Source organism: Hermetia illucens, chromosome 5 (genome assembly GCF_905115235.1).
Source record: "Hermetia illucens chromosome 5, iHerIll2.2.curated.20191125, whole genome shotgun sequence".
NCBI classification, from domain to species: domain Eukaryota; kingdom Metazoa; phylum Arthropoda; class Insecta; order Diptera; family Stratiomyidae; genus Hermetia; species Hermetia illucens.
In genome coordinates, this window is record NC_051853.1 from 78342883 (window position 1) to 78627959 (window position 285077).

General features: G+C 40.5%; 9 protein-coding genes across 19 annotated transcripts; 5 read left to right on the forward strand and 4 right to left on the reverse strand.

The window, feature by feature from the left end:
• Positions 1 to 29027: 29027 nt before the first annotated feature.
• On the reverse strand, positions 29028 to 37898 carry LOC119657270 (trimeric intracellular cation channel type 1B.1). Of its 3 annotated transcripts, none has more exons than XM_038064106.1 (4): positions 37612 to 37898; positions 30299 to 30666; positions 29971 to 30243; positions 29028 to 29887 (listed from the first exon to the last, which is right to left on the reverse strand). In XM_038064106.1, the coding sequence occupies exons 2-4, from the start codon at positions 30574 to 30576 to the stop codon at positions 29608 to 29610; spliced, it is 831 nt and encodes a 276-aa protein (XP_037920034.1). In that variant the 5' UTR covers positions 30577 to 30666; positions 37612 to 37898; the 3' UTR covers positions 29028 to 29607. The 3 variants fall into 3 exon arrangements, with proteins under 3 accessions (XP_037920034.1, XP_037920031.1, XP_037920032.1); XM_038064103.1 differs by having other exon boundaries at positions 37692 to 37897; XM_038064104.1 differs by lacking the exon at positions 37612 to 37898 and adding an exon at positions 37236 to 37510.
• A 19436-nt stretch (positions 37899 to 57334) lies between these two features.
• LOC119657688 (synaptobrevin homolog YKT6) lies at positions 57335 to 58518 on the reverse strand. The gene is made up of 2 exons (XM_038064718.1): positions 58077 to 58518; positions 57335 to 58002 (listed from the first exon to the last, which is right to left on the reverse strand). The coding sequence occupies exons 1-2, from the start codon at positions 58199 to 58201 to the stop codon at positions 57528 to 57530; spliced, it is 600 nt and encodes a 199-aa protein (XP_037920646.1). The 5' UTR covers positions 58202 to 58518; the 3' UTR covers positions 57335 to 57527.
• Positions 58519 to 77510: 18992 nt separating this feature from the next.
• On the forward strand, positions 77511 to 178258 carry LOC119657780 (protein tramtrack, beta isoform). Of its 5 annotated transcripts, none has more exons than XR_005250172.1 (8): positions 77511 to 77650; positions 113677 to 113704; positions 168067 to 168370; positions 168426 to 168715; positions 168779 to 169148; positions 169275 to 169399; positions 169462 to 169533; positions 177947 to 178009. XR_005250172.1 is itself a non-coding variant. In XM_038064851.1 (8 exons), the coding sequence occupies exons 3-8, from the start codon at positions 168080 to 168082 to the stop codon at positions 177985 to 177987; spliced, it is 1176 nt and encodes a 391-aa protein (XP_037920779.1). In that variant the 5' UTR covers positions 77511 to 77650; positions 113677 to 113704; positions 168067 to 168079; the 3' UTR covers positions 177988 to 178258. The 5 variants fall into 5 exon arrangements, 4 of the variants coding, with proteins under 4 accessions (XP_037920779.1, XP_037920780.1, XP_037920781.1 ...); XM_038064851.1 differs by having other exon boundaries at positions 169475 to 169533; positions 177947 to 178258; XM_038064852.1 differs by having other exon boundaries at positions 169475 to 169529; positions 177947 to 178258.
• Positions 178259 to 189866: 11608 nt separating this feature from the next.
• On the forward strand, positions 189867 to 206774 carry LOC119656875 (non-homologous end-joining factor 1-like). Its single transcript, XM_038063539.1, has 5 exons — positions 189867 to 190193; positions 190307 to 190483; positions 205954 to 206092; positions 206154 to 206349; positions 206440 to 206774. Exons 1-5 carry the CDS (start codon positions 189882 to 189884, stop codon positions 206690 to 206692), a joined length of 1077 nt encoding a protein of 358 aa, XP_037919467.1. The 5' UTR covers positions 189867 to 189881; the 3' UTR covers positions 206693 to 206774.
• A 216-nt stretch (positions 206775 to 206990) lies between these two features.
• Positions 206991 to 238083, forward strand: LOC119656876 (trypsin I-P1-like). Of its 2 annotated transcripts, none has more exons than XM_038063541.1 (5): positions 206991 to 207183; positions 219406 to 219453; positions 233591 to 233768; positions 237157 to 237436; positions 237665 to 238083. In XM_038063541.1, exons 1-5 carry the CDS (start codon positions 207126 to 207128, stop codon positions 238013 to 238015), a joined length of 915 nt encoding a protein of 304 aa, XP_037919469.1. In that variant the 5' UTR covers positions 206991 to 207125; the 3' UTR covers positions 238016 to 238083. The 2 variants fall into 2 exon arrangements, with proteins under 2 accessions (XP_037919469.1, XP_037919468.1); XM_038063540.1 differs by lacking the exons at positions 233591 to 233768; positions 237157 to 237436; positions 237665 to 238083 and adding exons at positions 223604 to 223817; positions 223878 to 224163; positions 224396 to 225471 and having other exon boundaries at positions 207044 to 207183.
• Positions 238084 to 240679: 2596 nt separating this feature from the next.
• Positions 240680 to 242059, forward strand: LOC119657509 (anionic trypsin-1-like). The gene is made up of 3 exons (XM_038064447.1): positions 240680 to 240880; positions 241094 to 241471; positions 241667 to 242059. The coding sequence occupies exons 1-3, from the start codon at positions 240779 to 240781 to the stop codon at positions 242003 to 242005; spliced, it is 819 nt and encodes a 272-aa protein (XP_037920375.1). The 5' UTR covers positions 240680 to 240778; the 3' UTR covers positions 242006 to 242059.
• Positions 242060 to 252245: 10186 nt separating this feature from the next.
• Positions 252246 to 253832, reverse strand: LOC119657475 (targeting protein for Xklp2 homolog). Of its 2 annotated transcripts, none has more exons than XM_038064395.1 (5): positions 253577 to 253832; positions 253471 to 253515; positions 252940 to 253409; positions 252665 to 252877; positions 252246 to 252533 (listed from the first exon to the last, which is right to left on the reverse strand). In XM_038064395.1, exons 1-5 carry the CDS (start codon positions 253656 to 253658, stop codon positions 252441 to 252443), a joined length of 903 nt encoding a protein of 300 aa, XP_037920323.1. In that variant the 5' UTR covers positions 253659 to 253832; the 3' UTR covers positions 252246 to 252440. The 2 variants fall into 2 exon arrangements, with proteins under 2 accessions (XP_037920323.1, XP_037920324.1); XM_038064396.1 differs by having other exon boundaries at positions 252674 to 252877; positions 253577 to 253828.
• A 2771-nt stretch (positions 253833 to 256603) lies between these two features.
• LOC119657028 (uncharacterized WD repeat-containing protein C1306.02) lies at positions 256604 to 267426 on the reverse strand. 2 transcript variants are annotated; one of them, XM_038063780.1, is made up of 7 exons: positions 267365 to 267426; positions 266132 to 266254; positions 265926 to 266080; positions 265631 to 265868; positions 259169 to 259272; positions 258845 to 259046; positions 256604 to 258795 (listed from the first exon to the last, which is right to left on the reverse strand). In XM_038063780.1, the coding sequence occupies exons 2-7, from the start codon at positions 266196 to 266198 to the stop codon at positions 256628 to 256630; spliced, it is 2934 nt and encodes a 977-aa protein (XP_037919708.1). In that variant the 5' UTR covers positions 266199 to 266254; positions 267365 to 267426; the 3' UTR covers positions 256604 to 256627. The 2 variants fall into 2 exon arrangements, with proteins under 2 accessions (XP_037919708.1, XP_037919706.1); XM_038063778.1 differs by lacking the exon at positions 267365 to 267426 and adding an exon at positions 266359 to 266499.
• Positions 266541 to 280411, forward strand: LOC119657029 (LIM domain-containing protein jub). Of its 2 annotated transcripts, XM_038063781.1 has the most exons (9): positions 266541 to 267318; positions 274365 to 274639; positions 274695 to 275028; positions 275084 to 275224; positions 275311 to 275480; positions 275543 to 275605; positions 275667 to 275832; positions 279844 to 280058; positions 280115 to 280411. In XM_038063781.1, exons 1-9 carry the CDS (start codon positions 266817 to 266819, stop codon positions 280148 to 280150), a joined length of 1902 nt encoding a protein of 633 aa, XP_037919709.1. In that variant the 5' UTR covers positions 266541 to 266816; the 3' UTR covers positions 280151 to 280411. The 2 variants fall into 2 exon arrangements, with proteins under 2 accessions (XP_037919709.1, XP_037919710.1); XM_038063782.1 differs by having other exon boundaries at positions 279844 to 280411.
• Positions 280412 to 285077: the final 4666 nt, after the last annotated feature.

The window sequence follows — 285077 nt, forward strand, 5'->3', positions numbered from 1 at the left end:
CAGCTCTCTTAGGATGAGACCTGAAGGACAGTTTCTGGTCAGTTATGATATTGTTGAAGCTGCGGAAAAGAGGAAGAACCCCTCAGCCACTTCCTTTGCGATTGCCCAACTATAGGTGTGCCATTTTTCGGTATCCAAGTTCAGTCAGTTTCTTAGATGCAATGCGGCTATGTGCGTAACGGTTTTTGACAACTTATCGTTTGTATTTCCCACTAGCGTCTCCATCTTCAATCGATACATAGGACCTGCTGAGGGCTTCTCAAGCATTTCTTTTTTGTTGAATTTCTTGGATGTTCCCGGTTTTTCCCACTCTTCAAGTGGGCAATTGGTAAATGACAACTTGGTGGTTACGATATCGGGTTCGACCTCGCTTGTTACTATAACTTCCCGTTCAAAATCCCTTCGATATCGCTAACAAATATGAGATCTATGTTTTACCGAGCTCGTACGAATTTATAATCCCCTAATATCTGTCACGAAGATCCTCACAAACCTAGCAAGAATGAAAACGTCCAAAAAGGTCAGGGTTGGCGAACTAACCATATATTCGCAACCAGCCCTCAAATATCTAGAAGCCATAACTGGCCAGAAACTAAACTTCAAGTCATATCTTGAGCTTGCAAAACTGTTGCGGACCCTTATGTTGGTTGGTTGTAAGCTAATCTTGCTCCATACAGCTCCTATCTGAACGTTGACATTATAGAAAAACTGTAGTAGGACAAAATTGCGTGATGACGGGCATAGTCCCCATCGACATCTTGACGAATCGGCATCATGCGAACTTAATTTACCCAGATTTTTCAAAGTGAATTAAACAACGATATGGAGAAGTTAGCTACAACTTAAGCCTATTCCTAACCAAATACGGAAGGTATTGCGCATACCTGTATCATTTCAGGCATGACGGCCCTCCAAATTGCCCAACATACGAGATGATTGCCGGGAAAATGGAGCATGTTGCCTGTAAATGCTTGAGATTTGCCGCAGAAGCGGAAACTGTTGCCGGTACACTGTTGTCACCCGAGAATATGGTGGTGAAAGAAGGGAGAACCTCGAAGGAAGGTGATGAATAACAACACGTACCCCAGTTCGTAACTGATTCTTCCTTGCGACGTAATACCATAATGGTAGGCCGGTTAGGTTAGCAACGAAAAACGGGGTGGTTTGAATGAGTGAAAGTCTCACATAACCGTATGACAGAAACCAGCGGTAGGTTTTGAATATTTTCAACTTCCAACGATTAAGAAAACGGACAAATAGAAAGACAAACATTGAACCGATTTTAATAACGTTTTATGTTACACAAAATATAATAAGAAAGGGAAATATTACAACGTGGTAGAGAGAAAAAAAAGGACATGACACAGCTAAGGCTTAAATGCCCCTCACTTCAAGAGCCTCTCCCTACTTCTCGGAAAGACTTGGAAAAAGTTGAACCACATTTTAGTGGGCCGTATACGACGACACCTTTGCGTGGTTGACGCGGTATACAGCACGAAGGGGTGAATGGCAACCATATAGTGTCGACGTAAAGAATGTGCCGAAGTAAAGTATGAAGCGCTTTTGTTTACGCTTCATCACTTCTGATATACCGAAGATGATTTCTCTGGCCGCTTCATACTTTTGCAGTGTTATGTATCTGCAACGGTCTCGAAACTAAAAGCTTCGGTTTGCTTGAAACTATAGTGGTAGAATTAAGTTTGTGTGAAGCAGAACATGAACCAGACCATCAACGACAGGCGTAATGTGGAGTAGGCGGAGCGGATGTATTGCCAACTCCAGCATATCGGTACCATAATTTAATTCTAACTCTTCTCCTGCGCCCTCAACATATCCTCCCTATGATTTGGTTCCATTAAATTTTGGAGCTTCCACTGCTTCCATCCTTTCATCCACGACCTTCTCTTGCCCCCTACTACTCAATGTTATATTCCTATTAGATGGAGAACTATGCCCAGGTAAAGGAGGAGGGTTTGAGGCGACGTACTTTGTACTATCCTCAGTAAAACAAAAATAAAATGCTCAATAAAGATCAGGGAAAAAGGTAAATAAAGTATAGTTGGAGTTATTTCACTATGCTCAATCCAACTTAATCTCCCTTGGTGACAGGTCCTGAGACAGGCCGACCATAAAAACGCAGCCAATGTCATTAAGAACAAAATGAACATGTTGAGAGATCCTAACCTTCGGAGAAATATTAGGGCGTTCACCTCACTTGACGCGGCAGGACGGACCCCGGTCCTGTCGAGAAATGGGCGAGGGTTCTCCACGCATGGACGGAGTCAGGCCGGGAGTAAATTAGTCCGGGCAAAAAAATATATGTCTACACACTAAACATTGGCACCCTCACTAGAAAAACGGACCAGCTCGTAAGAGCCCTTCAGAAAAGGCGGAGGACTGCATTGATATTTACGTTCTACAAGAAACGTGATGGTGCAGTGCCAAAACCTGCGCATAGAACGCCAATGTGGTAAAAGTGGCTATAAATTTCTCTATTTCGGTAGCCCACACACTCAATATGGTATTGGCAGTGCCATTTCTGAGAGTTTCCATGATGCCATTAGAAATGAAGTTCGCCATTATATCGCACTATTCATTTCTTCACCGCTTACGCACCACAGACAGGTCGACGTAACACTGAGAACGATGCCTTCTGGTAACTTCTCGATAAAGGGACCTGAAACGGGCCTGATGATGACTATATGGTCACTGCAGGTGACCTTAATTGTCATGCGGGTAAAAAGGCAGACGGCAACAGGTACCATGAAGAAAAAGGGTTTGGAACGAGCGTTTAGTCGATTTTGCGGACACCCAGGACCTTGCATTTGTGAACATAATTGGAATAGTGAAACGCAAATTGACTATATTCCCATTCGACCCTCGGGGCGGCGGTAAAGATCTCTATCGACTCGTTAAAATTCAATAACTACGCAGACAGGATGTCGAACACTTCTGTTGCGTTAATGATAACAATAATATTTTGCTTACCGACCGACGAGCCGCGATGGATAGATATTGTGAGCAGATTTCAACCGGAGAATTTGTTCATTCTTCGCTTCCACAAGCACTACCGACATTTGGAGCAATTCAGCTATATGAACATTTACATGACCTGTTGAATGAAAAATTTTAGCTGAAAATAGTTGGCTTGTTATCGAAGCAATAGCCGGACAGCCAGAAGGCCTGTCGGAAGACTCAGACGTGGTCGGGCTCAAACCTGTCAAATTTTCGTACAAAAACGTGACATCTTGCAAGACTAGAGTTTTACATGGATATCCAGCGGAGACCTACAAGTGCAGGACAAATACTGTGAGAAGCTAGGTGGAAGACAAAGGGCTGTTGAGAAGACTTTAAATTGCAAAAAGCACGTACAAATTGTATATTAGGAAACACTGCTGACAATCCGTATTTATATCCTTCACGGATAGAATAAACTACCCGCAACATGATTGATGGCAAATCTGAATAGTTCCTCCCTCCTCCGAATTCGGGAGTGAAAAGTATTGAACGCCAAAATGAAAGTATCACGAGAATTCAAGAGTGCAAATTACGAGACCATCTTTGGGTACAGAGTCCTTTGGGCATAATTTTCAATTCCTTAACGCTGATAAGCCGTACGACTCATAGATGGCAAAATACCATCTCAACCCCAAAAATGTTTATACCACACGCGCGAAAAAGGCTTTTCACCCAAGGTCTTTCTGAAAGAAAAAAACACCAGACGAACTACTTCTCGTCTTGGACTATAAGACAAATAAATCTGAAAAAAAGGAGGCGGGAAAATCCAATTCTTCTCGTCTCAAATCAGGGATCAGATTGAGAATGAACCATTAGGGACAGAATAAGCGCAACAAATACCGCTGTCTCCGTATTTCTATCAATAGCTCATACTTATTTGGCATCATTCATCGCATATAGGGGTATTTGACCGATTTAGCTAGTCAAAAATCAATTTCTAAAAATGCATTGTAGATAAAAAGAAACTGGTTGTTATCGTTGTTATGTGGATAGAGAATAATAGGCAGTCGTTTCCGATTTATCGGCTGCACCCGCGCTGTGGTTTTAGTCAAAACTTCCCCACAGCTTGAAGTGTAGGAGTACTTATCTTCTGCTTCCTAAGTGTGACAACATATATGAGTATAACATAATTTGACATTAAAATAGGTTTTCTTTTACTCCTGGGCTCTTCCCGATTAAAATTTGGATTTATAATGAGAAGCCAAAAATTAGAAAATATAATTATGATCAAATTAGCCGCCCACTCTCGCCCCCTTTCAGCTAGGCATGAAAAATCTAGGCAGAGGGAAAAATAAATAATGTACTTAAAATCCTACGTTATATTATCCTGATAAATCTTTTGTTTCAGTATCATATGATGGCTTAGGTGTTAGAATAGTGACGCATGGATTACTTTCTGTAAAATACAAAAAACAACTTGTCAAATTTAGACCAAAAACTAAAATATCTGGAGAGTAAGATTTTGTCCAGCGAAAACTATTCTGATGATGGAATGAAGCAATGGAAGCATAAATTTTCGCATTTGAAATCAGAATTTGAACAAAGGATGAGGAAAAGTGGATAAAGTTGAAGCTAGAATTCTTCAAACTATAGGCAAATGGCTAATTAATTATGGTCGAGTGTACAGTACATAGTAAGTGAGTTTTAGCTCCCTCCAGTGATTGTCGGCCATCTTGGCGTAGTGGTGCTGGTTACCAGATACAATGGAACTGCCGCCCTTCCTCAATTCGTAACCTATCCACTGTCACTTCCGCTTTCTCATCAAAATTTCCACGAATCAGGTTCATAAAATAAACTATGGATATAACCCAAGAAGAAATTGAGTATAAACACACAATGATGCTTACAATGGTATACGCGAAAGTGTATAATGCTGCTACACAAACTACGTCAACAACGAGATGCTACATTCGTAGGGCTACTCCGAAAGAATTTAAAGATCAAAAGAGATATTGAGATGAGTGCAATTTTTTTGGGATTATCTACTTTGTACGCCACAATTCTTTGAGAGCATATTGTATACAAACTCACAGTGAAAAAATGGCAGTTAAGATCTGGAGACGAAAAAAGCTATCCAAGAAAAAGTTAGTAGTGAAACAGGGCTAATAGTTGGACTGATCCAATCCTGAATTAGCTGCGAAAATAATTTCAGTTGATTTTAATTTGATTTCCCGAATCAAAGGCATCCTCGAAATGATATCAAATGGTCAAAAATCCTATCTGGGCAAGTTGGAAGATTTTGTTTTTGCATGTAAATTGCAAAATTTTATATAATTATGTATCCGTGGCATCCTGTGATACCTTCGATGCCCAAGACTCTCGCGCATGGTACGACTGTCTTCACAACCCCCTGAAGAAGGTTATCATTGATACGGACACCAATATACTTGGCCCCAGCTGCAAGAAAAGTCGGAACGGCTGGTTTGACGATGAATGTAAGCTAGCAACGGAACGGAAGAATGCCGCATACCGAGTAATGTTGCATTCTCAAAGAACGCGGGCACGCGCAGAAACTTATCACGAACTCTATCGAGCAGCCTTATACACCTCGATGCTCATCCTGCCGAGACAAAGAGGGAAATCTGATTTCCGACAGAATGGGCATATTGGAGCGATGGGTCAAGTACTTTGATGAACTACTGAACAACCAGAACATCGGCGAGATGGAGGTCCCGCCAAATGAGGACGACGGACAAATACTGCCACCACCAAGTATAGGAGAAACAGTTCGTGCGATTCATCGGCTAAAAAATCATAAGTCGCCAAGAGCCGATGGAATTACAGCCGAATTGGTTAAATATGGAGGCGACCAGTTACACCAAGTGGTTGATGAACTTATGCTCAAGGTATGGGACAGCGGATCAATGCCTGACGATTGGCAACGAGGCATTATCTGTCTCATACATAAAAAGGGAGATATCACACAGTGCAGCGTCTATAAGATATTCTTCGCTACCTTGCTAGGCCAGATAGCCCTATACGCCCAGAACATCATTGGCCCATACCAAAGAGGCTTCACTCCAGGCAAATCAGCAACACATCAGATTTTCTTTCTGTGGCAACTGATGCAAAAACTGTTGAAATATGGTCATTAGTTGCAGCATGTTTTCATTGACTTCAACGCCACCTATGATAGCATAGCCAGGGTAAGACTGTACACGGCCGCTAAAAGAATTCGGTATCCCGACAAAACTTATAAGACTGACTAGGCTGACGCCGACCAATGTACGAGGCCAAATAAAAGCAGCAGGATCACTCTCAAGACCATTCGACATCAACAACGGTCTACGACAAGGCGATGCCCTATCATGCGTCCTCTTTAACCTGACCTTCGAGAAAGTGATCCGTGATGCTGAGGTAAATGCAAGACGTACGATCCTCTTTAAGTCCACCCAACTACTGGCCCATGCTGACGATATCGACATCACGGGAAGAACCACCCGAGACGTACAAACTGCCTTCATCCAGATCGAGCAGGTGACGATTGAGGCGAGATCTTGGGCTGCACATCAATGAAGGCAAAACAAAATATATGGTGGCAACGTCAGCACCAAAATCCAACCAACCAATAACATCAAACAGCACTGATCAAACAGGAAGCATAAAGATTGGAAACTACAACTTTGAGACGGTTGATAATTTCTCCTATCTAGGGTCGAAAATCACAATCGATAACAGCTACGATGATGAAATCCGCGCACGGTTGTTATCAGCCAACAGAGCCTATTTCAGCTTACGAAAACTGTTCCGCTCGAAACGTCTCACCATAGGATCAAAGCTCTTACTGTACAAGACAATGGTCTTGACAGTCCTCATGTATTCGTCGGAGACTTGGGTTCTTAGCAAGAAGAATTGCGAACTCTTGGCCGCATTCGAGAGAAGAATCCTCCGAAAAATTGTTCGCCCCCTACATGAAGATGGACGATTCCGTAGCCTACATAACGACGAAATCTATGAGCGACACAATGACCGTCAGGTTGTGGATAAAATCCGGTTCAATAGGTTACGGTAGGCGGGTCACTCAATTCGTATGGATGAGAATGATCCAGCCCGGAAAGTCAATAAGCGCAATATCTATGATAGAAAAAGAAGACCAGGCAGACCCTGCCTAAGATAGATCGATGGCGTAGATCAGGACGCCAGACAGCTTTTAGGGATATCGAATTGGTGGACCTCGGCGCTAAACCGGGATGTCTGGAATTCCTTATTAAGGCAGGCCTAGACCGGATACCGGTTGTTGTGCCGTTGATGATGATGAATTTTATTACCTTTTCTTACCCAACATTAATAATAATAATAATCGTGGGCCTAACAATCCGATTGGAACAACGGTGTGTTAGAGCACTTCTTTCAAGACCTTAACGGTAGACTACAGGATTACAATTCCCTATAGGAGTCAATGTGGTCAGCATAGCGCTCGCCCGAGGTTATTACCCTGATTTGACTCAGGTACTCATTCACAACTGAGTCGACTGGTCTCTGACGTCAAATCACAATAAAAATACGACTGCCATCAGTGAGATTTGAACCGCGACCTTCCGTACGACAACCTTGTGCTCTAACCATTCAACTATCCTGACAATTTACCCAACATTATTCAAAACAATTTCACCGATATAAAATCAATTCAGAGATTGAAATAATAATACGAACTAAATAAATAATTTTGTGTACCATAGAAAGACAAGAAAAGACACTCATCGGAAACTCGGATAACAATACCTTTAGCTCTGTATAGCCGCACAACTCGTAAGTCCAGAGACTTCTGGAATTCTGTTTGAGGTGAGGGAGAAGCATAATCTTTGAGCACTCAGAACGTAGTAGCTCATGGACTCGAGTTGAGAGACTGTTGTCATCTACATATATCCGCCAAATCGAAAACGAAAAATTTGACTGACGGTTTCGTCCAAGGCGGAGAGAACTCATAAGATCTGCCCTGAACGAAACCGTCACTCAATTTTTTTGGATAACTTGGGTGGTTAACCCAAAAAAGAGAAGTTTGTGGACCGCAAGAGAGGAAGTAAGTTGCTTCCCAAGTGGTCCGGTCCGTCATCAAGTGGGTGCGGACTCTGAACTCGCAGCATCCTCGAAAACGAAGCTTGGTATCCGGCACTGAAGTGGAACCTAATGAATATGTGGCTCCACTTGAGTACCATTTGTAATAAATGTAAAATTTGGAGATGGCTAAAATGTCTATCTAGACTACGGTCAACTACGTGAACAAAGTTGTTCTGAAAACATAGTCAATTTTTCTGTTTTTGGAATGACTATGTCTTCGTGATAAGTAACGTAAATTGTCATTCTGGCCATCCCCAACTCCTGCGTTTATCGCCCACATTACATTCATTCCTATAAAGCTACTCAGTTGAACTTTAATGGCTAGTGTCAATTCAACTTAAGACTTTAGCATATAGATTTCTTGTTTCATTTCTATTAATACTAACCTTCCTCAAGCGATATTAAAAGTTAACATACACTATTGCTTCACTCAAAACTTTCTCCCATGGCGTTCCGGTATCTATTCCGTTTGATAATTTTGCTATATGATGAAAGCTACCACTCACAAGACCACTGTCACGTCGTCAACCCATGAAGCGTAACGAAATGGCTTCCGAAGAGAGTATGAGAATGATTCAAAAGACTTTCCCCCAAATAATGATTTAATCTACTAAGCAGCAACTAGAAGTATTCGAATTCCTGAGAAACACAAACATCATTTTTTACCAAATGAAATTAAGCCACATCTAGTGGAAAATTCTTGTTGACTCCATAGTGTATCTTCATCTCAGGATTTAATGTGAGAATTCAGAAAAATCCTTGGAAAATTTTGATAACGGTTTCGGTTCCTCGAAAAGAACAGATTCTTCTGATTCATCTGTGTTTATTTCATAACATCATTAACAAACAGAATTGCAAAGCCAACTTATATGGATATGTTTGAAAATATAATTTTATTTACGCGAAAATAGCAGGAAAAATTCTGTTGATTGTATATCTTGTAAGTCAATGTTGTTAAACATAAAATCAACAACCCTAAGGTATGGAGATTGCTTTTAAGAATAAATAAACCACGGACTTGAAATTGCTACGCAGAATCGAGGGTGCATTTTTATCGAGCACAAGTTCTCCAGTGTGGTTTCCAGAAGTGAAAATATTAATCAAATTATTATTAAAAATTATTAGGATATTAAAAAACATTTAAGAACAACATGAAGCACCTGACAATTGTTCTAGTTTTGTTTTTAGTAATGAGTATTTTAGCAGACGGTATTAATGCCGAAATACTCGAAGATATCGAGGAGGGAATTGTAAGTAATGTTAAAGGATTCTAAGAAATCTCTAAAACTTCCTGTTTCCTGTTTTACGTAGGAAAATTTTGGAGAGAAGATTGGTGATAAAGCCGATGAAGCAGCATCCCAAATAAAACAAACAGCTGAGAAATTTGTATCAAAATTGCGTAATATTGATTGGTAATTTATCTGGTTTTATATTAAATTTTTGTTAATTAAAATGTTTATAAACTTTTAAAATGTGAATGTTTGTATGTTTGATTTTCTCATCGCTAGGTTCGACTGGTAAAATATGCGGTATTTCTTAAACACTGCAGTGGAACAGGAATAAGCATTTTCTAACCTTTCTAATCTCCAACTTCCAAAAATGGTATTGTGGTCTGAATGTCTGTCAATTAAAGTGAAATAAAGCCTATTTATTGCTCAGTCTGCTGAACAACTTATCTTACCACAATCTTAACTGTGAAATATTCCCGAAACTTTTCTAATTATGAATCGAGGAGACCCAAAGCAAAAATTGAAGGAACAAACATGCTGGAATGACTAATAATAACCGAGCGGCAATCTAAACTCCCCACATTGTTTTACAATAACCGGAAGAGTGTTGATATGGTCGGGGCAGAAAAATCCAGAACAGAAACCAATCTGTTCTGTGTTGATTAAATTTTCGAAGTTCATGCGTTCCAGAATAATTTTAGCTGTCCCCAACAACGAGGCTCTTAGAAGACCGGTGGCTTACATTTGGTTCCCGAAAATCCGCATAGATACAGTTAAATTCGTACAATCCCCGCCATTCAAAAACCCCGGGAACCGGGAGGGATGAAGGAGGAGGAACCCCAGATGAGCAGTCAACCTTTGCAGCTGCTATACCATACGCGCTTTTCCACCAACTAGGGGGACTGTGAATCAGAAGCTTCCTTACTTCTAGGGAATGCAGCACCAGTCGTGTTAGATTATCGAACCGGTAAGCCATCATCAACAGCGTAGCAACTGGTATTCGGTCTAGGCCTGCCTTAGCAAGGAACTCCACACGTTCCGGTTTTGCGCCGTGATCCAATATTCCGAGTCGTAATTGCCCAGAATAAAATCAACTGGGTTGTAAACAGTTTCCCGCATATAAATCTTTAGCATAACGCCAGTCATGCTCCAGAAATAGTACGTAAAGATTGGGCTGTGGCATGCAGAAATTTTCCGAAGCTGTATTTCATTCATATACATACTGCACTCCTGGAGACGGGCGAACATTGCTTTCATACTGAAAGCCGTCGTGCGCGGCCATGAGTCTTCAGCCAGTCTTATCTCTTTCGTGTTGGAAACAATAGAGCGTATCCTGAATATCCACTTAAGAACTATCTTGGAGAGCATCCCTTCAAAGGCAAATCCACAAAAACCGCTCTTCACTATATAATAAGCACGGTTGAGCATTCAACAATGTTTATACCAAAGTCATCAAGGAGGCCCTAACCAGAATAGGATTGGAGAAATGTCTTACGCATTAGATAGTATCCATGCTAAGAATCAGGATAATTTAACCTGATCTGGGGTAAGCGCCATCTCTCCGATGCTCTGGTTGATTGATTGATTGATGAAACTCTACGGATGTTGAACTAAAGAGAGTGTTGAGAAAGATGTGTTTGTTATATGGGCAGCAAGATGCGAACTCTGCATAAATCCGACCAAAATAAGCTAATGCTATTTTACCTTCCGTGGCTAAATGGACAAAGATTGACTGTTTCCTCCAATGTGAAGTTCCTGAAAATGACACTGAATAAATTGTAAACAACATAGAACTGAATTTGAGTGAAATTATGCGGTGTTTCCAACGATTAATTAATTGAAATAATAAAAACTTGTTTCTTTTTCGTTGGTGTGGATTTATTCTAACAACTTGTTAGCACTGATGAAGGGAACAAGTGGTTCCGAAATATCGGTATTTGCAAGAATAAATATCCACACCAACGAAAAAGAAACAACAAGTTTTTATTATTTCAATGAATAGAACTGAAGGTAAAGAAAGTCTGGCACCAAAGTAGCTATCATTTCTAATGCCTTTAAGATTTTGTGAATGTTAAAAACAGGTAGCTTCTCCTTCTTACAAACAATTTTTTATTTTAGCAATTATGTACATATTTTGGGAGCTATTTACTTCCTTCATCAGTGCTTAGTTATTTAGGTTTGATATCTTCAGCTCCTCCTTCTGGACCTCTACATTAAATACGCCGCAGCATGCACTGTTGTCAGACAACGTGAGTCCAAATGTTGTCCAGCGAAGGCCTACGGCCACACTAGGCGAGATACCTCGGAAACCCTGAGCATTCCCAACAGATTACGCCGCACGCAAACCAAGTTTCAAGAGGAATTTCACTGTGAACTCTCCAACCAAGGCAGAATGAAAGACCGACGACATTTTGCAAGGTCACACAGTATACTTCACCAAAGAGTCAAAGATTATCTGTGAGGTGGGTGCGAGAGCTTTCTTCCGAAATTCACCAGTGTATTCATGCATTCTAACCGACCGCCAAGTGCCCATTATAGTTTTAGTGGCGACATCTTCCAAGCTGGTGTAGCAGTGCAAGAACACACTAAATAGTCGGGTGGCACGCTCCTCTAGGTTCCCGATCATAGGAACATAGAGCGGACTTCGGGACTGGCCAAAAATAACTGTTCCCTTGTTAGGTGAGCGCAGTCGTGGTCCCGAAGGATGGAATCTACTCGTATGACTCAACACTGCCTGGCTTCAGTTGCCGAAAGTTCACCACTGCACCAAATCGAGGACGATTTCGCCTGCCTGTAACAAGAGATAGCCTTTAAGTCAGACACACGCAAATGCGTATACAATTGCGGCGGTTTGGACGTGAAATATATACTTACATTGATAACTAAAAATTATAGTTTGAAAGAAGTTACCCCTTGTCTATCAATTTTGGACGTGACATTGGTCTATAGGGAACCAAGCCGCCAGACCCGGCATACCCTACAATTCGCATTGCCGAAACTGCGGAAGGGAGGTAGAAATCCTCAAATACTTCCATTGCAATTGCCCACCTCCTGCCAGAGAGAGGTGTTGAACACTAAGTAAACAGTTATTTGGGGACCACAAAGTGATCTCTATTTGACTCTAGTTTACTATTCTTCGTAAATGTTGGCTCCGAAAATCTGAGCCAGCTGAATTCACCACCGACGCCGGATTTGGATGGAGGAGGAAGCTGCAACTTGCTGATCGTAAATATAACGCTAAAGTCGGCATCGAGCGGATATGCTCGAGTAGATAATCGAGCCGCGAGTGATGGCATCGAAGGCAAAATTTCTCTGAATTCTTTTGAGTGAAGGTCTCAGCATGTCAGCAATATATCCAGGGCAGAGTCCCATGCTGTGCTCCAACAATCCTTTGTAGAGCTGCTTTCTATGATGTGCCGCCTACGAATAAGAAATCGAGAGTAATTTTTTTAGGGATATAAGAAACCGAGGTTGTTTACGAAAGCACAATTCAGCGCAAATCAAACAAACGACACTTTCGTCTACTAAGACAAAGGTGGATCAAATTAACTTGCAGTACCTCAAAATTTTTATGTTAGCATCAAAGTAGACAAAGTTGCAGAATTGTCCTTATATTTTTCTGATACAAGAGTCATGGGTTTGGTTTAACAAAATCTATGATATAACCGTGAATCAAGCCGAATTTGTAAAAAATTGCGGAACTACTGACGCAGTACACGCTGCGCGGTTACTCATGGAGAAACACCATCCCCCTCTTTACATTGCATTTCTGGATCTGGAGAAAGCGTTTGACCGTGTGCCACATGACCTCATCTGGTATGCTTTACGACAACACTTAGTGGCAGAAGAACTCCTGCACTGGGTTCAATTGCTCTATCACGATCCAAAAAGTAAAGTTCGAAGTATGGCGGGTGCATCAAAACCGCTGCGCGTCTCTGCTAGTGTTCATCGAGGAAGCGCCCTTTCACCACTCCTCTTTGTTCTTGTTATAGACACCGTCACACGGGACATCCAACATCCAGCGCCCTACACACTGCTTTATGCAGATAATGTTTTCCTAGCATCTAATAGTACTTTGTCGGCTACTACCGTAGCCTCTCTGCCTGCGGAAACCGTGCTGGTCCGCATTGACTACCTGGTGTACACCGCACCCCTGGTGTATCAACGCAATTCCAGTGGAGCGCTTCCTGTTTCTGGTAGAAGCGTCAACGCGGTCCACCCTGGACGACTACCTCAAATTGTTATGCCCACATGCTATTTACCCATGTTACCGCTTTTAGAATCAGCGTTACGACCACGATCTGCGTGACCAACTCCGGGAATGACTGCAACAGCCTGGCGAAGACTTCAACGGATTTTCCGAAACCGTACCCGGTCCACGACGGTTGGAGCATCCCATATCGGAGACGGAACTGGTGGAAACTCTCCAATAGTGACTGCTCCCTTCCAACCAGAGAGTCATTTTCCGGCTCCCCACCACGAACTGGATTCGGCAGTTGATTATGCGGCAAGGAAACTTGTAAGCTTGCCTGGCTTCTTCAGCTATCTTTTCTCGAGCCGGTCTCGGAAACCCAGTTGCCCTATAGTGTGTCCGCGGATTTGCGACAAAGACGGTATTTTATTCACCTTTTTAAAGGTCAATATTGCAAGAGGATGCATTCAGTAATATGTAATATTCCTTCTTTTTCTCCCATTTTAACACCCCTTAGCTCCATTTCCCAATTATCCCTCTCAATTTCATGATTCTCATCTCGACATCTTTATTCAACATGTAACATTTAAAATAATTAATTTTACTTATTTACAAAAGAAAAAAACCTAACAATTGGTCGCTTTACGCTAAACTCAAGAATCCAATTTCATTTTAACAATTTCAAACTTCATTTGTGAATAATTTTCGAATGGTGCAAACAAAACCTTACCTCTACTATCTTTTGAGTACTTCCGAGCACCTGGCATTGATGGAATTTATCCAGCGATGCTAATGGAGGGTATAGAGTACCTATCATCCACCTCTGGACAGAAGGTTAAGGTAGTTTTCGTATCTAAGCCTCGGAAAGATGACTATTCAAACCCAAAGAGCTGCAGACAAACCAGTTTAACAGAAGTCTCGCTGAAATATCTCGAGAAACTGGTTGAGCGTAACAATCGCGAGACGGCGCTCAGGTCGATCCCAGTAAATGAAATCCAACATAAGGAGCGTAGAAAGTTCTGTGAGTTTGTTCTGCATTTCTTGATTTCCAAGATAGAGAACGCAACTCTCAAAGGAGGTGGGGTGGGGAGTAGGAATTTGATTGGAAAAGCTAAAGTATCCCAAATAAGAGGGAAAGGAAAAACGCTGATCTTTTCGTCAACGCGTTACAGAACAAAGCCGAACATGATGATCTATAGGTCAGCTGAGTTGCTCGAGCAAAATCAGCTAAGGACCAAAATCAACGAGGCTTGTCTGGGATTTAATTAGAACGTCTCTTCCACCATTACTAGTCATCCGGGTCCTTAATGCCATATGTTGAAAAAGTTATAGATTTCGGATTACAACAGTTAAAATCGGTTCAATGTCTGTCTGTCTTTTTTTTTACTGCGGGCAATCCATCATGGATACGCATCTGGAATCTAGGACACGCATGCCGGACTCTTACCCAGTAAAACCTCCCATATTTTCTCCCCGCGGGACCACCGTTCCGGTATTGCTTCGCGGGGCTGTTTAGTTCTTAGCTGTTCATTCTAAACGAGCTGCTACCGCTTTGCGTGGCGTTAATTGCATTAGTTTCCCTTCTATGTTTCCGCTGTACTTCTGCTGCTTTCAGCTGCTGGTACATCCGTTTCATGATTGCAAATACCGCGTCCCATGCTGTATTTGATTGCACCATGTACTTTATCAGATTTTCCACCGTTAAACGGGTATTTAGCTCTGTTTCAAGCTTTTTCCTTGAGCTTTTAAATCTTGGGCAGGCGAAGAAAACTTGTTCTGCATTTTCGGCTGCACCTTCACACGTAGGACAATCGGGCGATTCATCTAGACCGAACCTATAGAGACAACTCCTGTACCCACCGTGTCCAGTTAAGAACTGAGTCAGATCGTAACTCGTCTCACCGTGGTTTCACATAGTCCACATACTTATGTCTGGGATAAGCCTGTGTATCCACTGGCCATTCTCCACCTGCTGTTTGCCATGCAACAAATGACCTCGTACGCTCACTTCGCTTGTTTAGTCTCGCTTCCTGATTTTCGAACAGACGACTTGCCCCATCGGTTAGAATATCCTCCAGGATCATCCCCGCAATCACGCTTACCGCCTCATAAGATGTTGTTTGCTAGGCGCAACACGTTCGGAGAGCGCTTAATCGATATGTAGCTTGAAGCGGTCCGCGATTTTCTCCGATTTTTATCCCCGAGCTGACGACTCGCAATAAGAGTAATCGTCGACTGTGTTTCGGGCCGCCTACATTTGGAAACATCCTTGCCAGTGTTGAGCTGATAGTCGCCGCTTTCTGCCAGGTAAGCTTTAAGTGGGGTTTAACGTTCAGCTTGGAGTAGAATATTACTCCCAGTTATTTCAGTGATAGCTGAAAGCTAACAACATGCGCCCCGATGCAAATTTCAACAGTTTCGTGTTGTGTTCGGCAAGCTCCAGCCCGTGGTCGTTAAGTCAAGACTTGATCGTCCATATAGTCTCGTTCGCATATATCTTTACTTCGTCGGGGTTATTGGATGTTATGACCACTCCAATGTCATCTGCGAATCCGACGACAACGGCTTGTTTAGCTACTGGAAGCCGTAAAACGCCATTATACATTAAGTTCTATAGCAGAGGGCCCAGAACATACCCCTGCGGAACTCCTGCCATTATTACATACATCTTCGACCCTTCGTCCGTATCATAAAGTAGCTTCCGCTGTCGGAAGTAATCAAAAATTATATTTAATATATATTTTGGTGTTTGTGCCGCGATGAGCGCTTCGATGATATGGTTCCATCTGGCAGAATTGAACGCGTTCTTGATGTCAAGATCAACCAGTGCACAATATTTTCCTTCGTTGTAGGCTTTTCTGGCTAGTTCAAAAAACAGTTTGGTAGCATCATCCGCTGACCAAGCCCTCTGGAAGCCAAAGCACCTATTCGATAAATAACCTCCGCTATCAATTGATGGATATACTCGGTTATAGATTACCCGCTCGAGGACCTTGCTTATTGTATTCAGAAGACAGATAGGTCTATAGGATGTTGGTTCACTTATCGGCTTACCTGTCTTCGGGATCAATACAAGCTTTTGTACTCTGCGGGGAACGACCCTTCTTTTAGGCAGTCTGTAAATACTCATGCAAACATGCTTTGTGCCATTCTCATTGCCAATTTCAGCGCCTTGTTGGGGATTCGATACATACCGGGAGCTGCGGTACCCTGCACCCTTTTCACTGCGCCCAAGACTTCGTCTGTGGTTGGGAAAATTGTTTCCGGATGTTGGGGAACAATGTCGAAACTATCTCCCACAATAATCTAGGGCACATAATAGGAGGGGGCCTTTTACCTTTTATTGCTGACATAACGAACTTGTGCGCTCCTCCCCATGGATCAGAGTCTGGCCTCATAACAGAGTCGCTTAAAGCAATAATTTTTACTTTTCATGATGGCCTATATGTCTGTCTGTCCGTCTCTTGCACACACTTTTCTCAGAAACGGCTATACTGATTGACACGAAATTTGGTAAGAAGGTGGGAACTGTGAACGCCCAGACATGCAATGAGTGATATCCATCTACCTTGAGATTTACGGGGGTCCCCATACATGTAAAAGAGGGTATACACATTTTTTTTCACCGGATATAGTCATATTGGGATCAAATGAAAGGTCTCGATTAGTACTTTTCGAAGCCAGTCTTAGCTTTGAGATTTGTTAGAAAGGCGGGGAGTGAGGGGGGTGGAAAGTAACACTACGTACAAATGGGATAGTTCTGCACTCAAATATACTCACAGAAGAAGCAAACAAAACCTTTTATACCTGGAGCGCCGAGTTTCCGATTTCCCAACTTTTCTTCCAACGAAACTAAAAATGTAAATTCTTCTAGATTATCACTTCGCCTATGCCGTTTCAATATCTACTCTGGTTGATAAATCGCATGAAATGTAAAGTAATGGATTCCAAAGAGAGTATGTAAATAATCTAAAAGTTTTTCTTTGAGTTACCATTTAATCTATGAAATACCAACTAAAATTATTCGGGTTCGTGAACAAGACGCCATATCTGGTGTAAAGTTCATGTTGACTTATTAGTTTATCTTTATCATAGGTGTTATAGTTTCAACTAAATCCTTAGAAGATTTTGATAACGATTTCGCTTCTCGACCATTCTCTCATGTTGAAAATACTAAAGCTTTCATTTCAGTTTTTTGCTTAATATCATCATTCTCTACTTATATGGATATGTTTATTTACGTAATAATAGCAGGAAAAATTCTGTTTGGTTGTACGTCTTGGAAGTCCATGTTATTAAATATAAAATCAACAACACGAGTATTTCTTGCATGGCCTCCTCAAAACAACTACGGTCTGGAGACTGCTTTTCAGAATAAATAAACTACGGAGGAAGCTGGTCTTATTCAGAGCCGAGAGTGCATTTCTATCGAGCAGAAGTTGTCCATTGTAGTTCCTAGAAGTGAAAATATTAATTAAATTATTAAAAAAATATTTAAGAGCAACATGAAGTGCCTGACAATTGTTCTCGTTTTGTTTTTAGTAATGACTATGTTAGCAGACCGGATCAATGCTCAAGTACTTGGAAATATCGAGGGAGAAATTGTAAGTAAAGTGGAAAAGATCTAGAAAGATTATAAACATCCTTAAAACTTCCTGTCCGTGTTTTATGTAGGAAGCTTTTGGAGGGAAGATTGGTGACAAAGCTGATGAAGCGGCATCGCAAATAAAACAAACAGCTGATAGCTTTGTATCGAAACTGCGTAATATTAATTGGTAGTTTATCTCGTTTTATATTAAATTTTAGTTAATTAAAATATTTACAACCGTGAAGATGTGAGTGTTTGTGTGTTCCCGCTCCAGTGAAACAAGAAAAACTATTTTCTAATCTCCAACTTCCAAAAGTGGTATTACGGAATATCTATCAGCTAAAGTGAAATAAAATCAATTTACTGCTGATTCTGCTGGACTTGTGAATTGCAGAATGGTTTCCGGAAAGTACAGTAATGATATATTTATATAGTCTGTAGCTAATTTTATCACTATCTGACTACCGGATCACTTTCGAATAAACTTAAAGCAAAAATTGAGGAAAAGCATCCTAGAATAACTAATAATAAGCACACAGGGATCTGAACTTGGCACATGGTTACACAGGTGTAGAAAGATGCAGAATGGAAACCAACCCGTTCTCTGTTCAACAAGTTTTCGAGTTATTGGTTAATTCGTTCTAAGAGCAGCTGCTATCTTCGCGATAGCAAGAATCTCGCAAATACCTTGCAAAGTGCGGCACTCAAGATATTAAGACGCTTTTTAACGACGAACAAGGGGCTCCACTCGAAACGAAATATCTCAGATACTAAGGATCTACGATTTACGAATGAGTTGAGTACTCACAGCAACTCTGCAGATACTGCACGGAATTTCTTTTACAGAGACCATCTAGGCTTTCAAGTTTACTCCGTTTGAGTGTGTTAATAGCAAAGATAATTTGGTTTATGTTTGAAGGATCAGTCCACATCCACAAATTAAGGTAGTTTTCCAGTTTAGTTTAGTGAGAAGAGCCGCAGCTCGAAGTACTCAGCTGGACCCATTGTACTATCCCAGTTAATTGTCTCTTCAATGGCTTCCCGCCTTAGGCGTCCACAGGCATTTGCGAATCTGAGAACATTCTGGAGATGAAGAGAGTACGCAAATTCTTCGTTGAAGAAAACCTCACAGAGGTGATTTCATATGAAGTGCAGGGTCGCCTCTTCCTCCTCATCAGATTGGCTGAATGCAACCAAAAGCACCACGTGCTGTTAGCGAAGTTAAATCTCGGCCACCAGACGATGCATGCATACATCAAAATGGGTTTTATTGTATTATGTATGCATCCAGTGAATCCATTTTAGCAAAAGTCCCCAGGTGTTACCTATCCCAGCCCTGCAATTTGTAGGATTTCTGATATGGTTCCAGTATATAGTGCCTCCACGTCAGCTTGGAGTAGAGATGTAATTTTTAAATAGGGGTAGGCGGGTTTCCTTAATTTGGGAATAAATATCACCTTAACATCATATCAGTTAATTGAAATATAAGCGTGTGCTAGACATATATATTCCAAATATATAGGTCCAGGGCATCCTTTCCCTGTATTACTAGAGCAGGAATTAGTTGAATCTCCATTTTACTCGGTGTTAAATTCCCGTTTTACTGGCTCCTTTGATACTGCTTTGCATGCCAGATTCCAATCTCTCGGTTGAGGGCTGTCTGCTGTCCGAAATAAAATTACTGCCTGGGAAGTGTATTTCAAGCAAATGGTTTGCTGTTTCTTCATCGCCTTCTGTGCACCTCCCGCTCGATAATCGCAGATAATCCTGCTTCTGGCTATGTTCTTGACATAGACCCGCTTCAGCTTTGAAATTGCCTCAAGAGAGTTAGTCCTTAGACCTTACGCTCTTCTTTAAAGCCTTTTGAGCCTCTTTATATCAATTCCAGCCAGCGGCTATATCAGAATTTAAAGCTTGGTTAAAGAGCACTCTCATCGTTCTCCTCTGTTCCGCAAAATCCGAGTTACACCATGGTGGCATCACGAGTGGATGGCTCTCTCTAAAAGCTTCTCTCATGGTAGTTATGATTATCTGGATTGTTTTCTCAACTCCAGCAATGAATTTGGTGCGTCTCCCAGGGATCATAACTCGCTCGTCGCCCAATCTACCTTACGTGGATTCCGAAATGAAGTGCGTGGAGGTGGATCTATGCCCATTACGAAATCAATGCACCTGTGATCCAAGAGCGTGATATCATTTGATACTCTCCACTCTCTGACAAGAGCCATAATATCAGGGCGTGCCATTACTCAAATTAAGGATCTGCAGTTCAATTCCCACCAGATACTCCAGTAGTCTCGATCCTCTCGCGTTGATATTGAACTTCCCCAGCATTACTTTTGGTATATTGATTAGCTTTGATGAATGTTGTTCCACTGGGGACTTCGTCTACGTCATACGGGAAATAAGAAGAGCACCATAGAATCTCATTATCTCCCTGTTGGCTTTTTATAGTCAATTTGATCGTTGTGGTCTTAGATCATAGGTCGCTAACCAAGATAGTTTGGAGCTCTTTTGAAGCCATCATGCGGGAGCGGGTTCAATCCCTTTCATTGCCATACAATAAGCCAGAATGTCGGAAGTTGAAGCCCCTAATTTCCCTATCAACAATCCATGGTTCTTGTATGAGGCTTATACATGTCTTGCAGCTATTGATCCGACGACTAATAGGTGCAGTCGCCCCTTTACAATGTTGCGAAATATAGCACCTCATCTTCACTTCAGATGAAGATGACGTAGGCAGCACATCCCTTTCGATAGTTTTAGGAGCCGCACACTTACAATGTGACGGACGCAAGCCCGTAGAAACGTTAGCTCGTTTGTTCTTGAGGCTTCTTAATATCCAGTTCAGCAACGCCGATCGTGAGGAAAGTTCCCGGCATATCGGCTCTTTCTCCTGCCTTTTGTTGCCTAACATCATCCAGATGGAGTTGTTGATGTTATTCTGGACTCCAAGTTCTTTCTGGACCTCAGTACCATTACGTTCCACTTCTGGAAGCCAGAGAAAGCACGTTTTAAGCAATAGTAGCTCGAAAACCCTCTCCAGAGTCAGTCGCGCACCCTCCCACACATCGTTGAAGAAGGAGCAGTACTTTCTGAGCCACTCGTTCGTGCTTTCGTCGGCAAAGTTTATCCGTAACATTTTACGATATACACCTACCAGTTGAAAGGGTGGCATCATCCCTTGTGAGGATGCAGTCTTCACAGCTAGGAGGAAACTCCTCCTAAGCTGCTCGGACTGCTCGGTATTGTAACCAGAGGAGGTGGTGTCGTCATACAAGATACAGCGGTTTCGATACCCTTGACTGCAAATGAAAACTTGGCCGTTGCTGCTCGTGCCCTCTTTGCAGCTATTTGAGCCGAAGATTTGAAATCGTCAGAAAACCGCTGTCGGTTTGGTTTGCCCTTAGCCGCACAACACGCCGTCACAACTCGGGGGCTCTGTTTTTCCTTGATAGCCGTTTGCCCAAAGTTGGTTTGCCCGAAGGCATTGTTTTGCCCAAAGGTCGTTTGCCCGAATACTGTTTGCTCCCCGAAGACAGATGCTTGCTCGTAGGCAGGATCTTAGCCTCGGCAGATGGCGCCGACTGGAAACGGGGTCAAGAGTGCTGATAGAAGAGGACTGCTTAAGCTCGTCCGTTAAATAGTGGGTTCCAATTAAGTTGATATCTACTTACATAAGTAGAGAATCAGAATCTACAATGAGGTTCTCCATCGATGAACTCGGGGTTGCTCCTTCGCTCAGGGTTGGATCGACATGAGCGAAGTGCTGTTGTTCTGTTTTTTGCCTTGGATTTTTAATTTTTTCCTAGTTGACAAGGCTGAAGAGGAAGAAAAGAATCATGGAGGATGCCAAATAAGAGGGTAAGAAGAAATTCTGCGTACCAGCAAATAGATCTTTTCGAACGAAATTACGTATGTACTGTGGATACTATAGGGCAGCTGAGTTTCCAAAATCTGCTCGAGCAAAGATAACTGGGATTTAATTAATAGGCCAGTTTTACCATTGCCCACCGCATAACACCCACTTCTTTGGATGCCCAGTTGAATGACCTAGTTTACTGCCTAAGTTCAATTCAGTGTTGAAACTTTGGCACATAGGTTTCTTTCTCTGTTTGCACCTTTCTCCTGCCAACGATACTAAAGATATAAATTCCTTTAGGTTACTGCTTAACCCATGTCATTCCAGAATCTATTCTGATTAATAATTCACCTATATGATGAGAGCTCATGCTGTGAATATCTAACCACACGATAAAGCTATCATCTCAAAAGCACGGGTTATTCGTCAATATACGTGTAAAGAGAGTATGGGAATAATTCAAATGACTTTCCTCAGAGGTATCATTTAATTTGCTGAATATGAAAGTATTTAAATTCGTGAACAAGCCAAACACCATATTACACCAAATGAAATCTGGTGCAAAGTTCATGTTGACTCCTTAATTTATCTTTACCTTAGGCTTTCTAGTTTAATTCAGCTAAATCTTAGAAAATTTTGATAACGATTTCGCTTCCTCGAGGAGATTTTTCTCATGTTGAAAAGAGTCAACCTTTTCAGTTTTTTGCGTAATATCATCACTCTTCATCTTAAAAAAAAACAGAAAGAATCACCACCGTACTACTTATATGGATATGTTTAAAAAAATAATTTTATTTACGTAATAATAACAGGAAAAAATCTGTTTGGTTGTATATCTTGAAAGTCCATGTTGTTAAATATAAAATCAACAATATTTCTTGCGCAATCTCCTCAAAACAACTAAGGTCTGGAGATTGCTTTTCAGAATAAATAAACTACAAAAGTGAAGTTGTTACTCACTCAGAGTCAGGAGTCCACTTCTAGCGAGCGCAAGCTGTCTGCTGTAGTTTCCAGGAGTAATAATATTAATTAAATAGTTGAAAAAATATTTGAGAACAACATGAAACGCCTGACAATTGTTCTGATATTGTTTTTGGTGATGACTATGTTATCAGAACGGATTAGTGCTCAAATCTTCGGAAATATCGAGGGAGAAATTGTAAGTTAAGTGGAACAAAACCTAAAAAAAAAGACTTTAAAAATCCTTAAAACTTCCTGTTCCGTGTTTTATATAGGAAGCGTTTGGAGAGACAATTAGTGACAAAGCCAATGAAACGGCATCTCAGATAAAACAGGCAGCTGAGAGCCTTGTATCAAAATTGCGTAATATTAACTGGTAGTATATCTCGTATTACATTAAATATTTGTTAATTAAAATATTTATAACCGTCAAGATGTGAATGTTTGTGTGTTTCATTTTTGCATTACCAGGTTTGAGTGGTAAATTCTTTGGAATTTCTAAAATGCTCTAGTGAATCAGGAAAAAGCATTAAGGCTTCGCCACCTGTCATTATGAGAAGCTTGTTCCCAGTTTTGATAGCAGCATCAGCCAATGCTTCCGATACTCGAAATGTAGACTCCTGCTCCAGATCCATTTTCTGTTTTTGAGCCATCGGTGTAGAAGATGTCAATATATTCTGACACGCATTCTTCTCGTTCGTCCCAGTTTTCTCTTCGTTTCAAGACAACATCATATCTTCTGCCAAACAGATATATGGGGATCTGAAAATCGGAAGGTATTGCGAAAGCTAGATTCAGTTCCAAAATGACTCTTCCAATGCTATGTGCCCCCCACGTCCATTGTTTTCCCATAGATCTAATCGAAATAATCTATGAGCCGCTCTCATTGCAGTGCTCTGAATAAACAAATCCAAGGGCTGCAAATTGAGTAATGCATTCAGAGCTCATTGCACCGGTGATACTCAGAAACACAGTTCTTTGCAGTAGTGTGGTATGTGGTATGAAGACTACCTTCTGCCAAGAGAAAAGCACTTAGCCCAGAGCAAGACAAATATATCTTAGAAGTTGCTCTAAGTGCTCTATACCCTACTTTAGTATCGCTGACTAAACGCTTTACTTTTTCCCACTTCTAATTCCTGGGACAAGTTGCTCGAGATCATTTTTGCTATAACACAGTAGGAAAACATCATCTGCATAAAGCAGCGTAGAGGGCGTTGGATGTTGGATGTCCCGCGTGAGAATGTCTATAGCAAGAACAAAAAGGGGTAGTGAGAGGGCACTTCCTTGATGAACACCAATAGAGACACGAAGCTGTTTAGATACACCTGCCACACTTCGAACCTTACTTTTCGGATCCTGGTACAGCAATTGAACCCAGCGCACGAGTTCCTCTGCCACTAAATGTTGTCGTAGAGCATACTAGATCAGTTCGTGTGGCACACGGTCAAACACTTTCTCCAGATCCAGAAATGCAATGTAACGAGGGCGATGCTTCTCATGGTGTTTCTTCATGAGTAACCATGCAACGTGTATTGCGTCAGTAGTTCGTAAGTAACCGGATCGGACGTAATTTGAACATTCTGCTGGACTACCTTTTTTCCATATTGGAATTGTGGTACTTTCTTGCCAGCCAGATGGTGTTCTACCTTCTTGAATAACCCGATTAAAGAATTCACTGAGCCACAGTATTGAGTCCCAGGTTTTCGCTTTCCACATGACATCACCATGTATGTCACTTAGGCACTATCTCACTACCACACCAATTCCCAACAGACTTAAGGCAAAAATTGGGGTGAAACATCCTGAAATAACCAATAATAATGTACTTTTAAAATACAGCGCCACAAGTTCCACACAAACCTTAACGCTTATTGAAGATAATTTATGGATGGATGGCGAACGTCCCACACTTACGAAATAATCCATTAGGTGCACCATTCCTGAGGATTTGTTATTCCCTAGATGGTATATGGTATTTCTACCGCAAGCGCTTGTTGTAGTTCAATACCATCTTTATTGCAGAGTGTGCAGTCAGTAAAGGACAATAACGGTCACGGTTAGTAAACTTATCAATTTCTACATTTACAGTTTATTTAGGTTCTGAGTTTCAGCTGAATGAATCTGACGTCCTTCGTGTAGTTGTATTTCTAATGTCTATGATCCACCGACGTTGCCTAACAATGGGCTTGTTATTTCAACTCAGTCTCCTATAGTTTTTCTAATTCCAAGCACAAAAAATAATCCTACCAATAGTAGGATTCGTTAAGTTCATACGCCCTATCGAGTCCAGGCCTACCTTCGTAAAAAACTCTAGATATCCCGGTCTTGCGCCGAAGTCCACCAATTCTTTATCCCTAAAAGCTGTATGGCCCACGTCATCGTTCCATCTGAGGCAGGGTATGCCTCGTCTTCTTTTTCTACTATAGACATTGCCCTTTAAGATTTTCCGGGCTGGATGATCCCCGCGATCCGCCCACTGCAACCTATTGGGTCGTATTTTATTCACAACCAGGTCGTGTTATTACTAATAAATTTAGCCGTTATATAGGCTAGGGAATCGTACATCCTAATGTAAGGGGCCAAACATTCTTCGGAGAATTCGTCTCTCGAACGCAGTTCAAAGTTGTAGTCTCCCATCTTTATTGTCCGTATTTGACAACTGCAATTCGATGTTGTCACTTCCTTGTTCTTTGTGCTCTCGCGCCAATATCAGCCTACTCGATCTTGATGAAGGTGGATTGTATGTCTCGGGTCGTTCTTCCCCTAATGCCAATATCGTCAGCAGCAGTAGTTGAGTGGACTTGAAGAAGATTGTGCCTCTCGCATTTACATCAGCATCGCGGATTACTTTTTCCAGGGTCAGGATAAAAGGGATGCATGATAGGGCATCCCTCTTGTCTTAGAGCAATGTTGATATTGAATAGTCTCGAGAGGGTTCCTGCGGTATCTTGTGGCATGTCGAACTAAGCATTCTTCCCATTAATCCTAACTTAGTTCTCTTCTGTTTTAGATCCATCTTTATGTGATTGCTTTGATCGTTATCGCTCCAGAAGTTTCAATTCACATTAACTATCTTCGTTTTGACTTTAAAATCGAAGCAATCTTTTGATTCACATAAAATTACTGCCCATCTCCAGGGTTGTTGTGGCGGAAGGTCGCAATTCAAATCTCACTGGTGGCAGAGGGATTTGTATTGTGACTTGAGGGGGTCATCCCGTGTGTCGGATCCGCGGAATCGAATTTTTTTGGCATCAATTGTATCTAGATATAGTGTAGAATATATGGCCAAAGTGATTTTTTGATATTCGGAGTCGTTCGAAAATTATAGTGTTAAACACGTAATAAGTCACATGCCAGATTTATGTCGTTTGCCGTAATAAAGCTCGTATTTATCGGTCCGAATGACGTTCGAATGACTTCCCTAAAAGAACAAGAATTGAAGCCAAGACTGTACATGTGTTTCTTCAAGAAACCTAAAGTTTATGGACTAGGTAGAGCAGATTAATTGTCAGTTAAGGTTTTATGGCAAAAAATCACATTCTACTTTTTAAATGCGTTTTGCTCGAAACTGTATGTTGAAAATCGGCTGCCACCATAGCTCAAAATCTATCCAACCAAATTCTTTGAAATTTTCACGACTTATTCAGAATGTATTTCTACGGTCCGCAAACTAGTGTAATTGCGATTCATTCAATAGTCTTTTTTTTTGTATTCATTGAAGAAACCGTGAAAACAGACCAAAATTCAGAAAAACAAGTTTAACCACCAAAAATTTAGTTTTTAATATTTTTTAGTAATCCTAGTTTTCGGACTATAGTTAAGCCTGTATGTTAAAATGCTGTTTACTTTTTTCCTTTAAGATGATCACAGCGCCCTCTAGCGTGGCAGCAGAAAAACACCTTTTTTGGAGATGGATGTATAAATTGCTCTGTATTTCAATAACGAACTATACGATCGGGCTGGAAAAATTACTATGAACGCTCAACCCCCTTAACGTCGAATACCAGTCGACTCAACTATGAATAAGTACCTGAGTCAAATCAGGGTAATAATCTCCGGCTAGGGCAACACTGACCACATTGGCTTCCACAGTGTACTGTAGTGTACTGTTACGGTATTGAATGAAGTGCTCTTACACACTCCAAAGCCCTTATCCAATATAGATTGTTGCGCCAAAAGTTATCATTATCTCCAGGGTTGCGTTTCTAATTAGATTAGTGATTCTCCTATATCCAAATTTCATCAGCGCTGTTCAACTGAAGCTCCTTGCCTCTATTCCATCTTTGATATTTTTCTGCTAACAAGACATCAACAACGTCTCGTATAAGGACTGACGTCACGGCTACGACCTTTGGCTATCCAAAACAAGCAATGATTGATTCGATAGAACCTACGAACGCTCCTCGACAACCGTAGCTTGAATCCCAAGAATGCCTCAGCTCAAGCGAGAATTCCAACGATATAACCTGGAAATTCTGAGTGGAGTAAGACTGTAGTACTCTGGAATTTGCTCACTTCCCTCTTACGGCAAGTCCTTTTGTACTTTGGAAAACCAAGTGGTAGGTACAAATCAAGGGTCGGGGTGATTCTAACGGCTACCGCAAGAAGCGCTCTCTTGACTTTGCAAGCCGATTTTTGGCAGACATCAGACTGCAGGATTCCGGTCCAGGTTAAGAAACATCACAATTGTACAGTGCTGTGACACTATCGCAAACGAACTGGCCTGACACCCGTATGCATTGTGATCGGAAAGCGGAAGTGGCAATGGATAGGTCATACATTAAGAAGGAGCAACAATTGCATTGCTGGTTATGCCATGGAGTGGTCGCACCAAAGACACTTACCACAGAACAGTAGAAAAAGAGTGCTGGCGTTTCAAGAGATTGTAGGGGAAGCTGACATGCATTCCAAGTAACCGCGAACGATGGTGAATGATGGTCAACCACAGTTGACGTGCTATACCCCACACGTTCCTTTTGCCCTCTGATTTTATAACGAAGTTCCTGTTTCGTTCTCTTGTATTCTGCGAGTCTGAGCCAGGTGCTTCGTAGACTTCTAATTTCAGCCGTGCACCAGTACACAAGTACCTTTTCGTGACGGAGTCTCCTTTTGGGCGCCGATGTATTGCAAACTGAGGTGATAACATTCATTGTTTAATGCACTAGCTATTCAATCGCATTTATATTGTCTGCGTCCGGATCTTGTGGCTCATTTACCCCCCTTGTGAGAGTTTGGGCAAATTTTTAAACGTCGATTTTCCCCGATGTTATATGTCTTATATGTGATTAAAAACCGCCGCTAACGGAACAGTCTGCTAGGTCCAGTGTAGACCTCGCCGGGGTTACTAGCTTGTCCCTACATTCCATCAAAAGTTCCGCTTCTTTGCACCTTGTAGTGCATCAATTCCAATATTTTCCCAAGAAGCTTCACTTTCTTTCGCAATCGCCTAGGAACCTTTCCAAGTACATGATGACCGATCCGTATCACCAGCTTCCATTTCTTCCGCTTTTCCGCGAGGAAGAGGATTCTGACTGGGTAAATTTTTCGTTCAGGCCCCTCTCCCTTGTGGCGCAAGTCCCCTTCTACCCTACCCACTTGTTTCGTTTCATGGAAGATTTAGCCGCGGGCAGGCCGACCGTAGCTGGGTTTCCAGTTTCTCACGTTACAGGTGTTGATTAGATACTAAGTGTAGATTTTGCAGTAAAATGGAGAGCATGTTTTCCACAGATTTCTCCATAGGGAACACAAATTCTCCAAACCGCAACTTGATTACTTACTTACTTCTAACATACATACGATATCTAAATCATATATGTCGAAGCCTGATGTGGAATGTTCATGTCCGATTAACCATTACCATTCAGACATAACACGTACACAATTCCCCAAAGTATAAATCATATTTAAATATCATCGAAATTCGAGAAAATAGAAACATATTTTCACAGTTGATAACTCCCTCATTTACTGCCCGTGTTTAAATCAAAAGACCTCTAAGAGCCATTTTTGCATTGCTAAACATATTTGCGGCTAAATACTTATTTTATTGCTTAATGGGCTTTATCAAAACATGCTCCTTTCCCATGCATCGCGTCGGTTACATAAAAAACAAAACTCAAGGTTTTTGTATCTCAAAATTTTATTTTCACATTACTTTGAAGCTCCAGATAAAAATCCCGAGATTAAAACGAGATTAAAATCTAACTCAGCACCTCTTATCTTTATTTCTTCGGTATTGTTCTTGTTTGTCCTCCTCTTGGCACCTCAATCAACTAAATGACTCTTAAAATAATGTCGCTAAAATTACATAAAAATATGAAATAAATTCGGTTTTTAAACTACAGTCAATATGGGACAATGTACATAAAAGTAAAGAATAAGGATGCAATCCTCGTCGGTAGCGAACATCACCCACATTAAAATGCTCTCTATCAAGAAGGATATGACTAGACTGAACACAGAAAACTTTTCTAATAATATAAGACTAACAATGTTGAAGATGGTGTTGTGAATATATCATAAAATGTTCAAAAATAAAAATAGTCTCCTCGTAAAAATGTTATGAATCGGGTAACAGGTCCTCATTTGCGTGAACGCCGTTTCTTCTTAAAGCTGCACTTCTTCCTCCATCTTCGATAGGCTTTCCATTTTGAATTTAAAATACGTTTAGAAGTAAATTAAAATCTTTTTGTGCTTTTCCTTAATTAGTCTTTTTAACGTCCTTATTTTCGCCTTCCTTGACTTGTCCACGTCCCAAAATCTTAGCCAGACTGTCCCAGATTCCACCAAGGAACAAAGCGCAGAATAAATTCTCAAATGGTATGAAAGGATCGTGGATGCCCAGAAGAATTGATGAGAGTTTGAAGTAAACCAAGAAAATAACGATACCGAAGTAGACGAGGGCGTGAGGTGCTGAGATCCAATCAGTCTTTTTATCGAGCACGAATATGATTGAGGCAACAAGTGATGCTTTGGTGTAACTGAGATTTGGAAAAGAAAGATAACGTTTGTTATTGATATGACTTCTATTGTAATAAGCGAAGGACAGTGATGGGGTACTTACAAGCTTGGCTGCATAAACTCCATGGCGGTTGGCGTCCAAGCACCGCGAATGAGTCTTTCAAAAAGTTTCGTGAATCCAGCGCCATTTCCTTTTAGAGTTCCAATTATGATCATAATAATCCAGGCATTCGGGTACAATTTAGCTGCATGCGTAACGCCATCATAAACCTTCTTTGCTCTGTAGATCTCTTTCATAGCACTGGCTACTATCTTTATGGGCAAGAACTTTCCAACTTTGTACCCTATATCGAACGGGGTGTAGAACACAAGATACCTTCAAAGAAAAGATATGAAACCTGCACCCGTAATTCGTTTCGAGTAAATCTTACCAAACTACCGTAGCTACTATCAATTGTGGCGTATTCTTCAAGGGTGCCAAAACTGGTTCTCCCAACAAACCATTAGCAACCATCCCTCCAGCAAAAATAACTAACATCGTTGACAGCCAACAAGAAAGGGGATGCTTTCTGGAGAAGGCTTGGGCACCAGGACCTAAATCTTCGCGAACACTCAAAGCGCATAAAAGACTGTGTGCGATGTCAAAGTACGGAAACATCTTTAGTTTGATGACCTGATTGGCCATGTCCAAGAATGCTTCTGGATCCATGGTGAATGGATTCGTGCGCTTGACGTCTGTCTTGTTAAAATGTTCAAAATCAGCTGAAGCTGTCGCTTACTACGTTGTATAATATGCTACCTAAAGAAGAAAAAATATTTCATTATTTATATTCCTTTGAAAATCGCAGTACTACAAGCTAATAGCCAGTAAGTGGGATATTCTCGAAAGACTTCTGATGTCTGTAGTTCATCATCACAAGATCTAATCGAGATCTTCGAAATTTTCTTGAAAAAGGTACAATCAATTTCCCATCTTCCTCTGAACATATAACTCCGAGAAATGTATTTTCCTACCAACTATGCTTTCCTCCCCAATTATTTGCGGTTGGTGTCATAGTAGAAGTTTTGGGCTGGTCGTAGTTGATATGAAAAATCATGATAGGGAGCTTCTTAAGCACGACTTAAAAAGCTGTTTTTTATTTTGTCGATAACCAGGGAGGACCCAAAAATAGCCGAATTTTTGTAATAAACAATTTACTTATTATCTTTTTTACAAAATTCCTTCAGTCACCTTCAAAGTACTGTCCATTAAATGGTCAAGTCTTTCTCCGACTATTTAAAGCACCTTTGGAACTCTTCAACTTTTGCTATCCTTCAGTATCTTAAATATAATTCGTATCCATTACGTGTTTGCGATTATATTTAAGTGGAGCATTTTCCATCTATCGTTACTTTCAGTCATGCTGCTCCCAGGGCACTTTCCTTTTAGTTTTTTTTCATTTGTCGATGCACAATTCCACGGATATCAAAAAAGACGTGACCACCATCTTCACATTCTGGGAAGTTGAGGATCACCCACTAACTTGACGCTTGCTTGGCTTCTGATTCATAGCCCAAGCACCAACTCTCATCCCCTGTAATGACTTTAGACAAAAAGTTTAAATCACTGTAAAATTCTTTTTCAAATACTGGTTGACTTTGTCCGGATGCTGGACAGCGAATCCCTACGCCCATAGTAACATCCTAGACAAAGTACCTCTAGAAATGCTGTAGGAAGACCGCCACCGTATTGCAAAAGCTATGACACCGTACTCTTCACATACGGAACGATGGCCTGTGGAGTCGATGCGGGAGGTTTCTCGAATACAGACAATTTACCCGAGTTGTACGGTATCCCTGTATTCGCCAGTGAATTTCAAGCAGAAGTACTGCCGATACTGCAAGTTTGTCGATGGCAGGGGCATGATCTGAGCTCCAATGTAACATAGTCATTCTGACTGCCATTAATGGCATTGTATTCAGCGGCGATATTGTCTAGGTCGGTAGGACAGTGCAAAAACGCACTGAACATTCTGGGCCACACTTTCAGGTTCACCTGCCTGTGGGTTCTCATTCATAGGAACACAGAGAGAAATGAGCGGGTTTACAGATTGGCCAAGCGGGGTTCTGTCAGATTTTCGATAGGAACAGTCTGTGTCCCGCTGGCGACTATCAAGGGTGAATTCTACTCACACTATTTGACAGCCGCGGACCTCAAATGATGAAAGCTAGTCAATGAGGATTTGGATCCCCTATAATAAAACCAGATCGTGAGGGCTCTTGTACCAGACGAGTGCAAACGCATACAAGATTACGGTTGTCTGCACAGGGAGGGCACTGACCTATAGGGGACAATCGCCGCCAGATTCAGCACATTTTATAATTCGCATTGCCGAAGCTGTGGAGAAGTTGAAGAAACCCTCAGGCACTTCGTTTACGGTTATCCAACTCTAGTTAGAGTCAGGCTAAGGATACTAGGTAAACCATTCTTTGAGGATCTCAGAGAGATCTTTAGCTGTAGGTTGAGAGAACTGTTTTCCTCCATGAATTGTACGGGCTGGGTCTACATTTAGCGGCATCACGTCCCATTTGCAAGTCTTCAATCAAAATCCACCGACACGAGCTCCAATTCACAACGGTCTCTTGTGAAATTTCATATATCGTGTGACAACGATCCTCACTAATTTTTCTCAGTTTCTTTTAAGATTTGCGCCGCTTCAAAATATCCCTACAGATTTTATAGCGCCCAAACACCTCGGAAACTTGTTTGCTCCTCATTTGGTAAACTCCCATTCCCGATTTTTCTAGCACGAAACAAAATTTCAAGCACACTCTTTATGCTTGGCTTTTGGTCTTCAACATGATATTCACTTTCCCATTTTCAATCTTTTTTCGGTAGAGATCGGCTCTCTTTGTGAGCGGTTCGTCGAAATCTTTTTCTCCTTTTTCTGTCCACCATACAACTATTAAAGACTTCATACGCTAAATGAATAACATCTATTACCAGAAGCGACTCTGACCCAAAAAACCCACCCAAAAGCCACCAAGCTGGAAGAAAATAAACAAGTCGGGAAACCGGAAGCTAGACGCTTCAGGTATGAAAGGGTTTGTTTGTTTCTTATATAAAAATATTTGAGTGAACATTTGCTCCATTAGAACCTAGCATATATTATGTGAGAATACCCACTTTCGTGCGATATTGACATTCAAAGTCTTGAATTTGCACAGAAGTGACAACTTGAGCTATTATAACTTGGGTGTCCGGATAGCTGAGTGGTTAGAGCACAAGGCTGTCGTACGGAAGGTCGCGGTTCAAATCTCGCTGGCGACAGTGGGATTTGTAACGTGATTTGACGTCGGATACCAGTCGACTCAGCTGTGAATGAGTACCTGAGTCAAATCAGGGTAATAATCTCGGGCGAGCGTAATGCTGACCACATTGCCTCCTACAGTGTTCTGTAGTGTACCGTTACGGTCTTGAATGAAGTGCTCTAACACACTTCAAGGCCCAGATCCAATATGGATTGTTGTGCCAACGATTATTATTATTATTATTAATAATGGTGGGATTTCAACTAAACTTGATAGATGCTCTATGTTATAGCCTATATTGCTGCTAAATTTCGTGGTTTCAGGATGAAGGTGGGTTTTGCACCCAATTACTAAAAAATACAGTAAGTAATAAATGATTAACTTTGTTTGAACAGATATCGGCATGAAGGGTATTTCGGAACCTAGGCACCATCTAGTGGGCAGCCTCTAGATTTTTTTCAGATTTTTTGGTTGGGTCGTTTCTGAGAATGGGTCCGTTAGGGAAATGATCACTTTAGACCCGCGAACTCCTCAACCTTCCAATAAATGACAAAGCTAAGGCCAGCTTCGGAAAGTACTAATCAAGACTTTTCATTTGACACCCCACATTTGGTGAAAAAAAAATATACACTCTCCTTTTGCATGTATGAGGACCCTCCTTAAATTCAACATAGAAGTATATAAATAACTGGATCTATGAACGTTCACAGTTCCCACCTTTCCACCAAATTTGGTAGCAATCGCTGTAACCCTCTCCGAGTAAAATACGTGTGACAGACAGACAATAAACCGATTTTAATCAGGTTTTGTTACACATAAAACCTTAAAAAGGGTTGGGGATTAGTAGATTCTTCATGAATATAATTTTAATAGTTCACACGAATAATAGTTGACACTGAGAGCGGGATTCATTAAACTTGGCATGCGTATGCGCGATACGGTCCTCTATGTGCAAAATTTTGTACTTCTAGAATGAGCTAAAGGGGGGTTTCCAGTCAATTTCTAGAAGCTGGTAATGTGCCATTAGTAAGTTTATTTGAGTAGATATTTGAAAGTCTAGATTACATATAAGCACACTACCTCCATTTTTTCAGATTTTCGGGGTTGAGTAGTTTCTAAAAATGGGTCCTGTCTTACTTTAACTTTGCACAACTCTTTAATCGCGCACTTCACAATTCTTGTCAAAACTGATATCAGTTTTGAAAAGTAGTAATCCAGACCTTTCATTTGATACCCAACGCGTCTATACTCGGTGAAAAAAAAATTCCCTCGGGTCCGCAGTTTTCTCGGGGGCCCTGGATATGAATGAAATGAAAGAAGGGATAACATGGGGCCTGCATAATCTTCTCCTACAACCCGTCAATTTTCATTCCGGGCCCGATTTTTTCACATCATTTTTACCCCGGGCCAGAATTTCCTCTCTATGGCCCTGTCTGATATGAATTCGAATTGCCGTCAACTCAGCGAAAAATTAATCATGGTTTTAAGGAAAAATCATAGTTCGCAGTCTAATTAATTGAATTGATAGCAAAAGACGATGATAGGCATGAAAGTCACATTAAGCTGGAATTAAGGAAAGACGTGAGCACTAAGAGCCCAGTATTTTAGATAGATAATGCTAGAATTTATACCCCCAAAGTTCAATTTAGATTGATTTGATGATATATTGATGGTATGATGAAAAACATTTCAAAAACGCAAAAAGCCACTAAAAAGGCCTCAAAAAAATTAATGTCCCAAAAGCCTGAAAAGCTTAATATTTTGGCATCATCAATGTCTGATAGATGTAACCAACTAACTAAATTTTAGAACATTTTGTCAAAAACTTTTGCACATTAAAAAAAAATCGCAACACTCCATTTCTTATTATATTTACCCATTTTTTGCCTTTTTATCTAAACTTACTTTTCTTTACTCAGTACATTAATATCGACACCCATCTGGTCAACAAAGATGAATTCTTTATTATTTCAACTAAACCATGGAGATGTCGAGAAATTTTGCACCGCACTATAATTACAAAAGATCTTGAGGATGTCGAGATAAAAACATCATCATAAAGGGCCCTAAGAGAAATTATGTTTTCATTAGCATTGGGAATCACATCGTCACTTTTAAGCTGGCCGATATTTGGAAGTTCAATCTGCTCCTGTACCCGTTACAAAACAAACCCCAGAGAAGAATAATGCCGACCGCAATAGATATTCGATATACTTTCAGGTTGCTCAGGCATGAGGAGAGGAGGGAGGAGGACGCTTTATTTTCCAGAGATCCGAAATTTTTTTGGGACCTGCAATAGAGATACACAATATTGCATTGTGCCCCAAGGGTTATAAAGGGACAAGTTTTTACCGTGGGCCCTCTCTACGGGTTTGCCAGCAGAGTAAAATATCCCTATTGGGCACATTCCCGAGGCCCTGATCACTGACCTCAACCCCGCTATCCTTTTTCTCTCTTCGATACTCCTTGCCTGATCGGACTACATAAAGGCTAAACCACAGGTATCGCGAGCTCTTATTTCTACTAAAATACAATATATTAATAGATAATAGATGTAAGAGTAGAATTAATATATGTAAAACAAAAACAATAAACCAAAAAAATAGAATAAGTAAATAAAGTCCTTGGCCAAATTTTTAACGAACTATTATTTTTTCACTTTTCCTAATATGTAATTACAAAATTTACAGGAAATATAGTGTAACTGAACCGGCTGCTAGGTTTTATGTCGGATACTTATTATAAATTCCCCGTGGCCCGGACGTGTTTGTTTTTTCTTACAATTTGATTATAGGATAAAGTAAACAATACTAAAGTATTAAAATTCATTTTCTTGATATTAATCGAGTGATTCATAAAATTGCGACATTTTATCATGAGTCATCCTTATCAGGTCTTTCTTTCTTTTGATTGATCGTTTATTAATATGCCGGAAGCTAGTTTACGTGGATTAATGAACAAAAATAATCCAGGTGAAGAATTTTGCCAATAAGGAAGAGAAAATGGGGCGCAAAGTCAGTTTTGACAAGAGCAGAAAAGTGTCTTCCAAAAATTAATTTAGAGAAAGATTTGCTTCTAAACAAATAATAAAATCTCATTCGGAAGACGCCAAAATTGACGTCGCCGAACACACTATAATAGGAAATTGCAAGGATTTGGATTTTAAGGCTCACCGACCCGCCAAGAAGACCAAGTTCCCAGCTGATCAAAAGGAAAACGGCTAAGGATGTTATCACAACCAAAGAACGATTTTGGAAGAAATCTTCAATCGGCAACATGCCTTACCAAATCGAGGCCTTTACATCAGCAAAATATTAAAAATATATATCAATAATAATTAATTGCTTTTATGAGAATATAAATAAATACTTTTGAAAGGAATGCATATTTCTATTTATGATAAAACCTTGCCATGGAATTAAATTCTACATTCTGGCAAATATATTGTGATTAAATATTCCAGAAGTCAATTTTTGTAGAATTAAATCACAAATTTAAAAAAAAAATGTTTAGTCCGTCTAATAATATGGCTAGGGACTGTATTTGTGTTCGTAATATAAGGAATTAGTTTAGAATAAGAAAGTAAATTTAAAACCTTTTCGCGCCTACACTTTCAGTACGGCTTTTGGCAACCGGGAATGAAATGTAAATAAAATGTGTAAAATACGGAGAAGGTCGGGTAGGCGAAACAATTGTAAAAGCCACACGTTGAAATAAAATTAACTTCGACATAATATAGCCAAATATAATCCAGCATTATAGGATTGATATTGTTCAAATGTAAGACATTATTTCAAAGCAAAATTAAATGAAAACCCCCAAATGTCGATAGTTATTCGACAAATTTCCATGACGCATAGAATTCTGTCCATTCTCAGATTTCAACAAAACGAATGCATCAAGCAATCAATCAGTGAAGAACACGCAAACTTTCATTGTCAGCTATTATGCAATATCGACAGTCGTTCCAACAGATGCACATGAATAAGACCAAGTTGGTCAGCCGACGTGGGGCTGACTAAACGGCACCCCGTCGCTGTGCACGCTGCTAATTACTGAACACTCGAAAGCCATTACCTTTGCGCCGCAGCGGCCGGATAAAGACACTTGCTGTCCACGGAACCCGTTCGGGCTTCTCAGCGTGAGGAAAGTATCAGACGAGAAGCAGCTCCAAAAATAAATATCTTCCCAAGAGGAGACTACGCGGTTGCCGATGGTTGTATCTGAACTCGGACTGCGAGGAGACAGGCAACCAGAGTTCTATTTGTTTCGCGTCCCGCTTTCTCCGCGAACAATATTGCAAGAGACAAGTATTATAAATAACTGCCGTACTACAGCCCACTACCGCGTTATCGTCACCGTAATGACTATCAGGAATCCGCATTTAAGCCATTTGCTGACGGAAATAAGAAGATAATTCCATTCACACTAGCGTGGAAAGCGAAAAACTCACTCAGCCAGTACACAAACCCAGCAACATCCCCTGCTGCAAGCAATGTTGATAACTACGTAATGGATCCACTTGATACTAACTTTGATAACGAAATGGAACCGCTAGCAAAATCTATTCGGGAAACCTTCAAACCGTTCACTTTCACTCCGTTTTCGCGGCACACTTAGACGACATATTTTCCCACCCGTGGAAAATAGAATTTTCTCAACAGCACGCACTGAAAAGGAAATTTTTCTGCCCTCGCCAGTCAGCCTGCTCGCCTCGAATGTTTAATTTTAGATACTGCTCCGCTACTCCCGAAACATTTGCCGGCAGAGTAGTGAGAAGCGACAAGATACGAGATACAAACCGCCCCGACAGCCGGCGAGACTCCGCGAGCGTGGCGGAGTTTGGGTACCGGCTTCGGGAACCAAAAAAAGTTGCTCCATGGCTGGCGGCTCCGCAGTGTGTACAACCTCGCACTAGCACGTGGAGCATGAGGCACAATGAAAACAACCCGCCAAAGATGTTGGGAGCAGTCTCAAGTGCTCATCGTCGAAAACGAGGATGCCTGCCTTGAGAGCTCCCCACGGTCCATTCGCAGCATCCGGCATGCATCTCTCAACCTGAAGTGATGCTAAATCTCTGGGAACTCTCCTTTCCATATGGTGGCGACGAAAAAACCAAAATATATGACGTAACTATTTGCCGCCAGTGGAGCAGTGCACATGCTCCAACTCGGGTGGGATGTAACCGTGCTGCACTTGTTTGGTGCATCAGTCGATTGTTCTCGTCCTTGCATCCTTGAGCGCTTCGCCGCCTTGAGGACTTTGTGCTTGAATTCGAACACAAGGGAATCTGTAATGCTTTGCATTCATGGTGAAAGTGTTTACCCACGTCATGGTTAAGGAGGGATCTTGTGACGTTTTTGTGTATGCCATCAACACATCACTCAACCGCCAATTATATTTTTAATGGGGTACACGTCGTCTGCATACGTAGGTACACGCGTTAGCATCAGATACAGATTCAATTGGAACCACATCATTGTTCCAATGGGTCGATTAGACACCTCATTTAGATCACATTAAAACGACTTTTTAAACAGAAAAAAGAATTTCTGCTGAAATGAATTGTGAATAATTTTGAATACCATCAAATCTGCATATTTCGTGTTAGCTTCATCATAGAACTACTAAGCGCATCTAGGAGGAAACTGATAGGAATTTGCTTCAAACAGCACCGCACCCATAAAGACCATGACTATCTTCCAAAAGACAAAAATGACGACTGCAACAAAATCAATTACGACTACGTTCAGGTAACTTCCCATTCTTTATGCACTTCGCCTCAATTTAGAGGGAAGATCTGAATTTAGGAGTCAAAGTGGGTGTATCTGCTTCCATAATATGCGAATCCATTATACAAAGCAACACAACTTGAGAAATAACTTATTGCTATGGAGCTGGGGTTGAAGAATACGCTCCCTATTTGCCGGAAATGGCAACCAAAAGGGATAGAAATTTATGGACTATTTAGTATATCTCCTTTTTTCTTCATCTGAAGCACTACCATCCGATGTCGGTGCTCGAGCTCCCGAATTCTTCGTTCACATCTCTTCGATCGAGCAACCGCCTTCGCCAATTTCGGAAACCAAGCAGCGTGTACCATAACTTAAGTTGCCCACTGAGGCTTTCCATCTGTTGCAGACTCTGCGTCGTATAATAGGTACAACTCACTGTTGTATAGTATTCACCATCGTCGTTCACACTCATTGAGCCTAAGATTCTCCGAAAGACTCGGTATTCGAGAACATCGAATCCTATATATTGTGAACCTTTGCGCAGTGATTCAGCTCCTTTGGCAGTACAGTCATAATTAATTATGGTTTATTTAAAAATAATTTTATTTACATTGCAGTGATGAGTTCTTTCTTTTTCTTCAGCCTTTGCCACAAGCAGAGTCGGCTCGTCGTAATCGGTTTCGCCATTTTATTTTATCAAATGCCTGATCTGGATGCAATCTCGAGGCTTTTAAATTATCATCCAGCGTATCAACCCTCCGTTGTTTCGGCCGGACTTTTGGCCGTTTACCATCGACTTCGATGTTCAAACCAATCTTGTGTGAAGTGAATTCTCGTTAGTGCGAATTACGCATCGAAGACGCCTCTCTCCCAGTTTTTCCACGATCCGTGCAACCCCATAATGATCGCGGATATCCTCATTTCGGATGTGATCAAAACGTGTCACACCACTAGTCCAACGCAACACCTTCGTCTCCATTACCGCAAGACGCCGTTCATTGTCTTTTATAGTCGGTCAACATTCAGAACCATGGAGAGAGCGGCAGGCCGGACGACATTGTGGTAAATTTTAGATTTAAGACGTTCGTTGATAAGTCGTTGGCAAAAAACACCAGTTATGGAACGCCACTTCATTCAGGTTGCGTTAATGCGTGAAGCAATTTCATAACGCAGTTCTCCATTGGCTGATAGCATTGATCCCAGGTAATTAAATCGCTCAGTTCTGGGTAGATCACTGCCTCTGACAGTGATTGTGCCTGTTTCATTGAGATCGGTCGTCAAAAATTCAGTTTTATTTAGATTCAATCTCAGACCGTGTTGCATGAGGAGATCATTCCATTTTTGGACAAGTTGCTTGAGATCATTTTTGCTATTAGATGCTAGGAAAACAGTATCTGCATAAAGCAGTGTATAAGGTGCTGGATGTTGAATGTCCCGTGTGACGGTGTCCATAACAAGAATGAAAAGAAATGGTGAGGGGGCACTTCCTTGATGAACACCAACAGAGACACGAAGCGGTTTTGATACACCCGCCTCACTTCGAACCTTACTTTTGGGATCGTGGTAGAGCAATTGAACCCAGCGCACGAGTTCTTCTAGCCCTAAGTGTTGTCATAGAGTATGCCAAATGAATTCTTTGGCACACGATCAAACGCTTTCTCTAGATCCAGAAATGCTATGTAAAGTGGGCGATGCTTCTGAAGGTATTTCCCTATGAGGAACCGCGCAGCGTGTATTGCGTCAGTAGCTCCGCAGTTTTTGACAAATCTGGCTTGATTCACGATTATTTCAACGATTTCGCGAATACGGTTGTCAAGAATGCGTTCAAACATCTTCATGATATGGGAAAGTAAGCGGCTGGGACCGTAATTTGAACATTCTGCTGGACTACCTTTCTTTTTCCATATTGGAACTGTAGTACTTTCTTGAATAATCCGATTAAAGAATTCACTGAGCCACAGTGTTGGGTCCCAGCTCCTCGCTTTCCAGAGCTCAGATCCGATGTCGTCAGGTCCTGTGGCCTTCCCCAATTTCATTCGTTTTATTGCCTCCTCGACTTCAGTTGCGCTGACAGTTAAGTGCTTGAGGGTTTAACGTGAGCGCCTGTCTGGACGACACGGTCTTCTTAAGACACGGATTGATTTTGTGACCACGCTGTGATAAACGAGAACGGTACCAGTCTATACGAAGGGCAGCAGCATTCATACTGGTGGATGCAATACCTACCTAAATCTCTAACGAACTAAGGGGTACGGCAACCATGTTGAAACGCAACACCACGCCGAGGCCCGAAGGTCTCGGCTCGCTTGAGCATTTCCAACAACCCCCATGGAGCTCCCACTAGGGGGCCAACCGCAAACAACCGAGCTGTACTCACATACAACGGGAGTTCACCCGAAGTATGAGAGTCTAGGGGCTATCCCGGTTCCCATGGTACCAGTATACCCCTGGTGAGGTTTCGTGACCAATTTGCCACTTCAAATGAGTCCCCGTGCAGACTGGGGTCTGATCGCCCTAGTTAGGCCTTTGGAGGATTCGCCTACTGCATGACAGCCGGCAAGCCAAAGTGAGTACAGCGTCTCCCGGTGCCACCACTATGGAGGTTCTCCTCGGCCACTTGATTTTGGTTCAGCCGACGGGATTGCCGCCCCGTCATCCTCACCGCCACCTTTGAGCACCAGTTGCACTGACAATGATTGAGGAAATGGAGGATGAGCAAATTCTTCAGTTGAAATCTGCTCGAAGTATTCTCGCGTTCTCTTCGTTGCGACTCGGCGGTAGGTAAGCAAAGTACCGTTCTTGTCATTAACGCAACTGAACTGTTCAGTATCCTGTGTGCGTTCGTTACGGCTTTTGACGAGTCGATATAGATCTCTTTCGCCATCCCGAGTATCCAGTTTATCGTAAAGATTTTTGTAATGGTCCGCTCGGGTGACAGCGACCGCATTCTTATAAATTTGCCAATTGGCCGGTGTTTTATCGCGGATAAATTTATGGTAAAGGCGTTTCTTTTCAGAGATGTTCATTTAAACATCGCTTACCTGGCTTGGTGACCCCGAGGGTTCCAGAGACCGCTGTGTGGATCGTGTCTTTCATTTCGTTCTACTATTCTTCCACATTCGTAAAGGTTGGTAATCGCATAAGTGAGATCATTTCTTCTTTCTTCTCACAAAATCGCCAACATTTAATGCACCGCGGGCCAGTGCGTTTCTCACGCAGTTTTATCGGTGGCCTAATTCGCAGGACGGCAATCAACGGCCGATGTATAGGTGCGATGATCTCATAGGGAACGACTTTGCAATCAGTGACGGTGGTAAAATCTCGGCGTCTTATGAGAATATAGTCGATTTGCGACTTACTGTTCCCACTATAAAATGTAGCAAAATGAGACAATCGTTTGATGACCCATGTATTCATAAATACAAGGTCGTGGGTGCCCACAAAATCGATTATACACTCGACACCCTCTTTGCGCACTCCGAACCCCTTTCTCCATGCCACCTGTTACTGTCTGCCTTTTCACCCAGATGACAATCAAGGTCGCCGGCAATGATGATATAGTCGTCAGCAGGCACGTGACAAGCCTTTTCATCGAGAAGTCGCCAGAAGGCATCATTCTCAGCATCAGGTGGACCTATCTGTGGTGCGTACGCGGTGAAGAAGTGAATAGTGCGATCAGCTGATATAATGGGGAGCTTCATCAGTCGATCATCAAATCGTTTGACTTCTTTAACGACATCACGGAAACCCTCTGAGATGGCAATGCCAACAGCATTTTTACCGCGTTCGTGTTTAATGTCACAGCTTTTGGCACCAGACCATCGCGTTTGTTGAGGAGCGCAGATATCAACGCGCCTTTTCCGAAAGGCTCTTGCGACTTCCTCGGTCTTTCCAGTTAGGGTGCCAACATTTAGCGTGCAGACACGTATTTGTTTTGTTCGAACTAACTTGCTTACTTCATGACGCCGTCCATGCGTCAAAAACCCTTGCCCATTTCTCGACAGGACCGGGGCCCGTCATGCCGCGTTGACTGAGGTGGACGCCCTAGCATTTTTTCGAGGCTTGTAACTCAATCCGATCATCTTGTTTCTAACGACATTGTATGAATTTTCTTGGTCAGCCTGTCGCGGGACCTGTCACCAAGAGAGATCAAGCAGGATTTAGCATAGTGGAATAACTCTAACTATAATCTATTTATCTCTTTCCCTGCTCTCAGCATTTTATTTTTGTTTTACTGAGGATAGTACAAAGTACGTTGCCTCAAACCTTCCTCCTTTACCTGGGCTTGGGATCAGCGTACTATGTTAATAGCATGGCGGAGTTATGTAACAGAGATTATTATTATCATTAAAGACCAAGCAAGCACATTATAATAAAGAAGCCGGAAAATTAACTGATATCGCTGATACAATAAGACGACTGAAAAGAATAAAGCCAAACGACTTGCTAACATAAAGGATGCCTAAATATATGAGCTACTGAGGAACAGCCAACCCCTCAGCGAAGCTGACCAAAGTGATGGGGTAGACCACAAGGTTTTCTCTCAAACGAAACCTAAATATGCAAAGAAACCTACTGGATGGGGAAATCTCAGTCGTAGCTTGGCAAGAGGTGGTTTTAGCGGGTAAAAATCCCACACTATTAGAGATCGTGAACTCTGAAGGTTAGTTTTTTGAAGATTTCCACATCATTAAAAAAAAATAATAATAATCGTTGAAGTGTGTTAGATCACTTCATTCAAGACCGTAACGGTACACTACAGTACACTGTCGGAGGCAATGCATTGCGCTCGCCCAACAATATTACCCTGATTTGATTCAGGTACTCATTCACAGCTGAGTCGACTGGCATCCGACGTCAAATCATGATACAAATCCCACTGCCACCAGTGAGATTTGAACCGTGACCTTCTGTACGACAGCCCTGTGCTCTAACCACTCTGCTATCCGGACACTTTAAAGAAAGGGCACCCTAAAAATATGACTTCATCCCATATGTTGGCTCGTTTTCTTCGTAATTTTGTAAAGGATCAAACAAATATCATAATGATCAGTTCATTACTTCACGAATGTGAAGAAAGTTATTTTTAGAAAAACCCCTTTGAACGAAATATTGTTTGAAAAGTTCCCTTTCGGATATGAATAAAATACAATTAAAGTAAATATGAGCTCCTGGAATGGGCTGACATCAAGTATTTATAAACAGGCTATTTACATAGCGTTACAAGATTTTGAAAGGACATAAAACGACTACCTCAGCTAATTGCTCGGTTCCATGCCTATAAAATTTAAAAGAACGCGAATTCTGGGTTGAAATTCCTTCATTCATGAGTATTCTAGAATAGCCAACCTAACGACATATCCAATAAAAAAAAATCGATTCTGGAAACTTCCTAATGTGGTTTCCTCCTTAATGAGTTAATGAAACCCGTCTTTACCAAGAATAAGGATCCAGCCAAAAATCCATAAGCAAGGTAATGAGACAAGAGAAATTATAGCGGACACCAACTCGACAAACTATAAAATGGCAAAGTGGCTTATGAAAGAAATCAGCACCCTCGGAAATTATCACAGCAAATAATCAGTAAAGAATAGCATGGAGCTAGTGGAGAAACTTGCTGCACTGAAAACCTGGAGGAAAGCGACTGTCTGGTATCAAGATGCCATTTGAAAACTCGAGGATTGGCCAACGGAACAATGTGTGGCACTTAGCGAGGGGAAAAATGCGAAAATCTACGCAAAATTTGCGGCTCTCTGCAGGAATGAGAACTACTTCACCTGTAGAGACCAATTTTACAAAACCACTTCAGGAACTGCAATTGGGAACCCGTTTTCCCCCTTGATAAGCGAAATTTTAATGAAAAGCATAGAAGAAGAAATTGAAAAACGGGGTATCATGCCAAAATTTCGGGCACGTTACGTAGACGACATATTGGTTATAATCCCAAACGAAGATATCGAGAAAACACAGGAAGCAATAAACAGCATACATTGCAACATAACTTTCAAAATGGAAAAGGAAGGTGACCAACGAATAGCGTTTCTGGACCCATCAATAATAAGAAACAACAATAAACTCGAGTTCGATATATTCAGAAAGAAAACTCACACATATCGTACCATACCAAGGACCTCAAAACACACATATGGACAGAAAATAGCGGCTTACCACAGTATGGTACACAGATTGCTAGTGACACTATTCACGGAAGAGCGCTTCAAAAAGTAAATAAACTACATAAAAGACACAGCGAAATACGTTTTCAAAACACAACATCGAAGTAGTAAGTGCAAGCGCTAACAGACAACTGAGGACTAATCTAGGGATGAGTAGAATTTATAAGGTCAGCTGCCCAGAATGTGAAAAAGTGTATATTGGTCAGACTAAAAGGCTAGTGACCACAAGATTCGAGGAACACCTATGAGAGCACACCAAACGAAAAAGCGGCGACCCTCGAAACATCAAGTCAATGGTAGCAAGGCATATGGTGGAAGGGGGACATACCGCAACGATGGACAACCGGAATATTATAAATCGGGTGCGGAAAACACACCTTTTGGATGCAGCGGAAAGCATATGTATAATCAAAGAAGGGAGGCAGGTAACCTTAAATCACGATGAAGAAAGGAACAACCCTGGTAAAAAAGGTATGCAGCAGGTAATAAAAAAAAGGGGGAAAAATGGTAAAAATAAAAAAACAATTACAGAGTAATTAGTAGAGTTAAAAGTTACCGTATAAATAGGGGTACTTTAAGATAGTTTAATTAATTAGGTACTAGCACTGCTGAAGGAGGCACGTGATTTCCGAAACAATTGTATGCCGAGGGAAAATAAAAAAATTTACAGTATAACGAACAATACCTATATCCAATGTCCTGATTTAAAATATTATTTCTTTTAGCTGTCCTATGTGTTGCATTTCTGTTAAATTATGTAAACTTTGAAATATTCATATCAAAGTCTCTTAACTTTATTGGTTTTTACGCCTTACACAAATTTTACTTATAAAATTTAAAAGGATTTCCCAGATACATTCAATGAGTCAATACTTTTGGCGTTGACTGTATATTAAGGCGTGCACATAAACTGGGGTTAATCAAATAAATATTTAATGTTAGACAGGTAATACGTTCATTTCAAAACTAATGGCGAGATTTTCCTGTAAAATTAATTTGATTTTGAAGTTTCTTTCAAAAATCAACTCTTTAAACCCGATCAAGCAGAGCCTTAGGATTATAATGGGAATACTTACAGGTCACTGCAGGATAAACTGCCACCTAGGAAAGCTGGGAATACTTGAAGACATGATCTACCGTCTTCATCCATCAAAATAGTTTTTATATATTTATATATGTATAGTCGATTGCCAATAATTCATGTGTACAATTTCAATAATAGTAATAAAAATAATATAAGAGTCCAATCATTTTTAACTATGCATCTTATTATTACAGATTTAACCTGCCTGCATCATTTTTGTGATTTCCAAATATACAAACCTAGATATATTAGCTATTAATAGAGGAAAATGGCAAATAAAAACCCTATCCTACCTTAACCTACTACAAAATTATATACTAATTATTAAAAGAAGGATGAACCTTCCAGGATGCTATTAGAGGATTGTGATTGACTAAGATTCTCTTAATGTCCATTTCAACACTTTATTTCGTACAACCTGTGATTTGGGGATGATATACCAGGACCACACATGGTGACAATTTTTCTCCCAAAAGCCGCGACAATAGAAAGGAAAGATCTTCTGGGCCTCCTAATCGCTCAGAATGAAGATCTCCATACGCGACTCTGCATAGTCTCCAGAAGCAAGGTGAAGAAAAAGGGTAAACTCCTCAGGATCGGGGTAGATGACCGATCCCTGGAGGCAATCAAACGGCGCAGTTGCCGTGGACAGCGGCGCACAGGAAAGTGCCATGTCGGAGGAGGAGGGCGATACTCCGACATTGGAGAAGACCTCGAAACCATAACGGAGCCAATGACCAACACTAAGGTAGCCCAGATAAACCTCCACCATGCGAAAGGTGCATCTGCGGTAATTGCAAGAGCAAGTTCTAAAGAGAATATTGGAATAGTGCTGGCTCAGGAGCCCTGGGTGTACCGGGGGCAGATTCACGGTCTGCAAGGAGGCAGCATGCAGGTAATTCCGGACTCCTCTTGTGAAAAACCAAGAGCTTGCATAATTCTTAAGCGTAATTTAAAATACATATGCCTTTCAGACTTCCTGACCGGGGACCTTGTGACTACCCAAGTCTCAATGGAAGCTGGGAGGAGCACTCGAGAGGCAGTCGTGGCATAGAGATACTTCCCAGGAGACGAAATACAGGCTCCACCGGAAGAAATCGGAAAACTGGTGAAGTATTATGAGAAGAGGGCGTTACGACTTCTCCTCGGCTGCGATGCGCCCACCACGAGGTCTGGGGAAGCAGCGAGGCAAATCGAAGAGGTGAGTGCCTTCTTGAATTTATTCTTAGGAATAAAGTTAGAAATATATAACTTAGGGAAAACTCCAACATTTGTGACCATCACTAGACAGGAGGTACTAGACATAACACTAGGAAATACTCTAATGAACGGAATGGTCAGAAATTGGAGTGCGTTATATGAACCCTCTATGTCTGATCGCAGGATAATCAGATTCGACATTGAGGGTAACTCCGAAATAAGAAGAATAATAAGGAATCCCAGGAGAACGAATTGGGTATCCTATGCGACGTACTTGAGCAATAACATTGACCACCCTCAAGGGGGCGGTGACATCAGGAGCGAACTGGAACTAGAAACAGTGGTGGAAAACCCCGACACAGTCGTCATTGACGCATATAAGGCCAGCTGTCCAGTTAAGTCATCAAGGGATGTACCATGGTGGAACAGGAACCTGACCAGAATGAGAACAGAGGCACGAAAACTCTTCAACCGGACAAAATACACCGGGGACTGGCAGAGGTACAAAAATGCACTGACTGCCTATAGCAACGCGATCAGGGAAGCCAAACGGAACAGCTTCAGGGAGTTCTGTGAAGGGATCGAACAGATCACAGAAGCAACCAGGCTTTACAAGGCTGTAGCTAAAGACGGGAGAATATCCTCTGTTTGTTTGAAGAAGAAAGATGGGACATTCACCGTAAATCAGGACGACAGGGTACACCTGCTTCTCAGAACTCATTTCCCGGGGTCCTACCCCATGGCGATAGGCAACAACATTCTGCCTGACGCCCCAACAGCGAATAAAACGAGAAGAAAGGAGAACTGGAAACTAACAAAAGAGGTATGCTCAGAAGCTAGGCTAAGGTGGGCAGTGAGAACTTTTAAACCACTGAAATCACCCGGAGTAGATGGCATTTTCCCAGCCTAATCCAGAGAGGCCTAGGATCTTAGAGTCTCTTCTGAGGGTGATAAGGGGGAGCATAGCACTGGGATACATACTAAGGGCAAAAGTAGTCTTTATTCCGAAAGTGGGTAAAAAGGATCCTTTTCACCCTAACTCTTTCAAACCAATTTGCCTTAGATCGTTCGTACTCAAAACGGTGTCAAAGGTCATATGCAACTATATTAGAACTAACGTTCTAAAGCGTAATCCCCCACATCACTGTCAACACGCTTGCCGTGCAAGACGGTCAACTGAAACTACTCTGTATCATATGTATTACGGGATGCCCTAGAAACAAAAGAAATAGCACTGTGTGCGTTTTTGGATATCGAAGGAGCATTCGATAACACATTGCACACAGAGATACAAGATGCCCTGAATCACAAGGGAGTGGGAAACGCCCTGCCATTTTGGATGGACAATGCTAGAAAGCAGGCAAATAGTAGCACCGACAGGTACAAATTCTATTGTCATGAATTCTACTCAAGGTGGAATACTATCGCCGCTGCTGTGGAGTATGGTAGTGGACGAACTCCTGGACGTGTTAACAAATACGGGAATACCAGTCCAGGGTTACGCGGACGACATTTTTTTAATCTGTAGGGCCAAATGTGAAGATACCCTATGTGATACAAACCACACTGGACTAAGGGTTACTAGAGTCTGGGGCTGGAAGGTGGGGCTGCGGATCAATCCAGCCAAAACCAGCCAAAATTCACAAGGAGGCGTAATCTTGATCACCTGAGAGCCATAAGATTACATGATATGGAGGTGAAACGAGAAACAGTGGTCAAATATTTGGGAATTACGCTAGACCAAAAATTACTCTGAAAGACACATGTAGAAAACACTTCTCGGAAAGAAAAGGCTCTGATGACGTGTACGTCCATAGCAGGAAAAAATGGGGTTGCAACCCGAAGATACTACTTTGGACATATAGTGCAATAGTAAGGTAAAAGACTACCTATGGAGCGGTAATCTAGGCAGAAAGAACCGAACTCTGCACACAAGCCAGAGAATTACACAAGCTCTAAAGACTGACTTGCGTGTGTTTCAGTGAGGCAATGAGAACATACCCAACGGCATCCCTGAAGATCCTTCTGGGATTAACCCCTCTCCATCTGCACATACAGATGCAGGTAAGTATGGCAATATTCAGGATGGCCGGGAGTATCAGTGAGGCGGAGAGCTGCCTAAACCGAAGGAAGATTGATATTCTTTACCAAGGGACAAAATGACAACGAGGTTTCACTTCGATAAGAAGTTTGAAACACGTTGGAGTAACAAGGCAAACTGGGAGAGCGTGGCTGCGACATACGGCTTAAACCAGCAACTGATTACTTGGTACATTGACGGATCTCACAGCAGAGGGAGCGGGTGCCGGTGTCATTGGTCCAAGGAAAATGTACTTTGAGCCAATGAGCAGGTATACTAGCATATTCCAGGCGGAAATATACGCCATAGACAAATGTGCCTCCTTTAATCTGGAAAGGAACTATAGGGGGCAAAACATAGGTGTTCTCACCGATAGCCAAGCAGCGATCAAGACACTTAGCTCCAACCAGGTAAACTCTAAACTGGTATGGGAATGTCTTGGGAGACTGAATACACTCGCGAGGCAGCGGACGTACTAGCCAAGAAGAGAGCAGGGACGCCTTTACACGGGCCAGAACCCTTGTATGGAGTCGGAAACGGTTTCATGGCTATGACACTAAGAAATGAAGAGGAACGGTTGAAAGAACTATTGGGGGATACGAACCCATGCGCACAAAGGATTGCTTAAACCTCCCCAAAAAGAACCTCCGAATCATTGCGGGAATTCCCACTGGTCACTGTCGACTAAACTATCACCTCAGGAAGCCAGGGATATCTACGGACACTGCCTGCAGGTTTTGTGAGGAGGAGGACGAAACCTCTATACACGTCCTGGGAAAGTTCCTAACGGTTATAAGCCTGCTTGCAATACTATGATCAATAGGTACACTATAACCAGTAAAAGGAACACAATATTTCTTTAAGGACGCAGTGCTACTTTCCCTTTACAGAATAATAATAATAATTTGTGGATATGCGACTTAGCACAGGTGGCAAGAATTGGGGCTCCATAAAAAATTATCGGCTTATCATTTTGACAATTCATAATTTATCTTTTTTTTTGCTTAGTTTGGAGTTTCTATTTAATAACAGATATAAGACCTTAATTAAGTTGTTAATTTTATTTATCATCGGAGCTATATGATCCCTAAAAATTAAAAAGTGATTAAAAATAATCCCCAAATATGTAAGCTATTTGCTCCACTTCACCATTTATGCATAAATCTATGATTGGTTTTATGAAATAAATGTCTTGCGTATTTCCACTGTTTATTTCTATTTTCCATTTTTTGAAATATTCTGAAAACATTTGCATTGTATCCACTAGGGATGTCTGAATTTTCGAATACATGGTATTCGTTACGAAAATAGCTGCACCGTGTGCAAAAGCTGCAACTTTTACATTTTCAGACCAGAGAAAATCATGAGGGTAAATGGGATACAATAGTGAAGCTAGGATTGATCCTTGTTGAACTCCAGCCTCAATATTCTCGAACTCCGAAAGGGTATTGGTAATAGGGACTTTAAATTATCTCTCGACAGGAAATTTGCTCTAATAAGTTTGTAAAGCAAAACCTTGTGCCAAACTCTATCAAAAGCTTTTTCAATGTCCAAAGATATAGATCCTTTCGCCCTGAACGATGATTTAATTTCATTTTTAACTCGCAATAATCGATGGATTATTGAGTGCTTTTGCCTGTATCTGAATTGTTATTTGGAATTAACGGGGTCATCCCGTGTGCCGGATTGATATTAATTGTATCTAGATATAGTGTAGGATATATGGGCAAAGTAATTTTTTGATATTCGGAGTCGTTCGGAAATTATAGTGTTAAACACGTGATAAGTCAAATGCCAGATTTATGCCGGTCGCCTTTATTACGGCGTATTTATCGGTGTGAATGCCGATCGAATGAGTTCGCTAAAAGGATAAGAATTGAAGCCAAGGCTGTACATGTGTTTCTTCAAGAAACCTAAGGTTTATGAATTAGGTATAGCAGATTAACGGTCAGTCAAGGTTTTCTGGCTAAAAATCGCATTCTACTTTTTAAATGCGTTTTTCTCGAAATTGCATATTGAAAATCTGCTGCCACCATAGCCCAAAATTTATCAAACGAATTTCCTTGAAATTTTTACGTCTTATTCAGAACATATTTCTACGGTCCGCAAACTAGGATAATGGCGATTCATTCAGTAGTTTTCAAGGTTTTGTGTGCAAAACAAAACCTTATTAAAATCGGTTCAATGTCTGTCTGTCAGTCTGTCTGTCCGTCACACGCAGAAACGGCTATACTGATTGACACGAAATTTGATGAGAAGGTGGGAACTGTAAACGCCCAGACATGCAGTGAGTGATATCCTTCTACGTTGAGATTTAAAGGGGGTCTCCATATATGTGAAAGGGGGGTGTAAAAATTTTTTTGACCGAATATAGTCATGTAGGGTATCAAATGAAAGGTCTCGATTAATACTTTTCGAAGCCGTTCTTAGTTTTGAGATTTGTTAGAAAAGCGGGAAGTGGTAGGGGTGGAAAATGATGATTTCTTTAACGGACCCATTCTCAGAAACTACCTAACGGAAAAATCTGAAAAAATTCATGAAGTTACCTCTATATGGTGTCCAGGCCTCAAAATACTCTCCACATCGATATCTGTTCAAATGAAGTTAATAATAGTATATCACAATATTTTTGGGGAAATTTAATAACTCCCCTTAAGTTTACCCTAGAGTTATAAAAGTTAGTAGTACTATAAAATATAATATGAAGCATATTGTCCCCAAGTTTGATCAAAATCATACTATTAGTAACAAAGTTACAGTAGCTCAAAATTGACTCCACCGTGTAAATTTAAAACCCGAAGTACTAATTCTAACATGCTAAATGCATATACATAACGGGCTACGTACAAATGGGATAATTCTACACTCAAATATACTTACAGAAGAAACAAACAAAACCCTTTCATACCTGAAGCGCCCAGCTTCCGGTTTCTCGACTTGTTTATGGATGGAGATGGAAATCTTACAAAGACACTGCCGCGCCAGGTTGCAGCAGCGTGTGGGATTCTCACCAACTAAAACTACCCCCACTTTCTCCTTTTTCCTTCCCCGCGGAACCGCCGCAAAGCATTACTTCGCGAGGTGGACTGCGCTTTAAGCGACCAAGCCTTCCGTCCTTCGCGTCCTCCTTGTGCGCTCTGTTCTTCCAAGTTTCTCCTGTATTCTTTTGATTGCGGAGTTCACCGCACACCAGTTTCTCTCCGACTTCAATATTTCCTCGACGATATTATACCGGCTTAAGTTGGTTTTCAGGCAGTCTTCCAGCCTCCTCCTTTCTGAGAAAAATCGTGGGCAGTGGAACATAACATGCTCCGGGTCCACAGGTATGCAACCACATTCAGAACAAAAGGGAGAATCATCCAGCCTGAATTGGTGCAGGTACTTCCTGTAACCACCATGTCCTGACAGAAATTGCGTCAGATGGTAGTTAATCTCGCCGTGCCGTCGCTGGATCCACTCCTCGATACGGGAAATCAAAGTATGGGTCCAGCGGCCCCTCTACGAGTCGTCCCGCCGTTGCTGCCACTTCTCCAGCGACGCTTGCCTTGGCGCCTTTCGGTATTCTGCATCCTTTTCAGGAGGATTCATGTTCCTTGTCTCGTACAGGCAACGTGTCTCACTAGCCAGAATGTCTATCGGGATCATTCCCGCAATAACACACACTGCCTCGCCTGATGTTCTTCTGAAGGCGTTGCACACCCTTAGCGCCACTAAGCAGTAAGTCATATTTACCCTCCTACGATTACTCTCTCACAATAGTGCTTCCTCCCAAACTGGTGCCGCGTATAATAGCGTGGAGCGAACCACTCCGGCCACAAGTAATCTGCGACTGTATCTTGAGCCTCCAATATTAGGCATCATCCGCACTAAGATACGCTGGTATTTGCCGCTTTCTCACAGCCATAGTCCAGATGTCCCTCGAAATTGATTTTCGCGTCAATCATCACCCGTAGATATTTAATAGCCAGTTTCGAAGTGATGACGTGGCCACCAACACGAATACAACGGTATTCCTCTTCCTGCTATTGGTAATCAGGACCCCCCCACCCCCCCCGTCTTTTATACTACAAGTTCAAGCTGAACCATCTCCAGCCACGCTTTTATGGCACTAATGGGCTTGTTAGCGTACATTTCAACGTCTTCAGATTGTTTCGCGACGACAACCACAGCTAGATTATCTGCGAAACCGATTATCGTGGCCTCCTTTGGCTCGGGAAGGACAAGGACCCCATTGTACATGACGTTCCACAGGAGCGGACCCAACACTGAGCCCTCATCCTTGTCGTACTAAAGGGTCCTCTCTGAAAGGTAACTGTCGAGGAGTCAAATAACTAGGGACACCCGTTTTAGCCAGTGAGCGTTTTATCCACTCCCAAGTTGCAGAATTGGACGCATTTTTTATGTCCAACGTCACCGTCATTTTTTAGACGACATCCCGTCTCGAGCCAGCTACAAAACAACGTTTACGGCATCGATCGTTGAGTAGGCTTGACGAAATCCAAATTGTCGCTCCGATAGTCCATCCTTATATTCTTTCCTGCCGTGTCGATAAGGCAAATCGGTCGGTATGATGATGGGTGTCCTGGGTGCTTATTCGGCTCCGAAGCAAAACTAGTTTTTGCCTCTTCCACCGGTCGAAGAAAACTCGTTCTACCATGCATGTTTCAAAAACGCTGATAAACCAGTCGGGTCTGGTCTTAACAGCGAGTTTAAGAGCTTTATTGGGAACAGCATCCACACCGGGTGCTTTGTTATCACCAATTCGCCGGTAAATTTGGGCAAGTTCCTCCTCAGTTACCGCAGGTATGGTGTAGACGTGTTTGCTTGTATTCTAGATCGTTGGCAGATCCTTCTAGCTCGAAAATAGTTTGAGCGCCTTTTTGCGAGAACTCGTCGCCCCGGCATAGCAGCGTCGCATGATCTGGTTATGCGTCCCATCATTTGTTCTACCTTTTCTGTAGCCCCACCACCGGGATCTTGGCTTCCCAATAGCATCTCTATGAATGCATCCTCCGCATACCCTTTCACGGACCAGCCCCGGTCTCCAGCTTCACGGGAACGCACATCGACGCATGGCCCATATTCGATCACTGACTCACTGACAAACCATGTCATTCTTCTCGCCAATATGGTAATCATATATGTTAGATCGACTATTGAGCCCGACCCTGTCCCACGCAAAGTGGTAACATTTCCCGTATTGGTAAGCACCAAATCTAGATCCGCGAAAGCCTCGAGCAGGATACGACCCCTGGTGTTCGCACTGCGACTGCCCCAATCCACGGCCCACGCGTTGAAATCACCCGCTATGAGGGGTTTCGACTTCTTGCATCCGAGACTAGCATACCTAGCATTGCTTCGAATTCTGCTATCGTCGCGATTGGTGAAGCATAGCAACTATATATATAGATACCAGCTATTTTTGCCCTGACAAATCCAACTTCTGGAAACTCCATCACTTCTTGAATGACTTGATTTCCACACGCCCATATTGTCGCCTTGCCAGTTACATCTGCAGAGTATCAACGTACTCTGATAGACGCTGATAAATCACCTTTTCGAATATTTTTCCAATGTTACTGAGGTGACTTATAGGTCTATAACTATTAGTAAGATGAAATGGCTTTTGAGGCTTTAGGATTGGAATGATCTTTGACTTCCAAGCAGTTAGGTAATAGCCAAACCTGATGCATGCATTAAAGATATGCATTAAATAAACAACTGCTTTTTTTGTAGTTTTTTCATGCATATATTGGGGATTTTATCAAAACTAGCCGACAATTTTGGTTTGATCATATTAATGATATCCCTTATCTCCTTCGGTTTGATAAAAACAGCTGAAAAGTTTACGGACTTACTCGCTGTTCCATATCCTCTAATCTCATTGTCAACATTAAGTTCCGTTGCAGGATCATGAAGCTCTTCATTAACACCAAAGTTTTTAGGGAAAGTGTTCGCTAAATGGTTCGCTTTTTTTCCTCTTTGGTAACATATATTCTGCTATTATCTTTTAAAAGAGGAACATTTTTGCTTTTGGTTTTTAAAATTGTTGCAATGTGAAGGGTTTGCTTCCTTTCCCAAAGATAATGTGAATTTCTTGGATAAGTGCATTTATTTCCTTCCACCTAATTTTCGGGGTAAGGTCCTAATACTCTGCAAATTGCTTCTACAGGCACTGAGTTTTTTTGTAATTCAGGTGGAAGAAGAACACTGCCACATTGATTATAAGCAATTTTGGGGACATCGGCGCTACTAGCTCTATCCAGGAAATGTTCAAAAGATGTCAGTACATTGTCGACTACATCTGTAGATATAATCTTTCTTCTTCTTTTTCTTTAGCCTTTGTCCCGTTCACAAGCGGGGTCGGCTCGTCGTGATCGGTTTCGCCATTTAGCTCTATCGAATACCTGATCTGGGTGCAATCTCGAGGCTATTAAATCCCCATCCAGCGTATCAAGCCACCGTTGCTTAGGTCTGCCTTTTGGTCGTTTACCATCGACTTCGATGTTCAGACCAATCTTTGCAAGTGAATTCTCGTTTGCACGAATTGCGTGACCATACCATCGAAGACGCCTCTCTCGCAACTTTTCCACGATCGGTGCAACCACATAACGATCGCGGATATCCTCATTTCGGATGTGATCAAAACGTGTGACGCCACTAGTCCAACGTAACATCTTCGTCTCCAGTACCGCAAGATGTCGTTCGTCACTCAGAACCATAGAGAGCGACAGGACGGACAACATTGCGGTAAATTTTAGATTTGAGACGTTCGTTGATACGTCGATCAATATCAAATTCAATTTATGTTGATACCCGGACCAATTCGCTTGCTTAAAGTTCAAGAAAAATTTGTTGTCCCTTAAATATTGCTTTTTATGCTATTCTACATAATATCATCTTTAGAAACACAGCGAATGGTGAACTCTGCCAGAGTAAATCTTCCCTGTGTGGGGAACTGAAGTGTATTCCAAAGCAGTCTCCCTCGAAAAAAAGATTTAACTGGCAAAGAATTTCAACTTATTAACTACAAAACCATTTTCAACTTTTCTCATTTAATTTATTTCCACATAATTTCTCAATAACAATATTGTATTTTTGTATATTTTGTCAACATTTAAAACTCGACATGCATATGCAATGTAATTGTGAGAAAATACAACGCAATGACAACTTCATTACTCAAATATCATAAATTGTGCGGTTTTTAATTGAGACTACTTTCCGAATCGCTTAGCAACATAATTCCAAGGGTTTGACGCACTCTTACGTTACCGAACACACGCAATCTAATGTCTGTACGTACTCAAACTGGTGTTTCATTTCAAATTAAATCACAGTGAAAGCATAAAAATAGATACATAGTAACCAGTCCGAAAACAGCACAAGTAGTCCTGGTGCTGTTTTCTTGGTAGTGACTATTCTCTACACAATTTGTCGTAGAAAGACTGAACACAAGGGACGTGAACAGCAACTACTTTCTCTCTACTATTGCAACGCTAGTAATGACTGGGTCTCTTGGCTTCCACGAGCGAAAATCTGCATCCTGCAATGTGATACGGTCGAATACAGAATAACAAAATGGAATGCCTTGAAAAGTAAGTCTTCCTACGTATATGACCCCTTTCCGGTTCTGGAAATTTCCGACCTCAACGGCCGCGTGCGTTGCCCTGAAGAGAAGGCTTCTAATAATACTGCAGTACATTTGGCGGAAGTGAGTAGGCGTCAACACGCGTAATCAATAAATATCAAAAATATGACGCGGTGGGCCCTACCACTAACACTCATGCGATGAGGCTTGCATTGGAAATCAAGCGCAAACTCCGGTGCAAGCCGGCAAAAGTACAAAATCAGTCTTCTCGCCTAAATTCGTTGAGCAATCGAAAGAAAACAAACAGGCGTCCATTCAACAATATCATTATTTCTCGTCCTGCCTCGGAGACTAATTTAAAAATTATTCTAACTTATATAAAATACAATTCTGTGGTGTATATTACAAAGAAATGGTAGAAAATAGGACCGAAATAAAATAGAGCTAGCGCTTAACAGTGGTAGGTTAAATAGCTGGAAACACGACGAACACACTCAATTGCCTTAACTAAAACTACAACACGAATTCGTCTTCTTGGCCGTTTTGTAGAACGCTTTGCTCTGTATCGAGAGGTTCTCCGACTTTATGACCATGTCGTCCAGCTTCTCGCCCCGCTCTAACACTGCCTCAATCGTATTCTTCAGAATAATCTTAGTCTCGTCCAAATCGTTTTGCATTTTGGTCAGCGCGTCTGCCTCGCGTGGGTCCTGGTACTTGGAAAGGTACGCAGGCAGCTGAGTGAAGGCTATGCTCGACTCGGTGCCCGTGGACCACTGATCAGCTGGCACTTTGGCTGTGAAGTCGTCTAGCACCTTAGTCAACAAGGTGTGCGCCACCCGCTGGGGATACTCGTGGTCCCCGATCAGCACGCCTCCCAAGTTGTCTGCGCGAACGTAGACATGACACATATACGCATCTTGCTTGACTGACTGCCGACTCGCTGCCTGCGTCCGCTCCACTATGGTCTTCGATGCGAACCTGAAATACAAGACGAAACTATTTAGGCGGAGAACGGCGGACTAAATTGATAACAAAACCAGATTTACACTGACCCCATGAACTCTTGAACTGCGCCTCGTTGGAAAAACGAAAATGACTGCAAGTCGTAGGCGGCTTTCAGAAGACGACCTTCGGACGGCCCCTTGAAGAAGACGCACAATGCATAAAGCTTCACCATTTTGCGCCTCGTCCAATAAAAGTGATCCAAACAATTAGGACTAATTAATTACGGAACACAATAAAAAACTGAGGGACGTCCGTGCAATCTGCGAAGATGAGACAGGAAGGGGGAATGCGCAGCGATTCCGTAATGGCTTTGCATAGAAATCTAACAAAACACGCCAACACTCTTTCGAGAATTCAAGGTAAAACTTTAAATGTGAAAAATATGGCTTTACGTCCAGCAACCAGACGAAATGTCGAAAAAAATCTCAGAACTGTCATCAAGGCAGAGAAGATGACAGCTTACGATACTTGTTGCTCGAAAGTGACATAGGTTTGACAATCTAACGCACGGGGAAGGTTATCATGCATAATTGTATCGAAGAGATGTTGCTAGGAACATTTTGTAGAATTTCTGAAGGCGCTTAATTTGAAAATTTGGGGAAATTGATGAATTGTAAAGGAATTTCACATGTCACGGTTTCCAGAAATCGAATTTGGCTTGAACATTTTATTAAAAGTAGAATATGTTAGGACTATAATGCAGGAATTCCAGGCCAACGATCATTTTCACATGCCTACAAAATGAAAACTTTAAACTCGTTTTTCACGAAACTACATACATAATCACAATCGGGCTGAAATTTTTAAATATTACTCTACACATCAGTAATTCTAGTCCGAACCACGATTATACATTTTCGTTAATAATTTCTAATTTTCATTCCGAAAAATCCAATTTTTTAAGATTTTCCTCTACATCTCCGCCACCATGTAGTAAGGTAAAATCAAAATTGTACTTCGGACGATAAAGAGACACGTACAGAATAAAAAAACGTTTGAATTTTTGGTTCCACAAATATCGAGATAAGCCTGATCATAAACAAACAAACGATTATCAAATTCAGTAGCTAAAAATTTTGTATCATAATTCAAGACGTCAATCTTCTTGTATTTCTTTAGTCTTTATCCCGTTCACAAGACGGGTCGCGCGTCGTGATCGGTTGCGCCATTTTGTTCTATAAAAACCTGATCTGCTGTCACGAGGCTTTCAAATCCCCACCAGCGCATCAAGCCACCTTTTCGGCCGCCTTTTAGTCGACTTCGATGTTCAGACCAATTGAATTCTCTTTAGCGGGAATTACATGACCATACTATCGAAGACGACTGTCTCCAACCCGAATATCCTCATTTCGGTTGTGATCAAGGCGTCTTACGCGACTAGTCCAACGTATCTTCGTCCCCATTACCACAAGCCGCCGTTCATTGTCTTTTATAGTCGGCTAGTGGCTGATAGTGTTGTTTCTTGAGGATCGGTCGTCAGAAATCCACTTTTAATCAGATTCAATCTGCGACCGTGTTGCATGAGGCGATTATTCCATTTCTGGACAAGTTGTTCGAGATCATTTTTGCTTTTAGACGCTAGAAAAAGATCATCTGCATAAAGCAGTGTATACGATACTGGACGTTGGATGTCCCGTGTGACAGTGTCCATAACAAGAACAAAGAGGAGTGATGAGAGGGCGCTTCCTTGATTAGCACCGACAAAGACACGAAGCGTGTTTGATACACCCGTCACAGTTCGAGCTTCACTTTTCGGATCGTTGTCCACCAATTTCGCCCAGCGCATGAATTTTTCTGGCACTAGGTGTTATCATGGAGCAAATGAGTTCGTGTGGCATACGGCCAAACGCTTTCTCCAGATCTAGAAATGCAATGTAAAGATGGCGATATATCTGACGTTACTTCTTGACAAACCTGACTTGATTCTTAGTTATTTGAACGATTTCGCCAATACGGTTATCAATAATTCTTTCAAAAATCTTCATGGTATGGGCCAACAACCGGATCGGACGGTAATTTGAACATTCTGCTGGGCATTTTTTTTTTCAATATTGGAACTGTCCTATTTTCTTGCCAGTCAAATGATGTTCCACCTTCTTCAATAACCCGGTTTGAGATTTCACTGAGCCACAGTGTTGGGTCCCAGCTCTTCGCTTTCCAGAGCTCAGATGCAATGTCGTCAGGTCCTGTTGCTTTTCCCAATTCCATTCGTTTTAATGCTTGATCAACTTCAGTAGCGCTGACAGTTACATACCTGTGGATTAACGTGGGTACCTGTCTCGGAACTTAATACCACGGTCTTCTTAAGACACGGATTGATTTTGTGAGCGCAATCAGAGCCCCGCTGTGACAAACAACAACGGTACCAGCCCATGCTAAGTGCATGGCTCAGCATCCATACTGGTGGATGCAAGACCTTCGTAAATATTTATCGAACTATGGAGTACAGTAGCCGTGTTGAAACGCAATACCACCTTTGAGGCCAGAGGTCTCTGTTCACTTGAACACAACCACAACCCCCATGAAACTCCTTGTAAGCGGGCCAAACACAACAATCGAGCTGAACGCACATACAACAAACAGGAATTCTCCCGACGTATGTCAATTTAGGGGCTATCCCGATTCCCATGGTACCAATATACCTCTGGTAAGGTTTCGTGATCTACTGCCTCTTCTGATGATTCCCCGTACGGACTAGGGTCTGATCGCCGTAATTAGGAATTTAGAGCATTCGCCTGCTGCATCATGGCCAACAAACCAATGTGATACACCGTCTTCCGGTGCATCACTATGGAGGTTTTCCTCTCCCCTTTGGTTTTAGTTCGGCCAACAAACCAATGTGATACACTGTCTCCCGGTGCCATCACTATAGAGGTTCTCCTATCCCCCTTGGTTTTGATTCGGCCAACAGGGTTGTGACCCCGTCTTCCTCACCGCCACCTCTAAGCACCAGCGGAACTGACAAGTAGAATCGGTCCAAATGTCGGTAATGTTTGTGAAAGTGGAGGATGAACAAATGCTTCCATTGTCGGTCGGTAAGCAAAGTACCGTTTCTGTCGTCGTCGAAAAATCGACTATACGCTCACCACCCTCATTGCGAACTCCAAACCCTCATGGCACCTGTTGTCATCTGCTTTTTCACCCACATTACCATTAAGGTCACCTGCAATGATGGTATATTCATCAGGGGGTCGTTACAGGTCTTTACATCGAGAAGTTGCCTGGAGACATTTTCTGGACTTCAGGTCGACCTGGCCGATTGACAAAATTCCATTTACTTTTATTGTCAAAAGAAGGCCGAAATATCGAGCGTTGAAAATCACCTTAAAGAATTCATCTTTTGATTCTTTTTGCAGACAAAACCAAAAGTGAGTATTCGCGTCTTAAAATTAAAAACAAGAAAACAAGTCTCTTTGAAAAAAGAGGAGGAACAAGTGGTTATAATCTGAATGGCCATGTAGCACCCAGCAGAGTAGGAGTTATTACTGTATTGCTTTATGCTGCTGTTATCGGCTTTGAAAACACTCTGCGCTTGCAAGACAAATTTAGAAATATAAGCCTCATTAACGTTCACGCCCCTACATAAGCGACGGCAAGGAGGCGGGGGGGGGGGGGGGGGGAGGATAGCTTCTACGAGGCAGTAGAAGGAACCCTCGAGGCTTGTCCCAGGTATGATATCAAAATCATACTTGGGGACTTTAACAGGCCGAATTCAGGCGATACCCTGGTTCCCCCACTCTGGCAAACGGGGAAGCAACTTCACAGACGGAAAAAGGAAACCTGGGAGAACCAACAGGTCTATGAACTCGAAAAGTACAGGGAGCACCAGGTACGGAAGCTTCATCAACAAGTTAGTCGGATGAAGCCTTATACACCTCGAGTACTTTGATGAACTGCTCACCAACGAGAACACCGGCGAGTTAGAAGTCCCGCCAACTGAAGACGACGGACAAATGCTGCCACCTAGTGTAGAAGAAACAATCCATGCAATTCATCCATCTAAAAATCATAAATCGCCAAGAGCCGATGGAGTTACAGCCGAATTGGTTGAGTACGGAGGCTACCAATTACGCCAAACGTTTCATCAACTTATGCTCAAGGTGTGGAACAGCGAATAAATGCCTGATGACTGGATACGAGGCATTATCCCATACATAAAAAGGTAGGTATCACGCAGTGCCGCAATTATAGAGGTATCACATTGCTGAGTACCATCTATATGATATTCTCTGTTATCTTGTTAGGCCGAATAGCCCCATATGCTCAAAACATCATTTGCCCATACCGAACAGGCTTCATTACGGGCAAATCAGCAACAGATCAGATTTTCTCACTGCAGCAAGCGATGGAAGAACTGTTTCATCATCTTTTCACTGACTTTAAGGCCGCCTATAATAACATAGCCATAGCCATCCGATCCGGTTACAATCCCATACTATGAAGATTTTTGAATGCATTCTTGACAACCGTATTCGTGAAATCGTTGAAATAATCGTGAATCAAAGTCGATCTGTCAAGAACTGTGGAACAACTGACGCAAAACACATTGCGCGGTTACTCATGGAGAAACACCGTGAGAAGCATCGCGCTCTTTACATTGCATTTCTGGATCTGGAGAAAGCATTTGACCGTATGCCACACAAACTCATCTGGTATGCTCTACGACAACACTTAGTGGCAGAAGAACTTATGCGCTGGGTTCAATTGCTCTACTACGTCCGAAAAGTAATGTTCGAAGTGTGACGGGTGTATCAAAACCGCTTCGTGTTTCTGTTGATGTTCATCAAGGGAGCGCCCTCTCGCCACTCCTCTTTGTTCTTGTTATGGACACTGCCACACGGGACATCTAACGTCCAGCACTCTATACACTGCTTAATGCAGATGTTGTTTTCGTTGCAGCTAATAGCAAAATTGATCTCGAGCAACTTGTTCAAAAATGGAATGATCGTCTCATGCAACACAGTCTCATATTGAATCTGAATAAAACTGAATTTTTAAAGACCCATCCCCAACAGGGACAATTACTGTCAGTATCAGTGTCCTGCCCAGAACTGAGCAATTTAAATATTTCGAGTCAACGCTATCAGCCAATGGAAAACTGCGCTATGAAGTTGTTTCCGCATTAACGCAACTTGGATGAGGTGGCGTTCCACAACTAGTGTTCTTTGTGATCGACGTATCAACGATCGTCTCAAATCTAAAATTTACCGGAATGTCGTCCGTCGTGTCGTTCTCTATGGTTCTGAGTGTTAGCCGACTATAAAAGACAATGAATGGCATCTTGCGGTAATGGAAACGAAGATGTTGTGTTGGACTAGTAGAGTGGCACGTTTTGATCACATCCAAAATGAAGACATCCGCGATCAATATGGGGTTGCATCGATCATGGAAAACTGCCATAGAAGCGTCTTCGATGGTATGGTAACGTAATTCGCGCTAACGAGAATTCACTTGCCAAGGTTGGTCAGAACATCAAAGTCGATGGTAAACGACCAATAGGCCGGCCGAAACAACGGTGACTGCATCCAGATCAAGCATTTGATAAAATAAAATAGCGAAACCGCTCACGACGAGTCGACCCTGCTTGTGATCGGGACAAAGGCTGGAGAAAAAAAGAAGAAAGGAGAAGACTTGGGTCCTTAGCAAGAAAAATTTAGAACTCTTAGCTGCCCTTGCAAGCGGATGGGCGATTACGTATTCTATACAACAACGAAATCTATGAGCGATGCCATGAATATCTTGTTATACCTCAATAGGTAGCGGTGAGCGGATCACTTAATCCGCACGGATGAACATGATCCAACTCGAAAAGTACATAAAGGTAGTATTAATGGTAGAAAAAAAAGACATAAAAGACCCTGCATTATTAAGGAAGGCTTAGATCGTATACGGGTTTTTGCGCTGTTAATGATGATGATTTAAAGTTGGACAAACCTTTGGATGGAGCTTCATCTTATAAGCCGAACGGATGTTCTGTAATAGCTTACTTCCTATTGCTGAAGGGAGGGTAGCCTGTCTGAGAATTGGTTCAAAAGGCGCGGTCTACGACCAGTTAACTTGGTGACTAATATAGCTGAAGACCCACTAAAAGATAAATGCTACGCAACGATAACATTAGATACGAAGAATGCATTCAATTCTGTGAGGTGGAGCAACATATTATACTAGCGACCCCCCCCCCCCCCCCAAATAAGGTGATATAAATATCGAATAAAATGTAGCATTCCAGAAGGGCCCGTTCTAGGCCGATTCTTACGGATAATTATCTATAGCGGAGTCGGAGTCACTGGTAACGTGGTTATTTTGCAAATTCAATTAGATTATTCTGGTAGGGATCGCAGTGTTTTGAAGACGCGGAGATAGTACGGGCTTGTTCTTACTCATGGAAATCGTACAGCCAGATACGAGCAACCGGTTTTCCGAAAATTTCGTCGTATGGGATAATCTTGAGCTTTACGCGTCGCTGATCTTAGCGACGGACGAACCGAAAAAGTTCTTGGAGAATTGGTTCCTGCAACGCAGGGAATACACCATTCCTATTGCCTATTATCGTCTAGGAAGTGCTCGATGAGCAACTCCGGCAGCCTGGCCTGAACGCTGGTTTCTACCTTCAACATCAGTTTGCCGCTATCAGACCTATATCCAACATTGTTGAAGGATTTCGGGGTGTACGCTACGTCAGCGACTGTTGTTGCTTTGCTATCTGCAAAGGTTGGTTGGTGTCCAAACCCCTGCAACCATGACATCTTTTGCTTTTGTGCTCGATTTCATCCTGAGGTCAGTTGCGTTTCCTGGCAGTAGGCTGTGCCTTCCACTGGTTTTTCAATTCTTTGTTGTTACATAAAACGTTTTAAAAATCGCTAGGTTTTTAGTGGGGTGGTTTTTGCTTCGTTCGTCAACAGGCCAAAATTTCAACTGATTTCCGCTTCTTTGCTAACTTTCAGGCTGGCCTTCTTGTCATCATAATTTCCTTAGGGACCCCAACGTCGACTGTTTTAGGGGCAGGAGCAGTGCGATCCTATAATATTTTCCGAAAGAGTTCATGTCTTGGTCCCACGAATAATCTGAGAAAAATGTCCCCCCGGCTAGCCCGATCATTAGAGAAAGGATCTTAATTGCAATCGAAGTTACCCGAGATATTCGGAGTTGACGCAGCTCCCTTTTGGCACGCCCCCTACGAATGCTATTCCTCCCTGGCTTAGGTTGTATTAGCACCTTTTCAGGGCAGGAAGGACGGTTTTCGGGTTGGCGCTTTGATTCATCCACCGTCAGATTTGTTTGCTCCTAAAACAGGACTAGAATTCAAAATGATTGATGAACTACGCACTCTTGGATCGCCCCAACACTATTTCAAGTGGACACTGCATGAAGACTTGCCCAATTATGCAACCTTAACCTGAAGCAGCCAGGAATCGGTACGGAACTTCTGAAGCTTTGAACTTCCCATTAAAAAGGCAATAAATTGATTTTAATGTTTTATTCTACATAAAAATTTAAGGATGATAGTTCCCTGACGTGTTCATGGCAAAAATAAGGAGTTGAATACCAACGTGGCCTTCCCTGCTGATTTTGTTAACTTTGGTAATTAAAAGGCAAAGTTGAGTCTAATTAATTTGGAATTATGTAAAACAAAAACATTATATATCTTTTTTAAGTTCAGAAACATTATTTTCGTCTAGTGAGAATCATCAAACGCTATTCATCTTTTTTGACCGCTACTGTGTCGGTAATCAGATTTCCCTCCATTCAATGAAAAACACTTCAGCGCTGGAATTCCAAGAGAAAAACGTGAAGCGAGTTTGGTCGCACTGCACAGGGTAAACAAGAAAAGCGCGACGTAGTCATTCCCCTGAATGGGATAGAATGAGAGCGAGAATGCACTCACTCGTTATCAGCTGATTCTCTTTCTCATTTTGAAAAATCCAATAAGAAAAACTCGAAAATTTCTGTTCGGCTCCGTGTGCCCGACTCCGAGTGTGTGAAAAACCAAAAAACTGTGCGAATCGGACGAGGAGTGCGCTCCGCTTGTATGTTGCCTGGTCGCCGTGTGTTTGTGCAATTATGTGCAAAAACGAGTCGTTTGCGGTGCATGCCGCTGGCGGGTAGATGCACAGCGCGAATGTGAAAATGCGGAAGCTGGACGGCAGTCGGCCGAGTTAAAACGCTGCTCGGGGTCGCTGTCGCCGGCCAGGGCTCTGAACGCGCGACGGGAACGCGGAAAATCAGGCCCGCAAGCGAGAATGGCCCGTTGTTGCTAGATCCACTAGCCAGGACACGTGCAAATCGCATCCCCCAGAGTTTCCTCCGCACGCAGTAGATGGGAAAACTCACCCTGGGAGCAGCCGAGGAAACCCAAAATGAGAACCCTCCGGGCCCACCCGCTCCGGTACGTGTCGCCGCTGGTATTGGGGGTTTCGCACGAAATTTGAAAAAAGTCAGAGAAAAAGCAAAAAACATCAGCAAAAACGCTCGGCACAGAAGACGTCCGAGTGCCCGTCCCGCACTTCCGCCGGCGAACAGCTGTCGTCGATTCTTTGAAAAGCTGAAAGCTGGAGTGCGGAGCATGCGCCGCGCGTCGCAAAAAACGTTTTTTTCGAAAAAGCGAAAAATTCCAAGTTCGAGCCGAGCCAGAGTCGCAGTCGAGTTGAGTCTGAGAATCGTCGACGAATAGGAGACATCGTCGCTGCCGTCGTTCGCTGTACAGGTCGCGGTTTAAAGCATTCAGTGCACTGTCGTGTGTGGTTGAATCGCCGATAATATCACAATTGCGTGCGGTAACTGGTGTGTTGTGCAACACCTTTCGCCGAGTGAGGACATTTTCCTTGCACCTGTTTTTGGCGGGTTCCCCGAATTCGCGTGACTTAACAGTGTACACACGTCAATCGGACTAATCCAATTGGACTTAACGCCAACGGTCGCCGTGACTGCAATTAGTTGCATCTTCGCAACATTTCGGCGCGGCAACATCCGAAGCCTCTGCAGCAGGTTCACGCTCTTCGCTAATAACCCACTTCCGCCGAGCGAGCAACAACAACCACCTGGCGTTCGGCATCAGCGGCCGAAGTGAAGTCGGCATGCAATCGGACGCAATACGAGTTTTTGTTTTGATCGTTAGTTCGTGACACTCGTGAATGCAATTTTGCATTTGTGAAAAGCGCTTTCTTGCTTTCCTGGTTACCGTTTGTGCGGAAAAAGTTCGAAAACCAATAGCGGTGGAGTGAGTAATTGGAATTTTTAGGATTGGGAAATTCGTCAGAGTTCGTTGTTCCATATTCGGAGTTCGGCCAGGAATTGATTGAAGGCAGCGTAGGCCAGTTCGCGCTTTTTGTGCAATACGTTGTCCTTTGTGTACACGTGAGTGACGTGTTTGTTTTCTTGTTGCGTTAGTGGGAAAATTGACGAATCGAACTGGTACGTTGCAAGCTGGGAATTTGTTGACAAACAAAAGGATACTTCGCGACATTCCGAGAAAAGGTAACTTTTGAGATGTTTATTTTTATAAAAGGCACGTTTTGTTAAGAATTAGGGCTAACTGTAAACAATTCTGTATCCAAACAGTTCACGCGAGAACTTATGAAGGGTTTTGGCCACGTCATGTGGGAGTAGAATAACACAAAACAGGAAACAAAACTTTAATTAAGTCGATTCGTCGTTTACGGTTTAAAATCTGTTGAGAAATGGTAGGACTTCTGTCACGAAATTGTGAACTTATTGAGTCTGTCGGACCTCACGAACGTAGTGGATGGCAGGATTTGAATGGGTCGAATACCTTGGACTTTATCAAATTTGTTTTTTTAACGTACACGTGAAAAATATCAAAATTTTTTGAAGAAGAATTCGTGGGCACTAACGTAAGTGAGTCTTCACGTTTCTATTATTCCTACAATTACTGGGATGTTATAATACACATTTTTAAGGCTTTGTGTAAAACGAAACCTTATTAAAATCGGTTTACTGTTCCTCACACACACTTTCATCCAAACCGGCTACACTGGTTCAAATGAAATTTGGGGGACATATGGAAACTGTGATATCCCACATATGTACACAGTGAGTGACATAAATTCACGTGTAGTTTGAAGGGAGCACCAAGGGGGATGCAAAAATCTTTTTCGCCGATACTCCGTGTGGGGTATCAAATGAAAGGTCTCAATTAGTGCTTTCATAAACAAATATTAGTTTCGACGTAGTATGCAAAAGAGACGAGTAAACGGTCGAAGTATGCAAATTTACAGTAAAACTAAACTCATTTTCGGAAATTATTTGACCCAAAAAACTGAAAAAAATTTAGGGTGATGTGCTTATATGAAATTTAGAGACCAAAATACACCTCATTCCGATATCTGCTCAAATAAACTTAATAATAATGTATTACCAACTTATTGAAATTGATCGGAAAACCCCCCTTCAGTTCATCCTAGGAGTGTCAGTAGCAAAAAGGATAGCATCACGCATAGTACTGGTTTACTATTAAAATTATGTCGATTCAAGTTAATTTCGCGAGAATTTACTGCATCTTAAGGGGACTTTCTGTTGAACAACTTTCAGAAAATCTATTTTTTTTTACAAATTTCATCTCTCATTTTAATAAGAAATTTCAAACGAAAAGAAGTTAACTATTTCTGTAAGGGTACCTTCGCATAAATAGAAACCGGTTTCTGTTCAAATATGTCTCAAATCTGTGCTCTTTTTAAAGCCAGTCTAAATAGTCGCTGCAGGGCAAAGATGCAGAAATAGCATCCTGGATTGCAGCTTGCGCTTTCAATAGAAGATTAAGAACGTATTTGATAAGAAAGGACTTAATTGGAACCAAAAACTGGTCCAATTGTAACGGCTTTGTTGGAGAAAATCGATGAGGAGCGTATCATGCAAGCAAACATGAGGAGCAGCGAGCAAAAAAGGGGGTCGAATTCTGAAAAAAAAGCTTTGGCTGACTATTTCCATTTGTTGATAGACAGTGAGAATCCTCAATATTTACAGGAATAACCGATTAGAATAAAGAAAAATTATTAATGTTTTATTTTTATTTTTTTAATAAAAAGAAAAAAAACTAAGCATATTTTCCTCGAAATGACATTCTTTAAACCCATACTACGTTTTTCTCGAAATCTACTCAGCCAATTTTTATAAACAAAAAAAAAATCAGATTCCTTGTAAAGAAAACTAGACAAAAATTTAAAAATTTAAAGAATGTTCCTACCCTTTTCTTATTAGGGGTTTATTGTCTACCTTCGAATCTCATGAAGAGAATCCATTTTAAACGTTCAATGTATCTGTTACAGTCAGCTAAGTGTCGCATCGATTAATGCGCGCTATCCATCCAGCAGATAACGCATCAGAGTTCTTCCATAATTACTAGAGTACGATCCATCAGCAGCCGTTCCGGATCTGCACATCACAGATCTGAATTCTTGCAAAGAATAATTTTCCTCGTACTAGAAGACGTTCTTCTTTCTCTTCAGTGTTTGCCCGGTTCACAAGTGGGGTCGGCTCGTCGTGACCAGTTTTGCCGGATCTGAATGCAATCGCAAGCCTTTTAAATCCCCATCCAGTGTATCAAGCCACCGTTGTTTCGGTCTTTTGGTCGCTTACCATCGACTTCGATATTCTGATCTTGGCCTCTCTCGCAATTTTCCATGATCGATGCAACCTCATATCGATCGTGGATATCCTCATTTCGTATGTAATCAGAACGTGTCACGCCACTAGTCCAACACAACATCTTCGTCTCCATTATCGCAAGACGCCGTTCATTGCCTTTTATAGTTGGCTAACACTCAGAACCGTAAAGAGCGACAGGATGGACGACATTGCTGTAAATTTTAGATTTGAGATGTTCGTTGATATGTCGATGACCAAGGACACCAGTTGTGCAACGCCATTTCATCTAGGTTGCGTTAATGTGGGAAGCAATTTCATAATAGCTGATGGCATTGAGCCGAGCTATTTAAATCGTTCTGTTCTGGCAGATCACTGTCGCTCACAGCGGTTGTGCCTGTTTCATAGGGATCCAACATTTCTAACGCCAAACCAGACATTCTGCATCGGTCATGCTCCACTCGCTCTTTATTGGCTGTTCATAAGCCCGGATCTACCACGCCGTCTTGAATGGCGCACATATATCCCTCCGACTCCGTCTCATAGATAGGAATAGCAGATAGATATCCTCAATATCCGCAAAAGGTAACCCGGCACGTGGAATTAACTTTTGAGTGTGCCTAGCATATCTACTATATATCACTCCCTCCCGTAGGAAAGACTTGCCACGGCTGGGTGCCTCTGGAGCAAGGAAGCCCCACCGGCTGTCGTTACCAAGTTCATTACTGAAGCTCGACAAATGGGTTTCGCAAGCCCTTACGGAGCAAAACATGGCGCTTCGAATGGAAATTTACTCCCCCGCAACAGAAGCGATCCCTTTTTGCACAGAATAGCGATATGTCATGAAAAGTGGATATTATACGACAATCGTCGCCGATCAGCACAATGGCTAGATGTTGATGAGCCACCGAAGCATATGCCGAAACCAAACCTCCATCCGAAGAAGGTAATGGAGACTGTTTGGTGGTCTACAGCTTGAGTTATCCACTATTCTTTCTTGGCACCTGAATAAACGATAAATACACAAAAATACTGTGCCAAACTCGATGAAATGCACAAAAAATTGAGTATTCAACGGCCGAGATTAGTCAACAGAGTTGATGTGATACTCCTTCACGACAATGCAGACTCTGCCTCATCCACTACATTCACCGGACCTTTCGCCAACGGACTATTACTTTTTCAAGCATTTGGAACATTTTTCAGCGGAATAACAATTGAGGAGGTCATCAAAATCAATCAATAGTTTTCGAAATATCTAATTCTCAAGATTTCATTGAAAATATATCGCAGTAATTTAGGGCTTTTGTTGGCAGCTACTTCAACATGAAAGAAGTGTCTATCATACCCAGGGGCGTCTCCAGCGTCATTTGTTTTGGACAGCTTTAGTGTAGTAGTAAACTATAATATTAAAGGCTCCTCCGCCACGTCAAGGTGGTGTCCGAGGGGGGAGAGCTAGTCAGGTAGGTTAAGCATAAATGTTTGAAATTATAGTATTTCCTCTTATAAAATAAATCATAGATATAAAAAGTAGCAAGAAAAGTATTCATTTGGTCGTCATAAATCCCTATGTGGACATAGGGTGCCAGTCACACCTACGTGCCATCACTGTCGTTGCCTGGTTCCTTCAGCTGCTTCTGGTTTGTTGTATATTAGGTACAACTCACTGTTGTTTTTCATTCGCCATCTGTTGTCCACCACGATTGTGTCTACAATTCTTCTGAGGACCCGACTTTCCAAATTTTGTATTTCCCGGCTTAGTTTTCCTCCACGTTTCGCGGGCGTAACACAGACAGACAGAAAGTCTTAAGTATTGCGAACTTTGTTTTGCTCTATACATTTTCATTTTTTTTAATTGGCAGTACGAAGTAGAATGTTTTGTTGACAAGAATTATTCACCAGCTGGTTACATCTATTTCGTTGTCCTTTATGACAGCTGTGCCTAATTACACAAAAATGCTTAAGCTGGTCATCCCGTGTGTCGGATCCACGCAATCGAATTTTCTTTTGTTGCATCAATTGTATCTAGATATAGTGTAGAATATATAGGTTAAGTGATTTTATGAGATTCGGAGTCGTTTGGGATTTATAGTGTTAAACACGTAATATGTCACATGCCAGATTTATGTCGATCGCCGTAATAAAGCGCGTATTTATCGGTCCAAATGACGCTCGAATGACTTTGATAAAATCATAAGAATTGAAGCCAAGGCTTTACATGTGTTTCTTCAAGAAACTTAATGTTCATGGATTAGGTATAGCAGATTAATGGTCAGTTAAGATTTTATGGCTAAAAATCACATTCTACTTTTTAAATGCGTTTTTCTCGAAACTGCATCTGTTGCCACCATAGCTCAAAATTTATCTAGCCAAATTCTTTGAAATTTTCACGATTTATTCAGAACATATTTCTACGGTCCGCAAACTAGGATAATTGCGATTCATTCAGTAGTTTTTTTTTTTTTTATTCATTAAAGAAGCCTTGAAAAAATACCAAAATTCACAAAAAAAAGTTTAACACGGCACCAAAAATGTAGCTTTCAATATTTTTTAATGATCCTAGTTTGCGGACTGTGGTTAAGTCCGCACGTTAAAATGCTGTTTACATGTTTTTCTTTAAGATGATCACAGCGCCCACTACCGTGGCAGCAGCAAAACAGCTTTTCTTGGAGATGGGTGTATAAATTGCTCCGTATTTCAATAATGAACTATTCTATCGAGCTGGAAAAATTAGCAGGCATGCTCAAGATATCAATAAACATATCGTGAAAAGTTCACATTTGTACCTTTATCCAATTCTTCACAAAACATTTCTAAAGAAAGCAAAAAAAAACGGCCTTCACACGGGATGACCCCCTTAAATTTGTAATCGTTTATAGTCATAGGACTTCACCTTGTAAAGCTCTTATATATTTCGATCAAGGATGCTCAATACCGCTCGTTTCTCAATGAAAAAGTGATCAATCTGGTTGAACTTCACCCCATTTGGTAAGGCCCTTGAACTTGCTTCTCCTATAATATATGCAGTTAATCGTGGAGAGTATGACTCGTAGAAATTCTACGGTGCATCAGCTCTTTTTCGAGCTTTGCGTTAAAGTCGACGAATAGTGAATAATTTGTCTTTAACTGTACGTAGTCATCGTACTTCTCACCCGATCGGAGTCTCAGTTTCGGATACCAAGACAATATTATACTGTAAATAGGTTCTCAGCCTGTTGCACAACCCCCAACGTGGAGGACCAATCCGCCCACTTTAGGGTATGCATAAATAGCTTCCTAATCACTCTCTCTCGTCAGCTGCTTCTCATTGCCTATGGGTTCCCAGTATGGTTGCGAGAGTAGGATTTTCATAACAGTTCTTGAAATTATTTGAAATCATAATAATCAAATCATTTACATAAAATACAAATTCAAATTTAAAGGCAGAATATAAACACATGTTATTCTAGCAAATGAATAAAAAAATCAATTCAGGACTTTTTTCATAATATTCATACACATTTAGAGTGCAATAAATTCACGTGAAATAGAAACATTTTGACTTTCCATAAATTTGTTAGTAATGGTTTTCAGGTAAATTTTTAAAATATGGCAATATGTTATTATTTGTCTTTATTTGATTAGTCATCGGAATAGGATGTATTAGGTTGTTGCAAATGAAATGGCCGTTTTTGTACTAAAATTTGAAACGACTATAAAGCTTACAAAAATTTATTTATTTGATCAAAATAGGTGCCAATCGATTCAAAACACTTCTTCCAGCGAGATTCGAGAGCATTTATGCTAGTTTCGTAGAAGTCCAACTGTCGGGTGTTGATAAAATCGTCGAAGGCAATTTTGACAGCCTCTTCTTTCTTTGTTTTTCGGCCAAAAAATGAAATGTTTAAAAAAGTGGTAGTCGGTTGGCTAAAGGTGAATATGGTTGATGAGGCAGAGTCTTATCCTGCAATTCGTTCAACTTTTGAACCGTTGTTCTGGAAACAAGAGGCCGTGCATTGTCGTGAAGGAGTATCACACCATATCTGTTGGCCAATCTCGGCCGTTAAATACTCAATTTTAGCTGCATTTCCTCGAGTTGGGCACAGTATTTTTGTGCGTTTATCGTTTCTCCAGGTGCCAAAAAAGAATAGTGGATAACTCCAGCTGTAGACCACCAAACAGTCATCATTACCTTCTTCGGATGGAGGCTCGGTTTCGGTATATGCTTCGGTAGCTCATCAGCATCTAGCCATTGTGCTGATTGGCGACAATTGTCGTATAATATCCACCTTTTATCACATGTCACTATTCTGTGCAAAAAGGGATCGGTTCTGTTGCGGGTGAGTAGAAAACTGCAAATTTCCATTCGAAGAGCCATATTTTGCTCCGTAAGGGCATGTGGAACCCATTTGTCGAGCTTTTTCACCTTTCCAAGTTGTTGCAAGTGTCGGGAAACTGTCGAATAGTGTACGCCCAGTTTCTCTGCAATGTCCTTCACAGACTGACGTGTGTCGGATTCGACTACTAAACGCAGCTCGTCGTTGTCAATCGATGGTCCTGGATGACCACATGGCTTACTTTGAAGGTTTACGCCGCCTGACCGGAATTTTTCGAACCACCGCCGTGTGGTTTGTTCGGTTACCGTGCCAGCTCCAAATGCGCTGTTAATATTCTTGGTCGCCTCCGCTGCTGTATGACCGAGTTTGAACTCATACAGAAAAAGCATACGTTCTTGGCTCTTTTTCATCCTTTTTTTCCTTTCTATTCCCTGTTATCCCAACGATCGTCAAAACTGAAATGACTCGTTGATTAAATGTAGGAGTATTTATACTTCAATATTCAACACCTATAGCGAAAACTGGTGGTGGTTTGATACACCAAAATCGCAACTAACTTCACTTGACTGCCAAAATGGCCATTTCATATGCAATAACCTAATATTTTGAGCCCTAGATTTCATATAGATACACCATTGTAATTTTCTCATGTTTTGTGAAAAAAAGTTTACACCCCCCTTTCTGACGTATGAGGAGTCTCCCCTTAAAACTAATATAAAATGATACTGCTAGTTGTATTATAAAAGGATTTGCAGGCCACACATTTCACACAAAACCTTAAAAATCCTTTCTACAGATGCAGAGGAAGCCACGGCTTTGAACAACTGGTACAAGATAGGCGTTAGCTAATCATGTTTATCTATGCCTTGACTACGCTGATGACATCTATTTGCTTTCTCATCGGGTGATGGACTTTTGCTACAGTTGGAATGAAGATAAACACCAACAAAACAAGGGTTCTCAGTCTGACGGGTAATCGTACTCTATCTGCATTAATGGGTAGATCATCGATAACACCGATCAATTTGTATACCTTGAAAGCTTGGTTTTTGCTGATAGCCGCATCGAATTGGATATTGTCGACGAATTAACAGCGCTAGATCCACCTTCGCAGTCTTGTTTATCTGAAAATGTTGTTATCTCAATGCCAAGATCAAGTTGAAACTTTTCTGTGCTAATGTACTTTCTACACTTGCTATTTGGGAGTAGCAAATGGAAAGGGATCCGCACTGTTATTCAAAAGGTCCAAGCTATGCCCCACCAAGCAATGCACGGCAATCATATATAGTATATATACGATACAGTGAATGCACACCAAATAGGAAATTTTGATTTTCTACATTTTTGTTAATAATAGCAGGATTTCCTCCCAATTTACCAGTATTATTCCCTATATTATCACTCACACATCATGTACCAGGATGGAGAGTTTTCCGACGATTTTCTAAAATATAATAATCTGCCGTTAGCAGGAATGGTATGTATTTTGAGTCCTAGATTTAATATAGGTGTACCATTAGAATTTTTTCCAATTTTTTTTTTTATTGGATAGGTTTTGAGAATGAGACGTTTTTTTACTTTTTAGGGCACATATCTTGAACCTTCGTTTCCCTATATTTCACCCGATATCAATAATTTCGAAAAATACTAGAGCGCCTAACTATTGAATGCTTGAGAAATACGTGTATCTTAAAAAATTGCTCATGAATTGCTTAATGTTAGTTTGTATATTTTTGATTAGAAAATCCTTAGGGGGTCATCCAGTGTGAAGGCCGTTTTTTTTTAGAAATTTTTTGTGAGGAACTGGATAAAGATGCAAATACGTTTTTTCACCATAGATTTATTAACATCTTGAACGTTCATAGTAATCATCAGTCCGATCGCATAGTTCGTTATTGAAATACAGACTAATGTATACACCCACCTCCAAAAAAAGGTGTTATTCTGCTGCCACGCTAGAGGGCGCTACGATCACCTTAGAGAAAAAATAAACGGAATTTCAACGGCCTCTAATAAATAAAAAAAAAACTATCGAATGAATCGCAATTATCCTAGTTTGCGGACGATTGAAATATGTTCTGAATAAGTCCTGAAAGTTTCAAAGAATTTCGTTGGATAGGTTTTGGAAACTAATCAAAATGTTGCATCTACATAAAGTCTAGGCCTCGAAATATAATACATTCCTTTCATCATCATCAACGGCGCAATAACCGGTATCCGGTGTAGGCCTGCCTTAATAAGGAACTCCAGACATCCCGGTTTTGCGCCGAGGTCTACCAATTCGATATCCCTAAAAGCTGTCTGGCGTCCTGGCCTACGCTATCGCTCCATCTTAGGCAGGGTCTGCCTCGTCTTCTTTTTATATCATAGATATTGCCCTTATAGACATTCCATTCCTTTACCTAGTTAAATAAGATTAATAGTGATATATTACCATATTCTAGAAATTTAGTCCGCCTTAAATTCATTTTAGATTTACGAAATTTGACACAAGCATAAAGGATGTTACAGGAGATAATAATAGGTATAAGTTTCCGATTTCGTGTAAACTGCCCGGAAGGGCAAGAGGTTTTGGGTTTTATATAAAGCAAAACTTTATTGAAACTAGATCCATATCAGCCCTTCAACAGAGCAAAATAGTCTAATCGACCAAGGTGAGCCGACCCACGCATACAGTGAGTATCGTCATTTTACGTTGATTTTAATAGAGGGTCCCCAAACATGTAAAAGAGGGGTGTAAGTATGATGCAAAAGGGGGAATCGCGGGGGGCTGGAGAGTTATTATTTTATTCAGGGAAGCTACCCACCGGGGAAATGTTCAAAATATTGCAAAGCTGCTACTATAATGTCTCTAGGCCTCAAAATACCCTCCATGCTAAACCGAAAAGGATGTTTCCTAGACATCTGGATAAGCAAGGATTACTGAGTGGAAGCTATATTCATAATAACCCATGTAACCATTGTGAGAAAAACTATTTGTAAGAATTTTCAAGATCAAATGTATATACTTTGGATGCGAATTGCTTATTGATAACGCAATAAATGCGGTTGTCTTAATATGCAAAGACGCATATTTCATAATGAGTCGAAAAATTAACCCTTGAAGTGAAAGGACAAATATGGCGCGACTCAGGCAAAGGATTAGCAATTTTCCAGTAGTATGAATGATGCGATGGGTTCCTTTCAAAAAATAATTTTAAGGGAGCTTGAGCAACCGAGACTGAAAAAGACATTAACAAAATGGTTTAGAAACAACGGAGCTCTAGTGAATTTAAATCTAGAAAAAGATTAAGAACAGAAATTACTGGAAAGTCTATCTAATAATACTATTTTTAAAAGGTGATGAGTGGTGGTTTTGAATCTATCGGACCATCCAAATCTACAATAAGAATAAAACTGTTCCAATTGTTTTCGAGACTTCGCAAGGTTGAAACGTTCTCAAAAAGCCGTGGACCAAGAAGCCATTCTTCTTTTGGTGTGGCAGTGCCATTCTTGAGAGACTGAATTGTGAATGGAAAGTGACAATAGTAATGTCTTTGCAATTGTTACGCAAGGGAATATTGCAATACGTTGTCCTTTGTGTACACGTGAGTGACGTGTTTGTTTTCTTGTTGCGTTAGTGGGAAAATTGACGAATCGAACTGGTACGTTGCAAGCTGGGAATTTGTTGACAAACAAAAGGATACTTCGCGACATTCCGAGAAAAGGTAACTTTTGAGATGTTTATTTTTATAAAAGGCACGTTTTGTTAAGAATTAGGGCTAACTGTAAACAATTCTGTATCCAAACAGTTCACGCGAGAACTTATGAAGGGTTTTGGCCACGTCATGTGGGAGTAGAATAACACAAAACAGGAAACAAAACTTTAATTAAGTCGATTCGTCGTTTACGGTTTAAAATCTGTTGAGAAATGGTAGGACTTCTGTCACGAAATTGTGAACTTATTGAGTCTGTCGGACCTCACGAACGTAGTGGATGGCAGGATTTGAATGGGTCGAATACCTTGGACTTTATCAAATTTGTTTTTTTAACGTACACGTGAAAAATATCAAAATTTTTTGAAGAAGAATTCGTGGGCACTAACGTAAGTGAGTCTTCACGTTTCTATTATTCCTACAATTACTGGGATGTTATAATACACATTTTTAAGGCTTTGTGTAAAACGAAACCTTATTAAAATCGGTTTACTGTTCCTCACACACACTTTCATCCAAACCGGCTACACTGGTTCAAATGAAATTTGGGGGACATATGGAAACTGTGATATCCCACATATGTACACAGTGAGTGACATAAATTCACGTGTAGTTTGAAGGGAGCACCAAGGGGGATGCAAAAATCTTTTTCGCCGATACTCCGTGTGGGGTATCAAATGAAAGGTCTCAATTAGTGCTTTCATAAACAAATATTAGTTTCGACGTAGTATGCAAAAGAGACGAGTAAACGGTCGAAGTATGCAAATTTACAGTAAAACTAAACTCATTTTCGGAAATTATTTGACCCAAAAAACTGAAAAAAATTTAGGGTGATGTGCTTATATGAAATTTAGAGACCAAAATACACCTCATTCCGATATCTGCTCAAATAAACTTAATAATAATGTATTACCAACTTATTGAAATTGATCGGAAAACCCCCCTTCAGTTCATCCTAGGAGTGTCAGTAGCAAAAAGGATAGCATCACGCATAGTACTGGTTTACTATTAAAATTATGTCGATTCAAGTTAATTTCGCGAGAATTTACTGCATCTTAAGGGGACTTTCTGTTGAACAACTTTCAGAAAATCTATTTTTTTTTACAAATTTCATCTCTCATTTTAATAAGAAATTTCAAACGAAAAGAAGTTAACTATTTCTGTAAGGGTACCTTCGCATAAATAGAAACCGGTTTCTGTTCAAATATGTCTCAAATCTGTGCTCTTTTTAAAGCCAGTCTAAATAGTCGCTGCAGGGCAAAGATGCAGAAATAGCATCCTGGATTGCAGCTTGCGCTTTCAATAGAAGATTAAGAACGTATTTGATAAGAAAGGACTTAATTGGAACCAAAAACTGGTCCAATTGTAACGGCTTTGTTGGAGAAAATCGATGAGGAGCGTATCATGCAAGCAAACATGAGGAGCAGCGAGCAAAAAAGGGGGTCGAATTCTGAAAAAAAAGCTTTGGCTGACTATTTCCATTTGTTGATAGACAGTGAGAATCCTCAATATTTACAGGAATAACCGATTAGAATAAAGAAAAATTATTAATGTTTTATTTTTATTTTTTTAATAAAAAGAAAAAAAACTAAGCATATTTTCCTCGAAATGACATTCTTTAAACCCATACTACGTTTTTCTCGAAATCTACTCAGCCAATTTTTATAAACAAAAAAAAAATCAGATTCCTTGTAAAGAAAACTAGACAAAAATTTAAAAATTTAAAGAATGTTCCTACCCTTTTCTTATTAGGGGTTTATTGTCTACCTTCGAATCTCATGAAGAGAATCCATTTTAAACGTTCAATGTATCTGTTACAGTCAGCTAAGTGTCGCATCGATTAATGCGCGCTATCCATCCAGCAGATAACGCATCAGAGTTCTTCCATAATTACTAGAGTACGATCCATCAGCAGCCGTTCCGGATCTGCACATCACAGATCTGAATTCTTGCAAAGAATAATTTTCCTCGTACTAGAAGACGTTCTTCTTTCTCTTCAGTGTTTGCCCGGTTCACAAGTGGGGTCGGCTCGTCGTGACCAGTTTTGCCGGATCTGAATGCAATCGCAAGCCTTTTAAATCCCCATCCAGTGTATCAAGCCACCGTTGTTTCGGTCTTTTGGTCGCTTACCATCGACTTCGATATTCTGATCTTGGCCTCTCTCGCAATTTTCCATGATCGATGCAACCTCATATCGATCGTGGATATCCTCATTTCGTATGTAATCAGAACGTGTCACGCCACTAGTCCAACACAACATCTTCGTCTCCATTATCGCAAGACGCCGTTCATTGCCTTTTATAGTTGGCTAACACTCAGAACCGTAAAGAGCGACAGGATGGACGACATTGCTGTAAATTTTAGATTTGAGATGTTCGTTGATATGTCGATGACCAAGGACACCAGTTGTGCAACGCCATTTCATCTAGGTTGCGTTAATGTGGGAAGCAATTTCATAATAGCTGATGGCATTGAGCCGAGCTATTTAAATCGTTCTGTTCTGGCAGATCACTGTCGCTCACAGCGGTTGTGCCTGTTTCATAGGGATCCAACATTTCTAACGCCAAACCAGACATTCTGCATCGGTCATGCTCCACTCGCTCTTTATTGGCTGTTCATAAGCCCGGATCTACCACGCCGTCTTGAATGGCGCACATATATCCCTCCGACTCCGTCTCATAGATAGGAATAGCAGATAGATATCCTCAATATCCGCAAAAGGTAACCCGGCACGTGGAATTAACTTTTGAGTGTGCCTAGCATATCTACTATATATCACTCCCTCCCGTAGGAAAGACTTGCCACGGCTGGGTGCCTCTGGAGCAAGGAAGCCCCACCGGCTGTCGTTACCAAGTTCATTACTGAAGCTCGACAAATGGGTTTCGCAAGCCCTTACGGAGCAAAACATGGCGCTTCGAATGGAAATTTACTCCCCCGCAACAGAAGCGATCCCTTTTTGCACAGAATAGCGATATGTCATGAAAAGTGGATATTATACGACAATCGTCGCCGATCAGCACAATGGCTAGATGTTGATGAGCCACCGAAGCATATGCCGAAACCAAACCTCCATCCGAAGAAGGTAATGGAGACTGTTTGGTGGTCTACAGCTTGAGTTATCCACTATTCTTTCTTGGCACCTGAATAAACGATAAATACACAAAAATACTGTGCCAAACTCGATGAAATGCACAAAAAATTGAGTATTCAACGGCCGAGATTAGTCAACAGAGTTGATGTGATACTCCTTCACGACAATGCAGACTCTGCCTCATCCACTACATTCACCGGACCTTTCGCCAACGGACTATTACTTTTTCAAGCATTTGGAACATTTTTCAGCGGAATAACAATTGAGGAGGTCATCAAAATCAATCAATAGTTTTCGAAATATCTAATTCTCAAGATTTCATTGAAAATATATCGCAGTAATTTAGGGCTTTTGTTGGCAGCTACTTCAACATGAAAGAAGTGTCTATCATACCCAGGGGCGTCTCCAGCGTCATTTGTTTTGGACAGCTTTAGTGTAGTAGTAAACTATAATACTAAAGGCTCCTCCGCCACGTCAAGGTGGTGTCCGAGGGGGGAGAGCTAGTCAGGTAGGTTAAGCATAAATGTTTGAAATTATAGTATTTCCTCTTATAAAATAAATCATAGATATAAAAAGTAGCAAGAAAAGTATTCATTTGGTCGTCATAAATCCCTATGTGGACATAGGGTGCCAGTCACACCTACGTGCCATCACTGTCGTTGCCTGGTTCCTTCAGCTGCTTCTGGTTTGTTGTATATTAGGTACAACTCACTGTTGTTTTTCATTCGCCATCTGTTGTCCACCACGATTGTGTCTACAATTCTTCTGAGGACCCGACTTTCCAAATTTTGTATTTCCCGGCTTAGTTTTCCTCCACGTTTCGCGGGCGTAACACAGACAGACAGAAAGTCTTAAGTATTGCGAACTTTGTTTTGCTCTATACATTTTCATTTTTTTTAATTGGCAGTACGAAGTAGAATGTTTTGTTGACAAGAATTATTCACCAGCTGGTTACATCTATTTCGTTGTCCTTTATGACAGCTGTGCCTAATTACACAAAAATGCTTAAGCTGGTCATCCCGTGTGTCGGATCCACGCAATCGAATTTTCTTTTGTTGCATCAATTGTATCTAGATATAGTGTAGAATATATAGGTTAAGTGATTTTATGAGATTCGGAGTCGTTTGGGATTTATAGTGTTAAACACGTAATATGTCACATGCCAGATTTATGTCGATCGCCGTAATAAAGCGCGTATTTATCGGTCCAAATGACGCTCGAATGACTTTGATAAAATCATAAGAATTGAAGCCAAGGCTTTACATGTGTTTCTTCAAGAAACTTAATGTTCATGGATTAGGTATAGCAGATTAATGGTCAGTTAAGATTTTATGGCTAAAAATCACATTCTACTTTTTAAATGCGTTTTTCTCGAAACTGCATCTGTTGCCACCATAGCTCAAAATTTATCTAGCCAAATTCTTTGAAATTTTCACGATTTATTCAGAACATATTTCTACGGTCCGCAAACTAGGATAATTGCGATTCATTCAGTAGTTTTTTTTTTTTTTATTCATTAAAGAAGCCTTGAAAAAATACCAAAATTCACAAAAAAAAGTTTAACACGGCACCAAAAATGTAGCTTTCAATATTTTTTAATGATCCTAGTTTGCGGACTGTGGTTAAGTCCGCACGTTAAAATGCTGTTTACATGTTTTTCTTTAAGATGATCACAGCGCCCACTACCGTGGCAGCAGCAAAACAGCTTTTCTTGGAGATGGGTGTATAAATTGCTCCGTATTTCAATAATGAACTATTCTATCGAGCTGGAAAAATTAGCAGGCATGCTCAAGATATCAATAAACATATCGTGAAAAGTTCACATTTGTACCTTTATCCAATTCTTCACAAAACATTTCTAAAGAAAGCAAAAAAAAACGGCCTTCACACGGGATGACCCCCTTAAATTTGTAATCGTTTATAGTCATAGGACTTCACCTTGTAAAGCTCTTATATATTTCGATCAAGGATGCTCAATACCGCTCGTTTCTCAATGAAAAAGTGATCAATCTGGTTGAACTTCACCCCATTTGGTAAGGCCCTTGAACTTGCTTCTCCTATAATATATGCAGTTAATCGTGGAGAGTATGACTCGTAGAAATTCTACGGTGCATCAGCTCTTTTTCGAGCTTTGCGTTAAAGTCGACGAATAGTGAATAATTTGTCTTTAACTGTACGTAGTCATCGTACTTCTCACCCGATCGGAGTCTCAGTTTCGGATACCAAGACAATATTATACTGTAAATAGGTTCTCAGCCTGTTGCACAACCCCCAACGTGGAGGACCAATCCGCCCACTTTAGGGTATGCATAAATAGCTTCCTAATCACTCTCTCTCGTCAGCTGCTTCTCATTGCCTATGGGTTCCCAGTATGGATGCGAGAGTAGGATTTTCATAACAGTTCTTGAAATTATTTGAAATCATAATAATCAAATCATTTACATAAAATACAAATTCAAATTTAAAGGCAGAATATAAACACATGTTATTCTAGCAAATGAATAAAAAAATCAATTCAGGACTTTTTTCATAATATTCATACACATTTAGAGTGCAATAAATTCACGTGAAATAGAAACATTTTGACTTTCCATAAATTTGTTAGTAATGGTTTTCAGGTAAATTTTTAAAATATGGCAATATGTTATTATTTGTCTTTATTTGATTAGTCATCGGAATAGGATGTATTAGGTTGTTGCAAATGAAATGGCCGTTTTTGTACTAAAATTTGAAACGACTATAAAGCTTACAAAAATTTATTTATTTGATCAAAATAGGTGCCAATCGATTCAAAACACTTCTTCCAGCGAGATTCGAGAGCATTTATGCTAGTTTCGTAGAAGTCCAACTGTCGGGTGTTGATAAAATCGTCGAAGGCAATTTTGACAGCCTCTTCTTTCTTTGTTTTTCGGCCAAAAAATGAAATGTTTAAAAAAGTGGTAGTCGGTTGGCTAAAGGTGAATATGGTTGATGAGGCAGAGTCTTATCCTGCAATTCGTTCAACTTTTGAACCGTTGTTCTGGAAACAAGAGGCCGTGCATTGTCGTGAAGGAGTATCACACCATATCTGTTGGCCAATCTCGGCCGTTAAATACTCAATTTTAGCTGCATTTCCTCGAGTTGGGCACAGTATTTTTGTGCGTTTATCGTTTCTCCAGGTGCCAAAAAAGAATAGTGGATAACTCCAGCTGTAGACCACCAAACAGTCATCATTACCTTCTTCGGATGGAGGCTCGGTTTCGGTATATGCTTCGGTAGCTCATCAGCATCTAGCCATTGTGCTGATTGGCGACAATTGTCGTATAATATCCACCTTTTATCACATGTCACTATTCTGTGCAAAAAGGGATCGGTTCTGTTGCGGGTGAGTAGAAAACTGCAAATTTCCATTCGAAGAGCCATATTTTGCTCCGTAAGGGCATGTGGAACCCATTTGTCGAGCTTTTTCACCTTTCCAAGTTGTTGCAAGTGTCGGGAAACTGTCGAATAGTGTACGCCCAGTTTCTCTGCAATGTCCTTCACAGACTGACGTGTGTCGGATTCGACTACTAAACGCAGCTCGTCGTTGTCAATCGATGGTCCTGGATGACCACATGGCTTACTTTGAAGGTTTACGCCGCCTGACCGGAATTTTTCGAACCACCGCCGTGTGGTTTGTTCGGTTACCGTGCCAGCTCCAAATGCGCTGTTAATATTCTTGGTCGCCTCCGCTGCTGTATGACCGAGTTTGAACTCATACAGAAAAAGCATACGTTCTTGGCTCTTTTTCATCCTTTTTTTCCTTTCTATTCCCTGTTATCCCAACGATCGTCAAAACTGAAATGACTCGTTGATTAAATGTAGGAGTATTTATACTTCAATATTCAACACCTATAGCGAAAACTGGTGGTGGTTTGATACACCAAAATCGCAACTAACTTCACTTGACTGCCAAAATGGCCATTTCATATGCAATAACCTAATATTTTGAGCCCTAGATTTCATATAGATACACCATTGTAATTTTCTCATGTTTTGTGAAAAAAAGTTTACACCCCCCTTTCTGACGTATGAGGAGTCTCCCCTTAAAACTAATATAAAATGATACTGCTAGTTGTATTATAAAAGGATTTGCAGGCCACACATTTCACACAAAACCTTAAAAATCCTTTCTACAGATGCAGAGGAAGCCACGGCTTTGAACAACTGGTACAAGATAGGCGTTAGCTAATCATGTTTATCTATGCCTTGACTACGCTGATGACATCTATTTGCTTTCTCATCGGGTGATGGACTTTTGCTACAGTTGGAATGAAGATAAACACCAACAAAACAAGGGTTCTCAGTCTGACGGGTAATCGTACTCTATCTGCATTAATGGGTAGATCATCGATAACACCGATCAATTTGTATACCTTGAAAGCTTGGTTTTTGCTGATAGCCGCATCGAATTGGATATTGTCGACGAATTAACAGCGCTAGATCCACCTTCGCAGTCTTGTTTATCTGAAAATGTTGTTATCTCAATGCCAAGATCAAGTTGAAACTTTTCTGTGCTAATGTACTTTCTACACTTGCTATTTGGGAGTAGCAAATGGAAAGGGATCCGCACTGTTATTCAAAAGGTCCAAGCTATGCCCCACCAAGCAATGCACGGCAATCATATATAGTATATATACGATACAGTGAATGCACACCAAATAGGAAATTTTGATTTTCTACATTTTTGTTAATAATAGCAGGATTTCCTCCCAATTTACCAGTATTATTCCCTATATTATCACTCACACATCATGTACCAGGATGGAGAGTTTTCCGACGATTTTCTAAAATATAATAATCTGCCGTTAGCAGGAATGGTATGTATTTTGAGTCCTAGATTTAATATAGGTGTACCATTAGAATTTTTTCCAATTTTTTTTTTTATTGGATAGGTTTTGAGAATGAGACGTTTTTTTACTTTTTAGGGCACATATCTTGAACCTTCGTTTCCCTATATTTCACCCGATATCAATAATTTCGAAAAATACTAGAGCGCCTAACTATTGAATGCTTGAGAAATACGTGTATCTTAAAAAATTGCTCATGAATTGCTTAATGTTAGTTTGTATATTTTTGATTAGAAAATCCTTAGGGGGTCATCCAGTGTGAAGGCCGTTTTTTTTTAGAAATTTTTTGTGAGGAACTGGATAAAGATGCAAATACGTTTTTTCACCATAGATTTATTAACATCTTGAACGTTCATAGTAATCATCAGTCCGATCGCATAGTTCGTTATTGAAATACAGACTAATGTATACACCCACCTCCAAAAAAAGGTGTTATTCTGCTGCCACGCTAGAGGGCGCTACGATCACCTTAGAGAAAAAATAAACGGAATTTCAACGGCCTCTAATAAATAAAAAAAAAACTATCGAATGAATCGCAATTATCCTAGTTTGCGGACGATTGAAATATGTTCTGAATAAGTCCTGAAAGTTTCAAAGAATTTCGTTGGATAGGTTTTGGAAACTAATCAAAATGTTGCATCTACATAAAGTCTAGGCCTCGAAATATAATACATTCCTTTCATCATCATCAACGGCGCAATAACCGGTATCCGGTGTAGGCCTGCCTTAATAAGGAACTCCAGACATCCCGGTTTTGCGCCGAGGTCTACCAATTCGATATCCCTAAAAGCTGTCTGGCGTCCTGGCCTACGCTATCGCTCCATCTTAGGCAGGGTCTGCCTCGTCTTCTTTTTATATCATAGATATTGCCCTTATAGACATTCCATTCCTTTACCTAGTTAAATAAGATTAATAGTGATATATTACCATATTCTAGAAATTTAGTCCGCCTTAAATTCATTTTAGATTTACGAAATTTGACACAAGCATAAAGGATGTTACAGGAGATAATAATAGGTATAAGTTTCCGATTTCGTGTAAACTGCCCGGAAGGGCAAGAGGTTTTGGGTTTTATATAAAGCAAAACTTTATTGAAACTAGATCCATATCAGCCCTTCAACAGAGCAAAATAGTCTAATCGACCAAGGTGAGCCGACCCACGCATACAGTGAGTATCGTCATTTTACGTTGATTTTAATAGAGGGTCCCCAAACATGTAAAAGAGGGGTGTAAGTATGATGCAAAAGGGGGAATCGCGGGGGGCTGGAGAGTTATTATTTTATTCAGGGAAGCTACCCACCGGGGAAATGTTCAAAATATTGCAAAGCTGCTACTATAATGTCTCTAGGCCTCAAAATACCCTCCATGCTAAACCGAAAAGGATGTTTCCTAGACATCTGGATAAGCAAGGATTACTGAGTGGAAGCTATATTCATAATAACCCATGTAACCATTGTGAGAAAAACTATTTGTAAGAATTTTCAAGATCAAATGTATATACTTTGGATGCGAATTGCTTATTGATAACGCAATAAATGCGGTTGTCTTAATATGCAAAGACGCATATTTCATAATGAGTCGAAAAATTAACCCTTGAAGTGAAAGGACAAATATGGCGCGACTCAGGCAAAGGATTAGCAATTTTCCAGTAGTATGAATGATGCGATGGGTTCCTTTCAAAAAATAATTTTAAGGGAGCTTGAGCAACCGAGACTGAAAAAGACATTAACAAAATGGTTTAGAAACAACGGAGCTCTAGTGAATTTAAATCTAGAAAAAGATTAAGAACAGAAATTACTGGAAAGTCTATCTAATAATACTATTTTTAAAAGGTGATGAGTGGTGGTTTTGAATCTATCGGACCATCCAAATCTACAATAAGAATAAAACTGTTCCAATTGTTTTCGAGACTTCGCAAGGTTGAAACGTTCTCAAAAAGCCGTGGACCAAGAAGCCATTCTTCTTTTGGTGTGGCAGTGCCATTCTTGAGAGACTGAATTGTGAATGGAAAGTGACAATAGTAATGTCTTTGCAATTGTTACGCAAGGGAATATTGGAATGGGGGAAGCGTTAAAGAACACGATGAAGGATACGAAATGAAACTCGCATTATAGATACGAAATGAAACTCGCATTATAGAGTAACTACACATCACAGCTACGGTGAACACACTAGATCCAAAAGAAATAGATTTATTTTTCTCATACTGCTTTTTCATTTCTTCAGAAAAGTGATGCACAATAGAGGCCATGCAGAAAATGCTTTCACGCTTAACACCTTTACTTTAAATTTGGAATTTTTCCAAAATATTTTAAGGCCATTTTCAAAGGTGTAAGGAGTTTGAAAAATGTGCGAAAAAATAAATTTTTTAAATTTGTAATGTCGACTACATAGTACCTTAAATCAGTGCTCCATTTTGAATTGAAATGATAAAACGCTTGTGTTTAAGATGTTCCTTCGTTCAATGCTGTATACAGTGGAGCCCGCTTAAATGCAATCAATTGTAACTTCAAAATCTTTTGCACTTAACCGCACTGTGCATTTAGCCCGAATTGAGATAAATGCAATATTGTGCAATTAACCGTCTTTTATATATTTGCAAAATTATTTGTCAAAATATGGATTTTAAAAAGTCGCCTAAGAATTAACGGATTTATTTTATTAGACAAGGAAAAGAAATATGAAATTCAATTGTTATTTATAAAAGTATATTTTTCATTAACAAGTCGGGAAAGGTTTGGTGTATTTCTTTTATAAAGAGATTTGTGCATTTGTCCCGTTAGCATGTAGCACGTAAAATATGCATATATTATGTGAAAATTTCCACTTTCAAGTGATATTGACATTCATAGTCTTGAATTTGCAGAGAAGCGACAGTTTTGACCTATTATAATTTTGTTAGTAATAGTGAGATTTTCACCAAATTTGGCAGGATCATGCTCTATGCTGTAGTTGTGATTGTAGGGAGAGCTTAAGGGAGGTTTTCCTGTCAATTACTAAAAATTATAGTAATGTACTATTATCAACTTTATTTGAAAGAGTATCGGTATGAAGGGGGGGGGGGGGGGTTTGGGAATTGATTCGTTAAAAAAATTATCACTTTCAACCCCCCGCACTCCCCACATTTTCAATAAATGTCAAAACTAAAACCGGCTTCGAAAAGTACTAATCGAGATCTTTAAGTTGATACCCCATATGACTATATTTGATGAAAAAAATTGACACCCCCCTTTTGCATGTATTATATGAGGACCTCCCCCTTAATTTCGACGTAAAAGGATGTAATTCACTACATGCGTGAACGTTCACAGTTCCCACTTTTCTACCAAATTTGGTGCCAATCGCTACAGCCATCTCCGAGAAAAATGCGTGTGACGGACAGACAGACATACAGGTGGAAATTGCCATCATTAGCGAACTCTATAGAAACCGTCACGGTGGCGTATGGGTTACAGGCTCGACTGGTGGAGCGGCGATATGGGCATGTGGTCAAAAACACTGGGGTTCAGACATACAGCGGCTTAGTGTGGGCAAAAATAAACGGGGTATATGTGTACAGCTGTTACGCTCCACCAAGCCTGACATTGCTCGAATCCGAGGAAATGCTTGTTCTCGACGCAAGGGTCCAAGGGTGATTGCTGGTGACTTCAACGCTTGGGCCCGTGAGTGGGGCAGCAGAGAGACAAATGCAAGGTGCCGCAGTCTATTAAACGCTTTCGCACAATTGAGATGAGCAGACCTTCATAGAGGTGTGGTTAGACCAACCTAATAAAGCAGGTGCCTGTACGGAAAGAGCTGTCCATGTGGCCCAATGCATCGCCAATGCGTGTGACACGTCCATGCAAGAAGGAGCGCTGTTCGGAAGTGGACGTAAACCAGTGGGGGAGCGCCTATAGAATCGTGATGGGGCGATTCAGAGACCTATCATCTCCGCAGATTACGTGCCCTTCACTCTTGTTAAAAATTATCCAGGGGTTATTCCTTCAGCAAGAGGCAGCTTCCAGCGACCTCTGAACGATAATAGATTACTCCCGGTTGTTGAGAACCAGGGAGGTCTCTCAGATCGGCAGTATGGGTTTCCTAAAGGCAGATCAGCCATTGATGCCATCAAAATTGTTACTGGCTTGGCCGAAGATGCAATCCACGGAAAGGGTAGTACTAGCAAATATTGCATAGACCCTGGATGTGAGAAATGCATTCAATTCGGCCAATTAGAACCTAATACGGGAATCTCTGGCGAAGATTGGTATTCCCGCTTATCTTGCAGCTATTGTCAACAGCTATTTACAAGAATGGAGGCACGGGTATGACACGGATAACGGACCCCAGGAGTACGTCGTCTTCACGGGTGTCCCACAGGGCTCTGTACTGGACCCACTGCTGTAGAACATCATGTACAACGATGTACTTAATCTTCTCCTTCCGGAGGAAGCCACGGTGTTGGGCTACGCCGACGATATAGCGCTAGTCGTTGTCGCAAAGCACCTCGAAGATGCTGAGTTATACTCATGCGAAGCGATCAGTGCTGTTAAGGGTTGGTTAGAGAGTTCTGCTCTGACACTTGCGGAGGAAAAAACGGAAGCGGTCCTCATCACCAAGCGCCGTAAAAGAAATTTTGCCCGTATTCAAATTGGGAATCATATCATCACTTCTAAGCCTGCCATCAAATACTTGGGAGTGATGATAGACGGGAAGCTTAGCTATAAGGAACACGTGCAGTATGTTGATGATAAAGCATCCACTGCAAGTGTGGCCCTGGCAAGGATGATGCCGAACGTGGGAGGACCATGGCATGCTTCCAGGTTGCGTATAGCTAGGGTAGTGTGTTCGATCCTGCTCTGCGCAGCTCCAGTTTGGGGAAAGGCATTGGAGGTTACATTTAACGCTAACAAACTGCGTTCAGTCTACAGAAGAACAGCTCCAAGGGTGTGCTCGATGGGAAGAGCGGTGGGAACGGTCGGGAAAGGGTCGTTGGACACGGTGAGATTAATTATAATCTTACTCAGTTTCTGACGGGGCATGGGGGATATCGTCAGTATCTGTCCAGGTTTAAACTAGATACCTCACCCGATTGTCCAAACTGCGATGGAGTCCCAGAGGACCCAGAACATGTGTTCTTCCACTGCCCAAGGTCTGGGGAGGAATGGAAGAACCTAGAGGAAACTCTAGGAGAGGTGCTCGTACCAGAGAATCTGGTGCGAAGAATGTTAGCATGTTACGAAGACTGGGATGCTATCAACTCCATGGTCGTATCTATCCAGAGCAAGCTGCGAAAGGCAGAGGAGGATAGAAAAGGGCGGTTACCTACGCCGCGTAGAGACGAAAAGGGACCAAGCGAAAATGAACTGACTGCGCCCCGTGACGTAATACCGTACGGTGGCTCCACGGGGCTTGGGGGGAAATCGGGGGTGGTTTTAGTGGGTAAGAATCCTACACGCGGGCGTGTCCAGGCCAGTGTCTTGAAGACCTCCACCTCCTCAAAAGAAAAAAAAGACAGAGACAGTAAACCGATTTTAATTAAGTTTTGTGTTTACACAAAACTTGCCGGTTTTGTGTTTACACAAAACCTTAAAAATGGTTTCCGCGATCAATCCGAGATGAACATTTTCACTTTTAAGAAACTTCACCAGATGCAGGACTTAATTTTATAATTTCAATTTCTTGAGATTTTTCGTTTTCCTTGTCGACTTCAGGTATGTTTTCGGTGTTGCATTTCATCACTTCTGCTACAATTTCGTCATGTGTCTCTCCATAGCACTCAACATTTGTATCGCACAGAAGGTATTCTCTCAATTCAACTTCTGAAATTGCTAAATCAGTGGCTCCATCGACAAGGGCGCAAGTTCTGGAAGGGATCCATTATTCAAATTGACGAAGTCTGCCTTTTTGTGGTGGAAGTTTTTTTTGCAAAATTTTAAAGCGAAATTTCGCTTTCTAGTTGTCGTACAAGCTGTGTATGTATGTTTTGAAACAATTTATTATTCCTTGATCGAATGGCTGAATCAAACTGGTTGTTTTTGGAGACAAAAAACTATTCAAAAATTGACAAAGGCCCTGTTTATTTTGTTTCAGTTTACGTTGACCACTATAAGCAATTTAATTATGGTAAGGTACAGGGACCTCCAAAGGAGGGAGACTGTTTTGTACTTCCGATCATAAAAATATTCTTATCAAAACCATCGCAATCGCATATAAACGGCAGCGGAAGTCTCTCCATACACATTTTTATCCCAAAGACATTGTCGTTCCGGTATGTTAATGTACTTCGATTAAGGGGGTCATCCCGTGTGTCGGGTTGGAGAAATCAATTTTTTTTTGATGAATTGTATCTATATATAGTGGAAAATATGTGGGCATAGGGATGTTCCGATATTCCGAGTCGTTCAGAAATTACAGTGTTAAACAGGTAAGGAGTTTGCAACCGCGGCTAGAGTACTCGATGGGAAAGAGCATCGAATCTTTTTTTACCTGTTAGTTTTTTGACTTGAGCCTTATAAATTCGAACACAGGTATAAATATAAAAAGATGGAAAACCAATCAATTGTCTAAACTTATTTGCTGTTTGGAATAAAAAGGATAATCCAGTCTAGAGTGAGCACTGAAAGGCTTTCAAGCTATACTCAGTTATATTTTGTTGTAAGTATTGTGCTGTTTGTGTGTTCAGTGATTTTTTTAAATGGATCGTACGAAGGCAGATCGCTTTAACGTTCAACATCATGCTCGCACTAAAAAACGAATATTTCATGGGAATCGATACTTATCAGAGAAGAAAAAGGACTTCGCATCAACATCAGCAAAGAAACTTTTAGCAAGCATGAACATGGATGTTCCAATTGCGACAAGTTTTGTATATTGTATATTGGATTTTGTTGGAGTTTTCTCCGGTATTTCTGCAAATAATAAAATATACGTCGTAGTAAAAAAGGAATGCTTAGGACATGTCGAGAAAAGAATGGGAACGCGGCTTAGAAATGCAAAGAAGAATCACAAAGGCATTGGTGGAAAATGGGCTGGAAAACTTACTGATGAGGTTATTAACGACCTCACTACATTTTTTGGGCTAACTATTCGTCGACACGCAAATTCGATAGAAGGAATGAAGCAAGAAATTTGGGCAACTTTCTTCCATAAATGTTCTACAGACGAAAATCCTCAGCATCAAAACTATCCAGCAGGCGATGGCAGTTGGTGCAAATGGCGCAAAGTGGAAGCTAAAGGAGAAGTGGATAGTTTACACCACGAGAAGGCACCTTTGACTAAAGAAGTTCAAACAGTCATCAGAAACCCAGAATAACAATGAGTCGTTAAATGCATTGATCTGGACTTTCGCTCCTAAACACCTTCATTCTGGGGCCAAGATCGTAGAAATAGCCACTTTTCTGGCTGTAATTATTTTCAATGAAGGATTCAATGGCATTCTCATAATCCTAGTGACAATGGGATGTCAAGTTGGTCATATATGTCAGGTTTATGTCGACCGCCGTAATGAAGCGCGAATTTGGCGGTCCGAATGACGATCGACTGACCTCGCTAAAAGAGCCAGAATTGAAACCAGAGAGCAACAATCGACCTTACAAGACTTTTTTGAAGAAACGGAGGGTGCTCTCTATGGACCAGGTATAGCAGATTAATGGTGAATTTAAATTTCACTGTTGATAATCACATTTAAATTTTCAAATGCGTTTTTCTCGCATCTTGAAAATCGGCAGCTGCCATAGCTCAAAATCTATCCAACCAAATTCTTTGAAATTTTCACGACCCGTAAAAGCCGTAAAAAAACACCAAAATCCAAAAAATTAAGTTTACCTTTTTTACCTTTTAATATTTTCTGATTGTCCTAGTTTGCGGACCGTGGAATATTGTCCACATTAAAATGCCGTTTAGTTTTTTTTTCCTCAGATGAACACAGCGCCCTCCAGCGTGGCAGCAGAAAAACACCTTTTTTTGGAGATGGGTGCATAAATTGACTCGTATTCCGAAAACTAGCTACGATATCAAGCTGAATAATTTTTCCAAAAAAGGCAAAAAAACGGCCTTCACACGGGATGATCCCCTTAAGTGTTTTATAGGATAGGGCTGATTCATCAGCGTTATAGGTGCAGCTACTTTCAAATTCTGAGTTTAAAAAGGGCCAGCCAACTAAATATTTATTTATTAATTGTAGTCGCAACCAATTTCGAGAGACAATGCGAACAACCGTATACGAATAACATGAAGTTAATAAGTTTTCGAAAAATGAATATACATAACATGTTTATCAATAACGAGATTAAAAATATTCCATATGTGTATGCACCAACAGATCTATATCAATGCGTGCGTAATCTCGGTTAAAACCTTACCCTGTCGACAAGCGTTCATTCGGAAATAAAAGAAACATACACAGATTTGTATTTATTTTGATAGAAAAATCTGCTGGATAAACATTCCATTGGCTGGACGTGAAAATGTAGAAATTTAGAACGTTTCCAAGCATTCTGGTCTGCGAAATTATCTGTTATTTATATTATATTTATCAAAATATTTCCAAAGAACCGCATGTTATTGAATCTGTGATACAAAAACCCAAAAAAGATAAGAAAACAATTCCAAAAATACCCATATCATATTCTTTCTCGATTTCATATTTTATTTGTTCTCGTATCTACGTACAGTGAAAATTTCTCGAATCTGCCAGTCAAAAAAGTTTTTTTCCCGTCATTTATGACTAACATGGCAATCGTATCGCAGCACCAATATCGCGCGTGAACGTATCTGTACACCAAGCGATTTACATACATCCATATGTATTTGTTTGTATATGTCACTGTAGAGAAAGAAAAATTCAAAATCGATTTATTTTTTTGCCACATCTTCAGAATTTAATAATAATAAATAATAACAAAAAAAATCTTGGAGATAAATTGCCAGTACAAGTGTAGATTGTCTGATATAAAGTGAAAATGTGTTAGACTCGGAACGCTCACATCGCCACGTAATTTAATCTTTTTGTGAAAAATTTTGCTAACTATTTTATTAGCAAGTATGTCAGAAGTCGGACTTGGCGTTTCTGTTTGGCTTTTTCTTTCATTTTTTCTTGCTTCAGTAAGCCCAGTTCTTTGTGTGCTTGTTTGGGTCTGGAAAAAAATTTATCTCTACTTAAATTGATTTTTTCCTCACTTCCATCAAACTATTTTCTTCGGGCAGCGATATTTCCATATTTGTTGCTCTTACACATGGAGAACGGAGTTAGGGAGCTTTTTTTTCGGAAAATATGTAAAACCAGGCGGAGATCGACAGCTGTGTGCTTTGAGTATTTAAGATATTGCGGTTCCTTATATAACTAAGAAATTTTTTTGGTTGTGCTTAATATGTACTATTGAATGTGGATTATAGTTTTTTCAATAATATCCAAAATATGGGAAAATAGTACGATGTATAGTTTTGTACTCCAGTGAGGTTATTCCACTAAAACATGGTACGCTCAGAACTCAAACACTACAATCACCTTAATTTAGTTGAAAGGAGTTGAAGATTTTAAATGCAAGAAGTTTTCGCAGAGTTTGGCTTAGAATGAAAACATTCCACCCAATATACCAAAAATCTATTCCAACAGGGACCATGTTTCAATAATAATCATCATCAACGGCGCAACAACCGGTATCCGGTCTAAGCCTGCCTTAATAAAGAACTCCAGACATCCAGGTTTTGCGCCGAGGTTCACCAATTCGATATCCCCAAAAGTTGTCTGGCGTCCTGGCCTACGCGCTCCATCTTAGGCAGGGCCTGCCTCGTCTTCTTTTTCTACCATAGATATTGCCCTTATAGACTTTCCGGGTGGGATCATCCTCATCCATACGGATTAAGTGATCCGCCAGCCTTAACCTATTGAGCCGGATAGTTATCCACAACCGGACGGTCATAGTATCGCTCATTTCGTCATTGTGTAGGCTATGGAATCGTCCATCCTCATGTAGGGGGCCAAAAATTCTTCGGAGGATTCTTCTCTCGAACACGGCCAAGAGTTCGCAATTTTTCTTGCTAAGAACCCAAGTTTCCGAGGAATACATTAGGCCTGGCAAGATCATAGTCTTGTACAGTAAGAGCTTTGACCCTATGGTGAGACGTTTCGAGCGGAACAGTTTTTGTAAGCTGAAATAGGCTCTGTTGGCTGACAACAACCATGCGCGGATTTCATCATCGTAGCTGTTATCCGTTGTGATTTTCGACCCTATATAGGAGAAATTGTCAACGGTCTCAAAGTTGTATTCTCCTATCTTTATTCTTCCCGTTTGACCGGTGCGATTTTATGTTGTTGGTTGGTTGGTTTTCGGTGCTGACCATATATTTTGTCTTGCCTTCATTAATGTGCAGCCCAAAATCTCGCTCCGCCTGCTCGATCTGGATGAAGCATAGGCCAGTAGTTGAGTGAACTTAAAGAGGATCGTACCTCTTGCATTTACCTCAGCATCACGGATCACGTTCTCTAGGGCCTGGTTAAAGAGGACGCATGATAGGGCATCCCCTTGTCGTAGACCGTTGTTGATGTCGAATGGTGTTGGGAGTGATCCTGCTCTTTTTATCTGGCCTCGCACATTGGTCAGGGTCAGCCTAGTCAGTCTTATTAATTTCGTCGGGATACCGAGTTCTCTCATGACCGTGTACAGTTTTACCCTGGCTATGCTATCATAGGCGGCTTTAAAGTCGATGAACAGATGGTGCAACTGTTGTCCATATTCCAACAGTTTTCTATCGCTTGCCGCACAGAGAAAATCTGATCTGTTGCTGATTTGCCTTGAGTGAAGCCTCTTTTGTATGGGCCAATGATGTTCTGGGCGTATGGGGGTTATCCGGCTTAGCAAGATAGCGTAAAATATCTTATAGATGGTACTCAACAGCGTGATACCTCTATAATTGCTGCATTGTGTGATATTTCCCTTTTTATGTATGAGACAGATAATTTTTTTTTTTTTTTTTTGGAGTAGGGTAGGTGAATGCGTTTACGCACAGAGTGTTGGACTCCCGCAACAGCACGCTGGCGGACTACCAACTAAACACCTCCCTGTCATCAGAGAACTAGCCTGGAACCGTTTGACACATTACTTCGGGCTAGCCCTCCCGCTCTCCCGGCTTTGGGAGCCTTCAAGTCAGGGAATTCCTTTCACCAACGGGAGGGGAGGGGAGGAAGGGAGTTGTTAGTTCAGGGAACCCCTTACCGTCCGATCCCTCTGTCGGTCGAGTTCAATCTTCTTCGTAGTAAGAAGAGCCCGAACATAATGCGCAATACGATTCCAGCTGCCAGCGCTCTTCAGCATCTCTCTGACAATGTTGTCTGGAGAGAGCTCCCCTGTGTCTGCATAAAGCTGCTGGCGGAGGCCATCCCACCTCTCGCAAGAGAAAAAGGTGTGTTCAGCGTCATCCGGCACTCTATTGCAGAACACACAATCAGGAGATCGCGCCTTCCCAACCCTGTGCAGGTAAGACTGAAAACCTCCATGTCCACTTAGAAGTTGGGTAAGGAAGTAATCAATCTCACCGTGCTTTCTGTTCAACCACGGGTCTAATTTGTCGATGAGCCGCGCAGTCCATTTGCCCCTTGGCTCATTTTGCCAAGAAACTTGCCACTCGTTAAGGGTGCGTTGACGTTCTTCACGGGCAACCACTTCTCTTAAGTTTTCGCCCTTACGGCGATAGATAGCTTTGCGCTCCTTGGCAAGGAGGGCAACGGGGATCACTCCCGCAATCACCATCACAGCCGGTTCGGAGACAGTGCGATAAGCAGACGCCACTCGCAAAGCTCCCCGCCTCTGCACTTGAGCTAGGCGTTTACGATGCACCTCCTTGTCAAGGGCATCAGCCCATACCTCCGCACCATAGAGAAGGACGGACTGCGTTGCTCCCATGAGGAGACGTCGCCTAGTTGATATAGGGCCGCCCACATTCGCCATTAGCCGACTCAAGGCCGCGACTCCTGCTGCAGCCCTGTCCGCGGCTGCTTTGATTTGCTCGAAGAAGCTCATCTTCGAGTCGAACATTAAACCAAGGTATTTAACCGCTGGTTTTGACTCTATAGTCAACTCGCCGATCGATATGGGACGCAAGGTCGGGATTCTCCTTCTGGTCAGGATGACTACTTCGGTTTTCTCCAGCGCAAGGTTGAAACCGTGAGCAGTCATCCATCCGCTTACCCGTCGCATCAATATGCCAAGTGTGCTTTGCGCCTGTTCAACAGTGCGTCCGGCAACAAGTGCCGCAACGTCGTCTGCATAACCGACCAGGCGCGACTCTTCAGGCATATCGAGTCTCAGCAGACTATCGTAGGAAGCATTCCAGAGGTCCGGCCCTAGGATGGATCCCTGCGCTACTCCCGACGTGATTTCCATCCTCCTCTGGCCCTCTAGCGTCTCATAGAACAGGGAGCGGTCTTTCAGATAATCCCTCAATATCCGCAAGAGATAGCTTGGCACGTGAAAGGAGTTCTCTAGTGTGCCCAGCATATCTGTCCATCTTACGGAATTGAAGGCATTTCTGACGTCAAGCGTTATGAGGAGCACTATCCGTCGAGATCGGCGGCTGTGCGCCCCGGCTCGATTAAACGCATCTACGACCTCCATAACAGCAGATTGAGACAGATAATGCCTCGTTGCCAATCGTCAGGCATTGATTCGCTGTCCCATAGCTTGAGTACAAGTTGATCAACCACTTGGTGTAACTGGTCGCCTCCATATTTAACCAATTCGGCTGTAATTCCATCGGCTCCTGACGACTTGTGATTTTGAAGCCGATGGATTGTACGGAGCGTTTCTCCTGTACTTGGTGGTGGCAGTATTTGTCTGTCGTCTTCAGTTGGCGGGACCTCCAACTCGCCGATGTTTTGGTTGTTCAGTAGCTCATCAAAGTACTCAACCCATCGCTCCAATATGCCCATTCTGTCGGAAATCAGATTTCTCTCTTTGTCTCGGCAGGATGAGCATCGACGTGTATAAGGCTTTATCCTGTTGACTTGTTGGTAGCACTTGCGCGCCTGATGCGTTTGCTCCCTGTACTTTTCTAGTTCACAGACTTGTTGGTTCTCCTAAGCTTCCTTTTTCCGTCTGTAAAGTCGCTTCTCCGCTCGACGGAGTTCCTGATAAGTCTCTGCACGTGCCCGCGTTCTTTGAGAGTGCAACATTACTCAGTATGCGGCATTCTGCCGTTCCGTTGCTAGCTTACATTCATGGTTAAACCAGCCGTTCCGACTCCTTTTGTGGTTGGGGCCAAGTATGTTTGTGGCCGTATCAATGATAATGTTCTTAAGGTGGTTGTGAAGATCATTTGTTGATTCTGGGTGGTGTTGTTATTCGAGCTCGGAACACCATGCCAACGAGATAGTGATCCGAGTCTATATTGGCCCCCCTATATGTTCTGACATTTATCAAGGCTGAGAGGTGGCGGCGTTCGATCAACACATGGTCAATTTGATTGAAAGTGGTGCCGTCTGGAGGAGCCCATGTAGTTTGTGGACCGCTTTCCGCGCAAACCAGGTACTTCCAACAACCATTTCATGTGAACCTGCTAATTGAATAATCCGCAGTCCGTTGTCATTTGTATTTTCGTGTAAGCTATGGGACCCAAAGTATCGCCTGAATACGGGCTCCTTCCCTACTTGGCTGTTAAAATCCCCAACTATGATTTTGATATTATATCTGCGACAGACTTCGAGGGTTCGTTCCACTGCCTCGTATATAACAATAACAACTTTAATTAAGTACATAATGATTTTCCATCTTTCTACAAGAAAAGTTTCCTCCGAGGTATCCATGGCTCCATTTGACCAGCTACCCCACCATATTGCATGACTATTGTCGGTCGAAGATTCCAACTTCTGCACTGGAAATTTGATTGTATCAATGCTGTTAATAAGATCGGATGCCCCGGTTCAAAGGTCAAACTTATTTGTTTCCTAGATGCTAGCTTTTCTCATATTTTTCGCCTAGCTTGACAATTTATAATTTGTTTCGACAAAAAAGTGCGTCTTATAAACTCTTGATTTTGAATAGTAGTCATCTGCATATTCTCTTTAAGGCTTTAACAAATAAACTCAGTTTTATGTTTATCCGTCTGCCACATGCAATTTATACGGAAGCGGTTATATCTGTTCAACCGAAATTCAATATTAATGTTCGAACTGTTAACTACGCCCACTCCGCCCCTTTCGATCAATACTTTTCATTTCAGATATTTTTGATGGCAAATCAGTGGCTAAGTAGGGAGGTGAGCGTGTAAAAATATAAATTTGAAGTGAAGCAAGACTCATCTTCAAAAATCACTCAACCGCAAAATCTGAAAAAATCGTGATGCTGCCAAAATTTAAAATCTAAACCTCAATACATCTTATACCTGTTCAAATAAACTAATAAAGGTATGTTATTATATTTCCAAATTTTACCGAAGAACCCCCTTAAATTCATACTCCAATTACAAAACTTCAAAAAAAAGTTGAGTAGATTATAAGGAATCGAAAGTTTGAAGGGAATCCTACCGTCAGTAGCAAAGTTATAGCGAATTAGAGTGTTTTTTTTCGTGTAAATTCCCTGTATACCTCCTATAAACTATGACTTGTTAGCTACGTACAAATGGAATCGTGGAATTAAATACTTTCACATATGAAATGCACGAAATTTTTAAAACCTGAAGGGCCGAACTTCTAGTTTCCAACATGTTCTTATTCCGCTTGTGAGAACTCCAGAGCATGGTTTTTGACGCTAAGGAACAAAAGGCATTTGGTGCTCCATCAGGTCTATATGGTGGATGATCTATTAATTCTCTTTATTTAGGGCTCAAATAGTCGCTTGTCGGACAAATATCATATAAGTTATCGTTGGCATTGCCTTGATGAAAAATAAAGATTCATCTCGAATTAGTGGTAATGGATGTTAATGGTAATTCCATGCGAATGATGCTTCAAAATTCCTCTACAGGAAGTTTGATGGAGTAAACACGTGCAACATTCTCGGCTGATCCATGTTTGCTCTCCTAGGAAGCGTGGAGGAAATAAGTAGAAGCATCCAAAATCAATCTTTCGGATGCAACCATTTCCTACTGGGATAAGATGAAGACGCACCCACAAGAGACCCATCTAGGCAACCTCGTCCATACTCGAAAGTTGCTCCTGCTGTGTACTATAGTCTTCTTGAATCAATGTTATATGCTTCACACTACGTGTTCAACATTATTAGCAAATCTGAAAAAGTTTACCTACAACGGATACAAACAAGACGGAATACCGGAAGCTCGGCGCTTCAGGTTTTGTGTTGATCTTATGTGAGCAGCTCTCTATGCATGTTTTTCCATTCATACATAGCTAAGAATGCTAAATATTCCGTCATATATTGCCAAATAAAATATGCATATGTACATACATGTTAAAGATATACAGTCCCTGGCCATATTATTAGACGGACTGCAGATTCTATGCAAAATCTTAATTATCGGGTGTTTTTCAGCTTTATTTTTTCTAGGAACTGAGTCTTGGTTGTGATCACCTCTTTAGCCACTTCCCTCTTCATCAGCTCCCACACATTTTCAATTGGGTTCATATCGGGGCTATTACCCGGCCAATTCAATAGAGGAATATTCTGCTCCCGTAAATAAGTTTTCACCGATCGCGACGTGTGACATTCGGAAACCACTCTCTGAGCTGGAAAACCAATCGAGTTTGCAAGACTTCTATATACTGATCTTGGCTCATAATACCTTTTACCACGTACAAACTTCCAGTACCTTTGCCGCTGATCAGATCATCACATTTATAGGATGCTTCACAGTTTGAACAACGCAGTCAGGATTAATTTTTTCTTCAGGACGGCGGCGCACAAACTTCTGCGAAATTTCAAATGTGCTTTCATCGCTAAAGCAGACCTATCAAGAATAGAAAAAATAAATGAATATCCTAAGTATCAGTGCTTATCTGTCATTATTTCATAGTAAGTGATGCATCTAATATCACCTTATCGATCTCCAGAAGTTGGCATCTTTATCACGCCACTGTGTGGCCCATTTCCGACGCTTGGCTTTCGTCGCAGCCGTTAACTTGGGCCTCTTGACGGGTCGGCAGGCCTTTAAATGTAAATCCTTTAATTTTCTACGTACAGTGTGCTCAGACGCAATTACATTAGCACCTTCCAGTTGAGATTTTATCTGTTTTGTAGTAGCACATCTGTTTGCTAGGTAAATTTTCCTTAGATATATTTCGGACCTGGTAGTAAAATGGGTTTCCCACCGCATCTATTCCTTCGTTTCGGGCTTAGTTCATGGCGTGACTCTACTTTCTTCTTTATACGTCGTGGCTTCAAACACCTTCAACCTTCGTAATATTTCGCGGTCGGAAAACATCTTCAGATCAATAAGGACCTTTACTTCAACTATTCTACGCGGTGAAAGGTCGCCTTTTTTACCCATGGTTAAAATGTTCAAATTTATTATTTCTATTTGTTAAATGCCCTGCACACACAATAAACAAATAGTGGCGTAGTATAAAACTAGGAAATAAATTAACACACCGTATAAGACCACAAACAAGTCGGGAAACCGGAAGCTAAACGCTTCAGGTATGAAAGGTTTTGTGAATTTCTTTTATAAAGAGATTTGGGTGTGCATTTGTCCCATTAGCATGTAGTACGTAAAATATGCATATATTATGTGAAAATAGCCACTTTCAAGTGATATTGACATTCATAGTCTTGAATTTGCAGAGAAGCGCAGATTTAACCTAGTATAACTTTGTTAATAATAGTGCAATTTTCACCAAATTTGGCAGGATCATGGTCTATACTATAGCCTACATTGCTGCAAAATTTTGTGATTCTAGGGTGAACTTAAGGGGGGTTTTCCTGTCAATTACTAAAAATTATAGTAATATACTATTATTAACTTTATTGGAACAGGTATCGAAGCTCACTTATTTTTTTCAGATTTTTCGGTTGGGTAGTTCCTGAGAATGGGTTCGTTAAAAAAATGACCACTTTCAACCCCCCGCACTCCCCACCTTTTCAGCAAAAGTCAAAACTAATACCGGTTTCCGAAAGTACTAACCGAGACCTTTAATTTGATACCCCACATGACTATATTTGATGAAAAAAAAATTTACACCCCCCTTTTGCATATATGGGGACCCCCCCTTAAATTCTTCATAAGAGGATGTAACTCACTATATGCGTGAGCGTTCACAGTTCCAACCTTTCTACCAAATTTGGTGTTAATCGCTATAACCGTCTCCGAGAAAAATGCGTGTGACGGACAGACAGACAGACAGACAGACGGACAGACAGACAGACAGTAAACCGATTTTAATAAGGTTTTGTTTTACAAACAAAATCTTAAAAACATAGTCTGTACCTATAGCAGTCGAGAACAATACTGGAACAAATCTATACTTATTTGGGCTCTTGAGCTAAAATGGTAACACTGTAATGCGATACGTAAAAAAAATATCAAATAACACTGTATTATAAATTTCTCAAAGAAAAATAATTAACGTAAGGTTAAATGTAAATAATATCGCATATAATCCAGTGCAACATATACAATTATCAATAATTTAAAGTGCGTCTAATAAATTGGCCAGGGGCTGTAAATATTGCGCACAAAATTGATCTAAGGCACTTGACGCATTTCCACTTTACTCTGTGAACGAAAGCAGACATACGTACACACACGTTCATCTTATTGAGCACTACCCGCAAATTTCATCACCACATACATATGTATACACACACACATGCCTGTCTCGAGTAATTGATATTAATATTCAAATAACTAAAAAAAGTGAAAAAAGTGAAAGTGCCTCAATGGACTCCGCCTTTATATAAGTTCAGTTTATACATATGATGATGACGTCATGCACGTCCTAGAATGCAATAAATTTACATGAAATGCAATAATTTCACTTCCAGTAACTTTGTCAATTATAGTTGGATTGCGCCCAAACTTTCCAGAATTATATCATATATTATTAGCTACAGTGTTGCCAAATTGTGTTTCTAGAATGAACTTAAGGGGGGTTTTGGGTTAATTTGTAAAACATGGTAATATACTATTATTAACTTTATTTGTGCAGATATCGGAACCGGATGTATTCTGAGACCTAGACTTCGTAGAATTGCACCACTGTGTTTTTTTCAGATTTGTCGGTTGGATAGGTTCTGAGAACAAGACCTGTTTCACTTTTTGGGTCGCACATTTTGACCCCTCACTCCCTTATGTTTCATCTAATATCAAATATAAGATCAGTTCGAAAAGTACTAATTGATACCCGACATGACCATATTCTGTGAAAAAAAATCACATCCTCCTTTCGCAGGTATGGGAAGCCCTCTTCAAACGCAACACAAAATGGCACCACTCTCTGCATGTAAAAGGGCACACAGACTACTCGTTCTAACAAAATTTCGTGGCAATCGGTTCAGCTGTTTCCGAGATAAGGTTTTGTTTCACACAAATTTGACAATTTTTTTTTAGATTTTTGGGTTTGGTAGTTTCCGAAATTGAGTCCTGCCTCACTTTTAGTGTACACATTTTGATTCTTTACTCGCGGACTTTACAATTTATGTCAAAGCTAATATTAGTTTCGGAAAGTACTCTTTCTTACTTTTACTTACTTTTCATTTGATACCCCACATGAATATATACGGTGAAAAACAATTTTACATCCCCCCTTTGCATCTATGGTGAGCCACCTTTTAAACGGCATGTAAATTTATGTCACTCACTGTATGCGTGAGATTTTATAGTTCCCATATGTCCACCAAAGTTCGTTTCAATCCGTGAAGTCGTTCTGGAGAAAAGTGCATATGACAGACACCCAGTGAATCGATTATAAAAAAGGTTTGGTGAGAAGTAGATTCTTCATAAATGGAATTTTAATATTTTACTTGAATGTCAATTATTCTCGTTAATTATGATGTCAGCCTCTTATTTGCATGGCTTAAAATGCAGAAAATTCGCGGGAAATTGATAATAGCCAGCAGTATGGTGCATGATACCGTCCTCTATGCTAATGAACTACTCCTAGTATAAACTTCAAGAGAATTTCATAGTCAATTTCGAAAAGTTGGTGATATACCAATTGTAAATTTGCTTGTTATCGGAATTGAACATATTAGGTTGGGGAAAAAGTAATATCGTATTTTGTCAATAGATGGCGACACTTAAACATATCTTGTGTTGTACTTATCCCATCGGGTCATACTATACGGCGATTCGAAGACGACAATCTGGGCGTACGATCATAAAACTGTCAAAAAGATACAGGTGTCTTTTTGACAGTTTTATGATCGTACGTTTCAGTCTCAAGTTATAACGCGTCAAAGATGGAGTCCACCAAGGAAGAAATTCGTCATATTTTACATTTTTACTACCTGAGAGGTAAAAATGCAACAAAGGCGGCCATAAAAATTTGTGAAGTTTATGGGTCCGATACTGTAAAGATTCGTACAGCACAGCGTTGGTTCGATCGATTTCGTTCTGGTGTAGTGGATGTCAAAGATACACCCCGTACTGGTAAGCCAATCGTCGAAATTATCCACGTAGACCGGCATGTGAGCATTCGCTCGATTGACAGGAACTGGGTAAGGGCCATAAAACCGTTTGGAACCACTTGGAGCGATTGGATTCCAAAAAACTGGATGTTCGGGTGCCACACGAGTTGACGGAAAAAAAATATCTTGGACCGAATCAACGCCTGCAATGCACTACTGAAACGGAACGAATTCGACCCACTTTTGAAGCGGATGGTGATGAAAAGTGGATCACGTACGAAAATCTCAAGCGAAAAAGATCGTGGTCGATGCGCGGCGAGCCAGCCCAAACCATCGCCAAACCCTGATTGACGGCCAGAAAGGTTTTGCTGTATGTTTGGTAGAATTGGAAAGGAATCATCCACTATGAGTTGCTCAACTATGGCTAGACCCTCAGTTCGGTCCTCTACTGTGAGCAACTCGACCGTTTGAAGCAGGCGATTGGCCAGAAGCGGCCAGGATTGGTCGGTCAATTGGCATGGTGTTCTGTTCCACCAGGACAACGTTCGGCCTCATACATCTTTGATGACCCGCCAGAAGCTACGGGAGCTCGAATAGGATGCATCCACCGTATAGTCCTAACCTGGCACGAAGTGATTACCATCTCTTCCGGTCCATGCAAAACGTTCTTGGTGCTACTAAGTTCGCCTCAAAAGAGGATTGCGAAAACTGGCTGTCTGAGTTTTTTGCAAATAAAGAGGGGGGTTTTATAAGAAGGGGATTATGGAGTTGCCTTCTAAATGCCCAGTTTGCGAACAAAATGGCGCATATTTGACTTAAATCGGATAATTCTAAGTATGTTAAATAAAGCGTTAAAATTCGATCACAAATACGACAATACTTTTGCCCCAACCCAATATTTTGGGACCTAGAGTTCATATAAGTGCAATACCTTGATTTTTTTTTGGGGTAGTTTCCGCAAATGAGTCCTGCTTCACTTTAAGTGTGCACTTTTCTTACTCGCGTATTTTACATGTCAAAACTAACATCGCTCGAGCAATCGATACCTTTCATTTGATATCTGACGTGAAAATATTCGATGAAAGAGCCCCCTTTAAACTTCACCTAAATTCAAAACTTGTTGTTTCTTTTTCGTTGGTGTGGATATTTATTCTTGCAAATACCGATATTTCGGGAACCACTTGTTCCCTTCATACCAAGTTAGCAGTGATGAAGGGAATAAGTGGTTCCCGAAATATCGGTATTTGCAAGAATAAATATCCACACCAACGAAAAAGAAACAACAAGTTTTTATTATTTCAATTAATTAATCGTTGAAAACACCGCATAATTTCACTCAGATTCATTTCATAGTTCCTATGTGCCCACCAAATTTCCTTTGGAGCGGTGTAGCCGTTTTGGAGGAAAGTGCGTGGGACAAACAGGCAGAGAGTGAATCCATTCTTATAAGTCCTTGTTTTGCACAGGACCTTAAAAATGACTGCTGTTTAGTTTCCAGTAGGTAGGTATTAATGCCCGCTTCGATGAGTCCAATTAGCGCTGTTGTGCGTGTGACGTTTTGATGTTACACTGCTAAAATCCTAAGCTCACGACTGCTTTGGGAAGAGCAAAAGGAGTGGGGTCTAACCGACTTGAATCTTCAGAACCAGATCGTAGCATTTACGAAAGATAGCAGCTCTGCCCCATGCAATTGTACCTCTCTTTGAGGTCCTCAAACAATTGTTTGCCCAGTGTCCGCAGCTTGGTTTTAGTTACATTGTACTCAATTCCTCTATCTAACAAAATATCCCAGATTCGTTTATGTATAGCAGGATTTTCGCTAGTAGCTGTTATGTTTGTTGCTGCAGTTGAACCACATCAGCGGCAAAAATCAGATGTCTGATTTCTTTACAGAAATCAGCGAAGATGCGAAGAATAGTTCGGCAGGGTGATCCTTAGGCCTGCTCCAGGACCGGTTGACTGGTATCCGACATCCAGTCATAAATTCCTCTCCCACCAGTGAGATTTGAACTGAGAATTTCCGCTACGACAGCACTCCAATCACTGAGACATCCAAATATAAAATAATAATTTAATAGAGAACATATATATATTCAGTAACTTGAATTGAATTAGAGCTGTAATAACATAATGAGATTGGTCGGACCTGATTGCTGCGATCGAGACGCAAGATCCACGATGGATTGCCTCCTCAATCGAGGCTTTTCCTACTTCAGATGTTTCTCAGATACCACAAAACAGAATCTACTTCACCCCCGACAGCGCCTTGCTCTGCTCCAAATCGAAAATATTCACCCTTAGATCGTGATAATTTGGACGGCGCCCGGCAAAAAAATTCCAAGAGCGTCTTGTCTCTAATTGCACGAACTCTAACCGTTCAATGACTTTATCTCTCTTTGGAAATTCATTTAAATTTTTCTGCAAATGGCGCACCCATGGAAACTTGTCACGAAAACTGCTCCCAAAAAGAACTCGGAGAGGTGAGAACCATTTGCGTTACCGCTGTTGTAAGAAGAATCATCAAATGTCAATACGCAAGTGGCCACATCTACATTAGCCTTGTTTCGTTCTAATGAAAATCTGCCCAATGACCACCAATGTTACTTTTGATTCAGGACATGAACTTTCAAGGGTGGTATTCAAATTTATTGTTGCATATACCTCGACATTAACTGCTACATCCATCGGATTACCTTTACCCTGTGATCCATCTTCACAAAAGTCAATATTCATGTAATTCTCCAAATTCGGATAATCCTTCAATTTTTATGATAGTGCCGAATCCTGCCCGCCGTTGCGCCATGTCTTTCACCTCGCTTATTGCAGGAAACTCCGGGGAGATCCTGAAACGTTTCCCAGACATTTTCTCAATCTTTCGGTGATTTTACAACATAGCGGCGTTGAGAAACTCGTTCCGTTGTCGGAAGGCAGCCCGCTAGTATGCATTCGCCCATCGAAGGGTTTCACTGCTAGCAAGGCACTGACTAAAATCGCAGATACCGTTTACTACGCTGGACAGGCACAGAGAAACCAGTCTTCTGAGTCTTCCATACACAGAACACAACCCTGACTGGAGGCGAAGTTCTACGAGAAAAAAAACTCATTCAAGCTACCATGCCCCGTCAGGAGGAAGCCCTTCTCAAGCCCAGTGTCCACGACAGAACTTCCTTTAGTAGACACAATTTTAAAGTACTCATATGTGACCCGACCTTTCTCACATTCGTTTCAACTGAACTGCCACTTAGATGTTACAATATCGTCTAACCACCTTTTGGCTACAAGCGGTCCTAAGCGTTCCACCTGATCCGCACTAACTAAATTAGTTTGCGGCCCGCTGCGAAGTGAAAGGACAAGTGTATCATCGAATTGGTTCACTTCTTCCACAGACAGAACAAAGTCTGCCGGGTTCAGTATATGTATAAAATGAAATATATTGACAGATTTATATGTATTTATTTTAGATAGAAAACGCGACGCGAAAAATGCCCTCGACGAACAAGAACAACATTTTTATTGCGTCAAAGAATTGCTAGAACACTATTACTCGAAAAGGTAAAAGAAAACAGGCTGCTGATTCGGCCAAATGTTTTTTGCCTTCCTGTAGATCTCCCAGGCACTCCTCTACTGTTCCGTGCTACGTGCATGACTTTTTCACTGCCGCTTTCGCCTTGTTGTTATCATTTTCATAGGTTACTGGCCCGTATCATCATCATCAACGAATTTGCACGGAGGTCCACCAATTCGACATTCCTACGTACTGGCCTACGCCATCGTTTGCCCTTATAGACTTTTTGGACTATATCATCCTCATTCATACGGATTTTATCCACGACCTGACGGTCATGGTATCGCTCATAGATTTCGTTGTTATGTAGGCTACGGAATCGTCCATCCTCAGGTAGGGCGCCAAAAATGCTTCGGAGGATTTTTCTCTCGAACTCGGCCAAGAGTTCGCAATTTTTCTTGTTCAGAACCCAAGTCTCCGAAGAATACATGAGGGCTGGCAAGATCATTGCCTGTACAGAAAGAGTTTTCTCCCTATGGTGAGACGTTTCGAACGAAACAGTTTTTAAGGTTTTGTGTAACACAAAACCTTATGAAAATCGACTCAATGTCTATCTGTCTGTCACACCCGATTTATTCGAAACCGGCTGAACCGATTGTCCCGAAACTCGGTAAGAACATGTGGTGTGTGAATCCCTTTACATATAGCAAGTGGGTTTGAAGGTGGGGCTCCCTATACGAGGGGGGTGTACAATTTTTTTTCACTGAATATTGTCGTGTGTTCAGTTCAATAACTTGGACATGTGTGTATGCTTTTGTGCATAGAGTAAATTGGAATTGTGCCAAGATGCGTTAGAGCAATTAGATGAAATGATTGTTAATTTAGGATGAGCACAATATTTACATATACCTTTGATATGAATTGTACATACATGTGTATATTGCACTTCGGCAAAATATGAAGAAATACTTTATATTCTTACCTATGTACGAATGGAAAAACGTGCATAGAAGCGCCGAGCTTCCGGTGTTCCGACTTGTTGTAAGCTGTAATAGGCTCGAGATTGCACCCAGATCAGGCATTCGATAGAGCCAAATGGCGAAACCGATCACGACGGGCCGACCCCGCTTGTGAACGGGACAAAGGCTGAAGAAAAAGAAGAAGCGTACGCGGATTTCATCGTCGTAGCTGTTCTCGGTTGAGATTTTCGAGCCTAGATAGGAAAAACTATCAACCGTCACAAAGCTGTAGTCTCCTGTCTTTATTCTTTTCATTTGGCCAGTGCGATTTGATGTTGTTAGTTTTTGGTGCTAAAGTTGCCACCATATATTTCGTCTTGCTGTGCAGTCAAAGATCTCGAGCCGCCTGATCGATCTGAAAGAAGGCAGTTTGTACGTCTCAGGTTGTTCCCCTGATGTCAATAGCACAGCCCAGTAGTTGGATGGACTTAAAGAGGATGGTTCCCTTCGTATTTACTTCAGCATCACGGATCACTTTTTCCAGGTCCAGGTTAAAGAGGACGCATGATTGGTCATCCCCTTATTTAGATCATTGTTGGTACCGAATGTGATCCTGTTATTTTTATCTGGCCTCGCACATTGGTCAGTCTCAGCCTAGCCAGTCAATTCGTCGAGACACCGAATTCTCTCATGGCCACAGTTTTACCCTGACTATGTTATCGTAGGCGGCCTTAAAATCGACGAAAAGATGGTGCAACTGATGTTCATATTCCAATAGTTTTCCCATCACTTGCCGCAGAGAGAAAAGCTGATTTATTGCTGATTTGTCTGGAGTAAAGCCTCTTTGGTATGGGCCAATGATGTTCTGGGCGTATGGGGCTATTCGACCTAGCAAGATATCGGAGAATATCTTATAGATGCTACTCAGCAACGTGATACCTTTATAACTTCCACACTGCATGATATCTACCTTTTTCTGTATGGGACAGATGATGCCTCGTTGCCAGTGTTCAGGCATTGATTCGTTGTCCCACACTTTGACCATAGGCCGATGAACCACTGGATTTAATTGGCCGTATTTAACCAATTCGGCTATAGTTCCATCAACTCCTGGCGACTTATGATTTTTAGGTCGATGAATTGCATAAACTGTTTCTTCTACACTTGATGGTGGCAGTATTTGTCCGTGGACTTCGATTAGCGGGACCTCCAACTCGCCGATATTCTGGTTGTTCAGCAGTTCATCAAAATACTCAACTCATCATTCCAACAGATCAGATCACCAGATTTCCGTCTTTGTCTCGCCAGGATGAGCATCGAGGTACCTAGGTACTAACACTAATAAAGGAGGCACGCAGTCCCCGTAACAATTGTATGCGGAAAGAAAATCTCCTAAATCTCTGTTGACTGCGGTTATTGCCGCATCCATTTCCCCCTGGAGATGAAGCATCAACAAATGATATTCACAATCACCTGGAGAACGTTATCATGGATACGGCCACAAGCATACTTGCCCCCAGCCGCAAAAGGAGTCGGAACGGCTGGTTTGACGATGAATTTAAGCTAGCAACGGAACGGAAGAATGCCGCATACCGAGTAATGTTGCATTTTCAAAAAACGGGGGCACGCGCAGAGACTTATCGCGAACTCCGTCGAGCGGAGAAGCGACTTCACAGACGGAAAAAGGAAGCCTGGGAGAACCAACAAGCCTGTGAACTAGAAAAGTACAGGGAGCAACCGTACCAGGCGCGGAAGTTTTACCAACAAGTCAACAGGATGAAGCTTTATACACCTCGATGCTCATCCTGCCGAGACAAAGAGGGAAATCTGATTTCCGACAGAATGGGCATATTAGAGCGTTGGGTTGAGTACTTTGATGAGCTACTGAACAACCAGAACGTCGGCGAGTTGGAGGTCCCGCCAACTGAAGACGACGGACAAATACTGCCACCACCAAGTTTAGGAGAAAGAGTCCGTGCAATTTATCGGCTAAAACATCATAAGTCGCCAGGAGCCGATGGAATTACAGCCGAATTGGTTAAATATGGAGGCGAACAGTTACACCAAGTGGTTCATCAACTTGTGCTCAAGGTATGGGACAGCGAATCAATGCCTGACGATTCGCAACGAGGCATTATCTGTCTCATACATAAAAAGGGAGATATCACACAGTGCAGCAACTATAGAGGTATCACGTTGCTTAATACCATCTGTAAGATATTCTCCACTATCTTGCTAGGCCGGATAGCCCCATACGCCCAGAACATCATTGGCCCATACCAAAGAGGCTTCACTCAAGGCAAATCAGCAACAGATCAGATTTTCTCTGTGCGGCAAGCGATGGAAAAACTGTTGGAATATGGACAGCAGTTGCACCATCTGTTCATCGAATTTAAAGCCGCCTATGACAGCATAGCCAGGGTAAAACTGTACACGGCCATGAGAGAATTCGGTATCCCGACGAAATTAATAAGACTAACTAGGCTGACCCTGACCAATGTGCGAGGCAAGATAAAAGCAGCGGGAGCACTCTCAAGACCATTCGACATCAACAACGGTCTACGACAAGGGGATGCGCTATCATGCGTCCTCTTTAATCTAGCCCTTGGGAAAGTGATCCGTGATGCTGAGGTAAATGCAAGAGGTACGATTCTCTTCAAGTCCACCCAATGACTAGCCTGTGCTGACGATATCGACATCATGGGAAGAACCACCCGAGACGTACAAACTGCCTTCATCCAGATCGAGCAGGAGGCGCAAGATCTTGGGCTGCACATCAATGAAGGCAAGACAAAATATATGGTGGCAACGTCAGCACTGAAGACGAATCAACCATCAACATCAAACCGAACTGGTCAAACACGAAGAAGAATAAGGATAGGAGAATACAACTCTGAGACCGTTGACAATTTCTCCTATCTAGGGTCGAAAATCACAACCGATAACAGCTACGATGATGAAATCCGCGCACGGTTGTTGTCAGCCAACAGAGCCTATTTCAGCCTACAAAGACTGTTCCGCTCGAAACGTCTCACCATAGGGTCAAAGCTCTTACTGTACAAGACAATGATCTTGCCAGTCCTCATGTATTCCTCGGAAACTTGGGTTCCTAACAAGAAAAATTGCGAACTCTTGGCCGCGTTCGAGAAAAGAATCCTCCGAAGAATTTTTGGCCCCCTACATGAGGATGGACGATTCCGTAGCCTACACAATGACGAAATCTATGAGCGATACCATGACCGGCCGGTTGTGGATAAAATCCGGCTCAATAGGTTACAGTGGGGGGTCACTTAATCCGTATGGATAAGGATGATCCCACCCGGAAAGTCTATAAGGGCAATATCTATGGTAGAAAAATGAGACGAAGCAGACCCTGCCTAAGATGGAGCGATGGCGTAGCTCAGAACGCCTGACAGCTTTTAGGGATATCGATTTGGTGGACCTCTTTGCAAAACCGGGATGTCTGGAGTTCCTTATTAAGGCAGGCCTAGACCGGATACCGGTTGTTGCGCCGTTGATGATGATGATGATTTCCCCCTTATATGTGTTACGGAGGGCTGTGCTGTGGATGGCTTCAGTGTTAACTCTCATCTGATTGTCAGAGGGGACTCTAGGTGGCGTTGGCCCGTATGCTGACGTAATTCTTTGTTTGAGATTGTGTCGATCCCCACAAGTGTTAACACACTTAGTAAAACTATGTTTTCGTAAAATGTTTCTGGTTTACTGCACGGTTTTATATGACATTAAACGTTTAATATAATATTTTAGGGACCTCAGTTTGAGCGTCATTTTAAATTTAGAGGGTCCTATAAATCGACTATTTTCTAAACACAAATCTGTTACATACTCCAATTTATGGTATCATCCATTTGCTTCTTGTATAGAAGAGGGCATTCGCATTAATCCCTTTGTTAGTGTTACTCTCTATTTCAGGTACAAGCACATAGAGATTCGAAGTCTAGATACTATATTGAGTGACTTATGTTCACTGAAATTGGCGAAAAATTTACTACTATATGAGAGGTTGTGTTTAGAAAGATAGAGATAAAGTAATTTACAATAGCTCTTATGTGTAATTTTGTTTTATTAGATTTATTAATACATAAACTTTCATTTCAGGTTTTTCCTTGTGTGGTTTTCAAGAAAGGTAAGTAAATTTCATAATTTTTTCACTATTGAAAACTTATGATTGGTAACCATCCCAACTATCCCCTCATTCACATATAGCGCCCGATTAAGTACCTTAAAAGCTCTTAATTACAATTTATCTTTCACATCATTTAATCCAAATATATTACTCACAAATATCATTCAAATGAAAAGCAACGGCAGATAATTAATATAAATACATAAAATATATAGTTGTTTATCTTTCATGAAGGCAATTAGAAGAAAAAAGCTCATTGTGCAGATTGAGAATCTACCGTCGTCCCGTAATCTTATAATAAACTTTTTATTTGAAAGTTCTTAATAACTTCTGAAATCACATCATATGTAAACCGTTGATTTCAATGAAAAAAAGTTAGCTAGAAACAGTTAAAATTCCAAAAATCAATCGTTAAAAGTGTTCGTATCTACTTTTCATTTTATCGTATTTGTTGCGCTATAATGAACATAACTAAAATATTCGAAACACCGGGTCAAACCGATGATTTGGTTATAGCTGGCAGTGTGTCGAACCGGCAAAACTACAAATTGATAAAAAATACAGCAATTTTTGCCGAGAATCTAAACGTACGTATAAAAACAACATCGTCTAACAAACATTCTCACAAAAATTATGAAATTATATTTGTCAGCCATATTGGAATTGCTGTTTTTTTTCTACTATTTTTTTTATTGATATGTAGTCAAGTTTCTCTTATTCACTTGCAACGCTACTATTCAACCTTGCAAAGTAATTTTCTCTAATGCTAGCGTGAGTTTTGAAGCTTTTTTCTTTGAAAAAAAGTTTTTTTTACTATAATAGCACTGATTGGCAGTTTTTGTATATAACGGCCATGAAAAGTTATATTAAAATATGTAAGCGAAAACCGAATACGCATTTTTAAATAGAATGTGAGTTTTTGCGGTAGCTACTTAGTTCACATGGAAGTTGGAATAAAACGAAGTCAAAAGTAAATGAGAAAAATAAAATTGTGGAATGTTGATTTTTCAAAGCACGGATAAGGGTCTAGGGTCGTCCTTGATCCTTGGGACTATAGATAGTAAATATATGATGTATTCTAAAACCATCTTCTCAACCCTATTTTAAGTGCTTTAGACTCATTTCCACATTGTAAAGAGTTGAACATTGTCAATCACAAGGCCAGTACTATATAACATTTTAAAAATTTGGTGATTGTTGCCCGTTTAGTTCCCTTCATATTTAAAATTAACTCCAGAAAAGTACTCTAGTCGCGCACTTGTATGTCACTGTGTTAGCTAATTTGCGAATGCGAGGGGAACTCTTGGTGCTTCTGTCCCTCACATGTCATTCACAAAATTGTTCGCATCTTAGCCAGGTACTTTTTGGATTGCATCGGGGAAGATGGTCCTTAAAACGTAATTAAAATTGAAAACAAAATAACTTAGTATGAAGGAAGCACATGCCCATGATGGGTTGAACCACAGATTATGTTCCTGGCGTTGAGAAAGCTGACACCAATCTTTTGATTATTTGAGCCGACTCCGATTGTAAATGGAACAAAGGCTAAAGAAAAAGAAGAAGAAGAATCGTTTAATCATTTCGAAGGTTTATTGACTGTACCAGAAGGACTACTATACTCTTTAATGGGTTTTGGTATGTGCCGCTCGATATTTCAGCCATTTTTAAGGTATTATGTAAAACAAAACCTTACTAAAATCGGTTCACTGTCTGTCTGTCTGTCACACACATTTTTTCTCGGAAACGGTTATAATAAGTCAAACTTCTGTGCGAATTGAAGACTTTGAATGTCAATATCACGCGAAAGTGGATATTCTCACATAATATATGCATATATTACTTGCTAGATACTAATGGGACAAATGCACACCCAAATGTCTGTACAAAAGAAATACACAAAGCCTTTCATACCTGAAACCTCCAACTTCCGGTTTCCCGGTTTGTTTTAATTTGTTTTGACAATAAAAATATATATGTTTAAATGTTATTAATGGAGTCCTGAATTATTATACAAAATTTTTAAATGACGAATTTGATGATCGTTTATATTTGCTTTTTAACAGCCGAAATGTGTTCGGATATCTGTGTGGTTAGAGAACAAGGGCGAGCGCAATGCTGGCCATATTGCCTCCTACAAGATACTGTAATTCTGTAATGTACCGTTACGGTCTTGAATAAAGTACTCTAATACGCTTCAAGGCCCTGACCCAACGATTATTATTTAACAGCCGAAATGGGAAAAAAGTGGGTTGCTGGTGGAAAGCAAATCTCCATTTGTAGTAATCTGAAATCTAAAGTTCAAACGTTTTTTTTATTCTGTATACTTGCCTCTATCATCCGAACCACGATTATAATTTTACTTTATTAAATATTGAAATGGCGGAGTTGCAAAGGAAAATCATCGAAAATTGGGTTTTTCATCATTAAAAATCTGGAATAAAAATATAAAATTATTAACGAAAATACATAATCGTGGTTCGGACCAAAATATGCAGAATAATGTGTAAAAATTTTAGCGCGATCCGTTGAACAGAATTTCAGTTGTACTTCCCACCAGTTGAAAAAAAAAACGGTTTTGAGAAAAAAAGTGAGGTGGGGGGTTTAAAATTTTCGTTTTATATGCATGTCAACATGATGCTCTTCTATTTGTTGTGACTTGGTAAATAAATAGAATTTGGGTCTGAAATTGCTGCATATACATGCAACATATTCTCCTTGCAAAATGTATATATTATAAAAGAAAAAACCGATTTCTGGAAAACGTCACATAGGAAACCCCCTTAAGAGTGCCCCAGATTGTGAAACCTGCCAACATGAAGGCCATATTTTTACTAAGCTCTAGCTCACCTAACTATAATCATCGCTTATAATACGTCTCCTATTTGAGTTTCCTCGAATCCAACTATGTGATTGAATTTCTTTCAACAGATATTCATGCGAAAGGAGAGCAGCAGATTGTAAATTTTTTTCCGGATACTCTCCGTTTCTCTGCTTTCTTTGTCAGTATAAATTCAAGATTGGAAGCACAAACTTCCAAATTAATTCCTTTATTTGACGCCCGTGGCAAGTGACTCTGAGAACCTGCCTTTTAATTTCTTTTCACTGATGCATCCAGTGGGCCAATAAGATTTTTACAAAATAGTACATGGCTACCTAAGTTAGGAAGATGGTTCCAGCAACGAAACGTTAATTTAGGCCCGTAAAAGGATCTCTTCATCCTTTAGACCTTCCACTGTTAAAAGTTAAGAACCTATTGATTTATTCCCAGGATTCCAGTAACTCATAAGCAGTTTGTTTCACTTGATCAAGTGTTTGATGCTGTTGATGTTTATCTTAGTATTTTAAAGGGACGCGTATTTATTCGGCAAGCACAGAAAAGGTTTATATTGACGCAGAGGTCATCCAAAAGACTTGCATTGACATTCTCGGGGCATTTTAGCAGAAGATATAAAACCATAATTTGGCATGTTTTCTGATTGGGCAAAGATTCGATATAAATATTTCACGAAAATACTAAATTTTTTTGATTCTAAAACAAGTTGGAAAACAGGAACTCGGCACTTAAGTATGAAAGGTTTTAGATATTTCCTATGTAAGAATATTTCAATGCATACTTGCCTCATTTGAAGCTACCTCATAATGTTTATATATTTAGCGTGTAAGTCTATTGACTTTAGTGTGGTGGTGAGAGATTGCAGATTATAACTTTGTTAGTTATGGTATGATTCCCACCAGACTTGGTAGTATCATGCTCTATATTATAGATTACTGCAAAACTAATGATTTCAGGATAAACTTAACGAGGGTTTCCAGTCAATTAGAAAAAATATATAGTATAGTTAGTGTCCGGATAGCTGAGTGGTTAGAGCGCAAGGCTGTCGTACGGAAGGTCGCGGTTCAAATCTCACTGGTGGCAGTGGAATTTGTATCGTGATTTGACGTCGGATACCAGTCGACTCAGCTGTGAATGAGTACCTGAGTCAAATCAGGGTAATAATCTCGGGCGAGCGCAATGCTGACCACATTGCCTCCTAGTGTACCGTAACGGTATTGAATGAAGTGCTCTAACACACTTCAAGGCCCTGATCCAACATGGATTGTAGCGCCAACGATTATTATTATTAATAGACCATTGTTAACTTTATTTAAATAGGTATCGGTGTGGAGGGTATTTTGAGACCTTGACCCTGTATAGTGGTAGCTTCATAATTCATGAGATGTGGGTTGACTAATTTCTGACAATGAGAGATTGAGTTTTTTGAGTTGGTTAATTCCCGACAATGGCCTCGTCTAGAAATCATTTCGCTAAGAAGGTAGATGGATGCAGAAATCATTGATTTAAAGGGAACTGAAATCTATTTATTTTTGAGCAAGAAATTATCACTTTCTAGTCTCTACACAACCCCCCACAATGAGGCCAGCTTTGGAATATATAATAATAATCGGTACTTTCATTTGATAGCCCTTATAACTAAATTCGGAGAAGAAAATTCCATGAATCAATGATTGATAGGAGCGTTCTAAAGTCCGTACCTTACCTACATTTAATCTGTGATGCCTGCATCATTAAGTTTTATCTATATATGTATGTAAAATATATACATATAAAACATAAGAGAAAGACGCAGATGTTTTGAAGAGAAAAATACGATACTAAGAAAAATACACTCGAAATTCGGCCTTGACGCGCCACGCCATATACGCTAGCTACTCATGTTTAAAACTGAATTTGATTTTTATATTATTAAAAAAACATTTTCAGAGGTATTCATTACCGAAATTAATCTTAAAAAATCCGATTTTTCCAGAAATTGGACCCGTCATAATATGTAGATTTCAATTGGCTAACGATTGTAAACAAATAATTGTTCAAACATATCGCAAGTACTGTAATAAATCCATATTCATTTTTCTCTGACAGACAAACCAGATAAACAAAAATTGAAATGCATTTATCAAACTACTTGAGATATGTTTCACCTTTTTAAGGTTCTGTTCTTAAAAACTACCGAACTACTTACGATATCTACTCAAAAAAAGTTAATAATATTATATTATTATATTTTAAAAATTTACTACAGACTGCAGTAACATAGGTTTTGATATGAAGCATCATACTGGAAAGTTTGGTGGGAAGTCTACTATTATTAACAAAGTTATGTTGAGTCAAATTTGCGTCAACTTATTCACCCTAAGAGATAAAATGTCAGTACTACATAGAATTGAATATCGAGTATATTCAACATATATATACTTCGAGCTGGGTATGCATTGAACCATCGTGTACCCGACTATTTTTATATAAAAAATCAATAAAACGTTTTATACCTGAAGCACGCAGCTTCAGTTTTCCGATTTGTTTTTGTTTGGAATTATTAGCTCCTTGAAATCTACATATTTTGATTCCTAATTAACAAGACATACTTCGTGCAATTTATAATATTTATGTTTTATGGCGTGTTGAAAAATTTTTTGATCATATTTCCGAAAGGCTATAACCTGGGCCTCGGGCTCCAATTTCACAAAATTACCGGATGAATTCATGGTCGCTGGTCCGCTAAATACAATGAGATATTTCCGAAAATCCAAATAAATCTAAATTGTCAAAAAAAAATGTCAAAGAAAACCAAATGCATCTAACGCAGCAGATCAACCACTCTGTGGTGTGTTTAGGCGTAACTGGCAGACGAGTATGTATGGCTAGTTTTAGCAAAATTAGTTGACAAGTGTCAAAGGGTTGGTACTCCGATAGTTCCTTAAATGTTCAAAAGTGAAATATTCAACTATCCAAACGCAACAAAAAAGTCATATCCAACCTTAGTGAACAGAATCCTGGCTGCAGATGCATGAAGAAAAATGTCGTTTGCTTTCATCAAAGATTTTAAAATAAATTCCATTCTAGATGTTAATAAGTAGGGTTTACTAATTATTACCTAATGCTAATACTGCTAAGACCGTTCATCCAATATTAAAAAAATCGTAATCATTCTTGGAAGCCAAATGCAAGATAAGTCTCAATCTCCTATCAAAGTGCGGAAGCATCAAGATTTGACAGGGGAACTCCTTGACTGCTCTATGTCAAGTAAGTTGCATTTTTAGATTTAGGTCAATATAACGAAGGTGAATTTGACGTTGTTAATATGTCGAGCGATATTAAATTTGATGTCACCGGAGACAATGGGAAAAAAATTCGTGAAACCTTGGTTTTCTTCCCTTTAGCTCACGGAGGTAGCCAACAGATGCCAGGTGGTGGACTCCGTTTTGAACTTCAAATTCCTCTGACACGAAACTTTACGCCACCATATTTCGCTCTGATAATAGCTATTATTTTCTTCACAATGCCCCTCATACGTAGAGTATTTCGGATAGACAATCATTGAAGAGCAGGTAGAGCGGAAATATAAACTATGCACACTGTTTATGGGATCGGCACAGGAAAATCTAAAGCAGAAACCAACTTGTTCTTTGCCAATCAAATTTTCGAGGTGTTTCTTGATGCATTCGAAGATGAATGTCTTCGTGACACTCCATTCCAATTCACGATGATTAAAAGTAACAACTCTGCCGGGGCTGCATGAACTGCGTGGAAAAATGTGTTACGGTGCAGTGGAACGGTTTATTCAATTGAAAACCGTGGGGAAATGATCCCTCCGTCTCTTCGGTTGTTCATTATCTTAAATGAGAAACCTATCTCTAAAGCCCTCCAAAGGATCGTCTATAAGCTCTTTTGTGATGCGGTATATGATAGTGAAATCATTGCTAATTATGATTTGCGGCAGCAATGCAGTGAAGGAATTTCTATTGTGACCGCATACGCTAAGGTGCACTTCTCGTACTTGTTGACGATAATGGTGCTCCCCAGTTGTAACGGCCTAGCGGCCCACCAACGCTAGAGGTAAAGGAACTTTTGATAGCGGCCCAGTGTTCATGAATATTCTTAGAAGGGTAGCCGGACTGTGGTTACTACCCGAATTGAATTTGGAGGGTCGAAGCTCTGTTTCCATGCGAGTAGTGGCAGAAAGGAGGCGCAAATGAAGGTAAGCAACTAACAAATGATGGTCCCTTTCAAGGTCGATGTCAGCATTCATTTTGTTATGCACATTCGAAAGACAATTCCAAAATCCACTGCTGATCGGAGTGCCGGTGTGTTGACACCTAATTGACATTATTATGCACTTTAACTTCGCCCGCATCTTCGCAGTCAAGTTCCTGTCAGAAATAGCCAGATAATGGAAGCACGCCTTGCAGGCTGGCCAGAGTAGGAAGGCATAGGGAGAAACGTCGCTTGGGGCCAAAATAGGCAGCCAATATTGCTAAGGTTCTGGCCCAAGTTAGACTAAACAATCTTTCGGAGGGCCCTCAATCATTACTTCTTACTTCTTACGCGGACCTTCTCAAATTGTCGTATTATCAAATTTATATTTCCGAAATCTCGTACCATCGCCAAGGCACGCAGGGCACACACTGTTTTATTCTTATCGTCATTAAAATGACCATAATTAACAAAGAACAATATGGTACGACTCTAGTGAAACATCTACTCAAAACGCATTATTGTTACAGTCCTTCTTCAATTCTAGAATGTTGCGCTGCGGCAATATATGAGTCCTTAGATGAGGCTTGCGTCAAAAAATGTCATATTTTATAGAACACAAAGCGTTTGTTTGGTTGAAACATGCTTAATTAAGGAATTAATCCACTGTTGTAATAATCGTTGGCATGACAATCCAATTGGATCATAACCTTGGCACTTCAATCAAGATCGTAACGGTATACTACAGGACCACGGTACCCTGGGGAAGGCCATGTGGTGATTATTATCCTGATTTGACTCAGGTACTTATTCACTGCTGAGTTGACTGGTATCCGACATTCAGTCACGATCCAAATCCCTCTGCTACGAGGGAGTTTAGAGGTGCGACATCCCACTACCACAGCCTAGTAAAATACGAAAAACTTCAAAAATGGCTCATTTATTAAAGGAAAAATCAAAATGACGGCTGTCCCAGCCCAGCCCTTCAGTAGTTCCCGGTGAAAAAAGAAAACGGGAGCTAATATTAATATCTGTAAGCATGATATTAAAAAAATGCATGAACTCAGAACTCAGTAATATATTGCACTGACCACATTTTGGGTAATTTTTTTTCTCAATTTGGCACACGTTTGAATATTTAAAATATTTTAAAGTTTTGTGTGAAACAATACCTTATTAAAATCTATTCCATGTCTGTCTGTTTGTCACACGCACTTTTCTCAGAAACAGTTGCACCGATTGGTACGATTTTTTTTTTAATTTAAAGGGCGGTTCCTACACATGCAAAAAGAAAGTGTAATTTTTTTTTCACAAATTACAGTGGCGTGGAGTATCAAATGAAAGGCCTCGATTAATACTTTCCGAAACCGATATTAGTTTTGTCATTGGTTGCGAAGGGGAGGAGTGCAGGTGTCTGAAATGGGTCAGTTACTTTAAGTACTCGTTGTCAGAAACTACTCAACCAAAAAATCTAAAAAAAAACGAAATTACCCTTATAAGGCGTCCAGGTCGCAAAATACCCTCCATACTGATATCTACTGAATACAGATACACAAAAAAACATACCTGAAGCGTTGAGCTTCCGGTTTCGTGTTTTAGTTGAAAAAATTTTTGGGTTAAATAGTTTCTGAGATTGGGTCCGCAGATTTCCCAATTTTGCATCAAACGTCAAAACTGTAGCAGTATCGGAAAGTATTAATCAGTACCATTTCATACCTCACATAACTATATTCGGTGCTTCTTGCCCTTAAATTCAGTGTGGAACGAAGTTGCTTACCGCATATGAAGGGAGTTACAATTCCTACCTTTCTACTAGATTTCTCTTCAATAGGAGTAATCGTTTCTTAAAAAAATGATGTGGCAGACAAACTGACAGTCAGTAAACCGATTTGAAGGGGGTTATCCCGTGCGAAGGCCGTTTTTCTTGGCTTTTTTTTAGAAATTTTTTGTGAAGAACTGGATAAAGATACAAATTTGAATTTTTCACTATAGATTTATTAATTTCTTGAGCGTGCATAGTAATTTTTACAGCCCAATCGCATAGTTCTTTATTGAAATACAGAGCAATTTATACATCCATCTCTAAAAAAAAGTTTTTCTGCTGCCACGCTAGAGGCCGCTGCGATCATCTCAAAGAAAAAAAGTAAACCTTGCCTTGTTAAACTTTTTTTGTGAATTTTGGTGTTTTTTTATGACTTTCAATGAATAAAAAAAAACTACTGAATGAATCGCAATTATCCTAGTTTGCAGACCGTAGAAATATGTTCTGAATAAGTCGTAAAAATTTCAAAGAATTCGCTGGATAGATTTTGGGTTATGGTGGCAGCCGATTTTCAACATGCAGTTTCAAGAAAAACGCATTTAAAAGGTAGAATGCGATTTTTAGCCATAAAACCTTAACTGGCCATTAATCTGCTATACCTAGTTCATAAACCTTAGGTTTCTTCAAGAAGCACATGTACAGCCTTGGCTTCAATTCTTGTCCTTTTAGCGAAGTCATTCGGACCGATAAATACGAGCTTTATTACGGCGATCGACATAAATCTGGCATGTGACTTATCACGTGTTTAACACTATAATTTCCCAACGACTCCGAATATCAAAAAATTACTTTGCCCATATATTCTACACTATATCTTAATTAATTGATGCCAAAATTCGATTCCGCGGATACAACACACGGGGTGACCCCCTTAATAAGGTTTTGCTTTACACAAAACTTCAAAAAGGAGTGGGGAATTGTCAAACGTTAATTACTTGTTCTAAATTATGGTCAGTGCAATAGCTAAGCTAGTTAATAGTTAGTTTTTAGTTTAAAATTTTCACAACGAATTTCAAAAAATGTTGAACTGATCTGCGAATTCTGCCTGATATATGCTTTCTCATGCTCTAGTGTCTACGGAGCAGCTAACTTTTGTTTTTTTTTCTGGTGATTCCTTTGTTTATTTTTCTTAAATGTTACGTTGCTATCGTAATTTTTACGTTTCAATAATTTGAAGCGTACCCAACATTACGATGCAGACATACATTCTGTAGCACACAGCAGATTTTACAAATTCACTGGCAATCTTCCGTGAGTTCATCCTTGAAGAACTTTTCAAGAACATAAGCCGGAATACAAATCTGTTGATCCATAGTTACCATTTATGGTATGTACTTGCATATACAGATAGTATGACCGGTGAAAATTTATTAGATTTTGAAATTACTTTATCGCTTGTATTAATCGGGTACACTTTGCTATATCCACGCTGAACATATTCTAAATTCATTTACAATGATTCAGAGGCAGTAAAATGTGATACGAAGTATCTCATTCGAATGTCAAACGAATGACTCAATTTCACTTCAATATGACTTCAAAAATGTATATGGCGTAGACTTAATAGTATACCGTAGATCCCCTCCGTTCCGTCTATATCCTGAAAAAGTAAATTATGAAAGACCACCACATGCTTGGAAAGAAAACACAAGAAGAACCTCTCCCTACTCAGTACACACGTACTATCGATTTTCACATTTTTCCAAAAAAGGACACGACCGTAAAAAATTATTTTCTATCACTTCTATTTCGGTTCTTTCCATCGTCATCCCTTTTCCACCTTCTGCCTTTGCCACTTTTTGTGTCATCCAATTCTCAAATTGTAGCTTCCTTCCACCCATCCCTCTGTGCACCGCCCTCACAGAGAATAGTATTTTATGAGAAACAGCTAAAAACTACCATACACCCGAGCCAGGATAAAAATACAAAAAGCTGAAAAAAGCAAAAATACAAAAATAAAATCGGCAAAAAGTGAGAGCGTCATTTGAGAACGACGACGAAAGGAAAAAAATCGCCTGGTTGGGAAAATTCTATACTACGTTAACCGAAAGAAATGAAAAATGATGTTCAAGTGAGTAAAAATACAAGAGGATGACGATAGATATAGTAAAATCCCGCAGTATTGAAGCGAACAGAAGAGTGGGAGGAAACGAGCCTGATTCATGACTACCTCAAAAATTCGCAAAAAAGGAAACTTTATAACGAGATGAACGTTTTTTTCGGAAAAATACGACCACGAATAAAATGGAATGTTTTGCCCTCGCAGGGATGGTGGGAAGCAATTTTATATTTTGTTCGTTCATTTTACATTTTTTTTCGCAAGCATTTTCCATTTTACTCGCATTCGTGCTTATAAATTTCCATAAAATTCATTTTCTTGGAAAGGAAACTGAAAGACAAAAAAAGTTCCAAGATGAAGGAAACCGAATTGAGTGATAGTACGAACGTAATTTTCTTTAACGACGCAGTAAAGAAAAAAATTCTATGAAATATGAAATATTACGATCGATACAAAAAAATCATGGAAATTTTTTATGCAGTAGGAAATTGCGTTTCGGCACTTTGCTTCCTTGAAAGGAATAAATTGGGTTATGTTTAGATATTAGAATAAGGTGGAAAATAAAGTTGAGCACAGGCACAGGACAACTAACCCTGGGATTTTCAGTCTGCTCATTATTTCTTAATTCATAAAGAGTCTAGATAAAAGATTGCCAAATTTCTGCGCCGTATAATTGCATTATGGTAGAAGAGGGTGCCAGTTCTGCTACTTTGTTTCCTTGCAAGGGTCAGAATCCTTTGGAATCAATAGCTCCGTTTCCATTATCATTAGGTTCAAATTTATAGATAAGATTTTCGCCGAAAACTTAGAATCTGTTTTCTTCGAAGAAATACAACCACCCCTAACCGTCAGTGTAGTATATCCCCAAACACGTGATTATTTGCCGTAGAACATTGTATCTTATAGCGTGGATACGAAAAGGAAATTCACGTGAAATGCTTGAGCATCTAAGATGGTATTAATCGATTAGTATGGAAATTATATTCGAATATTTTGTCGACTGGAAATCAAGATGACGGGAATAATTCACTGAATGCACTGTAATGAATTATTGTGGTAGGAGATCTGGAACGTCTGAGGAAAAGTTCTCAAACTTCTATCGATCTACTCTAAGTGTGAAAATCAGTCTATTTAAAGCAAAGTATGTTGCATTATTATCGATGTTTCGAGTAGCGCCATGTCATCGGTGAAAAAATCGTGTGGTTGCTTGTTGGAAAACTGAATGAGGCATGAATTTATATATACATATCTGACTGCTATTTGCACCTTATTGTGCTTAGCGCGTCAACCACACCTACTCGCCATCGTTTGCGATTCGCTGAAATGGGCTTCAGCTTCGTGCTGGACTTCCCGAGACGGCCGTATTCCTCTTCTACTGTACTAGGCCAAGTACTGTTGGGAGTCCCACTCGTCGACCATCTGGGGAGAGTAATTTCCACTGCCTGCCGTCGACAGGAATGAAATTGTCACCACTCTTTAATGTGTCACTTCGCGTTGCGATCCCATCGCCCACGGATGAGAGGTCTGTGCACTGACCAAATTCTTTGTTTGCAATAGTATCAGGTCATTGTGCTCCTTTGATAAATGGAGCTGTAGAGTAACAGCTGTGGTCACTTTCAATGAGCTACGCCCACATAACAATATAGCAAAACACTCTCCACTTGATCTTGGTGTTGAGAGAACTGATTTTTCAGATTTTAGACAAATCAGCATAAGCGAATCTAGCGCTGTTAATGCGCCGCGCGACATCCAGTTCGATGCCTCCATCGGCAGAAGATCTGTTTCCTAAATATACAAATTGATTGACGCCTTCGATGTTCTGCCCAGTAATGCAAATAGGCAGAGTGCGAATACTGCTATAACAGTTGGTGTTTATCTTCTGCCAACTCTACTTGTCTCTTTTTCCAAATGCAGAGCCATTTGGACAAGGTCCATTACCCGCTGGTAGAGCAAATAAATATCATTAGCGTAATGGAGGTGACGTAGTCAATTGAACTCCTCCAAGATGATCCATCGTCTCCAATTCTGCGAGAAGTGCTGGACACAACACTTAAGCGAACGTAAGCGACAATCAAATTGTGACCGATTTCGAGGCCACTGTCAACGCCTCTCTTGCTACGCACATCTGGAAAACAACATCCTAAACCTGCTTATCGCGAAGTGTCGGTCAGTTGACATCCAACTGACCTTATTGCATTCTCTGTGCTCGAACAATCTGCCACAAATGCAACGAAAGGCAGTGGAAGCTGCAGAAATGCGCAAACCTCTCCCTGTTGTCCATGACCATGCTTCTCCATCACATGTCTAAGCAAGGCATTTTTAGAACTTACCTTGGCTTTCCGATCACCCATCACAATCACAATGTGCCTTTTTAGAAGCCTCCTCTGAACACCGTATAATTGCTCATAGAAAACATCCCTCTCTACTAACTTTGTGATCGATGTATCAACGAACGTCTCAAATCTAAAATTTACCGCAATGTCGTCCGTCCTGTCGTTCTCTATGGTTCTGAGTGTTAGCCGACTATAAAAGACAATGAACGGCGTGTTGCGTTGGACTAGTGGCGTGGCACGTCTTGATCACATCCGAAATGAGGATATCGGCGATCGTAATGGGGTTGCACCAATCGTGGAAAAATTGCGAGAGAGGCGTCTTCGATAGTATGGTCACGCAATTCGTGCTAACGAGAATTCACTTGTCAAGATTGGTCTGAACATCGAAGTCGATGGTAAACGGTGGCTTGATACGCTGGATGGGGATTTGAAAGCCTCGAGATTGCATCCAGATGAGGCATTCGATAGAGCCAAATGGCGAAACCGATCACGACGAGCCGACCCCACTTGTGAACAGAATAAAGGCTGAAGGAAATTATCAGCATTTTAAATTTCAACCAAATTCAAACAGGCTGAAAAGCCTGCGCCATGTTGCGTGGCGTCACAACTCGAGCCAAGAACCTTCAGTAGCCCGGCAACTGGCAGTTACTCATAAAAAATAAAACTGCCAAAATTAATTTCTCGTGTGAAATTCCAAGGAGGACGATGAAATAATGTTCCGTGCCTTGCTGTACAAATAACTCCACAAAACCCCGCAGAAAGCTTTTTTGGCTGTTCCGAAAGGAGATTTTCAGAGGAAGTGAATCGCCATTCGCCTACGGAATCCAGCTTCCTTGATTAGAATCGGAATCTTACAGTCTGTTAGAAATTGGCTTCCAGATGAAGGGAGTCTGCTACCACACGGCTCTCCAGAGTACATTACCATTAGTGCCGCAAGAGGAAAAGGAATACTCTCCAGAGTGCCACCATTTTACTTGGCTTAGGCAGAGAATGTCCAGCTAATATCATTGGAATTCCCACGCCAGTGGGAGAAAGCGAGCACTCTGGGCATCTTTACTACCGTTGTCGAGGAGTGTGCGCAGATTCCTGAAACCAAATGTAATTCATTTTCGATAGGCAAAAGTTGTATCAGTGAGGTGAGTTGGGAGTTGCTGATGTTCCGGTAGCAGTGAAATTTCAAATTTTGCAGGTTGCTAGCCCACAAATTTCCTACCATTTCAGTCGCTTCATATGACAACCCAAGCCCAAATTCACAGGGCCCACACTAGCACTTTCTAAAAATTGTTTTTCGTTTTTCAGGCTTTGTGTAAAACAAAACTTTATTCAAATCGGTTGACTTTCTGTCACATGCACTTTCCTTCGGAACGGGTACACCGATTCAAACGAAACTTGATGGACATATAGGAACTATGAAATAGTAATTTAGGTGCAAAATGAAAGTTAAAGAAGGGTTCCCCATACATGCAAACGGGGATGTAAAAAAACGGATTTTAGTCATAACTTAAGAGTTTTAATACGATTGCACAGAGATATTTGGATATAGCAACATTAGTCCGAGCATAAATTTACAACTAATTCTCTTTTATAATTGAACATATCAAGTTTCTGCATTTCTGTTAAAACCAACGTGTTTTTTTAAATAAGGTAATATACAGTCTGGATCCAATGCAAAAAAAAAATCCACGAAAACGGACAAAATAAAACTTTTGAAGAAGTCGAGTAACAAAATCCTAATAATAAAATTAGAAACTCAACGCGAAGCCTACCGTGGACGTAATCCCACATGTTCCCAATAATATTGCAGGAGGAATGTGGAGAGATTTTGAGTGGCTTCGGACAATAGAATACTACCATATGCGTGTTTTTCACTCTTTATTTTCCAAATCACTGTTTTGGCATATTTTGAACGTTTGACAAATACCCAATTTCGATGCGTTGGCATGCTGATTTTTTAAAATATAAATTTACATATTGGGATCCGTATTCTCCTGCACGAGTCAGTGAGAGGTTAGTACTTTTCAAAGCTGGCATTTGATGTAAAAGGCGGAAGGCGGGGATTAGAAAGTGTTATTTTTCGGTGCCCAGAATCCGAAATATATCCCATATCGATTCCTAGATTCATCAAATTGCGGTAATATAGACTATTATATAAAGCATGAACCTACCGAGTTTGGTGGAAATGGCATTGTTACTAACAAAAGTTATAGCAGGTCAAAGTTGTCAGTGCAAAGTCTAAAACTTTGAATGCCATTATCACGTTAAAGTGTGTATTCTGACAGAATATATGCATACATATTAGGTGCTAGGTACAAATGGAACAAATGTCCATTCAAATACTTTTATATAAAAAATGCACAAAAACTTTCATACCTGAAGCGCCGAGCATCTGATTTCCCAACTTCTTTTAAATATTTGAGAAACTAGTAAGTAGTATTTATATTTAAAGTTCATTTTTATTGGGAAAGTATAAAATAGAATTCATTTGTTATCCATATTAACTCGAAAATTAAAAAATAATAAGACAAAAGTGAGGTGGACTAGGGTAAAAATATTGAAAAAATAATAGATATGTCAACATTCATTCGCTCTTTCATTGGCATAAACGACTGTGTGTAATCGTTGCAGCATTGATAAAACTAGACGTTCAGTTCGTTCTGAAGGGAATTTCCGCCCATTATTCACGCGAAGTATACTTTAAAGATTATCTGCGACTAATTTTTCGTTTTGCTTCAAACGTTCCTAGCGATGATTTATTGGAATAAGATCAGGCAACTGCGCGGGAATACAAACCTTGCCTGCTTGCTTGCTGCATAATAAAGTACCCAGCCCTTCACAATATTTGCAGTGTGCCTCGGATCATGGTTTTCTTGGAGAATCCAGGATCAAAACTCTCCACACAAGGATGTAACTTTGAAAAAGTAACATCGAAAGAACTCAAAGCTATGATAGCTAGCTGGATCGTGGCTTGACTCCGCCCTAAGATATGAATGTCAATCTGTCTGGATAAAGTTAGCAGTTTGGAAGTAATAAATTTACAAGAGCATTAATCGTATTTTTCTTTCCCAAAATTTTGCTGTTCAACCCAATTTTTCCTGAATTTCAACATACACAATGTAATAATTTTCTTGCAAAAAATTAATCTTCTTTTTATTATAAGAGAAATCATGGTAACATTATTTTATCCTAAATTTTCCATTAGTGTAATTACAAACCTGTAAAAGTAACCCAATTTTTGGAGAACTTTATCCAAACAAGGGCGAAATCTTAGCTACGATCCAGCATTTAGTTCAATACATTAGCTATCATAGTTTTTAGGTTACCGCGTTTTTACGTTTTTCAACACGAATGTTTTTTTTTTAATTAAAAAGCCCGTGGCGATTAAAAGGTTAAGAAATTGAAAAAAATTATTTTATATATAGGAATCATCAGGCCTACCATTTGCCCGGTCCTCTGTATAACATACTACTAAATATCATGTGCAGGGAACCATGATTTTTTCCGATTTTTAGGTTGGGTACGTTTCCTTAAATAATTGACTTTCTTCTGGCTCCCAGCTTATTTTTTTGTTTATGGAATACAAGATCGATGCTTCAGGTAGATTGCTGAATTCTGGATCACAGCTTATTTGATACAGCCCACTTCTGTGTCAAAAACCTTTCGCATGTCGCGCTCTTCTGAGGTATTTTTTGTTTTACGAGTTTTTTGTCGTTTTTGGGAATTGCATTATTTTTAAGTTTTTCCTAAAATGGATCGTCGTACCGCACGTTTTTAAAAAGGAGAGAGTGTCCGCAAAAGTGCTGAAATTTAAATTTTAAGTGCCAGACGAGGGTTGAATTATCCGATCGAGTAGCTCGGAAGAAGCCTTGTATTTCAACAACAACCACGAAAAGCGGATTTCCTTTTGCCAGGGAGTACATAAATAACGATTCTATGTCTTAAAATACCGTAATTTTTGCGAACGGGTCAAAGTTTAATATGTGCAGCTTTTGTGGAATGCTTTATGGCTGGCGCGAAGCAAATACCAAGCTGAACAAAGAGAACCTCAAAACAACTGTACTACAAGGAAATGCCTATCAGCCGGAGTTGGTAGTCTAGTTTTTATTGGGGAACAATGAAGCAATGCATTACCCCGATATACTAAAAAAAATTACTGCAAAATGCCAAAAAACTGAACTTACAGGAAGATTTCGACGTCTATCAGGATAATCATCCGAAGCACAAGTTCGGAAATGTGCAAACTTGGCTGATTTGGAACTGCTCGCACGGAATATCACCACTGGCGCAGTCCCGTGATATAATCGTGGGCAATTTTCGAAAAAAATAGGAAAGTATAAGATTTGGAATACGAAAGACTTCAAGAAAGCCTTGCTAGCAGAACGGCAAAAAAAACTCCTCATTTTACACAAAAGCTCAATGCCAAATAGGCTCCAGGCTGTTATTAAAGCGAAAGGATATCAAAGTAAATCATAATCATTAGCACAAATGGTTTTTTTAACAATAATTTTAAACTGTACCAATTAAGCTAAAATATTGCGTTTTTTTTTTATTTAAATTTTTTTTAATTAAATATCAACCCCACTTCTTTGAAATGCTATTATAACTTTTTCGATATTGTAAGTAGCTTTTGAACTATTGCAACAACAATTTTGAATGAAAAATTTTATTATATTTCAAAAATGCATTAATGTAACTAAAAGGAGTTAAATCATTATATAAAAAAAGCAAAAAATCACCTTTTTTGAGAAAGAGTGGGAAGCCTTCCTAGTAGAGTAGAATCCTGATAATTTGTATCGTCAAGGGACTGACGATTGAATATGATATCAAACATTCTAAGGAGGTGGGCGCAGCTATAATATTTTTGAACGCTTTTAGAGAGAGGAGACTCTCTTGTCCTGCATATGCCCCCCATTACCAAATATTTTCTTAACAAGGCCTTCCCCACTCCGAGCATAAAGTTCCAAAATCATATACAGTGGGATCTCGATAATTTGTACATCGATAATTCGTATTTCCGGTTAATTCGTACAAATTTGTCGGTCTCCAAAGTTAGTTTTCTTTATTTTGGACTTCCGATAATTTGTATTCCCGATATTTCGTACGAAATCGACGATGCGAATTATCGGGATTCTACTGTATTTGAATTTATTTCCTTCGGCCACTGCTTTCAGTTCTTATCAGGGTTCAAAACTAAGGGTTCATATTTCAGTTTCTTTAATTTCATATTTTCTCGTTGAGGCCAAATCTTCAAAAACTTCAGAAGAACCATTTAATCTGAATTCTGTTTCCATAATTCGAAAGCTTCAATTAAGCCAATTTATGTTGATAAGTCAAAATGCTCTCGAGACTGCGACGATTATTCCAATCATAATTGAAAACATCAACGAACATCAAAAGTATCTGGGTCAGCATTTTTGAATATTTATCTACATTACAGTCATTGAATTTCCTAACAGTTGGCGATGGAGTCGAAAAGAAAAAAAGTCGCAAACCGAAAAATACCCACCGAACTAATGATAAATGCTATAAACAAGATTTTTTGTTAATTTACTTTTGGTCTATTGCAAATAACGAAGTGAATCACAGAATCAACGCAAAATGTGAATCATATCGTCTTTCGCGGTTGCTTGTTTTTGAAATTTTTTCTCTTCAAAAAGTAAGAGGACAAAAAGACGTGAAATTGCGCACAAGACCGTCCAGAGATCGTTGGAAAAAATATGTTTCATAGAATTTTTCGTAATTCGCTGAATTGAAAAAAACTAGCAAGCTCTCAATTGAATTTAATCATTAATTGCAAATTTGCGTTTCACATGACACTCAACGGAGGCCGCAAAAGTCGTTCACCATCATCGTTTGTATGTGGTTCAGTACGGAAAGCGGTTTGGAGCGAGGAGAATTCTGTTTTCTGTTTTTTCATGGAGTGTTTCTATGGGGTTTGGACGACGGCAACCGGGGTGGAGCAGTAATAACACAACCGGGCATAGAATAATAATTTCGAAAAATAAGCTTTTTTCCGTTGTCACCGTGCTTGAAAAACATTTCTTAAAGTGAGAAAGGTAGCACAAATATGCTTCGGAACGGTGCCGTCGTCGTCGACGTTGTTGACGATAAAAAAATAAATTTTCTGAAAAAAAATGCGAAAACCGCTTTGTTGCGGCTTCGCTGTGAGGTGCACGGAGTTTGTATTTAGCAGAAAATAACAAATAATAAGAGAATTCCCGCTAAGGCCGACCTCGCCGTGCCCCGTCTTCGAGCCCCATCGAGTTTTCCACGTTCATTCCGCTGATTCTAGTGGAGACTAGCAACGAAATCTACATACCAGCATACCTGCCATATTTCGCTTTTCCATAATTTGTGCTGAAAAAATCGGTTTTCTTCTCGTCTCCGTGTCTTTTTATTTTCTTTCGCGATTTTGTTGCTTTTGCTTTACGAGGCTTTAAAGTCATATTGCCAGTTTTTTTATTTTCCGCAAAAGCAATTGCCATTTTTGCTTAACGTTCACGTACAATATATACTCGTAGTATTCCGGAGTAGTTGGAAGTTGTACAAGTTTTTATATGTATATTATAAAAGTTTTTGTCTTTTTCGAAAACAGCCAGTCAGTATGTGGAAGAATAATAGAAGCGAACAGCAACTAGACGAGAGCTGTGTGGTTGAATATCGAAAACCAGTAGGTCAAAATGAAAACCTACAGTTTAATGTTGCTCGTGATTCGAATAAATAAATGAAAACTGCATATGAACGATAATTAATAAATTAAACTTTCCGAGGAACTTGGCTGGTGGGAGAATCCATGCAAGTTTTTTTGGAGTAGTATTTCGATAAAATTTCGATGACCATCGTAGTTCCAATGAAATATTTATATCAAATGTGGTGAATATGATGGAGAATCCAGAAATGTTTCCCGATGACTGTTATCTTATGCAATGGAAATTGTACACTTCTGGTAATACATTAGGCTCATGTATGACAATACATATAATACATATTTGGTATATATTAAAAATATTCGAATTCACTGGTTAAGATTGTCAGAATTAACACCAAAAGAAAGGTAATTGCATTTTTATTGGGAGCTGTAGGTGAAGAATCCTTACTCAATTAGTTAAATACTTCCTAATTGCCTTTCGTTCTTCTAAAAATAAAGAATGTCGGATCTCGCTGAGTTCCCTAAAGATCGCGAAACCTGCTTGGGGAATTAAAGTTCATCAGAGTCTGTCTGTATGCTGAAAACAAGCGTTCCATAAAGGAACTTGAGGGAATCGAAAATTTTTTCCTCAAATCTTTATTTTGTGAGAAAAAACAATCAAAATCGGCTCGCTGGCTGTTTGTCCGTCTGCTTGTCTGACCGCCTTTTTTTCGTAATAGGAGATGGACAACGGCCTATCAGGCGGCTATGTGGGACTCACTCATTAAAACTACTATCTTCTATCCTCGTGAGACCATCCGGGGCTGAGTCAGAATTTCTTATCTTGTACTCGTGCTCACGTTGCTCTTGCTCTCTCATCCTTTTTTGGACTACCTTCTTCCTGCCTAAGTTTATGAACGGTTGTCATCGATCTCCGATTTCAGTTCATATCTCATTTGGAATATGCTCCATAATATTTTCGTTATTACGAGTTCTCCCATTGTAGCTTCCAGTTCTACCCTTTGAACTGTGAACTTCGAAAACTGAAAAAAAAACATATTCTGTATCCTCTTCAATATTCGGGCACTAGTGAATTGTGAGGTCCAAAGCGATAGATTTATGTTCGATAACTTCCGCTAAAAAGCAGCGGTAAATCGAAACTTTTGCCGTCACTTCATCTCAGAATATTTCATATGACTCAACGGGCCCAGCGACCTTTTTCTGATTCGTTCCTCTTCTAGCTTCACTGCCTATGAACTGCCGGCAGAGGCAGAAAATTCTCCGACTGCATACGGTCAATCATAAAGATTCCTCCTTTCGTCAGAGCATCAATTGGTATTACCCTTCTATCATGCAGGTCGCTTCGTCGGACAATGTGTTCAAAAATCATTTACATGACACATGCGCCATGCGCTTGAAATTTTTTTCTATTTAGTTTCTTTTTCAGTTGATTTTGCCACACTCTGGTTTCCATTTAATAGGATCGAGTTAACCTTCCTTCCATCCTTAAAATAAAGAGGAGACGGCTTGATTTTGGGTCACCTATCTCACGCGATCAGTGCTTCGGTGTTATAAGTCATGGTTACTACACAACCCATATGTAGTTAAGTACATATTACGCCTCATTTACTGGGAGCAGTAGACCAATGTTCTCCAGAGATCATTGGCTAACCTTACGCTTAAAGCCAAAGAAAGAAATAGTGTCAAATAACCCAAGCTGTGAGGAGTTGTAGGACCGGCATAGTCTCGGGATCGGGGAGTGAAAGTAGATGTCGAGATTCGCGGAAGGCCCTTCAAAAATGCCCATCCTACATGTATTATGAGAGGCTGTGCGAAAAATAATTTCAGAATAGGCAGAACAGTCCATCAAGCAATTAGAAGGTTTATAAAGGGTACACATATCAGATTGAGGATGCGCAACCGTGGCGGATAGTCAACTCGTGGAAAGTTCTTTTTGATAAAGAGGGTTCGGATGAATTGTACAACTTCAAAAGCGATGTCTCTGTTGGAAATAAATTCAATGCACAACACTTTAACAAATAGAAAGACGTTTTATTCAAGAAAGATATTCGCATAAATATCTTAAAGGATATTTGTCGGTGTCCGGATAGCTGAGTGGTTAGAGCACAAGGCTGTCGTGCGGAAGGTCGCGGTTCAAATCTCACTGGTGACAGTGGAATTTGTATCGTGATTTGACGTCGGATACCAGTCGACTCAGCTGTGAATGAGTACCTGAGTCAAATCGGGGTAATAATCTCGGGCGAGCGCAATGCTGACCATATTGCCTCCTAGTGTACCGTTACGGTCTTGAATGAAGTGCTCTAACACACTTCAAGGCCTAGATCCAATATGGATTGTTGCGCCAACGATTATTATTGTTATATTTGTCGGTTGACGGTTTACCAGTGATTCCAGTATTATCTTTTTCGCCATACATGCTAAGTAAGTTGACTCCCTTCGCTGTCAGATAGATTCATTTAGCAGGCAGTGTTCCCACAGTCATTATCCCTTAAAGGGTGGAAACTACACTGGAAGGCTTATTTTCATTTATGTTTTTATAATTTTTTTTAGTAGGAAAAAATAATCGGAATTTAATCAAATTTGGACATTTTATTAGTCAAATTCCGAACATTTGAGATTTTTTTTTCAATTTTGGGCGAAGAATTAAAAGGTTACGCTACAACATTATTCCGCTGAAGGTCATAACTAGAATTCAGAGTTCTCTAACTGCGGGACGTGTAGCGACTTCAACTTTCATCTGAAACTAAAAATCGTTTAATTTTACATTATTAATTTATTTTCTAAGAATATCAACTTCAATGCTGATGAATATACTACTCTAAGTCAAATTTTCTGTTGCTAGGAAAAATTGTTCCAGTTATAGAGATTTCGACTTAAGGGACTATTCTAGTGTTAAAAAATGTTTCCTCTAATTTTTTTTAACATATTTTGATTGATAATATCTTCAAAACTGTGTAAAATATTATGTTGACATGTACTTTCGTTTTTATTCTATAGGCATATTTCAAACCGTGATCCGAGCAGTTCCCATTCTGTAGAAATCATAATAAAGGCTTTTTCTCGAAACGGGTTTTTCTGTAGGTAGGTTCTGTGGGTAGCACAGAACAATTTAATGAACCAATTTAATCCAATTTTTTTTTCATACTTACCGCATAACAAACTATTGCACATGCCTAAAATTACTAAAATTAGACATATATTAGACTTTTTAAATTTGGGAACATTTTTCTAATGAGATATTCGGCAACAATCGATAACATTGTGTTCAAAACTATCAAAATCCACTACTCTGTCCTCAGGCTGCAATCGCAGTATCGAAATCTACCGGCGCCATTTAGTTTTTTTCTTTCATCTTAAGGATTTTATAATTCCTTTTTAAGTTTTTGTGTAAAATCAAAACTTAATAAAATCTTTTTGTCTGTCGGTTTGTCACATGCACTTTTCTCAGAAATAGTTGCACCGATTAACACCAAATTTGGTGGGAAGGTGGGAACTGTGAACATCGAGTTCGCTCTATGTAGAATTTAGGGAGTGGGACTCCCCATACATGCCAAAGGGAGTGGAATTTCTTTTCACCAAATATATGTCATCAAATGAAAGCGTTAGTTTTGACGTTTGAATTAAGGGGAGGGGGAGTGCAGGGGCTGGAATGTGGTTATTTCTTCCATTCTGAGAACCTAACCAATCGAAAATCCTGAAAAAATCACACTAACGGTGCCTAGGCTTAAACATATTCGCCATATCGACATCTGTTCAAATAAAGTTAATATGCAATTGTATATTACTATAATTTGTCTTAATTGGCTGTAAAACCCCCTTAATTTCATCCTAGAATCATGAAATTTTGCAATAATATAACCTATACATAAAGCATGATCCTACCTAACTGGTGGAAATTGCACTATTATTAACAGTTATAATAGATCAAAGTTGTCGCTTTAGTGTAAATTGTAAAACTTTGAATGTCAGTACATATCACGCTAAAGTGAGTATTCTGACATAATATGTTATAAGCATATACATTACCAAATGTCCACTCCAAATTTTTATATAAGAAATACACAAAACGTTTCATACTTGAAGCGTCCAGCTTCTGGTTTCGCGACTTGTTTATAACATTTTTGGCGCGTTTAGCCCCTTAAAAAATGAATCATCATCAACGGCGCAACAACCGGTATTCGGTCTAGGCCTGCCTTAATAAGGTACTCCAGACATCCCGGTTTTGCGCCGAAGTCCACCAATTCGATATCCCTAAAAGCTGTCTGGCGTCCTGACCTACGCCGTCGCTCCATCTATGATGGGGAATAAAATACCACATTTCTTGTAAAAATTGTTGCTCTGAATTAGAAAAAAGTGGCGATAAAGAACATTGCTTGCTTCATAATTTTACGGAAAGTTGCTTAAAAAAACATTGTAAAAATTAAACTCCATTTAAGATGTATTTATTTATATTTTATTTGAAATCTTAATTCATTGACGGAAAGTTTCTACACATTTTGAAAAAATTTGCTTTCATCAAATTAAAATATAAGGAAGTAGAAATCGAGTTCCTTAACCTTAATCATAACTTCCAACCGCTTTGGCATCGATTCGTAAAGCGAATCTAAGAGATCAGAAGAAAAGTCTTCATACCACACTCTTTCAATTTCATAAATTTCAAAAATACTTACAGATGAGACGCGATGTACAGGGGCTGAGTCGTCCTGGAAAATGACATTATCGACCTTTTCACTTAACGCTTCAATGGTGGGAATCAAACTATCTTTAGAATTTCTTTATATTTGCATGCATTTACATGGCCATCCAGCATCAGGCACCCCCAGACCATAACATACGCTATATCGCTCTCCCTTTCTCCGGCAAACTTGGGGTGTACCACTTGGTCCAATCGAATTAAATTTGGACCCATTAGAAAAAATGACTTTTCCAGACGACCACGCTCCTGTTTCGCCTACTTTTTCTTCATGACTTGTCAGAAGAGGCTTTTTGGCAGGCTTTCGGAAAGGAAATCCAAGCTCATTCAGGCGACACTACATCGTTTGCAGGCTCATGTTACATGAGGTCGATTCCTTTAGCTCTCTAATTCTCGTTTAATTCTCGGAAAACATCGCCATCAACCTGTACTGTACCATTGGAAGCCATTTTACTTAAATTTTTCGAAAACTTTCAAAAAAATTGTAATAATGGTAAATATGACATCTAGAGTACGGACTGAATTTTGTTTTGATTTTCTAAAGTTACCGAACTTTTTTTCACATACGTTTCTGATCATGCATTTAAAAGTTCTGATGCTTGCAGTGACTCTTTGATAGAGTTTTAACCATCATGTTCTTGTCCTCACCTATCAACTAACTTCTAAAAATATCCCTTCTCCACAAGTAGATAATTTATCCGTCGAAAACAATGGGATGTGTTGTTTTTCCCTATTATAGAAGATTTCAATTTATTTGACCCAGCCAAATTTGCTCTAATCAGCTTTTCAAGGTTTTGTGTAAAGCAAAACCTTATTAAAATCGGTTTACTGTTTGTCTGTCTTTCTGTCTCTTTTTTCAGGAGGTTTAAATCTTCAAAAGACATTGGTGTGGACACACCAGCGTGTGGGATTTTTATCCATTAAAACCACTCCCGACTCCCTCCCTGCCGCGCGGAACCACCATCCACGGGGCGGAGTCAGCTCATTCTAGCTTATTTATCTTTCTTCTATACGCGGTGCACGTGACCGCGCTTTTCTCCTCTCCTCTGTCTTTCGCAGTTTAGTTTGGATAGATGCGATCATGGAATTGACAGCATCCCAATTTTCTTGATGTGCTACCATTTTCGGCACCAGATTTTCTGGTACCAGCACCTCTCCTAGAGTCTCCTCTAAATTTCTCAGCGTCAGACCAGAGCTCTCTAGCCAACTTTTAACAGCACTGATTGCCTCGGTGGAGTATAACTCATCACCTTCGAGATGCTTTGCGACAACAACCAGCGCTATGTCGTCGGCGTAGCCCACCACTGTGGCTTCTTCCTGAAGAGGAAGATTAAATACATGGTTGCACATGATGTTCCACAGTAGTGGGCCCAATACGGAGGCCTGCGGGACACCCGCGGAAACAATGTACTCCTGGGGTCCGTCATCAGTGTCATACCAGAGCCTCCTTTCAGTTAAATAATTATCGATGATAGCAGCGAGATAGGCGGGAATACCAACCTTCGCTAGGGATTTCCATACTAGATTTCAATTGGCCAAATTGAATGCATTTTTCACGTCCAGGGTTATTACCACGCAATATTCGCCGGTATTACTCTTTTCGTGGATTGCATCTTCGGCCAAGCCAGTAATCAATTTGATGGCATCTATGGTTGACCTGGCTTTACGCAACCCATACTGCCGATCTGAAAGACCGCCTTGGCCCTCAAAAATCGGGAGTAATCTATTATAGGTTACACGCTCTAACATTATCCTCACAGTGTCCAAAAGACATATGGGTCGGTATGAGGATGGTTCACCCGGAGGCTTACCAGGCTTCGGCAGAAGTACCAACTTCTACCGCTTCCATGCCGCTGGAAATATTCCCTAGAATGATTTTCAGTAAGAGGGTGGGACACGTGATCTGCGGGGATGAACGGCCTCTGAATCGTCCCATTAGGATTCTATAAGCACTCCCCCATGGGTTAACGTCCGCTTCTGAGCAGAGTTCCTTAAAGCATTTGCTCTTGCTTCGCTGGATAGCGAGCTTGAGGGCTTTGCGGGCTGCCTTATAGGCGCATTCTTTCTGCCCCTGATCGACTCTACCCTCTGAACCGCTCTTCTGGTGGCAGGCTGATCTTAGGGGAATGAGCACCTCCTAGGCATGGACGCGTCACCTGCTTTGGCGATGCATTGAGCCAGAGGGACGGCTCTTTCCGTAAAAGTGCCTGCTTTATTTAGCTGATCTAACCACACCTCTATGAAGGTCTGTTCATCCAAAGGTTTGGCAGACCACCCTGAAATCTTTTTCGGTTTCGGGCATGATAGCTTTTTGCCCTGTATCGACACATGTCTCAAGGAAGATTGCCTGGTGATCGCTGTGTGTGTAGCATTCGCTGACGCACCAGGACAGACTATGTGCCAGCGCAGGGCTGACAAAGGTCAGGTCTACAACCGAGCCTGACCCCCCTTTCTGAAAGGTGTTTAGAGCAGCTTCGTTAACCATCCATCTGCGCAAAAGCTTCTAATAAATCGCTCCCCCTAGCATTTGATTCTCTTCTACCCCACTCTAGGGCCCAAGCATTGAAGTCGCGAGCAATCACCTTTTTCATCGAATTCAGACAGGCGTAGCAGCTGTGTACATATACACCACATATTTCCGCCTATACAAAGCGACTGGCTGCCTGACTTGCAGCACAGCCAGCCGCTCCACCAGTCGAATCTGTGACCGATATGTCACCGTGACAGTTTCTATACAATTCACTTATGATGGCAATTTCCACTTCACATTCGAACGTGGTCTGCTCAAGTAAATCCTGAGCGACCCTACAATGATTGAGGTTTATTTGAATAAACCTCATTTTCTGTCTGTCTGTCTGTCTGTCTGTTCGTCACACGCATTTTTCTTGAAGACGGTTATAGCGATTGACACCAACTTTGGTAGCAAGATGGGAACTGTGAACGCTCACGCATACATGCAAAACGGGAGGTTAATTTTTTTTTTATCAAATATAGTCAAATTGAAGCTCTTGGTTAGTACTTTTCGAAGCCGGTCTTAGTTTTGATATTTGTTGGGTAGGTGGGGAATTCGGAGGGTTGAAAGTGGTCATTTTTTTAAGGAACCATTCTCGGAAACTACCCAACGGTAAAATCTGAAAAAAAATCAGAAGGCTTCCACTATATGTTGCTTGGGCTCCTTCCATACCGATATATGTTGAAATAAAGTTAATAATAGTATATTACTTATATATTAGTAATTGGCTGCATAATCCCCCTTAAGTTCATCCTAGCAATGCAGTGATGTAGGCTATAATATAGAGCATGATCCTACCAAGTTTGGTGGAAATCGTAGTATTACTAACAAAGTCAAAGTTGTTGCAAATTTGCAAATTCAAGACTATGAATATCAATATTACCCGAAAGTGGATACTCTCACATAATACATATGGATATATTACCTACTATGCACTAAGAAATACACGAAACTTTTCGTACCTGAACGTCCAGCTTCCGGTTTCCCGACTTGTTTTGCTATGCTTTCTGTCATTTCCTATCTCCTTCTTTAACACTAAAATGGCGTTTGGTAAGCACTTGCATCTTCTTGTTTGTATCTTCAGGAGTCGAATTATAGGACAATATTGAAGGAAGCCCTTCAAGCCACTCATCTACCGTTGCTTGATTGCTTCTTTTTCTCCAGATATATTTTTTCATAGATCCCATGTCTATTTTAATCGCTGTAGCTACCAGGGCTCTGAAAGCAGAACAATTCAAGCTTTTGTGAATTCTGGGGCCTTTTCTTTCAATATTGGCTCGTTTATAGGGCGATTGTTGCCTCTCACTAAACTGGTTTATCAATTGTTTGGTATTTCCTCCTTAACCTCTCAAGAATCTCGTCCAGGATCAGATGCTTAATATCTGTTTTCGCTTCACGAAGGGACGACGCAGTGCCAAACTCGTCCACAATTGGTACTGCTAGGTCTGTGAGAACTTTTATCTCCACGTTGCACGAAAGTCAAGATCAAACGCATGTAAGTCTTCAGAGACCTTGTAGCTTTCCGGCGTATATTTTCAACATATGTCTTCCAGGGTACTTTGTATTTGACCTCTGTTCCTCTAAATCGTGTAGGTTAATGCTAATCGAATTGGAATATTATCGATAGAGTAGTTTCCAGAACATATCAGCAGCTCTTGACAATTCGCAATTTAACACTGTCATATAATATACTCAAGGTTTCTCACATATGAAAAGACAAAACCTTTCAGCGTCTAGCTTCCAGTTGCCCGACTTGTTTATTAGATTATAGTATAAAGTACAGAGTATAAAAGATTCAGGTTAGGTAGCCTGCTTCAAGGATCAAAATTGATAATTAAGTTTCTTTTCCAAACGGCATTTTGACAGGAATGATCTGTTTAGAGGTATGACAAGAAATGGCAGCCATGGCAATAAGAGAAACTTATACTCTTCTGACCAATACAATCTCCTCAAATTTGATTTTCCTAGAAGTATTATTTTTATATAAGGACGAAAAAATAGAAGCTTCCCCTGTTCGTCTCTATAGTCATTATTATTCTAGTAATTTCTCTGTTCTCGCAAACTTTCTACATTGCTCAAACCCTGGATTAATTTCATCAAATAAAAAATTTGATAACATATCCGAACGTTACTTAATAGTATCTCAAGGGCCGACATAAAACACGAAAACAAAATGAAAATTTTTGGAATCAATCTAGAAGCCGTTACGCTCTCTCTTCCTTCTTAGCCGGGCATTAAATTTTTTACATCTTTCCCATTTAAAAGGATCACCCTTCCGACGAATACTGGCATAATATACTAAAATTTTTTTACGTTTTCTCACAACACCAGGTCCTTGAGTTCTTTTTTATCTACTAATACTATACCCAACCTCGAAAAAATCGATAAAGGTGAAAAAAAACGACTGAGAGAAAAAAATATATTTACGCCATATAAAAATGGAAAAAGTACAAAAAAAACGAGAAACTGAATTACCAATACCGTGGGAAGGGTAGCTTTTGGCAGCATGGAAAAAATGTATATAGTATAACGAGGACAGAGAACCCGGTACATTACCCAGAGTAGAATTTGTTCGTTCCTTAGCCCAAAACACCCCAACAACACGAACAAAATGAAAAAAGGACTATGATAGAATGACTAAGGATCGAATGCGGACGCGGAAGCGAATGAAGTAAAAAACGGCTGGAGGGTAAGTGGGTGGCGGGTGGTCGAGAAGTTGCATTCGGTGAAAAACGAAAATTTTCTTCTTGAGGAAAATGTCAGACAGTTTTTCTTCTACTTTTTCGGATTTTCGTTCTTATTTTCGTTTTTACATTTCATGTCGTCACCCCACTCTCATGAGGCAAGTGCAGAGTGTGTTCAACTCTCACATATATTAGCTGGTTAGGCAGCGGGGGATGGGAATTGTGTGGAGGGGATGATGAGTTTTTTCTGGAATTTTTTTCCGTGCCCCAACATATTTTTCTTAATAAAAATCGATAGAATGGAGAAAAAATGTTAAAAAGCGGCATTTTCATTTTTTGGTTCTCATTTTTCAAATGAAATGGAAAAGCTCTGAATAGAGTGGTTTTTTGGTGGAGGTGAAGAGTTGCCAATGGGGCATATACGTACTTAATGAATATATATATGTAATAAACGTGTATGGGCATACATATATATATATCATTTTGAATTATAGATTTTGGCCAACAGAGAGTGTGTGGTCCTTTGGTAGAAATCTTCAGTTTTGTAAAGCAGCAGAACAATGAATGGATTTTGCTCTCACTTTTGCCCTTTTGAAGCAATTTCGCCTAGTATTGGTTTGGCTCATCTTGTGCTGATTCACTAGCGAAATTAGCTCGAGGGATGAGGACTCATACTTACTAAACACCTTTTACCCTGGAAATTCACTAACAGTGCACCCATGTTTACATACTTTCTTAGGAATTCATTATTTACACACGAAAAAGGTAAATTTGCCGTAGAAGCTACTATGATAACCCTGTTTTGTAAATCAATGAAATTGTTACCATTTGTGTATAGTTTTTGTTTCTCCCATAGAAAAAAATCTTTTATTTTCTTGAAAGCTTTTTTTCATGGGAATTTTTTATTGCATGCAGGTAATTTGAAGTAGTGAATGTGTCTATTATTGAAAATTCTATGAAGTATTATGTATGCCTGTATAGCTGATAACAGTGGAAAACTAGATCCTTGCAGGTGTATGGATAGCAAATGATTGTAATGTAACATTCTTGTTGTTATTGGAGATGTGTTATGTAGAGCGCGAAAAAAACTGTACACAAATGTATACACAGTCATTTGCATTCTCATATTTTGCAAGTCAGAATAGGTCAAGTGTCCTCTAGTTAACAGGATCCTTGTGTACAGCAGTTGATTGTATTTGTACAATACATATTATCATTTTTTCATGCAGGCTATTATTTCAAACGATGGATCTGTTGATTTTATTATATTTTGTTAAATTTACTAGTCGGAAAAATTTGACGTTTTATTGTCGTCTGTCGATGGCTAGAGCGTGATTCGAGCCCCAAGCGTAACACAGCCATTCTGACCGACAGCCAAGCGGCCATCAAGGCCTTGTATTCAACGACGACATCTTCCCGGCTGGTGGGGCAGTGCAGAGACGCGTTCAACTGTCTGGGCGGCACGCTCAAGGTCACTCTCCTCTGGGTTCCCGGACATAGGAACATAGAGGGGAATGAGCGGGCTGACGAATTGGCCAGGCAAGGCTCTGCTCTTGGCAGTCCCTCGGCGAATACAGTCGGTGTTCTGCTGGCGGCTGTCGGGGGCCGAGTTTATTCGCCTACCTAGCAGCCGCGGGCCTGAGATGACGAAGGCTTACAAGCTTTGCCAAGTCAAGGAGAATTTGGCCCGCTTATAACATAGCCCGATCACGGGCGGAGATGCACGATACAGAGAAGGAAGGAAAACCCTCATGCACTTTCTCTGCGATTGCCCAGCTCTGGCTAGAGTCAGACTGTGGAAACTGGGTAAAACATTCTTTGGGGACATTAGAGAGATGTCTAGCTGCAGGGTCGGAGAGGTGCTTTCCTTCGTGAATGCTACGGGCTGGCTATTAAAATCCGAGCCGGCTGGGTTCTACCTCCCTGCTTCCATAACAACAGTCACGGTCTTAGGAGTTTGTGGCATCAAAACAGCGCACAAAAGCGCTAATTGGGCTCTTCGGAGCGACCATTGATACCTACCTACCATTGTTGTATTTTATCAAGCTTCTAGTCTGTATGTGACGATGAGATAACGGGGTTACTTCAACGGCAGCCTCTCAGCTAGGGTTTGAATCCCGGTTCGTCATGGACGTTTAAGCTGTCGTCACGGATGTTTAAGTTGTCCCGCATCTATAAGCACACCATGAAGTGTGACAATAATGAAACCATTTTATTGAAAATCAGAGTAGCAGAAAATAACAATACGAATAAGTCCGGATACCGGAAGCTGGGCGCTTCGGGTAAAAGGTTTTGTATTCATTTTATGTAAAGAACTCCCTATGCACGGTTTTCCTTCATGAATTGCGAAAATCAAGATATGCATATGCACATACATATCAAAGACATCAATCGAGTAATTCATACTGATATGCAAATAACTAAAAAAAGCTAAAAATTTCTTTTTCTTCTTTTTCTTCAGCCTTTGTCCCGTTCATAAGCGGAGTCGGCTCGTCGTGATCGGTTTCGCCAATCTCGAGGCTTTTAAATCCCCATCCAGCGTATCAGGTCACCATACCATCGAAGACGCCTTTTTCACAATTTTTCCACGATCGATGCAACCCCATAACGATCGCGGATATCCTCATTTCGGAGGTTAAATCCTTGATGGTTTCACTTGAGGACCTGTGTGGAAAACTTAATCCCACGGTCTTCTTAAGACATGGATTGATTTTGTGACCATAATCAGAGCCCCGCTGTGACAAGCAACAACGGTACCAGCCTATACTATACTAAGTGCATGGCTTAGCATTCATACTGGTGAATGCAAGATCTACCTAAATTTTTACCGAACTAAGGTGTACAGCATCCGTGTTGAAACGCAACACCACGCCAAGGCCCGAAGGTCTCTTCTCGCTTGAGCATCACCACAACCCCCACGAAACTCCCACTAGGGGACCAACCGCAAACAACCGGGTTGTACTCACATACAACGAGAGTTCACTCGAAGTATGAGAGTCCAGGGGCTACCCCGGTTCCCATGGTACCAGTATACCCCTGGTAAGCTTTCGTTTCTAAATTGCCACTTCAGATAAGTCCCCGTGCAGACTCGGGTCTGATCGCCCTGATTAGGCCTTTGGAGCATTCGCCTACTGCATCACGGCTGGTAAGCCAAAGTGAGTACAGCGTCTCCCGGTGCCACCACTATGGAGGTTCTCCTCGGCCACTTGGTTTTGGTTTGGCCGACAGGGAGGCCGCCACCTCTGAGCACCTCATTTCGGATGTGATCAAAACGTGTCACGCCACTAGTCCAACGCAACATCTTCCCCATTACCCCAAGATGCCGTTCATTGTCTTTTATAGTCGACCAACACTCAGAACCATAGAGAGCGACAGGACAGACGACATTACGGTAAATTTTAGATTTGAGACGTTCGTTGATATGTCGATCACAAAGAACACCAGTTGTGGAATGCCACTTTATCCAGGTTGAGTTAATGCGCGAAACAATTTCATAACGCAGTTTTCCATTGGCTGATAGCGTTGACCCGAGGTATTTAAATCGCTCAGTTCTGGGCAGATCACAGTGCTTGTGCCTGTTTAATGGGGATCGGTGGTCAAAAATTCAGTTTTGTTTAGATTCAATCTGAGACCGTGTTGCATGAGGCGATCATTCCATTTTTGGACAAGTTGCTCGAGATCATTTTTGCTATCAGATGCTAGGAAAACATCATCTACATAAAGCAGTGTGTGGGGCGCTGGACGGTGTCCATAACAAGAACAAAGAGGAGTGGTGAAAGTGCGCTTCCTTGATGAACACCAACAGAAGAGACACGAAGCGGATCAAAACCGCCACCATACTTCGAACTTTACCTTTCGGATCGTGGTAGAGCAATTGAACCCATCGCACGAGTTCTTCTGATACTAAGTGTTGCCGTAAATCATACCAGATGAGTTCGTGTGGCACACGGTCGAACGCTTTTCCAAGATCCAGGAATGCAATGTAAAGAGGGAGTAACCGCGCAGCGTGTATTGCATCATTAGTTCATGCAGTTTTTGACAAATCCGGCTTGATTCACGGTTATTTCAACGATTTCGTTGTCGAGAATTCGTTCAAAATCTTCATGGTATGGAAAAGTAATCGGATTGGACGGTAATTTTTTCATTCTGCTGGACTGCCTTCCTTTTTCCATATTGGAACTGTGGTACTTTCTTGTCAGTCAGATGGTGTTCTTCCTTTCTGAATAGCCCGATTAAAGAATTCACTGAGCCACAGTGTTGGGTCCCAGCTCTTCTCTTTCCAGAGCTCAGATGCGATGTCGTCAGGTTTTGTGGCTTTCTCCGATTTCATTCGTTTTAATGCCTCCTCGACTTCAGTTGCGCTGACAGGTGGAACTGCTCCAAATGTCCGCAATGATTGTGGAAGTGGAGAACTAAAAATCTCTATGGACTCCCCCACTTATAGAAGCCCAGTTTATATAATGATAACGTCATCATACACGTCTTGAAGTGCAATGAATTACCGTGAAAGGCGAAACTTTCTACAATTTAGTTAAAAATAATTAGATTTCATTCAAACTTCGAAAGGTTATGCCTTATACCAATGCAAAATCCTATTGGCAGGATAAACTTAAGGCTTTCGGGTAAATTTCTAAAATATTGTAATAAGCTATTATTTGCTTTATTTGAGCAGCTATCGAAATGGGGAGTATTTCGAGGCCTAGATGATCATGATTTTTTTCAGATTTTTCGGTTGGATAGGTTCGGAAGACGAAACTGGCTTCACTTTTTAGGCACACATTTTGGGCCCTCACTCTTCTATGTTTTACCCAATATCAGAAATAAGATCAGGTTCGAAAAGTACTAATTAAGCCCTTCAATTTGATTTCCTACATGACTGCATCTGGCGCAAAAAAAAATGTTACACCTCCCTTTCCCTCAAACTCAACACAATATGGCGGTAGTTCTTTGAGATGATGATGACTTTTGTAATTGAAAAAATGTCCATTTATAAGAAATTTTATGTAGTTTCCGAAAATGGTATTGAGATTAACGCTTAACTGGTGCTGATATTTTTAGCTACCTAATTGGTGTCGTGGGTCCAAAATAACCCCAACTGAAAAAAAAATAAATAGTATTATATATAAAAATTGTGAGGAAAATTTTCATATTTTAAAAAAAATAACCTCTTTTCTTAATATTAAAATTTTGTTCACTTTATGATAGATCTTCCATCACTTATTAACTTATTATTTACGTTTTAGATTTTAGGCATCTGTTTTAAATGTGCATTTCAGATAGTTGAGAAATATGAAAAAATAACGAAAAAACAAGCAAACATCTTTTTAGGGTTAATTAGACTCTGAACTTAAAGAAACAGTATCTTTTTCTGAGATCAGTGGAATATAAAAATAAGTCGGGAAACCGGAAGCTTGACGGTTCAGGTATAAAAGGTTTTATGTTTCCCTATGTGAGGAGTGGAAGTTAAAAATCCCATTGTCCTCTAATTTTTAGAAAGCGATTAAAAAACCAGTTACACCAAGTGGTTCATCAACTTGTGCTCAAGGTATGGGACAGCGAATCAATGCCTAACGATTGGCAGCGAGACATAATCTGTCTCATACATAAAAAGGGAGATATCACACAGTGCAGCAATTATAGAGGTATCACGTTGCTGAGTACCATCTATAAGATATTCTCCACTATCTTGCTAGGCCGGATAGCCCCATACGCCTAGAGCATCATTGGCCCATACCAAAGAGGCTTCACTCCAGGCAAATCAGCAACAGATCAGATTTTCTCTCTGCGGCAGGCGATGGAAAAACTGTTGGAATATGGACAACAGTTGCACCATCTGTTCATCGACTTTAAAGCCGCCTATGACAGCATAGCCAGGGTAAAACTGTACACGGCCATGAGAGAATTCGGTATCCCGACGAAATTAATAAGACTGATTAGGCTGACCCTGACCAATGTGCGAGGCCAGATAAAAGCAGCAGGATCACTCTCAAGACCATTCGACATCAACAATGGTCTACGACAAGGGGATGCGCTATCATGCGTCCTCTTTAACCTGGCCCTCGAGAAAGTGATCCGTGATGCTGAGGTGAATGCAAGAGGTACGATCCTCTTCAAGTCCACCCAAATACTGGCCTATGCTGACGATATCGACATTATGGGAAGAACCATCCGAGACGTTCAAACTGCCTTCATCCAGATCGAGCAGGCGGCGCGAGATCTTGGGCTGCACATCAATGAAGGCAAGACAAAATACATGGTGGCAACATCAGCACCGAAGACGAATCAACCAACAACATCAAACCGCACTGGTCAAACACAAGCACGAACAAGAATAAGGATAGGGGAATACAACTTTGAGACCGTTGATAATTTCTCCTATCTAGGGTCGAAAATCACAACCGATAACAACTACGATGATGAAATCCGCGCACGGTTGTTGTCAGCCAACAGAGCCTACTTCAGCTTACAAAGACTGTTCCGCTCGAAACGTCTCACCAAAGCTCTTACTGTACAAGACTATGATCTTGCCAGTCCTCATGTATTCCTCGGAAACTTGGGTTCTTAGCAAGAAAAATTGCGAACTCTTTGCCGCGTTCGAGAGAAGAATCCTCCGAAGAATTTTTGGCCCCCTACATGAGGATGGACGATTCCGTAGCCTACACAATGACGAAATCTATGAGCGATACCATGACCGTCCGGTTGTGGATAAAATCCGGCTCAATAGGTTACGGTGGGCGGGTCACTTAATCCGTATGGATGAAGATGATCCCATCCGGAAAGTCTATAAGGGCAATATCTATGGTAGGAAAAGAAGACGAGGCAGACCCTGCCTAAGATGGAGCGATGGCGTGGGCCAGGACGCCAGACAGCTTTTAGGGATATCGAATTGGTGGACCTCGGCGCAAAACCGGGATGTCTGGAGTTCCTTATTAAGGCAGGCCTAGACCGGATACCGGTTGTTGCGCCGTTGATGATGATGATGATTTAAAAAAATCATTTGATGGAAAGTACTGTATTGATAATAGTCAACCTCACACGGTTCACACTCAGAATTTCATATTATTAGCAAATGTGGTGATCTTAATAATTTCCTTTGATATGTCGCTCTCCAAATCAAACTTATCTTCCAGAAATACATGTACTGCGTGAGCATTTAGATTTGGTGACATTTTTGTTTCAAATTAATGAAAAAACAAAAATTTTATTTATAAAATCAAATTGTCGTGGGTCCATTTTGACTTAAGACTAACCGCCCTACGTTCGGCAACCACCGCAGCGCGAGTTACGAATAGCGGGCTTGCGCTATTCAAAACGATAAATTTTAAAAGTCTCTTCCGCGAGACTTATTATTTGAAACGCCACTTTTATTAATTTAAAAGCACTTTATTAAACTTCGAATAACACTAGTATTATACTTAATACTATATCCCGGAACTAAGTATTACTTGACAATAACTCCATTACAAGAACCCGACTCGACTTTACTATAAGGATGGACTAATCACGTCCAAGATACGAAGATTAACAAATCAAAACTAGAACTGTCTAATGTTGGGATGAGTTCTATATTTATAGTGTTCTGGACAAAGGATGCAAAATGCTGATAATGCATTTTGCATATTCTGTAATATGATATTTTAGTTACGCGCTGATCTTCATTTGATCTAGTTTGTTTATAGATCGAATGAAGTCGTCTATCGTTTGAAATGATGAAATAGTGATGACTCATCGTATTGAAGATACGAATTGGATATTGGAAAAGATAAGATGATGAGTCATATGAGATTGAACGGATCGATGTTTACATTAGTTAAGGGATGTTTACATATGAACTTAGGTTAGTGTTTACATTGGTTGAGGATGTTTATATATGTTCTTATATTACTGATGATATGGACTGATGTCATCATCTGGATTATTGGTGAAGGTGACCTTGGGGTTAGGTACAAGTGTACTTGGTGTACTTATGTTAATGGGTGTAAGGTCCTGTGTAACTCCTCCCACCTTAAGTATATTGTTGTCCTCAACAATTTTTATTTTATTTAGTTCTATTTCTGATTCTATTTGTTTATTATTTTGTTTATTATTTATGAATTTTATTTTTATATTATTTCTTTTGTAAAAACGAATTGCAATATATGATATGATTATTATGATAATGATTATTATAATTGATCCAAATGTTATTGTGTTTCTTTTATTGTTATATTTTATTTCATCTATTTCTTTTAAGTTTTCTATATCATTGATTTTTAATTTGTCAAAATTTATTTTTGTTGTATATCCAGTTAGATTTGTTATTGGATTTAATGTTAATATTTGTTGGAATTCTTTTATTTCATTACTGTATATTTTGTTAAGGATTTGTATTTTACATTGTTTGTATCTGATAATATAATGTCCATTTAATTGGTAAGTTTTCTCGTTACAATTTTGTATAATTTTTTCATTAATATTTGTTACATATAATAATCCTTTTTCTATTTCTATTACATTTGGTTTAATGTTAGCTGGAATTATGCAGTTTAGTTTATTACATTTTAATTTATTTTTTAATTGTTTTACAAGTTTTTCAGTTTGATAGTATTCTCCATTATATAGTATTACATCGTTTATTCTTATATTTAAGGTCTCGTTATTTCTATTAGGTATTTGTTTTACATAGTAGGATAATATTGGTTGAGTAAGTATAGGGATATTGATTACAAATATAATTATGTTTTGTTTAGCAAATACATTAATGGTTATTTCTTTAAGTTCGTCAAAGGAAATTTTTAGATCTGAGATTTCGTCTTTTGTTAAAATAGAACGCGACATTAGTCCTGTTCGCGCTGAATTAATATTGTCAATTATTTTTTCAATTTCATCCTTTATTGAGTCGAGGTTTTGATTAAGTTGTATATTTATTAGTAATTTGTTTATTTGTTTATTTGAATTATTGACGTTTTCCGAGAGTTGTTTTAACATTTGATTTGATTGGTTAATATTGAGTGTTATTTTATTTATATTATTTTGAAATACGTTATTTATTTTAATTTGTTTGTTCATGTTTTCTATTATAGCGTGGTTATTAGAATCGATTATTTTAAGATGTTCTATTATTTCTTCATAGTCATCGTTATCCATTAGGCCAAAGAGTAATTTGTATATGTTACCTATGGGGTTAATTATTCCTCGTTTTTGTCTGAGATTAGTAAATTTTAACAGTTTTAATTCACTTTTTATTGTTTCTATTGTATTTGTTATATGGGGATTTGTTTGGATTTCTGAAGTTATTTGATCTAATGCTATTTCGTATTCCGTTAGGTTAATTTTGTGATAGATACGTTTATAATTTTTGATTAATTGGACAGGGTCTTTCTTTATTAATAATATTCCAGATTGTGATTCTACTTTTTCTATGGTTATCTCGGCTTTAGTTAATGGGATGGTGAGTAACAGCATTATGAAGATTGATTTTAATGAAAGGATCTGTAATTATGGAAGAAGTTTTCCTTGGATTATTTCGAATATTATTCTTTTTCTAAGAATGGGGATGTCCTCTTGGGTGAAATTTATTGATTTATTTTTAGCTATGGTTTTTGCAAATGTGCATGCGAAAATTCCGCAATCATTACTGCTAGTTTGGTTTGGAATATTTTTCTCGTTTATTATAATAAAATCAGAAGTGTCTAAGGATTTATTTAATTTATCCAATGATTCTTTTTCTAGATATTCGCAGAGTAATTTTGGGGTATTATTATCTGTTTCTCCCAATGAGTCATATATTTTTATTATTCGATTATTTAGATCTATGGTAGCTAAGGTCCAATGGTTATTGTTTTTGTGTATAGGGATTAAAATGAGGTTGTAAGTGAATATATCAATTTTTCTTGTCCATCTCCTAACTGTGTTGTATCCTGAAGTTTTTAATGTTGGTATGAAGAAGGTATTCATTACATGAATTTTTGGTAAGTTAGGTTTATTTGTGTTATCTTCCGCTATTAGGTTTAGATAGAAATTTATTATTTGGTCATTTAGCCAATTGTTGTTTGTTAGGGAATCGATGTCCTTTTTGGTTATATTTAAGTTAAATTTGGTTGTTACGATTGAATTATCTGTGTTTGTGTTTAGGGTATTTTCGATTACTTGTTCTTGTTCTGTTGTTAAATGTGTATTATATTTTTCTATTACTGGTATTTGTATTTTATTAAACTTTTTCGTTCTTTTTATTCTGCTCGGATGAATTTTAGTTTGATGTTTGTTATGTTTAGTTTTGTTCGCGAAGATATTACCATTTTTGTCAAGAGTTACTTTTACTTTTCTGAACTTGGGTTTGTCTTTATGTCTTTCACTTTCGTAGTTTTTTATATATATTTCTCCGTTTTCGATTTTTGGTTTAGGTTCTCTAGTTTTGTTATGATATTTTATCCATTTTCGTTTTTTATCGGTTATTATTTTGAGTAATTTAGATTTTTCAATATTTCCGTACTGTACATTCAAGGGTTTCGTTTCAATTGTGGAGTGTATTGTATTGTTGTAATACTCTACTGATTTTAATACTTGTTCACTAATGTTCAAGGATGGTTTTGTTTTAATTAAGGTTCTGATATGTTCCAAAAGGGTACTATGACATCTATTCATGTCGGAATTTCCTGTATGTGATTTAGGGGAAGTGAAATGTATTTCGATATTTTCAGATTTCAGGTATTCTTTAATGTTTACCATATTGAATTCGTTGTCTGCAATTATTTTGAGGGGTTTACCTAAATTTGCGTTTCTTTCGCGTAGTAACTGAATAAAGGTTATGGCGTTTTTATCGGAAGTTTCTTTTACGTATAGGTGTTTTGAAAATTTATCTATGGTGGTAAAGAATAGTCGTTTTTTGATTGTAAATACATCTATGTGTATTATTTCGTTGATATCTGTTGGGGTTTCGGAAATTAGAAATTTTGGTTTTACAGGGTTTCGGTCGTATTTGATTTGGTTACATATGTCACAATTATTTATATATTTGGTTATTAGTTTGAGTATCCCATTATAGTAGAATTTGTTTTTGATTTCGGCGTAGTTTTCTGTTATTCCACGGTGATTTGTATTTTCGTGTATTTCTCTAATTTTGTCGTAACATTGTTCTTCGTTGATTAAGTCAATTACAAGTTGGGTACATTTGATAAATTTTAGGTCGTTATTATTGGAATAAAGATTTATTATATTTTGTTGAACTACGTTCCATTGATGGTCGTTTAATTTGCAATATATACCTATGTGTCCTTTTTCAGGTATGTAACGTCGAAGTATATCTATTATAGCATTTTCTGAATTTATATCGTTCTGATCAATGAATATTCGTCTTCTTTTATTGACGATTTGAATTTCTTTTTGTTTTCTTTCTACAATTATTATTTGAGTTTTATATATATTTACTATTCCGTCTTTTATAGGGATATGGTCATGTTGGTCTTCTGTTCCAGAGTGTATGGTTGCAATATCGGATATCTGATCTATATCCATTTTCTCAATTGGACTATTTTCTGTTAATACGTTTATTTCAAATTTGTCGGCGTTTATTCTACTCAAAAAGTCAGCTACTTTGTTTTCTTTACCTTTAACGTATTCAATGTTAAAGTTGTATTCATTTAGTTTTATTTTCCATCGCTGTAGTTTAGAATTGGGTTCTTTTAGGTTACTGAGCCAAACAAGGGGCCTATGGTCTGTTTTAATATCAAATTTTACTCCGTATAGGTAAGGTCTGAAGTATTTTGTGGACCAAACGATTGCTAATAGTTCTTTTTCTATTGTACTATAGTTACGCTCATGTTCATTGAGTGTCCTACTTGCGTACGATATCGGATGTCCATTTTGTGAAAGGACGGCACCTATTGCCTTATTTGAAGCGTCTGTTGTGAGAACGAATTTTTGTTTGAAATCGGGATATTTTAGGATGGGGTGATTTATTAAAAGTTCCTTCAATTTTTCGAAGGCTGCAACGTATTTTGGGTTTTCAATATTAATTTGGTTGTCTTTTTTCAGGGCGTCAGTAAGTGGTGATGCAATTTTTGCATAATTATTTATGAATTTTCTATAATAGCCAGTTATTCCCAAGAATGATTTTATTTCTTTTGTGGTTTTAGGGATTTTAAGATTTTTGATTATTTTTATTTTTGCAGGGTTTGGTTCTATTCCATCTGTTGTTAAAACGTGTCCTAGGTATTCTGTGGACTTTGCGAAGAATTTACATTTATTGATTTGTATTTTGAGTTTGTATTTTTCAAGGGTATTAAATATTTTTTTAATATTGAGTTCCATTTCCTGAAGGGAAGTGGCGAAAATTAGTATATCATCCAAGTATACTACACATATTTTATTCACATGTTCTCTAAGAACTTCGTTGATCATTCGCTGAAAGGTTGCAGGGGCGTTTTTCAAACCAAAGGGCATACGATTGAATTCGTAGTGTCCTTGGGGAGTAGAAAAGGCAGTTTTATGACGATGATGTTCGCTGATCTCAATTTGATGAAATCCTTTTGCTAGATCAAGGGTTGTGAAATACTGGGCTTTCCCGAGTTTGTCAAATATGGATTCTATATTTGGAATTGGAAATTTGTCATCTATAGTTTCTTCGTTTAGTTTTCTATAGTCAATTACAATTCTCCATTTTTGTTTACCGGAGTTATCTAGTTTTTTTGGAACGACCCATATTGGTGCGTTATAGGGGGAATATGATGGTTTTATAATGTTTTGTTTTAACATGTCGTTAATTTGATTTTCTACCTCTTTTTCATGGGCAGGTTGAAAACGATAGATTCTGGAATAAAGGGGTTTATTGGTTTTAGTGATGATTTCGTGTTTTGTTTGGGTTGTGCAACTAAGGTTTTGTCCTTCTCGATAGAATAGTGACTCATATTCGCTGAGTATTTTCTTGAGGATTATTGCCTCTTCGCTGTTCAATCCTTCAAACAATTGATCACGGGACTGGTTGGTTTCAATGTCGATTTGATAATTTATCTCATCAGGGATCGAATAATTGAATTTTAGTTTTTCACTATTAATTAACATTACACCTTCGCCTACATTAATTTGGGCGTTTAAGGGATGTAAAATGTTTTGACCAATAACGGCTTTGAATTCCTTATTCTGGAAATCCATTACGTGCCATAATATTTTATGGGATTGTGGTAAATTGAATTCCGTGGGCATGTTAGATTTAACTTTGTGTTGTACATTATAGGATCCACCTAATCCGTTTACAGAGATTGGGGTGTCTAGTGAAATTTTTGGGTTTTGTGGAAGACAATTTTTGTCAATACTGGAAATGGATGCACCTGTATCAATTAGTGTTGGTACAATTTGATTATCATGATGATCACGGGACTGGTTGGTTTCAATGTCGATTTGATAATTTATCTCATCAGGGATCGAATAATTGAATTTTAGTTTTTCACTATTAATTAACATTACACCTTCGCCTACATTAATTTGGGCGTTTAAGGGATGTAAAATGTTTTGACCAATAACGGCTTTGAATTCCTTATTCTGGAAATCCATTACGTGCCATAATATTTTATGGGATTGTGGTAAATTGAATTCCGTGGGCATGTTAGATTTAACTTTGTGTTGTACATTATAGGATCCACCTAATCCGTTTACAGAGATTGGGGTGTCTAGTGAAATTTTTGGGTTTTGTGGAAGACAATTTTTGTCAATACTGGAAATGGATGCACCTGTATCAATTAGTGTTGGTACAATTTGATTATCAATATGGAGATTGATTATTGGTAGGTAATTTCCGAGGCAATTACCTGAAAATTTGTATCCATTGGTTCAATTGGATCTGGGTTTGGGTTATTTCGTCTGTATATATTAGAATTGTCTATTTTCATTCTGTTGTTGGAGTTGTAATTTCGGTTGTAATTGCGATTATAGTTTTGATTGTAATTATTATTATTATTATTATTTCGATCACGGTAGTGGTTACTGTTATTATATTGTCTGTTACTGTTATTATTATTGGGTCTGTGATTGTTATATCTGTTTGTTTGACACTTGTTTGAATTTGAATTGAAGTTATTACGGAAGTTATTATTATGATTATTACTGTTATTTTTGTATTTATTATTGTAATTACTGTTGTCAATATTTTGTTCTATTTCGCGCAATAAGTTATAAGCTTGATTAAGCGTTTCGCAATTTCTCGTCTCAATTAAGTATGATTTGAATTCTGGTAAAAGGGATTTGAATTTATTCAGGACCAAATTTTCGTTTCTGATTGGGTTAAATTCGGAATGGGATTCCCTTTGAGGATCTTGTACATATTTAGTATTTATTCTGTTTAATAGTTTATTTAATTTATAATATGTGTCCTCTATATTTCTAGAACTTACTTTATGTATTCGGTTTACAATTGTAGAATATGTTTCGTGAACTCCAAATGTTGATAGAAGAATATTTTTGACGGTGTTCCATGTTGGGTTAGGTAATTTTTGGACTACGTGTCTGGCTTCGCCTTGCAGTTTGTAGAGTATTAGTCTCAAGACGTACGACTGTTGATCACCAGGCTGGACAAGTTGTAGTAAGGATGTGGCTTCCTCAAGCCATGTTGTTAGAGAGTATTCTCTGTTGTTTCCGGTGTATGTGGGAAGTTTTCTCGCTTCCTTGATGAGTTCTCCAAAGTCGAGTGGTAGAGGGATTTGTTCAACCATTTTGTTGTGTTATATTTGTTATTTTGATTTGTATTATTTGATTTGTATTATTTGATTTGTATTATTATTCACTGTGTTCACTGTTTATTATATATATAGTATTTTGTATGCTCCCTTCGCCTGAATTTTCTCCAGACTACTTATGGAGTTTAGCACAATAGGGACTATATATTTTTGTGTTAGCCAGTCGAATTTTCTTCGAGTGGTTGATAGTAGTTCAATTTTCTTGAACTAGTTTTTATTACATTATTCGAATTTTCTCCGAATAATGTGAGTTTTAGTGATAGTTCAATTTTCTTGAACTATTGTTATTAGGTTATTCGAATTTTCTTCGAATAACTGTAGGTTACGAGTCGAAAAGGGGTTTCCTCCCACCTTTTGACGGACGACTGCGCCAGTTACGAATAGCGGGCTTGCGCTATTCAAAACGATAAATTTTAAAAGTCTCTTCCGCGAGACTTATTATTTGAAACGCCACTTTTATTAATTTAAAAGCACTTTATTAAACTTCGAATAACACTAGTATTATACTTAATACTATATCCCGGAACTAAGTATTACTTGACAATAACTCCATTACAAGAACCCGACTCGACTTTACTATAAGGATGGACTAATCACGTCCAAGATACGAAGATTAACAAATCAAAACTAGAACTGTCTAATGTTGGGATGAGTTCTATATTTATAGTGTTCTGGACAAAGGATGCAAAATGCTGATAATGCATTTTGCATATTCTGTAATATGATATTTTAGTTACGCGCTGATCTTCATTTGATCTAGTTTGTTTATAGATCGAATGAAGTCGTCTATCGTTTGAAATGATGAAATAGTGATGACTCATCGTATTGAAGATACGAATTGGATATTGGAAAAGATAAGATGATGAGTCATATGAGATTGAACGGATCGATGTTTACATTAGTTAAGGGATGTTTACATATGAACTTAGGTTAGTGTTTACATTGGTTGAGGATGTTTATATATGTTCTTATATTACTGATGATATGGACTGATGTCATCATCTGGATTATTGGTGAAGGTGACCTTGGGGTTAGGTACAAGTGTACTTGGTGTACTTATGTTAATGGGTGTAAGGTCCTGTGTAACTCGCGTGATGTAATGAGACTACTTAGATGAGCGTGCGCGTGAGTTAAAAAATAGAAATATTAGAGGAAAAATACGACTCCAGTTAAGGGTTAAATGATTGAAGGAGTGGACAATTATGATGTTTTTGAGAAGGTCAAGCTTTTCGACACTATTCTCAAAAAACGCTATAACTCTGTAGGGGTGAAAGATAGAGTGTCCATTCCATGGGCCAATTTTCCTCAAACAAGTGGTACTATCTACCATTGAAATTTTTGTCGTCATAAACGGGGAACCCTGTATATATATTTGTTTCGGAAGAGCTGAATGGAAACTGTCGGTTCACTGTTCCCCTCGCGTCCTGTCTGGGTATTGTGGATCCCGGACCGCATTTAGAATGAAACAGTGATACGCTAGCAAAGAGAAGAGTAGAAACGCTGCTCCCTGAACCAAAACCTTTCTGCCAAACTGAGAAGATATTCACAGCCATGGGAGTGAAGACAGAGACCGATTAGTTGAGGGTAACATACTGAGTGAGTTTACCAGGAATGGAATAGTTCAAGATCAAGATGGTGCTAGAAAGGGCGAAAAGTCAGGGGCTCCTGGCTCAAGAGCAAGCACAAGGGGTACTTCTGACGATTATAATAATAAAAATAATCGCAATTATGCCCGAGGAGCAGAGCGAGGAATAGAGGTCAAAGAAAATTATTTAACTGCTTCATCGATTATGCCAAAGCTTCCACAATACCGGGTTGATCGACATACTACATTTGTATCACATCAATACAAAATAGTTAAAGTTTTTGGCGGCAGTCATGGAAGGGTGGCATACCACCTCTTCAATGTATACGGAGAAGCATTTTTGATGGATATTCATTGAGTCTCCTTTCGTTTTGTATGATTCCAAACCCCCTTTCATGACTACTTAATGATACTAGAGGGTATGGTTTCGGAATCAAGTACAGCTTATGTGCTAAGTGCAAACTGACACTAAGCTCGTACTTAGATGACATCAAGTTGTATACTGGTACTAATGAGCGTTTTGGAAGTTTATTGGGCTTGGTGGATATGTTCAACCGCGATATGCGGATGGAATTTGGTTTAGAAAAGTGTTGAATTCAATTCATCTGCAAAGATCATCACGAGCTGCATGTTGGATATAATATTGGTCACCTTTGCATTCAAGCTATACCCGAAACAGACTTCTACAAGTACCTAGAAATTCTCCATACTGGAGTTGGTGATTTAATGTATGCTCTGCTCTCCGAATTCCTGCGACGTTCGAAATTGATGCTGATATCGCATCTTTCGGGGAACAAAAGTACAACGAAATAAACGCGTGTTCTCTACCCCTTCACTGGCATATGCATTTGTCATATTTCCGGTGGAAGTAGAAATAAATTCTGCCTTAGAATGGAGAGGGTTTAGGCGTGAACTAGGCGGCTTTCGTCTTCAATATGATTCACAACCATATCGTGAATGTGGATCTATGATATATAAGCGAGCGAATAATACCTTAGAACCGCTTTTGATTATAATGTGTTCAGGGAAGAGGTGAGTTAACGTTTGATAAGTTATCTCTGTCCTTTGCGAAACCGCAACTCGCTTCTCGAATCAATTTGAGTTTCATGACCCATTTACTAACATGACTCGGATATTTAGATTTCCGTTAGTAATTATTAATGCAATTCAATGTCACGACTGTATGTAACACATGGGTCATTAAGTTCACACTACCATGTTTTTCGGTAGAATCCACCAGGGGATACGTGTAAAAATTTTATGGCATTCGGTTTAGTATTTCTTGAGATATTGAAGACTAAGTGACGATAGATTTGTGTTCGTTTAAACGATGGAGAAAAACGAATTACCGTTCAGGCAGGAAAGTGGTTGAATAAGTGTTACCCAGAAAACTGCAAGTCGAAGCGACTATTTGCCAATGGTATGCAAACTTTAAAGGTGGTCGAATAATAACCGAAGACGCAGAGCGCCCAAGTCGCTCAATTGAGAAAATTGCCCCCGAAAACATCCAAAAAGTTCTAAAAATTGTTGTCCGTTCGTAGAGTACATTGGTAAGATTAGAGGATTTAGGTACAATTCTGAAAATATCAAAGGGTACTATGTCCGAAATTGTGCAGAATAATTGTGGGTGTCGCATTTGCTAACAGTGGAGTAAAAACAGCAGCGAATTGATAATTCAGAGCCCTGTTTACAGCTGCTTACGTCGGTACATAGCAATGGATGAAACATGGATTCTATTGGTTGACACAATTAAGCAGGAAAAGCCTTACAATGCAAAGAGAAGACTGCTGTTTCACCAGGATAATGCACCGATTCACAAGTCGATGAAAACGATGGGGAAATTGCACGATTTACGATTCGATTTGCTCCAAAACCGCCATATTCACCAAATCCTTCCATTTGTTCGCAGATCTCAAAAGGAAGCTCCAAGGAAAGAGATTCGGCTCCGGCCTATTTTCAGACTGAAGGCACAATATTTATCAGAAAGGCATCGAAAGTTTGGAAAAATGCTGGCATGATTGTATCACTATGGAAAGCAACTATCTGAATAAAGTCGAATTTTGCAAAAAAAAAACGTTTTTATTGATTAGTCGGGGGACCTATTGATCCATGTGTTAATTGATATTTTCTATGTTGCTTAATACTGTCGTCCTATTTGTGTACAGGGTGCGTACGGTATTTAAGGAAAACTTGAAAGTAAAACTAATTAGCTTTTAGTTTGAAATGAATGAATGAAACTTGACGATTTTTTTCACAACATTAACTTATTATATATCGATAAACTCATTCAATAAAATTTCCATTAGTTGCAATAACCTCCTCGATCCGGGTCCGGAAACGATTGCATGCCCGAATCAAATGCTCCTTGTTCAAATTGACCATAATGGTATTAATTGCATCCTTCAGAGAAGAAATAGTGTTATGAGGATGTTTGTTGGTTTCACGCTCAACTACGCCCCATACACAATAATCCAGAGGCTGTTATGTGATTATGGAAATTTTCAGCCATCCAATCTTGTGTCGCCATCGCTTTGTGTGAAGGAGCAGAGTCTTGTTAAAAGATGTATGGGCTGTCACCTCGAACATTATTAATCCACGGTTCCACTATTGTTTCTAGAAACTCGATGTATGCAGCAGAATTCACTCGAAGTCCTTGAGTGAAGAAGTGCGGTGGTATGACATGTCCTTTGTTGCTCAAAGTACCCATAACAGTAGCTGGAAACTTCGTGTGCATGACAACAGGAACCTCTGTACGATCGTAACAATCTGTCATTTCTGCGATTGGCCTTTTGGTTTTGGTCAACAATTTTTCCATCAGAAAAAAACCATAACATCTCTGGCGCTTCAGGGTGTTTAATTTTGTTTAGAAGGCGTTTTGATCAGATAACTCGCTCTCGTTTGCGCAAACCTTAGGATTTATACCGGAGATCTTCTTGGACAAGTCGACGTATAAGACGGTCAGAAACATTAAGCTCCCTCGCAAGGGCCCTCATTGATTTTTAAGGGTCCTCGTCAATGACCATTTGAACTTTTTGAATAAATTCTGCAGATCGGACAGTGTCAGAACGTCACACATGTTTTTTTGCGTTTTGCAACAGATTCTGTATCGCCGCCTGATGCTTCCGATTCACGGCGAACCTTATGAACGAATGAACGGCCGCACTTAAGAAAATTAGAGATTTCTAAATCGGTGTGATTTGCACATATAGCGGCGATAACCGCATGTTTCTTAATTTCTTGAGTTAAGTTTTAGTCCTCCATGTCTTATCTGAAAAAGAGCAAAAAGAAAAATAATGGTTTCGGGAAACGACATATATGTGCAATTGGTACTATATTTCAGACTTTTCATTTCAATTTGATACTAACTTTATTAAGGGATAATACTACCTTGTGTGCGTGAAATCAAGGGTGATTTTTCACTTTTATAGACGAAAAACGAATTAAAATTGTTAGTTATTTTTTTCTTCTTATATGTTTATCTAAGGCGTAAGATAACAAAAAGAAATTTTTATATTATTTTAAAACAAAATGGCTACGCAATGCCTGATTCAATGAAGCTCCTTTTTTTGAATGGCCTCCATGGGCAAAAATTTGCCGGTCGTAATTTTTTATCTAGAGCAGAAAATCAAAAACCTAGTGAAGTACGTTGAATTTCTTGATCTAAAATCGGTCATCAGAAAGTTGAATTTTCGTCAATCGAGGAAATCTCTACGTGCTTCACTAGAAAATATTATAAAGCTGCAGTTAAAATGTGGAGCAGACCGGTTGCAAATTGGAGACGCTAGATTTGAGTCCAATTCGAACAACGTGGTTTCGAGAGAAACACTTTTAAAATTTTATTCTACCTGTAATCTAATCTGATGCCTCGGCCATACCACTATATTTGGCATTGCTGGACCATGTTCGTAATTACTTCCATCTTCCTTGATTGCCTTTCATTCCAAGCATGAACTCTCTCCCTTGGGATATAAATCAATTCGGGGCCAATCGTTCTTAGAAATGTTATGATAAAGTTTATTTAAGGTTTGTGTGAAACAAAACCTTATTAAAATCGATTCAATGTCTGTCTGTCTGTCTGTCACGTCCACTTTTTTCGAAAATGGCTGAAGCTATTATGATGAAATTCGGTAGGAATGTGTGGCTTGTGAATTTTTTAACGTATAGCCAGTGGCACTTTTGTGTGTTGACTTTAAGAAAGGGAGCTTACATGCGGAAAGGGGAGGATAATTTTTTATGGGCATGTGGTATATCAAATGAAAGAGCTCGATTAGTTCTTAAAAAGTGAAACAAATGTCGTTCTATGAACCTATCCAAACGAAAAAGCTGAAAAAAATCCCAAGAGTGCATCTATCTGCTCAAAAAAAGTTAGGTATATTCCCATATTTCAGAAATTTTCCCTAAAACCCATCCTTAAAGTACACATTAGTATAAGGGATAATATTTTTGAAAGGGTTTAATATGATCCAACCATTATTAAAAAAGTTATGAACCTTCAAAGCTTTACATTTCTCGTAACTTTTTTACATTCTAAGTCGTGTATGGCGTTATAATATAAATTGAACGCCGGCGTCTATAGGGACATTCTAGTTTTCCTTTTTAAGGTTCTGCGTGAAACAAGACCTAAAATCGGTTTACTGTCTGTCTGTTTGTCACACATATTATCTCAGAAACGATGATTCCTATTGATACGAAATTTGGTAGAAAGGTGGGACCTGGGAATCCTATTGGATGCGTGGAGTAACATAGTTCCACGTCCAGTTTAAAGGAGGTCCTCATACATGCAAACTGGGGTTGTATATTTTTTATTAACCGAGTATAGTCATGTGGGATATAAAATCAAAGATCTCGGTTAGTACTTTCCGAAACCGGCAGAAATTATTGGAGTCCAACTTACAGGGCCGTAATTTCTCCCAAATCTATTGATAAGTGAAGGGTGTGAATCTTTCTTTGCGAGATGTGCTGATCGATTTATTAGAAAATGTGTTACTTAACAAAAGCAACATAATGTGGTTTCATCAGGATAGGGCGCCTCCACACAATTTCATGGATGTTACATATTTCCTTAACCAAAAACATCATGAACGGTGGAGAAACCGTTATAGGCCAGTACGATGTCCTGTAAAATCATCCGACTTATATCCACTGGGCGGCGCGATGGTTGAGGGTGCACAGCGTCAGCCTCTCAATCTCGTTGCTCTGGTTTCGAAACCCAGTAGTCATGGATGGCTGTGTTCGTCCTGTGTTTGGCTCGCTACTGTTAGCTGAGCACTTGCACAGCATTAAGTATGATGATAATAAAACTGAAGCACAGTCTCATTGGAAAATGAGAAAAAAACAATAACAACAAATAGACTGTAGATGCCGTATACTCCATTAAGGAGTGAACAGGAAATACTACTACCAAGGCTCGTGGCGATCGGTTGAACGGTATAGAAATTGATCCATTGTAGCACCATATAGTGGTGAGTTACATTAATGGATATAGCGTAAAAACCTTCTCCATTAAAAAATACATACAGCGTCGGAATCTATAAATCTCAAACGGGTATATATGTATAGATGTTGCGTCATTGTACTCTTTAAATGAACTGACTTTCCGGTAGATAATTATAATAGGTTTGAGTTAGGAGGTGGTTTGTTAGTTAGAGTTTAAATAAAATAAAACGGGTTGAGCAGATTATTTCCCACATTGGCTAAAAATTTGGTGAGGAAACAAATACCGTGTTTCTTTCTCTTCTGAGGAGGTAAAACACTGAAGGGACAATTAATTCCCGAAATACGGTAATAGTAATATAGGTTTTAATACGGAGTAGCATTCTGGGAAGTTTGGTGCAAATCCTACCAATATTAATAGGGTTATAGTAGGTCAAAGTTGCGTCTTTTTCGTCAAATTATTACTCCATAAGCAATAGATGACAATGACAATAACACATCGAATTGAATATCGGGTATACTCAACGTATATACACTATGAGTGATATATAAATGGAACCATCGTGTGCCCAAATACGTATTCTTGCATAACAAATAAACAAAAGCTTTCACACCTCAAGGGCCGAGCTTCCGGTATGCGACTTTTTTTTTGAATTTGGTTTTTCCTTGGAAGGCCATTGGTTCACATTTGCTGGCATTGAGGAGCAGTTTCCGCTTTTGGAAGTAATCCTGTAAACTGGAAATAGATTGATTGAGATTTCTCTCCAGGGTATTTATGCTACGTGAAAATGAATACAGGATGTAATTGCCATCAGCGTATTGGAGTAGAATGGCAGTGTTGGATGATGGGTGGAAATTACTGGTACAAGATCAGCGATGAAAATTGAGAAAAGGAAAGCAGAGAAGACGGGTCCTTCATCTTGCAGGAGGTTAGTATGAATTGACCACGGTACCATCGAGGAGAATAGAAGCTTTTCTATTCTTCACATTGCTCAAAAGGTAGTTATATATTTGCAGATGAAAGTGAAAGATATTAGACATTTGTAGATGAGTCCTTCGTGCCAAACAGAGTCGAAGCTTCAGGGTCTAGTATGGTTACGATAAAGGGGATATTTTTATTCATCTTTGAATTGAGTGGCATGTTCAAGAAGAGAAGAAGAATTTCATAGAGGATTTTTTTATTAAGATTTTTGATATGCAGTTCAATTGCGATGTAGTCCGGTAGTTGCTTTAAGAGGATGAGATTTGGTTGGATTATATACGACAAATGGGATGAAGAAGACAGAAATATCATTTGTGGGACTGGAGAGTTGGATCGTCGTTTTGTGTGCTTCTAGGATGTGATTGACAAAAAGATTAGCCATTTCTTTAGTGGCATTCTGTTAGCATGTATGTTGTCAGGAACTCTTGACTTTACAAAACGTGGACATTTTTCAGGTAGTTCTCGGTAGGTATTCTTGTTGAGAGAGATAGAATATTTGGTGGCGTAGTCATCGGTGTATTAGTTGGAAATTGATTGTTTATTGGCAGGGATTAATTTGGACTCGTAAAGAGTCGAAACGTGGAGTTTACCTGTTGCCGTGTAGGTTTTAGTAGTATTTGTCTCAAGCGCAGAATGTGTTGCATTCACTTATGTTTTGAAAACCGGTAACAGCAGGTTTTATTCTTTGACTGACTAGGAAACGGAGGGCGCTCACTTTTACTTTTCTCCGTGTGTCCGATCGATTACTAGGTGGAGGTGGAGTTAGGATTTGGTAACAGAGCTGTTGCCGACGTTTCTCAAGTTTTGGGCTTCATCGTTAGTATCAATCCTCGCTTTCTCCTGAGATCTATACTACTGTTTCAACGACTACCTGCCATTGCTTGAATGTAATGCAAAATTTAAATTACTCTGATTTATTGGAAAATACAAAAATTTTCTAATTTATATGAAATATACATTCCGCCTCGTTTATCAAGGAAATTATCAATTTGCAATCTAATTTAAAAACGAAATAGAAAAGTCATGTTCTATAAGAGCACTTGCTGAATCATTAATCACAAAAAAAAAAAATATTTAATGTCTTCAAATTTTGGATGCATTGTACTTCTATTATTTGTTACCATTCCTGTGATTACCGCGTCAGTATCAAGTAGAAGAAATGGATTCATTATATATCCAAGAAGTATCTTTCGAACAAAGTATACTATAATTACGAAAAAGTATAGCTTGCAATAGGAGTTTGATCCATAGCACATGGTCGTACATCTCATTCTAGAGTAATATGCCAACAACTCCCTTCCTCCCCTCCCCTCCCGTTGGTGAAAGGAATTCCCTGACTTGAAGGCTCCCAAAGCCTTAGTTAGTTAATTACTTCGTTGTTAGTTAATTACTTTGTTGATGGCATCTACGATTACTTTGTTGATGGTATCTACTACATATTGTTGCTTCGGCATGCCATCTGTTTTCTCTACACCCTGTCGCATACAATCCGCTCGGGCAGGTCCTTCTATTGTCTAGTAAACAAAGGAGGCTAAATGAATCCAGCTTCTCGACTGATTTGACATTCTTTAGAAGCAGCACCAACGTGTGCTTTTTTCACTGACTCTCGAGATACCCTCTTCCAGGTAAGTTTTTAAAGCGGAAATAAAACATTCCATGATTGCGTTGTATGTCATCAGCCTTTCTGTGGAAAAAAAGTGATAAGTCAATCTGGGCACTTATCTGCGAAGCATTGTCTTCTTTCAGCTTAACCATTAATGCGGTAGCAGGCTCCTCGCCACGGGTCACCTTTTTCCTTAACTTCATTTTCTCTCATTTAAGTTAAACAATGTTTACTTTTCAAATCACTCACTAATCCTTCAACATAAATTTCAGTTCATCAATCAATATGTTGCCGCAACAGTACTGTCTACGATGGAGGTACCATCACAGCAACTTGCAAACAATGTTTTCACAACTCCTTGATAGAGGTTGTTTCTGCGATGTGACCTTAGCATGTGAAGGGCAAATTATCCGCGCCCACCGAGTTGTTCTGTGCGCTTGTAGTACCTACTTTGACTCGATGCTCACAAACTACTCTATTGAAAAGGATACCATCATTATAATGAAAGATGCCAAATTCTCAGACGTGAAATACTTAATTGAATTCATGTACAAAGGGGAGATTAATGTAGAACATGTGAGTATCACATAATTCCTAGTGCGGCGTGTTATTTTACTTCTGTTTGTATTAGGAAAACTTGGCATCTCTTTTGAAAACAGCAGAGGAGTTGAAAATCAAGGGACTTGCGGAGGTGTCATGGCGTGAGGATGATGGGGAACCGCCCATTCCCGAAACTGAACATAACATTCCAGAGAGAATTGAGCAGACTCCAACCATAAATGAGGAAATTGTGATGCCACGAATGCCAGTATTAACACCAATACCCTCGCCAAACAATGCGGACTCGCATGCGGTTGGTGTCAATCCAAAACGAAAACGAGGTAGACCACCTTTAGATGAGGAATACGATGTTTACAGCACGTAAGTATGACGATTTTCTCAAATGAATGAAATATTAAATCTTAATATTTTGTATACTCGTAGACCGCAGTTGCCACAAATAGTTGAAAACGCAACAACGCCATCTACCCAAGCAAATGACAATGTAAACGCGTTGGATTCAACTCAATCACCTTCTATGGATGAATCGTCGCAATGTGAACCAAGTGTCTCAATACATACGGACAGCAGGGACAAACCTGAGGATTGGATCAAAGACGAATTAGATGCCGACATGGATTCCCCGTCAGATGATATCAAAGAAGAGGAAGACAGTCCGGACGAACATGGTTCAACATCGAATTTCCTTTTAACCCCTCAAGAGCAAGAAGAATGGAGAGACGTTGTAAAAATGGATACATATTTAGCAAAAGGACGAAGACCTCAATTTTGGGAGGAACCATTCACGAAACGAGTAAGTGCGCCTTATAATGTAGAGTGGTTTTGGGTGTCTGAAGTACGAGAATAAGCATTCGTTTAGAGTCTACTTTCTTTAAGAAATATATTTACTTTATCCTTTTCCGTTTATTATATCCAACAGGTTATGGAAGCAATTAAAACAAAAGAATTGGAAATGAAGAAAGCTGCACAACTACTAGGAGTGTCATACGGTACATTGTACGGGCGATATCGTGAAACCTATGGTTGCCTCAAACATCCATACAGGTAATTATTCTCACTGTAATGATGCTTTTATGTTTTTTATTTCATTTTTAAAGATTGGTCAGTTTTTTCTTGTAGAACATTATTACAATATCGAGGTGTTTTGTCAGAAAAGGGGAAAATGCGAACAAAAGTAGGTACGTTCCCAAAAATTAAGTGTAACTATGATATTGGCATTTTTCATAACTAATCATCGATTTAAGAATGCAAGTCCGAGGGTTTTAGTTGTGTTGGGAATCGATTTTAAATGGGGAGTTGGTCGGATTTGGTTAATTAATTTTACATATTCATTTAACATTGTTTTTTTGAACATGCTTATTTGCTTTCGCTGAACATAAAAACGAATGATAATCGAAACATTCAGTGGTTAAAATTCTTTAAGTGAGTTGTTATACTTCAAACACGGTTGTGTTTTTACTATATTCTTCAATTAACATCAGAGCTTCTGTAGTAGCTTACCTTCTTTCTAGACAAAACGTTATGAGAATTTAAATGTTTGAAGGGGAAAATCTATTCATATTTGTTATATTCATTGTTGGAGTAGCTCCAACTGGAGTTTGTAAAACGGGATATTATATTCAGATCGGAACCTGGTCAACAGGAATCAATCGCTGTTCCTCTCTTGGGGCTCTTAATTTGTTCAAATTAATCTTCACTACAATATTCCCTGCTTTTCTAATTCTAAAGTTTTTGGCAAAGGTTCAACTCAGGTTCATCCAGATAAGTACTTAATTTGAAATTTGTTTGCTATGAAGATCCATACTTATCTGTTTGAATGTACTGGTTTTACAATTATGTAAGAGCAAGCAACGAAATGGCGAGATCCGCAAGTATGTACAGAGCAAGGAAGATCGAAAAGCGATAGTTTCCTAGATGCCCAGCTTACCTTTGACAAATGGAATATTTCACCAATTCTGTATTTTAGAAATCAATCTTCTTCTCCAAATGTTTGTCCGTAGATATTGCTAACCTCACTCGAAAAAAACAATTAGTGTCATCCCTGAGCTCCCAGAATCACAATATTCGATTGATCGCTTATCAATCGAAGTGTAATTTTATTGTACATGAAGACTAATTTTAAAATTTATGGATTTTTAAAGAAGTTCACACTGGAGTTGTTAGCTAATCCTGCAAATGAGAAGATATGATCTTGATAAAAAGCAATCTTTCGTGCCCAATATTGATTGATCATCCTTGCTTCTTGCAAGATGGCATGGTTCATTTAACCCCTTCACGTCCTCTACAGCATGAAAACCCCAGGGGGACTCAGGTTCCCACTGAAGACGTCTTATGCTTAATTTCACCGGAATGTTTCCTCTGCGTAGGGCCAGCCCCTGTTCACGCTGTGAAAAGCCCACTCGCGATCGATGAACAGCGAATGGAGTAGTGATCTAAACTCTGCATATTGCTCCATAATGCTCCGAAGACTGTTAAATTAATATTTCCGGTCACTGTTCTTTCTTTCCTCTTTTGTCGGTGCCCCAACTTCTCCACCGGACTTCCGGGGCTGCTCGCGTATTCCTTAACGTAGGTCAGAAAGGCACCACGATCGAGAGGGAAACTGTGAAACATACCTCAGCGGCTGTTGTCCGCGCTTGATGTCGGGCCCGACATTCCTCAAACGTTATCGCTTCAAACGAAGTGACCACTCTGACTAGATTGCTGGTTTCAGGGTCCTCCTTCGGTACGTCTGAGGTTGGTCGGGGTGAAGTAGGTAGTACACCGTTCGCCAACCTGTGGGAAAATAAAACAAATTATCCTACGACCTGGAAGTGACCACAGCCACTCCGATTTCTTAATTGAGGTAAGCAATTACCTTGGATAGTACTTTGGAATACATCATCTTGGGTCCGGCAATAGTTTCCACAATATAAAGTAGTCTTTTAAGATAGCTAAGATATGAAGCATCAACAAATGATCTTCACAACCACCTGAAGAACGTTATCATTAACACGGCCCAAAGATACTTGGCCCCAGCCACGAAAAAAGTCGGAACGGCTGGTTTGACGATGAATGTAAGCTAGCTACGGAAGGGAAGAATGCCGCATTCTCAAAGAACGCGGGCACGCGCAGAGACTTATCACGAACTCCGTCGAGCGGAGAAATGACTTCACAGACGAAAAAAAGAAGCCTGGGAGAACCAACAAGTCTGTGAACTACAAAAGTAAAAGGAGAAACCGTACCAGGCGCGGAAGTTTTACCAATAAGTCAGCAGGATGAAGCCTTATACACATCGATGCTCATCCTGCCGAGACAAAGAGGGAAATCTGATTTCCGACGGAATGGGCATATTGGAGCGATGGGTCAAGTACTTTGATGGGCTACTGAACAACCAGAACATCGGCAAGTTGGAGGTCCCGCCAACTGAAGACGGCGGACAAATACTGCCACCAACAAGTATAGGAGAAACAGTCCGTACAATTCATCGACTGAAAAATTATAAGTCGCCAGGAGCCGAAAGAATTACAGCCGAATTGATTAAATATGGAGGCGACCAGTTACACCAAGTGGTTCATTAACTTGTATTCAAGGTATGGGACAGCGAATCAATGGCTGACGATTGACAACGAGGCATTGTCTGTCTCATACATAAAAAAGGAGATATCACACAATGCAGCAATTATAGAAGCATCACGTTGCTAAGTACCATCTATAAGATATTCTCCGCTATCTTGCTAGGCCGGATAACCCCATACGTCCAGAACATCATTGGCCCATACCAAAGAGGCTTCACTCCAGGCAAATCAGCAACAGATCAGATTTTCTCTCTGCGGCAAGCGATGGACAATAGTTGCACCATCTATTCATCGAATTTAAAGCCGCCTATGATAGCATAGCCAGGGTAAAACTGTACACGGCCATGAGAGATTTCGGTACCCCAACGAAATTGATAAGACTGACTAGGCTAACCCTGACCAATGTACAACGCCAGATAAAAGCAGTAGGGTCACTCTCAAGACCATTCGACATCAACAACGGTCAGACGCACTGGTCAGACGGGAAGACTAAGAATAGGCGAATACAACTTTGAGACCGTTGATAATTTCTCCTATCTAGTGTCGAAAATCACAACCGATAACAGCAGCCTATTTCAGCCTATACAAAAACTGTTTCGCTCGAAACGTCTGATCATAGGAGCAAAGCTCAAAAAATTACGAACTCTTGGCCTCGTTGGTAAGAAGAATTCTCTGATTTAGGAGGTGTTTTCTGGATGGGCGTAATAAGAGAGGCGCTGATATCGGCCTCGAAAGGGTCCACCATCTGATGCTCGCTTACGTTCGCTTGAGTGTTACGTCCGCTACTTTTCGCAGAGTTGGAGAGCTGTGAACCCCTAAGTTCAACATTAGCCGGTTATACGACCCAGTGGTCGCTCGACAGTGTGAGAACTATCTTGTTTGCTATCTACTGAGTAACGCGCCTGAGACTATCGATGAGCATTGGGCCGCCATCAAAAATGCATTTTTCTCTGCCGCTGCACAGGTCGCCAACTACGTCCCGAAGCGAGCGATGAACGGAATGAATTGAAGGTTCTACTGACCGCTGTGAGTGATGGCGGGTATAACGCGGTCGAACTCCCTATACCAAGGGAGAGTTCAGTGTAGTGTACGCCGTGAGAGAATTTGTCATTGCGCGGGTCAGGGAAGTCGAAGATACCGCAAATCGCAATGATTTCAGAACTGTATACCGCATTACGAAGGTGCTTGCATGTGGTTGCAAATCTTTCGAAGGACGTTAACGGTCGACTTCTCATCTATGATTATAAACAACTGAAGAGGTGGAAAAAACACTTCACCATCAATGCGCAAGGCGCTGTCCTTGACGGTCTCTCCACAGAGTTATTCCTCGCTGCGCCGGTAATTACTGCAGATCTGCTACTTCCCTTCGTACGGAAATCTTGGGAATCCGAGACCTTTCCCAGAGAGTAGAAGTAGGGGATGATGGTTAAGAAGCCCAAAAAAAACACCCGTTTTGAGTGTGACAATTGGAGGGGTATCTGCGTAATCCCTGACGTCGCAAAGATAATAGCTAAAATAACCCTGAAACGTATCAATGAACATCTCGAAAGCTTAATCGAGAAAGCGCAAACTCCTCTCCGCTCGTGATCTTTCTGGATCGACCACATCAACACCCTAAGGATCAATTTTGAAACAGTGCGCGGAATTTAAATCTTCGTTGCACTTCTTTTTCATCGATTTCGCGAAATCTTTCGATATCCTGAACAGGGAGTCTATCTGGAGTGTTCTACGTAGGAGTGGCATTCCAGAGAAACTAATAGCTATTATCAGGGCAATATGTAATGGTGCAAAATGTCACGTGCTGCACCAAGGTAAAATCTAGGAGGAGTTTGGGGTCCGCCAGGGTGTGATAAGAGGACGGAAGTGGCAGTAGTTAGTCATACATTAGGGGGGCGACAATTGCATTGTGGGCTATGCCATGCAGTGGAATCTACTCTCCCAAGATAGCCGACGAGTGGGTCGCCCCAAAGGGCACTTGACGCAGAACAGCAGAGGGGGGAGTGCGAGCATGTCGGGAAGCCGTGGGGGAATCTGAGGCGCATTTCAGGTAACCCCGAGCGATGGCACGTAGGTGTGGTTGACGCGCTGTACCCCACCAAAGGGTAAAACGCAACCATATAAGATAAAAGTGATCTATTTTCCAAGGAAACATTTATTACGGTATAGACAGAGAAGTGATTAAACTTTTAATTCAAAACTCGTGTGTATATTCAAGAGAGTTGATTTTTGCACATAAGTAGTATTTCATCAACGTTATCCATGTCTCGGATAAGGGCGGACGTATTAATTACGATTTTCCACTATTGTACTAAAATACGAAATGGTTTTCGGAATGCTCGCTTGTTCCAACTACAGCGACAGTTCCAGCGCTACAAACCAGACATCCTGGGGCTAAGTGTGGTTAGATGGTCGGATTCTTTTTCCACCAGTAACATTGTACTTCGGAAAGCCTGACGGAAGCAAGCATGAATCTGGTGTAGAACTATACTTATGGCAACAAGGCACGCCCTCATTACGTTGGAGTCGTTTCGACTAAGTTAAAATACTATGTAGCTGTGAGATTTGAGTTCAGAATGAGGAACATTACAATACTACAGTGTTACACAGCAAGGTAGGCTTACGATGCGGAGGGGAGGAGCAACTGATTGCAGAGAGTCCAGAAACAACTTCCTGATCGGTGGTGCGTTCTGATAACAGTTTACTTCCACATTTGATGGGGAAAACCGTTTTGTCGACCGCAACGATAACGGCCTATACTGACGATATCGACATCATAGGAAGAACGACCCGAGAAGTACAAACTGGCTTCATCCACCCAGATCGAGCAGGCGGCGTTAGATCTTGGGCTGCACATCAATGAATGCAAGACGAAGTACATGGCGGCAACGTCAGCACCAAAAACCAAAGAGCGAACAACATCGAATCGCACTGCTCAAACGAAAACAATAAAGATAGGAGACTACAACTTTGAGACCGTTGAAAATTTCTCCTATTTAGGGTCGAAAATCACAACCGATAACAGCTATGACGATGAATTGCGCACACGGTTGTTGGCTGCCAACAGAGTCTATTTCAGCCTATACAAAAACTGTTTCGCTCGAAACGTCTCACCATAGGGTTAAAGCTCTTACTGTACCATACAATGATCTTGCCAGTTCTTATGTATTCTTCAGAAACCTGGGTTCTTAGCGAAAAAAATTGCCAACTCTTGGACGCGTTCGAATTAAGAATCCTCCGAAGAATTTTTGACCCCCTACATGAGGATGGACGATTCCGTAGCCTACATAACGACGAAATCTATGAGCGATACCATGACCGTCAGGTTGTGGGTCAAATCCGACTCAATAGGTTACGGTGGGCGGGTTACTTAATCCGTATGAATGAGGATGATCCAACCCGGAAAGTCTGTAAGGGCAATGTCTGTGGTAGAAAAAAAAGACGAGGCAGACCCTGCCTGAGATGGAGCGATGGCGTAGGTCAGGACGACAAACAGCTTTTAGGGATATCGTATTGGTGGACCTCGGCGCAAAACCGAGATATCTGGAGTGCCTTATTAAGGCAGGCCTAGACCGGATACCGGTTATTGCGCCGTCGACGATGATGATGAACGATAACGGCGACTGGCTTGTGGATTTCTGCAGCTTCCATCGTCTCGTCATTCTTGGTACACTGTTTGAGTACCCAATCTGCCTCAAAGTCAGTTGAATTTCAACTGCAGTATATTAAACATTTTTTTTTATGTGAGGATCACCACCTGATGGTCGTTTGCATGTTGTGTCCGCGACTTTTCGCAGGGATGCAGATCCCCCAGGTTCAAAATCAGTCGCCTATATGATCGACAGTGGGAAAACTATCTTGCTGATGCCGATCGATTGTCAGATGAAAAATATTAATGAGTACCATGACATTTTATATTATGCTGGCAGAGATATAGAAGCCGTTACAAATTATAACGAATACAGAAATGTATACGAGCTCACGCGCCCGGATGGCTCAAGTGGTTAGAGCCTTGGGTTGTCGTAGTAGAAGGTCTCGACTCAAATCTCACTGGTGGCAGAGGGATTTCTTATCGTGACTGGATGTCGGATATCAGTCGACTCAGCTGTGAATGTGTACCTGAGTCAAATCAGGGTAATAATCTCACTGCCTCCTACAATGTACTATAGTGTACCATTACGGTCTTGAATGAAATGCTCTAACACATCTCAAGGTCCCGATTCAACATGAATTGTTAAAGAGCGTCAACGATTGTTTATTATACGAGCTCACGAAAAACTTACAGGTGGCCGGAAATGTGAAACGTTGACCTTTTGCGTCTGTCCACAAAAGTTCTCCTTTTAGCTGTGCACCAAGTATGAATTAGAGAACAAAAAGACTGGGAGAACCAACGGGTCTGTGATGTGAAGAATTATGTACAGGGATCAATCGCTCTGCGCGTGGAAGTTTTTCAGTACGATGAAGCCATACACAGATTGATTCTCATCATTCCGAATTTGATTTCCGAGTGTATGGACCTATAAGAGCGAAGGCTTGAGTATTTTAATGAATTACTCAATAACCAGAATATCGGCGAGTTGGAGGTTGCGACAGTTGAATACGACCGACAAATTAAACGAACATGGAAAAAACGGTCCGTGCAATTCTTAAGACTTAAAAATTATAAGTCACCAGGGGCCTATGAAATTATAGCCGCAGTGGCTATTGACTACACCAACTGGTTCAACAACTTATGCTGAAGATTTGGGTCAGCGAATCAATACCTGATAATTAGCTACGAGGTGTTATCCATACGATATTATTTGAAAAGCCCCATACATCAATCATCTGCCCATATTAATAATTACTCCAAGCAAATCAATAACAGATTATATTTTTGGTCTACGTATGGAACTATGGAAAAATCGTTGCAATATGGCTATTGGTTTCACCATCTCTTCATCGACTGCAAGGCCACTTATGATATCATAACCAGATTAAAATCCTATAAGGCCTGAGTGAATTCGCTATCCCGAGGAAATGAATAAGACTAACTAGGCTGAACCTGACAAATTTGTGAGGTCGGATAAAACCTACAGGATCACTCTCAATACCTTTCACCATCAACATAGGCCACTGTCGGCGATGCCTTATCATGCACTAGTCAATGATCCAGCGCGGGCAATCTATAGGAGCAATATCCATGGCGACAAAAGAAGGCGTGGCGGACGGATGGAGTGATGGCATAGACCAAGACAGCAGATAGGATTGGTGGAACTAGTCGAAAAGCCTTAATAAGATTGTTCGACACTTTTTCGAAGAAAACCATTCTGCTATTCACCGTATTCTGGCGTGAGTACGGTGCATGGTTGACCTGATTTTTGTCCTTCGATATATGTATCCATAATTGCACGAATGACTTCAATCTCTTCATCCAATTTATATTTTAGATCTCTTCGGAAGCAAAAAACACATTTTTAAAATGCTTTGCAAAAATTGTTGAGTCCATCGAAGTTCGTTTACTACAAAAAAATAAAGTAGAATGTTCAACTTCATTCGGGGGAAGAGCTGAGGCTCCTATCTAGCAACTACATTGAATTAATACTTCTTCTGCTTTCTGCCAGTTTCACCCTATCTTCGTTAGTGTGACAGATTGTATGTCTCCAATTTACTTCTTCGTGGAGTATAGGGCATCTGAATTTCTTTTGTATTATTTTCCATTTGATTTTTAATAAAACTGTGCTTGATTTTCATTCTTATCACACTTAATGTGGATATGAGTTCTCTTTCCCATTGTTGACACAAATTTGCAGGATTTCCTCAAGCTTCCTGCCACGATGCTATATTACAACGATAGCTTCAAAAGAGGCAACATTAAACACTTATTCTATTTATTCTTTATTCGGCAAAATAACAACCAAATAGAGAAATCGATCATCAGGTCCATTAAAAACTGACTAACATATTTTATACTTTCCCTCTCTGATCTATCGAGCTTCTATTAGAACGTTGTTCAGACACATCTTTAGAGGTGTAAATTATTTTTCCATCATTTCAGATTCAAACTTCCAACTAGGTTCCGATTTGGACAGCCAATGATGGCAGAATTGATTAACTGAGCATTCTTCGACTTCAATAAGCAAATCATAACGTGATATCATACACTATTATTATTAAAACCATGATTATATTTATATATTGTATCTAGTGTGTAAGCATTACTGTAGACCTTCAGAAAATACAAAAAACGCAGTATTTATTGACAATTTTATGCGCATGTAAAATAGACAATTGTATGTACGTTGCTATGTAAAAGATCATTTATAAGATACACGAGAAAGTAAAACGAGACCAAAAACGTTCTAAAAGATTCCAAATTAGTTTAATTTTTATTGAAAAAGAAGTATTTGCTCCAAGTTTTATATTTATATCACTGCTATTCCTCATTTCGTAGCAACTTGATTTTGACTTAATAACTGCTGACGCCCCTAAGCGTAGCATGACCAGATCACAAGCCGCACACTTGCATCTTGCATACGAGAGCTTGTCAATTTATTTAACTTATTTTAGTTTACTCATGCAAGTTGAGTTCTAAATTATGCATAAACGATGCTATGAACCACGTTTCAATCAATATCAGAAAGAAAGACATGCTTAGCATAAATATCGAAGAGGCTGATAAGGGACTGAATACGGAACTGCTAAATGTCCTGTTTTGTTTATAATTTAAAATGGAAGCAAATTTAACGACCTTGCGTGCGAAAGCAATGATAGATCGGTATTTTGTTTTTTAATTATTATGTAAGCGAGTTGATGGAATCAAACCGTGCCGTTTTAAATTGTAATTCTAGATTTATTTAAAGTCGCAAAGATTTGTTAAATGAGTGTATTGACTGTTTTAAGACCAATCTCTTTTCATTATTATTGAAATATTAACAAAACATTCCACAATTAAATGTTGATTTTATGAACCAATCTCTCAGAGAATTTCTTTAATTTAGCTTACTTTAAGATATTAAGCCACGAATTATTAGTGTTGAAAACAACAGAAAAGAAATGGATGCCTGGATGGTTTATACATGGTTGCCGTAAGCCCTTGTATGGGACACGATTTTCCTAGCAATTTCCACAGTTCTGCGTTTCGTAATTCTAGGATGATCCCTTCGCCAGCCATCCTAGGATAATGAGTTCCAATGCATGTTTGGCATAGCCCGCAATGGAGTTATCATTCTTTCATAATGCGCGACTTTGTTCACTACCATTTCCGCTTTCAGATCAACATGTCTACGACTACCTGGACCACAAGCTGGTGGAGCTATTTGTTATTTTTTCAGGCCGGAATAACATGACGCAAATGTAAGGTGATGAAAACATGCAAGCATTCGAGCAATGGTAGTGGTCGCTTACCATGTACTGTTACCATATAGTACCAGAGAACATTGCTGCGGAAATTCCGTAAGTTTATGTTAGTGTTCAGATATTTGTATTTTCAGATTTTGGACAAAATAGTGAAAACGGATTTAGCGCTGGTAATATGACCATCGCTATTGGCAAGACAATTCATTGGAATATAAATTCTTCGATGGCGATTTTTCGCCGAATAATGCAAACAGAAGCATCACGAATGAGTGGAAGTAGCAAAGACTGTGTAGGCTGCACGGAATGGTTCCGAAGGGTGGGCTTCCAGGTCGTTGGCTTTATTCCGTTCGATTCTGTTAAGAAAAGCAAAAGTTAGGGTGGCCATATCATTCACAAGAGGTAGAATTTCATCTTACGTTATTTGATTGAAAATTGTGGTGCCGTTTCAACTTTTCAGGAGCTCATCACGGTGGACTGTTAAGGCTTACGACTACCTGCGAGTCCTTTGGCGCAAATAAACAAGGTAGCGGAATGTTGTTACTTGTCACAGCGCCTGGTTCCCGGAACAACGGGGTAGTGCAATTCCTTTTGTTGCGGAGTACTCTACCCTGCATTTCTCATAAATGTTCATAGTAACGGAGCTCCAGCTCGTCGCGCTTACCCCACTCGCATGTCATCAACAGAACTTTTAGCTCCTTACATCTAACCGCCTCCGCGTTTTTAGAGTCACCGGCGTGTTGTAATGCCCCTTTGAGATGTAGCAGAAAAACTGACTCGCGCTAGAGATAGAGGCACCTTTGATGAGCGCCAATATTTTCGGGCGGATTGTTCAAAGTTTATTTCGTATGCACAGCAAGTAACATTTTCCCACTGCTAAACAAAAACCACATCTCGAAAATTGTCCGCATAGAACTTGGTTGGTCAACGCGTTATTACCTTGCCTTTACAGTAGAAATACTTATGCAAAGATAAGGACCATCATGTAATGGTCAACTTGTCAGGGCCTCTTTTGTGACGCACATTCAACAGATGACTCCCTAATCTATTGTTATTTGTGATATAGTCGACCTAATCAGTGGTATCAGTGGGCGCTCCGAGGAGCCCAATTCGCGCTTTGGTGAGCCGTTTTTATGTGTCGACCTAATTAGATGGTCCGGTTAGTCAAAATCCAACCGACCTTATTAAGGACTTGCGCGGTCACTAAGATTATGTTTCGGAGTAATGTGTTCCGAGAGCCCACCTTGGCATTCATATCATCGATCACGATTGAGCAGGTCTTTTCTGAACCGCGTGTGGTTACTTGTAAGAAGCAATCCTCTCCTCTAAATCGGAAAATTCCGTTGGTGTGCAGCGTTGCACAATTGACCTGGGCCAAAATCTTGCAAAGGCAATCCTGGAATCTACATCAGGTCAAAAGATTATACCTTACGATAGTCGCCAACAAAAATCCGGAATCGCGTCAGTTCCCACTAGACCTTCCAGGTTAAAATGCACAGTGTCGCAAGACGGAGAGGAGGATCTTCCACAATCTCACTTCAATTTTATTAGGCATAGGAACGGTGTACATCGCTGAAATTCTGGCTCAAATTAGCAAAAAAAACGCCCATTCGAGGACCTCTCCTCGATACCCTTGTCGACATTTCAGAGACCATTCAAGAACCGTTTTCATTAACAAGGGGAGGCTGATGGCGGTAGCAGGAAAAATTCGACATTTGCGTTGCTAGTCTACATATTTCTATCCTTGTTTGTCGTCTTTCACGACAAGCAAGAAGTACGTTTTGACTCTATGTTATCGTGGGTTTGGTTTATTACTTTTTGCAAATGTGAAAAAAGTCATTTTAAAAAAAATATATTTAGAATTCAATCAGAATTCCAATTGCAAATGCTTTCTTATGTAGTTTCCTCCTCAAAAGATTGAATCACACTTCATCTAATATGTAAAATTCAAACTCAGTGGTCCCAATCTGCGAATGTATTGGGGAAGCTTCTCAGTACACATGATACATACTACTATATGTGGCTTAGTGCCTATGATATGGACAGTTAGGCTTCCCCAATACGTTCGCAAGTCCGGTCCATTGAGTATATGGATACTACAGCTGAGTCCCGTTTGAAGTTTATAACGTTCAGGAGCCTCGCGAACCGTACCGTTTGAGGTTTGCGTCAAACTGCGAGCGTTATTCGTAAACATCAATTTTCACTCGTACTTCGCTCGTAACGACCCATATCCGTTGGTGTGTCGTTAGTTCAAAAACATTAAGATTCAGTTCAATGGTTCTTACTAAAAACAGTTGACGCTTCAAATTCATCTTTTGCAATTAGCGATTCTGCTCCATATCGACCTGTGTGTTACTAATTTCACAACACCATCTTTACGAACGTTTTTCACAGCATTGTTTGTTTAAACAATTGTCGAAATCATTTATCGCTCAGCAGTACCACAGCACAATAGGTGAAAATTAATAAAGGAATATAGAGAAAATATGATATCTTTAAAGTTGGTATAAGTTATTCATAATTAAACCTTTATACGTATGGGTCTCAAGTAAAATCTTTAAGAAGCTTATTACTCAAACTTAAGTTGAGATACTAAGTGAAATGGAAATATAAATATCTTAGCACAGAACCTTCCTGAAATTAACTATCAGGTTGTCCACAAAGTTTTCGCACAAATCAAAGACAGAATTCAGCAGATAAGTTTATAAAAACCTTTAATTATTTAATCTAATATATAATTGCCTCCATTAGATACGACTTCCCTCCATCTATCGGGCAACTTCAAAATCCCCCCTCTATAAAACTCTTCCCCCTTCCCCTCAAAGTACGTGCGAAGTGCACTTTGGAGGTCAGCTTCAGAAGTCATTTTTTTACCATCCAGAAAATGTTGGAGGGACCTGAACAAATGGTAATCAGAAGGAGCAAGGTCGGGACTATACGCAGGATGACTCAAAACTTCCCAGCCAAGCTCACTCAATTTTCGCTGAGTAGTTAAAGATGTATGCGGCCGGGCGTTATCATGATGAAAGACAATATTTCGCCTGTTGACCAATGCTGGTCGTTTCGAACGTAGCTGGGTGTTTAATCTGTCGAGCTGCTCGCAGTACTTATCGGCGGTAATGGTCTCGTTTGGTCCCAAAAGCTCGTAGTGTATGGGGCCACGAACGTCCCACCATATACTGAGCATTCGCTTCTGCTGATGAATAGACGCTTTGCTACCGATGGACCCGGTTGATCTCGATGAGTGTAGGCTCGTTTCTTCGCTACGTTTTCGTACACAATCCATTTCTCATCGCCAGTTACCAATCGATTCAAAAAAGGGTCGTTTTCGTTCCGTAAAAGGTTAGCGGAGCAAATTCTCACTCTATCGGCCAGATTTCGCTCAGTCAGTTCGTGCGGTACCCACTTTGTGCTCTTCAAAACATATCCAAGACGCGTAATGGCTACTGCTACTCCTGATTTTGATACACCGAGATCCTCTGCAAGCACACGTGTCGAAAGAAAAGGATTCGCTTCCAGTTTGTTGCGCAGGATATCGTCGTCAATCGTATAGGGTCTTCCTGAGCGAGGTTCATCTTCAAGTGTCAGGTCTCCGCTGTAGAATTTTTCGAACCAATCGTAAACTGTCCTGCGCTTTACCTTTCCTTCACCGAATACCTTCGACAAATTTTCAATCGCCTTCGGCACCTTCGTCCCCATTTGAAACTCGTACAAAATGCAATGACGAAAATGTACTTTGTCGAATTCCATGTTTATCCTTGAATATCCTTCACAACACTGATCCTTCAAGGATAATTTACCATGCATTTTATAGTTAGGACTCTGACCTTTCCATTGGGATATCACATGTTGTACCTGCTGTTTTGGTTTGTCTGCTAATTGCTTTTTAATTGTCACATTAATATTTGTGCGAAAACTTTGTGGACAACCTGATACTACATTAAGCTTTCAGATATCATTAACAGGGATAGCGGCTTCTATTTAGATGACAAATCACTGCGAATATCCATAGCGAACAACGATCTAGGGAAATGATTTCACAATAGAATGTATTATTAGGTCATAAGTTTTCTAATTTAATGAATAACAATTCCGCACATTATGGTATTCGTTGCGATAAAGCTTGTGACGTCATCAAAAAATCCAAGATGGCAGAAAATGTCAAATGGAAGGCTTCTTTAAAAATACTTGGCTTTTGGTGCAGAACCGGCGTAATTTATCAGTCAAGATCGCGGTTGTGCTCAGCGCGTCTTCATTGTTTAAGCTAAAATCCAACATAGGAATGAATGCGTGCATGGGCAGCGAGAGTGCTGTCAAATGACTTCTATGAAGCAATATATAACAAGTCCAATGCACAATGCGGCACGCAGAAAAGTTGAGAAAATTGAACTTTTACGATGTTATTTGCAATTGCCGGCGCTTTTCGTTTTCTACAGCTACTTTTGAATGTAATTAATTTGAATGAATCCGCTTTGAGAACTGCGGGAGGCACTATTTGCGTTGCCAGTGCTAATAATTAATGTCGCTTGCATTAGTCCCGTCACTTCCATTGATAAAAAATGAATTTAAGCCGGAGGTATGTGCAATGTTGGTGGAATCTAATTGTATGATTTTCATAACGTAGATTATTTGCCCCCGCACAAAATCATAATCATCAATCATAATCTTCAAGTTTATGCAATCCGCGAATGCATCTTCCTATATTTTATGTTATGAAATTCATAAAATTAAGTGCCATTAAGAGTGTACTAAGAAGACTATACACAGGAGACTCAACTCCCAGCACATTCTTAGAAATTTAATGGAGACGGGATAGTCTTGGACACGTTCGACCGCGGCCGGAGTTGCGTGACCGACAGCTGCACAGCTATTATAACTCCGCATATCCTAGCGGGAATCAATTATATATAAGTGAAGCGATTACTACCTGTCGCCACTTTCGGTCACGCTGCTCTCAGGTGAAGCAGCCTCTGATGAATTGTCACTTGCCTGGACGAAACCGTCAGTCAACTGTGTTTTAAAAATTTGGGGTTTTAACTCAAAAAGGAGGCCCATAGACCACGAGGGAGGAAATAAGTTGCCTCCCAAGTGGTCTGGTCCGTCATCGAGTGGATGCAGACTCAAAAAGATTCATGATTGCTCTCCTAGGAAGTAAGGAGGAAATAAGTAGAAGCATCCAAGCCAAGCCACTCACAAGACAGTCCTTCGTAACGTCTGGAGATCAAGCATCAACAAATGATCCTACAATCACCTGAAAAGCGTTATCATTGATACGGCAACAAAGGTACTTGGCCCCAGCCGCAAGAAAAGTTGGAACGGCTGGCACGCCCAGAGGCTTATCATGAACTGTGTCGAGCGGAGAAGCACCAGGCGCGGAAGTCTTACCAACAAGTCAGCGGGATGAAGTCCTATACACCTCGATGCTCATCCTGCCGAGACAAAGAAAAAAAGCTAATTTCCGACAGAATGCGCATATTGGAGCGATGGGTTGAGTATTTTGATGAACTGCTCAACAACCAGAACATCGATGAGTTGGAGGTCCCGCCAACTGAAGACGACGGACAAATGCTGCCACCACCACCAAGTATAGAAAAAAAAGTCCGTGCAATTCATTGGCCTAAAAACCATAAGTCACCAGGAACTGATGGAATTACAGCCGAATTGGTTAAATACGGAGGCGACCAATTACACCAAGCGGTTCATCAACTGATGCTCAAAGTAAGCAACGGAGCATTATCTGTCTCATACATAAAAGGGGGATATCACGCAGTGCAGCAATTGTAGAAATATCACGTTGCTGAGTACCATCTACAAAATATTCTCCTCTATCTTGCTAGGCCGGATAGCTCCATACGCCTAGAACATCGTTGGCCTATACCAAAGAGGCTTCACTCCAAGCAAATCAGCAACAGATCAGTTTTTCTCTCTGCGGCAAGCGTTGGAAAAACTGTTGGAATATGGCCATCAGTTCTACCAATTTTTCATCAACTTTAAAACCGCCTATGACAGCATAGCCAGGGTAAAACTGTACACGGCCATGAGAGAATTCGATATGCCGACGAAATTGATAAGACTGACTAAATTGTTTTTTCCTTTTTAAGGAGCAGTCCTCTCTATGAGAAATGAGAAGTCGCCAGGACCACTATCGGTCGGAGCTCGGAGGTACACTAGAAAATTCATTCCATTTCTAGGCTTAACTCTTGCGAATATTGTTACCTGCCCTGTGCAGCAATGGAAGGCCAAAGGAATAAAGGGATCATGTAGGATGTAGCAGAAGGTTCCATCCCAGGGCCAAATCATTATAACGCGTTCTACGATAATTTGCTAACATTCGACATTTCAGAAAAGTTGCGTCTGGTCGATTATGCGAATGATGTTTCAGCACTTGTCACACGCATTTTTGAACACGCGCAAAGCAGATACGCGACAGATAAGCGGCTCATGGTTTTAGCTTTTCGGCAATCACATCTTACCTTTTGTGGAAGGTGGGATTGAATTCATCAGCAACTTTACGTAGATACAAGTCAGTTCTCTCTGGATAATATTTATTAGAGAGATGCTGACGGGCGCTGAGAGATGGAGCCGTTTTCCGCCTTTTTTCGAGATTTTGTTGCGAAGAAGATTTAGCTCATTCCTCTTCTCCGCTCGATTGTTGAAATGAATTCAAGTGAAATGAAGCTAGCATAAAGCAATGTGGCAAATATTTCCAGGATAGTTCTGTGTTAATGGGGAAGTATTTAATTGATAGTTCGACGACTCATCGTTATCAAAAGTAAAAACAAGAATATGGGAAAAATGTAAAGTAAATCATAAGAAAAAACCTTGTAGACAGAAAACAAAATTCTAAGCTAATTAGAACCACTTATTCTAATTACAATGCGACACATGTAAATAAATTGCTTTCTCAAATTTCCAAACTTTTGTAATTTCTGTGAGTTCCAATTTTCGAGTGACTTGTGTGTGTGTGTATGGTGGGGAAGAAGCTACAGCTTCTAAGCACTCAGGCCGTGTTGGCCCATTGTACTCGCCACCCCCGTCTAATAGAATATTCCGGATTCGTAAACGTATCACGGGACTTCCGTTAGTGGATGTAATGCTACCCGCCGCAACTGGAGAACATCGACACCAAAGATCTGATGCCTGATGCGTTCATAGGCGGTGCATTCACATAGGAAATGCTCCGTGGATTCCGCTTCCTGATTACAGGAGGGACATGTATCATCTTGAGTAATTCCTATTCTGAACATATGCCCAGCTAGTAAATTATGGCCTGTCAGAATGCCCATAATACACCTGCAAGTCCTCCTGCTTTTCGGCAGGATGAAATTTGCGATACGCATTTTCGGTTCTGGCAGGAAAAGTTTGGTGTGCCGAGCAGCATTTAGGCCTTGCCACCTATCATTGTGGGAAGCTTGTTCCCAGTTTTTGAAAACAGACTTATCCAATGCTACTGATACTCCAGTTGCTGGTTCCGGTCCCGGTATAGGATCGCATAAACTTCGGCTTGAAAAACCGTTGAATATTGTCCCAAAGGAAAAGCCCACTTGTCGTTTTTATTCGAGAGCTAGACTCCGGTTCCATTCCTCTGGGATTTCCCAGTCCTCTCTACGCTTCAGGGTAACTTCATATCTTCTACCAAACAAATGAGAGAATCATTGTAAGATCTGGATTCATTCCTCCTAGTAACTCTTCCAATGCTCTGCCCCCCACATCCGTTGTTTCCCCATAGATCTAATCGAATTAGTCTATGAGCTGATCTTATTACAGTACTTTGAATAAATATATCCAGAGGCTGCAAATTGAGTAGTGCATTCAGAGCTGCACCGGATGTCGTGCTCATCGCAACAGTAATACCCAGACACACAGTTCTTTGCAGTGCGTCTAGTTTACGATGAAAACCTTTTTACCTCACCTTAACCAACCACACTAAGGATGCATATACGAACATCGGCCTAATGATGGCAACGTATATCCATATTACCGCATGAGGCCTGAGTCCCCATGTCGAGGCAAAGGTCCGTCTGCACAGCCCATAAGCTGTGAGAGCTCGTTTCATCTTTACCTCTACATGATATTTCAGATATTTCACTTCTTCGGAGAGTTGAAGGGTAGTACCCCTCATCTCAGAGAGGCAAAGTCCATCCAGTTTTCTCCTTTTTGTGACTAAACCATTGTGGTTTTATGTGGATTAACTGACAGACCATGTCTGAGGCACCAGCTGGCTATCAAATCAATGACACGTTGTTGTATTTCTACACACCGTTTCAAGATCCGGATCAACAGCAAACACAGCCACGTCATCAGCATAAGCTTGAGCGAGTACTGGCAAATTTTGCAGAGGGGCAGCCCTCCGTTGCTTCTGTAGTCCGATAGCGATCGACACGCACCTCAGCGCACAGCAATCTCTGCGTCAGTATAGCATGGATCCACTTAATTAAAGCATCATCAATACCATGCTCACTGGCGGCATCCACGAACACCCCCATCGCGTACTCACCATTTAAAGTTGCTTCCTCTATCTTTGTGACCAAAGAATGAAGAGCAAACTCACAGGACTTTCCACGCTGGTAAGCATGTTGATTTTCATTAAGTGGGTGCGACATAAGTGCGTTTCCACGAATGTGACGCTGCACCAGTCTCTCCAAACCTTCCAGCAAGAAGGAAGTCAAGCTGATCTGTCTGAAGTTCTTTGGATTAGAATAGTCATCTTTTCCAGGTTTCGGTATGAAGACTACCTTAACCTTTTGCCAAGAGGAAGGCACGTAGCCCAGAGCAAGACATCCTCGAAAAATATTTCTTAGAGGTCTCTCTAAGTGCTCCATACCCTCCTTTAGCATTGCCGCATAGATGCCATCCATGCCAGGTGCTTTGAACAGTACAATATGGCAGCTCTCACCTTTTCATGGATAACAACCGCTTTTGCAGTGTTCCAGTTCCCCTTGCAGCACTTGTGTGTTGAAGGGGTTGCAAGAACCGTCAACTCTCCCTCTGCCACTTCTTTCACCCGTTCTCCCGGGTGGGGTACTTCCAGGAGGGTCTGTACTGAATCCAGTCTGCTCAAGTGACTTACTGTATATTATTATATTTTAAAAATTTGCAGCAAACCCCCCTTAAGCTCATCCAAGGTCCGTTGAAGTAAGATATACTTTAATAGGAAGCGTCACACTGGAAAGTTTGGTGAAAATCCTATTATTATCAACAAACTTATGGTAGGTGGTAGAAACAGTTCATCGAACATTTTATATTGTATAAATCAAAAGAATTGATCCACATCAAGTTCCAATGCAAAATAAAGACATAAACTGAATGAGATACAAAATATAATTTATCTTTCAAAACTATCAAAATCTATTGCAACAATTCTTGCCAGGCAAAAAGCACTAGGAAAATCCAACAACAATTGTTCGAGAAACAGATCAAACATTAAAACATGATAGACACACGACACCTGCACAATGCCCTATATTCAAGTCAGCGACCTTCACCTTGCACCACAAAACGTGCTAACTAGATGCGAACAGGTAATCGTCCCATATCAACTGTGCCTAATAATATAGGAAACAAAACACTGACGGCCAAGATCGAGGCGACCGAATTATAAACAAGAATTTTTTCGTTGAATATTCAATTTAGCTTTTTACAAAGAATTGTAATTTGTTGATTTACCATTTAAAGTAAGAAATAATTTTGTATATAAATGAGAATGAAAATGAATAAAGTAGGCTAGTCATAATCAACCACGGCGTTTTCATTATTGGTTGTACTAGCGCCATTACTCGTCCCAAGGATCGGTAATCTTTGTTGTGGCCTAAGAGCCTTAAGCAAATATTTCAAGGATTTCTACTCTACTGAAAGTAACCAATAGAGTGAGCAATAGTTGCCCCTTTCGTGCCAAATGACTAATCCTCACGAGACAAAATGTCAGTACGACGTCAAATTGAATATTAGGTATATTGAACCTATATTCACCGCTAGCCATATACATCGGGCTACCAAATATTCTCACATAAAAAGTCAACAAAACCTTTCATACTTAAAGCGTCGAGCTTCCGTTTTCGACTTGTTTATTTCTAGACTCAGAACTATGGAGTGTCGAACTGATAAAAAGCAACATTTCTGGCGCCTTATTTCGTTCGAGTTTAATGGTGGAGCAAAAGCAGCTGATGCTGCCAGGAACATGTGTGCCTTTTATGGTGCTTTTGCTATCGCCGAAAGTGAAGCGCGGAAATTTTCTCACCTTTAAGGAGAGAAATTTTGGCTTGAACGATGTGTCACAACGGACAATCATCAAACTTGGATGAAGACCATTAGATGCAATAATCCATTATTATGTCCGCCAAACAACAAGAGAACTCGCCAATATAATGGGTTGAAATGATGCAACCATCTTTCGACATTTGAAATCGATTATTAGCTATTTCGATCACTTTCGACCAAGCTGCGTGGAATTCATTCAGCAACGCTGCTGAACTCCAAATTTGGCTTTAAGAATTCTTTGACTTCAAACCAGGCATTTTTTCACGCTGGGAGAAAGTTAGGAGGAGGAATTTAGGAGAATACATTATTGATCAATTATGTTTCCTTTTTTTGTAAAAACACACAAATTTTAAAAACTAAAAAAAAAACGGCCGAGAATTATGCAATCTGTGGTACGTCATCATTGCACCGCCGGCAACGTATTTGGACGCATGCACACATCGAGTAGGTCACTGGAAAGCAGTGTTGTTCCCGCGCATAATCCCCGATCAGGTTCCGGTGTCACCAGCTGTCAAGTCGTCTCGTTTCGCGTTGTTTTTATTATGAGCTGGGCCCAGACTACTATCGAGGGAAACCCTTACCTAGTGAAACTCGTAATCGAAAGTTTCGTAAACATTAAATTTTTCCTGAGTGATTTGGAAAGTCTTTGGAAAGAGGATTGTTCAGTCAGGGAAGCTTTGGCGAGGGCCAGGGTGAGTAATCGCTACCAAAAGGCGGATGGTGCAGTGCTGCCAAGTTCAGATTTGTGGCTATCTACGATGTTGCTCGGAAATTGTTGCTAAATAATATTTCTGAACATTTTTAGGAGCAGAATAAACGCATAGAGTTTGATAGAGAGACTATATTATCGACTCTAGTCCATCCGCCGCCCAGTGCGATTTTTCGTCGTTCGGAACAAGGGGATGAGCTGGAGTGCAAGTATCGCATATCGGAGCGGCCGTTTCATTTTAAATGGATCCTAAGAAAATGCGATCAAAAGGAAGTACGTTTTAATATTTTTTTACTCGAACGAAAATATTGGTATGAATGTTAGCCAATATTCATCTTTCCAAGCAACAAAGTAAAAGTTCAATTTTGAAAACTTTCAAAAGAAACATTATTTAACATTGAAATGAACTACAGTCAAAATTGGTTATAGTGACACCGGTTGCAACAACAAATTTCTTACTACGACTAATCTTGCAAGGTCCAGTCAAGAAACATACAATTTCTTCGTTTGTCGTCTAGGATATAACGATGTCGCTTATTACGAAAATCGGCTTTAAGGTCGCATTTTTTGGAAGAATCATCATCATCAACGGCGCAACAACGGTATCCGGTCTAGGCCTGCCTTAATAAGGAACTCCAGACATCCCGGTTTTACGCCGAGGTCCGCCGATTCGATATCGCAAAAGTTGTCTGGCGTCCTGGCTTACGCCATCGCTCCATCTTAGGCAGGGTCTGCCTTCTTCTACCATAGATATTTCCCTTATAGACTTTCCGGGTGGGATCATCCTCATCCATACGGATTAAGTGACCCGCCCACCGTAACCTATTTAGCCGGATTTTATCCACAACATCGCTCATAGATTTCGTCATTGTGTAGGCTACGGAATCGTCCATCCTCATGTAGGGGGCCAAAAATTCTTCGGAGGATTCTTCTCTCGAACGCGGCCAAGAGTTCGCAATTTTTCTTGCTAAGAACCCAAGTTTCCGAGGAATACATGAGGACTGGCAAGATCATTGTCTTGTACAGTAAGAGCTTTGACCTTATGGTGAGACGTTTTGAGCGAAACAGTCTTTGTAAGCTGAAATAGGCTCCGTTGGCTGACAACAACCGTGCGCGGATTTCATCATCGTAGCTGTTATCGGTTGTGATTTTCGACCCTAGATAGGAGAAATTATCAACGGTCTCAAAGTTGTATTCTCCTATCTTGTATTTTTCCTGTTTGACCAGTGCGGTTTGATGGATGAAGGCAGTTTGTACATCTCGGGTGGTTTTTCCCATGATGTCGATATCGTCAGCATCAAAGATCACTTTCTCGAGGGCCTGGTTAAAGAGTTGTTGATGTCGAATGGTCTTGAGGGTGATCCTTCTGCTTTTATCTGACCGCGCACATTAGTCAGGGTCAGCCTAGTCAGTCTTATCAATTTCGTCGGGATACCGAATTTTCGCATGGCCGTGTACAGTTTTACCCTGGCTATCCTATCATAGACAGCTTTAAAGTCGATGAATAGATGGTGCAACTGTTGTCCATATTCCAACAGTTTTCCCATCGCTTGCCGCGAAGAGAAAATCTGATCTGTTGCTGATTTGCCTGGAGTGAAGCTTCTTTGGTATGGACCAATGCTGTTCTGGGCGTATGGGGCTATCCGGCCTAGCAAGATAGTGGAGAATATCTTACAGATGCAACGTGATACCTCTATAATTGCCGCACAGTATGATATCTCATTTTTCATGTATGAGACAGATAATGCCTCGTTGCCGATCGTCAGGCATTGATTCGCTGTCCCATACCTTGAGCACAAGTTTATGAATGGTTCTTGAGCAATTCTTCAAAATACTCAACCCATCGCTCCAATATGCACATTCTGTCGGAAATTAGCTTTTTCGCTTTGTCTCGGCAGGATGAGCATCGAGGTGTGTAAGGTTTCATCCTGCTGACTTGTTGGTAAAACTTGCGCGTCTGGTGCGCTTGCTCCCTGTACTTTTCTAGTTCACAGACTTGTTGGTTCTCCCAGGCTTCCTTTTTCCGTCTGTGAAGTCGCTTCTCCACTGGACAGATTTCGTGATAAGTCTCTGCACGTGTCCGCGTTCTTTGAGAATGCCACATTACTCGGTATGCGGCATTCTTCCGTCCCGTTGCTAGCTTACATTCATCGTCAAACCAGCCGTTCCGACTTGTTTTGCGGCTGGGGCCAAGTATGTTTGTGGTCGTATCAATGATAACGTTCTTTAGGTGGTTGTGAAGATCATTTGTTGATGCTTCATCTCCAGGTCCTCTGTTGACTGCGGTTATTGCGGCATCCATTTCCCTCTTATAGGTGTCGCGGAGGGCTGTGTTGCGGAAGGTCTCAGCATTCACTCTTATCTGATTGTCAGAAGGGATTATAGGTGGTATCGTAATTCGAGCTCGGCGCACCATGCCAATGAGATAGTGGTCCCAGTCTATATTAGTCCCCCTATATGTTCTGACGCTCGTGGAAAGTGGTCCCGTCTGGAGAGGCTCACGTATGTTTGTGAACCGCTTTCTGCGCAAACCAGGTACTTCTAACAACCATTTCGTGCGATACTGCTAGCCGAATAATCCGCAGGCCGTTATCATTGGTATCCCTATGTAAGCTATTGGACCCAACGTATCGCTTGAATACGGACTCCGTCCCTACTTGACTGTTGAAATCTCCAAGTACGATTTTGATATCATACTTGGGACAGGCTTCGAGGGTCCGCTCAACTGCCTCGTAGAAGGTATCCTTCTCCGACTCTGCAGTTTCCTCTGTAGGGGCGTGAACGTTTATGAGGCTTATATTTCTAAACTTGCTACGCAAACGCAGGTTTCATTTTTTGGCTGACTAAGAAACCTACTCCGAGCACATGGTTTACTGGATGGCCGCTATAATATATGGCATAGCGGCTCTTATCCAAGAAACCGGTCCCTGTCCATTGCATCTCTTGTAGCGCTGTTACATCAGCCTTATATTGGGACAGGGGGTCGGCTAGCCTGCTCAGCAGCATTCGGTCTGTACAGGGAGCGCACGTTCCATGAGAATATGCGCAAATCGTTAATTCGTTGTCGTTGCCGGGTTCGTCGTTGTAAGATCCATCCTGTCCGAGGCTCCTTTCGTGGCTTCGTAACATCGGTTTTCCGTGTAGGGTTGTCAGCCCTACCAACCCCCAACCTGGAGGACCAGTTAGTACATTTCTAGGGCGGGAGACTCGCCTTGGTTCTTCTCCGTCTGCAGTTTTTCATAAAGAAAGAACTCCCAGCGATCACCACGTGGAGGTGGAGATAGGGTTTGGTAGTAGAGCTGTTGGTGTTGGTTCAGCAGTCGTTTTTCAGGTTTTATGCTCCATCGTGGGTACCAATCCACGTTTCACCCTGGGACCTATACTACCCTTTGACCCTTTGACTTTTCTGGAAGAATGCTAGAAAAAAGTTGGAAATAACGACTTATCAATTCGATCCCATTATGCACATCTGTGTAAACAGATTCTTGTGACAATTCATTTATTTTGCGACAATTTTTAAGGTTTTGTGTGAAACAAAACCTTATTAGAATCGATACGGTGTCTGTCTGTCTGTCGCATCCGATTTATTCGGAAACGGCTTGACCGATTGTCACAAAAATTGGTCAGAGTGTGTGCTGTTCCCTTTACATGCAGTAAGTGGCGCCATTTTGTGTTAAGTTTAAGGAGGGGCTCCCCATACATGTGAATGGAGGGTGTAAATTTTTTTTTCATAATATGTAGCCATGTGGGGTATCAAATGAAAGCAACATGCTTTCACGGTTGTGGTCCACGGAACGCTCATCCTTGGGCAAGCATCTAAGTTGTAAAATTTATGACTTGTGGTTTCGTCCAGGGCAGAGGCAATTCATCAGACGCTGCCTCACCTCTGCTCTGGGAGCAACGTGACCGAAGTGGTTACAAGGTTTTCAATTTATTTTTCTTAGTGACTTACAACTAGACAATGATCACTTACGGCTAGCGTAAATAATAGCTAATTGTACTTAACTCTATAAAATGGGTGACTATTACATAGTTTGGCCAACCCGACCTTCTTTGTATTCCACTTTACTGTGTATATTATTCTGTATATACATCGATCTTGACAATTTTATAAAAATTTAACTTTTGCAAAAAACTGCGCCCGCACTAAAGGCGTGAGAAGGTTGAAAATTTACTTACTTAACCTAGTTAAATATAACTTATCCTAACTTATTTTAAAAACCTAGCTTAACCTAACATACAATAAACACTTAACTAATATTTACAATAAGCACATTACAATTTCCTGTGCTTAACATCTATCCACCCCTACCAGGCCTTAAGTATGTGGCCAATGGGGAGGTTTTACCCTTTTGAGAGATGCCGAATTAATGGGTCAGGGCGGTCCGCCGTTCTTTGGAATAACTTTTCTAATAGAGTGAAAAGGTATTCTCGAAGTGTTTTCACTTTGGCTCGCCTATACACTTCGGCGTTTTTGCCGAACTTTTTAGTCTCCAAATTGTATGAGCTGCCTGTGCAATGTCTAAGGATTCAGCATTCGAATGCTTCACATTTTGCCATGATCCAAGTTGGTCCTCCGTAGTAGATAACGGGTCTTATTAGAGTCTTGTACAGAGTCAGTTTGGTTTTGGTGCGGAGACCTACTATCTGGCGAAGAAGATAGTAGATGCCACTAACTGCACCGCGTGCCTTGCTGATAGCAAGCTGAAGGTGAGTTTTAAATTTGAGGAGTTCTTGCAGTGTTATTCCCAAGTATTTGATCGAGCTAGACCTGCTCACTGTGGTGTTCCCAATTCTCATTTTCAAGCGTTAAGCTTTCTTGTGAATGCCTCTAGAACCTAAGTATCTAGATTTTTTCCTAAAGGTGCAGATCTACGTTTTTCCCTCGTTTATCTTGATTTCCCAACTACGGTAGTACCTGCAGAGACCGACAGTGTGTTCTCAACCAATTTGGCTGCCCTGTTGGGGTGGAGGTTCAATGCGAAGATAAGCGTGTTATCGGCGAATTGGATCAGCTCAACGCCATTATCGTGAAGATATTGTAAAAGGTCAGCCCAGAAATGGATCCTTGCGGTACTCCCGACGTTACTGGCAAGAGATCGGAGAATTCATTCCCCATGTTGACAAAAAAGTGCCTATCTTCGAAGAAACTTAACGCAATTCTAATTATCGGGACTGGGAATTTCTTGTCTATTAATTTATATAGAAGTCCGTTTACCCACCCACATCGAGTCAAAGGCCTTTTCTAAATCTAACGCATATGCTACTGTCGGTTTTTTGTTGACGTTAAGTCTTGAGACGGCTGTGTCGTAAAAATAGCGCAGTGCGTGCTAGGTTCCGTGTTTACCGCGGAATCGGAACTGGTGGTCAGGGATAATGTTGTGTTGAGGTTACAAGCTGGAATAGCCCAATTGTCCATGCTTTCTCAAACAGTTTGCCAAGGTTAGATTATAAGGAAATGGGCCTGAAATTGTTTGGTTCGTTGGAGGTGAATTTAGTAAGCTCATTGGAGTTCTCGGAGACAAAGGCCTTGATTGTTGAATCAACAGTCGACGATATAGCGGGGTTGTTTTGAGGCGGAGGGGAATTGAGCTGAGTCTGAAAAGATTCCGCGAGAACTTGCGCTTTCCTGGCATTGCGGCAGATGTGCTCCCCGTTCTTGGAGAGAGCGATATTACGGGATTTATGTTTGCTGATTAGCTTATTGATATGCTGAAACATATCTGGCCCGGGTTTAATATCTCCTAGTATCCTTGTGAGTTCGTTGTTGCGGAAAATCGCCACTCTTTGCCGAATAATTGGGCTTAGACAATTAATCTGGGAAAGCAATGCTTTAAACTCAGCATTAACTTTTATTCCGTTTGAGTTTCTTACGCCGTTCGCTTAAGTTTTCAAAGCCAATAACAACAGGTTACATTTTTTAGCTTGTCCAGCGTATTTCTTGCAACGCTGTTTCATCAGCCTTATATTGGGACTGGGTATCGGCCAGCTGCTAAGCAGCATTCGGTCCGTACAGGGAGCGCAAGTTCCATGAGAAAATGCGCAAATCGTTGTTCCGTTTTCGTTGCCGGATTCTTCCTTGTAAAATCCATCCTGTCCGGGGCTCCTTCTGTGGCTTCGTAACTTGGGCTTTCCGTGTAAAGTTGTCAGCACTACTTAACCCCTGGAGGACCAGTTGGTACATTTGGTCCCGTTTTTAGGTGCGGGAGACTCGCCTTCATCCAGCCACATACATATTACATGCAAACCTATAACAAATCGATGGCCAATGGTATTATTGTAATCTGTTTGATGGGAGTGCATGGAATGCATATGTTCTATTATATAATACGAACCATTGACGCAACAATTCATATTGGATCAGGGCCTTGAAGGGTATTGGAGCAATTCATTGAAAACCGTAACGGTACACTACTGGATAGCCTGTAGGAGGAAATGTGGTCAGCATTGCGCTCGCTCGAGATTATTACCCTGATTTGACTCAGGCACTCATTCACAGCTGAGTCGACTGGTATCCGACGTCAAATCACTATACAAATCCCACTGCCACTAGTGAGATTTAAACCGCAACCTTTCGTACGACCGCCCTGTGCTCTAACCACTCAGCTATCCGAACACGCGTATGTTCTATTGCTTGAAATATTTCCTGATAGGCATACTGAAAAAATCTAATGGGGATGTTCGACATCGACTCTTTAGGAAAGCAGCTGGGAATGGCACATTCTGGAAAGTGAGTGAAATATTCTTGGTCTGAAAATCACTTTGAAATTTGCTTAAAATATGGTCAATCGTAAGTGAAATCAGGGAAAGTATTCTATTCCCATGGATTTTCGCTCTTTCCAGATAATGTTGATGATTGTCTCAGTGCTGCTCAGTTATTTGTGAAACAAAATCGTACTAAAATCGATTAAATTTCCGTCTGTCCGTACGTCTGCCTGTCACATCCGATTTACTCGGAAACGGCTGAACCAATTGTCATGAAATTTGGTGAGAAGGTATGGTATGTGAACCCCTTTACATATGGCAAGTGGCGCCATTTTGTGTTGAGTTTGAAAGTTTGAAAGGGTGCTCTCCATACACATGAAAAGGGGGTGTAATTTTTTTAAGAATATGGTCATGTGGGGTGTCAAATGAAAGGGCTCGACTTTTCGAAACTGATATTATTTCTGATATTGGGTGAAACATAGGAGAGCGAGAGCTCAAAATGTGTGCCTCAAAAAGTAAAACAGGCATAACTTTGGTTAGTTTGAATGAAATCCAACTATTATTACTAACAAAGTTACAGAAGATGAAACTTTTACATTTTGTGTGAATTTCGTGCATTCGAAAACGTATTTGACGTCATCATATCATATCAATTCGTCAATACCACAACAAAATGAGCTCATATGAATGGGTGGACGCGGGGAAAAATTTCGTTGTTGTTTTTTAATCTTTTATATATCAATATTAATTACTCCAGACAGCCATATGTATGCATTTATATGTATATGGTAATGAAGCTTTGGGATAGATATATTTGCATATTAAACTAGCGGTATTCAATATACGTTCTTTATACTTATGCACATATGTCTGCTCCTGTGTACGAAGAAAATCGGAAATATGGGTGTGATCAATTTATATATTTGCATATATAATACAGTTTGTTTAGGGTGAGCATAATATCCACGTCTGTAATATGTACGTATATCTTGTAGTTTGAAAAAAACTGAAGGTATATTTTACGTTTTTAGCCATATACGAATGGAAAAATGTGCGTAAAAGTTCCTCACATAAGATGAACACAAAATCTTTATACCCGAAGCACCAGCTTCCGGCATTCCGACTTGTTATTTTATGTTTATTCACATGCATGTATGCATTTGATTTGTAATGATAATACACATTCCAAAACAGATAAAAACAAATAATATATCCATTGCTTTTTACTTAGCTATATTCTACACCAGCAAAAAGTTCATGTGTATACGGTCGTATATACAAGAACCAATTCGACAAAATTTGGGAATGACAAGAACCAATTCGACAAAATTTTGGAATGACCGATGAGATGCTGGTTAGATATAAGTGTATGATGCTGTGATCAAAAAGGCGCGGCAGCCCTGCCTGACCAGGGACAACACTAAGTGTACCTGATTCATTCGATCTTGACGGTTGCCCAATGTTGTGCAACGGTGTTCCTCAATGTGAAATTCAAGTGTACGCACATTTGTGAGTGTTACAGTGATTACGGTTACCCAACAAAAAAGCAAATGTACTGTAACCGCGCTACCGAAGAAATTTGGAACTTCTTCAGCGGCTGCAAAATGGTGAGTCAGTTCAAAAATTATGTTCCGAACTAGCAATAGAAATCAAAACAAATAAAGACTGGAGGAAAGAGAAGTTTTGTCTATTTCTTATATAAAAACATTTGAGTGGACATTTGTCCCATTAGTACCTACCACGTAATGTATATTCATATATATAATATACAATTATTAACTTTTTCTGAACAGATATGGATATAGGGGTGGGGGTATTTCGGGGCATGGGCATCGTATAGCTTTGCTATTTTTTCCACATTTTTCAGTTGGAATTTTTTTAGAGAACACAATATGCCCTTTTTAGGGTTTTGTGTCAAACAAACCCTTATTAAATTTGGTTTCCTGTCTGTCTGTCAAGCGCATTTTTTCAAGAATACCGATTGGCACCAATTTTGTTGGAAAGGTGGGAACTGTGAACGCCCACGCATGCAGTGAGTTACATCGTTCTAAGTGGAATTTCAGAGGGGGGTGGGGGGCTCCCATACATGCAAAAGAGGATGTAACATTTTTTTCACCAAATATATTATATATAGTAGTAAGGTGCGAGATCGGGGACGGAAAATTGGTCATTTCTTTCACGAAATCATGAAATTGCCACTATTCTGTGCCAAGGCTCCGAAGTACTCACCTTCCCAATATCTGTTGCAAAACCTCCTTAAGCTCAACATACAGCATGATCCCACTTGGTGGAAATCGCACTCTTACTTACAAAGTTACAATAGGTCAAATTTGTCGCTTCAGTGCAAATTTACTGCAATCTAAGGCACACGAAAGTGATTAGTTTAATACACTAAAAAAAGCTCAGTAGCACGTGAAAGTGGATTTTCTGGCATAATATATGTATATACATTACGTGCTGATTGTTAGTCGGACAAATATCCACCCAAATGTTTTTATACAAGAAATACACAAAACTTTTCATGCCTGAAGCGTGCAGCTACTGGTTTTTCGGCTTCTTTGAAACATGATCCAACTTCATCTGCGGTGTTGATCAAACCATGAACCCGAAAAAGAAAGCGTAAATATAATTTTGCTTAGAACACATGTAGTTATGGTCCGAAATTGAACTAACGATATCGATTGAAAAATAGAATTTTGCGGCCTTTTAGAAAATTAATGTTCAAATTCATCAACTTTTGCACGATCAGTGCAACCCCGTATCGATTGCGAATATCTTCATTTTGGATGTGATGAAGGTGTGTTAGACCACTAGTACGCCGCAAGACCTTTGCCTCCATTACCGCGCATTGTTTTTTATATCCAATCAACACATCATAGTGGGTGACAAGGGGGATGACATTGCGGTAAATTTTGGATTTAAGACGTGCGTTGTTACGTAGGTCACAAAGAAAGCCAGTTGTGGAATGCTACTTCTTCCAGGTTGAGTTTATGCGTGATGCTCACTGCACTGAAAGTGATATTACCTGTTTCAATGGGATCGATCAGAAAAATTCAGTTTTATTCAGATTCAAGCTCAGGCCGTGTTCCATGGGACGATAATTGCTCTGTTATGAAATGTTAGGAGAATAGCATATGCATAAAACAGTGTATAGGGCGGTGAACGTTGGATGCCCCGTGTGACAAGAACAAAGAGGAGTGATGAGAGGACGCTTCCTTGATGAACATCGACAGAGACACGAAGCGATTTTTATACATTCGCCATTTTTATACTTTTCGGAACATGGTAAAACAGCGGTCAAGTGCTTCCGATACTAGGTGTCGTATATACCAGATGAGTTCGTGCGGCATACGATCAAACGTTTCCTCTAGATCCAGAAATACAATGATAAGAAGGTGATGCTCCTCACGCTTTTTCTACATGAGTAACCGCGCAGCGTGTATTGCGTCCGTAGTTTTTGACAAACCCAGTTTGATTCACGGTTATTTGAACGATGTCGCCAATACGGTTGTTAAGAATACGTTCGAAAATATTCCTGGTATGAGATGGCAATCGTATCCGACGTTAATTTGAACATTCTGCTAGATTACATTTCTTTTTCAATACTGGAAAGGCAATGTTTTCTTCCTAGTCAGATAGTGTTGTGCCCTCCCCAATAACCCGATTGAAGAATTCATTCCACCAGAGTATTGGGTCCTAGCTTTCACTTTCCAGAGCTCAGATGGTTTCATTGGTTTTATTGCTTTCTCGATTTACATTACGTTATTTAAATCCCTATGGATTTACGTGGGTACCCGTCTGGGGGTTTTCTTAAGACCCGAATTGATTTTGTGACCACAATCAGAGCCCCGTTGCGACAAGCTACAACGGTACCAGTCTATGCCAAGTGCATGGCTCAGCACTCATACTGGTGGATGCAAACCTACCTAAACGCAACACGACGTCGAGGCTCGAAGGTCTCTGTTCGCTTGAACGTAAGCAACAATCTCCATGAAGCTTCCCCTAGAGTGCGCAACAACCGAGCTGAACGCACCTACAACAGGAATTCCCCTAAAGTACGTGAATTCAGGGGGTTTTCCCGGTTCCCATGGTACCAGTATACTCCTGGTAAGGTTTCGTAACTTATTGCCACTTCAGATGAGTCCCCGTGCAGATTCGGGTCTGATCGCCCTAAAGAGGCCTTTGGAGCATTCGCCTACTGCATCACGGCCGGCAAACCAATATGATACAGCGTCTACTGGTGCCACCACCTCACCGCCACCCCTGAGCACCTGTCGGCGCTGACAGTTGGAATTGTTTCAAATGTCGGCGGTGCTTGAAATGTTCTCTCTCAATCTATCCGTGGCGACTCGACGATCGGTAAGCAAAGTATCATTCTTGTCTTGTGTGCGGCGGTGTGGGTTTTTGACAACTCGATACATATCTCTCTCGCCGTCCCGAGTGTTCACTTTATCGTAAAGATCTTTGGAATGGGCCACTCGTGTACGGTGGCGGATCGCTTTCTCTGCTTCTCGATTGGCTTTTTTAGAAGTTTGCTAATTGGTCAGCGTTTCTTCGTTGAGAAACTTATGGTATGGTCACTTCAAAGCCAAGTATCTGGGTTGATGAACCGCTTTTTTGGCTTGATGACCCCAAGGGTTACGTACATGTTTCTAATTTGGTTCCACGTCTCTTCTATATTCGTAATGGTTGGCAATCACATCATTTCCTCCTTTTTCTCACGAAATACCCACCATTGATAAAATATCGGCATCTTATGAGTGTATAGTCGATTTGCGTTTTACTGTTCCTGCTATAAATTGTAGAAAGATGAGACAACCGTTTGATGAACCAGGTGTTCACAAGACTGTCGTGTCTGTCATTTGATGAACCAATCAATTGACTGTATATGCTCGCCACCCTTATTGCCTGCTCCATCCCCTTTTTTCACCTATGTGACCATTAAGGTCGCCCGCAATGACGATGTAGTCATTGGCAGGCACGTTTCAGGTTTTTGCATCGAGAAATTGCATCTTTCTCGGTGGCTGGAACGTTGATAAATTGGTGAGTTTCGTCATCGTTTGACTTCTGTAATGGCATCACGGAAACTCTCAGAAGTTGCAATGCCAACACCGTATTGATTGTGTGGGTTACCAAGATAGAAAAATTTACAGTTATTTTGCAGCGTTCGCGTTCTATGCTTTTGGAAACAGACCATCGAGTTTCTTGTAGAGCGCAAATATCAATGCGCCCTTTTCGAAGAACTATTGCGTATTGCTCGGCCTTTCCATTGAGAGTGCCAATATTCAGCGTGCAGGCACGCATTTGTTTTCATCATCATCAATAGTGTCCGGATAGCAGAGTGGTTAGAGCACAAGGCTGTCGTACGGAAGGTCGCGGTTCAAATCCCACTGGTGGCAGTGGGATTTGTATCGTGATTTGACGTCGGATACCAGTTGTTTCAACTGTGAATGAGTACCTGAGTCAAATTAGGGTAATAATCTCGGGCGGGCGCAATACTGACCACATTGCTTCCTACAGGTTACTGTAATCCTGTAATGTACCGTTACGGTCTTGAATGAAGTGCTCTAACACATTTGAAGGCCCTGATCCAATATGGATTGTTGCGCCAACGATTAGTATTATTATCATGAACGGGGCAACAACCGACATCCGGTCTAGGCCTGGCTTAATAAGGAATTCCAGATTCGATATCCCTAAAAGCTGTCTGCCGTCCTAAACTAAGCCATCGCTCCATCTCAGGCAGGGTCTGCCTCGTCTTCTTTTTCTACCATAGATATTGCCCTTATACACTTTCCGGGTAACCTATTGAGCCGGATTTTATCCACAACCTGACGGCCATGGTATCGCTCAAAGATTTCGTCGTTATGTCATGTAATGTGGGGGATCAAAAATTCTTCGGAGGATTCTTCTCTCGAACGCGGCCAAGAGTTCGCAATTTTTCTTGCTTAGAACCCAAGTGTCCGAGGAATACATGATGACTGGCAAGATCATTGTCTTGTATAGTAAGAGTTTTGACCCTATGGTGAGACGTTTTGAGCAGAACAGTTTTTATAAGCTGAAATAGGCTCTGTTGGCTGCTACGTGCGCGGATTTCATCATCGTAGCTGTTATCGGTTGCGATTTTCGACCCTAGATAGGAGAAGTTATCAACGGTCTCAAAGTTATAGTCTCCTATCTTTATTCTTCCCGTCTGACCAGTGCGGTTTGATGTTGGTTGGTTGGTTTTCGGTGCTGACGTTGCCGCCATATATTTTGTCTTGCCTTCATTGATGTACAGCCCAAGATCTCGCGATCTGGATGAAGATAGTTTTTACGTCTCGGGTGGTTCTTCCCATGATATCGATATCGTCAGCATAGGTCAGTAGTTGGGTGGACTTAAAGAAGATCGTACCCCTCGAATTTACCTCAGCATCAGGGATCACTTTCTGCAGGGCCAGGTTAAAGAGGACGCATACCAGTTTAGTTTCGTCCATACGTCAAGCATCCTTGCCCATTTTTCGACAGGACCGAGGTTTAGGATCTATCAACATGATCACTTTATTTTTAATGACATCTAGTGCGTTTTCCTGGTCCGCCTGTCGCGGGACCTGTCACTAAGAGAGGTCAGGTAGGATTTAGCATAGTAGAGTAACACTAACCATACTTTATTTCTTTCTCTGATCTCAGCATTTTATTTTTGTTTTACTGAAGGTATTATAAAGTACGTTGTCTCTAACTCTCCTCTTTTATCGGCAATAGGGATCAGCTTGCTATATAAATAACATGGCGAAAAATGAATACGTAACTGGAAAAAAACTGGCCAAGGATAGAGTAGAGTAGAACAGTAACGCACGTGGCAACTACACTTACGTTATTTGTCATTGGAAAATCTAAAAAACCCAGAGAATTAAAGCATGTAAACCTGGGTTCGTTGCCTGTTTATTATCAAAATCAAAAACTAGGTAGAAATGACCGTTCTTTTGGTTGAACAGAGTTTTTTTGAGAAGTTTGCACCAAATATAGAACCACATGAAAATCAAAAATCCCAAATCACTTTTGCTTCTTGATAATGATCTTAGTCATCCTTCTGGAAATGTGACACCCTTAATTAACCTGATGGGTTAGGGTGTCATTGAGATAAGAAGAAAATATGTCGCTAAGAAGATGAATCAAATTTACATCGAGTCTACGATACTTTGAAGCCTTTAGTCCCTCACCTTCTACAAAACTCCACGTGTGTTTAATCCGATGTAGGGGTCTACACTGAAACCTGAAAGACATCGGAAAATAACACGCGAGCTAAACACCTGGAAAGTAAAAAAAAATGAACAACTCCACTGTGGCGCCGTAAAAATCCGGACACGAGTGCCGTGACCAAGGGAAAAATTCACGACGTATCACATCCCCAATCGATGCTTCTAAAGTCTTAGATATTCAAAAGTCGCGGCCTTGGAGGTTTCCACCTTGCATTGGCAAGCTCAGGCCATTATATTTGAGGATGCTGCTAAATTTAAATTTAAAAAAGGTTCTTTGGTTTAGAGGAAGTAATGAATGAAGAAAATTTCCTCATACATAACTGAACCATAGTCCTCCGACTAGCGAGCAAGCGTATTACCACAAGGCCATACTACCCACTACCCCTTTCTCTCCTGTGTAGATTGTTTAATGGTACTAGCTAGCAGGTGCCACTAGATTGAATGAGTGACATTCCGAATGACTTGTTTAGTGAGAAAATTAACGAATTGCACCTATTAACATCAATTTTGGTGGAAAGGAAGATGATAATAGTATAGTCATATTTTTTGGAGTGTCCGGATGGCTGAAGTAGACAGAGCGCTGGGCTGTTATAGCGGAAGATCGCGGTTCAAGTCTCATTAGTGGCAGAGAGATTTGTTATCCTGACTGGATGTCGGATACCAGTCGACTCAGTCAAATCGGTTATAATCTCCGGCGAGCGCAATGCTGACCACATTGCCTCCTACAGTGTATTGTAGTGTACCGTTACGGTCTTGAATGAAGTGGTCTAACATAATTCAAGGCCCTGATCCAATATGGATTGTTGCACCAACGATTATTATTATTATTATTATTTTGGAAACCGAGAAGGAACCCCCTAAATTCATTTCAGCATTATAAATCTTAATAGTATTTTAGACTATAAACTATGACTACGATTTTTGACTTGACTTGACTACGAATGAAACCGCCGGTAACCCAAATATTCTTATATGAAATATCTACAAAATCTTTCGTATCCGAAGTGTCGAGTTTCCGGTTTCTGACTTGGTTCATATACCTGTCGATGTATTGTTTCGACCTATTTCCAGTAATAATCTGACGTAGAATCTGATAGAGTGTCCTTGATTGTGCGGGGAGTGCGTCTAAGGGTATGATCTAATTGGTTCTGGATTTCTGTGAGCCGTCTCAACAGATATGTTATAAGGTTGTTATCAGGTGGGTGATTCACTGATGGTGAGAGGCCTCTCTCCGTTTGATCTAGTTCTGAAAAAAAAAATCCCGATACTGTTCGTGCAATGCTATGATGGAACCACAACAGTCGCTCGTAAAATGTTGCCGTGAAAGAGCTGGAAAGCTGCCTGGTTTCAGTATCTGTCACTTCAAATATCTCTCATGCTGGATCAAGTTGTAGTAGATGCCCCTGGAAGTACTCCAAAGATTTCTGTTGTGCTGGATCCCGTTGGAAATTAGAGATACTGTACTGTCTTGACTTGTAACTGATTACTCCATGATGGACTTCACGCGATATTGTTCAGTTTCCTGTCTTGGTCATCAATGTTCAAAGTATGGTCCTTGTTACTGATTCACACGATAGTTGAATCGTGCTTCTTTTTTAAAGTGGGATGACTGCCGAGAGTTTTTATCGAGCTTGCAAAGGGAGACCTGAGTGTGGGCTTGACAAATAAAAAAATCGTTCCCAAAAATGAGTAACAGAAAATGAGCATCGAGGAGGAGGCGGAGGCTTTCTTTCACTGTATATCAATAACATGGAAGAGTTGATATGTATTTATTTCAGTAAATAAACTGTTTCTTTGCAGTACATGGAAGTCATAACGAAACCATTGCTACTATCTGCCAGCAGCTTAGCCAAGCAAAATGAGGACTTGCTAAACATAATAAAACAAAAAGATCTTGAGATAGAGCAATACAAATTGGAAGGTGCCACTTTGAAAAGATGTAAGCCATGCAATCGTTAACATTGGAAAGACAAAAGGAAAAGAACTGAATTTCTTTGCAGATAAATTAATCACGGAAAAGTTCAATGAAGATGAATTTAGGCAAAAAATCCGGTTCAAGCCTGTTGCTGAATTTATAAAATTTTCTGATCACAAATTTAGCGATTACCTGCAGATGTGCGAAACAAAGGAACAAAATCAAGCCACCCCCGAAAAGACAGTCTCAAATATTACAAAGAATAGTCCAAGAGGAAAAAAGTTAGTACTCGCCTGTTGTTTAAGACCCAATAATTACGTCATTTTTTACTTGCTTGTTATGAAATGTTACAAATTCATGTTTCTTTTCAGAATTTCCAGAATTCGAACTCATATCTCAAAAGTACAACAACATCTAGATATGTCTGCGGTGAAGGTTAATTTTGATGACAGTGATTCCAGCACACCATCGGCACTCAGTGACACTGAGATGAAGCAATTAAAGTTCTCGCGTGAAGTTAAAACGGAAGTTGATCTGCCAACGGTTCCAACAGCATCTTCTTCAAGGACAGATTTGAAATCGAATAAGAGATTGAAACTTTCTAGAAAAAATTTAGACTTGTAAATATGAACATGCAACACTCAAGGAAAATTGTACAGCGGCCTTTCATTGGCAATAAATCTTTCAATGTCGTACGTTTTGATAAGACGATTTTATTATTCTTCGGAATCAAATCCGAAGCGGCTTGAGTATTCAATGCTTGATCTTTATGATTCATTACTGTCTTCCTTTCTGGAGCATACATAGAATTGCACCTGAGTTGTTTGTGGTAGGAAATACATCATACTCAAAATTGATAACGCGTACTATTGCTTTTTATTATAGATTAGATAAAAGTCAATTCTCTCTATCGGAACCAGTTTTCAGGCTGATTGAATGCGCTATCAATTGAACGTTGTGAGTGAGTCTCGTGTTCTCGGAAAGGACAGTACAACTACTTTATATTGTGAATCCTTCGAAGTATTCAAAAATAAAAACGTGTGAACGATATTAAAGCATGTTGACTGTTATACAAGTCGCGGTTATGCTTTTGAGCATAGTAAGCGCTGAATCTAGTAAGTGATCGAAGATTACGTTAATATCTTGCCTTTTGCACTTGGCCCGGAGAATGAAAAGTGAAATGTGTGCTATAAAATAATCAGAGATTGCAAATCGTTTCGCATATTGATTCCCCAAGGTGAACTTCAAGGATCAGAAATTAGCAAGTACTTTAAATATCTTGAAGTATCTCCATTTTAATTGGTTTGAGTTAAAAAAATTAGTCATAACTAATGGCGATCGGTAAAATCAAGCATAATTGATATCACTAAATTGATAAAAGTGGTTGTGAGCTTTACCTTTGTACAATTCAACGCTATTGTGACACACAGGAAAGCTATGATACTAAAATCACAAGAAGAGAATGATGCATGAAGTGAGAGAACTACAGTCAGTCATAATACCTATGCACTGTTATCAAACCCTCGGCTAATAAAATGATCCTAAAGTGGTAATAAATTCTTTCGTTGAATGTCGTGATAATAGTATGACATTACCTAAAGAAATTATCAGTTCTTTAGAAAAAACCGTCAATAAATGTGAATGCAAATGCATAGCCAGAATTTAAATAAAACTATCCCCCATAATATCGACACTGTAAGCACAGATATATTTCTTGAGCAAATAACTATCGATAAATGTATACAAATAATTTGGGAAAAGCTGGATAGGGTGCAGCTCGCGATGGTGATGTGATGACTCATCACTCACTATCAATTATAAAAACTTGGTTATCATTCCATTTCTGCTTATTGAAATCATTAAGGGAACATTGGCCACTTTTGATTTTAGATCTTAGTTTGTTAACCTACATACAATTATGGATCGAATGACGCACCATTTAAATGAATCAAGTGAATCAAATAATTTTATGAAGTTGGGTGTTCATGAATATTTTTCTCTATCGAACTCCTCGAAAATCGTTTCTCTTGACTGTGTATCTTTTTATGTGAGCGAAATAATTGTTTTCTAAAGTAAATATTTCATTTCTTTAGACTTTGTCGCGTTCACTAGCAGGGTCGAATATACAAATTTTCGCAATCATAGTCCCAAGGAATAAAATTCTGTTTTATTCAGATTCATCGGCAGCTCAGCTTCATTATGAGGCGCTAAAGAAACATCATCTGCAGAGGGCAGTGTGTAGGGTACTGAGCGTTCAATTTTCTTTTATTGTGTAAGGAGGAAATTCATTTACGCATAAAGTGTCGGACTCCTCTTTCAGATGACTATTGGCTAAAATACACCCCTGTTGCGTCTAAAATACTGACCCGGAACCGTTTTGGCACATTACCTCAGGCCAGGCCTACTCAGTATACGAGCTCAACCCCGTGGTTTCGGGGCCCCGGCTACACCGGTGGCTTGCCTATCTATCTCCCTCTTTTTCGCCTTAACAATGCCTTGAGTGTTATGTGTCGCTCTGTTCTACGTATTCTCGTTCTACAGCATGCCTTAATTAGGCGATGACGATTCCACTTTCAGCAGAAGAAAAGGTGCGGTAGGCATCATCCGCCAAATCCTTGCAGTAAATGCAGTCGAGCCATGATTTGCCGAAAATACCCGTACCCGCTAGACAGTCGGGTTAAGTAATAGTTAACCTCACGCGCTTTCGAATGAATCACGGCTACGCGTTTTTGATGAGATGCGCGGTCCATCTAGCCATCGCTTCTCTTTCCCACGATTGCTGTCCTGAGCTGAGATCCGGTTCTCTCTTCACAAGCGATGACTTCTTTATTTCCTTCGCCTGTTCCGAAGAGAGTCCGCACAGCAGAGTGAAGACTAATCGGGATAACTCCTGCTATCACCATTACTGCTGGTTTCGAGACGGTATGATAAGTGATAGCCGTTGTACTTCCGCTAACCGCTTGCAATAGATCCCCTTACTGAGGGAGTCAGTCCTTACCTCGGAAGCGTAAAAAAGGACGGGTAGAACTACACTCATCAGTAAACACCGACATCAGCCGGCAAATCGCAAATACTCTAGCGTATTCATTTTACACGGTCGTTCTCAGGTTTTGTAGAGTATAGGTAGTCTGGAATATGGAAACAATTTTTCAGAGTCTCGAGCATGTGGCAGTACCACACAGAATCTAAGGCATTTCTTACATCTAACGTTACAAAGAGCATCATTCGTCGACATATTGTTTTGGTGAGTAATCTCCCGCAACATGTATTGCATTAGTACTCCTTTTCTCATGGCCAGGGTCAGTGCGAATAAGCTGGACACGAAAAAGTGCCTACACGATTTCTTCCATCTTTACTGCTTTCATGGGACAGGATGATCGATGAACATTCAGTTTTTGCTAACAGGCTTATAGCTGAGACCCCATGGATCCCTTTTAACGTCGATGATTCGTTACTGCCAACAGCGTGCTTTTCGGCTGGTGATTTCCTGGGGAAGTTCCTTTTTCGCTCTCTTATATTCTGCGGGTCTATAGTTTACCTCATATTGGCTTCCTGCATGCTCATCAATTGCACTCGAAAATTAACCGTATCTTTCACACAGCAGCAACAATAGCAGATATATCTCGGTACTGCTCACTGATGAGCAACAAGTAACTTTTCTGGCAGCATAAGCCACATCTTCTTTCTGCAGACCGCGGTTGCAAAGAACACATCATTTTTTCGACTAAGTCTTCGCTTTGTGCCGGATTTGTAACACTTGTAATATAAAGTGCTTCTGTCCTACTTTTTGCAAACCTCTGATATGTGCCCGTAACCCTAGCGCTTAAAGTAGCGGGTTTGAACTGTTGTTTGCCTTATCCTGTCGATCTTTGTTTTCTGGCAATGAAGAGGTTGGGTCTGGAGTTGACAGATGTAACTCTCACCTTGAGGTTGTTCATGTCTGAATGATCCCTTTTTATCAGTTCTTCCACCCCTTCCGTGTTCGATTGACAATCCAAATCTCTAATTTCGAGGGTACACATCAATTCTAGGATGGAAGTCACTGCTTTTGGTTGGTTTGTCTCGCACAATGTATTTCTCTTTTACAGGAAGTCTTTGATACCCTTTGTGCGTTGATTTCGACTTTTGATAGTATAATGTAGACCTCTTTCGAGGGTTGTGAAAGTCTAAGTTTCTTTGACGCTCGTAATGTTCGGCAGTCACGTGGTTGAGATAATCATCATCAAAAAACTATCACCATTTTACTCGCAGTGGACTAGTGCGCTTCTCACTTTGTTCCAGCTGTGGCTTGATTTGCAGGATAGTAATCAAAGTCTGATGTTGAGGTCCGATGGTCTTGTAGGAAACGGCTTTCCTGCCAGTGACGATGCGGAAATTATTGCATCTTATAAGAATAGAGTCGATTTATCTACACCAATCGTTTAATAAAAAATTTATTAAGAAATACAGGTCACGAGTATCGGCAAAATCTGCAATACGATCGCTACCCACATTGCGTGTGATAAAGCCTTTTCCCCATGACCCCTGTTCCCGTCCGCTTTTCGCCTATAACAATTGAGATCATCCGCAATGACGATAAAGCCGCTTGCAGGTGGTTATGCGAAATAGTTGCAAGAAGGTATTTTTCTCGGCATCGATTCCATCTGCCTGTGATGTGTAGATGGTAGATAATTGGAAAGGTTTGGGACAGCGAATCAATGTCTGATAACTGGCAACGAGACATTCTCTGCCCCATACACGAAAGATATCACTCAGTGTAGCAATTATAAGGGTATCGCGATGTTGAGTACCCTTTATAAGATATTTTCTCCTATACTGTTAGGATGGATAGCCCCATATTCCGGACAAGTCAGCAAAATATCAGGTTTTATCTCTGCAGCAAACGATAGAAAAACTGTTTAAAAATGATCATCAGTTACACCATCTCTTCATCGGCTTCAAAGCCGCCTATGATAGTATAGCCTGGTGTCTTAATAGGTTGCGGTGGGTGATCCACTCCGGAAAGTCTATAAGGGCAATATCAATGGTAGAAAAACAAAATTTATAGGATAATATATATATATATGCGACGACAGGGATTAAACAGATACCCCTCCAATTCTCACACTCAAAACGGGCGCCCTCAAGCCCAGTGACTTTATTTCGTTTGAATGCGTTAATGGTCGAAATTATTTCGCTTCTGCTTGAAGGAGCATCTCTTCAGTTGCTCATCATCATGGACGGAAAGTTGACCGTTAACGTCCTTCACAAGATCATCGGAAGGTTTGCTACCACATGAAAGTTTTTTCATGATGCGACATACACTTCTGTATGCGTTCGGTGGCATCTTCCGCTTCCCTGACCAACACCATTACAAATTCGTTACGTTAAACTCCCTGGAATTTAGCATGGCATCGAAGTTGGTGGTCAAAGGGTAGTATAGGTCCCGGGGCGAAACGTGGATTGGTACCCACGATGGAGCATAAAACCTGGGAAATGCCTGCTGAACCAACACCAACAGCTCTACTACCAAACCCTATCTCCACCTCCACGTGGTGACCGCTGGGAGCTCTTTCTTGACGAAAAGCTGCAGACGGAGAAGGATGAAGGCGAGTCTCCCGCGCCTAAAAACGGGACAAATTGTACCAACTGGTCCTCCAGGTTGGGGGTTGGGTAGGGCTGACAACCCTACACGGAAAACAACCTGTTACGAAGCCACAACAGGAGCCTCGGATAGGACGGATGTTAAAACGACGGACCCGGCAACGACAAAGGAACAACGATTTGCGCATTTTCTCATGGAACGTGCGCTCCCTGTACAGAGATGAAGCTGATAAGCAGCTAGCCGATACCCTGTCCCAATATAGGGCTGATGTAACAGCGTTGCAAGAGATGCGATGGACAGGGACCGGTTTCCTGGAGAAGAGCCACTACACCATATATTATAGCGGCCATCCAGTAAACCATGTGCTCGGAGTAGGTTTCTTAGTCAGCCAAAAAATGAAACCTGCTGTTATCGGCTTTGAAAGTATAAGCGAACGGCTATGCACTCTGCGCTTGCGAGGCAAGTTTAGAAATATAAGCCTCATAAACGTTCACGCCCCTACAGAGGAGACTGCAGAGTCGGAGAAGGATACCTTCTACGAGGCAGTAGAAAGAACCCTCGAAGCCTGTCCCAGATATGATATCAAAATCATACTTGGGGATTTTAACAGCCAAGTAGGGAAGGAGCCCGTATTCAGGCGATACGTTGGCTCCCATAGCTTACACGAAAAAACAAATGATAACGGACTGCGGACTATTCAATTGGCAGGGTCACACGAAATGGTTGTTGGAAGTACCTGGTTTGCGCGGAAAGCGGTCCACAAACATACGTGGGCCTCTCCAGACGGGACCACTTTCAACCAAATTGACCACGTGTTGATCGAACGCCGCCACCTCTCAGCCTTGATGAATGTCAGAACATATAGGGGGGCCAATATAGACTCGGATCACTATCTCGTTGGCATGGTGCTCCGAGCTCGAATAACAATACCACCTAGAATCCCCTCTGACAATCAGGTGAGAGTGAACACTGAAGCCATCCACAACACAACCCTCCGCGACACCTATAAGAGGGAAATGGATGCCGCAATAACCGCAGTCAATAGAGGACCTGGAGATGAAGCATCAACTAATGATCTTCACAACCACCTGAAGAACGTTATCATGGATACGGCCACAAATATACTTGGCCCCAGCCGCAAAAGGAGTCGGAACGGCTGGTTTGACGATGAATGTAAGCTAGCAACGGAACGGAAGAATGCCGCATACCGAGTAATGTTGCATTCTCAAAGAACGCGGGCACGCGCAGAGACTTATCACGAACTCCGTCGAGCGGAGAAGCGACTTCACAGACGGAAAAAGGAAGCCTGGGAGAACCAACAAGTCTGTGAACTAGAAAAGTACAGGGAGCAACCGCACCAGGCGCGGAAGTTTTACCAACAAGTCAGCAGGATGAAGCCTTATACACCTCGATGCTCATCCTGCCGAGACAAAGAGGGAAATCTGATTTCCGACAGAATGGGCATATTAGAGCGATGGGTTGAGTACTTTGATGAGCTACTGAACAACCAGAACATCGGCGAGTTGGAGGTCCCGCCAACTGAAGACGACGGACAAATACTGCCACCACCAAGTTTAGGAGAAACAGTCCGTGCAATTCATCGGCTAAAAAATCATAAGTCGCCAGGAGCCGATGGAATTACAGCCGAATTGGTTAAATATGGAGGCGACCAGTTACACCAAGTGGTTCATCAACTTGTGCTCAAGGTATGGGACAGCGAATCAATGCCTGACGATTGGCAGCGAGGCATTATCTGTCTCATACATAAAAAGGGAGATATCACACAGTGCAGCAATTATAGAGGTATCACGTTGCTGAGTACCATCTATAAGATATTCTCCACTATCTTGCTAGGCCGGATAGCCCCATACGCCCAGAACATCATTGGCCCATACCAAAGAGGCTTCACTCCAGGCAAATCAGCAACAGATCAGATTTTCTCTCTGCGGCAGGCGATGGAAAAACTGTTGGAATATGGACAACAGTTGCACCATCTATTCATCGACTTTAAAGCCGCCTATGATAGCATAGCCAGGGTAAAACTGTACACGGCCATGAGAGAATTCGGTATCCCGACGAAATTAATAAGACTGACTAGGCTGACCCTGACCAATGTGCGAGGCCAGATAAAAGCAGCAGGATCACTCTCAAGACCATTCGACATCAACAACGGTCTACGACAAGGGGATGCGCTATCATGCGTCCTCTTTAACCTGGCCCTCGAGAAGGTGATCCGTGATGCTGAGGTGAATGCTAGAGGTACGATCCTCTTCAAGTCCACCCAACTACTGGCCTATGCTGACGATATCGACATCATGGGAAGAACCACCCGAGACGTTCAAACTGCCTTCATCCAGATCGAGCAGGCGGCGCGAGATCTTGGGCTGCACATCAATGAAGGCAAGACAAAATACATGGTGGCAACGTCAGCACCGAAGACGAATCAACCAACAACATCAAACCGCACTGGTCAAACACAAGCACGAACAAGAATAAGGATAGGGGAATACAACTTTGAGACCGTTGACAATTTCTCCTATCTAGGGTCGAAAATCACAACCGATAACAACTACGATGATGAAATCCGCGCACGGTTGTTGTCAGCCAACAGAGCCTACTTCAGCTTACAAAGACTGTTCCGCTCGAAACGTCTCACCATAGGGTCAAAGCTCTTACTGTACAAGACTATGATCTTGCCAGTCCTCATGTATTCCTCGGAAACTTGGGTTCTTAGCAAGAAAAATTGCGAACTCTTGGCCGCGTTCGAGAGAAGAATCCTCCGAAGAATTTTTGGCCCCCTACATGAGGATGGACGATTCCGTAGCCTACACAATGACGAAATCTATGAGCGATACCATGACCGTCCGGTTGTGGATAAAATCCGGCTCAATAGGTTACGGTGGGCGGGTCACTTAATCCGTATGGATGAAGATGATCCCACCCGGAAAGTCTATAAGGGCAATATCTATGGTAGGAAAAGAAGACGAGGCAGACCCTGCCTAAGATGGAGCGATGGCGTGGGCCAGGACGCCAGACAGCTTTTAGGGATATCGAATTGGTGGACCTCGGCGCAAAACCGGGATGTCTGGAGTTCCTTATTAAGGCAGGCCTAGACCGGATACCGGTTGTTGCGCCGTTGATGATGATGATGATCGAAGTTTAAGCGCTTGCGACAGTCAATAGAGCTTACAGTCAGCCAGATCTTATGCTGTCCCTTCGAAATGTGGTTGACGACCTGCGTAGCACTCGGCAAAAAAGCTTTTTTGAAGGCGGTCCAGTGCTTAATCGATCGATATCCTCAGGCAGGTTACTCAGTGTATCTACTGTCCGATCAGGAAAATAACTCTCCCACTGTCGAGCGATAGCTGGATCATAAAATCGCTGGTGTTGAAGTCGAGGGGTCTCAGCTCCCCAACCTTGCGAAAAGTAGCGGACGCAACACCCAAGCGAACGTAAACAATCATCAGATGGTGATGCCTTTCGAGGCCAATGTCGGCCCCGTCTTTGTTACGCACATTCAGAAGATAACTTTTAAATCTGCTGTGGTCGATCTGATTGCTCATACCGTGTCGGTGAGTTAAAATCTAACTGACCTTATGGCAGGCTCCGTGCCGGAAAAATGTACCACAAGTGACGAGGTGGTGAAAGGTTCGGAAACCCTCAAATCTCAAATACCTCCCCATCACATGTCCGAGCATATACGTAATATCGATTTGAAATTTCCAGGCTGCTTATTCACAAATTCCTACCGCTTTTAGTCGTTTTTAAAGACAAGTAGGGAGGACTTTGATTGTACTCTTGAGCTCCAGCTCACAGGGCTACCAATAATAATCTCGTGTAGGAGATGCTGAGGCTGAAAGCAAATTCGAGCGAAGTAAACTCGAAAATAACTGCGATACGTGAAAAACTCCAGAAACTGAATCGAGCGACCGATGCGTGATTGAAACGTGCTGATGTAGACCAAAGCCCCTTCGCGAAGTAATACTTAACGCTGGTCTCGCAGGGATATGGGCCGAGAAATGGAGGTAGTTTTAGTGGATGAAAATCCCATACACTGTTGCAGCCTGGCGATTTCTACCTCCGTCCATAAAAAAAGAGGCGGGTATACAAAATAGGAAAACGTTTGAATGTTTGGTATCAAATCACTACAAATGAAGATTTCCCCACCAGCCCCACCTTGACCGCCAACAGAAGAAACAAACAAACGGTTATCATTAAAAACAAAAATATCTATTCAACCTTTATTGGAGAGCAAAAATATTTAATTAAATTACAAACTCATTCTATTTAAGATATCAGCAGTCTCCTAAAACAAAAATATATGAGTTTGAAAAAGGGCGGTATTCTGTCAGCTAAAGCTACTAATTTCACTCCGAACATTGGCTTGGAGTGGTGTCTGGAAATACTTGTAGTATTGTAACTTGTTCTTTGACCCCTTAGTCAGATTCAATAAAGAATCATGGAAAAAAAACTCAATGGAATTCGGTATTTGAAGAAAATCATGAATTCCACCTAGAAAGTATTGCAAACGAAACTGTCCATCGGTAACATTTATATATTCGAGTGCATACACTGCTTACTCAGCTATTCTAGCCACAGTTTGATTACAATTTATCGATACGGAATTTTTTACCAGTATTTCAAGGCAAATTGGTTGCTTTTCTTGCGATATCTGCCATTCACAAATTTCGTCATAGATAAGTTTCGGCAGTTGAGTAATATAATGTAATACATATTGCTGCCTAATACATAGTATAGTATGCAACTCTACCACATACATTTTGATTAAAATTATTATCTATAAATATGATTTTAGTGATACGGAACATTAAGGGGGGATTATAAAAACAATTGTTTGTTATCAACAAAAGTTTTTGATGAAAGTAAAGTAAACAAAGTACAAAACTCCTTTGGGAACTCATTGTAATAACTTTATCAAATTCATAATTAAAACATTGCGTGACCATAGAAGAGAGTGAAAAGCACTTGCTAGAATCGATAGAGGGTACTGTATTATCAAAGCCACTGTGTACGTGCATATACGTATGTATGTTTTTTTATAGGTGGAGGTGGAAATCTTAAAAAGACGCTGCTGCGCTCGGTTTGGGATTCTCACCCACCAAAAATCACCCCCACTTCCCCGCCCATATCCCCGCGGGGCAACCGTGAAGTATTACTTCGTGAGGAGGGCCCTGGTTTACACAACCACAACTAAGTTACGGGTCCTTCGCACTTTCCGGGCTGTTACTGTTGCGTTTATCGCACTTCAATTTGCTGTGGAACTCAGCATCTCCTCCACGAAATTCTAGGGTCCGGTAACTGCGTTGAGGGCGTCGTTTAACCTCCCTCCCTCATTCGCAAATCTCGGACAGTAGAACATAATATGCTCCGGGTCTTTGGGCGTTTCGGCGCATTCGGGCCAGTCTGGGGACTAATCCAATCCGAAGCGATGCAAATTCTTCCTGTATTCACCGTGTCCTGGAAGGAACTGCGTTAGGTCGTAATTCAATTTTCCATGCTTGCGCTTGACCCATCTCTCAATACACGGGATCAGTGTATGGGTCCAGTGGCCTTTTTCGGAATTATCCCACTGTTGCTGCCATCTCCTGTACAGCCCCTTCTCCGGTGGAGACCCTGCTTCATTCGCTAGAAGATCCAAAGGAATCATCCCTGCGATAACACGCACTGCCTCACCTGATACTGTTCTACATGCACTGCACACCCTTAGCGCGTTTGGCCGGTATGCCGAACTTACCCTTCTCTAGTTCACTGTGTTATCCCGTGCGCATGGCCAGACAGAAGCGGCGTATAGCAGGATGGATTTCACTACTCCTGCTATAAGCAGCCGGCGACTAGGTTTTGGCTCTCCTTGCTAAAGATGAGCTAGCCTTTGCTGCCTTTTCGCGCGCATAATCCAGGTACCTCTTGAAGCCCAACTTGGCATCGATCATTATTCCCAGGTATCCAACGATCGATTTTGAAACGACTTCATGATTTCCAACCCAGGTTTTGACAGCATTGTCTTTCCTGCGATTGGTAATAAGGACCGCTTCCGTCTTATATTCCACCCGGTCTTGTTTCAACATTTGGAGCCATGCTTTGGTGGCATGGATGGTTTCACGCCCATACAATTCCACGTTCTGGAGCTGTTTCGCAACTACTACCACCGCCAAATCGTCTATAAAGCTAATCAATGTTGCCTCCTTTCGCACGCGACAGCCGAGCACCCTGTTATACATTATGTTCCACATCAGGGGCCCCAGTACAGAGCCTTGGGGAACAACTACTATCACAACATATTCCTTCAGCCCGCCTTCCGTCTAGTACCAAAGAAGTCTCTCCGATAGGTAATTCTCAATTATCCGAGCTAAGTAACCAGGGACACCCAGTTTAGCCCGGGTGCCTTTAATTCAACCGCAGTTGACCTAGTTGGATGCATTCCTGACATCCAGTGTCACCACCGCGCAGCCCTTACCAGCGGTCGATTCCTCTCGGGCCAGGTCTACGACCGTTGCAATGGCATCGACCGTGGACCACGCTCTGCGAAATCCATACTGCTATTTCGATAGACCACCCGCTAGCTGTGGGCCTGATTTTAGCAGCCAACTTCAGGGTTTTGTTCGGAATCCCGTCCAATCCCGGAGCCTTATTGTCCCCAAATCGTACACAGATCTCCCGTAGTTCCTCCTCGGTCATCCCGGGGATTGGGAAGACGTTCTGCTGAACCATTGGATGAGCTCCACTCTCTTCCTATTGTAAGAAAAAAATTGCGATTATGTTGACCAAGTGTTGCGTGGACGTCACTTGGGGTTATTTTTGTCCACGAGTCTTGTTCATTATAACCTTGCAAGCAACACCCCACGAGTTCGTATTTGCCTCAAGGAACAACTGCTTGTGGCGATTCCGCTTGACATAACTGGTTCACTCTTTCCAGCGCCGTTCCCTTCCGGCCGTAACCTCCTTCTAAAGCCGCCAGGGACGTCTCTTCCTTGAAAACTCCAGTGGACCAGCCAGCTATCCTGGTTTTTCCCCTTCTGTTGCTCATTCAACTGTCGTCTCTACTGTTCCTAATGTCGAGAAAGATGGCTTGGTGATCACTGTGGGTGTAGTGTCCACTCACTCGCCACACCACCCCTCTCGCCAACGAGGTGCTGAGGTAAATCAAATCGACGATTGAGACAAGCTCGCTTCCGCGGAAAGTGGGCACGTATCCAACGTTGGATAGTATGATGTCCAGCTCCGCGAAGGTTTCAAGCAAGATTTGGCCCCTGGTGTTCGTCACTCGACTTCCTCAGTCTAAGGCCCACACGTTGAAATCGCCGCTAGCGTCCAACACCAAACCGGCTAGCATCTCCTCATATTGCGCTAATGTTACACTAGTAGTAGTAGCATAACAACTGTAGATATTGACGTTATTGACTTTTGCCCTTATAAAACCGGCTTATGGGAATGCCATTGTTTCTTGAATGACTTGTCGATGAGTCTTTCACCCGCGTAGCACTAACGTAATTTCGGTAAGGTTCACATATTACTGCCACATCACATTCGACTCTAAAATGGTTTGCGTGAGTGTTGAGTCTTGAACTGCATCGTAATGGTTGTGGTTGATTTATATCAATTTGGCAACTCCACACATGTATGTATTTATGTAGATATTTAGGTTGACTTAAGATCGTCTTCACCTCTGGGTCATGTGCAAGCATTTCTAGATTAGATATATTCAATTAATTTTACTAAAAATCGATAATTCCAGCATCATCGCCGTCGCAACTAATCAGACCCAGCTTGTTGAATAAAAATGGTAAGTAATTTCTTTATTTATCCTATGTATCAATTATTTCAATATTATTTAACCCTTGTCTTTATTTTATGTTTTTTCCGAAATTGTGTTTGTCTTCGCATCATCAAATCTGTGCTGTTAATTCATTTAGCATTTATTCTAGTTCTAGTTCTAATTTCCAGTACTGATAGTAGACATAATACTACTTTTTTACTTGCTATACTGATAATCTAACAGAACTAACTCTTGGGGAAATATGGAAACTAAAAGGAGCTAAACACATAAAATAATCACAATTTCTTTTATGTCATTTGCTATTATACATTTATTTCTGCACATAATACAGAAAATTGTAGACTTCACAATATCCTGCAGTGGTTCAAAATGTAGTACAAAGAAGCTGCGCGCAGTTTCACGGCTAATCAATACCACCTGTCCACTGAATTAGTAGTGCATTTAATTTGAACGTTATTTTGTAAAAGCTGTATTATGCTCCAATTAATTTGCTATTTTAAAATTTAAAATTTCAAATGTGTAAATTATGCTCTTAAAAAAAACAACCCGGAAACCGTAAGCTGGGCGCTTCAGGTATAAAAGGTTTTGTGTTATGTGAGAATAAATGATTATGCGACGATACAATTTGCACGTATGTAGCTAGTAGGTCATTCATATGAATTTAATTTGTCACACTATTTGCTTTTCCGAGACGTTGAACCACTGTCATAATTGTGTTTTCCGAAAACACTCCTGAACTGGATCCGTCTTCCATAACTGACCTGTCGGCTAGGGTTATTAAGTCTGTAATCCCAAAGGACTGGTAAACATTTGTCGATCATGGCTGCCTGTGGGGTTCGATGCCGAAATTCTCATTAGAATAGACCATACAGTGTAAACATATATCCAACTGAACCTACGCAGCTCTATACTCAGAAAGCGGTTAGGTCGCGATTGCGTCCTTTTTTTGTATTTTCGCTTCCTACGCCATTCGATCCCTCCGTTCGACGCCAGATGGTGTGGGTACGTCTACACTCGTGTAGAATCCCTAACGAGCTGATTGATTAAGGCGGACTCCAATTGTGGTCACAGTGGCGCCATAGCGGGAAATCCAAATTTAGTGGAAAGCTTCCTTTATCGATTCCGCCGATTTGCCCTTCAACGGGCAGATCCCAGGCCAACGTGATCACCTGTCGAGCATGGTGAAGCAATGCCGAAAACTACTCGACTGTGTGAATGGCCTGACGATATCACATGTTGGAACCTTTTGTCGAGCGATGGAAACGGTTGGATGTCGTTTTCAGTGTGTTTTCAAACTTTCGAATGTTGACACTGCATACAATAGCGTTACCACTGCCAAACGTCACTACGCATCCTACGCCATACAAATCTCATGTTCTGAGGAACGACAGGCCTGGACGACGAAAGGGATGTATCGGATCAAATGCATGAGCCTTCAATGATAATATCATAGCTCCAAGTAGCATGGATGACGCGCCGCTAATTACCAGCTGCTGCAAATCCGTGTCGAAAGGTTGCTCACAAGATAACTCTTTTGAATTGAAATCCATCGCCAGAGATATCCTTCAATCCGAAATATACTTTGGGTCGAAAACTGCAAGTATAACTAAGATGTCGGATCTGGCGAGCAGTAATCAAAACGGATCACAAACTAAGTTCCTTCGATTAAGTGCTAGAAACGCTGGATGCTACGGTATAACCTGAAGAGCTCGCAGTCGTACGTGCTGTAGTTTCACTCGAGTTTCGACATCCTTCGGTGTAAACAGGCGATCGGCAACCAGCGCATCTGTAACCAGGGCTGGAGGTTTGTTTGGCTCATATAGATTAGCTATGCGGCGCAATACCCGTCAAATGCTAGGATGGTGGTGTTATTTTTCTACTGCCTGCACAATATATCGTTGAATGTCGCTTGCAGATTCGCAGCGTTTGGAATGAAACGGCATTAGTAGTTGCGTGCTCCTCGGAACTTTCGGAACCCTTTTAGCGTAAATGATAGCGGAAAATTACGTAGTGCCTCTATTCGCGACGCCGATATTTTGGTGAAAAACTTTCAACAGATCAAAATATTCGTTTACTGGCTAACCCCGACAGAACAATACTTGCAACATTGCTACCAATAAGCATCCTTTTTAGGAACCAGATGAAGCGAGCTGGATCAAAGGGTACTTGACAAACGGCAATGGCCGATTTTAAGCAGATGCCTGAAGCCAATTTCTCGAGGGTACGACAACACGCTCTTTCGGCGACTGATGGGCTGGTTGCTACAGGATGGTGCTGCACCGAGCCCTTGGACTCAAGTAGGTTAACGCCAGGAAGTGTCTGAATACCTTATGGTAGTATATTTGCCCAAAGAACACGTTGACCAAATAAAATTTTCAGAGTAAATTCCGCTAGAAGCGTAGAAATATTGCCTGTGGCGAAGCAACCACTTAGGAATGTATAATATGTATGAGTTCCTTATAAACCTACCGGCTGCAAAGACTGTCCTTTCAATCGAAAGGAAAAAAGGAAAAGAGGTCAGATTGTTGGGTCGAAAGTTTTTGCGTTGATGTAGGTGGATATCCCAGTTTTAGGAATAAATATCACCTTCATATTAGCCCAGCTAATTGGAATGTAAGCGTGTGTCAAGCATTCGCGGTATATATTACAAATATAATACGTAGACTTAAGGCATCCAGGGCCCATATTACTAGGGCAGGAATGATTTCATCTGGACCCGCAGATTTAAATACCCACTATTTTATATTCCAAAATTCGGTCTCTGTGTTAAGAGCTGTATATGGCTGTCGGCTCTGAGCTCAGGTTTTGTATGATGATGCCTGGAAAATGTAGCATACTAGCAATATCAGATGTTTAAGTCTATAATTTCCCCACTGACCATACTCCTTGTATGAGGTATATAAGTGTCTTACAGCCATTGATCCGACGAATGATTAGGGCAGTAACCGCCTTATAATGCTGCATATCCTGTGGGCTCTTGATAACTTTCTTCCTTTCGGGATTTTCAAATTTAGAAAGAAATATTTTTTCTCTTTCACTTTATGTTGAAGAAACCTACGCACAGGTGTGAGTCCCAAATGAATTTCTTGCATTGATACGAGAGGCTGCATCTTATAAGCGGAAAATATCGAGCCAAATAAGTGAATCTTAAACTTAACTCCCAGCCAAGGGAATGACTTTGTTTGCATTCTGTTTTTAGGGATAATGTTTTTAGTGCTTACCTAGCGCCCAATGAGACCGTGTAAGCGCCTTGCCCAAGTGCCGAGGCAACGAGCTTTGCGATGGGCGAAAGGTAGATTTAGATCCATGCCTGAATCGAAAGCATGGTAAGACTAATTATGGAGATTTTCAGCCCGACGTGCACTAGATTTGGGAAGCACCATCTCATGATTGTTGCGAAGTAGAGTAAGGTCGACTGGTGGGAGAATCGGATGGGACGTAGTTCCTTGAACTAACAAATCCCTTCCCCTCATGTTGAGGAAAGAAACTCCCTGACACGAAGGCTTCCTAAGCAGGGAGCAAGGGAGCGGAAGGACTAGCCTGAAGTAATGTGTTCATGTGTGTTCCGACGGGTAAAAGCACTCACCTCCCCTACCCCAAAACACCACACTAACCATCCCAAGGAAAGTCGAAGAAGTCGAACGAGCCCGAAAAGTGCACCAGACACGTAATCTAAACGTGGTGGTGTAGACCAGTGTCGTTCCCTGGAAATAATACCGCATGATAGACGAAGAAGTTGGAGTAGTTTTAACGGATGAGGATTCACACGCTGCTGCAGTGGCGGAGTAATACTCCCAAAGACCAGCATGACTTAACATTTATAGACAGTGGCAACTAACAACAAATACCATCATCGCTCGATCTCTAACATGTTCTTATACAAATTTAAATATTTAAATCAACATAACAAAAAGTCACTAGGACCTCCAAGGGTAACACTCGATGCAATGTACTGCATACTAACTACCGCTTTAACAAGTACTTTAAGAATTCATGTTTGCATGAAAACGCAGTATTAAAAAGTAGATGTGTGGCATTCGAAATAGAGTAGTTTGTTTGCTTTCCTGTAGTGAAGCCTACATTGTAGTATTGCTTGCATGAAAAATTTAAACAGCTAAAGACCTACTTTCTAATGTGAGTGCTTTCCTTTGAACAGGGCTGCGATTGCAGTTGCCTAGCAAGCCCAACAAAAATAATCTAACGCCGAAGATCATTGGAGGAACAAATGCCCATAATGATGACACCAAGTATCAAGTTTCTATTCGATTGCGAGCAGCAGAAAGAATCTTCGGGAGCGGACACATTTGCGGAGGAAGCTTGATATCATACACAACTGTTCTAACTGCAGCCCATTGTCTATTCTACTTCAAGTAATTGGGTTTATCGGACTAAATTGCAACCCAAATAATAGTGAGGATTTAAATTTTCAGTGATGACAATAAGGAGGGCGTGCTGAGGTCCTCGTCGGAATTCTCAGTTGTTATGGGAACAATGGATCGCTTCATTCGTACGGCAACTACGCTTTCGTACACTATCACTTCATTCAAATACCATGAGCAGTTCAATACGGAAGATATGAGGAACGATATAGCGTTGATGTTCCTAAATGGGCAGGTGCCACCAAATTTCCCAACAGTTCAGCCTATATCGCCAGCCACGTACGCAGTCCAACCAGGAAGTATATGCCAAATAAACGGCTGGGGGACAGACGCATTTGTAAGCTTTCGAAAATTTGCTATTTTATTTAAGTCGGAAATATTGGCCCAAGGGGGTTATCGACAGCTTCAGCCGATGCATAATGCATTTCTGAATGGAAGACTTAGATTCGCTGGTTTCTACCTTTGGCCGATTATTTTGGTTGAATTCCCTCCCCAGAGTACTAATATTTTGTGACATAGAAATCTGATTCCAAAATTCAATTCTTTTTTGACTGGAATATTTTTTCCAGCAAGGAGCAGCATCAAATATTCTCCTAACTGCAAACGTGACCCTCTTCAGTCCCAAAGATTGCCGACGAAGGTACGGGGACATGTTACTCAGTGGAATGATGTGTGCCGGTGATTGGAGTGGATCTCACGATGCATGCCAAGGGGATTCCGGTGGGCCGCTAGTTTATCAGCGAACTTTGATTGGCATCGTGTCCTGGGGCAATAAATGCGGATCGCCTGATTGGCCAGGAATTTATACTAATGTCACCTATTATCAGAACTGGATTAGAACGAATCGAGGGAGTCATCAAGAAAGCATTCATTCAATCATCATGTTATGTCTTTTATCATCAATATTCATTAAACTCGTCTGATATTGTGATAACAAGTAAAGTAAATAACAAATTAGTGAACATGATATGGAAATTAAAGAACATGAAATGAGCACATCGAGACCAGAGTGGTAGCAAATTAAATATAAATTATAAGGACCTGCCTGATTTTCTAAGGATATAAGATATTTACTTCGCCTAAGTTATTGTTTAAGATTCTTTCTTCCACCATTGACTACACGCTCTCAAATCGCAAATCGTTAAGAACTTAGGTTTGGGGCATTTTGGCTTTAATGTTCTCATTTATAATATTATCTGTATTATAGAATTTTATAAAAAATGTATAAACTAATTAAATTTAGAATACTTCGAAATGGATTCATTTGTTTTTACAATTTGGACCTGATTCCTATTTATGTATCCTGAATATCCATCATGGTCAATGTACACATTGTACGAACTCATATTTGCGGAGAATTTCCTTTAGTGTTAGTCTCACAATAAACATTTGAAACTCACAGAAAAATGTAACGATGCTGCCCGCAATTAAGTAAAATTAGAAGCCTAGAATCTACTTTATTTTATTATCTATTTCTGTGTGAAAATTGTTAACATTTTTACTTAAGGGGAGATATACAATTAGAATTTTCCAGAAAATTCCTTTTCCATATTGGATCAGGGCCTTGAAGTGTGTTAGAGCACTTCAAGACCGTCACGGTACACTGTAGGAGGCAATGTGGTCAGCATTGCGCTCGCTGAAGATTATTACCCTGATTTGACTCAGGTACTCATTCACAGCTGAGTCGACAGGTGTCCCATGTCAAACCACGATACAAATCCCACTGCCACCAGTGAGATTTGAACCGCGACCTTCCGTACGACAGCCTTGTGCTCTAACCACTCAGCTCCGGACACTGTAGACAGTTATACACTGTCAAAAATTAAAGCCACAGTCCCTAGAGCTTTCTTTTTTCATCCAATTTTATATCTCCCCTTGAGGGGGAAAACCACATTAGGAGGCTTTCGGAATCGGCTTTTTTTATTGCGTACGTCGTTAACTGAGTTATCCTAAAATACGCCGCAAAAATTCGTGCTCTTTTAGATTTTATGATCGTAGAACCGAGAGATTATCGGGTACAGGCTCAGGTTCAAAGCCTCAGGAGATCGCGTATTTATAATCAGTTCCTTCGACAAGTGTATTTGTATTTGTCGTAACTGCATTTTGTTCGTAATTAAGAGTAATCAACTCCTCCATAAGTGAAAAGGGATTTTTAAAAAAAAAAATTTTAAACGCGTTTTTCTCAAAATGACGTTTTTCACATTTTCCGGAATCCTAACTCAAAAAGTAATTATGTTGTCATATTTTTTTATTAAATTACCAAGAATATGAACTATCGTTTTCATATAATATCATATTTTTAGAGCAGCTTTTTTCGTACTATTTGTGAAAAAAGGTGACAAAATGGAAATTTTTTTTTCAACAGCTGGCAAAACTTTTGGTTTTGATTATTTTCATCAGCATTCAGGTTAATATTCCTAAAAAATAAACTGGCAATGTAAAGTTAAATGAAACACTCTTCTTCATTCCAAATAATGTCGCATAACTTTTTCATTTTTGATTTAAATTTTTCAAAAAAGTTCCCAAAAGTTCTTCGGAAGATTAATAATATAATGTCCAAGTTTAATTGCATTTGATTGAATTCCAATTAATTTTTCCCACTAAAAACTATCTCAAAAAAGTACGTGAAAAAATTCTTTCTAATGTGGTTTGTCCCCTTAAAGAAACAAAAACATAATTCAGATTTAAATATGTAGCTTAAAACCATACGCTTTTTGTATTTATTTTTTCCTTTGTAAGAGTTCCCAATAAAAAATGTTGGGAAGAAATATGTATTTATTTATATTTATAGTGTGGAGCTTCTTCTTCTTCCTTAGCCTTTGTTCTGTTCAGAAGTGGAGTTGGCTCGTCTTGATCGGTTGCTCCATTTCGCTCAGTCAAAAGCCTGATCTGGATGGAATCGAGAGACTTATCACCGTCCAGTGCATGAAGCCATCGTTGTTTCGGCTGGCTTTTGATCGTTTCTCATTGACTTCGATATTTGGACCAATCTTGGCAAGTGAATTTTCGACGGCGCGAATTACATCACCATACCATCGAAGACCTGACTTTTCCACGATCCTTTCAACCCTATATCGTGGATGTCCTCATTTCAGATGTAAGCATGGCGAGTTACGTCATTGGCCCAACGGAATATTTTCGTCTTCATTGGTACGAGGCGCCGTTCATTGGTTTTTATAGTCTTTAAACAAAAAGAAAACCACAGAAGACAACAGGACGGTCGACACTGCGGTACATTTTGGTTTTGAGACTTTCTTTGATATGTCGATCACAAAGAATGCCAGTTGTGGAACGTCACTTCACCCAAGTTCCAATTTCATAACGTTGACTGATAGTCTTGATCCGAGATATTTATTCGTTCAGTTCTGGGCAGGTCGCTGCTGCTGACAGTAATGGTACTTGTTTCATTGGGGTCAGTTGTGGAAAACTCTGCTTTATTTAGATTCATTCTGAGACGATTATTCCATTTTTGAACAAGTTGACCGTGGTCTGCTTTGCTATGAGACGCTGGGAAAACATCATCTGCATAAAGCAGTGTATAGGGCCTTGGGTGTTGATGTCCCATGTGAGAATTTCCATAATAAGAACAAAGAGGAGTAGTGAAAGGAGACTTCCTTGATGAACACCGACAGAGACACGGTTTTGGTATATTCACTGACTTCGAACTTTACTTTTCGGATCATGGTAGAGCAATTTAACCCGGCGCACGAGTTCTTCTGGTACTAGGATTTGCAGCAGTGCATACTAGATGAGTTCGTGTGGCATACGGTTAAACGCCTTCTCTAGATGCAGATATGTAATATCAAGAGGGCTGCTTCTCATAGTGTTTCTGTATGAAAGCATGTATTGCTTCAATAGAGCCAGAGTTCTTAAACAACTCAGTTTAATTCGCTGTCATTTGAAGGATTTCCTGAATACGGCTGCCAAGAATGCGTTCGAAAATATTCGTGGCATGGGACAGTGCCGGATGATGGTAATTTGAACATTCTGCTTTCCTCATTTTATTCGTTTGATTGCTTCCTTGACTTCTATAGCGTTGGGTCTTGATGGTTTAACGTGATTATCCACCATGTCAGCCTACCCCATCGTTTCCTTAAGACATGGATTGATTTGGTAACCACACACTCCGCTGTGACAAGCCGAGCGATATCAGGTTATACAACATTCATACTGGTAAATAGAAAGCTTACTTAAAGCCTCTACCGAACTGAGAAATAGACACCCGAATTATACAGCGCCACTCTACGCTTGAAACCTGAAGGACTCTGTCCGCGATGTAAAGATAGTCACAACCCTCATTGGACTCCCACAAGGGGGGCAACCGCAAATAACCGAGCCGAGAGTACATGTCCCAAGAATTCAAATGGACTCAGAGGGGTACTAGATAACCTTTGCTGAGGCTTAGTGGGCGAAGCCACTTCAAATGAGTCCTCGTGTACAATGGGGTCTGATGGCCCAAAGCCTTGAAGCATTTGCCTACTAGTACACGAACAACAAGCAATATGAATGCAGCGTTTCCCGGTGCCACCACGTGGAAGTTCTCCTTGACCACTTGACTCCGTCCACCTCCTCGTGTGTCCTCAGTATTTGTGGAAATGGAGAATGAACAAATTATTCCTCTGAAATCTGCTCGAAACATTCCCGCTTTTTATCCGTTGTGGCTCGTCGATCAGTAAGCAAAGTACCGTTCTTGTCTACTGTATTGTAAAGATCTTTGTAATGCACCACTTGCTACTTTTCGGTTAGCATTTTTGTAAATCTACCAATTGGCCAGTGTGTTATCGTCGAGAAACTTGTGATAGTGACGTTTCTTGTCATTGACCTTCATGGCGATGGCGATGTTCAAATTCCTGGCTTCGTGAACCCGAGGATTGCATAGCCCGATCTATGGATTGTGTTTTTAACTTGGTTCCACGATCCTACATTCGTATTGGTTACTAACCGCGTAAGTGTGATTTTTTTTCTCTTTTCCAATGAAACCGCCACCATTCAATGTGCGGCGAGCCAGTGCGTTTCTGATGTGGCTGGAATAATAAAAAGTTGTTGTTTCTTTTTTGTTGGTGTGAATATTTATTCTTGCGTTAGCACTGATGAAGGGAACAAATGGTTCCCGAAATATCGGTATTTGCAAGAATAAATATTCACACCAAAAAAAAAGAAACAACAAGTTTTTATTATTTCAGATAATTAATCGTTGAAAACACCGCATAATTTCACTCAGGTTTCTGATGTGGTTTAATGGTGGCTTGATTCGCAGGATAGAAATCAACAGCGAATGTTGAGATACGATGACCTCATAGGAAACGGCTTTGCAGTCAGTGACGGTGATAAAATGTCGGCTTCTTATGAGAATATAATCAATTTGCGTTTTACTGTCCCCCAAACCAACCAAAATCGACTATACGCTCGCACCTTGCTTGTGTGCACTAAACCATTTTCCCTCATGGCACCAATTTTCATCGGTATTTTCACCCACATGACCGTTAAGGTAGCATGCAATAACGATATACCTCAGACGCTGGAGGTAGAGCTCTTAGGTGCCAAGAAGGATAAATCCGCAAATTTGGAGGATTTCAGTTTGGTGCTTGAACTGGGCAAAAAAAGGCTGAAGGTGCTTAAGGACAGTCACCATATGATGCTTCACCCTCCCTGAAAACGTTCATATCAATTAGAATAGGAAACTGTATTTGGAAAGTGAAGAGCCACTATGGCCTTTGACTAAAAACATTGAGCAAATTGCAACATCTTCAGTACGCTTCTCCGCCATAGATCTCCGTCCGACTTTCTACTAAACTCTTCATACCAAAGGCGAGGAAGGCTGACTATTCAAACCCAAAAACTTCAGATAAATCAACATCATTCTCGCTAAAATGTCTGTAGAGAAACCGTTTCCAAAAAATTTCTGGTATTTCTAGAGGGCATGGTGCCGATGATGCTTCAGCTAACTGGACTTATGCTATGCTAACCCTAAAAGTCCCCATTATCGTGAACGAGTCGAAAGTTAACGTCCATGCAAGTCCATCGAACCACAAATTTCCTGTGAGCCTAGATTCCTATTATTTGTGGTAGTTTCCGCTTTTCCGACTAGCGCAATAGTAAATTTCTTTTTGTCATAGCGGACGCTGCCTTGAACTTCCTGAGATTTGCCACGATATCGAAGCTTAAGCGCATCACGTTCACAGGTACTCGCAGCGATCAAGAATTTCCAATTTCTTATGTTCATCGAACCGTTTTCATGCTTCCGCAGTCAGTCAAATCTTGTGAGTGTGGCCGATGACCTGGGTAGCATTATCATTTTTAACACTCATCAATATTCTCATCTGGACTATTTCAAGCATCTGTCGTCTGATCAGTAATACATATAATTCTCTCACTGTCCAACGCCGGCAGGATAATGTAAGCGATGTTGAACTTGGGAAGCTAAAGCTCTCTAATCCTGCGGGAAGTCGCGGACGAAACACGCAAGGGAAGATAAGCAATCATTAGATGATGACCCCTTTCTAGCTTGATGTCAGCGCTCTTTTTATTACGCACATCTACGTATAGAATTTGTATCGGAAGCGTCCTCTTGGTGCATAGCACCAAATGTTCCTCATTGTGGATCAGGATCTCGTATACATTATCATATTCGAAACCTAACTAGCTGTAAGTATTAATCCAAAACCGAGTTCTTACTTCCGTCAAGCTCATCTTCTCAGACGTTCTTGATCGGCACCATGCTTACCTGGCCATACTGCCTTTGAATGTGCGGCTTAAAATTGAAAATTGCGCTGACATTACTCCACAGGATTGACCACTTTGAGGGTGGTTTGTGATTGTTAATAAAAATTTTAATTCTTTTACAATGATTTCTCGTTTTCTGCTTCGCAAGTTTGTCTTCACATGAGTATGAACCCGACCCCTTAAGATGTTTTTTAACTACACCCAATATTGTTTCGTTACTCACTACCGCGGCTTTTTAAAAATTGTACGAAGTTGCACAATAGTGCACGTATTACAGGGCCCTGTGGGATAATCGCGGAGATAATATACCTCTTGAGACCATAATCAGAGTTCTGCTAGAGTTTTCTGGCTTTCCGGCAATAGTTTTTAATAGTAACACCACTTCACGTTTCATCTCTTTCCCCATAATGCTTAAAAGATATATGTACATATGAGGCAATAAAAGAGAAACTCATCTGAACGTTTATCAGCTGTAGGTACCAACACTAGCCTCTGCCACTCCAAAAATACTGGGAAAGTGTAAACGCCTTATTAGGATCTCTTTTCAGGCCTTTGCTTTCCTATATTCCATATTACTGCGTATACAATCATTATCTGCTATGTCTCTTATGGTAGTTAAGATCCCTCCCTCGTTGAGGCAATATCCCCTGAATGATGATGAAATTAGTGGACGTAACCTTTCTTATAGCTTATGAGTGACCCTATCTCAACCCATTAGAGACCCTTCAAATACTTATATTTAGCTCTCCGCAGAATCCTTTCAAAGATCTCCCTTACTTCACTAAACAATTAACAAAAGGTTCCTGTAACCTCTGTATAGATTTGTTTTTTTCTTTCTTAATCAGTTTTATCTACTGCCCTTTGGGCAATGGCTTGGCTTGATGGCGACCCAAGTGAAAGTTAAGCAATTCATAATTCCACCAAAAGTTAGGCTTCCTACTGTGCATCGACTCAATATTGAGTAACATTTTCTTCCTGTAGAAAGTTCTCTCCGTGCAGACACTAAATGTAACCATACCTCTACAAAAGTTTTCAGGAACATCGCTTTGCTGGCTCTAGCCCCTTTTGGCCTAGTAAATTCCTTCCCTATGCAGGAATATAAAGATAATGCTCATCAAACAGTTAAGACACTTTATGCACCAGCACAGCTGCTGGCCAGTACAATGTCCAACTACGGATTTTTGCTGATCATCAACGTCGAAGAAGCGTTACAACTATTCACATAGATGTATGTCATGTTGCATACAATGACTAACATAAAGCTGCCTCTTGCAATCCCATATGATTTGACTGCCACACACATGCTGCAACTTACCAGCCTAATCTGTGATCCCTGTATCATTGCAACGATTCAACTAATACTTATCTCAGTTCTGAGTATTTGGCTATTATGTAAGCCCTCCTTTCTACCGCACAACATGGTGTTGAGGTCGTGTCACACCCCTCGGTGATGTGCTCTCTATTGCTAAGGTTATAGTCTCCTATCTTCATTGTTCTCATTTGAACAGTACCATATGATGCTATCGGTGCTTTGGTTTTTAGTGCTGATGTTGTCCCCATGTACTTTGTCTTGCCTTCATTAATATACAGCTAGTCTTTCCATAGCTTACCACAGAGGGAAAATCTGATCTGTTGCTGATTTGCCCGGAGTGGACTGATGATGTTCTGGGCATGTAGGGCTATAGGGACAGATTATGCCTCGTTGCCAGTCGTCAAACATTGATTCGCTGCCCTACTGATTGATGCACTGTTTCTTTCATGCATTTGTCCCTCGTCTTAAGTTGGCGAGACCTCCAACTCGCTGATATTTGTTTATTGAGCAATTCATCAAAGTACTCAACCCATCGCTCAAATATGTCCACATGGTCTTAAATCAAATTTCCCTCTTTGCCTCGATAGGATGAGCATCGAGGCGTAACATATATGGTTTTATCCTTCGGGCTTGTTTGTAAAACTTACATGCCTGGTGCTGTTACTCTTGATAATTCTTGAGTCGACAGACTTCTTGATTCTCTCAGGCTTTCTTTTTCCTGTGAAGTCGCTCTTCCCTTCGAAGAAGTTGGTGATAGTGCGCGGAATCAGTACAATTTGTCCCGTTTTTAGGCGCAGAGGACTCGCTTTTATTTTTTTCCGTCTGCAGTTTTTCATTAAGAAAGAACTCCCAACGATTACCACGTGGAGGGGAGATGGAGTTTGGTAACTATTGGTATTGATTCAGCAGGCGTTTCCCAGGGTTCATGCTCCATCGTGGGTACCAATCCAGATTTTGCCCTAGGGCCTATACTACCCTTTGACCGCCTTTCACTTTACCCAAAAGTCCGGGCAAATTCCCCTTCATTCTCTCCACCCTGCAATGATCAGAATTCACGCAACGAAAAATTTAAAATTTTTATAACACGTTGGAAAGGTCTTTGAAATAATTGAAGGATATTCCAGATTTTGTAAGAAGATGGCCATATCCTTTTCAGTAAATGGAAGTGTTGAATGTTTGGAGATTGAACAAATCGATAATCAGGTCAACCAAGTTTAGTTTAATTTTTCAAACCTTCAATATCCTGATACGGTGATCGAGATGGTTGAGCGCCAGCTTCTTAACCTCGTTACTCCGGGTGCGAATTCCGCTATAGATGTCTGTTTTCGTATGAGTGCCAGCTCGCTGTTGCGGGCTGTCGCTTGCACTGAATTCACTGTGATGATTATGAAACTAGCACATCGAAAACTGACACCGCGTGGATACCCTATACTCAACAAAGGGATGAAAAGGAAACACTAAACACTATACTTTCTATCTACTATTTGGATTTTCAAATGAAAATTTGGATTTTTGTATGGAAAATATTCACGTTTATGTTTTCTTCATTTGTTTTTAATGTATCTCACCTCATATAACATATGTTTGTCCTTCGATTTAAGTCATTTTCGACTTAGGACTCGTTTTCATGGAACCAATAAGAGTCCTAGGTCAAGGTATTCCTAAATTGTGAATATAGATTAATTTCAATCTATTGTACTAATGGACTTCTTTTATATATATACCAAAGTCAAGGGAGAATCCAGGATAGTTGGAGGATCAGTAGCGACTCTTCAGACTGCTCCTTATCAAGCTTCAATTCGAGTTCGGGCTTCGGATATACCTTTTGGCCAGGGACATATTTGCGGCGGAAGTTTAATTAATGATCGAACCGTTTTAACAGCAGCCCATTGTTTCTATTATGAAACGTAAGTATTTATTGTTTATTAATTTTTTTATCTAATCCACAATAAACAGGGGTAGGTGGGTGGGTAAGTACCATTGGTCGCTCCGAGGAGCCCGATTAGGGCTGTGCTACGCCGTTTTGCTGCTGTAAACTCCTAAGGCAATGACTGCTGTGGGAGGGGCAAGGGGAGCAGAATCCAGCGCTTAGTCTTTACAAACAGCCCGGAGTGTTCACGATAAATAGAAGGTCTCCCATCCTGGAACTGAAGTTCTCTTTAAAGTCTCCAAAGAATTGCTCGGCTTACTTATGGCGTAATCCGTTGAAAATGCCCACAGTTTCTGAGCTACCTACCTACCTGTTACTACGGCCGTAGGGTTTCACTGTTCAACATCTGGACTCACGTGGTCTGTTAGCACTGCACGCTACAGCGTATTTAATGTGGAGATCTAGGGGAGGAAGTGTAGAAGTAGATTTAGGACATCTGAGCCATAGTAAAACTTGTACTGCTTGTTTAGCGCAGGCCATCACACAATAGAACCGTACGTTAGGATGGGAGGAACCACGGCTGTGTACATCCAAAGAACCATCCTCGGGTGAAGACATCATTTCCTAACAAAAATATCCCTTTCAGACGTAGAAGGTTGAACAGCTCTTCTTAATCCCAGATTTTTGTTTATTTAGCCGCGGAAGGCGAAATTCAGGTATTTTTGTCTTTGTGGTAAGTAGCATCAGCTCAATTTTGGTTGTGTTTATGCAACCAACACGCACACTTTTCCCAACAGGCCTGATACCAATATCACCAAATCATCGATATACATCATCACCATCACCATGCTCCTGTCCAATATAAGTAGCACTCTGGAGCGTCCCTTATTAAGGCAGGCCTAGACCGGATACCGGTTGTTGCGCCGTTGATGATGACAATGGAGCATCTCTCTACTCACAGCTCTGGTCTTGCTATCTTACAGATCGGATTAGATTATCCTAGCTCTAAGCATGGAGACTATCCAGCGCGTAAGATACCCCTTCAATCTTTTTCTGGTTACAGCCTCCTTGGTGGCTTTGGTGCTAACATTGTTAAATGCTTCCTCTATATCCAAGAAGGCAGGTAGACCGTATAGAGCTATTCCACACGGTCGGGTCTGAATACACTCTAAGCAAGGTTCTCACTCACAGTCCTCCTCGCTGGGGGGGAAGACTGTATGGAGTTCTAGACTGTCAATAGAAGATTCCGATATTTTAGAAAAAGATGGGCTCCTATGTTCCTTGGTCAGGATCTTACTGAATCTGGCTGATTCGCTGGTGCTTTCTATTTTTCAACAATAATCCAACCAGGACCGCCTCTTGGAAGTCTTGATGACCGACTTATACGTCTCCAGACAGTCCTTATATAGCTACAAATATTTGTGTTAAAGACCCCCTGGTCAGTTTCCTGAGATTGGATTGATCTTCATTCCACCACGGTAGCAATGTCTTTTTGTTCTATTATGCAGGGCACGAAGCTTCAAAAGCGTTTTCGAATGACTTCTCCAGATCCCCGTTGTTTGACTCTCTCAGGTGCCGACGTTACCATTATGAGCACCAGACACTTCATTCTGGATAAGTTGACCAAACTTCCTCAAGCCGTCCTGGGGTCTCTGGAAGAGTAGGAGACCTCTACAGCAAAATTAAACTAGAATTAAACTGAAAAATACCCAACTGTAAATTGAGACGGATCTCTGCTCAGACACAATCCAGTTCTCCACTCTGAAAGTCTTATTATTGGTTAGCAGCGTGGTATCAAGAATCTCCTCCCGGCCGTCACTATTCTCCGAACTAGGGAAATGAAGGGTATGTGTCGCATTGGCGTGGCAGTCTATCAACATGTTAGCCCTCCTTGTTGTTATGATGGACTGTAGATGTCGCTCTTCTGGTAGAGCTGGTGGGTAAGGACATCATAGATAAATCTCGTCATCCTCAAATACGAAGGGGGCGACAATAGTTCTGCAGGTGGATTTGCTATTTTGGGTTCTACCGCCGATCTCCTGATTCGAATGCATTTCTTCCAACACCTAATCTATTTTTGTGCATTTCTCCCGAATTGATATCATGGTTAACCCTAAGCCACAATGATCGGTGTCATAATGTCAGTGGAGGAAGTGTGACCCTCCTTGACTACAGAGATAAGAGAAGTCGTCACTCACTCGACGTACAAATTTTTCTTACCCACCCATTTACTTTCCTTATTGGTTGCCTTATCCTGGACTATACAGTGAAGTGTTTTGGTCACCTGCCAGGATGCACAGTCCATTCAGTAAGTGACGGTTTTAAGGCAATACTCCATTATGGATTCTCAGGGTCGCTTCTGTATGAAATCAACAACTTGATTTGATCTTCAGGTTTCAGGCGAATTTGACGATACATTTTAGCAATGTCGATGTAGAAGACGTACCCAAACTTGCAGGTACGAGTGACTATGTCGAAAATGCATGTTTAAAGCCTCGGTACAGGGAAGAAGTGGTTTAGTGGATAACATAATAAGAAGCATTAGACTAGAACAGAAAAATAAGAAAGGAAAGCAGAAATGGGCCGAGGATGCAGCCCTGAGGTAACCCCCGATGATAGAAAAATTAGAGACAAGATGCAACCAATGAAAGCGATACTGAACCAACAGAGAATCGCGGGAAGCCAGGAGTGATCAATAGCGTCGAAAGCTTTGGAAAGGACAGTATTGATTTAGATTAGCATTCAGAAACGAAGTTAGTGAATTCCAATAAATTGGCCGTAGTCGAGCGACTACGTTGAAACCTATGTTGCTCCTTCACAATTAGGTGGGCGAAACGCGACGAAGGGCAGTCTTTTAGGTACATCTCAAAAATTTCGGAGAAGGAGGAAACATGTATATAGAACGGTAGTTTTCGGCCAGTGTAACATCACCTTTTTGCGTCCTTAGGGACAAGCGCTAAGGAGATTATAGGAATAATATGAATATGCTGCCTAAAAACAATACCTGATATGCACTTGTATATCATGATCATCAAAAAGAACAGTGTGAGGAGTTCTCCCCTGTCCAATCCAGAATGAAGTCAAGTTTCAAATATGCAGCTGATATCATGACTCAGCGCTCCTTCTGAGGTGGCAAGGTGGCGAATGATTCAACCTTTGAAGTCATATGGGCAAGTGATTTTGAATGGAGTCATAATTCGATCAGGATTGTTGTACTGTTACTGTAGTGCAAGCAAAAGCAGTGTGCAAGTGCAAGTCATCGGATGAACTGTCGAAAGGGTAGGATAATCTGCTACCAACTTTTCCTTTGAAACCTCTTGCGCCGGTGGTGTAGAGCAAGTTGAAATTTGAAAATATTCTCTATACTGTGAAGTATATTTTGATAATGAAATATTTTATAATGTACTTTCTTTCATTTATTTCAGAAACAATGGGTACAGCATGTGGTCTGCTTATTCGTTAAGTGTCGTTTTGGGAACTGTGAATAGGTTCCAAAGAACGACGTATACGTTCGAGTCATTTATCAAATATTATGTGGTAAACAAGCAATTCAGCATAAAAACTTTGAAGAATGATATTGCTACCATCATTTTGTCAACACCGGTACCAACAAACAACCCCTATATCCAACCAATTCCATTAGCGACCTTTGCATTTGGAGATAATACAACATGTTTGATCACCGGATTCGGCAGTACTCTGTATGTGAGTATTAACTGATTTACAGTCCTTCAAATCTTTGGATAATTTGAATTCTAATTTTATTATACTATTAGCGTCATAAATACAAAGCTCACGCTGAAATTGGTGTGGATAATACTCATCCCTGTTACAATATACAAAGCCTTATGTGCTTGGATATACCAACGCACCCACTATTTGATTTCAGTAACACATTTCCTTTTGATAAAACATTTTTTTTCATGTCCACAGAATGGAAGCCCATCCGCTCAATTGATGGCCGCAAACATCAGTCTTATTTCGCAGTATTCCTGTGGAACAGTGTACCAGCTTTACCCGGGAATGATATGTGCAGGCCTAAGTAATGGCAGTCGTGATGCTTGCCAAGGAGATTCTGGAGGACCTCTTGCCTGTAATAACGTTTTATACGGTGTTGTTTCGTGGGGTTATAAATGTGCAGTAGCTGGTTACCCTGGCGTTTATACCAGTGTGCCCTATTTTTTGAAATGGATAAAAACCAACAGCTCAAATCAATTGGTGAAAAATGTTTTATTGATGGTAGCACCAGCATTAGTAGCTCTGTCATCACTTTTATATAAGTAAAAAATAGTTATCTGTTTTATTCCCATTATTTGTTGTTTCTATTTTAAATTAATAAAAAAATAAAACTTAAATATTTGTCAAGTTCTCAAATTTTCAAGTTTTTTTTACTATACTTCTATCAAGTCCGGGAACTTTGTAATGACCAAACCCTTGTTTTGGTAGATTTTTTAATGGCACCCTGACAGAAAAAAATGATCCAGAAATATTTAATTTTGAAATGATGAAAATTTACGAAACGGATAAGGAATTAAAAACAACTTGTTCCCGAAATATCAATATTTGCTTAATAAAATAATCACTGACATCTGACATCTGACTTGCGAGCAGGGCAGAAGCAACGTCACCGTCAACGTGGGTGTGTTTCTTAATCATTGCGTGTGTTAAACATTGCGTCTATGGTGGCGCTGGGGTACCCGTTCTTCATAGCCGTCACAGTAGATCTACTATAGGCAGTACCCTTACAAAAATGACCCCACTTGCAAATGTGCTTGCAGAAGCTTATCTGTACACCTCAGAGACGCTAAACAAGGAAAAGGCATAATCTTCGTCAAATCGTATTGGTAAGAGAGAGATCGGTGAGCTTTTGCTATTCTGGTACTACGGCATGCTCACCCATCTATCAAAAAGTTGTTTCACGTATTCACTTATACATAAGCAAAAACTTGCCAATCTCACCAATACATTGGCAAGTCCGGGCGGTATGTCAAACACAGCTGATCGGGTTTTCGGTACATCTCGCTCATGCTCAAGGGCAAAACAATTTGAAATCGTGTGTACTCGCACTGATTTCCCCCCTTAAGGGGCAAGGGGGAGTGAGGTAGCTGTCTAGTATCTAACTGTGATAGCCGTGTCCATGATGTAGAGTTTTTCGCTCCGGTAGTCTACCTCTGTGAGAGGAATTGTTAGGGGGCGGTGGGTCATAGTGCCATAAGCAGCCATTTTGTACTGGTAGCTGTGGAACGAAGTGGCCGGGATTGTACGTTGAGTGCTGGTCGGTTTCCTGAAAATAGAAAAAGTAAATTGTCCGTTTTGACGTTTGATTAGTAAATCTAGGAAAGCCAATTGGTTGTTAACTTCAATCTTATGAGTGAAGACTACCGGAGCGAAAAACTCTACATCATGGACACGGCTATGAAGAACGGGTACCTCAACGCCACCATAGACACAATGATTAAGAAACACACCCGAAGGTTAGAACGTAGTAATCTCACTACACTCTATAGCCAACAATTACCCTCAACCGCTCAAAAAAGATCAAGTGTCACCTTCTCAAATCTGTCCAAACACATACAAAGAACATTGGAAAGGTTTGACATACAGCTGGTAGGATCAAGCCGTATCTACCAGCTAAAATCCCAGCTGGCGGGGGAAAAAGATCGAAAAACGGTAGAGGAGATGAGCGGCATTTATAAAATCGCCTGCTCAGATTGTCCGAAGGTGTATATCGGGCAAACAAAAAGATTGGCAACCATCAGATTTAGGGAGCACATGAAGGAGGCAGAGCTGGCTGTAAAGTACTCCTGAAAACCCACTAAATCTATGGTGGCAAAACATATGGTGGAATGCGGCCATAAAGTAAGCGCTGAGGATTTGAAGGTTCTAAAGCAGGTAAGAAAGACTAACCAGCTGGATGCTTATAAAAGCTGATTCATTAGCAAATAACCGGTTGACACTAGGTTGAACTCAGATCTGGGTAACTGCTATTCCCCATTGTTTAAAAAACTCTTTAAGAAAACTAAATGAATCTGATGCTTAGGGCAAATAGGAAAGGAAATCTTGCAGAAGTAGCAACACAAATATACGGATGAAGGAACGTTTTAAGCATCTCTATCGAAACTGGTAAAACGAGAAGTAAAAGAGAACAAAAAAAGAAAAAAACAGAACCCATTGTTGAATACAACAAGAAGTGGATGCCACTGCATGGTGTAGCCCGCAATGCGATGTCACCCCACCTTAATGTGTGACCTATCCACGGCCACTTCCATTTGTCATGTAAAACGATTTTAAAAAATAGCGTACAATTGAACTCAGACACAGGAATAAATGGAGTAGTCGTACACCCAAAGTTTTTCGCATAAGAATATCATAAATCTCTTTGAACCTGAAGCACCTGAAACTTTCCGTTCCTAACTTCTTTTGTTATTACATCACCTGAATTTGATTTTTTTTGTTGTTGTTGCTTAGTTGTATTCCTTATTATGCTCTCAATTCATAATGGTTTTGCAACCATTTCAAATAGTTCCTGTTCGTAGCCTTAACCTAAAGGATATATTAAGATAAAACACTGAAGAAAGGGAAATGACAGCAATAGCAATAGCAACATAAAACATTGACATTAAAAGTGACCAAACTCACAACGAATTGCAATAACTAATTGCAAAACTCCAGCTGATATCGGAATAGAAAAATCTGGATGATAACTACTATCTGACTACAATAAAATTTCATATTGACCCCGGACTACCGCGAACAACATTCCCACCCACCATAACACAAAGTACTTTCACACTTATGAATAGCCAATACAAGTTCAGCATAATCCCCGTGAATGAATATAAACTGCTATTAAAAGTGCGAAGATACGCATAGAGATTTTGCTATCAGCATATGCAAAAACTCCCATGAAATGACGATGATACCAACATTATTTCGTTTTTGCGACATACTTAGAGCAATTCAGAGGTATTTTTGATGGAGTTTGAACAGTGTAAACGCAGATATCAACAGCAATTGTAGTTTAGTGGTGGATCCTATCTAAGGAATATGAAGTCTATAGTGCTATCAATTTTTCTAACATTTCTTCTTGGTACCGCTGCAATTGAAGAATTTAAAAGATCAAATACCACGCACAAACGGTTTTACAATGTAAGATTTTTTTCGTTTAACTTTACCCAGTATAACAACGAGTCGAAGGCCTCGGCCATTCAGCAAACAACAAGGGCTACCGCGCTCATTCGAAAATAACATTCGTCAGGTGGCTTCACTGACCTACCACCAACCGTAGATATACCTTCCGATAATTCACTTAACCAAACAGTCACCTGGACTGATGAAATTCAAATTGATTGTTACTTGCAGATCATCGTGCAACGAAACCCTGATTCAGCTACACGAGATCTCATGTGCAGCGGAGCTTTGATATCATACAACAAGGTGTTGACGGTAGCGCATTGTTTCTTTAACTCAAGCCGCTACTCTGTGCCAAAGGAGAATTTTGCAGTAATGCTTGGCGAGTTGGGTAACGCAGCAAAAGAAACCCGACTGATTCAGATTGAGAACATTCTAATACATCCAGAGTATTCGTACGATAACGATAGACAGAATGACCTCGCTGTCGTAATCCTTCGGGAAGAAGTAGAGACTGATGCAGAGGATATCATTCCGATTGGTATCGCAACATTTGCTTTGCCTCTTAATACCGAGTGTATAATTACAACTTGGTTGTCTTTACTTTGGGTAGGTATCATCATCAACTATAATAAAGCTATTGTATTCGATAAACGGAAAGGATATGTGGTATCTTGTGTCATCTACTGGAAGGAACTAGATACCATATGTTCTAACGAGCTTGTAGCATATTCTCAATTTCAAGGAGAACACCTTTCAAAACCCTTGGTGCTATTTTTGCAACGACTCCTTTTTCTAACGCAGGGCTGGTCACTCACTGAGAGGATTCAAAAAATTCCGGTAACAGTCGTTGACACTGGGAACTGTTCTGCTGGTGCAATTTTATCAGATCGAACAATCTGTGTGTATGGAAATGAAACTGAACTTGAAGGAACTTACTTTCTATCAGGAACGCCACTGATTTGCAACAATATTTTAGCAGGTTTATCATCGCAAACTATACGTTCCAGTATACCAATATCTCTCGAGTCATTCACGAATATCAGCTTTTATTCGTTTTGGATTACAAATAATGCAACAAAACGGTTCTATTTCGTTTATATTTGGATGTATCTACTTGCTTCAATTAAATTTGTTTTATAGACTAATGACTTATATGTATGGCTTCTTTGAAAGCTCAATATTAGATGCTGACAAATAAACACGATTTTATGAAGTTTTAAGTTTTTATGTAAAACAAAACCATTTACTGTCTTTTTTGCATTGTTGAAAGGTGGAGAGGTGTAAAACTCATCACTGGCTCCTGTCACGCAGTTATGAGACTCTTACTTATTGAAACCACCTTTTTCTCCTTCCACTCTCGCCACCGGGACTACATATTCTAAAGCATTCAGTCGCGCGGGGCTTAATTTCGGTTTGGTTGTGGTTTCTCCCTTTCTGGTTTTCTTTTGAACTCTCTCTGCCTTATATTAGCTGTTGGTGAATAGTTCATACCATCTTTTCGACTAGATTACTCTCCAACATTAACGATATTTTCAGGTGTTAAAGACATTTACGAAAACCAATGCAATATAATTTACTGCTCCATTTTAACGCATGGCAAATCGATATATGTAAGTATGCACGATAATATCCACATCCACGCAAGAATTGTGTCACCTCGTAGTTTAATTTCCCGTATCTTCATCCACTTAATCTTCGAATTGGTGCGGTATATGCAACGACCAGTTTGTGACTCCTCCCAACTCTTCCTGCCTTCTGCGATAGATTGCCATCACGCCAAATGTTGTCGAAACTCGTCCAGAATTTTTCAACTAAGAATTGATCTCCCATATCATCTCGTTTTCGTAAAACTCGATCTCGTCTTGGCAAACAAAAAAACCCGAAAAGAAAAGGATGTATGCACAAGCAGCATCCCCGTTTCTTACCGCTGCCGTTAGAGTTTCTTCTCAGAATGGCAAAGTGTCAGAGGGACGATTTACCATCCACCGGGGAAAAATGTTGGAGTCTGAACCGAAGGTTTAATGAATAAATTTTTCCCGATGAGCTGCTCCATTTGGAGCAATTCGATTCATTAACACAACAGACTGTAATACAAAGACGGAAGCCTAGGAAAACAGATTGGACAGCTCACTAAGCGACTTTGGCGATAGAAGATCAATTGGGACCCTTTGGCAATAGAAGATCAAATGAGAACTCTGAATCTCACACTTTTATAGTGCTTTGAAGAAACTTGTCCTACTACCTAAGGCAAACGAAGTAAAAGGGTTCCCTATTGGAGTCGAGAATGGCAAAATCATATAAAATCAACCAGATGACTTGCGAGTCACGCTTGTAAAACCAATATAGATGGCCGGATGTCATCTATTCAGTGATGCTGAGAGGCTATAGAGCACCTGAGCGACTTGTAAAAAATATTTTTCTGACAAGTTTCATTCTGGGCTAACTGCACGCCTTCAGGCAAAAGGTTAAGGTAGTCTTCATACCGAAATCCGGCAGAGATGATTATTCAAACCCAAAGAAGTTTAGATAAATCAGCATAACATCATTCTCCCGGAAATGTCTGGAGAAACAGGTTGAGCGTCATATTCAGGAGAAGGCACTAAGATCGCACTGACTACTTGAAAACCAACATGCTTCCAAGCGTTCAAGATGCTATAAGTCTGCTCTTCACTCTTGGGTTGTAAAAATAGAGGCAATTCGGAAGAGCAATTACGCGATGGAAGTGTTCGTGGACATTGAAGTGCTCTTGAGTGGGTGCCCTTCCAGGAACTTTGTGATGCTAGACAGCATGATGTCAATAATGCTTTAGTTAAAGGGTTCATTATTATGCTAACGCAGAGGTTACTGTAGACTGAGGTAGGTGTTGAACGTTACCCGACAACAGAAGCAACAAAAGCCTGCCCCAAAGAGGTGCATTATCCCCACTTTTGTGGGATATGTTGATCAACTCACCTCTATGTAAACTGAAAAATTTGCGAAATACACGTCCGAAGCGTATACAAATGACGTGGTTGTGCTTTTGCTCGTTGAAACCTCTGAACAATGTTTATAAATATACAACGTTAATTTGATTCCAAATAAAACCACGCTACCTAACACCAGAAGCAATGAAAGGCTGTCCAATACTATGCAAACTGCCAATGCACGCTCCAGCTTATGTGTGGTTGTGCTAGATATTGGTCGGCATCTCGGAACGGTGTGTAGAAACATACAACACGCCGTTGCTTTGATTGACAGTTGATGCTTCAGCCACGAACTTTCAGTAAATCCAAATAAAACCACAAAGTATTATTTACAAAAAGGAGGAAATTGAATTGGTCTTTGTCTTCCAACGACGAGGGGTACAACCCTTCAACTCACCAAGGAAGTGAAATATCTGGGAGCTATTTTAAACAAAAAACTTCTTTGTAGCGAACATATAGAGGGAAAGATAAAAGAAGATCTCACAGCTTAGGGGAGGTGTAGGCGGACCTTTGCCTCGACATGACGACTTAGGCTTCAAATAGGAGATATGTTGCTATCACTGAGCCGATCTTCGCTTATGCATCCGTAATATGGTGGGTTAAGACGAAAAAAAGTGTTTGCTCTAAACTAATCGCACTGCAAAGAACTATGTGTCTGGCTATTACCGGTGCCATGCGCAGCTCTAAATGCTTAGAACTATGAGGAAACAACGGAAGTGAGGGGCATAGAACATTCGAAGAGTTATTGGGAGAACTGAATCCAGTTCTTACAATGCTATTTAATTCTCGGGTTCCCATACATCTGATTGGTAGAAGATATGGTTATCCTCAAATGTAGAGAAAACTGGGAAGTCCCTGAAGAATGCGTGGCGGGATATACGGAAGTCTTCTACACCGATGGCTCTCAAACAGAACATGGTTCTGAAACAAGTGCTACCTCTCGAGTGAAAATTGGAAGCGGGCTTTTCCTTTGCGACAATATGTAACGGTCTTTCAGGCTGTGATGTATGCGATCCTAAAGGCCGCATCCTGGGAGATTGACGAGTACTTGAAGGGCAGGCGCATCGCGATCTGTAGCTATAGTCAGCTGCATTGAGGGCGTTGAGGAGTCCTTTGATCACAGCGAAAATCATTTAGGAATGTAGGAACCAATTCCGCTCTATTTCTAGATTCAATCTGGTGTAAATACTCTGGGTATGTGGCCACCGTAGCGTAAAGGGATATGAAATCCAGATACCTTAACAAAAGAGGGTTGAATTTCCTTCCTACCCCGGCTGGAATCAGCAATTGGAATGTCTGTAGCATTGGCTAACGCTACTAGCAAATCTGCAAACAACCTTCTCATAAGGACAAGTGGCAAAGCCAGCTGCTGCTGTCAAAACCAAGCAAACATACTGCAAAGATTGTAAAGTATTGTAAAAAAGTATTGTGGGCATTTCCAGTGTCCATAATTCACCAGCTGGGCATTTGTTCAGACTAGGAATTCTGCAAGATGATGCGTGTTCTTTCTGTAATAGAGAAGCATCAGACATCATAATTTTGGTGCTGAAGTGCTCTAGTTGCAACGGGTAGCATAATAATCACTAGCGGATATTATATGAGACCTGGAAGTCGAGTACAATTGTCCTATCCCTACTTTCTTTAGCATAAAACGCATTTGGGGTCCCTATTGCACCGTCTGGCAATATGTCTCCCTATAGATCAATGCCGCTAATTCATGCATTCGCGAAATGTTCAAATATACGCCATTTAAAGCACCTCTTTAATGTGATCTATTCTCTTAAACGGCAAACAATGCTTCAATTTCGAACCTTTCCTGTCTGCTTGTGTGGCACACCCGATTTACTCCGAAACGGCTGGACTTATTGTCGCGAAAATTGGTGAAAATGTGTGTTTTATGAATCCTTTTAGACACAACGAGAAGGGTGAAAGGGGAGTGTACATTTTTTTTAATCCGAATATGGTCATGTGAGGAATTCAATGAAAGAGCTCAATTAGTACTTTTCAAAAGTAGCCTTACACATATTCTAGAAGTACGGAATTGGGCTCAAGCACTAAATATTATACAAGGCACGAACAAAGTTATAATAGATCAAAGTTTCCAATTTCGTGTGAATTTACTGCCCAGAAGACATCATACACAGGATAGATTCTATATGTAAAGATATATACATTAATGACACAATAAAGTGGCTGAGATATGAAAAGCTCATATATTTGAGGGCCAGTCAAATATAAACAGAGTTTTATTTCCTAAACACGAAATTTTTAATTTCGAAATATTTTTTTTTAATACATACACATACATATTTTGTTTCTTTGTACTGAAATACATTATTCCAATCACTTTAAAAGTTTCCTGATTTCGTCGTTATGAAAAGTTAAGCCCTTAATGCCATTCGGAGGGGGTGTTAGGGGCGTGTGGCAGACCGCCCTGGGCCTCTGATCAGAAGTTGGAATACCGGACTCTGGACGCTTCGTCATCATCAAAATTTTAACCTTCTATAACTTTGTTAATAATAGTTGGACTTCCTTCAAATTCATGCCTTATAGTATCCCTTATACCGATGTCGAATTCTGTACTTCTAGGATGGACTTAAGATTTACTGGGAAATTTCTAAAACATGGCAATATGCGTTTATTATTAACTCAACTTGTCCAGATGTCGGAATGGGATGTATTTTGAGGTTTAGATTTTTTTTATTTATCTAATAGAAATTATGCATTGCTTTTTGATTTTGATGTGGGGAATTGACCAATCCCTTTAACATATGGCCCTAAAATTGATATAATAAAAAGAAAAGCGAATATTTTCAAAACAAAGAAGCACCATTCGAAATAATACAAAGAGTAAGAGAATATTTGACAGGACAAACTCGCCAGTTAACTAAACATTGATTTTACAGACATCTTCCAAATTGTGAATGGAAAATGGAAATGGATGTTTTATTCTTCATCCAAGAAAAACCTATTTTATTTTCGTTACAGACTTGGTGCTAATCACGAGAAAAGAAGCTCCCGGCGTATCAACATTTATTAGGGGTTACCAAAACTGATGGAAACTAAACCCTAAAATATCACAGTATAAGAACTCTGATATTCGCTTAAATAGTTTTGAAAAATGGAAAGCCTTAGGCTAGGCTGGACAAAACAAAACTGTTCTGTTCATCAAGAAAATCGGGAAATGGAAACAAAAAAGTGGAATATTTTGCATCGCTTATTTGACGTTACTATATTTTTACCAAGACCGTTTCGAGGCCACAGGGACCATGAATTTTCTGAAAACAAGTAAAACTACTTAGAGTTAGTGAAACCAATCTCACCCTAAGTTCCTCTCTTAAGGGGGAAAGCATATTCGGAGTTTTTCATAATCGATTCTTTTCACGGCATAGATCGTTAATTTAGCTATACCAGAATACGCTCCAAAAATTGCAAATCGAAATTCGTATGCTTTTAGATTTCATGAACGCCCAGGAGGTAGGTAGGTAGGCAACAGCCCCGCCTGCGAGTGCATTTGTTTTTATTATAACTGTAATTAGTTTGTAATTAATAGTGAGAAACGTCTTCATATCCGAAAGGCGACTTTTCAAACAATTTCTTCAAACACGTTTCTCTCAAAATAACGTTTTTACATTTGTAAGAAACCTAACTTAAAAAGTAATAAATCGATCATTACAAAGTTGAAGGTATAATTCTTCAAAGAATTACCAAGAATTTGCATAATTTGTGAAAGGAGATGAAAATTGAAATATTTTTTTTCAGCAGCTGCAAAATTTTTAATTTTGACAATTTTCACCAGCTTTCAGGTTCATATTTTTGAAAAGTAAATTAGTGATACAAAAATAAAACCTTTTTGGTTTCAGATAAAAACTAGACTCACTACACATCCCACAGTCGGAGAGAGTCGGAGATCTCTAGTTTCGTCCTTCAGCGGAACAATGCTGCGTAAATTTATTTTTGGCTTAAATTATTCAAAAAAATTCTCCAAAGTTGTTCGAAGTATGACAAATTTTTCCCACACAAAACAAAATCCCACATGAAAATAAGGCTTCTAACGTGGTTTCCTCCCTTAACAGAGTGGTTAATTTTAATTCCGAGATAATTATTGTTCACATTGGAAACAAAAAAGTAGAAGTTGGAGAAACATTTTCGACATTTTTCCCTATTGCTCGGAAAAAAGCTGTTAAAGTCACACAAGAAATTTTGAATATCATTAACGAAGAGGGGTTGGACATAAACCTCTTTCGAAGTTAAGGCTATGGTAACGCTTCCACTATGGCAGATGTTTACTCTGGAGTAAAAGCCAGGATCCAGCAAGTTAATAAGAAAGATTTTTTTTGTACCTTGCACTGATAATTCGCTTCACTTAAGCGAGGTGCATACATTTGGACGCGTTCCAATACGTCTAACGACCCTGCCAAGCGTTTACAATTTCTTCTTCCCAAAAACTCAAAGATGAAATATATTACCGGTAACGGTTCAGGATAACTGAAGGAAGGCTATCGGAAATCAGATGGAATGAGCAACATCATACAGTGAAGCTCGTAATGAAAGACTTTTGTAAATTGGTGCAGACTTTAGAAAAGTTGTGTGATCCAACAGAAAAGGTACACATTCAGCTCAAATTTCGACAAAAACATTTGTGATTTCAACTTTCTCAGGCCAGGTCAGCCATACTAAAAGTACTTGCAGACTGAAGCAACTAGTTTGGATAAAACTATACAAAAATTAGTTGCTTTAAAATTTTGTTTGGAAGAGAGCCGAGATGAACTAGTTGAAAATGCGAAGTGATAGCATTTTCCACAATTTGCGAGGAAATGATAATACAATACGAAATTGGGGCGAAAAGGTTTTAAGAAGATGATTCCAGAAGAAGAGGCAAAAGACATTGACACAAGAAATAAGAAGATGCATATTTCAAACAATTGATAATTTCTTTCAAGATCTGAACACAAGGATATAGTCATTGCACCTTATTCAAACATAGATTGAAGAATTTCCACAGCATAGATTTCAAGTCTCATGGAAACTTTTGATGAAATAGAAGAAATGGAAATATTACCAGAAATTAATCGATCCCCGATCCCCAAGTAGCAACAATTGAAAAAGACGAAACCAAAAAGTTGTCTGCTTTGAAAATGTGATAGTTTATTGTGGAAATGGATTTTGAAGAATCAGTCCCTAAATTATATGTATTAATAAAGATTTTTTGTCAGTATACGTTTAAATTGTTTCTTTCTTCCGAGAAAACCTTTTCAAAGTTAAAGTTAATTAAAAGCTACCTTTACTGAACAATGAGTCAATTAAAATTTAATGGTTTGGCAAGAAACATTAATGTTGATGATATTCATTGGCAGAAAAGCTGTCAATATTTTTAGCAAACATCAACTTTTTAAAATATATTTTATATATGTTGTTATTCTTTAGTCTTAAGGTTTTTGGTGTTTAATGATTTGAATTATAATGAAACAAGTCGGAATACCGGAGGCTCGGCGCTTCAGGTATAAAGGTTTTGTGTTTATCTTAAGTGAGCAACTCTCTATGCACGTTTTTCCATTCGTGCATAGCTAAGAATGCAAAATATTCCATCTTATCTTGTCAAACAAAATATGCGTATGTACATACAAATTGAAGACATAAATATTGTGCGGAAAATTAATCTAACGCATATTCACGCAGTTCCACTTCACTGTGTACACGGAATACATATAAAAACGTCCACCTAATTGAGCACTACCCGCAAGTTTCGCTTGCACATATATATACACACACATACCTGTCTCTAGTAATGAATACTGATATTCAAAAAACTAAAAAAAAGAAAAGAATAGCGAAAGTGTCTCCAGAGACCCGCCGTACATATAAGTTCACTTTATACATATGATGATGACGTCATATACGTCCTAGAATGCAATAAATTTTGAGACCGTTGACAATTTCTCCTATCTAGGATGAAATCCGCGCACGGTTGTTGTCAGCCAACAGAGCCTATTTCAGTTTACAAAAACTGTTCCGCTCGAAACGTCTCACCATAGGGTCAAAGCTCTTACTGTACAAGACAGTGATCTTGCCAGTCCTCATGTATTCCTCGGAAACTTGGGTTCTTAGCAAGAAAAATTGCGAACTCTTGGCCGCATTCGAGAGAAGAATCCTCCGAAGAATTTTTGGCTTCCTACATGAGGATGGACGATTCCGTAGCCTACACAATGACGAAATCTATGAGCGATACCATGACCGTCAGGTTGTGGATAAAATCCGGCTCAATAGGTTACGGTAGGCGGATCACTTAATCCGTATGGATGAGGATGATCCCACCCGGAAAGTCAATAAGGGCAATATCTATGGTAGAAAAAGAAGACGAGGTAGACCCTGCCTAAGATGGAGCGATGGCGTAGGTTAGGACGCCAGACAGCTTTTAGGGATATCGAATTGGTGGACCTCGGGGCAAAACCGGGATGTCTGGAGTTCCTTATTAAGGCAGGTCTAGACCGGATACCGGTTATTGCGCCGTTGATGATGATGATCAGGATAAACTTAAGGGGGGCTTTCGGGTGAATTTCCAAAATATGGTAATATACTGTTATTAACTTTATTTGTAGAGATATCGGAACGGGATGTATTTTGAGGCCTAGATTTTGTAGGGATGCATCACTGTGATTTTTTTCAGATTTTTGGGTGCGGTAGGGTTGAGAACGGGACTTGTTTCACTTTTTGGGACACATATTGTGAGCTCTCACTCCCCTATGTTTCACCTAATGTCAGAAATAAGATCAATTTCAAAAAGTACTAAAAAGTACTCTTTCATTTGATATCCCACATGACCATATTCTGTGAAAAAAATGTTGCACTCCTTTCACATGTATGGGGAGCCCCCCTTCAAGCTCAACACAAAATGGCGCCACTCGCCGTTCCGAAATTTGCACAAATAAAGTTAATAATAGTATATTAGCATATTTTAGAAATTCAGCCGGAAATCCCTCTTAAGTTCACGCTAGAAGTACGAAATTTGGCACTAGCATAAGGAATAACATAGTGCATAACTTTGGTAATTTTGAAGGGCATCCCATCATTTTATTAATAAAATTATAGAAGGTGAAACTTTTACATTTTATGTGAATTTCATGAATTCTAAAACATGTATGACGTGATTATACAATATCAATTCGTCAATACCACAACAAAGTGAGCTCGAATGAATGGGAGATCGCAGGGAAACATTTCGTTTTAGTTTTTTAATCATCAATATCAATTACTCCAGACAGACATATGTATGTATTTATATATATATGTAAATGAAGTTTTGGGGTAGTGCGTAATTCAGATATATGTGTACTTGAACAAGTGGTATTCAATATACGTACTTTCTATGAACATAGGTATTAATGTATGAAGGAATATTTTGAATTTTTAGCCATATATGAATGGAAAAATGTGCGTAGAAAGTTTCTCGTAGAATATGAACACAAAACCTTTTATACCCGAAGCGCCAGTTTCCTTTATTCCGACTTGTTTTTTGTTACTCTCATGACTTAGACCTATTGAAGAAGCAATCTCCTCGACGGCGAAACGTCGGTCTTTTTCCAAAAACTCCCTAACTGATTGAAAGTTTTCGTCTGTGGTGGAAGTTCGGGGACGCCGATCGTGACTCTGGTTATTCAATATTTCACGTCCTTCAGAAAAACTTTTAAGCCAATCATACACGCGGTTTTTCGAAAAAGTTTTAGCCTCGAATTGCACCTATAAACAAGTTAAAATTTCTGAAGGTTTCACTTCTTCTTGCGTTAAATAATCCGTTGCACAACAGAATTAGGAACTATTTGCTCATTCACTGCTCTAATAAAGACTGAATAGGAATAATATCGGTAGTGGCGGTGGAAGTGAACTGTACAGACCCAGACAGAATTCGAAGTGCAGCAGGTATATCAAAACCACTTCTCCTTGTTTTTGGTATGAACATTGTCACACGGGAGATCCAAAGCCCATGCAGATGTTTTTCTAACGTCTCATAACAGAGGTGATCTCGAGTAGTTTGTCTGAAAGTAGCGACCGATCCTCAATGAAACGGGCACTACCACTACCAGTGGCAACGACTTGATGAACACTGAGCAGTTGAAGTATACTTCAATGGCGTTACGTAACATGCCATGACCACATCCAAAATGAGGAAAACCGTGATCGACATAGGGTTGCACCCTTCGTGGAGAATTTGCAAAAAGCGCTTTCGGTGACATGGAATGTAATTCAAACAAATGAGAACCTACTTGCTAAGATTGGCCTGAGCATCAAAGTCGATGGGAAACGACCAGAAGGCTGACTGAAGCAGAGATGAGCCAACCCCGCTACTGAACGGGGCAGAGGCTAAAGGAATAGAAGACGTTTTATATTCCCTCACTCCTGGAGCAAATTAAAATAGTTCGTTTTCTTCTCAGTCCTATATATTTATTTTATCAATAACGCATAACAACTATTTTTGTGCAATCACAACACTAATTAAAACGTATGCATAGGAAATAAAATGAACAATCGTAACTCACTCGTAAATAAAAGAGGCGTTTGCATGCTGAAATAAGTTACTTGGAGACTTCTCACTAAACTAGACAGAAACTAGCGAATCATTTAAAAGGATTCGGACGCGCCTTAAAAGTTGTCATTTTCCTAATTTCCCGAACGAGCCGTTCTTCGTGTTTCTGACGTTCATATTCTTCCTATAAAGGAACAGAAAATAAAAGCACTTAAGCACATAGTTAAAATTTGAAAAATACGAGGAATAGTGCGGCAAATTAACAGGTAAGACAACATCACGAGCGAGGCAAGTTCTTTACATCAGCCAACCTACATCGAATACCTGTCTTTTCTTCTCCTCGGTCTTCTCCTTGATCTGCTTGTCGTACTGTTTCCGCTCCTCCAGGCGTTTTTCCACGTGTAAATTAAATGGTTCGGGTTCAATACATTGCTCCAGCCTTTGCGGTTTGAATGGCTCCTCGTAGAGAACGTGAGGTTCTCGACTAACAAATTTTGGCGGTTCATTACGTTTCTGATATTCTTCAATCTAAAAAAGTCATCAAAGCCAAAATGTAGCAAAATATGTGAAGCAAACTTCTACCAACTTACACGCCGCCTCCTCTTCTCCTCCATCTCTTTCGAGTGTTTCATCACCATTGGCGTAATTGGTGTTGTTATTTTGGGTCCTGACGTGTCTGCCGGTTTCCGTGGTTTAGGCTCACTTGAAAACTTCGGTGCTGGTTTGCTTTTGAAAATCCGTTTCTTTTTCTCCTCTTCCAATGTCCTTTGCACCATGAGCTGCCGCTTCTTTTCATATATATCTTTATATTTAACTACAGATGGCACAGGCTGAGTAGCGGCTGCAGCCGCTTGCAACTGATTTCTACTGAGCAACGGCTGGCGGAGGATATTGCTTGGAACCGATTTTGTGTCTTTAGAGCTTTTCGAATTGCTTCCAGGCTTATGTGATCTCACGGCGGGGCTCACGTATTTCGCTTTTACCGGAGATTGGTTTTCTTTATGTCTAGTTGGCTTCGAACGATTTTCCCTGTTCCTTTCTTCCATTTCGAAGGGGGAATCTGAAATCACCGTGGTTACATTAGTACGAATTTCGGCTACCTTTAACAGCACAATATTTACCCAAAGAGTCACCGTCGATTCTCTCGTGCTTCTTATGTTTGCGAGCTAAGGACATGAAAGCAAATTCAACACATTGCGAAAATAATAAACAAAGAGCGTTACTCACTAAAAAACTTTTCTGAATGGTTCAAGTCGAATCGACCCACTTCCAAATCGTCCCAATTGTAATACCGGCACTCGGATTCCATATTTGTAACGGGATTAATATAATATGATACAGTTATAGATAACGCATAAAACAAGATTGACGGCGTTTATCTATATTTAGAGATAGAAATGCAGTTAAAGTATTGAACCAGAGAAAACACCAACTTGACATAAGGCTAAACGACTGGAAATTCAAAACACAGATTCGGGCGGTTGTGTCGATAGTGCAGTGCGCCTATTCATTTTAGGGAGGTACTAGACGCGATGTGATAAATGGAAAGAAATACTTAATTCGCTGTGCAGGAAATTACGCAAGCATAACAGGAAGGCTTCCTTAGTGAAGTAACTTTAATGGTTTACAATTATGATCACGGATTTCCGAATGTGATTTCTTTAAAAAGAACAAGCAACTTCTCAGATTCATATTTTCACCATAATTTTCTGAATTCGATTAATTTCCCCACTTGCAGCTAATTATGCAAGTAACAAGGTTAACATCTTACTTTTACTGTTGCTTATTAAGGTCTGCTATAACAAAACTTATAAACAATTTGTGTTATAATTAACACTACACTAAAAAAAGTATGAAGAGGAGAAAATGATAAATATCTTAAATTCGACCGTTTCATAACTATAGGATCACCTTCAGTAACGATAAATTTATTGATGAAAAATCAAAATTAAGAACTTACAGATATTTACTAATACTCTGCAAGCTTTTCAGAATTGGGAATAAGTTTTAAGTTAAGTTTCTTACCGGATCAACGAGGTTTTGTGTAATGCAGGGTGATATTCCGCGTTGGGGAACTGTCCTCTAGAGATAACTAACGTTATGCTACTGCGTGTTATTGTTTTAAATATGGCGAGCGTTGATTGCCTAAAGGTTCCCGATTAGATTTATGCTTGGTAAACGTGGTATAGCAGAACATCCATTCGTTGAGCACCAAGCTACGACTTGGAGTCTGTCCAATAAGAAAATGTACGGCAAAAAAATTTAAAAAAGGGAATTCTAATTTGATTTTTTGAAAATATATTCTTTTCAACGTTACTTCCAGACACCGAATGCCTTTTAACATTTTATATCGCATTGGCGTCTAGGTTTTGAAAAGACCAATCTAATACGAGGATGCTATTTTCCGCTTTTCCGAAAGGTTAATAATCAATGACGATGCTCGGAATCGTTATTCCCTTGCAGAATCCATCTACTCGGATATGGAAAATAAAATAATCTGGCAGACTTCAACAATCCTTTATGACATCATTTCACCATGAACTCTGTGTCGAGATTTTTTGTGAAAGTATAAAATGTGCCGATTACCTACTGAGTGAAGCGTCCATAAACATAGACATTTACTGGATATTTAAATGTCCGTTGCAAAATCTTTTCTACTTTTTTGACCAAACTCGCTTCCAACAACTACTAATCGTAGAAGTCGGTTCTCCAAATCTTTGCCTGATGGTGTTAAACGGCATCTTAATGTCCTTTTTTTCTTTCGCTTGACTCAAAGATATTGTTGGAGATCTCGTGAACGAAGCGATGATGGGGTTTGTTTCTGTGTTTCCCCTATTTGACATTCCAGTTGGAGTACAGTGAGTCCTTGAGGTTTTAACGTGAACACCTGCCTGGACGACTTAATCCCACGGTCTTCTTAAGACACGGATTGATTTTGTGACAACAATCAGAGCCCCGCTGAGACAAGCAACAACGGTACCAGTCTATACCAAGTGAATGGCTTAGCATTCATACTGGTGAATGCAAGACATACCTAAATCTCTACCGAACTAAGGAGTACGGCACCCGTGTTGAAATGCAACATCACACCGAGACCCGAAAGTCTCTTCTCGCTAGAGCATAACCAACAACCCCCATGAAGCTCTCATTAGGGGGCCAACCGCAAATAACCGAACTGTACCCACATACAACAGGAGTTCACCCGAAGTATGAGAGTCCAGGGACTATATCGGTTCCCATGATACCAGTATACCCCTGGTGATGTTTCGTGACCAATTTGCCACTTCAGATGAGTCCCCGTGCAGACCCGGGTCTGATCACGCTGATTAGGCCTTTGGAGCATTCGCTTACTGCATCACGGCCGGCAAGCCAAGGTGAGTACAGCGTCTCCCGGTGCCACCACTATGGAGGTTCTCCTCGGCCACTTGGTTTTGGTTTGGCCGACAGGATTCCTCACCGCCACCTCTGAGCACCCCAGTTGGAATACAAAGATATTTTCAATGAGCAACGTATAATTAGAGCAGGAGTTTCCCAGAGAGTTTACTCCGTCCAATAACGTATTTTATCTACACGGCGGGTTTTCCTGTTAGCGGGGTAATCACCACAGAGCCACCTTTGCAGAATATTTGGTAATAATATTCTCAAGTGAAGGTTGCCAACATTGCTATATCCCAATCAGATTAAATACCTGGAAATACATTTCTATAGAACACTCGCCTGAAAACAGCGCAAAGAGGCGAAAAATCAACAATTTTTTTTGGATGCGCCACAAACAATCATCAGCACCATTAATTTGTTGTAGCGGTTTCAGCCCAAAATTTTTAAATTTCGTAACGATAGCTTCACAGACAGATATTGAAACGGTTTTTTATAAGGTTTTCACACAAAACCTTTAAAGAGCGTAAATTCAATCCCTTGAAGCTAAAAAAAACAGCATTCCAACGGCAAAAAATACGAACGCTACGTAGCCTGCGTTTATGCCATATACACGATGATCAATTCCATGACGAAGTGCTATTCTCCAAAGAGATATTATTTGACATTGAGCAACCCATAACATCCATAAAGCCAGAGTGTCTTCGCCTCAAACAACCAAAACCAACAAAAGAAGGAACAGGTTATCGCACATAGTCAGCAAAACACGGACTTTTTGTATAATCTGGAGCTTCCACCAAAGTTAAAACCAAGCTTAATTTCGTCAAAAATAACATATTACATCGAAAAATGTTTGAATAAAATACTTTTCACTTTTACCATTGATTTATTTTCAAAATATAATCACAACTTACAAATTTGCACTCCCCAACCATAGACCAAACAATAATCACAACTATCGACATTCAATAAATTTAGCCCTTTCACATCAGCAATACAATTTGTGATTTTTTTTTCCAATTCCATCGTAAATAAATTAGTCTTGCAAATAGTTTGATCTACACTAGTCGTATAAAGATATTTTGTACATTCTGAAATTTTCACCCCATTTACCTGTGCTGTGTGTATACTAAAATGTTTGGTAAAATTAACTTGAAAATGTCCACTATTTACCTCAACGTCTGAGACTACAACGTCCTGATCATCTCCACCAGTAACAAATAAAACTTTGTTATTATCTTTGACGCTTATATCTAAAGAATTCGCCCCACTTTCATGGTGCCTAATCTTAAAAACAGGTTCTTCTTTTTCATTAAACGTATTCACTTCCCACAAGCAGATACAACCATCTGTGGCAGCTGATATTAAATACTTTTGTGAACCTAAAACTATGGTACGAACATGAAGAATGCAACGGTTATAAAACACCGCATCACATAACCTAAATTCACCATCTTTATATGAAAACTTTCTCAGAAACCCATCAGAGCATCCCAAGTATAGATCATAGCTTCCTGAAATGTTAACAGCGGCAATGCTCATGAATCTTGTTTCGGGATCAAAGTCTACTTCCTGGGTATTTCTTTGGAATTTTCGTTCAAAATCAGTCGATTTCAGCATGAACTGAGCACGTTCTTCTACACTTTCTGTATCAATATTGTATTCGGTGACGCAAATCTGCGCGCGGCCACCACAGGAGAATATAATTAATTTATTTTTTTCCCTAATTATTTCAATCCCTTTTATGCTTGAAACGTGCAGAGAAATATTTTGAAGTAGACAAATATCTTTAGGCTGATCCACTGTGAATTTAGAAAACTTTAGTAAGTTATCCTCACCCCCTGAAACTAACAGAAAACTTCGATCACTTATGGGCAGCGAATTGATAATATTACATGATTTGTTGTGCCACGAATAGTACGGCATTTTGAATCTATTTGAAATATTCGAACACAATTTCGAAACTGTCGTGTATAAAAGTCGATTCTTTATAAATATTAATTGGATAAAATTGCGTTCCTCATCGATTATAAGATCCCAGCATCGATGACCACCTCCACATGAAACTTGGAACACAACATCCGCCTTGGATTCCCAAATAACAAAGTGATTATCATTGAAACCAATTATATAGTTACGTTTTGATATACCAATTTCGTGAAACTTTTCCACCCAAGCTATTGGAACAGTTTCTGTAAAAACAACTGAAACGACTCCTGATGTTTTATTGATTTTTAAGGTTTTGATTGTACTATCATGTCCAGCAGTTCTAATAAAACAATCGTCCATTAGATCATTTTTAAGGCACATGTATGTAACACCCAAGTGACCATGAAGATGTTTTATTGTTGATTTAAAATGAAATTTATCACCTTCCCTTTTATACACAAACAGATTTCCCTGACGATTACTTAAAACCAAAATTGTACCATGCTTTAATGCAGCTGTTATCCATGGTTCTTTGTTAATTGGTATATCAATATCTAAACAGCTTGAGAAATTATCGTTGCTATACTTGCAAGCTCCTTTCTCGTCGCAAATCAACATTTCATTCTGAGATAGGAAACAAAACGAACGAATTATGTTCGAAGCAAGTTCTCCCTCGAATTTCTTGATAAAATTATTGTTCACATCGACTTGGAAAACGGTTACAATTTTATATCCAGCTGTTGCCATGAGGTCTTTCGAAACCTCCAACAAGGTGCACTTATACCCTGGGAAATTACTTACAATTTCCCAATCATCACTTTTCCGATATACCAACTTATTTTTGTTCGTAATTCCTACGATCAAGTCATGTCTAATAAACCGAATTTTGGATAAATATTCTCCCCCCAACGAACTAATCTTTAATTCTTTTGTTTGAATTGGTGAAAAATAGTCAGCTATCGAATGTGAAGTAACATTTCCATCGCTACTAGTTGTAAATAAGATTTCCGTTCGAGGATTGTAATCAAAATTCCAAATCGTTGCACCGAAATGATGACGTCGTTTGAAAATTAAATCGCCACTAGTGTTCCAAATGCAAATATACGAATCCTCACCGGCAGATAAAATGAAAGGAATGCCATCTATAATTATTATTGTTGTTAAAAAGCCTATGATATAGTTCCATTGTACCTTTCTCGATGATTTTTGCTTTAAAAACTCGAGCATTGTGTCCGTATACACTACGAAGTGGAGAAATATTGGTACTCGACCATCCACTTGATATGCAATCCTTGTTATTTTGTGAAAAAGAATAAAACCTCACGGATCGATCATCTGAGGTGGTTGTTATCAATCGGTTTCGAAGGCTGACATCAATGGAAAATATGACACCCTAGGGAATGAAAAATAAAATCATTAAAACACCTCCACATAACGTTAAGCAATATTTCGAACTTTATAAAGTGGACTTGAAGTCGCGAAAAATTCGAATGTAGACAATGATATAATACTTACGTTATGACAAGCAATTCGATGAAGAATTGGTACGTGATTCAATGCCTTACAGTTCTGTATTTTTAACTGAGGCTTCCAAATTATTAGCTCACCGAATGCAGTTCCTAAAGAAATAAATGAGAATTTTGATTATTCTGAAAATATCAGACTCCAGCCGGCTCGGATCTTCAGAGCCAGCCCGTAGCATTCACGAAGGAAAGCAGCTCTCCCACCCTGCCGCTACAAATCTCTCTGAGGTCCCCAAAGAATGGTTTACCCATTGTCCGCAGCCTGTCTCTAGCCAGAACTGGGTAATCGCAGAGAAAGTGCGTGAGGGTTTCTCTTCCTTCTCCGCAGCTTCGGCAATGCGTGTTGTAGGGTATGCCGAGCCTAGCGGCATGGTCCCCCCATGGCCAGTGCCCAGTGCAGACCGGCGTAATCTTGAATGCATTTGCACGCGTCTGGCACAGGAGCTCTCGTGATCGAACTATGTTATGAGCGGGCCAAAATCCCCTTGACTTGATACAGCTTGTAAGCCTTCGCCATCTCAGGCCCGCGGGTGCTAGGTAGTGCGAGTAGACTCGGCTCCCGACAGCCGCCAGCGGAACACCGACTGTATTCGCCGAGGGACTGCCAAGAGCAGAGCCTTGCCTGACCAATCTGTCAACCAACCCGCTCATTCCTTTCTATGTTCCTATGCCCGGAAACCCAGAGGAGAGTGACCTTGAGAGTGCCGCCCAGACGGTTAAGTGCGTCTCTGCACTGCCGCACTAGCCGGGAAGATGTCGTTGTTCAGTACAAGGCCTTGATGGCCGCTTGGCTGTCGGTCAGAATGGCTATGTTACGCTTGGAGCTCGAATCACCCTCCAGCCATCGACAGACTTCTAATATCGCCAGTACTTCCGCCTGGAATACACTGGCGAAACCTGGGAGACCATACGACTTGGATACACCGTGTGTATTCGAGAAAACCCCCGCGCCGACTCCATAGGCTATCTTTGATCCGTCCGTAAAGAATACTCTATCATAGTCTTGCAACACGCCGCCGGTCTTCCACTTTGCCCTGGTTGGAAGGTCCACAGCAAAGTTTCTCGTGAAGTTCAGCTTGCGTGTGACATAGTCTATGGGGGATGCCTAGATTTCCCGAGGTATTTCATCTAGGATGTTGCTGGTTAGGCTTCGTTCTATTGTATTTTTTCTTCAAAGCCTGCCACCATACAATAGAGCCGTACGTCAGGATCAGACGCACTACAGCGGTGTACATCCAGAGAACCATCCTCGGCCGGAGACCCCATTTCTCTGCAAAGGTTCTCTTGCAGGCATAGAAGGCTATACAAGCCTTCTTAACCCACACTTCTATGTTCAATCTCCAATTTAGCTTAGGCTCCAGGATTACACCCAGATACTTTACATTAGAGGAAAGAACCAATCTTTGTTCATTCAGGTATTCAGCCGTATCCAATGCATGAGATACCCCTCCTATCCGATACCGGTCAAGGCTTCCTTGATGGCGTTGGTACTGAAGCTCCCTCTATATTCAAGAAGGCAGCAAGGGCATAGGGCTTGTACTGCAGCGACCGCTCAACCGTGCCAATCACCCCGTGGAGGGCGGTTTCTGTGGGTTTTCCTTTGAGGTAGGCATGCTGGAACTTACAGAAAGGCGTTCTCTCCATAATCGTCCTTAAGTGAATGTTCAGGATGCGTTCTAGGGTCTTCAGCACGAAAGGGATCAGGCTGATTGGTCGAAAGTCCTTCGCGGACTCATGACCGCGCCTGCCCGCTTTCGGTGTGAAAACCACTCGTGCGCGCCTCCAGGATTGCAGTACGTATCCTAAAGAGATGCAGCTCCGGTAAATCTCAACAAGCCACGACACAACCCTTTCCTGCTTCTTTTGTTGCATGACTGGCATTATGCGATAATATTCAATTTGCGAGGATTCGCAAAATCAAGCACGAAATTGCAAATCTCAACAACATTATGAAGTTGAGGTCCTTCCACGCCAATGCTGTGTCTCTGCTGCTGCTATATGGAGCCAGCACATGTATAGTTACCGCCACTACACTTGAAAGCTTCAAGTTTTCATTGATATATGACTGCGCCGTACCCTTGGAGTACTATCATCCGAGGCAAATTCGTCACAATGTAATCCACTATTCCAGGATGACCGACTAATAGAGATAAGCAACTCATGAGTGAGACGACTGAATTGTGCTGCTCAGTCCATTGATGTTAGTGAGTCGACTCTTCACAAAAGAAGCGAGTCCGGCTCAATTGGTGAGACCAACGCTTGTTGGTGCGGTCTATTGCATGCATAGCGTACTTTTCTGTTTTGCAAGTGCAGCAAATATGAGTATTGTACGAATGTGGGTAGGTACGTTTATAGGGCAATCTTGCACCGTGCACATTTGTTTATCGAAGCGATTATTTTAAGATTTGTGTAAAATAGTTATGTATAAGGTGCGGTGTGAGCAAAATATGTACAAACTTCAATATGGAATGAATCAACTTTAATGTTTATAGATTCAACAGGTGATATTGCATTTTTGGGTTTTCTTTTTAAATGAAACTGAATCTCAAAATGCAAAGTATTTTAAGTACCCCCAGAAATTCCGTAAAGCACATAATATTACATATGAGCGAGTTATCACGTTCTAGTAAGCAAGATGACATAATATGTACATACATATATGCATGATATTGTCGGAAGCAGGAGCTATATAACCCCAGCACTCCTTGGCTTTTGTATATTTATTCAAAAAAATAAATCTATGCCCCCTCCCCCCCTTCTCCAGGCTTCTTTCTAATTTCTGAATGAGAGAAGAGAAACTGTTTGTTGCAGCTTTGGAGTGAAATATAATTGTATGGCATTTCTGAGCTAAGGCGATGCCAAAATCCAGAGCAATCCTGAAAATCGGCGGGATTTTATACTCTACAAGCAGCAGAATTTTTCAGCATTGAGGAAAATTGTGCCAAAAAAACTACTAATTACCTAAGCGTTCCCCTATTGCTATCAAATAATCATGCAACTCTATAAAGTAAAGTTAAGGTCCTAGTGGGCAAGCATAGTTTCTAGGTTATCGATCTGCGAAGAGGCAGCATGAAAGAAACCAAACTGGAAACCATTGAGGAAGCAAGCAGCTTGCATATATCAGTTGAAAAGTGCTAAGCGTTTAAAGGTTATGACCAAATGAATCGACCATCCAGGACATCATCGAGGAGCTAAGAATCCAAGGCTTGGAGTTCAAAACAACACATAATTTGGTTAAACGCAATAAACATATTTAATGGTTGAAGGGTAAACCCTACATCATCTGCAACGTTCGTTATCTGTTGCATTGTAGAGATAAAATCGAGAACCCCTTTAAACGATACAATCTAGCCTCATTTAGTGTCAAAGATGCCAGGAGTGTGGGAACACAAAAATTTTACAAACTGCAGAGGGTCTGTGTCGCCTGTGGCGATGTACATCCAACAAGCGAATCCCAGATGAAAAAAAAAACGATGTTGATAAGAAAAACGCAGTAATTGCAAAGGAAACTTAACGGCTAATTACAGAGGATACCCAGCCTCCCTGGAAATTAGTAAAACTTGCGGCTAAATCATAGGATACCCAGGTCCTGCTTTAAGAAGTTTACGACTAGTCCAACAGCTTTTAACAACAAAAAGACATGCCATAACAACGACTACACGAATAACAGGCGACTCCTATGCAAAAACAATTATCAACTATCCCGCCCAGCCTTGCGACAACACTCTATATATCGATCCAGCAAATACTTATAACTCCTTCAAGCCAACTCAGAAGGAAAACATTTTACCTATTATAATTGCTTCAACCACCAACGTCAACTAGCCTGAACAATGCAAACAACGATAAACAAGCAGACAGAAACACTAACCATATTAGCCCCCTAAATGAAAAAGTTAATACTAAAAAATATTAGGCGAAGACGGGAAATCGTCAGACGCTGCCTCACCTCTGCCCTGGGAGCAGCGTGTCCGAAGTGGCTCGCAGATGTTGCACGATCTTAGGCACTCTGGCATTCGGAGAACGAACCGGCTAGTCTCTAACAAATATTTCTGGCCGTCCATGAACAAAGACGCGAATTCCAGAGAGTGTATAGCATGCCAAAAGTGTAAAGTCACTAGGCACACTAGGAAGGGAGTAGGTGTATTCAATAAGTCGACAAAGTGCTTCCACACCATGCACCTCGAAATTGTAGACTCTTTGCGTGTAAAAAATGCTGAATACAGTCAGGACCACCATGTCAAAGTTATAACGATTTGGTAGAACAACTGCCTTGTGAAGTCCGGTGGATACGACCCTTCAGTACACGAATGCGCACGTGTGTTTCCTCTGAAAAGAACCCGTCTTCCTCGGAGCTAGGGAAGAACGAAAAAACTACGAAGAGTTCTTTAAAAAGGTAGTGAAAAGGGGTCTTGCTTTAAGCGAATGAGATGACACCATCTTAAACGCTATTCATTTAAGATTTGCCACGGTTAATTCGCAAGTATAACCTCACGTTCCAGTCCTCTATCTTTTCTTGCAAGGATGATCCAGCCTAAAAATCTTACACTACGAAAATACAGCAAAGTACTTAATCCTAAAATAATTAGCCATGGGAAAATGTACATGCGGCGACAACAATTGATATACACGATTCTGTTTAGGTGATCTAGTTTAAGTACCTCATGGACTTTTGCTGATATATTTTGTTTAGTTGATGGTTATGCAATGATTTTATTGATGACCACGCGATGCACAGTGTGCGTGTTCAGTCATAAGATGCATATATTTGATTTACAATATTTACATATCAAATATATCTTATGTGAAGACACTACACTTGCTCAGCTAGAAGTATTGCTTCACTATCATTCATTGGTTTACGTGGTCGCCTGAGGCGATACCTCTGAAGGGTCTTCAACAGGAGAGATGGGTTTGGAGAGACCAGATTATTGCGCCTACTACGAGAGGCCATACTCAAATGAAAGCGATCTTTGCTGTCTGGTCACACGCAGTCAGCGGTCTACACCCCTAGGGAACTCGAAGTTTGCATCCACATTCTGGTGCGCACTGATGCCATCCGGAAACCGCTATAGCTTCCATACGAAGGCCCCTATGAGGTCCTCAAATATCTGGACGCTGGTGGTAACCCCAAGACGATCTCCTTGAACGTCCGCCAGTTAACCGAGATCGAGTAGCCCCGCCACGGGTTCTCTCGCTGAAACCCCTTGGTTGGAGCGGAACTCGCCCATTCGATGGAAATCGGTAAACAAGAACAAGGTGGCAGTTTGTTCGATTCGATTCGAAATTTAGTGATTCTCGCAACTTCTTACCACACTCAGTCTTTTACTGTGTTTCAGCTTTCACCTTAAAGAGCTATATCATTTGGGAAGGGTTTCATCCAGAATGGCTCCAAATTAAAACAATCGTCCTTGCCTGGCAATCGTTTTGGTCGAGGAATGTTTAGCTGCTTACCAACGATTTTTTCTTAGAGAACCAAGTCTTTTGAAAAATTGTACTATTGCTATCTTTTCCATAGTTACCAACGTTTGTTTAAATATGCCAATAACGATATTTCGAAAACTACTGATACCCTCTCAAGATCATTCGACATCAACAACGGTCCACGAAAAGGGGATGCCCTATCATGCGTCCTCTTTAACCTGGCCCTCGAGAAAGTGATGCGTGATGCTGAAGTAAATGCAAGAAGTACGATCCTGTTTAAGTCCACCCAACTACTGGCCTATGCTGACGATATCGACATCATGGGAAGAACCACCCGAGACGTACAAACTGCCTTCATCCAGATCGAGCAGGCGGCGGAAGATCTTGGGCTGCACATTAATGAGCGCAAGACAAAGTATATGGTGGCAACGCTGGTCAAACAGGAAGAATAAGGATGGGAGAATACAACTTTGAAACCGTTGATAATTTCTCCTATCTAGGGTCGAAAATCACAACCGATAACAGCTATGATGATGAAATCCGCGCACGGTTGTTGCCAGCCAACAGTGCTTAATTCAGCTTAAAAAAACTGTTCCGCTCAACGTCTCACTATATGGTCAAAGCTCTTACTGTACAAGACAATGATCCTGCCAGTCCTCATGTATAGACTTAGCAAGAAGAATTGCGAATTTTTGGCCGCGTTCGAGAGAAGCATCCTCCAAAGAATTTTTTGCCCCCTACATGAGGGTGGACGATTTCGTAGGCTACATAATGACAAATCTGTGAGCGACACAATGACCGTCAGGTTGTGGATAAAATCCGTTTCAATATGTTTCGGTAAGCGGGTTATTTAATCCGTATGGATGAGGATGATCCAGCCCGAAAAGTCTATAAGGGCAATATCTATGGTAGGAAAAGAACACGAGGCAGACCCTGCCTGAGATGGAGTGATAGCGTAGCTCAGGACACCAGACAGCTTTTAGGGATATCGACTCTTAAATAATCAAAATCATTATATATTGCTACTTACCTCCAAACACCGTACAATCCTCGGAAGAACTACCTACAATTGTTGAGCAGTAAATGGTAGACTTATCTACGCAGGAAGATCGATTCTCTACTGAAACTGAATTTTTATTTTCGGATATTCTCAAAGCAACCGCGTTGCTGTGCCCAGTAACCAAACAGATCCGATTCACAGATTCACTTAGCAGTTTTCCACAACTAATCCAGTCTGAAATTTTGCCTCGGCATGAAAGTTGGAATTCCTTACCAAAATGAGAACATTAACGTTTCAACAATTATAATTAAAACAATCTTATTACCCCATCATAATCCAGCACCATAAACTCGCGCTCTCCATATACTAAAATCTGCTTCCCATCGAAGTCTATTCCGTGTATTTTGTTCCTCAACTTCCATTCCAGAGTTATCCCGGTATCACAGCCTTCCTCAAACGCTCGTAATTCATTGCCGACACCTACCATAAAATAATTAAAAATAGTAATGGTAATGCACAGTATATTTGTACTTGCTAGAACCGTTCTGTCTGATAGAATCTTCACAGAAATGGCATCACAAAGTGTTAACATCTCCATCACGTCTGAGCTCTACTCCAAGTAAACTTTTGGAATCAAAATATCCACATGGAACTCTAGCATTGCCAAGTGTAAAAAGTCCGTTTGACATGTAATATCAATAGAATAAATATAACATAAAATGTAATTAGACTGCGATTAAAGTTTGTTCCTAAGATACCTGAAAGATGCACATGCAATCATTTGTAATGACCTATAATAATTTGTGGAATGGAGAAATATTTCTTGGCTCGCAGTTGCACTTCTTGTAAGCAGTGCTCCTTATCTTATACCAATTGGATTCTAGATTCGACCGCTCCCAGATGTCAATTCAATCCGGGAAACTGACGGAAGTGTCAAAAGAGTTTACTCACTGTTGTGGATCGCCTTTGTTGCCGTGCGCTTTCCGAGTTTTGTTTTGAATATAAATCCACATTATTGTTGCACTATTTTTGTTAACTGGGACTAATTTCTCTTTGGTTTGGTGCGATGAAAAGTGTTCGTGTGAAATAATGAAAATTATGATAGCAAATCGCCCCTAAAACCACCTTGAAAGAGCCCGTTCTGAGGCCCGTTTTTTTCTTTTGCCCCGAGAACGTTCTTCTACTTCCAATAGGTCGGCTACACCTTGCAGTAAAAATGTCTTCACAAAAAGGACAAACAACGGAGGAATCTGATTATGAAGTTTTGATGCAACGAATGCACATCACACAAGACGGTGCTCGCCGCTCTGCAGACTCCTATCGCCAGGACAATGTCCCAGGGGCATCGCGCATTGCTTACTCTGATCATAAATACTACGATCGGAATAATTTGGGAAATTTAGCACATTCAAGACAGTTAAGTAGTCAGTTTGCTGCCCGTAGCGGTAGCGGTGGACCGGTCTCACCGATTCGGTTGCAACAGGGCAACATGCCGGGACAGAGTAGGATGTATGAAGTGAATAACGGTCCCGTTTATGAAAATTTAGAGTTTTATTCGCATTTCGACTCTAGCAATAAACGAGCACAACCACAAGTCCCGCAGGGATCAAATAAGACTGTTCAGATGGTACCAACGGCGGCGGGGCGATATGCGCACACCCCACTTCCTGAAGTTGATTCGGCACCGATCTATGAAAACGTTGTTGTATCGCATTCAGGTATGTTCCGGTATCACTTTCAGAATATATTAAGACCTACTCTTACCAAATGTTTTCTGTCTATACTTTTCCCCATCGTTCGAGTCATTCTACTATTCTCCAAACAGCAATCACAGACATAGTCGCCAATAGGTCCCTCTAGTCTCTATTTACATAGCAACTCAATTATTTTTCACTATGAAAAACTTCTTAGTAGTCCACGGCAAGCTTCCCAACCAACGCGCGGAGCAAGCTGAGGTAAACTTCCCAAAAGTACAAAATGCTTCTGAATGCTTTCCAAGTGTTCTTTTAACTCTTCTGATGATCACGGGATTTTTCACTTAAACATGTTTAAATACTTGATGATTCGCATAGGGAGAGGTGAATGTTATATCATTGATGTTGTTGCGGCATCAAAGATTCAAAATTTATTCGTATTTAAAATGCAAATTTGGTTGTGATTAGGCGAAAGCAAGTGCGTCATTCCTAAGATGACGCCAAAAGTGAGGTAAGTCCGATAGCAAAGTGACTCATGCAATATTTTCGTTCTGAAATAACACAACAGTAATAATACAATACGTTCTGAAGTAAGAAAGTGAAAATTAGTGACCAATCAGGTTACCTTCAATTCTCTTAGATCAGAGTCGGAAACGCAATATGATTGACGTGACACGAAAAATATAACTTGCTGCTCTTTCCAGCCTGTTATGGCACTAGGGCTCTTCTTATCGAATTCTCGAGCTTTTGATTTTAAAAAGCGAACTCTCGCTTGTTCGACTAGTGTTCGATCCCTTCCTTTTTCATAATCATGCTAATTCAAAAACCAATGTTTATTTTGAAATGTCTTTTAATGGAAAGACGTGTTAAACCTAAAATTTATTGCCAGGGCAAATCAAAAAAACTCTTCCCGTATATCGCCGCTCTACAGGGCTCATGTGCCCCTCGCAAGAGATTATCTTCTCGTGCTAGTAGCGGCCTGATTTCTAAAGGTTTTCTTTTTTTAAAAAAAAAAAGGGAGGTAGACTAACCCCAGGGTACACGTTCCCGGAGTATACGATTTTTATCCACTAGAATCACCTCTCGCCAAGCTACGATTGAGATTCCCAGATCCAGCAGCTTTCTTTACATATTTGAGTTTCGCTTTTATTGGGAGAAGACCCTGTCCCTGTCGTCAACCCCAGCACTTTGGTTGGGTTCGCTGAGGAACTGGCTGTTCCGTCTCATCATATTAGAAATATCAACCAATTTTTATTATGGGAGCGTAGTCGGTGGCTATGTTTAATTGCTTGAATTCACTGTACTTTCAGATCCCTATGCGGATCCTTATTACGAATGAACCAGGGAGCGTCTGCTATGCTTTTAAGCACTTTTTTTTCTATAACGTTTGTACGACCTTCAGATTTGATTCTTTGCACAGTCGCAAAGCTGGATGCATTACGTTCACATGGGTCTTAGGATCTGCTTGTAAATTAGCAACTGGTTATCGTCGGTCGGCTGGGAATTCCTTTCCAACAACCGGTGCATATATCTGCGTCTGGATGAGTCTTTTTCAGCTGAGCTTAACATTAAGTGCCATATTTAGATAGTTAACATGGCTCGCCTGTGGAACGTCTTGTCCGTTTATGATGATTTTAGCTGGATTCTCTTTTTTATTTGTGAAGTTAATGTACTTTGATTTTCTTTCGTTTAATTCTTTTTGTTTAACGTTTGTCCCCTTCACGAGCGGACTTGGCTCGTTATGATTGGTTGCGTAATTTTGTTCTATCAAAAGCCAGATCTGCATGCACTCTCAAAGCTTTCAAATCACCATTCACCATAGCAAGCCACCCTTGTTTCCAGCCTTTTGGTCGCTTACCATCGACTTCGATGTTCAGACTAATCTTGGCAAGTGAATTCTCGTTAGCGCTAATTACATGACGATACCATCCAAGACGCCTCTCTCGTAATTTTTCCACGATCGGTGCAACCCCATCTCGATCGAGGAAATTTTCATTTCGGATGTGATCAAGGCGTGTCACGCCACTAGTCCAATGTAACATCTTCGTCTCCATTACCGGAAGACACCGTTTATTGTCTTTTATAGATGGCTAACGCTCAGAACCATAGAGGGCCACAAGACGGACGACATTGCGGTAAATTTTAGATTTTAGATAGACGTTCGTTTGATACATTGATCACAAAGAAGGCCACTTCTCCCAGGATGTGCTAATGCGTGAAGCAATTTCATAATGCAGTTCTCCATTGGCAGATAGCATTAACCCGAGATATTTAAATCGCTCACTTCTGGGCAAGTCAATGCGACTGACAGTGATAGTGCTTGTTTCATTGGGAGCGGTCGACGAAAATTCTGTTTTATTCAGATTCAGTTTTTTGCTATGAGACATTAGAAACACATCATTTTTATAAAGAAATGTATAGGGCGCTGGATGTTTGATGTTCCGTGTGATAATGTTCACAACAAGAACAAAGAGGAGTGGTGAGAGGGCGCTTCTTTGATGAACACCGACAGAGATATGAAGCGGTTTTCATATACCCGCCACACTTCGAACTTTACTTTTCAGATCGTGATAGAGCAATTGAACCCAGTGCATAAGTTGCTCTGGTACTAGATAAGTTAATGTTGCACACGGTTAAACATTTTCTCCAGACGCAGAAAAGCAATGTAAAGGGTGTGATATTTCTCACGGTGTTTCTCCATGAGTAATCGACAAACCTGGGTTGATTCACGGTTATTTGAACGATTTTGTGAATACGGTTGTCAAGAATGCATTATAAAATCTTAATTTTATGGGATAGCAACCGGATTGGACTTTAAATGGAACATTTTGTTGGACTGCCTTTCTTTTTACTGTGATACTTTCTTGCCAGTCATATGGTGTTCTACCTTCCTCAATAACCCGATTGAAGAACACACTGAGCCACATTGTTGGTTTCCAGCTCTTCGCTTTCCAGAGCTCAGGTGCGATGTCCTCAGTTCCTGTCAGAATCATCGATTTGTGATCACTATAACACAGCGTGACAGTCGGTACATGTTTGTGTTCGTCGTGTGTTTGTGAAATTGTAGCACAGTCTCCCTGAAGATGTCAGAATAAAAATAGCACCAAAGCAACTATGTTGACCCCTAATACTGCACAAAGAAGTGAACAGAGGGCAGAAATAATCTTGAATGTCGTATTTCTTGTGCGACAAGCTCGACGAATTCTTATTGCCAACCGCATCGTTCCAACAAAACGAAGGCTAACTTTGCCTCGGGTTGATTCCATAATGTCAATTTTTGAGTGGCACCTGGTCGGTTAGGCAGATGATGTTGCGGCACTTATTGCCGGACGCACTGTTAAACAGACGCATGGATGGATGGATGATTACTCATGGAACGCTGGAAAAATCGAAGTAGTCATCTTGAGCAGAAAGAGAATCTCTGTGTCCCATATCGATCAGCGGATAGACTAGAAAGTCTATCCGTTTAATTTAATGCTAGTCGTGAAGATTAGCTTCTTCGAGCAAATCAAAGCAGCAGCGGACAAGGCTGCAGTGGGAGTTTCGGCCTTATATGGGATGCGTTCCAAAAGGAACGCAATTATGTTTTAAAGTAATTTATTGAATAGATTTGCACGATCACTTAAAATTCTTCAAAGTACTGTCTTTGGGCCTTTACAAATTTTTGTTAGGAACTCGCGGACTAGAAGTGCGTGGTTGCAAGGCGCATTGGCGTAATAGAGTTTACAGGTAGCGAAGATGCCTTTTCTCGTCCTGATGATCCTTTTCCGGAGTTTTTCGAGCACATCTACGTAGTAGGCAGCGTTAATTGTCTGTCTTTTAGGAACAAGCTGCTTTATGTCGAAAAAGACAGTGGGCATTATTTTCACTTTTGATTTGCTTATTCTTGCGTTTTTCGGCTTGGGGGACTGTGCCGTTTTACTTCTGGGTCGTATTGAACAGGCGAGGTTTCATTAGGAATGATGACGTTGTCCAAAAAACAAGGTTGAATTTCAATGCGTTGCACAGGGGGAGCAGAAGAGTGGGCAAGAGCAGATTCCCCGGGAGCCCCACAAATCATTTTGTTAGTCTTCTCAAGAGATATTTTCAGTTTAGCACAAAACAGTGTCCCATAACGTTGCTTGATCGTTTTTTGCTTGACATGGTCGGTGCGCAGAGGTTTACAATAACTGACGTCCTGTCGCTTCCTAAGTTTGAAGAGCACTGAGACCGCCTCAAAGGCAAAGGTTACAGTCCCCGCACTCCACTTCTCCAAGTAGTTCGATCTCACTCCGGGCGCGGGAAATTTAATTGCATTACTTTTGGAAGCGTCCTGTATCTACCAGAAGACATCTTTTTATGGGAGCAATACAGTCTGTTCTGCTCTACAGTCAAAAGTATGGACTGATAACCTTGTCGTAAGCACCTTGGAAAGGTGCAGAGGCGGAAAGTTTAGCGAGTGGCGTCTGCCTATCGCACCGTCTCAGAACCTGCTGTGATGTTGATCGCGGGATTGATACGTGTTGCCCTCGTTGCAAATGAACAGCCGTAAGGTGGAAGACTTAAGAGAGGCGATCGTTCATGAAGAACTGTGATGCACACTAACCCAGTGGTAGCTCTCATGGCAAAATGGATCAAGAACTACGCGGTTCATCGACACATTAGATGTCTGGCTGAATCGAAAGTATGGTCAGATTGATTATTTCCTTATTCAGTTTTTAAGTGGACATGGAGATTTTTCAGTCTTATATGCATCGATTGGGAAGATACGATCTCTTGGTTTTGAGTTCTGCAATGGAGTGGTGAACGAAACCGATCACATCTTTTTCTCTTGTGGAAAGTGGAATGGGTTTCGTCAGCAGCTGCATGCAGATACAGAGAAATTCTCTCCAGACAACGTTGTCAGAGGGATACGGAAGTGCGCTGGCCGATGGAGCCGCGTTGTGTGCTAAGGTCGGGTTCTTCATGTTGAGAAAAAAATTGAACTCGGCCGGTAGAGAAACCGGATGACGAGAAGTTCCTTGAACTAAAAACTCACTTCCTTCTCTTCCCTCCCGTTTGGTGAAATGAATTTCCTAACGAAAGTTCTCTAAGCCGGAAGAACGTGTGGACTAGCTGGAAGTAATGTATAGCAACAGAATTGGTCCTTCGACGGCGTACCTTTGCAAGAGTCTAGCATTCTGTTAGTAAACGCATTCACCTACCCTACCTAAAAAAGGATCATCCTCACCCATACGGATTAGGTGACCCGTCTACCGCAATCTGCTGAGTCGGATTTTATCCATAACCAAACGGTCGTGGGATCGCTCATAGATTTCATCGTTATAGAGTCTGCCGAATCGTCTTTCTTCTTGTACCGGGCCAAAAATTCTTCGGAGGAATTAGTTCTGTGCTCTTCACAGGATATTTCGGAGAAATTACTAGCCATTATCAGAGCGACATATGACGGCACAAAATGTTGCATGCAACATAGAGAGAAAAAATCTCAGAGGACTTTGGTGTCCAAAGCGGAGTTCACCAGAGTCGCATCTTGCCGTATATTTTATATCTTCTTGTTATGGATAAAATTCTCCATTGGTCTTATCCGGAGGGTGCCTTAATGGACAATAACATCTTTTTATTGTGTGTCGTGCTAATAAGTCCAAATCTCAAATGATTTGTCTCAGAAATGTTGAGTTCAATTCAGCCATGGACATTTTTTTGTAACACAATACTAATACAAACTCGTTGTTGCAAATTAACTTCAAACGGAAACTCATGTATACGTACAAGGTGACCCGAAATGAATGAACCTATTGGCAAAAGGAATAATTTTTAGAAATTAAGTTGGCTCTTTCTAGGTGATCTCTGACTAATGATTTAAAGATGTTGCTTCACAAAGCGCAGACAGTCCACCAACTATTGCCAGTTAACGTATGCTCATGTCATCGTGAGTCTTAATAATGAAGTGCTTATTTCTTTGTGAAAACTCCCCATTAGTGACGATGCCCAATCAAACTTAGTGGAAACGTGAATAAACAAAATGTTAATTTATGGCTTGCTAGCAATTCCTGTATCATTGATATCGTGCTATTACATCCACTCAAAACCACTGTATTGTGGGGAGTTTATACTGCAGGTGTCGTTTCATTTTTTTTTCAAGAATAGCGTTAAGCGTTAGATAATCATAACTAATGAGCTCCTCATACTAGAATTGGAACACCTCAAGGAGAAAATATGCCAAGAACTCCATAACTTATCGCCAGAAATGTAGGAAAAATTACCGGCACAATCTTCAAAACGCAATAAGTTTGTGTTTAGGAGGAATACCTGAGTGTGCCATCCACTTGATCGCAGACCGAGCCTGTTGGTAACAAACTTTCTTTCTCTGTTTTTGGCCCACGGACTCCTGTGTTCTGGGCTAGAATCCAAGTTTTTATAAAGACATCGTGTTATGAATTGTATATAAGGCGGCAAACAACACCTGGCAACAATTTTGGTCATGCTGCTCCCAAGGCCGATGTGAGGCAGTGTCTGTTGGGTCTTCGGCGAAACCGTTGTCGATTATAAATGCGAGGTCTAAATAATTTTGATTTCTTCACTCAGAACATTGGGTAATTTATTTTGGGCCACCTTTTACCTTCCCTTTCAATGAAAATCACTTTTCTCGACTGCTTACTTACCTGCTTTGATGTGTACAGCGAAGGATTATAAAATTTTGAACTCCAGATCTATATTCAATTAAATAACTGTCTTCGAAAAACACATAAACTTAGGAAAAACCTGAACCCCACTTTATAAAATGAAAACTAACACATTGTTTTATTCGAAACAAACAACTTGTGTTATACGAAAATAAAATTCATACCTCCTATTGACAAATATTCTTGAGAGTTATTTGAAAATAATTTTTACATATATTTGAGGAAAATATCATCATCATCATCATATCATTTAGAAAGTAATGACCTCCTGGATGACTTGACTCTTATAAGTCCTTTATTTGATGCTATTAAAGATAGAGTGTTATAACTAATAGAATCCAATATATATAGATATAATTTATCACAAGTAAGACCTATGTAAATATGTAACGTTTGCTTATACTTTAGGTCAACGAGCGCAACCACAAGCATCTCCTGCAACTGAAACCATTTATCAACCAGTTGAATTACCATCGCAAATTTCATCACATTCAAAAGATGCAGATTTAACGGAAAATGCGTATGTCCTACCATCTCCGCAACATCAAAGAAGTGCATCAAATCAATCGCTTCGAGGGAGTCCTTTGAGTACCATGCCAGCACAACGATTTAGGAACTTATCACTGCCAAATAATCATCAGATCAATACGTATAACGACTATCAAACCACTCGTAACTCTAACGTAAGCTGAATTGAACTTAATGCGACTTCCTAAATTATGTGAAGACTTTTTGCAGGAGAAATCTAATTATTCCATGCAAACTATGCCGCCGAGGATGAATATTTCGCTAAATCCAAATTATATAGATGATATTAATAGTTCGGACTACGTTTGCATGACTGGTAGCACATTAAAGAAAAAGCAGGAAGCGTCTGCAGAAGCATCTCGTCCACGGAGTAGTACACCATCACAAGCATCTAATGCCCAACGTTCCATTTACGCTGAAATAAAACCACCACCAGCTCTACCAAGTGATCAATTAAAGCCTACATTACCACCAAATTCAATTCCACCGGTTGCGATTTCGCCAACTCCATCTCAATCAAGCGTTGGAAGTGGTTCAAGTAAACGTAAGTTCAAATTTTCCAGTTAACCCCTCTGGTATTGATGTTGCCTATTTCGAAGGAATCGCAAAAAATTTACTTCCTTACAATGTAACCCCACCAAGACCAGCTGGACCGACTGAGGCTGAAAGAAAAATTGAAGAATTAACCCGGCAATTAGAAGAGGAGATTGAACGAAGCGAAGAGCAAGGGGAATATTTCGGTAAGAATACTCGAATATTGTTTCCCAATTTAGTATATTGCTTTTACCGGACTTCGAAAATAAGTAATGCTACAATATTAATTTAGGCATATGTCATACATGCGGAGATAAAGTCACCGGTGCGGGACAGGCTTGCCAAGCCATGGGCAATCTCTATCACACGAACTGCTTTATATGCTGCTCTTGCGGACGAGCCCTCCGAGGGAAAGCATTTTATAACGTCCACGGGCGTGTATATTGCGAGGAGGACTATATGGTAAAAAGTTTTCGTTTTTATATTGTTTCCTCGAATCTATTTTTCTATGAATCCTGCCACAGTATTCAGGTTTTCAACAAACAGCAGAGAAATGTGCAATATGTGGTCATCTTATAATGGAAATGGTAATTTTGTGGTTTTATTGTGAATGAGGTTGTATCATACTCGATTTCTGCTTACATGTAGATATTGCAAGCCATGGGAAAGTCATATCATCCCGGTTGTTTTCGGTGCTGTATTTGTAATGAATGTCTCGATGGCGTCCCATTTACAGTCGATGTCGATCATAAGATATATTGTGTCAATGATTATCACCGAATGTTTGCACCGAAGTGCGCTAGCTGTGGAAAAGGTAATTTCTGGTTGATTTTAATTTGGAAGTAGTGTAACTCAGATTGGTCGGGCACGTATAAAGTAGAGCTTCTTTTCGATTTTGTTTTTATTGGCTTCATAAATACGGTGCTTTTCATAATTATCGAACCATCTTGGATTTGGCTGGTCCCACTTTTCGTTGTAATCTAGGCTTAATGCAATTTTTTATTCTTGTAAAAGGGCCTTCCGAAACCTGACATTATATAACATTTTTTAGATAAAACAATAAGAAGGTGGTAATTTTGGGAAACTCAACAGTTTCATAACTGTATGACCACTTTAGGTAGGGTTCCGCACTGGGAATACTGCTGGTTTAAAGTCACTAATGTTATGATGATGTATTTCGTTGCTCTAAATTCAGCAAAGTATGATTAATTAAAGGTTCTCCATTAGATTTATGCTTGACGAATAAACGGAACGATGCTTTAAGCAAATTCTAACTTCTTGTCGGTGACCCGTCTATTTATATTTATGATACAGAACGAATCTGCAGGTGCTTCAACCAAGAATTAAAAGAAACTCCACATTTTGAATATGGACCAGGCGTTTTTGAAGGTTATCTTCTTTGACGAAAAATAGTTGGATATTGTTGCAGAATATGTAAGAAGCTTTCATTAATCTTCTCACAGAAATCCCCAAGTGATAAGCTAGCCTGCAATAATCAGTTAGCATTCCCACTATGTATTCCGAGTAGCGCAGTGGTTACAACACTAGGCTATCGTACGGAACGTCACAGTTCAAATCTCACTAGCGGCAATGGGCTACTATTCCAGGTTTGCTTAGATAAAAACAACAAAAGTATCTACGCAAAATGTTGTGGGAGTTTGCGAAAAATGGTTCTCCTAAACTTCACTCTGAAATTTACTCAAAATGTGGTAAATAATAAGACCAAGAAAAATATTTTATTTCCATGACTTTTCGCCTCCAAAAAAGTTAATGGTTTTGCCAGCAGTTTTTTTTTTATCTTTTTTTTCACATGCATGCCTATTAATTTGATTTGTGATGATAATAGACATTCCAAAAAAGAGAAAACTTAATCATGTACCCATTGCTGTGCCGTTATTAGATGCAACTACGCTGAGACAATTCTCTCCCCAGGACCTAGTTGCGGCAACTTACAAAATCAGATTAATGACAAGAGGAGAAACGTCGTAGTTGCCTCTGCTTACTTACTCTATGATTCTATGTGTCCACCACCGATGTAAGAACTAAGGGATCAGGAGTTTTGTAACAGTAGCAAATGCAATCCTAGAGGAGAGAAGCTATTTGATTGTATCATTTCAGCTGGTCTTCTGACTGCGAACGTAGGGTGCGCCGCTACGTTCATAATTGACCTAACACTCTGCACTATAAAGTTGTTAAAGTCGAATAGAGACTGGCGAATGCTAGAGGAAGACTCACCTTCGGGTCCCTGTTGCTTAGAATTTAGTCTGACTATTGCAGGCGAACAGTGTGTAATACAAATACGGAATGCTAGGAAAACAGATTGGACAAAATTCAATGAACTTACGGGCAACAAATTGCAACTCCCTGGTCGACTAAGGACTCGTTTGACGCTAGAAGTTCAATTGGAACCTCTGAATCGAGGTTTCCCGAGGTCAAAGCGATAAAACGGTTCCATGGTGGAACACAGAACTGCAAAAACTCAGGAAATCAATCAGACGACTTCTGAATCGTGCTTGCAAAAGCAATGAGAATGAAGACTGGTTAATCTTCCGAAATTCACAGCGAAGATACAAGAGGGTTCTAAAAAGTTCGAAGTGAACTTCCTTTAGAGCATACTGAGAGGAATTGGAAATAGAAAGGAAGGCTTCTAGGCTGTATAAAGTCCTTAAAAAACATGAATCTGTCAAGTTGGAGTCTCTTAGAAAACCGGATGGAACTTTCACGAACTCCAGAGTTGAGTCTATAAAGACTAACTTGGAAGGCAGAGGTGATAGGGAGAGAATTGGTGCTTTCTGTAAACCTTTCAACACGAATGTATTGCAAGGGAAATTTGGACACTGCGAGAGCGGTTCTCACCAATGAAAGAGCCGTGAGAGCCGCTATACAATCCTTTGGACACTTCCAATCACCTGACATGGATGGCAGTGATGCTAAATGAGGATATAGAACATTTAGAGCAACTTCTAAGAAATATTTTTCAAGGATTGCTTTGGGCTACGTGCCTACCTCTTAGCAGAAGTTTAAGGTCTACGTCTGAAGACTAAGCCTGGGAAAGACAACTATTCAAATTGAAAGATCTTCAGACAAAACAGCTTAATATCATTTTCGCTGAAATATCTGGAGAGCCTGGTCGAGCGTGACATTCGTGAGAAGGCAATAAGGTTGCATCCAGTAAATGAAAATCAACATACTTACCAGCGTAGAAAGTCCTGTGAATCTGCTCTTTACTCTTTGGTTTCAATGATAGAGGATGCAGCTCTGAAAGGTGAGTACGCGATTGGGTGTTTGTAGACATTAAAAGGGCGTTTGACTGTTCGTCTTTTCAAAAGCTCTGCGATGATGCCAGAGAGCATGGTGTTGATGAAACTTTAATTAAGTGGATCTATGCTATGCTAACGCAGAGATTGCTGTGTGCTGAAATGGGGTTGATCGCTACGTAACAACGTAAGTGCAAAAAGGAGGGGGATGAGATGTGAGGTACAACCCATCAACTCTCCGAAGAAGTGAAATATTTTAGAATTATTCTAGACAAGAAGCTTCTTTGGAACAAACATGTAGTGGTAAAAGTGAAACGAGCCCTCACAGCTTATGAGATGTGTACGCAAACCTTTGCCTTTGACATGGGAATGGGTAGTAATGTGGATATATGTTGCTATCATTATACCGATGTTTGCTTATAAATCCGTAATGTGGTGGGTTCAAATGAAATAAAAGAGTTTTCGTTGTAAAATAGCCACACTGCAAAGAACTGTGTATTTGAGTATTACCGATACCATAAACACGACATTCGGGCGCAGCTCTAAATACATTACTCAATTTGCAGCCTTTGATCAGATCTATGGGGAAACACTGGACGTGAGAGGCACAGATCACTGGCAGATTTGTTAGGAGAACTGAATCCAATTTTCGCAATGCCTCCTATTCAGTAGAAGAAATAAAGTTATCTTGAATCGAAGAGAAAACTGGGGCGAACTAGAAAAATGCGTGTTAGGATATAATGACGTCTTCTTCGACTCGACTCGAAAAAAAAGCAGGGTTCTGGAGCAGGAGTTTACCTCGCAAATAAAAACGAGCAATGGACCTTTCCCTTGGGATAAAATGTAACGATCTTTCAAGCTGAAATGTATGCGATCCTAAGTTCAACAACCTGGGTGTTTGATGACCGGTTGATGGGCAGGCGCGTTGTGATCTGTAGCGACCGTCAAGCTGCATTGAAGGCTTCGAGGAGTCCTTTGACCACTTCAAAAATCGTTCAGGAACGCAGAAACCAATTGAACTCTATTTCTAGATTCAATACGGTGGAATTAATCTGGGTACCCGGTCATTATGGTGTAGAGGGAAATGACATGTTGAATGCTTTAGCAAAAGAAGGTTCAATTTCCCCCTTACTTGGACCGGAACCAGCAATTGGGATCCAGTCATGGTACGAGTCAGTGGCAATGTTTCGCCATGCTTCGTTTTTTCGCAATCATCTTTTGTCGCATTTACAATGAAAACACGCTGTATCTTGACGAAAGTGGCCCAAAGACAACAGTATTCTTACTTCTTACTAAGCAAAACCTCGCTGATAGTGCAGCACGTTTTCCAACTAGTTACCCACTCGGAAAAACTCGTAAATCATTAACTAAATAGCCGTTAGCTGATAATTTGAATTTTTTGTCGATAAATTTGGGTTTTTTGAAAATAGTCCTATAAACAATCGAACTTCCGATATATATCCTTCTCCCGCTATTCTGTCCATAATATTTTATTTAGTAGTGTTGACTAGCACGTGACAAGTACCAAACTTCCATAGTACAAGTTTTTACCGTTTCATTTATCACAGGCATCACTCCGGTCGAGGGCACCGAAGAAACTGTACGTGTCGTATCAATGGATAAAGACTTTCATGTAGACTGTTATATTTGCGAGGAGTGCGGCATGCAGTTAACGGACGAGCCGGATAAGAGGTGTTATCCACTAGACGGGAGACTAATGTGCCGGGCATGTCATTTACAAAAACTAGCAATGCAAACCCCACATTCCAGGGTATCGGAGCCTGTATGTGCAACTTATCAGTATATGGGTTAAGTAAAATAAATCTATATCTATTGTAGAAATTATTATTACGAAGAAAGAGAGAAAACAGATGAAATATTTACTCAGCAATGCTATAACACTATTGAATACTATATTCCTTGAAAGGTAGACTAATAGCGAGACTTATTCCATGAACTTAAACTGTATCACATTAAGCATCCGAAGGATGACTATTCCATAATTCCAAATAACGTATAATTAAATCTATTACCTTATGTATTATGTATTAAATCAATTGATCCGTTGTTATTGAGATGTCTGTTGGAATGATGTTCCGTGCGAAAATGCTTTAATAAAATATTATATATTACCAACACCGATGTAATCAAATCTATGCGAATATTATTATATAATGGTTTCCAGTGATATGTACCGAAATGATCATTTGGATGTGACATTTTGTTTCTTTGAGAAGGCTATGTACAATTTGATAGCATATATATTTACAGGAAAATGAATGAAACAACAGCGAAATATATTCCATTCAAACACAAACATTATTTATTGATAGCTTTTTTAACTTTGGAAAATTTAGAATTTTATATATTAAAAAGGCTTTATACATAGAGGTAAAATGGATGTTTTAATGTAGTTAGGAGTCTCAACAGAAAGTTTTGTAATGTCCGCTATTCTCACTGTCGTCAAAACATCTTCACCTTTTCGTTGGCTGTCGTCATGGAATGGCCAATCTATCTACTTTTATCAACCTCTTTTCTTCCGTCTCATAATTTCCTTTTCCTACTTTACAAAAACCTAGTTTTCCATATCTTGTTAAATTTTTTATCGTGATGGTGGTGCTTTTTACGACTTCTTCAATGTAAACAGGGGCAAGGGAATTCGTTGGATAGATTTTGAGATTCATAACATGAACCATCAATTTTCTTTAAAAAAAGGGTTTGCAGAGACGACTGCTGTTCTTTGGCATCAGTTCTCTATCTTTTAGCGATCGTCTTTCGGACCGAAAGATGAAACGCAACCTTTCGGCGACCGGTATAAACTCAACCCATGTGGCTAGCTTGGCATCCCATTGAAAGTAACACTTTCAAAATCCCATCAAATCCCTCGAAACATAACTACAGCATGGAAAGTTGATATTTTAACAACCTTTGTGCTAGAATGTAGGTGTTTAGGAGTCAAAATTCAGTTCAATAAATCCAATGTTTCATTGGTATTTTGTGTTTCTGCCCCTCAACAGTTTATCTCGTGATAAATCTTCGTAGATTGGTTTGATGGCTATTAGAACTTCTGTAATCAGCGCCATTTGTATGCCTTCGCTTACTGGCCAATTTTGATGTTGGGAATTTAAGCCTGAAAAAAATCATGGTATACAGTTGTTTACATTTCTTACTTCATTTATTTTATAGGGATTTCATGTCGGCGAAAAGCTAGACCGGAAAATCTAGTAACCTCGTTAATAAGGTTATTTGTAAGTTTTCCAAACCCTTTTCTACTAATGCCTTAATAATTCTTCGCATTTTTAAGTAGCGTTTTCATTCTCTTCCACACTTCTTTTTTCACTAGTAAATATTACTTCCGTATGATTCGCTTTTCAAAATTCACCGACGTATATGGGATACTTCCCACCATGCTTTCCTATGGATCGCGACAGCATTTAACAATGGCATCAATTTCAATTTGGTTGAGTTTCCGGTATGATACATTCAGATGCAACTAGATCACTGATTTTGCTTTCCCATGAATTTCACTCCATTTCCATTTCCTCCACAAAGGCTGATCATCACTGACATATCTTCAATTCTGCCGCAAAATTTACCATTAACACCGAAACCCCAGGCAAAGAAGAGCAACCTAACTTTTACCAATCACCAGAAACTGAATTCTGTATTGTAAATTTTTCGGCTTATTAGCCTCTTAATTGTTTTCTCTCTCTTGAGCAACAACAAACGATAGAATAATTTCATATAAAGCAGTGAGTGTTGCAGACACCTCTCCCCGATATTTTGATATGTAAGTACAACTGACGCGAAAAAATCTTATTTCTCGAATCCAACACGCAGTATTACTCCTCTACTTCAAATTGAAATATTTTTCCACGGCCGGTGTCATGCGTTACTAGCGGCAACCGGGGACCGGTTGTAGTTTTTTTCATCATGAAAGAGGTCGTGATGAAATGGCCAAAGATGTTTGCACATAGAATGGGCGAGTGGCTGAAATTTGTTTCAATCTTTCTCCGGTTTTCTCAGGTTTTCCTTCTAACGTTATTTATTAGAGTGTATTAGAGAGTTAAATTCAATATTTTACCATTGCATACATTATTGAAACAAAAGCAGATAATCGAGAGTTTTCATTCTGCGCTTTATTCTTCATCCCAATAGAGAAAAAAAAACCTTTCTTCGCTGTCGACGATGAGACTTCTAGAAAGAACTCCGCCTGCCTCTTCAGTTACTTATCATTACGAATGCAAAGCCTACTATTAGCGTTCCTCATAAAATCATCGAAAGGCTTATGTCAACCTGCAACCTTTTTCGTCACGTGGTATACAGTGGCGAAATCGTTACCATTTTCGGAATCTTCTACTCCCCTCAACAACGCTATCTTAGAATTCGTTAAGCCACAGCGAACAATACATTGTACATTGAGCTTTACGTTTTCATACTCAGGCAGGTTTTGAAACGTGCTTTGGGGACGTGGCCGACAACTTTATCCACATTAGAGATAAATGCACTTTTGATGGTGGTCCGGTGCTTATCAATATTCTTGTTCTGCCTGTTTAGAGTTTTACCAATGCTAAACAATAACATATTGAATTTTCTAATGTGATTCATCGATTTGATTAGATGTTAGTTTCCAGGTCAGCCGAAACCTAACTGACCTTGTGGTAAGCCTTGTGCCTGAAAAGTGTGCTGCTGATGACGAGGCGGGAAAAGTTGCTGAAATCTACACCAACGCCAGTCTCTCTATAATATGCCAACACCCCAGCAAGATATTTATTTGAATAAATGACACAATAAACGGAAAGATCTTCAATGATATTTTATAAAATAAGTACAAAAGAAATTCATAATACAGGGCTAAGATTACTTTTAAATGAAACAAAGGAGGAAGCCGAAGGGCCAAGCTGCAAGCGATTATATTCTAGGCACACGAGAATGAAAGTAACAAAATAGCTCCACGAAAAGCACCTCGAATACACTTACGACATGAACGTTGTAACACGATTCACGGCTACGTATCTCTGAGAAAACCGAACAGTCCATCAGGCTTTAGAAAGCTTTAACAGGATGCCAGCATCTAACAAAGTTCTTCGGTTTTGTAGAGATGCGATATTAAGGAAAACTGAGCTATCAGAATGAGAAGGGAAGGTTCTTTTTTGAAGAAAAGAGAACGAGTAAACTTTCCTTGAAATGATTTAATACACGGCAGTCGCAATTGTGGCGGGGGCCATATGATGGAAGCATAATAGAGAAGAACGAAGTCAGACATTCTGAAAGCTCAACTGAGGATGGCGACATAATGAAGGTTAGAACAATATTAAATCTCACTCCGAGATCCTTGTGAGACTCGACCACTGTTAAAGGTTGACCAGTAAGGTGATAATAATGCGTTCGTATGGCTTAAATTATTAAAGCGCTGGGTTGTCATAGCGGCACGTGGTATTAAATGAGTGTCGGAGAAGTTTTCAACAAATAACTCGGCTCACATTCAGTGCTAACATATTCTGTCCACACCACAGATATCGAGATTTGATTGATTGCTAGGGAAATCAACAGCAGAGAATAGTTTGAGATCGTCAACATATAGTAAGTAGATAGGACGGAATGTCACTTATAAGGAATGCAAATAGGAATGGGCCAAGTATGGAAAGAAAAGAGTCGAGACAGACCCATTGAAAGAGGCTGTAATTAACTTACCACCTAGATACTATCGCAACTAGGAGAGAACAATAAGAAGATCGAATAGTCGACGGAATCAAATGCTTTCGAGAAGTGAGTATAGACTGTACGGAAATCTTTTCTATGGTTCAGAGACATGCTGTTCATTCACAATAAAGTATCCAAAACGACACCAGAGGCGTCTTTCATGTACTTCTCCGGAACCTTGGAGACTGAGCAAACGGTAGATATTAGACCGTAGTTTTCGATCAGGAACTTTTTTTGTGCAAAGTGATAATACGAGCTCCATTGCACCTTTCTGGAAAGATACTCTTGGCGAAACTCTTATTAAAAATGGTAGAAAGGGGAAGAGAAATGTGGGGCTTACACTTCAAGAAAATATTTAGCAGCCCGTCAAGACCACAACTGTGGTTAATATCAGAACTGTCAAAAAGAAATTCGACAATGGAAAGATTTAGAAAAGGAACGAAAGACGTGAAGGCTGTAGAAGGATAAACTGCGTCTGAAAAGGAGTGGAACGATGGAAAACCTGACTTTCAAATTACCCATCATAATAATAATATTCACAAAATTCATTCTTGAACAACATGCAGTTCCTCATAGTAAGAGTAGTGTTCTTCGCTTCTATATCGCAATGCTGCGTAGCACCAATCACCCAATAAAGATCATGCGGGTCATGCGAACGTTGTGATAGTTGCCAAAGTCAGTTTGACATTGAATTCCCGTGTGCTGTTGCCACGCGTTTCCAGAGTAGAAGAGCACAGTGCCATAAGAGTGGGGGGAGTACTCTCTCGGATCCCACCATCTCACTTATTCCCAAAATACCCAGCCCACAGTTAGATACTAGACAGCTACCTCACTCCCCCTTGCCCCTCAAGGGGGGAAATCAGTGCGAGTACACACGATTTCAAATTGTTTTGCCCTTGAGCATGAGTGAGATATACCGAAAACCCGATCAGCTGTGTTTGACATACCGCCCGGACTTGCCAATGTATTGGTGAGATTGGCAAGTTTTTGCTTATGGATAAGTGAATACGTGAAACAACTTTTTGCTAAATGGGTGAGCACGCCGTAGTACCAGAATAGCAAAAGCTCACCGATCTCTCTCTTACCAATACGATTTGAC

Bases quoted from the DNA above. Each gene is read 5' to 3' on its own strand.
- LOC119657270 (XM_038064106.1), bottom strand. From the start codon at position 30,576: ATGGATCCAGAAGCATTCTTGGACATGGCCAATCAGGTCATCAAACTA. The intron at 30,244-30,298 runs GTAAGATTTACT...TTTTCTTTGAAG, and splicing joins ATAGTAGCTACGGTAGTTTG to GTATCTTGTGTTCTACACCC. The intron at 29,888-29,970 runs GTAAGTACCCCA...TCCAAATCTCAG, and splicing joins GAGTTTATGCAGCCAAGCTT to TTACACCAAAGCATCACTTG.
- LOC119657688 (XM_038064718.1), bottom strand. From the start codon at position 58,201: ATGGTGAAGCTTTATGCATTGTGCGTCTTCTTCAAGGGGCCGTCCGAA. The intron at 58,003-58,076 runs GTCAGTGTAAAT...CTTGTATTTCAG, and splicing joins GCAGTTCAAGAGTTCATGGG to GTTCGCATCGAAGACCATAG.
- LOC119657780 (XM_038064851.1), top strand. From the start codon at position 168,080: ATGTTGCCGCAACAGTACTGTCTACGATGGAGGTACCATCACAGCAAC. The intron at 168,371-168,425 runs GTGAGTATCACA...TGTTTGTATTAG, and splicing joins GGGAGATTAATGTAGAACAT to GAAAACTTGGCATCTCTTTT. The intron at 169,149-169,274 runs GTAAGTGCGCCT...TATATCCAACAG, and splicing joins AGGAACCATTCACGAAACGA to GTTATGGAAGCAATTAAAAC.
- LOC119656875 (XM_038063539.1), top strand. From the start codon at position 189,882: ATGCAATCTGTGGTACGTCATCATTGCACCGCCGGCAACGTATTTGGA. The intron at 190,484-205,953 runs GTACGTTTTAAT...GTTTCTTTGCAG, and splicing joins GAAAATGCGATCAAAAGGAA to TACATGGAAGTCATAACGAA. The intron at 206,350-206,439 runs GTTAGTACTCGC...GTTTCTTTTCAG, and splicing joins AATAGTCCAAGAGGAAAAAA to AATTTCCAGAATTCGAACTC.
- LOC119656876 (XM_038063540.1), top strand. From the start codon at position 207,126: ATGTTGACTGTTATACAAGTCGCGGTTATGCTTTTGAGCATAGTAAGC. The intron at 207,184-219,405 runs GTAAGTGATCGA...CGATAATTCCAG, and splicing joins CATAGTAAGCGCTGAATCTA to CATCATCGCCGTCGCAACTA. The intron at 223,818-223,877 runs GTAATTGGGTTT...TTAAATTTTCAG, and splicing joins CATTGTCTATTCTACTTCAA to TGATGACAATAAGGAGGGCG.
- LOC119657509 (XM_038064447.1), top strand. From the start codon at position 240,779: ATGAAGTCTATAGTGCTATCAATTTTTCTAACATTTCTTCTTGGTACC. The intron at 240,881-241,093 runs GTAAGATTTTTT...TGTTACTTGCAG, and splicing joins CGCACAAACGGTTTTACAAT to ATCATCGTGCAACGAAACCC. The intron at 241,472-241,666 runs GTAGGTATCATC...TTTCTAACGCAG, and splicing joins CTTGGTTGTCTTTACTTTGG to GGCTGGTCACTCACTGAGAG.
- LOC119657475 (XM_038064395.1), bottom strand. From the start codon at position 253,658: ATGGAATCCGAGTGCCGGTATTACAATTGGGACGATTTGGAAGTGGGT. The intron at 253,410-253,470 runs GTAAATATTGTG...CGGTGATTTCAG, and splicing joins AATCGACGGTGACTCTTTGG to ATTCCCCCTTCGAAATGGAA. The intron at 252,878-252,939 runs GTAAGTTGGTAG...TGACTTTTTTAG, and splicing joins AGGAGAAGAGGAGGCGGCGT to ATTGAAGAATATCAGAAACG.
- LOC119657028 (XM_038063780.1), bottom strand. From the start codon at position 266,198: ATGGAGATGTTAACACTTTGTGATGCCATTTCTGTGAAGATTCTATCA. The intron at 266,081-266,131 runs GTACAAATATAC...ATTTTATGGTAG, and splicing joins AGACAGAACGGTTCTAGCAA to GTGTCGGCAATGAATTACGA. The intron at 259,047-259,168 runs GTAAGTATTATA...TTCATTCCCTAG, and splicing joins ATCGAATTGCTTGTCATAAC to GGTGTCATATTTTCCATTGA.
- LOC119657029 (XM_038063781.1), top strand. From the start codon at position 266,817: ATGTCTTCACAAAAAGGACAAACAACGGAGGAATCTGATTATGAAGTT. The intron at 275,833-279,843 runs GTAATTTCTGGT...CATTTATCACAG, and splicing joins GTGCGCTAGCTGTGGAAAAG to GCATCACTCCGGTCGAGGGC. The intron at 280,059-280,114 runs GTATGTGCAACT...TATCTATTGTAG, and splicing joins ATTCCAGGGTATCGGAGCCT to AAATTATTATTACGAAGAAA.